A 232,748-nucleotide genomic window follows, 5' to 3' on the forward strand; every position below is an offset into this window, starting at 1 on the left:
ATTATACATGCTAAGAATGACATAGGCCCCAGCATGGAGCCTGGAAGAACTCCACATAACTCCAAAGATTCAGAAAAACTACTGGTTTGGGGGGGAGGAGGGTTGGATCCATGGTGGGTTTTTTAATGGTTCCAAAAAACTTTAGTTTTTAAAAAAAACAATAGAGTCAAAGACTGTGACAAATTTTTGGCTTACTGGTGCAACCGGTAAGAGCAGAACTGTCTAATCAACAGAATCCTCAACCCTGAAGCGCAACCTGTGGCAAAAACGAGGAACAGCCCCAGTCCAATCAGGGAACCTGGAGGCTCGTCTCAGCTGTATCCTGATACCAGCCTCTTTTCCTCTACTTACGATTACCTCAGGCATGCAAGTGAGTAATAAGTATTGAAGTGAGGAACAGAGGCTAACTACTGGTGGTGGAAAAGTTTTCCTATAACTCCCCTAAATTATAACTCTTTCAGTAGCAGACAGGCATAGGTCAAGCCAAGCAGAGCTGCCAGAGTGAGTGAGTGAAGCAAATTTAGAGCTGCACCTTTTTGGCAGAGCTCTTACTCCGCTACAACAGAAGAGAGAAGCATTACTGCAAATAGGGCTCCACTCTGCCAGACCATCTGATTCTCTATCCTAATATTGCTCATGGTGATACTTGAACTCTTTTGCTTGAGGCAAAGCAATCCAGTTGTAAACCATGACAACAGACTTGGAGGAACTGACTTCATCCTAGCCACTTCACACTTGCCTACAAATTGGTCTAGTGTGCACCGATAGGCATGATAGGCAAGAGGGAATCCAGGTGGTAATGTCCTCGATTAGAAATTCAGCAATCTGTTGGAGTCTCTTCTTCAACACCCAAGAATAAACTTTCTCAGGGAACAATAGTGTTGTCAACCAATTATTGGAACACATTCTTCCTTTCTTAAATACTAGGACCACAGCCCCCAGTCTGCAACTCCACAGATGTCATCTGAGATCTCCTTACAACACAGAAGAGGCATGTCAGCCACAGTCCAGCGATGTCCAGACCATTCAGTGTCTCTGGGTCAGTCTCATACACATGAGGAACATAAAATTGTGGAGCTTTTAATCTACGTCAGTGACCTCAGCCATTGCGATATACTTACCTTTCTCCGTCCTCAGTCTGTTTCACAGAGGACATTTTTACTGGATTGAGGAGTAACTGGCTTCTACCCATCTGTAGAATCAGCTATTTATATTTAGAAACTTTCTCAAAGGTGTCCATCGATTTTTGAAGAGCAAAAATTGAAGGTAATCGTTTGATATTTTCATTCAAAAAAAGAGGACACGCGCATCAAAAACATCTGTCATTTAAGCATCAAAGAATTAGGCTTTACCTGCCAACTTCAAATACTGTCACTAGTTTGTCTTATAAATCATGCAGTTAAGAAAGTGAACTCAGTCTTCCATCATCTCAAAGCCAGGGCTCCTAAAGATGTCATTGATTTGCATTTCAAACCGAGTGCCTTTAATAGAGACATTCCATTCCTTAATTTAAATATAACATGTGACAGCTACATGACACTTCTGCGTCACACTCTGAAACATTTCTCTCCATGGAGACTCAATGTAGACCCATCAATAAAATACCAGGAAGACTTCTTTCTCTCGTTTATTATCCCATTTCCTACTTCCTGCACGTCTCGATCGTTTGTGATCTTGTTCAGTGTGTCTTATTTATGGGCTGTCTTGTTATTTTGTTACTCTTGAGGGCTTTGTGGGGAGTTTCATTACAGATCCCTCTTTAATTTCGACTGATCTGCATGCTTCATTGGATGCCCATAAGGAAAGTCACAGAGCTGGCAGAGAAGATTAGCTTTTTAGTGTACGCAAGGAAGAATAATAGTTAGGTGTTTTTTGCATGTTTCTCTCTCTCTCTTTTTTTTTTCCCACTTAGCTTTGACAAACAATATGCAACCAATTTAGTCCACATTGACAAAGTGTTCACAATGCACATGCTGCAACGAACATATCTTTTCACTGGAAAAGCATCCCTTGTGGGCTTTATAAATGCACCCAGTAACTGGAGGGCACTTTAATTAAAATACACTCGTCGCTGTCACAGCGGCCTGTTATAGTCATTTAAGAGAGACGTTAGTTCAGTTAATTATTCTGTTAATTGGGCAGCGCTTCTGATAGATAACACTCAGGTTTTCAACAGGCAGATTTCTTTCTTTGTGTTTCTAGTCTAATTAAAGTGTTGCTTATTAAGAGCACAGAGGCTATTTGTGAGCCTCCTACACAGAGTCGTGGCTTAAAACAGGAACCTTTCCTTACATACACGTGTCATAATGTTCAACTTTTCCACCTGTTTCCAATTGTTTGTTTTAAATCAATAATTGTTACAGATGCCCAGAAATGACAGCTGACTATGTTTTAGACTTTGCTCACCATGGAGCACTGACGGTACGTTAAATGTAGTTTATTTCCTCTATAGTATTTTTTGTCCAATTCTAATAGATTCTGTACAACATCTGCAGAGAATACACTTTCGTGGCAAGAACTAGTTTCAGTATGTGCCATTAAAAGTTGTTGTAATGTCATGTTTGAAGTCAATGCAACTTATACTGTAGTTCCTCTTCTAAAGTCACTTGTTACAATGATTTTTTTTCTACCACTTACAGTTACGTCAAAGAATAAAATTGCAAGTTGAGAACATTTTAGAGCAAAAGTTGTAAAGTTACATTTAACTGCCTAACTGAAGGTTTTCTTCAGTTTTTTTGTTTTCAATTTTTTTTACACTATGCAGTAGTGTAGAGGAATTTTCCCTTTAAGAGTTTGTCTGAACTACAATACATGAACTTAACAAATTAACCACAGCTGAGTTCAGTATTATGATTACTACCAGTCCTGTCGAATGAAGAATCCCTCAAGTAGAAAAGCACAAAGTAGGTTAAATGATCTCAGAAAGTGTTACCTCATGCCCCAATCTCAGGAAATGCAAAAACAGATGGGGAAACAAAATCTATTACGTCTGAAAGCCTTTGGGAACTTCAGCATATCACATTAAGAGTCATTAGCCACAAATTGGGGAAACATGGAATAGTGGTGAACTTTCACAGGAGGGGACGGCCAAACCATGACTCATAAGAGAAACAGGACATCTAAATGATTACAGCCCTTACTTCCATTAGTTAAGGTCAGTGTTAACGATTGAATAATAAGAATTTGGAGGGGAATGTCATCCAACATAACACCAAGGTCTGTCTCACATTTTAAACCTTTTTGGAGGTACCGTGTTCAGTTATATTAGGTCATCAGTGTGTGATCTTAAGCTCAAATGTGTGTAGGTCATACCACAAGTTTACTTCCAACAGTTCAAAACAAATATTTGTGATGCTTTGGCATTGCTAGTGTACTTCAGATTGATTCATAGCAATTTTGTCCATTTAATTTTATGCCCTTTTACTCTAATTTGAAATATACACAGGTGACATTTATATGTCAAATGCTGCCATTAATTTTATTCAGTACTATAAGTGCCTTTAAAACAAGGCAGTTGGAGTCTTTAAGCTTAATTTCTCATTCAAAAGGCTTCCTCAGTTCTAATGATGGGTTTTCCAGGTTTTTATCATTCTGGTAATCAACACACGCTTTGCTTTTGACAAAGTGTGTGTCAAGTCACCCATCCTGTGAAAAGTTTGGGCTGTTGTCACTTACAAGATACTTCCTAATGAGCTCATGAAGTGTCTTAGTCACGTGTTTCAAGGTGCAAATGGTTTTGAAACCTCCTGGGCATGAGAGTTAAAGCTGCACTGTCTGTGTTTGGCAGGTGAAACTTCAAGATGTCTTCCCCCTTCAGCCTAATATTTCTTGATTCGAGCTCTGGCTTACACATGAACATAGTTGTACCAATTCTTTAAATTAATGGTTTTGATTTAATCTCTTCCAACTTTTATTTCCTGGGTGTAAACAAACTATTGAGTAGCCATTCCTTAACCAGAATTAAAGGTCCACTAATATGCAAAATTTCACTTTTTGCATCTCCTGCTTCCAGAAAAAGTCCAAGGGCAAAAAGAAAAACACCCAGGTAATTTTGGGGAACAAGTAAATGTTCCGCTGATGTCTGAAACGCAGCCTGTTCAAAAACTGTTGGTGTCACAATTTGTTGCCAAGCAACCTCAAATCAAGCCCGGCCCCTCACCTGGCAACCCAAGATGAGCACCACCACTTCATTCAAAACGTTCAGCTACAGCTGCAGTGGCTGTTAGAGAAGGAAAATATGTTGTTATGGGTTGTAATACATAACTTGTGCCACGTATTTTCTCCCAGTCACAAAGAACAGAGTTGCGCGGCTTTATTTCGTTTTTGCTTGCTATGTCCCAGGGATGTTGCCAAACAAGTTTGCGCTAATCAGTTTTGGAAGGAGTCCTCTGAAAACTACCAACAGAACACGGCGGGATTTACCAAAAATACTTGGACCAAAGGAAAGCTCTGTTCCTACTGTTCACCAGAAATCAGCAGATGACAGCGATGTAAGTAGGCTACATATTAAAGTTATGTGTTTTGTGTTGTTTGGCAAGAACATGACAGTTAGCATAAATTACCCGTTTACTGTCTGAAATGTAGTAAATCGTCTACAATGAGAAGATGCGGTGCTTATGAAAACATGTCAGACATCTGGACATTACCAGGACTTTTTTTAATCCCATGTTAAGAGAAGTGCTTCTTTTTTAGCCTCACAAATATATAATGGAAAAGGGTCGCAATTGCTTAAAAAAAATCTGTTTTTGTGCTGACTTATTGTGCTTTGGGGTCAAAGCTGTAAGGTTAGAGTGTACTTGTAGACCATTTTCACGGGTCTGAAGCACTAACGTAAACAGAGTTAGGAGGGCTTGGCCTGCAGCAGCTCATTTGCATAATCGTTACGTAGCCCTAAAACAGCGAATTCCTTAATGAGCTCAAAACAAGCAGAACTGATCTGATAGTGGTGCTGGTGTGGGTCTGTGTTTAGGTTCTCTGAAGTACAGTTTTGAACCTTCCGAGGCTCTTTGTGTGTACTACACAGTCTACACATTAAGAGATCTGGATTTAGGAGAATCTCTGGATTCTCCTAAATCCGGAGGAGAATCTGGATTTAGGAGTGGTAGCTGAGAAGAAGGGGAGTCAGGGTTGTTTTCTTTAATGGTAGAGTTAGGAATGCCATCTAGAAGGCACATTTGGGGGATAAGGTGAGGATCTTTTGCATTTACTTACTGGTATATCCATTTTGGGGGGGGGGGGGGTGGATGTTTTGATCAATCAATGGAAACAACAAGGTAACCATATATTTGCACAATAGTGTGGAGTCTTTTACAAGGCATTTCGCAAATCAAGTGACATGAACTGAACTGAGTTGAATGAGTGTAATGAAAATGGTCATGAAAACTAAAGAGGATTAAAGATATTAAGTGACAAGATGAGTCTTTAATGTATTGACAGCTAGATGGCTGGAATTAGCCTTATTATTTACAGCTGACTTGATATAGATGCAGTACTATGAGAGTATATTTCCCCCATTACAAATTTTTATTACACTTTTCTTGGCAGGGGTGGCCTTTTTAAATTAGTAGGTGGACAAGAGGTTAAATAGAGCAGGGTAAGAGATGTGGTAAATGGCCCAGGGCCTGGGAATTGAACCCAGGAAAGCTGGGTTGAGTGTAGGTACAGCATAGGGTCTACCTGCTTTACCACTGAGCTGCCAGATTTACCCCATTACACATCGTTTTTTCTGTTCTTACAGTGAAATATATTAATCAAATGCTATTGTTGTGTTGCACTCAAGATCGAAATCGGTGTTGTCATATTTTCTTAGGAAAATATGTGCGTAGGTTCGGTTAGGGGGAGGGGAAGCAAAAATGGTAAGAATATTGATACTTTTTCACAAATTGTGTGAATGTACCTTTGTATTAGCTCAGTTTCACATAACTGCAGGACAGGATTGCTGTTTGCCTGTTTTCCTCCTGAGCATACTTCTCTTACTGTGCACTTTACTCAGGTTTCATGTGGTTGGAAATAATTGGGATCTCGTAGATTCAAAAGTCAACAAAAAAAAAAAGTTTAGCTGTTTACATAACTTATAGCTGAAATGTTCTACATCGTCCCAGTTTTCATTGTCATGTTAGTGGAGAGTTGTGCTAACAAGCAGTTCTGCAAAGGCTGAGCTTTGCCACAGTAGCGCTCTGAAGTAAATGCACACATCAGCATCTTAGCATTCTCATATTTAGCAAGCAATGTCTTTAACTCCACAGTTCGTCTTTCTTTATCGTGGTAGCGTTTTCTATCAAATACTCACGTACAACTTTTCATATTTTTGGATGGGAGGAGAACCCTACAGTCACAGGTCAGTCTGAGTCTCATGCATAAAAATATTCATAGCTGCTGTTTTTTTTTTTTTTTTTTTTTTTTTTTTTTTAGTAGTAGTTTTTGTTTGTGACGAACTTAAACTGCTCCCTTTCAGAATGAATGCAAGCTGTAAATTGAGAAACCTTTCAAACTTTAAGTACTGTATTTTGAAAACAGCTGGAACAATTACCATCAAAGGCTACAATGTATTTTTTAGGGCTGCTGCAAATTGATTAAGTTACACTGATGTCTCACAGTACTCCGTATGCATCACAGGAATCTCCGCCAAGCTCTTGATGGTGTGAACAAACTGTGACCATTACACTGCATCTGTCTTAAAATAACTTTTAGATGTAACTATGAAAAAGATAATTTAACAAACAAGACATTAATTAACAACTAAGCCTATATTAAAGAGGTGGAGTGCATATTCAAGTGTCACTAACTAATAAGCTAGTTTTTTTTTTTTGTTATACATTTGCAATAAATGTCACTTGGATTCCTTAAATTGGTATACAATAACTTATGTCAGATGAAAAATTGAAAATGGCAGCAAACCGTTTTATATGTCAGTAATATACTCAGAGACTTAATAATAAAAGCAGGTAAATTATTACCCATTGCAGAGACCTGCACCCCTACAGACGTGGATTATCATGTATTCATGAACTTTCCTAATACTTTTAATCATGTACATGGAACAGCGGAGCAAATCAAGAAAAAAAAACAAAAGAATGCATTATATTCTTCTCTCAGGTTAGGGCAGTTCATTAGCATTAGCCTTTGACCTAATGCTAATAAATAGGACTACATAAACGCCATAACTGTAGTTCTAACTAACACTCAGTTAAAACAGAGGGCTGACCTTCCATTTAGAACTACCGGCTGTTTAGGCCAGTAAATAACCATTTGGGGCTTTATGTGACTGGTTTAAACAAACCACTGTTCGACATTGTATTACTGTGGCCATTTAATATGAAGCTTATGTTTCTTTTCAAACTAAAAGCCTAAATATCCCCTTCAGGTCAGTGCACAGCCGTGGGCGGTGCAATAATATCATTCTGCATTATCTGTTTCTCTCAGGTTAGCATTAGCCTTTTAGCTTACATAAGCTGTTAGCTATTTTTCTGACTTATTTCTGACATGTTTAGTATACTGAATGGTGTAAGTCAAGTATAGACAACATGCTATTGATGCCCCACATGCTACTAACCGCATAACATTAGCATTTTGGCTAATTTTAGCTGATTCACTTAGGTTTATCATGCTGAATGTTGCAAGTCCATGTTAGTCAACATTCTTGTGATTCTCCACATGCTTCTTTGGAATTTTTGAGCTAAGCTTAGCATTGATGCTAATTTTTAGCATCTGAACGCTGGGTCCAAACCGATGGGCATACTTTGGCAGGCCCCAGTTAAATTTCTTCAGGAATTTTCTAGTTTCTTGATTAATCTGTTTTTGGAGACCATCACTTTCAACCTGATATAAATCAAAAGCTCATATCCTCATCATCAAAACTGAATTATGCAAAGTTGTTCCATAGTTCATCTGATACCTTGAACAAACCTGCTGATTGTGGGAATAAGTTTTGATGTTTGTTGGCTACTATAACAAATACAAGGGCATTTTCATATGTTAAAACTTGATGTTACAATATAGTTTCAATTTACCAATTTACTGTTTTACAATTTACTGTAAAAGAAACTCAGTTTGCTAACGGCTTAAAAAGTAAATTTCATGAATGAAGGCAGCTGTTTTGATTGTTTAGCCATATTAACATAATTAATGTGAGCAAAAATGTAATTTATGACGTGTGAATTCAAGTTACGAATCAATATTGCTCAGAATGTTTGAGTCATACACTTGTACAGTCGCATCACATCAATATTTTCAGTTTACTTCCTGATAAATGATGAGAACTTGCTAATCAAGTTCTCATTGCAGTGGTGAATAAATTTTTCTGATGTGGAAATAGCTATTCCTAAAGTACAAAATAATCACATTTTGTAAAACATTTTTTTTTTTTTTTTGCTATATTTAAGGTTTGAGCAATCAGATGTAAAGATGGGCCAGGAAGCCATGCATCGGTCTATTTAGCTAGAGTATAATCCTGGAGGTAATTAGCTCTTTAAATGTAAACTAATGCCTCATATTTTTAACCAATCTCGAGGACTGCAAAACCCTGAATGGGCTATCCACATAAAAACCTACAAAGAGTGATCAATAGTTTTGGCTATGGATGTTCTCTTAATACTTGGAGATTTCTGCCTGAAAGTTTCTTGTGTGGGTGTAAATCTGTCAAAATATAAATTACTGTATATTATATAAAGATGGTTGGGTGCTGTGCTTCCTGGTTGAAGTCTAATCTTGTAAAGGGCAGCTGAATTAATTCTGACTGAGTCATGAAAATGAGAAAAGGAAATGGGAGCAATGATTGTAGTCCTTGACGGGTGCAATCAGACCTCTGCTGACGTGAAAGTAACAAGTGAAAACTGCCCCATGATAGCTTCCCCACATCAAAGCAAGAAGGGAGCAATTTGAATTAGAAATTGTGAAGTTTTGTGCAATTCAGACAAGATTATAGATGTCTGTCTTGATCCTCTTTATCGTAACAAAAAAAGAAATGGAAGCAGTTAGGGTTTTATTAGCTCAGTGTCTTTAAGTCCCACTCAACTCTTCTGTGAAATCTTATTCTATAGGGCTGATTTCTTGCAACAATACGATCCAAATTAAGGTAGGAAATGACTCTGAGCATTTTGTCAAACGCATGCACTCTACTTAACTAAGATCTCTGCAGTTACCCTCATAAATCAGTCTTTCTAAAGGATTGGACAAAAGAACACCATATAATTTACATTTCCTGTGTTACATTCCGTGTTTTAAATCTTCTTGCAGTATGATGCAAGAAGATGACACTTTGTTGATAAAGTAAACAGATGTCTACCTGCATCTTCAAGTGAGATGTTTGAGAGGCAAATCAAAAGGATTAATGGTAAATGAAATAGAAATTCAATTTTTTTCAATTGCAGCTATCAATAAGTTTTATATAAAGGGTACTCGTATTGGATTTTGAGATCAGATTTAGTGTAAGTCCAACATTGGCTGAACTATTAATTTTTCCAACTTTAACTTTTTTCCTAAGTTTTTCCTAACTTTCTTTTCTAACTTTCAACTAATTGTTGGTGAATAAGTATTTATCTCTTTCCCTGTCGTGTTGCAACATTGCTTTAAAATGTCTTGTATTGTGGTATTTGGGAAACTGGATTTTTTTCAATTTTATTTAATTTTTTTTACTGAAATGGTATTTGTTCTGCATGTTTTTTGAAATCACTGTTTCAGATGTTCCTTTTCCTGCACACCTGACACAAATGATTGCATCAACTCCTCAGCATGATGTCAAGTTTCTCAGAAAGCTATTAATAACCCACATGTTTAGCACAGGTGCGTTGCATCAGATAAACATTTAAAGTATGCAAAATAATGAGCACCAAGGGTGAGGGTTGGTAGACCACTGATCAAGACTTTGCTCATGGATTTTAAGATTGAGATGGCACACTTTAAAAGTTACACTAACTCATAGTCTGTTGGTGCTAATATTGCTGATTTTTTCCAGATATGTTTAATCACAATTTGGTCACTTTGAATGTAAAAATAACTAAAATCATGAAGGTCAAGTATTAAAAGCTAAAGCTTCAAACTGTTTAATGAAGTAGAACATTTTATGTTGACTCATCTTTTGTATATAGCACATGATCTACAGTCATGCAAAGTGGATTCCCAATAAGCTCCCCAAGTGCTTCTACTGATGGAAATTGGATGCAAGTAGCTTGGAAGGATTCTGAGAACAGCTGACTTAAGCAGAAAATAAAAAATATTTCAAAAGATTTCAGTGATTAGATTTATAGCACTTTTTGGCCCAGCATGATAAAAAAAAAAAAAAAAGTCAGGACTACTCCATTCACTCAGGACATTAAACTACCACTCAGATTGCAGCCTAAGTTCTTCTAAAACGAAGCCCACCTGCCGTGGTCCGATTTAGGACTGGAGGGGAAGGGGCTGTGGATCTGCCAGAATAGCTCAGACTTAACTTTTCTTTCGACTTCTTAAAATGTTAATTTGATGTTTCAGGGTATAGAAAATTTTTGTCTTTTTCACAGTCTTTGATGTGATATTTGTTTATGTCTTGATCTTCTTTGACTTTTTTATTATGCTCATTTCAAGCAAGCAACAACAACCAAAAAAAAAAAAAAAAAAACTGTGCTAGAAAATAAATTGCAAAAAATAATTCATTTAATTTGAAAAATATGACTTTAGTCATCCGAGGAGATGGGTTGGACAGACAAACTTTGAATCAATATATAAATCAATAGAATAAACATTTAAGTAGTCTGATTTCCTAAATATCAGCAGAGCAATTCTGCACCCAGTTGGCGGAACACAGCTGGTCGGAGTCACAGATAATTGAGCTGCAGCTATTCGACTCTCTGCAGCTTCCCTATTTGTTGAGAAGCAGACAAAGCTCTTAGTAATAACAGCTTTGATGAAAGGCCAAGCATGTTATTAGCAATGGTTTCTTAATAATGGCATATCAGTGCCTGATGATATATTATTATAATTTAGAATAGTTTTATTGTAAGATAATTGTGGGCTCTCCCAGTTTAGGTCTCAGTGTTTACATAGTCTGGTAATTTAGTAAAAGAAATAAGAAAATTTGTGAAATAATTGACGATTTTGAAACTAACATGTTTTACAGTTTAAAGACCAAAGTATCATTGCTGCACTTTAAATGCGTACTATGTGCAGAGAGAAGTAAACTCAACAAAGCTTGATGTTTTCAAGCAAATTTGTATCTTAATTTCCCATATTTAAATAATCTAGGCCACAAACTAACTACTGGGCCTAACAAAAAAAATCTCATTTGATTTGGGGAATTCTAATGTTTTTTTAAATGTTTTTCTTTTTGGGGTCAACTGATGGGAAAGAATTTCTAGATATTTTTTTTTAAATAGCTTAAACTTAGAAAAACTCATGTTAAAATAAGTCTCATGCCAATTGGTCTTGAATTCTCAATTATTGATTTTATTTTATTTTTTAATTAGGATTTGTAAAGTTCCCATCACCTGCACTGTTGTTAAAATGTCCCTTTATGACACAAAGTCTTCATTTCTAGCTAGTATTTCTTTTACTGGTTCATATAAAAATGTTTTTTGTCTGGGCAAAATGTTTCAAGCCTTTTCACATATTGTGGTAATAATTACAGCTTTGTTGTCAATAGACTATATGAAGATGACTAACAATTGTTCTTTTGCTAGATAAATGTATCTAAAAGTTCCACATCTTAACCAGCACATTTTCAGAGCAGAACCACAGATGAGAACTCAAGAAAAGAAGTGTTTAGAGTTTTATTTTGTAGTTATGTGCAATCTGTGGAAAACATGGAAACTGTACAGGAAGGCCTCCAGCAAGAATTGAACCTTTGATATTTTTGCTGTGGGGCAGCAGTGCCAACCAGTCTTCCACCAAACTGCTAGTATTTCAGAAATCTTTCCACACCTTGAGGGGCAGTTCTGCAAATGTTCCCAAATGTGCTGAATTGAACCACACTGAGCAAACAGAGCTGAGTACATTTCAGCTCCCTGTGGCACAGTGCTTTGCTAAGCCAATAAACTGCATTTATTCTTTTATTTTTTTGCCCTCACAATGCCCCTTTAAAAAATAAAATAATACTCCACATTTTAACTGGACAAGTCTGAGACCAACAGGATGTGAGGAAGAAGTGGGTGTGGCCTTTTTGTCTGGGGTTGGAGCTGTCTTTTCAGTAACCTAACCAGGGCTGAAGAGAGTGCTCAAAAAGAAGAAACAGCATTTATAATGTTTTCCTTCAAATGATTATAGAAAAAAAACATTATATGTGAAGGAGCATGTTTGATTGAATACAGATACTTCAAAGGATTGTATGTGTTAATCTGTGCTTTTGTTACATAAAGACAACATTGTGCAGTTAGACCCCCTTGTGCATGGATCAGCAGCCTAATGGATGTGTTTTGGTGGAATGCACTGTTATCATCATGATTATAGGAAATGGTTTACTATTACTCTTTGTAAGATGGACATTTCATGAATGGAATTATAAAGGGGCTTCCACTTATTCCTTCCAACAGTGTGTAAACAACATGCTAGAGGAGAATTGATACTGAGAGTTGATGCAACAAAACCGTATAACTTATTTTATTTTAATGCTTCATTGTTTCAAAGCTTATCTCATAATTGTGGATGAAATGCAAGTCACTCTTTTTTTTAATTTTTTTATTTACTTATTTATTTATTTAGTTGGCATTGAGAATTGGAGAATTGGTTTTAAATAAAAAGCAACCAATGGCCAACATTTCAAACTCATTTATTATTTTGCTATTACCTTTTTTTATTATTATTTTATTTTATTTTTAATCAATTTTCTTCCTAGGGTCAAAGTTTTGCCAATTTCTTTGGCCCTGATGACCATGGTTTAATGGTTGAAATGAGCTGACTGAAACAGTAGCATCATTCTTTTTCCTTGCCTATATAGATCTGATGGCGGAGACATTTCAAGTGACTCTCTTGCATTGTGTTTTAGAACCGATCTACTACACACAAAGATTCAGAAGCACACATGGACGATAACTTCAGAGTTTCTTGCTCCGTGTCCGACGGGTCAGAACTCACTGTGGTGAGCGCAGTCATGATGATTGAAGACTTGCTATTACTGGATGACTGTCCTCTGAGGTTTAAGAGCATGTAGTGTCACCCTAGCAGTCGCAGGCAAATGAATCACACACTCATGGCTCACAGAGCCACAGTGATGCCGTTCATCCACAAACATAATTGGTTATCTCTTGAGGTAGAGTAGATCATCTCTGTATTTTGAAATAGGTAAATATAACTCTAACATGGGCAGACTCGCCAATACATCAACCGCTTCTCCTGCGACTGCATTAAGAATAATATAGAGTTCTTGGCATCAAATTAGGCATGAAGCAAACATTGGTTTAGATGTTTGATTATGCATGCAGTATGTTTTTCAATGATTTGACTAACCATTTGTGGTTTGTTTATCTGATACTGAATATTGTCAAGGACTGGCTAGGTGACAGAAGCTGGGCCATCATATTTTTTCCTCTTGAAATAAAAACTAGTGGCATGAAGGTTATAAATACCCTTTTTGATTATTTTGCCGTTAACAGCCAAGCAGACTGCAGTATAAAAGTAACCGAACATGGTAACTTCATGGTGGCAATATTCTGGTAAAAACATAACCTTGTAAGTCAAAGTACAGGGAGCAACAAGTCTGTTAGGCTTTTTTCATCTATGAAGCATGTATAAAACTAAAATCTATAAAAAAAAAAACATGTCTCTGAGCAAGTGGATATGGATGGCAAACCTCAACCTACAGAGAAAAGGTTTTTCTCAGACAGTGAGTGCTTTTGAAACTAAAGTGGTTTTTCATTTTGGCTGTTGACAGAATCAATTCCTCTCCTCATGATTTTCCAAAAATTTTGAAAGGTCTCTTCTGCAAATTCTGGGCTTCAGGAAAGATACAATTGTGTGTCAAAGGCAACATGGTTCACTGGCAACATTGTAGAAGCACATCTGGATAATAGACACAGCACTCCAGGTGACCTTGAAGGCACACTAAACTTTCACTGAACTATGATTGCTAACCCATCAAAAGCCACTTTAATTCAAGAGAAATGCACTTCATTGATCAGTCATCACTTCATTTCTGCCAGTTTTTTGAATTTTGAACATATGCAACTTGTTTTCTAGCGCATCTCTAAATGTACTGTAGGCAGACTTAACATATGAATAAGCTCCTGAGAAGTTCCTTCATCCCTGTATTTTCTTTGTTTTTGCTTTTTTGTCACTCTAGAATGGTTTAAATCAAACAAACTTTAAGATCAAAGATATTTATAATAAATGCAGATTCAGCTGACATTTGGTTCTGCTAAGGCCAGACTTCATAGTTCAACAGAGACCACAGTATGAATGTTAGACCCACTGCTAGCCAAGAAATACACAAACACTCTCTCGCCTTGATGAGAGCATCTTAATAATCTCCAAAAATTTGAGGGAAATATTTTGTTGGCTGATGAAATCAAATTGTCAATTTTTGAAATGTGGCATCCATGTAAATTTTACATAAACTAAAGCAGGAACAAAAAAAAAAAAAAAACAACAGTCAGACTTAGGCCTGTTGCATAAACGATAAATCAATTAATTGTATGATAAATTAAAACTATCTGTCATTTTAATTATCTGCTTTATCGTCTCTTCCGGCCTTTTTCTCTTTCTGTTGATGACACTGAATGAAAAAAGGCTCAACTACTATGCTCTCCACTGACCCTCCCTTCCTCATTTCCTTAGTGTACACTACACCATCTTAGAGTTGTCGGCTGATTGTCGGCCCATTTTCAAAACCTGAGAGGCTACATTTATGAGATCTAACCTGACTTGTGTTTCTGGTGAATATGCTGTCAGATGGATTAAAGTCTTGTTCTCATCTAGTCTGAACATCTTGAGTTTAATGCTTCATGCACTTCTGGAATAATACTAAAACTTCAACACAACCAACCAAACTACAGAATAAAGTCAAACACTTCAAAATGATTAGGCCTTAGCTGAAATGTGCTGATGCAGCAGTTTTTTTAAGTGTTTTTATACTACAGGTTTCCTGGATAGTGATGTCACATTGTGAAGTAAAATAATGGGCCTTGTGCCAGTGGTTCTGTCGGTTTTACTGTCCAGCACTAGGAGTAATGTTCCTCCTAAAGCGTCCGCTATCCCTCTGCGTGCTGTCATGAAGCTGGCTGCAGCAGCAATAGAAAAGAACAAACCCCGCCCTCTCTCCCTCCTCCCCGAGAACTGCTGCCTGCGGGGTTTAGCCCGCTGTGATGACCATTAGCGTCTGGCTGAGGCAGCAGGAGATAACAGGTGATTTAAGGCCCTGTACCCCGACATAGCCAGAGAGAAATGGCCGGCTGCTGCTTATCTCCCCCTCTGCTGTACTCCACACACTTTTACATTAGGCTCCCCCTATTCAGAGCCATCTGTCTTCCCAGTCAGGGTTTGATAAAACCTCCAGCGTTCTTTACGAAGAGGAGGAGCGGGAGACACACACCGCTACCCCACCTGCATACTTATGCGCCTGCAATTCAAAGGTGGAAACTGACAACACCTCACTGGCTGAATACTTCATCTGCAGTGACTTGGAGCCTAGGGCGACACAGTGAGACTCAACAACAATAGCTTAGCGCAGCATGCAGTTACACACAGGATACAGTTCCTGGTGGTGATAGGTGGACCTGTGTGTAACATCACCCATAGACTAATTGCAAATCAATGATCTTGCTAAGATGAATGTAGTGGGATAATTGCCTTTGGCTTGATGTGTATGAGCCATTCAAGACTGGTGCAATATACACCAGTCACAGCAAGAGAACTGATAAAAGCTGGGATGTTATCATGCCTGAACACTTAAAAAATAAAAAGCTTTACCGTCATAAGACTTTCTACCTCTGAACAGCTCAAAGACAACGACGGGAATATAACGCGTTCCGATTGCTCTGACAGCTTTTCTATGTCTATAGAGTGCTGATTAAATCTTAATACCATAACATATTGGGCAGCCTCTAGTCAGAAAGGAAAGGATTACTCCATCCATCTCGGATGTGCATATGTGGAGAAATATCTGCTATCTCTGGGGCAAGAGTGGTGGTGGGGGGGAACGCTTGTTATCTTAAGGACAACACAGAAGATCCAGAGATTGAATGTAAAAACTGAGACGGTTAAATTCAGCTGAGGCTCGGAGCTGTATAATTGCCCTGTGTTTTCCGTGCTTCCTGCTGAGGAGGCTATGTGGGCAGTGGCTGTCTTCCTTTGGTCCCTGCTCTGCAATTACAGTGTCATTGTGTGACAGTGGAACAGTCTTGGCAGCAGTAAAAGGACACAAAGTTCTCTTGTGTCAAACTTGACAAACTCAAAGAAGAGTGGATTCTGTTTTATTCTCAAATGTCATTTCTTTCCTCTTGCTGTCTTCCATCTCTCTGCCTTTTATGTGCCAACACTTCCATTAACCTTTGTCCCAACTAAACCTGAGGGCCAAGTACAAGTTGAGAATTACAATTAACTGCATTGAACAGGTTAATGCAGTCTTCTTTGAGACTTTGCTGCGGGTCTTTAGGTCAAATCACAACTGGAAGTGCAACTTACTGTCAGTAGTGGATGAGCCCAATTTATTCTCACAATTTTTATTTTTTTTTTTTATTAGTTTATTTGATAGGGACAGACATACAGCGACATAGACAAACTGAAAGAAAACAGCAGTCCCATGTTTATGTCCCAGTGCAATAGCAAAAGCTAATTCGCAGCACTTGTCCCTAGAAGGGCTTTTTAAAAAAAAAAAAAAAAAAAAAAAAAACCTCTAAAAGTAATAATCAAACAGACAGTAAAACATAAAACATCAAAAGTGGCTACAGTTCTGTTTTTGACATAACCAGAGTTTTGTTTGCTTCTCAAACATACTAAAACTGGTTACAAACTTTAAATCAACAGGAAGAGAGTTCCAAACTGAAGATTCTCTCACGGCTGAATGGCAATTAATAGGTTGTCTTCAGAATATACTATCAGGATTGCACGTTGTTTTGAAGCCATTCAAATCTTTGTTGATTACATTAGATTACGGACATAAAGCAAGGTTTTCAAACTCCAATTTTCAAGGGCTAAAGTCCTGCAACATCTGTTAGAGGTGAGGCTGACACATATATATTTTTTTATTTATTAAATTGTTTTCCATTTTCTCCATAAATATAAACTACTTTGTTCTGGTCTGCAACAAAGAAGTCTTGGATAATACATTAAAGTTTGCGGTTGAAATAAAACAAATGTAAAAAAAAAAAAAAAAAAGCTAAAGTCATATGAATATTTGACATCTTTTTTACATTTCTTAGAAATAAAACTTACAGAGAAGCTAAATTATTGCGCTGCATAATGTATCAAAACTGCTGTCCTCTTGTGACAAATTTTACAAGATGTAATCCATTAAAACCAGGGAAGAGATGGACTGTGCTTGTGCCATTTCGACTGGAAGTTTTGCCAGCTGGCTCCTAACCAATGAAAGACTTTTTTAATAAATTTCTCTAGCTGTGATAAATTTACTGCCACTTTTTGTAATAGACCTTCGTGCTGACCTGCATTCAGAAGAAATGTCAGCTTCAGTTTGATTATGTCTACTTTCATCATATTTTAATTCAGGTACATGTATCTGACAAAACCTCTCAATTATCCAGCTCATTTCTGAAGATGCAGCTGTTTAAGGAGCTTGAATGAGCGGTATAACCTATAAGCCTTATTACGGATAAGCCCTTACTTTCCTGAGCATGTTAGTCATCAGAGTAATTCGACTGAGGATACTTTCTCTGTCAATTATCCTTGTTCTCGTTTTGGGGGAGATTACAAGAGGCTGGTTATGGTTATTTTTCATGTTACTCCGGTATTTGATCTCTCTGTCTTTTTATGTAAAGCGTATTCCTCCGGTTGATTCATCCCTAAACAGTTGATTTATGTGATGCTGACTTGCGGGATTTAAACAGCAAGTCTGAGCTTTAGAAACTTTGCTCAGTAAGGCTTTTGTATTTCAAGTTGAGCTTTATTTCTTCCATGCGTATGAGTGGAGCCTTGAACTCTGAAGACACAATTAGACATGCTGTTAGATTGCTGCCTTAAGCAGCAGTCCCCCTGTGATGATGTCCTTGCCATTGACCCAGCTCTTCTGTCATCTTGGGTGACACACCATGTGCATTGACACAGTTGCTCACTTCGACTCTGCTGCAGCGGTCACCCTCAAACAGATCTCCAGCCTGGTGAACCGAGTTTCTCATTTTACATCCTTCTCCTTTCTGTTACCCTGAGCAGAGGGTGAATGAGCAGAAGAAAGGCAGCCTGAAAGGAAATCATGGCTGTGTGTTTAGAGTGTGTGACAAAGGCTCACACGGACATTTTTAATCTTTCGCTCCAGGCTGTTGTTGCCACAAGGTTACAGGCTGCAACCATGGTTGCAAACCACTTCTGTGTTACAGCTCCAAGTGGCATTTCATGCTGCACTCACCTTCACCACTCAAAAGTAATTTGAGACACCGTTTCTAACATATCTAGAATCTTGCACTCTCTGGATTTTGTTCAATTTACAGACGAATCCAATACGTTCATATAAATTTGACTCTTAGAACATTTTGTTTCTAAATGCACAACACTGATGGGATTAGGAGCATCTTGTTAGGTAACAGGAATTTCTAATATTATAGAATTACAGGAGTATAAAATAACAATCAATCATCTATACCACATGAGGATCAAAAAGTTATGAGGGATTAGCTCATAACTTTACAGCAGGAGTTTGACCGGGAGTGACCACAAACACCATTGACTGCACACCATGCTGGAATGAAATGCATTCCTGCCTCTTGCTATAGAGCACACAAGTACTGTACTTTCATGAGTTTGCCATAGAACATTTAAATGATTCATAGACGCCTTAGGAGAAATGCGGTCAGATGAGACCAATATCAAAATCTCTGCCATCAAAATATGTTGCGACGTCTGGATTTAGAGAAATATTGAGTATGATCTGACACAATCTGCAAATTCAACTGTAACGGCATAAAATATGACTTTGGGCTGTTTTTCTACTAGCATAAAATGATTTCACCTTATTGAAAGGCTAATGCAGAGGTTAAACCTTTATCCTTCGATCAGAGTTGAACAGAAAGGCAATAGGGGTCTCCCCACATGAAAAAAGCAGTTTTATCAAGGCAACAAAAGGGTAGCTTAAAATCTTGAGACAAATGCAAATATTGTGACCAACTGAAGAAAATACCCTTCTGCTGTGCTTTGCAAATTAAAGTCTCTTCTAAGTCCTGTTTTGCTTTAGGGTCAAATACTTATTAAATTACATGGGAACCCATTTTTAACTTTATTTTTTTTTTTTCTAAATTACTTGGATGAAAGTCCTTTAGTAATTTGCACTTTGACAGTTAGGTTTCTGTTGCCAGAAGCATAAGTCTGGCTGGCTTTTTGACCACCTTTCTTGGCAGGATAGAAAGAACTCGTTTAGGCTTGATTACATGGAACCAGCTTTTCGGCATATTCCAAGCTTTTTGTTTGCCTGCTTTATCCAAAATGAAACTCGTTTGAATGTGTTTAGAGTATTTGTCCTGTTTGAACGTTCAACTGCAGGCATGAGTTGGTTTTTCATTTATTTATGATTAACTGTAGCAGCTTTAAAACGTGTCACTATGTCATCTAAATGAAAAATCAAGATTTGTGATTGGTAAATGTGATATATCAAAAACCCTTCAGTTTTATTTTTGTTTTGTTTTGTCCCCACTCCTGTAATAATTCCAGCTTTTGCTCCAATGATCAAAAAGACTTACAGAGCCTTAAGAGATCGCAGCTGCCTTTTGGACATTTTTTCCCCCTTTATCACTGAAAGCCTAAAAACCAGCCGCATCTCAACGTGCAAAGGAAGTTGCTGTACACAAGCCTCTTCAGTTGTAAAGCACTTAAGTAGTGTTTGGCGGTTTAAACTGTCAAACAGATCTCCTCCTTTGAGAACGTTTGCTCATAAATGCTGCCTGGCCATAGCAAACAGCATTATCAAAGGCTTACCCACCAAAACCACATGTTTTTCAATCTATTCTCATCTGGCAGCCATAGGAGAAGCTTACCTCCTCTCTCCAACAGGCTCAGAAGGAGCTTCTCCCCTAAAGCGGTGACCTGCCTGATCTTCACACTTCAGCACCGAGCATCATTAGACTCATTACTGCACTCTCTTTTCTTGAGTTTTGAATAGGTTTATGGTATTCCCACTATATATATATGTATGTGTATATGTATATATATATGTATACATATATGTATATATATGTGTGTGTATAGTGCTACACTGTTTGCAACAATGCATTTATACTTGTATTCATACTTCTTTTTTTTTGCCATTTACTACTTAATGCATTTCATTTATTTTATATAGTATGGCTGATCACATTGAGAAGATGCCTTGCTAAAAATAAATATTTAACTTTTTATAGCACTTTTTTTATTTGACAGCCACAACTTAAATCTCTTGAGGTTATGTGTGAAAGACCGATCCCAGCTTGGGCATAGATGTCAAGTGTAAAGATAGACAAATGCTTTAATTTTGTTATTAAATTTTTTTTAAATGTTTTTTAACAGTAAAACATGTAAAATATAAGGTGTTTTTTCAGCCCTGTGTTATTCTGATACACCTAAATAAAACTCAGTTAAATTACCCTTAGAACTCACCTAATTATGCACAGGTAAAGCCTAATTAGTAGGCTTTACCTGTGCATAATTTAAGATGTTCTATGAAGGCCTCAAAACTTTGTTAGGGAACATTACAGCAACGTGAAGAGAGCCGTAATTGAAAATAGCCACAAAAGATCTCATTTTGCAGTTTGAGACGAGCCACACAAGGTAAAAAACAAAACAAATGAAAGATGCTCTAAACAGAAGAAATCAAAAAGATTATTTGATGGGATAAAAATGGATAGAACTAGAATACTGTGGGGATGAATTTGCCTTCCAGACCTTGTTGTTTGATGTTCAGTTGTAAAAAATGCTGAAATGCACCTGTGTTGTACTAATGCATAAAATCCCGTAGAATGATAGTGACCCAAACATGACACCTTACAAAAGTTTTAGTTAGTGCATGGTCAAGCTTTTACATATAAAAGCTTGACCATGCATATATATTATGCAGAAGCATACAATATATGCATTTTTGTCATATCCCTTTATTTTCTTTTTTAAAATGGATTTTTCTACATTGAATATATTGGTGTTTGCTGTTGGCAACATTGTGCACATGTATGTTAGCCTTCAACACTTTTCTTCTACCCATAGCATTATGAACCAACTCTGTCCCATTCTTCTGTACAACAAGGGAAAGCTTCTTGTTTTGCTGTGTGCATTGTGAAGCACAAAGGTGGATGAAGTTAATGCATGAATGAGTATATCTTATGACTCATTGATGAATAAAATATTGTCCGTATTTTACGAGAATAAAATATGGACACATAAAGTATTGTCCGTTTTACTGCTTTCTTTGTTTCCTCCTGTCTGATCCTTCCAAGCTCTCTGTTATTAGCCTCATAGATTGTCCTTGGTTTGTATTTCAATGTGGCTCTGATTAAAGTGTTGCCATTTTTCTCCCTCATAAACATGAGAGAGGACAAACAGGATACAACTTTCTGTTCTTTTTATGTTCTCTCTGAGGTGTAATTCAGTCTTGACTCTTGTGATAATTGGTGTTGGATCTCATTTCCTGAAGCTTCCCAAATCACAGTTTTTCAAAGTAAATGTTCTATTAGTTAGTGAAACATTAAACAATATTACTCTGTTAATTGCAGTTTCAGCTTGAACTTCAAATTGTACAGTTAATTAACCAAACCCTTGCACATGGTGCTCGTGCAAATTTTATCCCCATGGCCCTAATAAAAGGAGTGTCACCTTGACTGTCATCCCCTCTCAGCATGAGAGGCAGGTTGAAATTACATGGAAGTATTTATTAGACTGCACAAGCACGCTGTTCATCAGCAGCACAGCAGGGGAAATCTCATTTCCAAGTTTGGTGGAAAATTTAACTTATTCACATCTTCTCAGATGTTTGCTAATTTACTCTATACCCATAGCATAGCTTATACTGTTCCAGAGCTAAATTTCCTGGGTTACTCACCCAGGAAGCGTCAGCGTCAGATATTAGAAAACCAATCTAATGTCTAAAGGCAGAGGTTGAGTAATGGTTTAACAAACTGGATGATCTTTCATCAGAAGGTTTTGTTCTTATAGTTTAGGCTCTGATTTGCAGGGTGAGTTGTGGAGATTCCACATGTTTCTTTTCTGTTCATTCAACACTTTATGATCTTTTCAATCTGTGGCTTCCTATGAGAAAAAAATTTGAGCAATTGATAATTAATTACACATTTGTGTAATTGAATTACAATGATAAATGACCTCTAATCATGTAGAATCAGAACACATTTACCTCTATTACTTTTAAAGTTGTGTTGAATTTTTAATGGAACTCTGTTTATGCAACTTAACAGCCTTTTGTCAAGTTATAACCCTTTATTCAAATCCACATGTTGCACTTTAGTTGCAACACTGATCCATTTGATGTGCAGTGGATACAAACCCTTTTGTACATATTTAATACCAGTTTAAAATCAACCAGTCACTTAAATAATCTGAATACATAGATTTTTAATACAAATACAACACAAATTGTTGGTACAAAAGTTAAAACATAAAGGTAGCTTCAATAGTTACAGCTGCAGCAAACCAGTGAATACAAAGAAAGAACCGGTCTTCCTCACTGTGGCTGTTTCTGACTATTAGCTGCGAATTTCTGGAGATGGCTGTAGGACCAAAAGGAGAATACATAGACTTTTTCCCTCCTATGAGATTATTGCTCATACTGTTACAACATAGTAACATTTTAAAAAATATATTTGTACCAAAACATTTTTATATAATTTACCTACTGCAGCTCTAAGGGGATGAATAATCATGATGCTCAAACTTTCCTCACATTCTGATATATTTCTTTATTTCCTGAAAGCTATATTACACCCCGTTTCCACGGTGATAATCTTTGTTTCGACCTGGTTTTGAATCTTAATAAATATCAGAGAGCATAACCCTTGATCAAACCAAATTAATTTTGAGAGACCTTTTTGTAGAAGGACATTATTTACTACAATCTCAAAAGCTTTTTTACTCCAGGCAAAATGACTTTTTGAGTATCAAAAAGCCTTTAAAACAATTTGAATTGTGATAAAACATTTTTTTTTAATGCAATACTCGACAATAAATTAATTCTAACAGCTTTTTCGGAGCTTGAAAGCTTCCAAGATGAGTTACTGAACCTTGGTAATTTTCAATCAACAGAACTTCTATTCTGTGGTTATCAGAGAAAAAGTCTGCATGCCGCCTTGTCAGAATGGATATAAAAAGTTTATTACTATGTCAATACATTTTGATCACAAGCCAGCTCTTATCAATGTTTTTTTTTAACCTAGAAACAGAGACCACTTTATAAAATACACGAATAAAATACAGGGACTCACTCCATAAAGCATATCTGTGCACACTGATGATTGCAACAGTGGAATGCTTCCCTATTAATCATGTGCATGTTATTGTAATGATATTAAACCATCTTAGCCAGTAGCTTATAAATGTCTGTAAAGGAAAACCATTATAGATTCAAAAAGCTTTAATACATGCTATTATTGTTTTTCTCCTAGCTCTTAAAGTCTCTACATAGACAGGCAGAAACTTTTGTCTCTAACTAGACTTCTTGGGTATGACAATTTTTTTTTTCTGACATGATATAAATTGGTTTCCTCTCATGTCTGTCATCTGACAGCTCCACAGTCTCCCTCAGCTGATCATATGTCAACCAGCTGGATAAGCTCCTGACTGGTCCCTCATTTAAAAGGCATTATGTTCCCCTTATGCAATTTCTTTGTTACTCTTTACTTTTTTTTTTTTTTTTTATCAAATCATTGGATTTTTTTTTGGGGGGGGGGATAATGGGATTTGATTTCATTTGTCATATTGGTGTTGATTTTTCCAAGTATATGATCATCCATGCTCAGTTATTTTTCCTGTGTTTTGCTTTGTTTCCTCAGTTCTTTATCTATTCTGTCTCCAAGCCATTTTCCCCACACAGCTGCAGTGCATTCAGTTAAATTATACTCATCTGGCTTCCAGTCCAGATGAGTACAGCCTTTAAAGCTCCAGTTTTCAGTCACTCCTTTTCAGTTCTGCCTGGTCAGGATTCAGTTTTTTTTGTTGTTGTTTTTTTCACCAGTTTGCTCAGGAAAATCCTCGTCGTTCTGTCCAGATTTCCAAGTGAACGTTTAATGAAAGTAGCTACAGTACGACTCTGACACCCAGTTTACTGGATGCAAGTCCTTCTACTTTATAACTAAACCTGACAGAATAGTTCTAAGTCAGATGTGCCAGATGCTTTTGATGTCTCTAGTAGAAATGTCACAGTTCTACAAGTCACCAGTTATTTCAAAGAGAGTAAAAATATACAATATGACTGTTAGGTTTGGAACTACTTAAACCTACTTAACAAAATGTCCCCTCACCCCCCATTAACTCCAGCTGCAAGTGAGTCTGATGCTAATCTGAATAAATGAAATACCAGCATTACTTAATATGAATAACACCTTACTAGCTTTCTGAGTAATTTTACACACATTTTTCATAAATTCAACCTTCATTCTTGTGAAGACATCTCTTCTTGTTGGTGTAAGATAAAACTGTGAATGATGCACCCAGTTGTGAAGTCACCTTGATTGCATCCAATCTTTTAAAGACTTGAGAACAATGTCTAGTGAACTTCACTTTGACATTTGTCAATTTGCATAAATATACCATCAACCTAAAGCGGATTGGGATGGGTTCATACTGTATCTGTCAGACCAGCTTGAATAATGACATGCAAAGCAGTAATGTGCAGCACTGTGTCTTTAGATTGTCACAGGATTAACTTAGCTGAGCTTTTGTTCATTCTGGGAATGTTTTTGCCGAGTGGGCAACTTCCTTTGCATGCATTCTCTTTTATTGCTCTGCTCTTTTTTTACAGCCACGATTCCTTTAGCGTATATCCTCTCTTGGGAGGCTTACTCTAACAATTCTGTGTTGGATTTGTTGATGAAAAGCACCACAAAAACGCAGAAATATAGCCTCCTCGCCTGTCAATTTGTTTCAAGCAGACCTGGAAGAACAAAAATTATGGCTAATAAACTGAACAATGCAACAGCGGGTATGTTTCAGCTTGCCTCCAAATTAATAATTCACTGACATTGATTGGGATCTGGAAGTCTCAGAAAAGTTTACGTTTTTGGTATCTTTATATGAAAGTTTTTCTTTCTTTGTCTTGTGGAGCACCATTGTGAGAGTTTACAAGACGAAGCCAAAATCCTAGTCAATCCACCCTAAAAGAGAGTTTGTCTTGTGTACTGAGGAAAAGGTTTGCAGCACAAGGGTGTCATAATCAATATTCTGGGGAGAAGCTGCCAAGGCTCCTGTGAGATGAGCTAAAGACAGATCTTATCTTCTTTGTGTGTTCGAACGAAGGGGCTGTAGGGTGAACGACAAAGAGAAAGACAGCTGAAACAAGAGTTAGATGGAGGGAGTTCGACATTAGCTGAACAGCCATTCTCCATCAGAGATAAATGGAAGAGGATACGCTCTGAATAATTTATATATACCAAAAATAAAATCAAAAAAGCTTTTCTTGCTCCTAACAGACTGATGAGTTTCCTGGAATCCTCGGAGACTTGGAAACAACGTAGGAAGATTTAGAGTTTGTGCAGGGATGCTTATGCAGGTCGTTTTTAGTCAGCTGAAATATTTGCGGCAACAGTCATAACTCGTTAATGATCATGCATCTTTCAACAGCACATTTACTGGGACTAATTTGTCGTGACAGGATGTACAGAATGACTCAAATTGCAGTTTGCACTCAATTAAAAAAACGCTCTAAAACTACAAAGTGGACATACAGTTTAAACTTTAGCTCATTACTCTGATATATGCAAGTTGGCTGCTCTTGAGATGTATTAGGAATGAGTCCATTATGACTCTTGTTTCAGAACAAAGAACAGACACAATAAAATGGTTTGCAATATGAGATAAATAAGACAAAGTTCCTGATTGGTGTATGTTTACAGAGTAGAATGACACTCTTAAGTCGGTTTGGAGGTCCTTTTCACAGAATTTTGGGGTTTAAAGACTTTTATCCTACACTTCTGTACTGTAGATATGAAATGCACTTAAGGCAGATAGAGGCCCTAGGCCAATTCCTGCTTACCCTGCAAGGTGAAAATGCAATGTCTTAACCAATGGCAAACTTGATAGTCTCATAAATTTCTTTCCACTGGTTCTGACCTTTAAGGCAAGTCCAAAAGAATTGGATTAGCATGCAACAGATGCCCTCCGGCCATCTAAAACTTTATTACTTGGACCTTGTGGAGACATTTTAAAAATGTCCTGAAAGTTGAGCCTAACTTCTCAGATTGTACGAAAGTCACTGAAATCCATCTCTTTATTTGCTTTACCTATTTTTCCCTGTTAAGGATGGCAGAGGAATGAATGGTGGACTAATACCTGTCTCTGATGCCCGGCTCCAGCTGGCAAAAAGCCAGAAGCAGAGTAGACCCTGAACAGGTCGCCAATCCATCACAAAGAAAACAACTGGACACACATACTCCTACCAAGGGAGAATTTATGGTGCATCTGATTTGTATTCAGAAAGTATAACTTCTGAGTTTAAATAAAAATAAAGAGTCCACTGCAGCCAGATTTGGTATTTTCCTCAAGCCACCCTGAGTTCAATATCCACAAAGGCTGTCACTCTTATAAATAGCATAAAGGTTGTAGCTTAAACTTTGGCTATAACTTTTAGCTGTTCAATATCTAGAAGGTCATTAATCTGTAACAAAATTTAAAACTAAGAACTCTGTGCACCACCTGGAAACAAGAAACTAATAGTTAACAATAATGGTGTCAGCCTTAGTGTCTATTGGCCTGAATGTGTCACTTTGTACAGATATGACACCTGGACGACAGAGTAATGAAACCTTCCCAGCAAATGCACACAGATTTTAATAAAACCAGCTCTTCCTTAAAAAGTGTAATAGAAACTATTTAAATTAGAGGAATTATTACAATGAATTTTGCTAAACTTTACTGACTACTAACTACCATTCTATTTACAAGATTTCTTAATAATGGTGTGTTTAAGGGTGTATCACAGACCAAAAATAACAGTGTTTTCTGGTTGGGTGTTGATACAGTTAGAATAGTCTATTCTGGAAACAAGATGGTCACCATGAATAGAACAAAATGACAGTCTAAAGTAAAGCAGAACTCCGGGGCACATGTTTTCATATAAGATCACTTGTTTTATACAGATTATTTTAAAATGCATGGTTGAGAGAACAATGGATCTTAGGAACAGCGAGATTTCTAGAAGAAATATGTCGATCAAGAATTAGCCTCTGAGATAAATTGTTCTGATCACTTTGTTTCCCCAGGTCCAATTATATCTGGATTCAATTGGCTACTAAGGAAATTCCCACTAAATTTGTGCTGTTGATAAAACTGAAACAGAGCAATCACCACTGCAAGCAAGTGGGGCTTTTACAGGAAAATAAAAACTTGGAATGGTTTCTTGAAGGTCAGGAATCAAACTTACTTAGGCATCTTTAGCAAAGCTTTTCCTCAGGAAGATTTGTAGACACACTTCCCTTACGTCTTCCCTTGAAATCCTACTTGCCTCATATCTGTACTTCATCCTATTTAGGCTTTCAAAAAGGTCCGTCTGTTAAAGGGTGGCCATTTTCCATTGTTTGTTTCACTCAGTAGGGAGAGCATGCCCTGTGTAAACCCTCTAAGAAAGTTTATGCAAAAAAAGCCACCCAGCCACATTTAATTATCCTTTTCAATCCATAATTTAGAAAGCTAAAATAGTCTCGTATATTACAATCAAAGCAAAGAAACATTTCCCTAAGAACAGGGGAAAAAACAAGGTATCAGTAATGTAATATAAAGTGTTTTGGGTGAAACACCTTTAAACTTCTGTTATATTTTGAAATTTACAACTCAAATCCAATACTTACAAGCAAAGACATCATTACAGTAAAAAAAAAAAAAAAAGTCTGTTTTTATAGTTTATATTCATGCAGCGTTGACATAAGGGAATCGTTTTGCGTGAACAGAATAATTTAGCTCAGGATGGAGTGTGCCTTAAAATCACTAGCACCATATTGTCATGTTTTTTCAGCGCACATTTAAAACTGGCCCTTTGAACATAATACTTGTTCCACTAGACCCTCAGCACTATGTTCAGCTTATTCAGATAAACAACAACAACCAGACCATAAAATGGGGCAATCAAAGCTGAAGCTGTGGAAAAAAGGAACAACACCAACAGTCTCCTGATAGCAGTCCCATGAGGGTGGATTGCTCTTCACTCAACATGGAGGGGGAAAAAAAGTGTTTTGTAGACCGAAAATGGGATTTCACCATCAGTGGTACAGAAATCACTTTGGCAAGAGCTCTGTTGGGGGAAATGCAGCATTTATTAATGGATTTAGACTCTCAGGAAGCTCGACAGCATCAAGTTTAGCTCAACTTTCATCACTCTGAGCTGCACTTTATTAGCCTCATTTGTATGTAAGACTTAGCTGTGCTTCTAGGTGAAATGGAGCTGCACGACACCTCCGGCTCCAGTAGTTTCCCCACTCAGAAAGCACTGAGGAATGATAATTAGCAACCCGGTTGCTATCACAAATAATATCATGATGGACTTTGTAATTGAGGCAGAAACCCATCCTGGTGTTGGTTGCTCCACTTCACTTCTCTTAGATGAGTGCTACAATATGAAACGTACTAAAACGATAATTATGTTTTGAGTTAGGCTACATATATACAACAGGCTGTGACAGATCATTGCAGTCCAATCTTGTCAATTACTGCAGGAGAATCAAATAACACTACTGTATTTGAATATAAAGGATTATACGAGGCAGAAGGCTGCAGGTCCTTTTGCCTCTAGCTGGTGAGGCGGCACGTTCTTTGACTGTGAGCAGTTGTAATAAGTGAAACTGGAACCATTGGGTTTCTTAATGTTTAGGTTCTGTTTAGACATTTAAGCCATATGTTAGCTAGCAAGACATATATTTAATTGCTTCCTTTTTGTTTTTTTTATTCAGTGTTTGTGAGGCTGAGGCTGGCGCAGCAGAAAATGATGTAATTGTTTTCACTTTAAGTTTTTTAACTAATGGACAGACAGAGCAGGGCCAGGAGAAATATTTATTAATATAAAACAATATTGTAAACCTACATGTTACTTCACATTATTATTTTAAAGAACCTGTTTCATTATATTTTGGCCGCAAATCTAAGTAATACTAACGCAAATAAATCAGCTTCTCCTCTGTATTTCAAAAGCAGATGAATAATTTTCAAATGAACTGTTTGGAAATTTGTCAGATAATTTGTGGTAATTACTGTCTCTTGCTATTTGTCATGATAAAATTTAAGATAATCACAAAATTTCTGGTTCATTAATATGTTCATGGAAAAATAAGATAGAAGTTTGCTGCTTCAGAAGAAGTTTTAATTGATGTTAAATTTCTTACTGTTGCCGAACACTTTTTTTGGACGGGGATGATGATTCAGCAAATGACTCAAAAAACACTGAGAAGTTGGTGTATATTTTCATTTCTGCAATTTATAGAGAGGTTTATTAGCTGTGATTAACCTGGAAAACAAGATTATTTTTTCAGAGAAATGAGTCAACATCAGTATCTCTGTTCTGCAGATTCATTACATTTTTACAGCACATTTCTGCAGCTTGAAGATAGATGGCAGTTTTCATGGATGAGAGCCTGCCCGAAAGGATTACAGCTAACGATGAGTGGATAAAATGTTGCTGTGCAACAATAGGCTTGGTTTGGCTAAGAATTACTATTAAAAAAAAACGCAGAAGGCAGTTACTAACAAAACTAGTCATTTAGATCAAAATTACCAGAAATGATCAGGAAATAGCTTAATAGTTATCAGTCTCAGTTGTTTAATAAATACCTGCCTGATGAGGGTTTGGTATTAAAATAACAATAGATGAAGAGAGAAGTCCATCACTGGTGTTTTTTTGCACAAGTTCTACACACATACAGAAATAAGTTATGGAACAAAAATTATTTGGCATTCGAGTTAAAATAATCCTGAATTAAACTAAGAAGTAAAAGTGAAAGAATAATGGAAACCACTAAACTACCGATAAAAATGATTCAATGATGTCATGTGTGAAAAACCAGATTTATACAAGAGGCATTTGGAAATTAAGTCAAGTTAGTCATCAACTTTAGTCAGCTTAGTTTGCACCAGAAGGTGCTGTTGATTACTCACACACACCAAATATGTAAAAAGGTTTGCTTTGAAAATGAGGCCAAGATAGCTCTAAGCTAATTAATATTAGTTTAGGTAAAATGTAAATTAAGAACAGCAAGAGTGAAGATAAAACATTATTTTGAGAGGGTAATGTTTTATTAAATATTATGAATTGCATGATTTTGGACAATTGATTAATTATTGATTAGTCTCCCTGGTGATAGATCTAAATACGTATCTTTATATACTAAGACGGCAGATTTAGAGTTTTGTTGTCCCTGACAAGGTGGCAGCTTAGAAGGACATGCAGAAGCTCATGTTTTTCTGTTTCAAACAATCTTTTACGTTCAATGTGTGCTTTTAGCATTGTAAATGACAATAATTGTTTGCTGTGAAAGGTAGCACAGGGCTAACTTTAGCATCAGTTGTTCCCTTAGTTTAGCTATTGCTTAGCTTTGGGGGTAAAAATGGCATTCAGCAAGTTTTAATGACAGTTTTTATAGCTTAGTGAAAAGAGACCTGTCTGCAAGGTCTTTTGCAGTTGCTTTTGCTAACATGTCGCATGTTCTTGCAGTGAAACTCCTCGTCTTTCTCCTAAATCGAAAGTGGGTTAATGCAGTACATTCTGGGATTAACAGTTTTTGTACCTTGTACTTCAGTCCAACAATAGTAAACACAGGAAAATCTTTCCTCTTATAAATGGTGTAGGAAAATTATTTAACCTCACAGTTGAAGCCTGAAACCTGGCCCCATAAGAGCAATTGCAAAAAGTAATTTAGTTTGCATAGCTTTAGGACTCAGACAAGAGTGCAGATGCATAACAGCTCTATATTTTTTCTTCTTAATTTCTCATCAACTCCCTCCATGAGGACATTAGATGTGTTTTAACCCAGTTGGTCAAAGTTTAGTTCAACTGAACAGTAGTGTAGCAGTTTATGTCAAACAGACACATCTTAAACAGTTTTCTTTAATAACTACCACAACGTGTTTTCCAGTCGGATAAAACCTGAAGGAAACACAGAAATATTGCAGTTGTAACGATATATTGAAAACAAAATCCTATTATTTAAGCCATAATGCAAATGGCTGGGAGCAATGTCAAATGCACAACACACTACAAATAGCACAATTAAAAGTGAATATCTTAGCCCCACATTATTTTTCATCTAGCACATTCACAAGAGTCAAACACAAAATATAATGAAATTGTTTTTTTACCCCACAAAAAATGTGATGTTGTCAAAGGAAACAGAAAATCAAAATAAATTGACAAACATGAAATCCAATAAAAACCAGCATATGAATCTATATTTTTCTCTGTATTGTGGTATGAAGTTCTACCCTGTAGGCGAACAAACAAATCTATTTATCACATGAATCAGATGAACTTCAGTCTTTAGGAATATGAGATTATTGTGAAAAATGTGAAGTCTTTTATTGAGTTGTTTCTGCACAGCACTTAGCTGCAGTTGTCTTATTCTTGCCATGTGTTTGTCCTTTTTGCAGCATCAATATCACATTTGACTAAATTTTCCCTTTAGCCGCAATGGGTCACTGAGCCATTTAAGTGTTCAGATGTTTAATATTGGATTTTGTACCTGAGGGAGAATTTGAAATGATGATTTATGCAAGGTTTTAACTGCTCCCTCAGTTGGCATCAAGTTTCATTGTCTGAGTGTGGTTCTGAACGCCCCTGACGGCACAGCCAGATTCTCTTTTGTGTTGCTATTTTATCTCTCTGTCTTTTTCACATTTTTCAGTTTTTTTTCTTAAATCTCATCGGTGTGGGGTAGATGTGTATTTAGATGACAAATGGGAATCCAATTATTTAATCTGAAGCTAAAGTGCTGACTTTACAGAGGGGCCCGTTGTCTCCAAAGCCCATGGGTCTGAAAGTCCGTCTGCTCGGGGCATTCCCCCAAGAGTAGCATCTGTTAGTGCATGTAATTACTCGAATTAATCAAAAATTGTTACAGGAAACATTTTACCAAGAAGGCTTGTGTGGATCTGAAAGCTGTCTGCAGATAGTTTTCCTAATACACTGCGAATCCATCTTCTACTAAAAATGTCCTTACAATTGAAGATAAAAGCTAACCTAAAATTTGTTCTGCATGTATCCTGAATTACAATTTTTTTTCTTTTTACAAATGCTGTTTCCTCTCTGTCCATTCAAGTCTTCCTTCATTTTTGTCCACTTCCTAATTTTATGAATAATTTAAGGGCCCTAAGTAGAAATATTTCTCTGCTTTCCTCATGCAGTGCTGTGTGAAAAATATTTACCATTGGATTTATTTATGTTTTTGCTTTCTTGCTAGAGCAGCATGTTTCAAATGATCGGACATAAGATGATGTACCTGAGGTTTTAGAACCTGTTTGCCAACATAAAGTAGGGGGGGAAAAAATCAAAAAGCATCATACTGTACCTTGATTTGAAGAAATTCATGGACAATTGAGAAACGAAGCCACTTACCTCAATCATTCCAGGTTAGAAAGGTTGTTTTTTTTTATAAAGCTTTGAGACTCCCATGAATCACCACGAAAGGCATAATCCTTAAATAAGCTTGTTTTTACTTAGTTTCTACTCAAAATCTTGTGGTTATTGCAAAAAAATAAAAATAAATTAAGTTGTTTTCAAAATCTTTCATCCGTCAGTAGAAACTGACTTAAATCGCTGCTTTTATCTCTTTCCAGTCCATTCTTTTTTCTTTTTTTTTTATAATTTTTTTTTTCTCAGTTTTATCTCTAGATTTTTTTGTCTCCCATTTTCCTTCAGTTCCTCTTCTGGAGTAAAATTATTTGACTTTGACCACATCTAACAGGCAGATAAGCCAAGGATCAACCTTAAATCAACAGATAGGACTTTCCCCGCAAAACTAAGATCTCAGAGCAGTGAAGGCGATAATCAAATCACTTTGTCCAATCTCTTTAATCTTCAAAAACTCACCCGAGGACTAAGCTGCAGCAAATCTGATCTTTTTTTTTTTTTTTTAGTTGCCACATAATAAACACAATCATACAAAGAAAATGACAGCCAGGATAAAAATCTGAAAGTAATTGAAAAATAAATTCAGTACTCCAAAGAAGGAGATGAGACTGTGTCAGTCCTCGTTTTACAGTTCAAAGAGAGATTTAAAAGACAGGATTTGGTAATTTTACTCTTTTCTTTCAAAGAACAAAAACAACTTTAGATTTACAATACGCAGGGGTCTCCACTCCGTCTCTGAGTCTTCTTCTGTTTTGTTTTGACAAAACGTTCACAAAGAGAGTGCCACACTTTCCTGCAGACTTTGTAAAAAAAAAATTTCTTTGTGAATGATAACTTTGTAATTTCCATCCAGGAGTTTTTAGCAACTTGGCATTTGAAGACATTTTGTGATGAATCTTACAAATGTACATAATTCCTCACCACGTCTGATAAACGTTCCCCGAAAGGGGACTATTTGAAGCAAAATATGAACATTGTGTCTGTATTTTATACAGAAATGAATTAGGACAGCAAACTTCTGACCAATCACACCTCTTGACGCGCAGAGTTCTGCAAAATAATTCAAGTCTGGTGTCTTGATGGGGAGGAGTACATCACGAGTCGCATGATCAACAAGTGGATGTAGCCACAGGAAAAAACCATGAAGAAGACGACAGGAAGTAGTTGGAAATATTTTTAATGACTAATTGCTTGAACAAACTTATTCGTTCAAGCAATAAGTTCGTTGCTTATTGCTTGACAGACCTTTCTGCAAAGGTAATGACAGAAGTACTTGGCAAGTAATACTGTCCAAAGAATAATGTTTACATTAACGGGAGATTTGATCCTTGAAGGATTTTGTCCATGAAAATAGATGGTTATACACTGAATCACCTGGTCAAATCTATCATCCATGAAAAGAAAAACTGGAACTGACAGAAATAAACAGATAATTAATGGAACATTTTTTAAAACTGCTCAGTGAGGAGAAAATTTCAGAAACCATTGGGTTTAAAATGCACATAGCAGTCACTCGAGTTTTTAGAATTTTTAATCCTAATCATATCTCTATGATCTCTGCATCTATTCTCCCAAAGTTTTGATCTGAAAATCCTCAAAGACTTAATTGAAGTCTCAGGTGGAGTGTTTGATCGTTTTAGTTTTTGATAGGGGATCAGAAACAGAATTATAAACAAGAACTAGAGAATAAATATGCTTGTGACCAAATCTTGTTTGTTACCCTGAAGGACTCGGAAGCTTTCAGAAGTGTTTCTACATGGTGTGTGAAGGCTCAGGGCTACTGTGCTTGTCAGATCACCAAAATCACATGCAGTCTGATGCTGACATTTCAGCTGTGTGTGCGTGCGTGTGTGTGTGTGCGTGTGTGTGGGCGTGTGCGTCCGTCTGCGTGCGCCATTTCCTTTTGCAATTTCAGGTTTTCCTGCTGGTGATCTTTGCAAAAATTGTGAAAAGTAAATGTTGCTTTGTCATTCAACAGTGCAAATGTGAAACTGCTCTCAACTAAAATAGTAAGGACTAAACGCACAAACAGAAAGAAACACGCTTGTTCAATGCATATATGATTTGCTACTTTTACTTCTTCTTGTCACTTTTTCTTTTTCAGGAAGCTCTTGTTTCCATGCAACCAATCCTGTCTTGCCGAATCTGCCTGTTTCTTTTTGTATCTATTTCAGAACTACTTTGAAAACAAGAGTATAATAAAAACACATTTTTATCATTATGAAATCATGTAATTGGCCTAGTTAACTCTGCAGCACAGTGAACCAGCTGCTGCTGGTGAATAGAAAATAAGTTGTTAAAAATATTTTTGTGGACCTTTATGTCCAGCTCCTCCTCGACATGCTGTAAAATTAATCTTGCATTTACATATTAGGAATTCCAGTATTTATTGCTGTGAAGAAAACCATTCTATATAATATCTGTTTTTGAAGCACAAAAGGCAGTGCTCTGTGTTGTTAATTAAAACATTAGGCAGGGTTGTTATTTCCTGTGACAATCTTCATATACAACACGTTTATGGTTCTGCACAGAACTATGGAAGAAAGCGGCACCAGCGAAATACCCGAGTGAACCTTTAACTACCCCAGTTATGTGGGACTGAAAGGCTGTGGTGCTCATTTCATGGGTAAACATGTATTTCCACTTGGCTGCCTTCCATCTACCCTATGTGACAGTCACTCAGGCTGTGGCTTACAATGGCGTTGTTGAGGGGTCTGAGCAGAGGACAGAGTACAACACCATATCAATTTCTCATCTGTAGCTTTTCTTTACACATTGACGCATGGGTACTTGTCCTCTTTTTATGTCTCACTGTACACCAGACTATGCTTTCCCTCTTTTTATCCCCCCTCTTCCTCTCCAATTTCTGCCTTCACCATCATCCTCCTTATCACTTTACACCTATGCAGGCTCACATGTGCTTCACGGATTAAGCTGCTGATGTTGTTTTATGATGCATAAATCGGTAAGAAAGTAAAAATGTAATTTGTAGATTCTGCTAAGTAATTTCACATCAGAGTGACTTATCACTGAACTGTGGATTGAGACATATACTTCAAGGTTTTCAGCTGAGAATGGTATGGTGTTTTTCAACTGGAGAGAGGCATTTTTTTAAATGTAAATTAGCATTTAAAAAGCCATTCTAATAGAGGCAGTGTTCCTTAACATTGCAACATGGGAATGTCAAGTGATATAAGCCATACCTTTGATTTGTTATCTGTTCAAAAATATTTATTTATTCAATGCCCGAGAAGTTTTCAATCCATCTGGCAAATTGCTCCAAGTACTATGGAAACCATTAGCCTCAGCAGCTGTTGCTATGGCGAAGATTTTTCCTGGAGGCATGAATATAAGATGGAGGAAACCCAGATTGCTTCACTGTTGCATCTGGATATAAAACACCATGACAGAGTTGCTAAATTGAACTGACTGGGAGAAGCACAGTGGCTTCTTTCTCTATTAGCTGAACAACAATGACTGACTTTGGATATTTCTGTCATATTGATGTAGGCTATTTGTTGATTTTTTTCTTTCCTGTGTTTTGAATAAACAGGACTTGTGCTTTAGTAGCCAAAATTTTTTTTTTTTTTTTTTTTTTTTTTTTTTTTTAGCTAAAATGATCATCTAGCCAAACTAGATTTATAACAGTTTTCAATCCATCTGGCAAATTAAGTAAGCTTACTTGCCTGCAAGTAAGCTTGCAGGCAAATCTATTAATTTAATTTTCTTCTAAAACCCAGGGAAGATTTGATCTATGTAAGTGCCAAATAAATTGTCAATTATTCAGCAGGACACATCCTCTATAAAGGAGAATGACTAAATATTTCCTGTGAAGGGAATTAACATGATTGTCAATTTAGTCCCAAAGAACAATTGTCTTTCTCCAGTTTTGTCTTGCAAAGTTTTGTAACTAAATGATCAGACTTATTATATTTATTCAAACACATTAGGTTATATAAAAGTAAGCCTGAAAACTACAAACTCCTTTGTATTTAATTGGGATGTTAAGTAACGGGTGGATTTTTTGTAATTGTGAAGTGAACAAAGAATGATAAATTAACTTTTTAAAATCTTTTGCAAATAAAAACCTTGAAAATCCTACATAGGTAATCTCATCTTAGTTAATCAGCTGAACGGCTTTTGTTTGCAATCGCAGATGGATTTATTTTTGTAATATGTTTTGACCATTTTAGACGTATTTAGAAATATTTTTGTATTCTTTCTTGCAGAAAAGCTTAAGCTAGGTCACAGCGATTGATTGGCGTCTGTTAGAGCAGATTTTTAAAGACTTGACACAAATTCTCTATGGGATTCAAACTTGGACTTCGACTTGTTAACTCCATCATTGTAGCCCTGGTTGAGTGTAGTGTTGTCCTGTGGGAAACACAACAGTTTTCCTCATAGTGTTGGTTCAGCCTCTGTGAAGTTGTATCCATCTTCCCATCACCTCTTTGTTTCCCTGTCTGTTAAAAATTCATCCAGACAGCATTCTTTTTTTTTTTTTTTTTAAGTCTTGCTGTGTGGATGCATTTGCTGATTACTTGACTTCAATAAGCAATTGGCAGAATTTTAGGAATACCACAAAATACTTTTTCTTGCCTCTGCAGTCACACGGGGCTTTGACTGCCGATGAATTAAATGAGACACGATCAGAAGTGCAAATATAGTTTATTGTAAAAATTTTCACCGTGTGTTTTATTCGCATGTCAGGTATATTGGATTTTTAAGTTTATGAAAAACAAAACGTCTTTCAAAAATGCAATTGCAACATAATGGTTCTGTCTAGCTTTTTGTCTGGCTCAGATTTTGGAGAATCTGACTTTCTGGCTGTATTTATTTATTTATTTTTTTTTTGCAAGCTTCAGTGCAAAGGTACAGTAGTTAACACTAGCTTCTCTCAGATAAAACATTTTCAGACCTCTCCGTGAGGAGGTTTTTCTGTGTGTGTTTCTCTGGTTACTCCAGCATTCTGCTGAACAGTCCTTGTGTAAGTAGTGAACTTTGACCGCAGTGTTGTGAAGCATGACTGTGGAGCTAATAAACTGAAGATATCTGTCAAAGCACTCCCGACGGAGCTGAACGTAGCCGATCAGTTTGGAAACAAAGTTCACAGATCTCATATTGCACTCTGCATCACGGTTTTTCAGTATCTCTCTACCCTGATGTTTCTATTCATCTCCTTTTCACTGTCAGAACCGATGCTTTTGTTTTGTTTTTAGCATTAAACAGACGTTTAGTCATAGCTGACAGCACTGCAGCTTTGCACCTCTAAAACATAACCCATCTTATTATAAAAACTGAATTCATTGCACTCCAGAAACTTTTACGGTTGCACACAAGGTTCCTCACTGAACCCTGTGGATAGCACACTCTTTATCCAGCCTTGACAAAACTAGAGTTAAGTAACAGATAAAAAGGTAGATTTTTCCTACCTACCTGGTAGATAAAAGTAAAGAAAAATGTATAATAAACCAATACAAAAAATATGAATCTTGAATTTTCTTAAATATAATTTTCTATTATGTATTTGTAGCATTCTCCAATTTAAAACCAAAGTTATCCTTCCTTCTAGGCTTAGTCGACACCAGACTCTCTACTGTGCTGCCGTTCTCTTGTGGTTTCACAGAAATTCTATGATTTAATATTTATGCATTAGTGTTTTTGATTTAGCTTCTGTAAACTGTACTACAAATGCAGTGATATCAATCACTACATGCATATTAATTAGTGAATTTAGTAAGTACTTAGATGAGATAATTAAGACCTCAAGGAATTCAGATTTCAAGATGCACATTGCATCTAATAAGGTGAAAGGGGGATTTAAGTGTTTTAAGCTAACATTAGGTAACAGAAATAATATGCTTGTGAATTTAAAAAAATACCAAACACCAAATAAAAAAAAAAACATGTTTAATTAAATTCATAGCAATATCAGAATTGAGAATTGATATCTGTTTTCCTTTAAGAGAATTGAGTTTAATTTGTGAGAAAATTTTTCAGATTTCTAACTCAATCCAGATCAAAGACTAGATCTCTTTAGTCTCTCTTTAAAATCAGCACGTTGCCGCAGAAACACTTTGGTAAACCATCTTTGGCTGAAATTCATGCTAATTAAAACTCCATTCCACAAAGGGCAAAAATAAACAAAACAAACGCCACAAACTCTTCCACAAATGGGTATTTGAGTGCAGTTTTGATGGACTGAAGTAAAGTGGAAACATTTGCTATTTGGGTAATTAAAATTATTTTGTAAATAATGAGCCTATTAGCTGTGCAGTTATTTACAGTACTAGCACAATGCATTAAGGATTTTCTGTGTACTGGTACATTTGAGAAAGTGAAAATACGCATCTGTTAGGACTGTTGGTTGTTTGCAAAGTTATATTGTCGAGAGAAAAAAGTATGCAATCATTCTGTATGTATCACCACATACTAGTTTCATAGTTGGCATATAAGCAGGCAGTTCAGCCCTGGTATTAGTTGGAAATATTTAGAACATAAAACAACATTCAGTTCTGGACTTTTTTGTTGTTGTTTACAAACGACCAGAATTAATCTTAGGAATAACTGAGAAAGTATTGGTTAGAAGAGATGCGACAGCATTATTACGATTTTATAATTTTTACATATTTGGCACTTACAATGGTTTTGTTTGAGTTCATCCAATATATATAAAATTAATTGAAACATTATCTTTATACATTGCCTGTTCAAAACAAAGTCACCACCAGGATTTAATTAAAAAGAAAGTATGATCCTCCTGTTTGATAATTACTGCATGGCTGATCATCTTTCTGTTTGGAACAGCTTATTTAACCCCAACTGATGCAGTGAGTAGTTTCTCGTTTCTTAAACAACTATGTCCAATTTTCCAAAGCATTATTAAAAATTGGAGGGAAAGTGGGGATTCATTGTTATATGAAATGTTATTTGAGCTCTAATTGTAGCAGTGGTCCAGGGATCCTGCATCATTGTTTTTCACACATGCATCGCCCACCACAGAGTCCATACCTTAGCCACTTTAAGTATCTTTGGGATGTTCTGGAGACGACATTTTGCATTTATCAGATTCTCCCATCGTCATTATAAGCTCTTGGTGATGGTAAAATATTATGTGACCTTTTTTGGTGGTAATTATCTTTTTGTTTGGCCAGGCAGTGCAGTTATCTTTCATAGATGTAATAAAATATACCATCCATGGTTGTCTGTCGTATATTCTTGCTACTTACAGCAAGTAAAGAGACAGCAAAAGACATACTTTTTTTTAAAAACGCATTTCCAACTGCACTTTTTGTGCAGCCAATAAATATACAGGCCCAAGGTACAAATATTTTTTTATATCAGACAAAAACATCAAACATGAGAAACAATGTTTCCTGCCAGGAGAGAGAATTAAAAATGATCCTGAACTGAAGAGGCACGGCTCTTTTTGAAATAACTTGTGTTTTGGGACTTGTTATTCTTTGATGTTTTATTTTGAGAAGAGTGTGGGTTTTCTTATTCTTTCTTCTCAGTGATATGAGAATAAAATAAATTTAAGGTCCAAGCATTTATTATTCAAAACAGAATTGATCCAGTGCTAAGGAAACGGAACTCTGAGCAAAGAAGACTCAAACGACAGAATATCTACAAATACAACCTGCAAAGAACAAAACATGACTGAATAGGTCTTTCTGGTTTAATATATTAAAATCCTGGTTATGAATAGTCTTACACAACAGTATACATGATTCTATAACTGAGAATTATCATCTGAAACTCATAACTTTTCCTGCTTTCTTTTTCTGCTGACTGAAATTCATCAAAATGTTTTTTTCCGTCTAAAATGCCTTGGGTTAATTTTTTTATTTTTATTTTTTTAAGCCATTGAGGATAACCCATCGTTAATGAGCCAAATTTTAGAAGTTATAATTCAACTGTAGTTTGGTAATCGGTCACGTGTCACTGAAGGGAATAACATTAGAATAGATTTTTTATTTTTAAATCAGTTCAGACGTTTTTGATGGAGCCCAACTCTCAGAGGCTTCAAAAGTTAATCGAAACGGTCAGATGAGGTAGAGATATAAGGAATAACTGAATTTCTCCCTTTGCTATAAATCCATAAGAGATCAAGGGTATAATGATGAGGGGGTGAATGTCTGTACATTTGGAATTTAAATTAAAGGAGATATACAGTACAGACCAAACGTGTGTCCAAACTTTTAGTCTGTATTGTATGAACAGAAATGCAGAGTACGTTTTTTTTTTTTTTTTGTTTGTTTGTTTGTTTGTTTTTTCAGGTAGATGGTTCTACGGAAGAGGATTAGGGCCACCGAAAAAAGAAAAAAAGAATTCTGACTTTAAAGTCAGAATTCTGAGATTAAAGTCAGAACTCTGACTCAGAATTCTGAGATTAAAGTCAGAACTCTGACTCAGAATTCTGAGATTAATTAATTCTGAGATTCTGAGATTAGAATTCTGAGATTAATCTCAGAACTCTGACTCAGAATTCTGAGATTAGAATTCTGAGATTAATCTCAGAACTCTGACTCAGAATTCTGAGATTAGAATTCTGAGATTAATCTCAGAACTCTGACTCAGAATTCTGAGATGAGAATTCTGATATTAATCTCAGAACTCTGACTCAGAATTCTGAGATTAGAATTCTGATATTAATCTCAGAACTCTGAATCAGAATTCTGAGATTCTGAGATTAGAATTCTGAGATTAATCTCAGAACTCTGACTCAGAATTCTGAGATTAATCTCAGAACTCTGACTCAGAATTCTGAGATTAATCTCAGAACTCTGACTCAGAATTCTGAGATTAAAGTCAGAACTCTGACTCAGAATTCTGAGTCAGAATTCTGAGATTAAAGTCAGAATTCTTTTTTTTTTTTTTTTTTTGCAGTGGCCCTAATCTTTTTTTGTATGGTTCACTACAGTAAAGTAGTTTTAATATTTTGGTTCGGAGATAAATAAGTCTCATTGCAACTTGACAGAATCAAAGATCTTGATGGTGAGTTGTCTTTAGATCAAATCTACTTCTAATCTGGGGATCTTTTTTTGGAGAAGTGGTTTGTAAAATACATAGTCATCAGAAAGGTCACTAGTTCAAATCCCAGCCTGGGGTGTATCTGATAGGGCTTGCATGTTTTCTACGATATCTTCTACCCAAAGATTACTTTAAATTGCCCTTGAGGAAACATGTGCACTCACGTATCTATCACAGCTGGCCTGTGATGTACTGGCAACCTGTGCAGGTATCAAGCTTCTCCATTACTATAAACAAGTTTTTCACTTTTATTTCACTTTATTTATTGCAACTGCTATCACTTCATGTAGTACATAATGGGCCAGAATTAACTACAGAAATTAAACGGCTATCCTGTCGTTTATGGTGAAAGAAATGCTTTAGGCTGCTTGTCATTTGCAGCCTAAAGCATAGAACCTTCTTCTGTAGGTTCTATGTGGCTTATTACCAGTGGGAATTGAGGAATGTATGACTAGTATTTGTCATACAGCCAAAAGATTTCCCTCCCTAAGCTGTTGATCTACCATGACTTGCCATGGTCCTCTTGGCTGCTTCTCTGATAATGCTCTCTTTTCCTGGCTTGGAAGTTTAAGCAGACAGCTTTGTTTGGCATACTCCATTTTATATTTCAGAAGAGAATAAAAGGAGATTTGAAAAGAAAGGTTGTTCTTTTGAAGCTAAAATAAGTAAGGGATTAATAAAAACAATAGATTTAGCCAACAATTTAATCATAAATACACTTCATCCATCCTAACGGCATGAGATAGAGACTGGGAAAGTTGCTATGCTAATAGAAAACATAAAGTTTTCTAAAGAAATTAGGTAACATAGCTGAAAGCAAGGGTAATTCAACATCTTTGATGTGTTAAATTAATGTAAAAAATTTTACTTTTGCTTTCATCTAACAATTTCATCCAGATTCAAAAGTGTGAAATGGTGTTTGAAGACTAATATGGTAACTCCTCTCTGGGTCTTTGTTTCACGCTAAATAAGGTTTTTCATGGAAGTTTTTTTTTTTTTTTTTTTTTAAATTGTCATATTGTATTTAATTGTACTTTTTATTTTTATCAAACATCAGAATTAATCCCACATTTGCTTGAAATTGCAATGTGGTGTTGATAAGCATCACGAAGTGGGATTTACTTCTGTGGAGGTGTGAACTAATCTCCTAACAATGAGGTCCGTCTGCAGCAGTGACAATAAGCGCAGCACCTGCACTTTAATACTCGACACCAGTTGACACGGACAACATCATACTGCCAGACTAATCGGCATTCACCATCAAGCCATCCTGAATATAATTCACCATTTCATTTGAACCTCAAATATTTCTGTTGCCAGATACACCTGTTGATTGCTGCACTGCTCTGCCTTTGCACCCGCCTGTTGCTGCAGACATGCACACCCCCGTACCGCCCGCTCTCCCTAAAATGGTTTCTCCTGCATTGTTTCCATAGAAACAGTCTAGTTTTAGTGATCCGTTGTTTAGCCTCAGACAGACTGGCTAATTTTTTCTTTTTTTTACAATGAGAGTCTTTGATGATAAAGAAAGCTAGGTTGCAGGATTTACATAATGAATGGATGCCACGCTAGATCAGTCACAACCCAGAGCTGATGATTGCTTTTTGATGAATTTCTTTCCCCTGTGACCTTAGGTAATTCAGCTGCAGAGGTCCATTCTGTGCAAAAAGGGCAATACACACATTTAGATATTTAGGTCGGCTTCTATGTGTTTATCTGAATGCAGCGTTGACACAGCAGTCATAAGGTACAAAACCAAAAGATTACATTTTACATAAAGCCTCACAGCAAGGCCAGCAGAGAATGACCACTTCACATTCAGCTTTATTTAGAAGTTTTGTTTTTTGAGGACATCTGAAGACTCTTTGCACCTCAGGGTAAACTTAGTCATCCATGCAAACATTGGGAAAGGCCTCTTCTAATCTGACCCATGTGAAGCACAAAGACGAGCGACAGGTATACATTTATTTACGTCCGAGTTTGCATGGCACAATGTGGAGGGAACGGGGAAATTTAATCGCTTCCCAACAGGTGTGAATGGTATTGATTTTTGCCTGCTTTGTGCGCTCCAAACCCTCGGGAAGGGACACGAACCCTTCAATCAATGCAACCTCCCCTTGGGGTCTAACACCACTCTAACACACTGGCTCCTATTTTTGTGAGTGTGTGTAAACAATGGATTCTTGTGCTTATGTCTGTGAGGGTTGTACAAAGGTGAGCTTTAATGCGCTTTTAAAATTGTTGTTTCTTCCTGTGTGGAAGGTCTTGAACAGAATTCTGGAGGATTCTGTTCAGTTTTCAGCTTGCAAAACTACTTCACCAGCTGCTGGGGAGAGGAAGAACATCAAATAGTTGAGGGAGTCCGTTTTGGCTTGGTGAGTGCTTACGTCAATAAAAAGCCTTTCCTTTTCCATCTGTCAGAGAGCTGAAATTACGTGACCTCTGGCAGAAGTGGTGCCACTGTGATCTGACCCCTCTTAGTGGCATAATCTCATCTGCTTGCATTTTTTTTCTCCCACTCTGCCACTCCTCTATCTATATCCAAACTCGCAAACTCCCACTTATTTGTGACTCTCCAGTAATGCTTGCCTCAGCAGGCAGGAGGGCCAAATGGACTGGATAAAGGGACTGTGTTTACTGCCACAGCTAATATCCTCGTTAACACTAATCTGTGGGGAGTGTGAAAGCCATAGTGAGAGATGGAGGCTTTTCAAAGCAGAGAAAGAAGGGAGGAATGGGTAGAATGGAGTTTGGGGTGGCGGGAGACTAGGAAACAGAACCAGACAGACTGAGAGACCAGTGAGCTCGTCTGAGCTTTTGATACCTTTCATGATGGAATGAAAGGTATGAAATTAACTTCCCTCACCCATCCACTCCCCCCTCTGTAAGCCGGCTGCACTGTGCGCTCCCCATGCAGTGTATCTGGCACGCAGACCCACACCTACACCGCAACATAAATTCCCTCATACATGCAAACAAGTATTCTCATTAACAACCCAATGATGTTGGCAAACGTCCATGCATAATCTGTGTCTCCATTAGACACACACAGTTAATGGATCATTACTTTAAGTATGTTCTCTGTCAAGCATGAACCTTGAGCAACAGAAAATCCCCATGTGGTGCAGAGGCACACAAAGTTCAGGCTGCTTGTTCGAAGATTCTCTGACCACAAGTAAAAAGTCATTGTCTATGGCTTAAATTTTTTGGGGGAGGATGACTTCTCTGTAAACATAAATCCTTTCCGGGCCATCAGTAGAAACTGAACTGGACTTGAGGTTGAAAAATAAACGTTGGATCACAGTTTTTTCACCTGTTTGGTCTAAAAATAAAAAATAAATGGATAGAATTTTTGGTAATTCTGTTTCAAAACACAGACGGCAACATCTATATTTATTGACAACTCACTGTGTTAAACTTTGAAATAAGGGGTCTTATATTGCACCCATCTCAAAGGACAATCAACTCTAAAATAAAAATGAAGTAATATTACATCAGTGTGAAAAATAAAAATTATTCTAAGCATCCAAATTAAACCAAGAGTATTTTAAAAAGCCATCTTTGCTCTGTTCAACAATAATACTTAAATACTACTAAGTTTTGACTTGTCTAATTCTAAGGTTGTTCCAATACTAAAAAGAATTAAATGTGCTTGTATTTTGCATTTTACCAAAACAATGATTTTTTTTTCCATAAAACTCAATTTTTTTTTTAACAATCTCTTTGCTCAGTGTAGCACTGCCAGCTCAAGGTTGATCAGCCCAAGTAGAACTACAGATACACAATTCACCTAATCAACACAGAACGCACACACGCAAACACACACACACACACACACCTTCTTTGTTTGTTTTTGGGGGTTTTTTAAAAAATATTTGTATTTGCCTCCTCAAGAACCTCAGCAGATCAAGAAACAAAAATCTGAGATCTTTAGGTGAACAATGGCTGTGAATATGAACCTTTGCTTTACTCCACCTACTTTGCTTTATCAGTCAGTTGGGATATCATATATCTCATTTTTTGAGGAACCCGTTTCTGTTATTTTGTTATCTTGTGTGTATGCTGATTTTTACTAAGTCCATTTAAAAACTTTAAAGATCAATTTAGTAAAAAAAATTACTGAGTGTAAAATTTAATTGCAACAGATGAGTAGGACACTGGCATACATTTGAAAGTAGCTCTTTACTTTCCTATATTTTCTAAGATGCAGAACTGTTATAGCATTTGAAAAGCCAGATTCAGATTCAGTTCAGTTACTCCTTAGCTTGAGCTGGACACCATATAACTGAGATCAGGTTGAGATGAGTTGGACCTCTATTTCCTGTTCAACACAAACTACAAAAGTCAACCAATTCAGAAGAAAGCAGAACTAACCCTTTGACATAATTTCTTATATGTATTTTCATTTACCAGTTGAAAGCCACATTATCAGAAAAGAGCAAAACTTTCAAGTTGTCTATGTAATTCCACATCTGCTTTTGTTTAAACTGCAGCAAAGGCTCTTTTCTCTTTGTTTCTGAATGACAGATGATTCACATTTTTTCTTATTACACAGATTGTTGCACATGGGCCAAAGTTTCCAATTCCACAGTCCTCTTGAAGGAGTCAAACATACGTCAGCGCTCACACCGACGATCAAAATTCAGCATGGAGAGTACTCGCTGTCAATTGGACTGGCCTTCCATTGTCAGCCATTTCTCAAACACACCCCAACATTTTGCTTGTGCTGCTCCCCACTTGCTGATTGCATCTTTCATGTCAAACCAGAAAGCAATTTTTCTTTCAGCTATGAATCATCCCTGCAGATCCGTTTCAGAGTTAGCAATAATAAATTGAAGCCTTGGACAAAAAAAAAAAAAAAAAAAGTTGTGTGCATCAATCTAGTGCATTGTTTGCTACAACTCCCTCCTTGAGGTTACTTCACTTTAGTATAGGTTGTTTAAACCTGTACTATAACCGTACGAACTTGCCTGTTAAGCAAGACCCATTCACATCTCCCTAGATGCTGGGACTGGTCCTGTTGTGGTTGTTGTTATTTCTGGGTGTCAAAAAGTAATGACTAGAAGGTTGTTAACATTTAGCCTCCGTTATGTTTTATGTTCACATTACAATTGGATATAGTGTTCAATAGTTCATTTTGCGTGCTATAAATCCCAAGGACATTGGGTACACTGAGATTGTAAAGCTGTAAAACACTTAATATTATGTTTCTTCCCCATGTGATGATTTACCAACAGGTTGAGGGCAGTGGATGCAAGGGGCAGACAACACTTTTCTGGAAGTCAGTAACAGCAATGCACTTTAGCTATAAAATATGTATACCACACACATGTAATAGTGATCAAAGTGCTTGACGCTCCACAAATCAAATCACAGCAGGAGACAAAGGGTTAGTAAGACATAGGAATCAAAGTATAAATAAATTCCTAGATTTGCAGTTTTTCCAAACATAATTATATTTCAGGGCATCAGAATAAAGTGATCATATGACTATAACTATTACATGCCAGGATTAACGGCATGTAACAGGTGTTAATCCTACACCAGCTTGATCAGATTATCTCTTCTAAACCTAATTTAGGGTAAGACTCATTTAGATGGAGAGCTGGTGCATGCCACACTTCCAAATTTTTAATAAATGTTAAATTGTAGCTCCAGTTTACTTTTTCTTTTACTTGCACTTAACATGTCTGCACTGTTTTGTATTGGTCCATAAGGATCTCCATAAAAAGCACAGAAGGCACTTATAGCTTACATGTTTTACTGCTTTTTTATATATGAAGGGTTTTGCCTGTTTCAAGAACGAGAGAGAAATGCTAATCCCAAAGAGAAGTCGACTCATGGTACAAACCAATGGGTTGCTTTAAGCATAAAACCATAAAGCTGATCTGATGAATTTTAAGAAATACAACGTCCCTCAACATGTCAACACAGATGCTGGCAGGCTGAGATTTAATGAGAACACATAAAACTGATGCTTCACGTTTTACTCAAGTCACAGTCCCACTATGAGTCCATCCATTTCCTAAGATCACTTTGTTGTGCTTTGAGTTGAGATGTCAGGAGAAAATCCCAGCTGTGCCTGGTATGGGTGTGGCACACTAAATGACCATGAAGAACACAACATGAAGCACAATGACATTTCACATGGTGAACAAGACAGACACTTTCTCCTTGTCATTTTGCTTTTTATTTGTTCTAAAATGATGGTTTGTCTGTGGTTTTGACATTGCTCAACTCTGTAATTGGTATAAAGGTTGTGCTAATCAAAACTTATTTCAAACACTTCTATCTCAGGTCAAGGTGATTTCACTTCGACATTACTGTCAGCTTCACTTTTTATTATTAAACACACATGCCAGTCAAAGGTAGCCTCTTGTCTTTTGTTTTTCAGTGGGCTATGAAACATTTAAACTCAGCTGGATAAAGCAGGAGGTTGTTCGTTTCTCCTTTTGGACCATGTTAAAGAATTAAAAGCTTAAATGTCAAAAAGCTTATCCTTTCAGAAGATTCACCAGCTGTTAATCCTAGCATGTAATTGTTTCTTTTCCTTATCAGCACATTTACACCAGCAAACTGATAAATCTATGCTTATGGATTCAAATGTCAGCCTTACACAGCCTGATTTTGCTCTTCATTTATTTCAAATTAACTTATTTTTATCCTGTGGGGAGTGTTCAAGTTCTTGTTTCTCTCTGATTTCTGTTTAATGTGCACTATGGATTTGTCTTAATCAAATCATCATTCACCATGAAAGTAACTGTTTTGGTAATAGCTACGCCTCTGAAAAGTAGATACAGCTTGCACATCCATTTTGATTCACTGAGCAAAGGGATAAAAAATTTTTTTGAGTATATTCCGTAGAATATCTTGAATTAGTAATTCCTGGGTTTGTTTTTTTTTGTTTGTTTTTTTTCACGTGTATCAATATTTCCTGGGGCTTTAAAGCATAAACACTTCCAGGTTAATGGAGATCCATGCTTACAAGTGCCGAGGCGTATGTCGTCTGAGGGTTTTAAAAGCTAGAAATCCACATTATTGCACTGTTTCTCATAGTTTTTAATTTAGTTCCTCTAAGGTGAAAAGAGCCTTTTTTAAGCTCCATCTTTCATACTCTGAAATTTTCACTAACTGGGGCATAGGAAGCCCATATCAGGTCTCCAGGTCAATAGCTACGATTGTGAAAAACTGGAATTACCTTTTGGGTCAGTTGGCTGGACTTCATATAAGAATGTATACGCGGAAGGTGGAAGATCAAATAAACTGGCTTAGGAGTATCAATTTATTTTTGTACTTTAAGTATCTATGTGAGGAAGACAAAATATATTAGCCTTGAGGCTTGCTGAAAAATGCAGCCATTTCAAAGGAAAACAGGTTAAAGCATTTATATTGAATTTTTCTTCATGTGCGTGCATTACGTCAGTATTTTTCAGCCCTACTCCTCAAGGTACATTGTCTTGCATGTTTTAGATGCTTCCCTGCTGCAACACACTTGTTTCAGATTATTGTAATTCAGTAAAAGCCTGTTAATCAGCCATCAATTGAAATCAGGTGTGCTGAAGCAGAGAAAAATGCAAAACACGCAGGACAGTGTGTCTTGAGGGCCATGGTAGGGGAATCACTCCCTTGGATTACGTATTCAGTAATCAATACTGATTTAATAACAGAAGATGGTACTAAGGAGCTACCATTGTTTTGGGTGATGGAGTCAGATTGAAAGTGTGTAACTTAAAAGTATATATGGCCTGGCTGACTCGCAGTGTCAGAGCAGATTTGCTCCACAAAGGAGAGAGTGGGAGATTCCTTAGACGATTAACTTTATTGACAAATCGCATCCCTTTTAGTGATTAAGTGGATAATTCTTAAAAGTTAAAAAGAAGTCAGGGAAACAACAGCAATCACAACCACAATGGAAAAATAACAAAAATTAAATAAATCAAAATAGGAAATGTAAATGAAAGATCACGGTATGTAAACTAAACCACCACACAGTCTACCAATGCTACATTTCCCATCACATAAGAGACGAAGTTCATGCCCTTCAATATGACCAATGATTTCTCACTGCAGGCATCAGTAGGGTATAGTTTATCTAAAACCTGTGACGGGTTATGACCTTCAAAACATGGGATTAATTCATCTCCAGTAAATGCAAAACAAATGCAAGAACCGTCATTCAATATTTTGGAAGTAAGGACACTTACTAACTTTTAAAAAACTAAACATGCATTAGTTATTGTGACACACAGGCGAATTCCAAACCGTAACCAAACATTTCCACTGAACTCTCAGCTGACTCTTCCTCCTCTTTGACTAGGTATCCCACTATGATCCTAAAGAATTTTCCAGCACACTCCACTGCATTAGGTTGTTCTTTCCATATCCGCCTCCTCCCCCTCTTGACACCTCTTCTGGGCCGGGATGTCCGGCTCCACCTCCTCAATGGCCCTCTCTGCACTGCGACACTCCAGAATTTCCTTTGCCTGCTGCTTGACTGCTAATCGGGATTGGTGGGGAGGAACGAATGGCTGCGAGACATGGTTTTCCTCTTGAGCCTATAGAACTAGGCCAAGGTCACTCGTATCACTCTTTCGCTGCCACTGCCCACAGCCAGCGGCAACAAAGAGAGAGTGAGGGGCGTAGGACTTAAAGGAAAGAAAGATAAGGCTGCTGCTGAGCTCTGCTCTGCAGTCAAATGAGGTCTTGTGAATTGAAGAAAACACCAGTCAATAGCAAAGCTGTGGTTCATTTTATTTTTCAAATTAGCAATTAGATGGAAGGCACTGAAATATTATCATCTTATGAAATGCCTATTTACCCTTTTTGATGAAATATTCAGGCATGTCACCTTGCGTGAGAGTGAGCCCATAGGTAGCCTATTTTCTGCTCTCTCCTTGATCAACACTCATCAATAATTCACTCACGGCCCATTAGTTTTGTGAGAAATGCCAGAGAGCAACTTAAACTCGTCAGGAATTAATTTCTTACTTGCTGTGTGCCGAAACATATGGCATGGAAGCTGCTCTCATTGTGCGTTTAGAGAGGCTTCACTGAGCAGAATAGTTACACCGTACACTTAAAAGGAAGACGGCTGGCAGTTGACCTTGAGGCAATATTTATATCAATTCCAGTCCAGATCTACATGAGATTGTTGGTATTGAGCGACTGGAGAGTCACACCTCCCTCCTGTCCGATCAAACGCATTTGAAAGAAAGGTCTTCTTGGATGGCAAACAAGGGATTGTTATGTAAAAGCATTCAGTGGCTCATTTCCTCTCCATGCACACATTGTGTTTTATTATGAAATAAGCTGATGGAGACTGGAATGAGGATCTCTGTCTCAAAAAGCACAGAGCGTTGACATCAACAAGATTGTTCTTGTTCCGGCTCATTGGTCTTGCTGTAATTTGCTCTCCCAGGCATTGCCCTCTCCGTCTCCAACACAAGATGGTGCTTCAGGAATCACGGCTGGTATTCAAACCAGTGTTCACACATTTGACATTCGACGTCAAGAGCCCGGAGACTTTGCTGGATCACTTAGCAAAAAGCAACTGTGATCTTAAAATGCAGCACAGTAGTGGAAGCGGACATGTACCTGCACCGGAACGAGGCCTGTGGTCAAACACAAATTTAATGATATTTGGTCGAGTGCCTGGTTGTAGACATCAGCTATTTTATGAATTCTTGCCACAGGCAAGTGTCTCTGCCAGCCCTTTTATTTATTTATATTTCCAACTTTTCATTCTACACCCCGTCCCTCTAACACAGGGGTGGGCACTTCTGGACCTCAAGGGCCAGTGTCCTGCAACTCTTAGACGTCTCCCTGGTCCAACACTCCTGAATCCAATAGCTGAATCACCTCCCAAGTGCAGACAGGTTCTCCAGAGTCCTGCTAATGACCTCCTTATTTTACTCAGGTTTGTTGAAGTAGAGATACATCTAAAAGTTGCAGGACACCAGCACTCGAGGACCAGGAGTGCCCACCTCTGCTATACCATAATCTGGCTCTTTGTGCACAAATTGTCAAGTATCAACTTCCAGGTTACGTAGCACTTTTCTAAGTATTCATGCAAACAAAATGGTGTTTTATTAGGTCTTTTACAGGTTACACATTTCTTATTGTAAAAACAAATTGGTTTAGGGTATGCTGACTGGGTAGAAAGAACACAAAGGTTAACAGTTTGGTGATGACATGGTCACGGTTAGTGTCAAGTTTTCAGAAATCTTTCATTATAACAATGTGAAAAATGTATTTTCTCGTTCCTATTCGAAGCAAAAGTAATAATTCAGTTTAAGCACAATTTTTATGTCTTTTAACACATTTGCAGTATCTATTGGAACTTAATTTGGACATAATTACTTTAGCTGAGAAAAGCACTGTTTGTTTTCACTGTGATGGTGGTACTTTTCAACAACTTGTTTCAAGATACTATTAGAGAAGGAAGCAGATTTAATTTATTGTATACTTGGTATCTATAGACCTAAAAAGGTTTAGAAATTCACAGATGGATGTTCTGCGTGAAGCGTTCTTGTGCCATCTATGACTCTTAAGAGAAAGAACTTTCTCATTCAAAGCTTGAGGTAATTATTGTGGTCTATTTATTTAAATTTGCAACATCATGACTGTTCTAATTAAATGTAAAGCACTGCGTGTTTTTCTTGCTACATTTTAAGCTATGCTGACTCAATGTGGGCACAAATTGTAACCAGAGCGAGAATTAATCACAGTGAATCCAAGTAAGCAGCTGCATTTGGTGGCAGCTTGAGTAACCGCGGAAAGAAGATGCTGACATTTCATAAAAGACACTTGCTCCATATGTTGCAACGTAGACAAATGTCAAGAGATGAGAGGGGAGTGGGCATAGGCTGGAGGCCTTGTAGTCTAGAGGGTGAAAAAAAAATCAAAGCTTGAAAAATAACATGCAGTCTTCTTTATTGGAATTTTGAGGATTCACCATAACACATACATTAAAATGGAGGGCATCCAGATATTTTTACTTCGACCTTAATTAAATAATATTCTTAGAATTGCCAAGAGAGTAAAATCCTCAGATTAATTCTAAATCAAAAAATGTTTGCTTGAATCAGCTTGTAGTGATGTTGGATTCAGCTATAAACTGCTGCTTCCTTTGAGCGGTACGTGATCTTTCCTGACATTTCCTACTGTGTCCTTCTGCAGTTCATGCAGACAGATTTGACAGATACGACAAGACTGAAGACAACAGAAAGGCATCAGATGGACATGACATTGTGAAGGACTTCATAGTCAGAGCGCAGCTGAGACAGGTAAGAACGACGACCTCAAAATCTGGTGGTAAGGTTTAGAAGAAGAAGATGTAGTGCGACACGCTTCATGAACAGCAAAAAAATAAATAAAATGCAAATATGGGTGTCGGTTTGCCCAAAACTCATTATAGAAGAGGATCCACCTTTTAGATCTCAGTTTAAAAGAAGGAAGAGAAGAGGGAAGACATAAAGGTGAAGAAGGTTTAGGAACCCAATGTTTGGTGTCCATTATGCAGCATAAAATTCCTAATCAATTTAGCCTTTATTTTGACTTCTCTAGGCATCTATTATTGACCCATAGGACTCCTGAAAAAGGTGGTTTAAATGCCTACATTCCCTTCTCGGCATGTCAAGCTCTGTAGGAGGCTGCCTATTTGATTACTTCGATTGAGTTGTGTTGGACCAAGGAAACATGCAGAATGGCAACGCTCAAGAATGAAGTTGTCCATATCCAATAGTCAACTCAATCCAATTATAGGGACAGATTCAATAACATACATTCCAATTTCATCCTAGTCAAGTCCAATTTATTATGCCGATTAGTAAAGTTTTTTTTTTATATTTGTGAAAACCCCGCTAATTGCTTCATGGACTTTGCATAAAATCCCCCTGCTCCTGAATGACAATGTGCTGGCAGTGAACCATTAATTACACAGAGTTGTTTACTTTACAACCGTCCCTCATTCTAATCATGCATGTGGCAAGAATGAAAAGGAAAGACCTTTTTAAGAGAGAGAAACTTTCAGCAAAACAGGATTTGGTGTAAGGAGCCATCTTCTCACAAAAACAAGGCAACACTGACCCAGGAATACTTTTTAATGTTAGAATTGGAAATTTATTATTAGGAGAAGTTATGTGCATATCTATTCTTAGCTTGTGTAAATTAAAAGTAGTCTTATCCACCCAATTTGTTTTAATGAAAGATAACTGAAGTTCTATAATAATTTCACCTAGGAAAAAAAGCTTAAAATAAATTAAGAGCACAAAAACTTAGCTGGTTAAGTATCAGTAATTACATCATGTGTGGTACAGTACATGAACAAAACCCCTCTTTATAATTGTTAGAAAACAAAAATAAGCTTTTTTTTTGAAGGGCAGTCTTGATAATGAGATGCTAGAACAGGAACGTGATCACAGCCTCAGCAAAACATGCTGCCTTTGAAGACACACTCTCCCTTCACTTAGAATGGTTCAGGCGTGAAGCTGGTGAACAGCTTGCAGGGCTCCTACAGGGAGGGATTTCACAACCTCCCTTCGTGCTGTTTTGTTTTTGAAAATACAGCTGTCAAATGGGCTATAGGAAAACTTGCCAGATCACAAAGAAGGCAGCAATCAGTTTCATTTTGCTATTGCATGCAGGTCTAATCCATTTCTGCCACTGGTGAAAATGCCAGAGTAATCTGATCTCAAATGGAGCTGATTATTTCTAGGTTTACCCAGGACATGTTTAGTGGAGAGAATGGTATTTTGATTAGATGAGACAAAGTGGCGTGTTTCTCGAAACAATTTTTGGCGATAACGCTAATGAAGCTGCAACCTGACAAAAGAAATAAATTGCTTTTTTTTTTTTTTGCTGGGGTCCAAGAAAGTAAAATCTAAAAATGAGTGAAAAATAATCACATTTTATCAGCAAGTCTATGCTTGAGTGATGCATTTTTTTCTGCGGGAATATTGCTCATGGATCTCGACTCATGAATCTTCCTGATTTGACATGAACTTTTAAACAAGCAAGTCCTTGAGCTAGACCACAGACATTCGACCGCTTTTGAGTTAATTAGCGGCATGCATCACACGTCCTTTGCTCCACATACTTGTGGCTGCAGTGACACATTAATTGGGTCAGAGAATGACTTTGTGCAGGCAGAATGTCACAACAACTGTTTTCATAATCATCAGAGATCAAGCTACCAAAATGGGAGCCAGAGCGGTCGTGCATCTGCAGTACCAGTAAAGAGCTGCAGTTCTGGGCTGTTAAGCCACAGGTTGCAAAAGTCCTCAATGACAAAGATTTTGAGCTAATTGACATAAAAATAAAAATGAGTGCCACATAAGGAGACATTAAACTAAAGTAGTTTCTCACACATGCATAATTATTGGACAGATGCAATATTATTCCCTTTGACTTCTATGCATGGAGGCATTAAAATACTACCATTAACATAATTACCACCATGAAAACAGATCAACAAGTCATGTTGAATTAGGGCTAATGTACCAGCCAACAAGGCACCCGGCTGAAATGCCAGCATGCTGTTCTCCGCTCAGTCTTGCAGGAGGTCTAATCTTGCTGCCCACTCACAACCCTGAAACACTTGCTGTTGTCACAGAAATGGATCTGCCTTTACTGATGTGCTCAGCTCTTTTGTGTATGTATGCGTGTTTGTGTGTGTGTGTGTTCTTAAATTGGATTAATTGAAGTAATGGGAGGTTGTCTCACCCTCCCTGCCACGCTTTTTATCTCGCACTAATTGCTCTCCTCTTCCCTGCCTCTATCTGTCGCTCCACCTTCATGCAGTATTTGTGTATATTGTCTCTTTCTTCTACTCTCTCCGTTAAACTTCTACATAAAGAAATGTCCAACTTTCTCATGTGTTTTCACTATTTACTTATATGCTCTGAAAAGTAAATCATCATGGAAGTTTACAGTTCATAGTGAAACAAGACATAAAATGTAACAAGAAGGAATAACCACGCATCATAAGAAGAATTTGTGAAACTTGTTTCCATGGTGAATGTGCAGATGAACAGCCAAAATACTAGAATTTTTGACAGAAAATTATTTTTAGTCAAGCAGTCAGATGTCACATTGAATAGCAAAACTTCAGAAAATACAGTGGACCAAACATTTACTTCTGCTGCCTTACTTGACTTATTGATGAATGTTTGTTCCAGTGAAAATAACACATGAGGATCAGCATAAAATGACTTGAAGATTTTGAGGATGTAGCACTGAGGAGACAGTTGATAAACGAGGTCTGCGAAGGTTTGTGTGTTGCGACAGGAATCAATGAAAGAACCTGAAATTCACTTAGTGTTTGCTGTTTTATCACAATGTCTTGTTGTGGGAGAGGAATGCAACTGAAACTACAGAGATATTCAATCACAAAGTCTTTCAGAGAGAGCTTTTCTTTTCCAAAGAAGAATTACTTGCCAGTAAGACCTTGAAAAAGATAGTGATCCAAAGCCTACATTTAACAACCCAAACAAATGGAAGAGACATACATTTACAAACTACTAAATTAGGTACACCTGTTCAATTGCTTGTTGATAATGGCAACAAATTGGTCAAACAAAAGAGAGTGACTCTCTGTGCCTTTTGACATCTAGATTTGGTGAAGATACACCTAATATGGATGTTGGTGTCTGACAGGCTTGGCTGCGCATATCAGAAACTGTTCATCTGCCCGGATCTTTTCATGCAACCATATTGTTGTCTTGACTGAAATCCCATGATGATGATTTTAGAGGTCAGAAAAGAATGGGCGGACTGGTTTCAATGACAGAAAATCAAGAGAAGCTCAAATAACTTAAAGCCAGTCTTAAATTCACCAGCCAGTAAGTACATGAACTCACCATATGACCAGGTGCCACCGCTGATGGCATAGAATATAAAACTGGGCTTCCAGTTTCAGCAGAATCATCCGTTTTGGGCCATGATAGACTGAGAAAACCTTTCCCAGACCAATAAATCTCATTCAGATGGTAGGGTAGAAATTTGGCACAAAGAACAATAAAAGCATGCATCAATAATACCTTGTTTCAGTGATTCTTGCAGGTGGTGGCATTCATCTCAAATTGATTTTCCAATTATGGCAATGTGTTCAATGTGCAACAATTGTCCCCACAGTGACAATATCTTAATGTAATAGCGCTCCTTTGGAATGTAGTTGAGCGGTATATTCCCATTGTGGATTTTCAGGCAACAATCTCCGACAACTGTGTGATGCTACCATGTAAATGTGGACCAAAAGCTCAGAGGAATGTTTCCAACACATTGTCATAAAGAATTAAGGCCATTCTTCAGAAGAAAAAGGGGCATCCTACCTCAGTACCAGCAAGGTATTACTACTAAGTTGACCAGAGGGTAAAAAAGGATGATTACAGTATATTGTCGACTGCAAAGAGTTGTGATGTAGCAATAAAAAGCAAAAATTGGAAAAGTTGCTTAAATATGCAAAAGGGACTGTCAGAAGGTGCTGACGGAAAGGAACAAGAAGGTTACAGAGAGTTCCAGAAGAACTTCCAGAAGAAGTTTGATCTTTTAGAAGATCAAACTCAATGCTACAGCTGTAAGGTACTTTAAAATAAAACACTAACATTAGAAGCAGGCATGGTTTGTGCTCATCGTGGTAGAACTGGGGCACCTGCTCTCACCTGTTCAATTTAAAATTGTTAGATAACATATCCTGTACATTCTTTTTGTGTGGGTTGCTACAGGAGTTTCTTATTTTTTATGGATTCTCTGAAATGACAAATTTGTTCCAGTATTGATATTCCATATTGGTGTTATGGTCAATAAACATTATTTAGTAATATTTTATGTATTTCCTTACCCATTCAACACTGTGAAAAAAACAACCACATACTGACTTTGCTTCCTTGCTTCAGTCATCCACCCCACAATCCTGTGCTATTTAACGGTCACATACCCAAACAAATACCACATGGTGCCTCCTCCTCTCCTCCTCCTGAAACGCATACACAAGTGGCAACAAGATGGAAAAAAAAGACATAGGTTGTTGATATCTGCCCAGCTCTACTTATGAGACTAATATCGATAGGTAAAAAGAAAAAAAAGACTAACATAGGCCAATAACATTGTTAATGCAGATATATTGTTCATCCATATTTGATTTTCCTTTTTTATTTACTCAATAAGCTCTGAAAATGAAAACAAACATAGGCACAGCCATTGGCAATCAAAGATGGAGTTAAGAGTGCAAAACACAGTTTAAACATTTAAACATTGTCTGTGGCCACTAGTCCTTGCAAAGTCTTAGGGGACAGGTGCCCATCTCCAGCAGTTATTGTGGGGAAAGCTTGGTACACCCTGAAGAGGTCAGTAGTCCATCACAGAGCAACACAGACACAGAGCAAATTAACCATCCACTCTCATACATTAATCGTTCTCTCTAAATGTACAAACACAGTACAAGTTTTGTACTGTGGGAGAAGGTGGATCACCCGAAGAGAAGTCCTTGAAGATGCTAGCTTAAGTTAGCTTACCTAACCATGGAGACTCAAAAAATGTTGGAAATAGATTAACTTTCATCTCTACAAAAACCTGCAACTACTGGACACTTTAAATGTTTCACCATCTTCATCCCATAAGAATATAAAAATGTTACTATAATGTAAACATTATAGTGAGCTTACAAGTTTTTGCACAAGAGGAAAGAAAATCCCTTAGTCCTGTTTGAGCTTTTATTCTTAGCAATGTAACTGGCTGCCATGTGAGCTCAAAATGTTACAAATAGAGCTTGTGCATATTTTAGATTTTATTACAGGTGTGATAAAAATAGGTATAAAATAGAAATGGATTAAAATAAGTCTAACTTGATCTTATATGTGATTCTGGTAACTTCATCCACTGTAACCCTGACAAAGAAAACTTTTGCAGGGAAATTCTGTTCGATCACTGTCCTTCTAGTTCAAATACAGCAGAATGTGCGTTGCTGCTTTTTGTGTTTGTAACCTAACAAATGTGATAAGATTCATTAATTTTATGATTTATTGCTATCATGCTTTTTAATTAAACCCACAGTTCTGTATTAAAAATGTTTGCTGCTCTGATGTAATAATCAAATTTTAGATGTCATGATTTTATTAGTTGTAAGTAGAAAATCATCATAATTAACAGAAGTAAAGACTTTCAAACATCCATGTGTGAATAATCCATTTAATGAGTTTCACTTGGTGAGAAAGTTCCTAAAATACAGTAAATTGATTTTTTAATAATACTTTAATTTATTGAATGTGGCTGTATACCCTTTAATTGCAGTTTGTACATATGAAAACAACAGCTCATATAACTGCGATAGATTGCCAGTAATGCTGTAAGGTTCCTTGTCAGTCTCACACAAGCATTATTCATGCTGGATGGGACCTTTATGGAGCATGGTCCATAATTAACTAGATCACTGGTAGGTAGTCAGGTTAAAATAGAAACTCTGCTCTGTGGGTAACCAATGGAAACAGATCAAAGGTCCAGGAGTAGTTAAATGTTTGCATGTGGTATATGACCTGCAGGAGGAACAAGGAACCTCATAAAAGAGAATCATCAAACTCAAATTAGTTTTGTTTTCATCCCTTGCCTCTTAGTTAAAGGCTTCTGAAGGGGAAGGGGAAGAAGGTTTGTGACTTTTAAAGTCAATTTTTTTTCCCAATTCATACCCCAGACTGTGGACTGACACCCTCTGATCGAAAGAAGTGAGTTATAGCTAATGACCAAGGAGACTCCTGCTGGCCAGAGGCTCCATAAATTCTACACTGGGCCATGTCACACTGCCCACACAAGTCCGCTCTAGCTTATTAATAGTAATTTGCCCACCTTGTGTTTGATGCAGTGCGGCTCTGGCTGGCCAGTCCACTGCATGCCGCTCCCCTCTGTATTTCACTCAAGGTTCATTGTTGCCTTCTAAAAGCAGCCGAGCGGTTTGAGGGCTACACTGACACCTGCTGGTTACCAACTCAGCCTCTAGTTGATTAATCTCTTTCCCCATTAGCCAGTGCAATGATCCTCGCACTGAGTTGATAATATAAACGTAACAGCTCACACTGCACACCACAGTGGATGTATTCATATGATGATTTGACCATTAGCCTATGACTTTAGACAAATGGAGCCCCATTATGGAGGTGTGAAGAGGGAGAGCTAAGCCTCCAAGAGTGGTTTGAAATTTCCCCCAAGATATTAAATCATGTCCTACTTTTGGTTATTTGTTTTTGAAAAACCGGCATTGCTTTTAATGAATCACAAATTTGAGGTAGAGCGATTCCCAGTACTGGTAGTAATTTATTTTTTAAACTTAAGAAAAAAAAAAAAGGAGAAAAAAGAAAAGTGGCCTCACTCTGGATATGGAACATCTTCCCGGAGACTGTTCAAACCTAAGTTTTCCTTCTCTTCTAAAACACTGTCCCTAGGCAACTTCTTCACTCTCGGCTGGAGTCATTAATAGTTGAGAAAATGCAATATTAATGTGTGTACATGAGTGTGTGTGCTGTTTGATTCCTAGACTGGCAATGTTAGTATGCAGGTAGTTTAGAGCTATTTCCCCCTGGGGCCTCTTCATTGCTACATTTGATTTTTCACTCCCCCATCATCTCTTTTAAGCACTCATTTTCTCTCTCCTCATACATTTGTGCATGCACACGCCCTCACACACACACACGCATTCTCCCACCAGGTGATATTAAGTTAGCCTCTGAGGCGGAGCAGTAATATCTGCCTGTCATCACGGTTCTGTTCAATAAAATCAGCAGGATTATATTGACACAGAGGATTAAATTATTTTACATGAGAGATTATAAATCCTCCTAGGGTATCTGGCTTTGTAAATTGCTATTAACACTTAATTCAATCTTATCTCTATTTTAATGCATGTCTCCTCCACAAGCCCACATTAGCATAATTTAATGCCTGGAGATTGTAAAAATCCACTATCTGCAATTTCAGAGGGATTCAGGATAACAAACATGACGTTTAGTGTTTGATTGGCTCGTGATGCCGAACATTCAGCTCTAGTGAAATGAGATCACGCTGAGACAGAATGTAGAACTTATGGGATTTTGTTTATTTGAATTTACCTTGACAATTATTTTTCAATGGAAAAAAAAAACCTTGTGGAAATGCTCCCTCTTGGCCAGTGCAATCTCTCAAATGCAGTTTTGTCATATTAAACATTCAAATTGATACATCCAGATTTAAAATTACTTATAAATAAATAAATAAATAAATAAGGGGTCATAGTTTGGCTAAAAAAAACATCCGTCTTTTAGGACATGATGTTCAGACAAATAATTTCCACGTTATTTCTAGTCAGCCGTTATTTATGTCTGCGTTACCAGAGTTCAGGTCGATCCTGCTGCATTTATCAAATATTAACACAAGGTGGTGCTCTTGCTCTCTGGGAAAAAATGCGTACTATGTTTTGTGACTACATAATGTTCTGCAGCTTTAAGAGGCGGCAAAACGGCTCTTGGAAGACGTGGCTTAAAATAAAAGTTGAAGTTTACTGGAAATTTTTTATTATATCTATGACATCACTTAGAACATTTTTTTATTTTATTATCTATTTTATTAATTTACAGTTTAAAATGACCATGTCACATGAGCAATAATTTAGAGTGAAAAGAAATAGTTTGAGGGGAAAAAACCCGATATACTCTACACCTTCTCTCAATAGTTAAATTACTATAAGCAACTAAGCTTAATTGATAAATATTAGATTCTGAGCTTGACTATTATATCCTATAGTCAAGCTCAGTGGTGAAATAAGTTTGCTTTTTAGTAAAGCTGCACAGCCTTGCTAAAGTATCCATACCCTTTGAACATTTTCACAGTTAGTGGTTTAGATGCAGGTTTTTATTCATTTTTTTATTTTTTTATTTTTTTTTTTAGTTTTTATGTGACACACTAACAAAGTATTACATGTTTAGTGAAGGAAAGAAAGTAGTTATAAATTTTATTCCAAATTGGCAGATGTATTTCTTATCATTGTAAACAACTAACAAAGCAGACATAAAATTCTAAGGATAAGATGAATTCAATCAAATATTTGATAAAAGATGGAAATTAGTAGAAACCTGGATAAATCCATATATTCTTCAAATATATTTAACCTTAAATAATTTTGCACCTTCATCCTTTTTATATTACTAAGAAAGCAGTAAATGTTTTGTGTGTTCAGTGTTGGATTAGATGTATAACATCTGTGCACAACAGTTTTGAAGCTTTGCAAAAAGTTTGTATTCAGGCCTGAACTTTGACTTCACCATTCTAACTCTTGAATTGACATTGATCTAAACCAATCCACTGTATTTCTGTCTGTATATCTGGATGGTAGGTTAACCAGTCTCAAGCTTTTTTTCAGCTTCTAACGCAATTTCTCCATGATTTCCCTGTATTTAGCTTCATCAGTATACCCAACAAGTCTAACTGGCTTTTCATTTCCTAAAATAAAAAACAAGCTTCAAAACAAGTGGTGTATTTAGGATCTTAGTGCCTTTGTGCTGAGATGAAATTACACACAGGTGGACTTTGGAAGTTTGTTTCAGTGGATGTAATTTGGATGTCAGAATTTTAGTTGCTCAATTTGAATACAAGCTACATTTTTCCAAAGACTTCAAATATCTATTAGATATTAACAATTTCCTTCCACTTTACAGTGAAACACTGTTTTGTGTGTACTAGATATAATCCTCCAAAAATAATTTGAAGATTATAACTGAAATGTCTGTGAAGTGTGAATAATTTCACAAGGATTTGACATTCAAGCTTTACATTTTACAAGGGGAAAATTCTTGAACAACCCAATTACATTGAAAATATAGGACCGATATTGTGTGAGGAGAAATATTAAGTGTTTGTTTTCACTTCCATTCGGAGGGCAGGGTACGACATCAGTAAAAAGGCACCTGATCTGTCTGCTTCGGCGCAGGCCATGTTAAATCTTTTAGAAAATTGACCAGAGCCATTTTAATGTCATTAAGATACAAATTGAGTGCAGTGCCCACCTCCTCCTTGTTTCTGGACAATGCAAATGTCAGCCATGTCTTGCTAGCGAGAGAACAGAGCGAAGAGACAAGTCTGGTGCACAGGCCTCACCTTGTCCCCTTCAGGACAGAGGTTCAGGAACAATGTGTGTCTTTTTGTGTATCTGTTGGGTGGAAAGGGGGGAGGGTGTTGTTGTACAGCAAACACACAATCCCACCTTTCTTCCCTTCTTTCCTCCCTTCTGCGGCACTCTGTGGTCTCCTGACCATTCCCAAGTCATTTCAATCTAAATGCAAATTTCATGAACCTCCCACTAAAAAGACGGATATACGTATCAAAGCCGGTGTGTTATTCATGTGTGGCGTGGTGTGGCGCTTACCATAGCGTCTCTACTGCGTAGGCTGACCATCTCCCCCTCAGAAGCAAAAAAATGTCAGCATTCTTTTCGTTTCTTCCATAATAAATGCCTATATCCTCTCTCCTTTTTTTTTTTTTCATTTAGTTTCTTGTTCTTGCCAAACAGCATTTTTCATAAAAACTTTTCTGGAGTTTCAGTCCAATTTGTTTTATTGTTTAAACAAGCTCCGACACATTCATGCTTAGCCTCTTCCAACTTCCATTTAGACACTCTTGAAGTAGATGTAAATACTCCATGTGGTTTTTCACCTTCTTTGCACTAAACAGCTCATTGAAACTTTGTGCATGCTTGCAGACCAGCACTCATCACTTCCTGTAAGATTGTTGTACTCGAACACACACTCACACACACACAAGAGAAACACTTTACTTGAGAATCCATCTTTAATTTTTTTTTCTCTCATCTACTTTTATTTTGCAGTCAGCTGGGGTGAGTACTGGAGTGATAGGTGGATAGAATGAGGATAGGTGCACTGAGAGCAAGGTGGTGGGGAGGCTGATGGAAAGAGGCACGGTGCCCCGGGGAGGCTGCGCTCCAGGGGTTGTTAACATGCAGGTTGCATATTTCCGAATTGCAGAGCAGCCTTACCTTGCAGCAGTGGGTCACTGAAGCACTTCACCCCTCTACGGGTGCAGCTTTTCAGTACATATGCATGCGTTTTGGAGGGAAAGTCTTCTACGTGCGTGTGCCTGTTTACGTGCGGATGTGTATCTAGCCACGCCGGCAGCAGCAGCAGCTGCAAACGTGAAGCACTGATGTGAAGGGATTTTTCTGCCTCTCCCTCTTTCTCGCACTGCAGCAAGAAACACTCATCAAACTGCAACACGCATCTCACAGAAGCCCTCGGATACAGCAGCAGCAGCAACGACGGCACAGAATCAGCTTCCTGTTAACACACAGACGTGACACAGCGACAGCCAACAGCTTAACACTCTGCTCCCCAGCTGGCTTTGCTCTCAGGTGGGCCACTAAGGTCTGCCAGATAAAAGCTTGCACTAAAGGGTATCAGACGTTTTAACCAGAGGGGCGACGCTCTCTCTTTCTCGCTCTCTGTTGCATGCCCCTCCATTCAATATGTGGCTTTCATGCCCGAGTGTGTCCTTGATAGGTCAGGTTCAGTCGTTGAATGCTGGGCCTGCACACCGTCAACATGCGCTGGGGCTCTAAATGTGCTTTCCTTCTTAACATCCTTGTCACAATCCTCTGCACTTGTCACAGCATAACACCAACTGCATTGTCAGAAAACCTCCCCGTTGTCGTTATCCAATAACGGTGTCATGCAGGGGTCAGAGTTCAGGTTATGGGTTGTGCATGCAATTATGTGGTTGCAATGCTGTGACTTTTGATAAATGTTAAGCTTCTCCCGCTTCAGTTTTGACCTGTGAGTGTTTTGAGTGCCAAAAAGAGACGGTGGGTGGGAGAATGCTGCATGACATAAAACTTCTGTTGAATTTGTTGTGGGAACATGTCTGGAAATGGCTTGTGTTGGAGAATGCTAGAAATACACACAAGCATGTCTCTATAACATTCATACTGTATGCAGATAGAAGCAACGATGCTATGCTTTAAAAAAAAACATCGTTGCATCTTGTACTTGCACATTTTGTCAGTAAACAACCTCAAGCAACTCTGTAATATAATTAGGATAAAGCGGTGCAAAACTGAATAATACAAGGAAAAGGATCCTTTTTTTTTTTTTTTCAAAAGAAGAAAAAATAGAAATCTGAACAGTCTGAAGTGCATTTGTATTCAGCTGCCCACAGTCAATAATTCATAAAGCCAACTTTTTGCCGCAGTTACAGCTGCAGGTGCTCTGAGGTTTATCTCTACCAGCCTTCCTCAACCAGAGACTGAAATGTTGCCCAGTCTTTCTGCAAAACAGGTCAAGCTCAGTTTGATTGGATAGCTGGCATGTAGCAACTGTAATTTTCAAGTATTTCAAATTTGCGTTTGAATTCTGGACTTTGACTGGAAATCTGCCGACATAATATTATTTGGTGCAAAGGTTGTGGCTCTAGGCATATTCCCATCATCTCTGACCAGCTTTCTTTTCCTGCTAAAATCAGCATCGATATGTTTTATTGTGAGAATGCTGAAGAATGTGTTAGCTGTATTAGTTTTTTGACGGGAAGGAAGGTTAGCTTTGGTGTTATCCAACCAGAAAAAAGTGTTCACTTGTTTGTCTCCTACATAGCTTATCCTCTTTGTTCATACAGGCTTCCAACAGAGTACCTGAGCTGTGGATATGTGCATGTCCTCCAGAGTTACCATAGATGCTATCACTGCATCTCCAATTGTTCTCCTTCCCTACAATCTGAAATAGTAACATGAATTTGTGCTGTGGCAATAATTCTTTCATTTTGGGGTATTGTAGTAAATATTAACATATACTGTTTGATTCTCAAACTGCTTTTTAATGTTATAAATTAAAAAACATTTTAATTTATAGAAATTGTAACAAAACCAATTTTAGGATGACTCTTTGCTGAAGACACATTCAACGTCTGAGTTGTGCAGCCTTTTATGTCCAACAAAAAGTATTTCTGTAAAAATTGCTGGTTGTTAAACTTAAATTTAAAGAACAGTCTAAAGTAACTTATTCTCATGTCTAAGAATTATCAATCAAATGTTGAAAAAGGCCTGCTTCACTGGGCAAATATTCAGGCTGACACAATATTCAGAGACAGTACTGAGTGTAGTTCTTCCCACATTTGCAAACAATACATTCTCACAAAGGTAAGTAAATATAAAGAAGGTAAATCATGTTGTTCTGTCAGAATAAGTCTTCTTGAGCACCTATACATGATTGTGACTGTCTTTGTTTTAATGCAACCATTTAAAATGTACTGCAGGATTTGCTCTTCATGTAGGAAGACCAGTTCCAGACGAATACTGTAATTCATCCCTGGGGTTACTTGTACATATCAAAGGGGACTTTCACTTTGTAGATTGATTTTTATTTATTTTTTTCCTTTTAAATTCTCACAAGAGCCTCACTTTTGACATTTGCAACTAGCATTCCTCTTTGCTTTAATATGGTTCAAGGTTGAATGGAGCATGTTGCTGTTGGGAATAAACTAAACTGCCACCCAGGATCTTTGAGGAAAACTCATGCAGAGGCATAGCTCTCTGTTTCAACTTCTCTGGCTTCGTTGTTGATCTCTGAGCCCCTGCAAATGTAAAAAGCATTACAGAAATAGATTTGCCACATCCATGCCAGTATATTTTCTGAGCAGAGTCCTTTTCAGCTGGTGATATGGCTTAAAGCTTAAATCCTCTGGCCGTGTGACGGGCACACCAACACAAATAGGCCAAACTGCGACGGGTTCAGGGTTTAGAGAGCCAAAGATGAAGAGGTTGCTGAATATTAGTATTTCTCAACAGTCTCCTTGATACTAAATATTTCTATATGCTAAGATTTTTTTTTATGCATTTCATATTCAGTTAGTATTAGCAGTTGCATGTAGTCTGAGAAAGTGACCCTGTTTAAATCATATAAATATTTATAAAACACTGCCAGTTGCTCTGTCAGCATCTCAGAATTTTACCCAGATTAAAAAACGGATTAAAGTTTCATGCAGATGAAAGATCACAAAATAACTATGTGAATGCTGTACTTAGGTGTGGTCCAAAATAACCTTTAATCTGTAATTCCTTTCTGTGAAGTTTTTCATACACTTATCACAGACGGTTTATGAATGTCATTTTTTCCCATTTTATTAGATTTGAGCCAACAAATGGGTTCGCACACATTTAATTAGAATTTTCAACATAATAATCCAAATTATACATGCATCTCTAACTCTATACTTTCTCCCTAGCAAATAATAAAGTTTGCTTAATGTCAGTTAAGTGACACTACAACGGTACATTTTTTATACCGAGATTCTGGCCCAATCGTGTCTGTTTTTGACCACTTGGTAGAAATCGGAGCAGTCATTTTCAACAGAATCTTTTAAATACAGTCAGCAACTTTTCAATAGAGTTGAGGATGCAAATCTCCAAGGGCATCGAAGCTTCAATCAATCAATCAATCAATAGTTTTGATCACTTCACAAAAAACATTCTCTTGTAATAATTCATCTACATGAGTGAAGAGGAGCAGGAAGAAGAAAAACTTTATAAAAACCTGCCCCTTTCTCAATAATTACAAAATTATTTTTCCTGTTTTCATTGCAGCATATGTAAAATTGAGAATATAAGTTACAAATAATATATCATTTCCTCATTAACTCAAAAGTGTATAACTTTTTTTTTTTTTCTTTTTTTTTGGTTTAAAGTAGGAAATTTTTTTGAATCCTCATCCAAACTATTTGACAATTTGACTCAATGCACCGAAATGCACAATTGTTTTAAAGTAGTCCGCACAGTTTTACTTTTGAAATCATACTTCCTTCTGTTATTTCTGTCACTTGAGCTCAAGACAAAAAACTTTCGTAAAGCTTAATGTTTCTTTTGAAGCAGCAACTTACCTCTTTGTCAAAACCCTTCTACTTGATGTTAAACTTAAACTTGGTTGGTTTCCTGGTACTGACTTGACCTTTAAGCATAGTAAATAAACTTTCAGTGGGGTTGAGATCCAGGTGTTGGTAACCTTCCAAAAACCAGTTTTAATGTGTCCTTGGGATCATTGTGTAACTGAATCACACATATCCCAGTTTCAATCGTCTGACCCTCATTATTATTTTTTACAAATGCACCAACAAAAGCCTAAACTGTGCTTTGGTGGAAACATTGATTTAAAAAAAAAACAAGTAACTCCCCCAGGCAGATGCAAGTTTCAGTTTTGGTACATTAAATTATTTACCTGTTTCTGTTGGTCTTGGCAGAAAACAAAAAACTTTTTAAACTCTACTTAGATAAATATTCCCAGCTTGTTCATCTTAAATTGTGAATTAATGCCTAGTCTTACAAACACAGACTGTATATTATTTCTTTCACTCATTTTCCTTTCTTTATCACTTATTTTGGAAAGTGTTTATAAAAGGTTGCGTGCCTTCCTTCACTACATCGGATCTTTTCCACATGACTGGCTCATTTTTTCTGACTGGCCTGGATGTGAGTCAGGGCTCCTGCGGTGAAATAGGAGACCATGCAGTGGTCACCTGGGGTGACAGCAAAGGGTCTTCATGCAAAACAAACTTAAAAAGAAAAAAATCAAAGAAACTACCCTGAGTGCAATTTTAGGAGCTGCTGATGGGAGCAGGGAATGACCCAGGCCAGAGGGGGGGGGCAAACTGTGAGGCTTCTGCCCCGACTGTCAGGATGACTGCTTGGCTACTTGATTGACAGGCTGTCAGATTGATTGTGTGGTTCTACAGCTGTAGTAAAGTGCCAGGAGGCACGGATGATGCTCAGAGGTCTACCAAAGGCCTCAGTGACCAAGAAGACATGTAGATCTAGCTGCCATGGCTCTTTTCCTGTCCCTGCAGCAATTTTACTTGCAAGATGAGGTGGAGAGGCTGGAAATTATATTAATAAGGGGGTATGGGACTAAAGGGCAGCAGCGTGTAGACATGGGCGTTCCAACTGGCTGCAACGTGTTTGCATGTTAGAGCTTCAGGGGAGGAGCTCTCTGCAGGAAGGTGTCCAATCCACTCAAGCCACGCTGCTGATTCCTGGCTTCTGCATCCGCTCGCAGGCCTTGTCAGGTCCAGATTCACTCTTCCTCTGCCTCCTTCTAGTTTCTTACCTCCCCCCTCCAAAATGCCCACCTCCAACTCCACCATGGAGCTGACAGCTTGGCCCCAACAGCTCGCTAACCACATTACCTGCACTCACCATAGTCATTATCCTGCACTGGACCCACTGGAGCTTGAAAGTCATTCCAACTTCTCTGCCAGTAGAGGTTAATAGGTGTGTGGATGTGAGATTACATCCCAAAGGCTGCGCGGCATCGAGCAAATCCGAGAATTAAATTCTTTCCAGGGAACGGCTTGGAGGGACAGATGCCAGAGGCATGTTTTTTTTTTTTGTTTTGTTTTTTTTGTTTTTTTTCCCCCTCCCTCCTTTCTCTGTAATTCAGTTCACACTACCTGACTTGCATGTCAGAGCTGATGATTAGAGACAGCCACAAGTGTTCTGAATCAACAGTGCATGTCCACTCCTGGAGGATATGGTTCTCTTGTGCTCAACCTTTAATTACGTTTGAAATTTTGTGCCATTAATTTATTTTAGTGACTTATTGCTGGTCATATAGAAGCGGACATTTTTTATTTCAACAAAACCTGAACTTCTTTAATACATTTCACAGAACTATGGCTTCAGGTTATCATCAGTCTTGATTTATCTGGTAATGAACAAGAAAGTAGAAAGAGAAAAGGAGAATAATATAAGGTGGACTGGTCAAAAAATGTTGGATCTATGGTTACTAGATGTATAAAATGCATTCCCCAGAGGTCAGATTACAATTGATGGGGAAAAAAAGCGCAATTTAGATAGTTTAAGTCTGATTTGACATGCGTAAAGAAAGCGAAATTCATGCATAATTCATGCATAGGCCTGAGTTTGGTCTAACATCAATTTATTTACAACTGAAATGGGAGAAGCTAGTAAATACATAAAATCTGATATTTATAAGCTGTTTATAAGAAGGCACAACCTTTTTTCAAGTAACATACAGTCACTCAGAATACTGAAGTAAACCTTGTAGCAAATGTAAAAACAACCAGAGAGAGAAAAAGATTGATTTATTTATTGATTTATTGATTATGTGATTGTGAGGCAGCTTAGAGATGCAGATCATATGTTTAGGGGTCTACAACACAAATAAAATTTGCAAAGTCAGCTTTTTTATGGCTTCTTACAAACACAGATATGTTACCACCTCTGTATTTCACTCTGTGTGCCACAGTTTGATTTCCTTAAATCATTCACATAAAAGTAGTTTTTTTTTTTTCTTGTATTTTTTTGGGGTAAAAGGTTTCTACGTTTTTCTCCACTGCATTAGGAGCCAATTACACAGCTTAAAAAATGACCTCGGTTAGTGTAGTGTCCGAGGTTGTTTATGAGGACATTCTGCTTTTCAAATGCCAGTCTTTTAATTATGCAAATGGACTACAGGGAGCATGTGTAAACATACAGCCCCCCTGTCTTGTTTGCACAATGCCATATATCCTGAGAGTTAATAAAGACAGCCCGCCCTTGTTTCAAATCGATACAATTTGAAATATGAAATGGCCCTTTCAGCTGCAGCAAGCCTCCCCCCCGTCGGTATCCCTCTTCGCATCTCAGGCCTTCAGTCTCCTTCCCTGTCCTCTTTTTCTTTTTTCCCCTGTGGTCCAGCTCTGTGCATGCCGATACTATGAGACACTGGCCAGCTTTAGCGAAAGCAAGTCCACACCACATTGCATTAATTCTGAGCAGTAAGAAATCCGGTATCAGATGTAATGGGTTTGATTCCAAAGCCCTGCGGGGCAGTGTTCAGCGCTGCTGTGGTGGTGGCGGGAGTCGGCGGATATCCTGCACTCATAAGAAAGCTGCCTAATTCTCATATGCATCCCCCCGCCCCCCCCTCTCTACTTCTCCCTCTTCCTCCATTTATCTGTTTCCTCAGATGAGCGTATGTGTGCTCCAGCATGCCTTAGACCCGTACCAACCTCCATGTCATGTTGTTGCCAAATTACTGCCTCTAAAGAAATGACTTTGTCTCCAGTAGTCCTTAATTAACTCTGTGCAGCTCATTCACAGATGGATAATTGTTTTTTCTGTCTTCCTGGCTGACATTACCTCTTCAGCTGGGGCCAGATTTAGACAGGTATTCTAGAAAAAAAAAAAAACATCAAGGGATAACACTGAACAAGCCCGAAGGTAAGTTTGACTATCTTGGTGTTTTTCTTTGGGAGATATTTCAGTAACCACTGCAGGGCGCGTTTCCAAGACGGGCTATGACTGGATACAGGAATAACGGCGTGAGCCAAAAAAATTACCCTCTACCTTGTAAATGACAGAAACGCCTCCACTCCCTTTTACAGAACTAATATGCTGTAGGCCAATCAGATGCACATAAAGTTCAATTTGATGTTCAGCAAGATGTCTTCTGCATGAGGCGATCAGGTATCATAAAATGTGTTTAACTTTGCAGAACTCTTTAAAATTAAAAGCTGAATGTTTTATCATGCGTTAAACAACTTTAAACTTTTCAGTTGAGCAGCTGGAGCTGGATCAGTATTGAAAAGTTTTAGGGTCAAGTTGCTGCATGTTTAGTTTTTTTTAATTATTTACATAAAGATTTGTTTAAACCCTTTTATTGGTCATTTCAAAAATCATCTTCAATAGCATAAACAATAACACGGTATCTGAAAATATGGCACAATGCATACATTACCCTGCAAAAGTACATACACCTACAACGTCTTTGCATTTTCATCAGGTTCTAACTACAAACGTCACTGAATGTTATTTGGATTTTATGTAATAGGCCAACATGAGGCAGCACATAACTGTGAAGCGGAAGAGGGAAAAAATCACTTTGCTTTCCCACACCGCCCTTTAAATAATGATGGTATGAAATTGTATTCGTGCCCAAACGTTCACTCACCATCTTCCAGGGTACGTGTCAAACATTACTCATCTAAAGGCAGATGTTTTGGGGGGGTTTTGCCCATTATTCTTTGCAAAGCTCAAGTCCCACCACAGATTTCTGGCTGTTTAGTGTTATGAATCCTCATAGCATCATTCTGCCACCGCCATGCTTCACAGTGGGGATGGTGTTCAGGGTAAGTCCAGTCTGAATGACCTGCTTCACTTTATGCTCTGAATTTGGGAAAAGCATTTACTTTTTATTCACATCTGACTTGAAAAAACTACAGGACCATACAATCTTCAACAATTGCTTTCCAGACATCTACACCAATGTCTTAGATGAATAGAACAAAAGTGTAACTTTTTTTTAATATCTTCTCCACAACAGCTGTATTAATGCAATAGTCAAATTACACAAAGGTAGACTCTCTTTTCAAAACTTTATTCATAAAGCTATTTTTTTACCTTTCTCAATTATGTGCTATTTTTGTTTATCAGTCAAAGAAAAGTCCTTATAAAATGCACTGAGGTTTGTGGCTGTAACTTGGAAGAAAGTGTGGAAAAATTCACGGGATATAAATAATTTTGCAAGGGACTGCATGCGTAAAGAAAAAAAAAAAAACAGAAACCCACTGTTCTCATGCCAGACTACTCACCTGCCTGAAAGTGTACCACAAGCAGATCCGACGTTGCATAATATGAACCCAACCAGCACCACTCGCCCCCCTTCCTTCATCTGGCAGGAAGGGACTTCCCTGTCTGAGCGCACCATGAACTACAGGACTGTTTACTTTAACAACTACTTCTTTCTGCTGAGGCTCTTCTTAACACTGGCATGGATACAGTGGTGGGGTCTTATGACTGATAGGCCTCCTGGCTTCTTCTCTGATTGTTTTCTCATTTGTGTCTGAGTTGGATTTCACTTCTACCAAATGTTCCAATTTTATATGGCTTGCAACAAGCCATATAACATGTTCAAAGCTTGAAGTGTTGCTACTAATTCAGTGACTTCTGAAGGCAGTTTGTTTCACTGGATTGTATTTAAAGGTATCAGAGTAGAGGGTTCAGTAAGGATGCATGATCCATTTTTTAGATTTTTATTTGCAAAGAAGGTTTGCAAATAAACCCACAGTAAAATTATTAACTACTTTAATTTAGTCAATCATACAAAATCTTTGTAAATCTTTGGTCTGAATGCAAGAACATTTGGAAAACTGTAGCCACAATATGCTTTATTTACTTTATTAGCACTAGTGGGAAAATCTGTTTTTTTTTTTTGTGTCTTTTTTTCGTTGTAACACAATAATATTCATATTATTCATAAACTCCCAAACACAACATTGTTATAGGGGGAGAAAACTAATTTGTCTAAATAAAATCAAAGTACCTCAGAGGCAAAAATCATGTTTGTTCCACCTCAGGGTCTGAGATATGATAGAGCAATTTTCTTCAAGTAAGTGCAGCTGTTATATGTGGAACATTTCCCATAAGTTAGTTATTAATTCCTTTAAGTTATCTCTGCTAGTCCCAGGCAAGAGTCAAGCAATGCATTAACACAATTTGCCCTTGTGAAAACGGATTACTGTTTGAACTTGGAACACGAGGTTGTAATTAATGTAATATTTTAGATTTTTTTTAAACTATTTAATCCTGTAAAACCCCATGTTTAAAATAAGTTCTTGGCTAATCTTTGAAGATATACATATTTTGTTTGTAACAGAAAAGTGTACATTTATATAAGCATAAGAATGTTAACTACTAAACCATCTGTACCAAGAAAAAAAGAGAAGTTATCTGAAACGAAGTCTTTATAAAAGCCTGGATTCTCTCTTTTGTGTCTTTGGGAAGGATATATCTTTTTGAAAAAATGGATCTTATTTGTGTATAGAGGGTAGAAAATGTGCCATTTCTCGCTGTCATGTCACAAGACGCAAACATAAGTACGTTACCGAGGTGATCTTTTTTGGAGTTCTTTCATTTCTGAACATTATTCCTCTGTTTCTATCAGAGCCTGCATGCCTCGCTTAATGAATTATGCATACTGATTGATTCCCAGCAGATGCTGGAGGATGGACCCTTTCTCCATGAAAATAAACAAGAGAAATTATACACCATGGAAGCATGCAGGGAGTCTATAAATAGCACCTTGATGCTTGTTTAGCCCAGGGATGCAAACTTGCATTTTTACGGGTCAGACTGAAGTAATGCTTCTGCATTGGAAAAAAGAGCCGTTCATTTGTTTGAAAATGGAGAAAATGGTTGAGTGAGGAAGTTGTGTCTGTGTCATTGGGTTCTTAAGATAAACTGATTCATTTGATTATGGATAAAATGTTAGGGACCCCATAGAATTTTTTTTTTCTTTTTTTCCCCCCCATATCTACAGCATGATTCTACATTCATAATTTTACAATAAGATGGTTAGGTTGTTCTGGGTAATGTACAATGTTGTTCTACTGCCGCACAAAATGTTTGGTATGTATGCAAAAAGTTCAGTTGTGTTCATGTGACCAGATGATCTTCCTCCACATGCTTTGACACCTGCCTGGCTTGTAATAAAGTTCAAAACTTGATTTTTATAACTTTCTTTCCACAACGGGCTGATTTCTTCTCACTCTTCTATAAAAGGGAGAATTCTGTAGTATACAGTAAATATTACTGGTTGTGTAGGTAGAGCACAGAACTGTGGATCTCTGATGTAGAATTACATTTTGATTGCTTTGTTGACAGCCATGTCTTGGTACGTTTGTAATTCCATACACTGTTCATTTGAAGTTGTAGGACTGAACAGTGGGTCATAATGCTTTAAAATGTTCCATGGCTTCTTCCCTGACCTGTCCGTTGTCTTACTAGGTTGTTATGATGCTGATTATTTTTTCTCATATTCTCCTGCAAGCCTCTGAGGGCTTCAAACAACAGCTGCCTTCACGCAGAGATGCAATTGAGCACAGGCGGACAATATCTAAATATTGGATCACTTCTGAAGGAAAATTGTTGTTTACAGATATAGGAGCAAATTCCAAAATACGCTTGCTTTTTCGAAATTATGCACCACATATATTATATAAAATTCCAATAAAATACATTGACGTTCAGCGTTGTTCTGTGACAAATCTGGAATAATTTAAGCAAGAGTGGTCGGTATGAGAATTAATCGAAACTACAGACTACTACGATGGCAGCCGGCCAGCTGAGTGATGCGTGCGGTTTTAAACCGCCCCATCATCCAGCCCTGCTTCTCTGTTGGCGTCCCAATGATCACTCGGCTCTCTACTCATCGCGTCTGCTGATTTTTTTTTTTTCTTTTTTTTTTTTTTTTCTTTTTTTTGCTGTATTCCAGCCTTCTCTCCTCCTCATCCTCCCCTCCCCTTGACTCTTCCGAGTTCGATGAGATCGGCTCTGGGCCCTGCCGTGAGTTCTCGGTGCGGGCGACAGCGCTGCTGAACATGGCGTCAGACGGGATGATTTTAACGAACCACGACCACCAAATCCGGGTCGGAGTCCTGACAGGTAAACGGCACAGCCGCCAATCTGTTCCTTCACATCGTTCTCATCTTTCGTTGGGTTGATTTTATTCCGGCTGTCTGTCTTGATCTTTACAGATGTCTGCTGATTTTTTTTTCTTTCCCTACTTTGTGCGGCGGCTGCGTCTCCGTTTCTCGCTGGTTTTTTTTCTCTTTTTTTTTTTGCATCCTCTTGGAGGCGACGCAGGCTTACAGTCTGGATTGTTTCCCTTTCCTCTCATATTTCCTGTATACATGAGATCCATGCATTTAAATCGGTAGACATGCGTTTTGCACTGTAAATGTCTTTTCCAGCCGTGCTTCCCCCCACCCTCCCCATCCCCTCTGCTTGGGGAAAAGGCGCACAGTTTATGTGTACTGAATAATTCATGTCTCTATCAGCTTGTCAGAGCTAGAAAAAATATTACAGCTCACGGTTTGTTGTTGGATCACTGATAAAGATGCTCGAATTTGTGTTATTGACATTCAACTGACCACAGCGATTTTTTGAAGTGTTGCTCACGACAGTCGCGTTAGGTAAATGATGAGCGCATCCTTGGCCTTTTTTTTTTTTTTTTTTTTTTTTTGTTAAAGAGCAGGACGTGATGTTTGGACGGAAATCTTATTTTTTATTTATTTTATTTTTTTTTATTGAATACAGACATCAGATGTTGCATATGTTGTGTGAATAAGGAGAACTTTGGCTTGATGAGGTTCCCCACGCCAGTAAATCCTGGCATGCTTATTTAATTCAACGAGTTTACGGCGGGTCTCCAATGTTGGAAGCGTTATGCGGATGGTGTTGGAGCTGGTCGCCGCCGGCCTTCATGTCTCCCATTCTTTACATCTGGTGTGTGTGTGTGTGGGTGGGTGTGTGTGCGTGTGTGTGTGTGTGTGTGTGTGCGTGCATTTGTGTGTTGCTTTGTCATGTTCCTGAGCGTCAATCAGGCGAATCCAGCGGTTGCAGTCATGATCGGCGAGTAAATCAAGCAGATTTTTCGGGGAATGTAAAGAGGGAGGGGTTTGGTGGAGGTGATGGTGCTGCTTGGGTGGATGCATGATAAATGCTGTCCAAAGAAATACGCTCCTCTACCTCCCCTTCTCCTCTCGGCTTCTTTCCTTTCTGTCCATCCTGTGTGAGGCAGGGTCGATCAATATTGCAGGAAAGCCACGCACGGATCCCCCCACCCTCCCACCTCCCCGCTTTTCCACACATACATGGATACGGTAGGCTAGTCCCTCCATATGTAAATCCGCAAAAGGAGGAGGCGGAGGTGGTAGGAATCACTGTGTAAGACCCTCTACTAAAATCTGCCAGGGAAACCCCCACTACCGTCAACACTATAGCCACTCGTCTCCTTCCTCTCACCCCCCTCCTTTCCTCTACGCCGCGTTGGAAGGAGGGAGCGCGCTGTCCGCGGTGCTGAAATCCAGCGCCGCTCACAAATCAGTGCGGCACTCAGAGCCGGCTCAAAGTTTTATGAGAACCTGGGCAAATCTTCTTCTGGGGGTCAATTTTTCACTTTCCTAATACTCATTTTAATACTATGTTAAAGTATACATATTTTTTTTTATCTGACTAATTTGTGCTCTATTTTCATTTTCACTTCAAGAGAATAGTGAATTTGATCTGCATTGAGTCATTTCTTATTAATTTCTACAATTAAAGTTGAAGTCAAAAGGGCTCCGATCTGACAGACTAGAATTGTAGAGTTGTTTTTAGTTCTTAGCTAAAAAGCTAAAAACAACAGGTGTGCTAATGTGTAATGTACTAATGGCGACTCAACCAATTACATGGAACCCATACGTTGTGGAGGTGACTTGTTCAAATGAAGCTGCCAAATTAGGGAAAAACATTATAAAAGTGACATTGAATGTGGAATGGTTATTGTTGCCAGGCAGGCAGTTTCAGAAGCTGCTGACACAGTATGCTTTTTTCCCCTCTTCACCAAACCATTTCTCTTGTTCAGAGAATTTCCAGTGAGTTGTTGTTGTTGTTGTTGTGCAGATGAAATTGCCTCTTTTTGTTGCCAGAGGAGAATGGGCAGACTTGTTTCAGATGAAAGACAGCAGCAGGTTCAATAATCCCTTGTTGCAATAAACAACACTACACTAACCCTACAGAAGCTGAAGACCAAACCAGGTATCGGTCCTGTTGGCTTAGAAAAAGGAAACTGGTGCTACTGGACATGCCCACCAAAATTAGAATATACCAAATTGCCCAATCCAACAAGTTTCCATTTCAGCTATGTCTTTAAGATGGCCATTTCAGCTTGCTTTGTATCATTTATAAAGGCTTGTGGTGGTTCTGCATCAGTATGGAAGATATTTTTGGGCAAACTTCTGGTGTCTTAGTACTAATTGAGGGTTTCTGAAATGCCACACCCGTTTCATGAGTATTGTTGACCATGTTCATCCTTTTATGATCAAACTGTTCCCATCTTCTGACTATTTCCAGTATTTCAAAGCTCAATTCATCTCAAGATGGATCACTGTACAAATATGCACCTTTTGAATGTAGTGAAATGGTGTATTTGAGTCACGAATATTCAGCCAACAAATCTGCAGCAATCATTTAATACTGGTTTGTCCCTGTAGAATGAAATCTCTGAGGAATGTCTAGAACTACTTGTTGAATGCATACCATGAAGAATTAGGATAAATAAAGGCAAATTAGGGTTTTGAATGGAAAACAGGGTCAAACCAGGTGCTAGCAAGATGTACTTAGAAAGAGGCCAGAGAGTGTGCTCTCTCTCTTTTTTTTTTTCTTTTTTTTATGTGAAGCCTAATAAGCAACAAGTTTGTTAACTCAGACTAAATATGCTGTTTTGGGATGAATTTTTTCATTCCCAAACCACTGCAGTGCAGACAAAAAGGATCATACTTGCTGAATTACAAAGTTAAGCTGCTCTTAAAATATTTGCTAACACAAGCAGCTCAAACCACCAAATTATCTTTCATATGTCCATCACCTTATAACCACTGTGGTTTCTATCTCGTATGAGAGGGACCACATTATGATGGTTAGATAAATAGGTACGACCTCTAAAACTGTAGCCCTTTAGTCAACAGTGATAAACCCAGGACAGGGTGATGACCCATCTTGGCATTTAGACAAGCAGGTTGCTTACATGTGCCTGGACAATTTTGCTTTACTAAAAGAATATCTCAGTATAGAAAACTAATTTTTGGCTTTTTAAATCTAGACTGCATCCAACATCAAAGAAGAAAGGCCAAATTGCTGTAATAGTATGACCTTCAAAAGTTTTGATTATTTACATGTCACTGCCTTGCCTTGGTGTGCTTGGGGTGGGTTAATGTAAATGAGCTAGTTTGTCACATGGAGGTGCACAGTTGTTAGTGTTGAAAACAGCAGATAGCTGGCAACACACTGCACCCAAGAGCAGCAAAGGACATGCAGGCTCGGCTCTGGGACGCGTGAGCAGCTCCAGGTAAAACGCCTTTCCAGGGCAGTCCTATGTCCTGCATAGAGGTAGGTGGTCAGGGAAGCACAGGAGTAGCTGCCCCCTGCCGAAAGAGCCACAGCATGAGGCAAAAACTGCTTTGCACCAAGAAGGAGAGACCCCTCCAACAAGGCAGGCAGGCAGCAGCCCACTGCTGCAGCCGGAAGTTGGAAGGACCAATGTAGGGATGGCACGTTACTATCCCACCTGGGTGGCCCACCAGAGCTCAGCTTATTCTATGTGGCCGACACAAAAACGCCACCACCCCCGATGCTGTCTAATATATATATAGTCTATTAAACAAGGAGGTATAATCATGCCTGAAAACCAGAAGTTATCTATTTAAATATTAGCTACTTGTTACTAATATTTAATGCCCAAATTTACAAAGGTGTGAAATTGGTGAAATGAACATCACTTGTCTGTTCAGCAGTAAATAAAAAGTATCTGACATAAAACAAGTTAAAAAAAAAAAAAAAAAAAAAAAAAAAAAGAACATGTTGTACTTACTGCACATTTCAATATTTACAAATAAAATTAATCCAAAATTTGGGGCATTCTCTGGTGGCGTAGAGGGCAGCGCGCCCCACGCTTGGAGGCCTTCAGTCCTCAACGCGGCTGTCGCGGGTTCGATTCCCGGACCCAACGACATTTGCTGCATGTCTTCCCCCTTTCCTGTCAGCCCACTGTTGATTAAGGGACACTAGAGCCCACAAAAAGACCCCCTGGTGGGGGAAAAAAAAATAAAAAATTATACAAAATTTAAGGAAAGTTGACCGGAAACTTGTCAGAACCTGCAACCTAACCTTCTGACTCTATTTGATCACCGACAAATATGAAGCAAAATACACAGAAACATAAATTAAGCAGAGCTTATTTAATACATTTCCATATATTGTTTGCTTTAAGAAAGCAGTATTCCTTTTACCTGTTGAACTGAATTAATGTTATATTTAAGTCGCAGCTGAATGTTGACCATTTATTGGTGTTGCACTAAATAATACAAAATTGCTATTCTTTAAATGGCATAGCATTGCAAAGTACTGCCTTCAAAAACGGGTCTTCTGCGATATATAAATTACATAGATTTTGAGTTTTAATTATTTTTTGTATTGTAATATTTTCGAATCACTTTTTCTACACTAAAGCTCAGTGAGCACTAACAAAATCTGCATGATTAGGAATCTAAAGGTCAGAATAAATTCATGTCATGTCCCGTCATTTCTATTAGAGCCCACCACCACATCAGAGGGGGTTAATGTCTCCATGTGTCATCAGTCACTTGGAATCCTCAACTGTATCCCCTGCGTTGTGACAGATTGCCAGCTTGATCTCACTGTGCAGTGTTGACAATTCCTGCATGCATATGCAGACGTTGAGATGCGTGGAGACACAACTGACAGGCTTATTTGTCTTTTTGATGTATATCTATGTGCAAGAGAAGGAGGGCTTGCATTGGCAGGGAACCGGCTTCAAAGGAGCAAGGGAATAAACTCGGGGAAATCTGTGCACAAAGCGCATTTTATCTGACCTTTACCATGAAAAATTGAACGATGACAATTTTGATAAGACGATTTGGTTATTGCAGCAAAACTCAGCCTTCTGTGCTGTCACATTACGATTAAGGGAGTTTGTGTGAGCAGAATGTTTATGAACTTCAGAGGATTGGATCAATCATCCGTCTCTCTGGGGTCAAAGGTGAGACAGCGACCTTGGCTCACCTTCCTCCATCACTTAGCTCCACATCCATTTAGACAGGAGACAGACAGCTGTGTTTAGACCTTTACACTGTGGGAAGGAGCTGGATTTAACATGTGCATGTATTTTGTGGCTTGCATGGAGAAGAAGTGGGGCTTATTAATCAGGAAAGGGAGAGGGGAAACGTGAGGTAGGATAATTGGGGGTGAACATGCTGTCACTTGTCAGAGATGTCTTATAAATCTTTGCTTATAGAGGCGATGGAGACGTCTCGCGCTGTGCTTCACGTTTTAGGAAGTGTATTTAAATCCTTGTGTGTTTTTGAATGTTGTGTATATCGCTCGCTGTTCCTACGCAGTCTGAGGATTCGGCCAACAATGTCACTGACTTATGCATATTGATTTTTTAGATACAGCTCTTGAAAAATTCTTTATGGGCTCCAGATTCTGTTATTTCAAAATATTGCAACTGATGGTGAAAATCATTTTGAACTTGCAGTGATCTAAAATGAAATTTAATGTGACAATTTTACATTTTGAATGTGTCGGCGATGGGCACAAAAATATTCTCTTATTTTACCTTGATTGTAAAGTGCATGTTTTTTTGTTTTTTTTCTTTCTGTCTAAGACTTGATGCATGTTGTGTGTTCCACAAATGCACCTCTACTATGGGCGATACTGAACACAATATGTACCGGAAATCTTTGGTACCGAATGAATTTAGCATTTCTTAAGCTAAACAGATCCACAATTTTTGTGCAGAACAGAGTTCATTAGTGCTACTGTCCATTGTGCAACTTCAGAAAGCAATACCAAAATGTTCCTTAGAAGTCTTTTTATGAGGAACATTAAAGTTCCTTATTCAGCTAAAGTGAGGATTGAGAATAAAAGAAGCTCTGAACCAAGGGTTTGTCAGCTTTTTTCAACACTTAACTTAATTACTCAACAGAAACAACTTTAGCTGAATATAAACACCACTGGTATTGAAGAAAAAATAGCTAAGTTCCATATCCTGCTGCGTGTCGTATCACTCAATGGGCCTAAAATGCTACATGGTAGCGGACATGTTGATGGCATTCCCTGAGAAGAGAGGGGAAAACCCAACAACTGAACATTTAAAGAGCCGATAGGGACTACTCGTATGTTCTATTATCTGTAACAACTCCCAAAGGATATAGATAGTTCTTATTCTCAAATGGCATAATCTTATTCCTAAATTCCCTGAAATTGATCCATGGATTGGCTATCGCTGCTTATATTTGATTAACTAAAAATTACTATGAAAAATAAAAATCTCCTCTTTAGTTTTATACTAGCCACTCTGATGATACAAACTAATTCTTTGTTCACTGCTGAATAAAGTAAACAGAAATGATTAGTTTCTTTCGATCAAAGCATTCAAACACAAACTGAGCCACGACTTTGAAACTGATCTACGTTCTCGACTGATTTTTGTTTACTTCACTAAGCGTATTATGCTTTTAAGAGTTTTTTCTATGTTAATAATCAAATCCCACCATAATATAATGACATTGGAAGTAATTATCATAATTCGAAAAGTTTAAAGGGTATCTAATACTTTTGCAGTGCATTGCAGATACATGTACCTGTATTCAAAGGCTTATCAAAAAGCATCCACTTGATTTAAATCTGCATAAGTTCCATCTTGTTTGTAGATGATGCCATATAGCAAAATTAAACCGCAGCACACCATGCACAGCTATGGTTGCTCTTGAATGTGTGGTGTAACTCACTGACCATAGAAAGCTCCATTGACGCCGACTGCTGAGTGTGTGTGGGTCAGCTTGAGGCTTTCCTCAAAGAGACTCGGATATCCTCTCACCAGACAACTTCTGAAGAGGACAGGGAAACTAGATCATGCGACAAACAGTTCAGATCATTTTCTGTTCTTTCTCTCTGTATCAGGTCCATCTTCATTTCTGTTTCTCTCTCCCTCAATTTTTTATGCATCTCCCTTATTTGCAACAACTGAGACACAGAATGTGCGGGTGGGTTTCCAAACATATACGTCTGTCTCAAGGACATACAGTTGTGGCATTGAGTCGTCCCAAAACAGCTGCATTCAGTCCCTCGTTGTTTGCAATCACGCATCTCCTAATATGTAGCCACTTTTTATGGTTATTGTATAAAATGTAGAAATAGAATAGTGTTCATAACATCACTTTCTATTATGTGAAATGTAAAGGTGTCAAAGTATGTCTGTTTAAAGATGGGCTTGCAAGCTTGTATGTGAAACTAAATGTTGAAGGTTAATGATTAATTTTTAACATAATTGAATACCTTGATTTGTGTTTAGAGATCACTAAAAATGCACATGTACCAAAGAAGCCGAGAGGAGAAGTTAGAAGTTGGATTGATGAGAAGAGAATCTTGAATCTGGACACTCTTCCTGTCCCAGTATAACCAAAAGCAGCTAAAAGAGTCCTTTGAGGTTAGGATGCCCCCCCTGGATGCTTCCTTTGGGAATTGTTCTGAACATGTTGGCAGGAGACCCTAGGGCAGACCTAAAACTCGCTTGAGGGACCAAATTATTAATGATAGGAATAATGGGAAGTAGAAGGTAAAGGTGTGTATAACCTTTCAGTGTCAATGGGATTTATGGGTGAGGTCAAACTTCTCCCCAGAAATCCCAAATTAGGCAAAACAAAATTGTATATTTCAACAATAATGTGTTTCTCTTTAGTCTTGATGAATTGGAACTTTTCAGGGGGTTTTTTTCTATTACTTTCTCAATGTCAGCTGCTTGATCCGTAAACCTCTTTCTCTTGTGAAGGGTGCAGATAATGATGGATGCAAGCAAAATTCACCAAATGCTTGAACATTTTACACCTTTATAGTTGTGTTTTTCAATTATATCCTTTTCAAAACTTCAGCTCTGTTTCTGTGTTTACCTTTTGCATCGCAGAGTCTTATGTGAACGTGGCAATCCTATATTTTCAATTTATGGTCAAATATAAAAGCTGTTCTATCCTGTAAATGAGTACTAGAATAATGGCTAAATTAAATAAAAGGAAGGACCATCTGTTAGCAATCATCATTTCATTTGTGCGTTTTGCTGCAAATTACTTCTGCCAACTTACTGGGCTACCCTTAAAAGTATTTACAGTCTCTTTATTCTCTAACATTGGAATTAGTGGGTAAATAAATGTTTGGCTTATAGGTGGTCTTAAAGGGATTCGTTCCTATTTTCCTTTTGTACCTGAAAATACGACACAAATGAGAAGTCAGATGAATTAGACGTCTTAAACTGTGGGAAAAAAACTAATGTGAAAAAAAAAACTTTTCTATCATAAAAGCTGAAAGTTACATTTTGAAATTAATTGAACTTTTTTTTTACATGGCAGACAAACATAATTAAATCCAACTAAATAGCAACTTTCATTGCCATTTTTAGAGAGATTTTCCAATTATTTGCTGGAAAGAAAAAAAAAATTCATGCTGTTGCTACACTTGAGTACCGTAGTTTGGGTTTTTTTTCCCCACAGTGCCCTGGCTTTGCTTTAGATGCTCACATGCCTAAATTAGATGGCACTTTTATGTTGCCCATAATTAGGATTCACTTTCTTTCTCCCAGCATCATCTTGGATGAGCTTGCCCTCCTGAAAACTTCTTAGACGGTCCAAAATTTCCAGGTGCATAGATGGAAGACATAAAGTTACCAGCAGAGGCAGAATACGTTTATTAATTCTGGGGTATTATTAGGACATATACTTCCCAGCCCTACTGGGAAATATACTCCCTCCCAGTTAAGAGATGACATTACATACAGTTTTCTGGAGGAATTCATATTCTGTGTTTGACAGTATTTTAAGTACCTCCTCACAGAAAATATAAAAAAAAATTTAAAAAGCATTTTCTCCTCAATCTTAGTGCATTTGTTATGTCACAATACCTACTTTCCCCATGTCTCCACAGGGGATGCCAAAAATGCACCACTAAACTACAAAGCAGACATTAAAATAAGTAAGTACTTACTCCCTCAAGGCCACTGGTGTGTCTCTGCTTGCATTAGCAACAAAACATTATTATCCTTCCCTGTTTTCTACTCTGCTGACTCTGAGAGGGACAAATGTAACATGCTGACAAAGGTGACATCACGACTTAAAAAAAACCCCAACACAGAATATAAGTATTACCTTTCGGTTGAGTGGTGATGGCTGTTGGATGAGAATCAGTGAGCCCTGGGCATGTGACTACACACTAACATAATTTTTACTCTTCGTTTTCCTGCTTTGACCCAACTGTCTGTGTCTAAGTGTGTTGGAGTCCTTGCTGCGCTGCTACTGGGTGATGTCTTGTAATGATCTGTGGGCATCTGCTCAGCAATATGCTAGTTTGAGAGGGATATGCTTGAAACGGAAAGCGACATGACAACTTGGGCATTTGCTTATTTCTCGTGATTCCGTATTTTAATGCATTTTCTACATTTTACATTTGTAGCCCATTAATTCATATCTCTTAAATCTTGTTTTCATTTTGTCATATTACAACTATGTTTCAGTTAACACAACATATAGCATAGCGTGTAAGAAAATAAATCACGCTTTCCAATTTTATTTTTTTTTTTACCAGTTTTGAACATCTCACATAGTACTCTTTAGTCTGACATTCAAACCAACCAAGAACTCACCACCAACCAAAAGTGATGGGGCCAAGTGAATTATAGCAACCTTGGAGGAGCTGCATAGATCCACAGCTCAGGTGAGAGAATCGATAACACTTTATTTGACGGGTTGTGAATAAGACTGTCATGACATCGTCATAAACATGACTTAAAACTTGTCATGAACATGAGTAAATCTTCATGAATATGTATGACTGTTGTCATAAAGTGTCATACTGTAAATCATGACATTTCTAATACAAAGTTGACATTATTCAAAATGTCTTTGTTATGACAACTTGACATTAACCAAGAAATCATGATCTGACATACATTTGTTCTAAAAGTATTACTCATTAAACTTTAAAAATTATGTGGCTTTATGTTATTAAAGCTAAAGTTTAATCAGTAACACTTTTATTGCACATGTTATGTCATGTTTATGACGGTGTCATAACAGTCTTATTCACAACCCATCAAATAAAATGTTACCAAACCTGTTAACAGCTTTATGATCTATATGATAGAGTGAAAGAGTGAAAAGAATAAAGTTATTGTTGAAAGAAAGCCATAAAAGATTATTCCATTTATGGAACACCGTAGACATTAAAGAGGGTGCTCTAGTAAGACAAAACCAAAATGCAACTTTTTGGTTTACAAGCAGACTATGGTGAAACATGTTGGTGGTAGCATCATGCTGAGGGGATGCTTCTGTTCAGCAGGGATTCGGTCAATGTTGAGATTTATGGGTAAGAACTGAACTAAATACAGGACAGTAAGTAGTGGTAGAAAACATGTTGAAGGGTGCAGGACTTGAGCTTGAGTCTGGAAAACACCCATTAACTAATGTATTGCAAATGAATGGTAGTTTTATTTTTTATAGCATATGTGTATTACAATGGTCCAATCAAAGCCCAGACTGAAATTCAGTTGAGAATTTATGGCCCAACTGGCCCACTATCAAAATCTTGTTTCTTCCTCTTCATAATTTTTTACTACAGTTATCTTAAACTGCTTTTTTTTATATCAAGTTAGAATAAAATAGTGTTTATTGTTATATGTCGGGAAAATGTAAAAGATTTTCAGAAGGCATTGTGTTTGAATTGTATAGTCCATCTTTCTTACAAACTTTTGTTTGCATGCAGCTACAGGGGGATTTATTTTTCATTTGGGTGGGGTGTGTGCTGTAATGAAAACACAAGCAGACCCTCATTTAATTTAACTTTATTCCTTCGTCCTCTCTGTATCAAGCACTCCCACACACACACACACAGACACACACTCACAGCTGTCACAGTGGACAGCAGTAAGACATGTGAACCACATGACCAGAATAGACAATCTGGGATCAGAGACATGGACACAGAATGTGAATAAAGCCCTGACTGCAAAGGAATTACTTTCAGTGTTTAGCTGGGAAGTGGAGTGGGTAAATGTGTGTTTGGCTAAAAGGAGTCATTCCTTTTTTTAACATGCCATCTCTGTCTCTGTGTTTCACTCATTCTCTATGTGCTTTAATAGAAATGATCATTGTGCACTCTAAATGGACTTTGGTTGTAGTTGCAAGATTGAACAAGAGGCAGAGGACATGTGACAGACAAGTAGAGGAGTCTCCTGGAGACCCTTATCGAATCTTCAGTGACGAGGTCTATCAGGGCTGGCTGGAGAGCTCTTCCAAGATTGTGTGGGAATGTTTGCTGGAATAATACAACAAATAAGTGGAAATATAGGTGTGTAAACTTAGAAATGTACTCAAGATCGGGCGTGCTGTGGTGGCGTAGGGGATAGCACGACCCACATTTGGAGGCCTCGAGTCCTCAACGCGGCCGTCGCGGGTTCGATTCCCGGACCCGACCGCCATTTGTCGCATGTCTTCCCCCCCTCTACCTCCCCGTTTCCCGTCAGCCTGCTGTCATATAAGGGACACTAGAGCCCACAAAAGACCCCCTGGAGGGAAAAAAAATAAATAAATAAAAAAAGAAATGTACTCAAGATGACTTTAAGATGTTAAATTACCCAGTCTTGGGTTAGAAATCCAATATGTTGATATGAATTGGCCAAAGGACAAATTAACCCAGAACCCTCTTGCCTGCTTTTTAGTTTCCAATAATTAGGATACAAAATAACTGACTTTTCTATTAAACAGCAACACATAATTTCTCCCTCCTTTCTGGCGAGTCCCTTGTGATAACCTGTGTTAAAAGAGAATCTGTTGAGTTATGATGACAGAGATTGAGATAAAGATACTGTAGAGGTTTTAACTGATGAGTCACCATAAAGGTCCACTAGCTCCTGGATTCTGGCTTCAGGTGTTAATTAGAGCAACATAGAAAAAAAGATCCAGAAGTAAAGAAAAGTGAGACAAAAAAAAAAAAAAAAACGACAAATCATCACAAATTCATTAGGATGCTGTCTTCTTATTCCTTTTTTTTTTTTTTGCTTTTGTCCAACAGGGCTCTGAAACGGACACCTTTCTCACATTTCACAAGGTTAGCTAGGTTTAATATCCATCCATCCATCCATTTTCTTACACCCTTCGTCCCTAATGGGGCCGGGAGGGTTGCTGGTGTCTATCTCCAGCTGCGTCCCGGGCGAGAGGCGGGGTACACCCTGGACAGGTCACCAGTCTGTCACAGAGCAACACAGAGACATACAAGACAAACAACCATTCACACACACACTCACACCTAGGGAGAATTTAGAGAAACCAATTAACCTGACAGTCATGTTTTTGGACTGTGGGAGGAAGCCGGAGAACCCGGAGAGAACCCACGCATGCACAGGGAGAACATGCAAACTCCATGCAGAAAGACCCCGGACCGGGAATCGATCCCAGGACCTTCTTGCTGCAAGGCAACAGCTCTACCAACTGCGCCACTGTGCAGCCCTAGGTTTAATATACTAATTTTATGTATAATGTACTAATAATACGATTTGTGGGTTTAGTTTATTTGTCGTCCACATTTAGCCACAACAATGCTGCCACTATTCTTACAGTAGTCCACACACACGAGTTGCATTTCTAAAACAGTTTACAGAAAATTAATAGAAATAAAACAGAACAAAACAAAGAAACAAAACAAAGACATTGAAGACAACATGGCAAAATACAAGGAATTTTAGGTTAAACTCAGTTTATTTCAGTGTAATTTTCAATTCACTTCCAGGAACCTACATTGTCTGCATTTTACTAAAATACCACTTTATCCATCCTTTAACATTTTTACTATCATTAAATATAACATATGTTTGCACCTGGGTGTCACAGAGCTACATCTACAGAACAAGAGAACTAACAAACCAGATATGGCCAGTCATTAGCACCAGACATTAACCTTTTGACATCAGTGATCATTTTTGCCTACTTGAGTTCATTGTGCAAGCTAATTTTCAATGCTCTGCTTGTTGTGATCTATGCACATATTGTGCAATGTAGTACTTGCATAAATAACATTACTGGAATGATTATTGACTTGAAAGTGGTTTCTGTGCACTGGATTTATATCCATCTTAGTTGTCTGATATAAAAAAGTAATGCTTACACAAAGGTCACCTTATTAGACTGAATCTCAATGCAATTGGAAAAGTTCTGTTTTTATAAATAAGCAATCGAATGTCATAAGATTGCTACATTAGCTATAATTATTTTAAAGTAAAAATTGGGTAAGTGTAATTTTGTGTAATCAGAGTTGCAGCTTGATTTGCACCACAGTAAGTCAGACTGATGTCCTGGGCTGCCTCTGATTACACCTAAATAAACAGGATTTTTTCTTTGTGGAGGGTGTCCTGTCGTTTTCATGATTGAGTTAAATGGTAAATAGCCTGTATTTGTGTAGTGCTTTTTCAAGTCATAGGACCCTAAACTCTTCACACCACATTTAGTCACGCATCCATTTATTCACACGCATTCACACACTGATGATGGAGAGCTACATTGTAGCCACAGCTGCCTGGGGCAGTCTGACAGAAATGAGGCTGCCATGTACCGGCACCAGTGGGCCCTCTGACCACCACCAACAGGCAAAATGGGTGAAGTTTCCTGACCAAAATATAACAACCGAGACAAACAGAGCAGGGATTCGAACCAGCAAGCCACCGGTTACACCGTCCACACTGTAACAATACCTGAAGTCTTTTGTAATTAGCACCTTTTTCTGCTGTGCGTGATCTACGAATAAGATTTGGTATGTTTTAATTCTGAGAAAGAAAGTCTTAGATGCCTTCTCTTAAATATAAAAATGCTTTGTTAGTGCACACACTGTAATTTCAGTGAACATTATTTCTGGCTAATCAGATTTTTGAGTTGGGCAGATGGCTAATTTTTTTTAAGAGTGGTGGATATTGGGGACATTGGGTTCAACAGGCAGAATTAATGTAGCAAAACATAGTATTGAGTTGCATTATGGGCATAATGTCTCAAGTAGCCCAGCGCTAAGGTAGAACTGGAGTACAATTTAACAAATTTTTATATTGCATTGATGAATCCATGTATACAATTATAGTAATTTTTAAGATTTAGTTGCAAAAATCATGGTTGCCTCTTCAGTCCCCTGTTAAAAATATTTGCATCAGGCAATTTTATTGTTTGCTGATTGAATTTGTTAAATAATTTGTAATGAAATAAAATAAATACTGTCCTTTGCCTGGAATCAGTAAACAGACTCAGGAAATTACAGCAATTCTGGAGAGTGCTTCAGATGGCTTGGGAAATGCAATAATAATCAAATCAAAATTGCTTAATGAAACAGCGCTATACACCATCATGAAAATAAACTGAATATGGTTGCATAATATTGCATAAACATTAAATTTTCAAAAATTTTAATATTTGATTCATTATGAGTAGTCAAATATTTTCCTCACTAATCTCTCTCTCTTTCTCCATTATCACAATGGTCCCACCACTGTCTTTCAACTTAACAGCTCTGCCCCTAAAAATTTGTATGCAAGTTGTGAATATCAAGGGCAATGAAGGTCCATCCAAAAGTCAAGCGATATTCCTAACACCCAGAGTGTGAATGTGTGGTGCTTAAAATGAAAAGCTCTAAGAAATATTGCATACCAGCAAGCAGTCACACATTGATATCGCACTGACAATCTTGATTATATTTATTATATTTTGCAGTTGACAAAAACAAGGTGAAGGTGTGAAACTGGAATACTGTGGCACTCACTTATGGAAACTGCCCGTCCACATCCTCTTTGACAGATATCTAGGATGTCCATTGACTTGTCACTTGAACAAAACTCCCTCCTTCCCCCACGATTCTGCCCCTCCTGAGGCCACAAGACCAGTCACGCTGAGGCGTGATATACTGATTGATGTGTTTTGCTTCAGGGTCCCTTTGTCATCTGATTTGTTTCATGGTTTTGACATTACCAATGCAAGTGTAAAACATTTAGAATACAGTCCACTTAGCAAAAGCAATAGGATAATACATAACACGGTTACAGAGATTAGGATCTTTGGCCATGTCTCTCTTTGCACAAGATTGTCCAGGGTGCTTGCAGATGCTTGCTTCAGCGGACCCAACATGCTTTCAGTTGGATCTAGATCTTTGGACAAGAAGTTGTAATTTGTGTTTCGATGTTATTCGACTGACATATCAATGGCTCATTTTTATTTCCAGTCCCCCAGCCTCACAGATCGTCCACTTTACTTACCAGACGTCAGGAGATGATTTTTCTTGCACTCAGGCCAAAATTCACCCCAATGTTTGTTGGGGTGAAGATAAATCTTGGTCTCCTCTGTTCAAATCACACAATTTTAGAAGTTGACCAGGCCACACCCGAAGTTTGACAAGTGTTTTATGTTTTTTGAACCACTGTATTTTCATTTAGCGCATGGTTAATCAGATGCAAGGCAATATCTGATGCTTGGCAAGTGTTATAAGGCTCAGAGCTTCAGAAATAAACATCACAGGCTCAGTCACTCTCCCACTCGTATCACATTTTCCTTTTAGACCATATCTCCTCTTCCCACACTCTATATTTGTCCGGGTCTCCTCACCTCTCGCTGTTGCCATTTTTTATATACCTTTGCTGTCTCTCTTTGGTCAGCTCACTCCATTTCTCCAAGAAACAGTGAGGTGTATTATAGGCCCATGTGCACGTGAATAATAGAAGAGGCCAGCTTTTTTCTAACAAGGTGTGCTTGATGGCCAAATCTGGTAATGTGTGTATTTGGGGGTTTTTCAGTCTTCTCTCTCATTCTGCCTCTCTATTATTTAGTATCACACCTTTTCTGTTTCTACTACAAAACCCTTTTAGATTATGGTAGCTGGGAATCAAATGTTAATCGACACCCACCCACACACTCTCACATTTCAAAGCAATCTGCACACACACTCAAGACAACCTGCTTGATTATCATGACTTGATAGATTTGTTGCTTTTTGCTTCATTTATAAGCTCACAACAGAGCTGACAGGTGGTTTTTCAATCCGAGCACATGGCTGTAAACATTGGCAACAGTGAGTCGAGGAGTTTCTTTAACATTAACTCTGTTCAGCTAAATACCCTTTCAGTTCTTGTTTTTATTTAAACAAAAATTGTCAGTGAAATGAATCCAAGCACTTTTGACTCATTTGATTTCAATTTGTGATGTTTCTAATCAGAAATTTCCAAATTCAAACAGGTATGAATGAAATTACTTAAATACAAAAACGGATATACTTTTAGTTTATGTCACAAATGTAGACTGTTAATCGTGTAAGCAATTATATCCAAGAATTTTTCACTGTAGCAAATTTTTCTTCCAGCTCTACATTTTATAAACAAGTGAATAAAAAAAGTACTTAAGCTATTCCAGAAATCAATGTTCTTTAAACTTATAGGAAATTCTGCTATAAGTTTGTTTATTTACAATTTAAATAAAAACACTACAGGTCAATATATTTCTTAGTAATCAACTGAAAAAATTATTTTGGCATTACAGTAGTCATGGTAATGAGATTTTATATTCAGACTTTTGGATGTTATTTCTGTGATTTGTCCTTTGAGGTTGGAAAGCCTCCTTGCCATCACCCTAATCTTTAGTTTTAGTTCAAAATATCACAAACCACATAAAAAATATTGGGAGAAATGCATGTTGCTCACAGTTTCTGTTCAGCACTAAATTCTACAATATTCACCAAAATCATATGACTGACTTGATTAAACCATTGCTTGTATAGATAATAGAAGCAATGAAGTATGAAAAAGTCAGAGTTCAGGCACAAAACTCGCAAATAATCTGTGCATATAAGTAAAACCAGAACCCATTATCTGATTTTTTTCCAAACTGAAAGACCTGCAAATAGTGATGTAAGATTTGTGAGCCTTAATCTCACTGATATGCAAATACTTGCAAATGCAATAACGGTTTGGCTGTCTTCACTGCTGATTTGAGATAAAGTTTATGATTAAATTGTCCATGACAATATCAAGCAATAAAAATAGTCTTGTGTATCTTTGCGCCATCTGCCACCTAAATAAAACTAGAATTGTATTCCAACTAAAATATTTCTTTGGAAATATTACATGCTTATAGTGAATTTGTCAGAAAAAGAAAGTTATCAAATAATGGCAGCCGTTCTTTAAATGTAAAGGTCACGGATGGAATATATTGAAGATTTAATTAGACAGAAAAATGACATCTTCTTGAACTTAAAAATAACACGTAAATTACAGGGAAGGTGAAAAGACGTACGTTTGTGTGGCTCTTTCCAAGACAAAGTAAAATGTTCCTAAAAATGGAAAAAGCTCCATGAGCTGAAGGTCACACTGAGCCTCAAAGGATGTGGGCATCTAAAATGAGTAGTAACTAATATAGCAAGTAGATTAATCCACAGTGAGAATAATTTTCAACTGCAGACCTTGCAGCTTGAAAGATTAACATAAATTATTTGAAGGTAATCTAAAATATTTTTAGATTTGGTTTAGAAGTATCTTGAATTTCTGCTCCTAATTTCTGCTTTTTACAGAGGATGTACCGATGGAGTCAGAAGGGTGTTTGTTGCCATCGTATTTTAACCAAGCGTGTGTGTGCATGTGTACATGGGTGAGCTCTGATAGTGGGAAGCTGGAATGTAATTGCACCCACCGTCCAGAGGTTTGAATGTAATGAAGGCAGCTGCTTACAGGCTTCATCATTAGTACAACTCCGCAGAGGGCACTTTCTGCATATGTGTGTGTGGGCATCTCTGTTTATGTGAACCAGGTATCAGTCATGGATTAATAGAAGTGTGTCTGCATGTTTTATCGGATTGCTGTTTTTTTAATTTACCCCTTAGTAAGTTGTTCTACCAGCTTTCCTTGGATCATGATTTTTAAAGTCAACAAGAAAAACCATAAGAATAAATGATTAGTGGTCATTGCCTTGACTTTTTCACAAGATTTCTTCTGTCTTTGTAGTAATCATGGTGAATGTATAAAGAAGTTAAGTACATTGGAGACTTCAACTAATGATTAGTTTATCTGTCTGGTTTCAGAAATTAAAATATTGCACTACTCAAGAGCCCAGAGTAAACCAAATCAATTCACTACATTTACTTTTAACATGTAAATATAAGGTTCAAATGTTCACTTATTGTTTATGGATCCAGTGAGTACCGTATTTGAAAAGTTAAGTGGTTTCATGATTGGTCATTAAATGAGCTGTCATGCAGTAGTAACTAATAGTAGCTAATAACTATTAATTAGTTAATCTTGGCGCTAAATTAAGTTGCACAGCCTTTTTTGAGTTGCTTCCTAGGGCTATGTAGAAAAAGCAATTCAAATATGCACTTGAGTATAATGATCTAAGCATCAACTGAAGCAGAGCTCTAAAAATATTTGCCTCGACTCAATGTTGTCTTCACAAACTTGGCTGTTTGGCCAGCATCCAATCACTTTTGTTTAGGTGTCTTTTTCTATTGTGAATGTTTCTTTCACCTTTTTCGAACTAGTATCACAATCTTCTTTCCTACCACTGAATGATTGCTGGACCTTGAGCTTATTACTTTAAAATTCTGTGCTGTACACTTTTTGGGCTCCACTGTGCTTGTCCACTGATTTCCCGATGATTGTGGACACAATTTGCCAGAGTCGCAGCTGTGCTGATCAGGCTTTCGATTCGCCTTTTCAGAAGTCAGGCTGGCAATAAAATGGGATTTGTGGGCAGAGAATGGAAGCTAGTCATGGGAGGGAGGCAGACAGTGGGCCAAACGATGATGAGGCTGCCATCTTTGCCACATGGGGACCCCATGGGGATGCAGTTTAAATTAACTTTCCACTTACTGAACAATGTGTCACTTACAATATGGTCTTGTCGGGTGCCCTAGAAATCAGTTTGACAGGTAAATCTCTTGAGACGTGTTTGTCTCTATCAGGGTTTGGCTCAAGATGTGCATTTTTTCTGACCATCAAATAATGTCTCCTCTCAGCATAAATGTGTGACTTTACTTTGATTCTGGATCGCTATCTGTCAGCCTAATCGTGACCTGCAACACTGACTGCTCTTACACCATAACCCATAACTTTCTTTATAAAGACCAATCAATACATAATCTGATTAGACCTCAGCAATGGCTTGCGACTAATTCTGAAGGGCACAAGATAAAGAGACACATTGTTAATATTAGCCAATACTATCCCTGGTCAGTTTCCAATCTTCCATCACTCTTTTTTTTTTCTTTTTTCTTTTTTTTGAGTGAGACATAACGAATGACTTTTGTGTTACCATGCAGATTTACACTGCTTGTTTAAATGGAACCTCTAGTTGGTGCAGCCCTGGGTTTCCCTGCATCAGCAGCTTGGAAGGATGCGGGAGTAGGAGGAGAAGGTGGGTGGAAGAGGCTTGGAAAGAAGGGAAATGGAGGCAGAGCAGAGAGAGAAAGTAAGGAAGAGTCAAAAATGTTCATTGATGCTAATGTAAGCATTTCTGTTGAAATCAATAGAGCTGCTTTCAACCAAATTTGCTTCAAATGCGAGAATGGTGTATAGCTTATAAAATTTTTTTCCTCCACATTTGGGTAAATGCATTTGTTTGTTTTTCAATGGGCCTAAAACAACTTTAATCATTTTGACTTTTAAAAATGTTTCTGAGCTGCACAATTCTGCAGGCCAGTGAAAATTAAGAAATTTAACAGTAGCTGTCTTATGGAGCAGTTGCAGTGATACTTGAATGAGATTTGTGTTGCCAAGTAGAACAGCAAGTGGCAGCAGCAGTTTGCAGTAGTGTCAGTATACATAGCTGGTTCTGGTGTTGTTCACATTGTCTGTCGGATCACTTGAACAGCTACAAAATCCTAAACAAACTTGCTTACACTGATGTATTTGTAAATGAGGGGGCTTCCCGAAGAGAAAATGTGAAAGTCAAGTAAGTGTTTCTTAGCATACAGTATGGGACAAAATGTTCCAGTCAGTTGTTACAGTGTACAGTGTCCCCTCTCAGAGTCAGTCTCTTCTGACCCATCCTGCAAAAGAGGATCAGTGTTGTCAGTCCAGTCCAGTTTATTGTTCAGATGAACAATAAACCTGAACAAGCTGTTACTGGAACAGCTTGAAGATAATGTCTATGTACATGCTCGTTGTGTGCTCTGTATTGCACTTTACAGAGGATGTACAGATGGAGTCAGAAGGGTGTTTGTTGATTGATTTCTATGTTAAAATCAATAGCCATATGCTATCTTGGGCTACGCACCATACATTGGTAAAAAGAGATGTCAGAAAGGCAATTTTTTGATCAGAAAAAAAGGCAGGTGCTCTAGCACCTCCTAGTGTCTACTTGTGCAGGTCCCTGCCCTGGATGTTTGCCGGTGTCATGCAGGTGGGTCTGCGTCTACAGAAATCCACTATCAACCTCTTGGTTTTAGCAGCATTGATCAGGAGATGGTCCTGCTTGCACCAGTCTGCAAAGTCTGGTGTCTACTGTCTATACTGAGAATCATTCTCACCTGTGATGAGGCCCACTACGACAGAGTCATAGTTTGTAGATGGCAGCGTGGGGAGTTAATGGAGAAGTCTGTAGTGTAAAGAATGAAGACGTATGTCGCCACCACAGTTCCCTGTGACCTCACAGACTGTGGACAGTCTGTGAGGTTGTCCAGGATCCACTGGGACACGAGGTTGTCCACTACTTTGAAGCACTTTGAATTGTCTTTGAATGAAAGGTGCTATTTAAATAAAGTTGCCTTGCCTTCCTGATATCTTTGTCTTGTCCCTAAGCAGTCCTGCCTGGAAGGTGTTGAAAGCACTGGAAAGTCAAGTCTAGCTAATTTGTGTAGCACATTTCAGCAATAAGTCACTTCAAAGTGGTTTACACATAAAACATCATACAGTCATCAATTATGAAACAAGCAATAAACATAACATTTTGTCAAATTTCACAATCAAAGTCATCAAGCAAATTCACATCAAATATCTTGATCAATGTTTCACTTGCTTCTAATCAAAGGCAACTCTAAACAGGTGAATTTTACACCTTAAAAGAAATCTGTTTCAGTTGTTTTGCAGTTTTCTGGAAGACTGTTCCAGATTTGTGTTGCATAGTAGTGGAATGCTGGTTCTGCATGCTTGATTCTGGTTCTGGGGATGAAGATCAAACCAGAATCATAAGACCTGAGTGGCAGCAGGCATTGTGCTCCTTGGAGGGGGGCTCACCCTTTTATACTTTGAAAACCCCTGGCCTAGCTGTTAGAGAAGCAGTCTGCCATGCTTCAAGTCTTGTTATCCCCTCTAATCTGAAGACTATTTCATGTTTGTTGTTTTTTTTAAAGAAATTTGGCCAGCATTTCATCATCTGTAGTTCAAAATACATGCTACATTGATTGACTTAAATGAAACATACTTTTTGTTCTACAACACAAATATTAGCATTTGAATCCTTGTTTAGCATTGGACAAACATAAGCCACAGTGTTTGATCCAGACAGTTTTATAGGATCAAATTGGTGATTTGTGATAAAACCAAATATTTGGAATTTTTAAGTTTCTAAAAGTACTGTTTAAATTTTGTTTAATCTTTTTCTTGTTAGCCACTAGTATTGTGTTTTGTCCCATTTGGTGAGCTGAATGTTGTATTATGTTGTATATGAGTAATCATATTAACAACATATTAATAAATTGTGTTGTACAACACTATATGTGACCAGATTAACATTATATGTTTTACCAGTTGTGTGAATTGACTGTTTATTATTTCAGCTGTGACCTCACGTTATCTGTACACCAGCGTAGAATTGCAAGATTGGTGTATGAATAATATTTATACTAGGATATGAAACCATACAAATGAGCATTACTCATTTTAAAACAAAGACAACACAAATGGGTGAGAGGTATTTTAGGCTAACTCTAGATCTCCATCTTATGAATTAGACCAATACTGCAGTTAGTGTAACTAACATTACAAAGCAGCTGTCCATATTTGTTTATAAGAGTGTAGATCCTAACCTTTAATTTTGGTTTTCCAAAATCCACAAAGGAGAAACACTGAAATCTCAAAAGAATAAATTAAACCAAACTTTCTGTGCTCAGTTTAGCCTTCCTGTTATCTGCAAAAATACATAAACATCTTGCTCTCTCTCCACAAATGACAGCCTAATTGAATTCCCTATCATTTGTATTTCTGAGTAATATGGAAATATCACTAAAAAACATTTCACTGTAACTTTAGCAACTATTTGTCTTCATATGTTTCTTTCAATTAGTGCTAACTAAACAGTGTTTTTAAAGCAATTTTTTTATCTCTATAGGGACTTTACAACACATCTGATAATCATCCATTTGGTATATTATACCATTAAAATACTAGTCATATATTTGCTGAATCTACTTGCTTTGATATATTTGTGTACATTCTATTGCGTTTGTATGATGTGAGTATCAACAACTGTTTGAAATGTCACAGAGAGCTAGCATGCTGCAGGCCCTTCACCATTAAAATGTCACGCGACCTGGAGAAATGTCTGCAATACCTCATCACCCAACAGCCACGCTGCTGCCTACTCTTTGCACTGCACAGGCTCACGTGCCTACACTCCTGCTTGGGTACGATATAATTCGATGTCGAGCCACGAACACATTCATCATGCCTGTTGTCATTAGAAACAGGGCTCATTATGCCCTGCGCCAGTGATTTATAATTAATATTCGCAGGAGGGTGTGGCAGATCGTCAAGCACCTCCAATCCATTGATTTCATTCAAATAGAAAAGTATAGACGGGGAAGAAGACAGAGGTTGTTGAGGAGGTAAAGTGTGTGTGTGTATGTGTGTGTGTGTCGAGATGATGTTGAAGCTGCCTGGGCATTCCTTTCATGGCAAGTGAGAAGAAGAGCATAGAAGGTAGAAAGGAGCACTAAATATTCAAGGTCACTGCATGTGTTCCCTGGTGCTGTAAATAGTCCACAGAACTTTTTAACGTGGCTTCATTAGTATGTGTCCTTTCAATATTTATGGACACATTAATAAAATATCAGTACGTCAAGCCTTTGTAAGGAGCTGCAGGCTTTTCACTGCTGCAGTCTTGGACTGTTCGCTGATGTTGAGAGGGGAAAGAAAAGTTCATATGAATACTACGTAAACTGAGAAGTGAAAAGTTGTCTGCAAGCTGGCTTATGATAGTTACACATGGAGGACAGGAGCTTTTAGAAGTTTTCTTCCTCAGATTAAAGGGCATTGGTTTTGTTGACGGACCCAACACTGGGGTAATGACTTAAGAAAAGGCTAGGGTCAGCACTATGACTCGGATGTTTAAGTGTAAATACATGTTTATATGATAAATGTGTTTTTAAAATGCACATTTTTGTCTGGTGTTAAGTAATCATCCTTGCTTGACGAACCAATGAATACAATTTGACAAATAAGGTGATGTATTACCACAAAAACATTGATATTTATAAAAGGGTAATACATTTCCAAATGACAGGGAACAAAAATGTCCCCTGTTTATTTTTGCAATGCTAATAAGTCTAAATTTAGATGCTATGAGATCCGATTAATGTGTTTTGACTTTGTACATAAGTAGATTTATCCTCATGAATGTTTATCAAATTGAAGCCAAATCAGACAGCCTCAAGAAAAATGTTGTAGGTTGCATAGAGTCACAGCTTTCATCATAAATAAAGCTAATAAATAAAGCAGTTAAATTAATCTGTGAACCTTAATTTTAAAGTCCACAGATTTTCATCTGGATTTAGATATTTACTTTGACTAGGCAAGGTAACACACAAATATTCTAATCTGTTCCACTGTAGTTGTAGTTCTGTATTTGATTTGTCCTGCTGGAATTTGAACTTTAATTTCAGAATTAAAGTACTATTTGCAGGAACTGAATGGATTTAGCTCCATTCAGTTCATCATCAACTCTGAACCCTCTTCTATGCTCTTGCTGAAGAATCTCAAACCCACAGCATGATGCTGCTCCCACTGTTTCAGTTTCTTCATGGGAATAGTCTGTTCAGGGTGATGAGCACTGTTAGTTTTCTCTTACATTTCACATGTTCTCTTAAAAGTTCAGTTTTGGCTTTTTCAAAACAGATCTACACTTGAACCCTTCTGCACGAGGTACAAGGTGCTTTACACAATAAAAATGGAAAATTCCGAAGTTATGAAGAAAACACCGTACAGTCAACCATTGAACAAACATTACATTTTGAGGAGTGGCATCATCAAAATCATACACATCAAACATGTTGGTCAATGTTTCATTTATTATGGTTCAAAACCTCTAAATCTCAAATTCTCATGCAACCACTGAATCCTCCAATCATTCTCACTTTCCTGTACACATTACATAAATACCTTTATGTCAGACACTCCTCTCACCAATAACTTACTCTTTTTTCTATTTTCCTTTACTAGGAAAATGAGTAAATTATTTTTTTACTTTACTGATCTCCCTATTTAATATCAAAGTATCATCACTACTGCTTCCCTCTCCCTGCATCCCCACACCTTCCTTTCATTCACTGTGATTTGCTCTCTTAATCCTGTCAAGGTTAGACTGCAGTTCTCCCACTCTAAACTCCACATGCCAACTTTACAACTTCTCTTCCTTCACCACCTTTACTGCGTCTGGATTGGAGCTTTCTCTGCTCTCCCGGGACACAGAGCTGATTCCAGGAGTGGGCCTTGCCTGGATGCTTTCCTGGGACATGGCTGCAAAGAACTGAATGGTCTTTCCCTCTTCTTGTTTTTTTTTTTCTTTCTTTTTTTCCCTCCACACATCTGGTGTGTAGGGACTGTGCGATGTTGTGCTGTTTTGTCCTTGGCTCAGTGTGGATGCTGGATTTTGGCTGAGCTTCACTGAAATATCTTTGGAATTCAAATGCAAAGCCGGCCCACCGCTGTGTCCCCATAAACCTGCCGGACCCGTTTGGGGTAATAGCAGTGATCAGTGAACTGCAAAGGTGAATTATTAGCAGCAGTATTAGCAATGGTTTGGTACAATTTCTTTTTTATTATTATTATTTTGGTTCGATTCCCTTTTTACCAGCTACTGCCAAGTCAGTCACCCAAGAATGGCAAAGTGTTGCTTCCTTGCATTATGTAACTCCACCCCAATTTAGATCCTACTTCAAATAAATGAAAATGAAGCCACTGGTTGGCTTCTTTCCCTCTAGATATAAATAGCTTTTTCTAATCTTATCTAGAAACAGTGTTGTAAAGGGGGCAATGCTTTGAAATGCAGCCCAACGATTAGGATCCCATTGTTCCGCTTCACACCCCCTCCATTCTCCCAGCTGCTTACAGTAAGCCTCAAGACCTGTGTGTACGTGTGTGTGTGTAGTCCTACATGTGTGTGTGCTGTCACAGGCATCACAGTGTGATTGAGATTGTGGCTAATGTTAAGAAAGCATGTGTGTGTGCCTCGTGTTGTGGATTTGAGAGTTTTGTGAGTAATCGCTGTTTGCGTCTGTGTGTGTTGTTGCTGGGTGTGTCTTTGATGATGAATACTGTGCCTCTGCTGCTTACCCCACCGCTCCCCTCAGAATTAACAAGGTTGCTAAGATACAGTGGTCTTATATTAGATTAGGTTATCTGCTGTTATTGCTGTTACTATATTTTACCTAGCACCATGAAGCCTTTATTAATTTGGAAATTTATCCTGTCATGGAATGAAGACGCTGTTATTTGTGCACCATTGCTTTTCTGCCCTTCTAGCTTATAAGAGGGGTGTAGAACTGAAAGCCCCCCCTAAGTCATGTGTCTACACCAACCCATTACAATCTGGAGGAGGATCCAACCCTCTGTTCATCATTAAACCCAGTTAATCCGAAGCCCGAGGCCCAGTGTTTTCATTTGCCATAGAACAAGCTAATAAAATACAACACTGGTGGCAATAATATATTTTTTGGATGAGACCTATTGGTGGGGAAATGTGTTATCCCTCCCACCAGCAGAAGTCCGTCCAATCCAGTGCGTGATCTCCAATTGAGCTCCTCTCGACGGAAGGGTCATTTGCACTGCTGCAAGCAAATAAAGGACAATGGACAACAAATGTACAAAGTGGGCTACTGGGACAATGAGTGGATGTTCTTCTGTTTCTCTCTCGGAAGACTCTAAAATGCACCTATCCAGATGCAGTGAGCAACCAGGTTCAGTACTTTATTTGGTTAAGCCTGTTGAATTATTGGTAATCTACTAGAGGGTTAAAAGTCTTGTTTAAAGTTTATCACATATCATGCTGCTATTCCACATTAAGCTGAATGCACTATGTCTTAGGTGAAGCATGGTGGTGGCATCATCATGCTTTGTAATTTTTATGCTTCTTGGTTAGGAAAAAGTTTCTTTTTTGGAATATCTTAATTGGTGTGTGTCAAACCTGTCTTCTGTTCTGGTGTACAACACAAATCTACTGAAGATTAATCTGAGAAAATAACACAATTCCAGTCTCAGGTCTGTCACAATAACAATTTTTTCTGGGCAATTAATTGTCCCAGAAATTAACCTAATAAACAATGACATTGTAGTTTTGAGACCATTGTTAATTAACAGCATAGAAATGCCATAATAATCCAGGTACACACTCTCAAATGTCAATAAACTAATTCCTAAAGAACAGTTAATACTGAAACTGGAAGATATTAATCATTAGGTTGGGCAGGTGAAACGGGGGATACTGCCAATTAGGACTTTTGTGAAAAAAAGTGTAAAATTACTATTGTGTACTCAATGTCAAATGTTTGCAGCATTTTTTTTTGAAAGGATGGCTTTCCAGCAGCAGTTAAAGGGCAGCAGCTCTTCAGAGAGCAAACTGTCTTAGTGCACATCAATTTTCACTGGCCTTTTTGTATTTTGTTTGTCGATTAAATACATCAGTAATTGATTTTATTCCAAGCTGCAATGGATGATTCTGTTTAGGGTGCAGACGCGTTTGTTGTGTTGCCAAATGTGAACGGCTGAACCTTAAAAAGTGCTCCAAGACTGCAGTGGTCAGGTTCGGCAGGTAATGGATGTGGGAGTTCACAGCTGTGGGTTCAACACTCAGGAGGCAACGTCACTCCCTCGCCATTCATTTCCTATGAAACTTGTGCGATGAACCTGCAGTCTTTCTATCTTTCTTTCTTATCTTTATCATTTGATTATTTATTTCTTATTGCAACAGGCCTATCCAGTAGTCCTGATGTAGGTTGGACTTTAGTTACACCATTAACAGAAACTCTAATTTACTCTAGACCCTCTGATGACATTTTGGGCTTTTTGTGAGATTTTTTTTTTTTTTTTTTTTTACATCTTATGGTCTCCTGCCAGAATGAGCCTGCCTGAAAAATCCGATTTGAGCATGCCGTTAGTGGGCTTAAATGTCCTCCATTTTTAAATTCTTTTCTATACAGACGAATGGCTGATTTCAGATGCTTTTAAGATCTCCTTAAATTACTTACCAGCTGCTATAACCTGCTTTCTGAAAACTTGAGACCGTTCTTCCAAGCTTGCAAAACATATGTGCTTTTGTTTCTTAACAATATCTTTACAGGAAAGAGAATCTTAGAATTTGTGTGAAATTCTTAAACAACATACAAAAAGTCGAGATGTCAAGATTTTTTAGATCTGTGTGAAGCGCAAAGTTTTTAATATGTGCGTTATACAATGTCTTTCTGAAGGGTTTTTAAAGTATTTATTCAGACTTTTTCTGTTTGTTTTTTTTTTTTTTTTTTTTTTTTTTACCAGATAATTTCAAAGGAATGTTACTTTATTTAGGCCTTAACTTTGAGTTTTAGATAATTCAGCCATTCAATAGCTCCTTAGCTATAATAATGACCCAGTGATCTACTCAGAACAAGCGTAAGAAGAAATTATATTAAACTGAATCCCTAGTGTTTTTCGTTCTATGTAGCCTGCCACAAAGCCAAAACTGTTCTACTTCTAACCTCAGTTTCTAAGATCAGAGTTGTTAGCGATACTTTCGAGGTTACATGTTGAGGTAATGTTAGGCACGTGCACCTGATAATATAAGGCTTTTGAGGACTTTCATTCTCTTCACACATGTAACTGGAGATGCAGACACATTCAATGTGAGGGATGCATGTGAATGAGAGCATATGAGGGCATCCTATAAGGGAAATCCCCATTAGTGTGGGATCCCAGGGAGATAATGAGTGCTGACTGCTTTATGTCCCGGAAATGATTGAGTGGAACATATTAGCAGTTTATGAACCCTCTCTGCCAGTCGTTGACAGACTGACAGCTCACAGCCTGCTAGCTGGCCAAGCTACTGAATTAAAGGTGCCTCGTGGCTGCAAGCTAAAGTAACTGTTTCAGAAAATACACCTAAACTGCAATGCTCTTGCTAATGTGAAGTCACTTCTATGTTCCAGCAATTCTGTCCCCCAAATTTTTCTTGTGTTCAGCTGAAAAAGTGCATGTGGTCCTGACTTTCACTTCTTGGTATCAAATATTCCTTAAACATCCCAGGTTCATCTGTATTGGATTTCTAAACATCACACCTCGGGAAAAGAGTTTAGTTCTGTGAGCTTCTTTAAAGTCTTTACTGATAAAAAGTTCTCTGAAACAGTCTTGCGTTATTAATCACATCCTTTCCAATGAACTATATGTTTATATGGTTCCTTAAAGGTTTCCCTCGAAAGAGAGATTTTATCTCAAGGGAAATCCTGGTACAATAATTGTTAAATAAACAGTCTTGTTCAATTCTTCTTCCAATAAAGGATAATTTAACTAACTTTCTTAATGCGTTTTATAAAATATTAAAAGTCCACATTCTATTTGAAAATCTTTTAAATTCTGCTATAAACTTCAACCTTTAATCTATTTTAAATTACATTAACATCAGATTTAAGAACAATACATCTGTTTGTTTCTCTTCCTTCTATTTTCTAACTCTTCACTTTCTCATTGGACTTATACACCAAAGCCAGTTTCTTAAGTTTAAGCTTGAAATTTTGATCAGGAAAAGACAATCATTTGAAATAAATGTCTGCCTCGTGTTAGAATATTTAATCTTTAGCCTGCAGTCTGACTGTTATTTTTTATCTTCTGAGATCCGCTCCCTTTCTCCTGGCCTCTTGATACTATTCTCTTGTGTCCTGACCTTCTTTGCACAGCCAGAGTTTAGCATTTAACCCTTTTCAGAAGACATATTCACCTGTTTGTGCTCGGGTTTGGTAATCTGGATAATATACACAAGTGGTGTTGCCTGGCAAAATGCTTCTGAAGCACTGGCCTCCTGATCTCCACCCACTCCTGTGGCCTGTGGACATCCAGGCCTCTGAACTCACACCCGCTCACAAGCGCAGACAATTTTTAATAAGAGATGATACATGATATATGCCCTGCAAAATAAGAATTTTATTTTGATAATAAAGTTTGCTGCTGTTATTTTTAGCTTGCCAAGAAAAAAATCTGTGATCAAATTCAAACATCAAAAACCTTCCTTGCAAACAAATCAAGAAATCTCATGAAAGAAGCAGGTCCTTGCAAACATTTTTTCTATACTTATTATGAATAACAAGTAAAGAAAATGAAGCCTGTCTTGGAATTGTATTGACATGAGGAACTGAACAGAATCCAGACTGCTAACTTCAGAATATAGAGACCTTCATTTGTCAATTTTGTTATTAAGAGTTTACCATGTTACTCAATTGATCATCAGAATGATTGATAGAATAAGTGACCCAATCTTTAGCTGCAGATCTAATCCAGAGGTGTGATTCATGTCTCTGATTAAGACTTTAGTCTTTTTTTATTCAATATCCCCAATATAGAATATCCAATGTGGTTTGATGCGCTCCAGGTTAAACTTAAATCATTTTAGAACCAGTCAAAGACTGGATGTCTTACATGTCAAAATCCCCTGAATTTAAGATATGCAGTCTTTTTTATCAGGATTCTACAAGTGGAAGCAGATCTGAGTAGGATTAAGTTTTATTGATTTGCTCTAGGATTTTTATTTATTTATTTTTTTTTTACAGTGTTCAAGAAGATGCAATGAACGTCTATATGAGCTGCAGCTTCACCTGGAGAAAGGTGCACAGCCGGAGCGAGCGATGTGGGAGGGTGCAGCGTCGTAAATTCTTTTGCTCTGCTTTCCCCTCCTCCATTTCTCCTGCTTTCGTCTCTTCCCCTTTATTCAGCTCTTGCACAGGATCACATTAATATTCCTTTGAAGCCTGTTTCCACTGCAGCCAGATCTCCCTGTCCCTCTCTTCCACTCTCTCCTCTTTTCTTCCCTCCTTTTTTTTTTGCTCCTTTCCTGCTCTCAATTTCAGTTTTATTTCCCAGCCATTGTTTTATGAAAGGGATTGCTTTTGCAGCAGGGGAGGGCAGTTTTATTACCTTCAGTTAGGAGTTCCCTCTTGTTGCACATGTGCGGGCGAATACGTACGTGCACACACACACACACTCAGAGGGGTGGTGGATACCGATGCCTTTGACAGACCGTGTTGATTGGTTCAGAATGGTTGCTGCCTCTTGTAGGAGAGAGAAGCAGCTATTTTTAGATCAAGGGGTAGCTGGGAGAGAAAGACTGAGGAAGGCTCTGAGTGTGCGTGTTTGTAAGGAATACTGCAGTCTTGAAAGAAGTTTCCGCCTCGCATACAAACATATGCACACGCATGGATTTATGCAGCCATGGCCCTCCACAGCAAAGGTGCACTCCATGTTTTTGCACCCCGTTTACTCTTTCTTTTTTTTTTTTTTGCTTGCTTACCTCCACCCTTTTCCAGCAGTCTCTCTGTCTGCCTTGTTTCATCCTCTCTTCCCGAGTTGACTTGGTGTGCAAATGTCAGCACTTTCCAATTTATTTGCCAAAGCCCAGAGCTACGTCCAGCTTCTTGTGTTTACCTCTCTCTGCACAAAGGTGCCCCATCAGCAATGCCTTGTTTTTATCACCCTCCTGTTTTAACGAATTTTCCTTCCTCCCATCTTAATATTCTCTCTCATCTTTCCCTAAATCTCTCAGCCCCATCTTCCCCATCCTGATTGCGTGCCTTACTGGACAGCTTACTTCCATCTTGTACACCCTTCTTGTTTCACCCCCTCCCTTGCTCTGTCCTTTCTCCCCCTTCCTCTCGTTCATGGATCATAGCACTTCATTTGAGCAACATCATGACATTTTCAGTCTTGACTACTTCTAGCACATCAAGTTTTTTGGCTTAAATCCACCAAACCAACGCCATCACCCTCCAAATCATCAGGTTTAGACTTTATTTTAGAACACGACCATGTCCACTCATGTGTGACCCCTTCAGATAACAGGACGTATCGTCTTTCTCCATCTTTCTTAACTGTCCCCTTTTATTGTCTTTGTCTTCCTCGGCATCTCACCTTATTTGTCACTCTGTATGACTGTGATCACCGTGATGACTCACACCTGCTCTGTAGTCAAGGGGCAGCTGTGGCTTTGTAAGGAATGCTTGGAGACAATAAAGGTGCATGGTAATGACAGGATTGGTGGATTGTATATTTCCTCTGGTGACGACATTTATGTGGTACAGTATTAAAAAGCAAAATGGTTTTTAGTCAGTTGTGATTTTGGGGACTTACTTACTTACTTACTTACTTTTGAAAGAAAGTGAAACCAAGATTTTTATCTGACTACTTTGGTAAATTGTGGTTTGTAATTGTAATACAGTTAAATAAAAAATTTATGTAAACATATACATTTATTTTCTTATTCAATGTGACACCAAATGCCCTATTTACAATTTCAACAAAGATGTCTCAACAATAGATTAGAGCCCACATTTTTAGAAATGTATTTACTCGTCTATTATTTTACCAGGAAGTTCACATAAGGCCAAAGGCTCCACTGTATTTTTACTATGACTTGTACACAAAAATTGATAACATATTGTATTGAATATTACAGCTATTGGAAATTAGTTAATTGTGCCAAGCATTATGCCTCATATTATCATCTGTTTTAAACAAATGATTTATATCTTCACACCAGCATTACTCCTGGAGGGATATATTTGTTTCATCCCTTTAATTTTTATGGCTAGAGTGAGTTTCTATATTCAAGCAGACAAATGTGACCTTCCTTAGAATAAAGTTAAAACATGCAATAGTCTTTGTTGACTCCTATATGTTAAAGAAGACTTTGACTACCCATCTCTCAAATTTGTATTTATTTTATATTTCTTTTTGTGGGCTGTAGTGTCCGTTATTCGAAAGTAGGCTGACGGGACGGGGGAAAGACATGCGGCAAACGTCGGCCGGGTCCGGGAATTGAACCCGCGACCACCGCGTCGAGGAGTGAAGGCCTCCAATTGTGGGTCGGGCTATCCCCTACGCCACCACAGCACGCCCAGCCATCTCTCAATTTGTTTTAATCCAAAACCTCTGGATTATTTTTGTCATCCCAAAAGAAAAGAACTTTAAAACATGAACGTTGGTGTGATGAAGTTTTCGTTTTTACTTTTGTTACCAGATAAAATATTTGATTACTAGTTCTCATCTACAAGAGAGTTTTGAAGAGTACAATAGTTCAAACATATAAATAAATAAAAAAAGCATGATGGTCATGAAACAATGGCATAATGAGAAGCATTGTTGTGATGTGCTGAAGGAGGAGTGTTGGAAAGAGCAGGAGCTTCTTAAAGAGACGGAGTTAAAATTTTAGGACTCAAAATTCTTTTAAGTAATGTTTAATATTAATGGCACAATCTAATACCAGTAAGTAGATACATAATTGCTCATAATCTGCACAGATCATTTAAGTACTGTTTGGAATTTTTTTTACGTCTTACACATGTTGGGCTAAACAGATGGTTTTGAACATTAAAAAAGAGTTGGGGTTTACTGGAAATAATTTAATTTTATAATTTTGTTTAGTGGACAACTTGTTTTCTGCACTAAATATCTAAAGATATATCTAATTGTGTCGTCCTTATCCACTCATCACTTTGTGTTTTGATTAGTTTGTGTGTTGAAGGTAGAAACTTTCTTTATGATGGGAACTTTTTGTTTTATACCAGCACATGCTCCGTAAGTCAGAGGTGACATATTTACCTAATTGCAGTTCAGCAATATGACAAATGACACAGCAAAACTGTACAAGAAGATCTTGATAAGTACTGATTGTTTTGCGTGGGCACCAGATTTCTGATTAATAGATGAACACGCTGCTGAGCAAAAGCCTTAACTCACTCCTCATGTCTTTTCCTTTTACCTTCAAGGAGTCAAACTTCCTGTACATTTTTAAAGTGGTCTTGAGCACAAGTACAGTGATGTGTGCTTTCGTTCCATTGGGACATGTTGTGGAAAAGTCCCTCAGGGGAAGGCCTCAGGGCAGACCAAGGATTTGCTGAACAGATTACAACTCCTGGCCGTCCGGGGAATGCCTCGGCATTCCCATGGAGGGAGCTGGGAATTGTTCGAAGTCTGGGGTTTGATGGACGGATGGATGCTTTTAAACTGCATTTGCTTACACTTTCTGAAGGTCTTTCCGATTTTTTTTTTTTTCCCCTAGACCTTGACTTATTTATTACTTATTTTCAATGCAGTCCATGTATCTCTGCTAAACTAATTAGTTTGTGAATCTGTTTGAATTGGACCTCAGTATAAATCATCCCCGCAAAAAGCAAGCCAAACCAATTGCATTTACCCATCACATAAATTTTGAAAAAAGAAAATTGTTTTTTAAAAAAAAAAACAAATCAAATAGAAGACCAGTGTTTTCCTCCAGCCTGGTGTATTTGATTTTCTTCTAATTCTTAAGACCCTCACTTGCATAAAGTCTCTGCTTATCCAGATCTTTGCAATTAAAATCATAAAGTCTCATGGTTTTTATTTTCTGTGCTGTGATATGCCAAACATTTGATAAGTCTGATCTTGACTCTTTTTTGATAAAAAAAATATTTGAAGTCTGTCAAATATTTTTTTTTCATTCTTTCTTTCTTTTCTGACCAAACAATAAAATATGTGAATGTGGCTAAGCTGTCTTGGGCTGCATTAAGTCTTCATTGAAAAGTCCCTTTCATTTTTACAAACAAAAATGATTTATGGTTATTTAAACAGCACAATTTTATTCCAATTCCAATGTTTGCCAAGAATATTATTTTCCTATATTTCAATTGAATCACATTGTTCTGTTGATGCTTTTGTTAGACTGGATGAGGTTTTCTCACGTCAAGAGTTGCTCGACATGAGAATGAGTCATTTCTCACCAGTTAACATTGGCTAAAGTCTGAAGCCCTTCCAAGTATTGCGCTAAATTGAATTTATGCCAAATAAACTTTCTCATCTTTCTGTGTCTTTCTTTCTAGTTAGTGACAGCTGTTTTCGGAACCTAGCAGAGGACCGCAGCGGCATCAACCTCAAAGATCTCGTCCACGACCCCTCCTTGTGAGTATTTTCCTCATATTTTTGACAATTCGTCCCCAAGCTGAAAAGACAAAAAACCCTTCATGCACATAATTGTTTTATCCATCTGAAAGGCCTCTTAAATCTGGGCTTCACTCTCACACAAAGATTCATGTTTGCATCTTTGTGTATTCTTGTAGTTAAATACTGCAACTAATAGATTAAAATGATCTCTTCAGCCTAAGAAAAATACCTCGCATGCAAGGAAGAAACATGACCCTTGGTATATTAAAAGATTAAATATTTTCATCAACAAAAATATAATTTAACAATTCTGTAATGCTCGATTGTTTAGTTTTTAACAAATATGTAAAGTTTTTTTTAGATTTGGTAAAATTAAAATAACATGTTCCTGAGAAATAGACCCAAACCGTTATGCCATATCTGTTCCAGATTTGTGGTTCATAGAAGCTGAATGCTCCATGTTTTGTTCTGGTTCTGGGGATGCAAAGTAGACTAGAACCAGAAGATCTGAGTGGCTTGGAAGGTTGATACATTAACGACAGATATTTAGTGTAATTTGGTACTAAGACATTCAGTCATTTTTAAACTAACTGAAGTATTTTAACGTCTATTGTCTGAGTTACAGGGAGCCACGGTAAGGATTTTAGGATGTACTCTGTTGTCCAGGTTTTAGTGAGAACATCACCTGGTGACATAGTAGAATAATTACAGGAAAGATCTTTGACATTACAACATTCTGCTTACTATATTTTGATAAGTTTTAACTTATCACTTAAGTTATAAGTGATAAGTTCAAAATCAGGCCGAAAGTTTCAGAGTTTGGTCAGAGAAGTCCTGAACTCTAAAGCTTTGACCTTTGGAGACATCCCCCCCAATTTCTGTTAGAGATTAACAGCTGTGAAAATATTTATTGGACCATTTCTGTAATTGGCAGTTGATTATTATTTGTGTTACTAAGGAAGGTGATATCACAACCTTTGTGTTAGAAAAGCAGCTTTAAAAAAAAAAAAGCTCAAGAAATCAACTTTAACTCTGTCTAAAATCTTATATTAGGAAATACAGTGATAAGTGTGGTTATTCTTAGCAACTGTAAACATGAGTCTCTTTCTTGAACCTAAACTTAGAAATTTCCATAAGTTTGCCAATGTTTCCAAATCCAAGGTTTACTGAGAGGAACAATTCAGAAGAATAACACCTTTATATGAAAAACTGTTGCCCTCTTCCTGTATCTCCTGCTTTCTTCACCAATGAAGAGGCAGGAGGGTAGTTACAGATCTGCTTTTTCACACCCAAAAAAGGTAGAATGGTGCAAAAAGACCAAAACTTCAAATGTGCAAAATGGCAAAGTAGTGAAATGATCACATAACTTACAGTTTCTGTTCTTTTTATTAAGTTTAAGTCTTCCTTCTTCAGTTAAAATTTTACAGCAGTCTTGTAGTTAAGTAGTTTGTTTGAGGAGTGCATCAATTTGACCAAGATTTGAATTTTGACGTTTCCAAAAAAAGAATATCTTTGATATTGTTGTTATTTTGTCATAAGCAATGATTTAATTCAGATTATTCATACAGCACCAATTCACAACAAAGGTCATCCTGGAGAACTTTACAAATAAAGTAAACCAAGGTAATGTTGATGTTCTTGCACAATGGAAGTCGATTACTGAGATCTGAACAAAATAAAAATAGAAAAATTATTTTTGATAAAATAAAGCAACTTATTTGTGTTTTGATGATCATTATTTGGCACCAAGAGGCAATTAAAGTATAAATATTGAAAAGCTAAGAGCTGAAAAAGTTTTAATTTTTCTACCCAAGCTGTCAGTTAAATTTTAGCATTTTTTTTTTTCTTCCTGAGAGATGAACCAAATGGGAAAATCAACAATAGTTTTCTTTAAAATTACCACTGCTTGTAGTCCGACTTGCTGCTTTTGCTTACTTGCTGTGTGTTTGGTGCCACCCTTTGAATTCGGGACTGCATTGTCCCTACTGGTACACACAGTCAGCACGGCCACAAAGATCGGGGCTCAATTTTGGTACATGCAGAAACTTCTAGGGGACCCAAGTTGGTTCATGGATACAGATGACAAAATTTACATCAATTTAGCAAACTGTGGAGAAATACAGTGTGTATAAATTAGGCCTTGCTAGGGCACACTGGATACTCTGGCTGTTTTTGGACTAAAAGCAGTCATTTGTGTCCTGCACTGGTTACTGTTTTTAGGAATGCCTTACTGCCTGACATTGAGCTGATGGTTTACATAAAATCTCTTGTTTGTTGCTGCTTACTCCATCATGACCAGCTTGAACACTGTTTGCTCAATGTGTCACAGCTGCCAGAAATACTAAAACAATTGGGGGGGAAAAAAGAAAAGGCAGGAGAACAAAAGGAGGAAGTGAAGGAATGGAAGGTGAGATTTAGTTAGGCACCACAGTTGGACATTTAAACTATAATCACAGCATCTCCCAAGTAAGCTTTGGCATGTGGAATCAGTCAGTCTGGTTTCACTTTTGGGAGCATCTAGAGGTGTACCGGATGGTTATTATGAAGTGAAGCGAAGGCTAGACCTAGCAGCAGAGGGGAGATGAACAAATAACGCTGAGACTCAAGGACATGGAGTTGAGGAAGCGGTGGATGTGTATCCATCTGGGTGTTCCTATATGTGTGTGTGTATAACTGTTTTCTTCACATATTTGCCTCTGTGTGAATTTTTTTTTTTAATGCCTGCGAGTCAACAGTTTATCAGCACCCTTCACTGACTTGTGTTACAAAGATCTTCTTCAGTGCTGCAAACTGCCAGGACTAAAAATAACCAGAAAAAAAAAGTCAGATCTGTGACCCAAGACCTAATTTCACTGTCTGATCAGGGACAAAGACAAACCTGAAGGCTTCCAGGACACAGGGACAGACCTGTGGTGAAGACTGTGTAAATGAGGACAAAGTGAAAAACCCCTGCACCAGCTCTGTCAGCTTCTTGGCTGAACACTTGTTGCTCTATGATTTTTAGTATATTTACTATAAATTCTACTACATATTCTTCCGGTGTGTTAATGCTGTTGAAAATTGGACCAGGGTTCGGTTACCCGATACTAAAAGTAAAAGTAGAATGAGTCATTTCCATTGACCATTTACATTTGATACCAATTTCCTGGCCTGAGCTAGATGTATAAGAGAAGATTCATTTAACACAAAACAGCTCCTTAGCTAATGTGTTTGTCTGGATTTGCTCCAAAAATATCCAAGGGAAGAATTGCAGAGCATAAATGAGTACACTATGACCTGTTCATTTTACCACAGATGTTTGCATTTAGGTGTAGCTGCTATGGTTTAAAGAAAGAAATTAAACTTGAAAGCCAGAGACAGTCAGAAATGGCGTAGCTGAAGTATGGTGGCATTTATTCCATAAATAACCCTTGCAGGGTGGAGTGTTTCTGCACACTTTTTAATATTGTTTGTTTCTTTGGGGCTGTGTGCACATCGTGCGTGTGAGTGGAACGCCGTGGTGGCCACTCTCAGCTCTCGACACAGTGGGGGTTTAAAGGAGTGAGCTCATCCTTTTCCTCCACCTTTCCCACTATCAGCAAACATGTTGAGAGGTCACCCCTTGAGAGCTTTCCTACATATGGATGAACCAACAACTTACCTCTAATGGGCTCAACTCTATGTTACTACTGGGAGTGTGGAGATGACCGAGGAGGCTTTTGTCTCCCCCCTGGATGTAGTGTGTGTGTGTGTGTGTGTGTGTGTGTGTGTGTGTGTGTGTGGGCATGTGCGTGTGTGAGTGGATGCAGGAAAAATACAGAGAGTGAGATTGAGTGCATTCTACAAAGAGCGTGTATTATTAATGAAATCACCCTGGCAGATGGGTCTCTTCTTGGAAGTGTCCCACAACCACTGAGATTTGCAGCAGACCTTTGTGCACGCACACACATCCACACACATGTACTTCCAAATTCTCCCTCTCTTGTAAAGTGTGTCCCTTTTTTGCACTCTTTTCACTTTGTGCCTCTCTTTGTTATTCAAGCTTCCCATCTTCATCCTTCTTTCTGTGCTCGTCTTTTATTCATTGTAAGATTTGGCCGAGATGTCCAAGCTTTCAGGCCAATACTACTGCCACTCTCTCACCCTTTTTCCTCTCTGTCTGCCCCCTCTTCTTGCGTCTCTTCTTCTTTTTTTCCAGCTGCATTAGGATCTGTCCACACCGAAGGCAAAAAGCTATCTGCAGCGCTGACTACCTTTAGCCAAGCATTTGACAAATAGATTTCTGTTGTGTCATAAAGATATATGACTGCATTACAAAAACAGAATGTTACGTTTTCCTTCTAATAAAGTCAAACCCTTTATCAGAACGCTTCTTACTCATAATAATGTATTATTTTGTAAGCAGAACTAATTCCTTCTGCATCTAAATTTTTACATTATGATGTTGCCATCCCTATAATTTACAGTTTGGATGAGGTTCTCAAGCCGTATGTTTTCCCTTATGTTCTCCAAGCGCAACAATGGCCATTATGGACAAAAAAAAATTTAAAAAACATTTTGTTTTCTTCCTTGCTGGGTGGCCTTTGTTTGCTGAAATGAACAAGAATCAAAATCTTACAAAGACATAATATCATCATATGGGCTTCTGCAAAACGTTCAGGCATATTACTATTAGCATATGTAAAAAAATATCTGACTTAGAAAAAAAGTCTTGTAAAATATTTCTCAGTATTTTGACATTTGCATATAGAAATAAAGTTTGCAATGATGCCTGAAATAAAGATAGGAAGTTTAGGTTTTTAATTTTAAATACTGTTTGGGGGAAGTTAAATGTATTTAAATATGTGGTTTTCATTGTTATCCCTTAAAGATAAAAATCTGTAATCTGTGTGTTTTTGAATTTAAATATAACTACATGTCATTTTTTTTTTTTTTCATCTCACTCTTAAAATTGTTGTCTATGTTTGTCATTAGCATTGCTATTATTCACCTGAGCATCATTCAAGTTGGTAGTTCACTTTCCTTTGCACTGTAATTTGGCCACCTGTGCAGTTTGGGAAAACATTAGCAATGCTTGCATATGTGAATCAAAATGTCTGACTGGTACTGTTTTATCTTTAATATACACATTGTGGTTACACAAATCTGTAAATTGCTTACTTGTTCATCATAAACGTAAAACAATGCGCCTGAAGATCTTAAATACATCATAGCAAAGAAATGTGATCCCTGTTAATTATTAGAAAAGGCACAGAGGAGCTCTCACACACTCCCAAGCATTATACAACGCAGCAACCAGAGTCTCCAGACAGGAAGAGCTGCCAAGGAAACACTGGGAAGGAACTCCAGTTATTTGTGAAGAGCGTATTTTCATTTGGGCTGAAACGGAGAGGCATGAAAAACCCCTGGAGCACACAAGAGGTGATTTGTCCTGACAGCTCCTTTACTCTGGCGAGGTCCAACGCAGACACACGCAAACACATAAACCAAGGAACGAGCGTACGTGCACAAATGCATATAAACACGCATTAATCCATACCGAGCAGCCAAAAGCCGCTCCCTTCCCATCAAAGCACACTAATGGTGGCGTGGGTTAATCACCCATGCCACCATGTCAGGTGGGACGACATGTGTTTGTGAATAGCCTCCTTCATCTTAAAGGTGCATTTAAAAAAAAAAAAAATAATTGCTCTCTTTTGTCAAAGATTCATTTTTGACTTTTGCACACCATAGGTCAACCTGTTAGAGTATTTAATATTTTGACTTTATGCATGCTTGCCACAAAAAATTGTCAAATAAATTTTCTAAAAGTATCCCAAAAGACTGTAAGATAGAGGATTAACAACAATTAACTGTTACAGTGTGTTGGCTGCAGGAGGGTAATATGACATTTAAGTGTCATGGAGGGGAAACATGATGCACTACAATCACAAAAATAGATCTCTAAAGAAAAAAAAAGAAAATTGTTACATAAGGATTTTCTGCAGATTCTTCACCTTCAGTCTGGATATTTTTTTAGGTAGTGTAATACTGTGTCTGACCACAGGAGGGCGCCATGGTCCGATGTTAACTTCTCCGAGCTTCCTCTCTCTGGGCCATCCTGGGGAAAATCCTTTCATGAGGAGTTTTCAAGGGCATTTCCCCCCTTGTTTTGTTGCAGTGTTTCTAGTTACTTTCATATTTGACATTGTTTATAAGTCTACATAAACATATCCCATTCATGATCCCATCCCTGTTAGTAAAGTATCATGAGACCAAACAGATTGTCTGTCAGTTAAATACCTAATCACCTTGGGTTTTAACTCATCTTCTTTACATATAACATGCGTGTCACAATTTCTCCAGCTATGAGAACTGTGCTGGGTTTGTAATGATAAAGAAAATAATTTTCTTTCTGTACCATGACATTGTCTTCTTCCTTGTCTCTAAGGTTGGGGGGCATGATTGTGGCCTACAAGATAGTGCCAGATGAGATAGATGAAATCAAGGTAAACATAATTGGTCTGCTTCTCTCATTGTATTGTAGTGATGTGTATATCTTCACATAAGATTTGCATAAGTATGAATTTTGTGCATGTTTACCAACAGGAAACACTGGTGGATTGGTGTGATGAGAAAGAACTCAACCTCATCCTCACCACTGGGGGCACTGGCTTCGCCCCGAGAGACGTAACACCAGAGGTGAGCTTACCTATTGAATGTTTCCTGAGAACTTCTTGTCAATCAAAGCCGGCAATGTTTTGTCCTTTAGCAAACCCTAGAAAACAAAATATGAAAAAATGGATGACATGATATATCAAAGTACAGCTAATCAAATGACAAAGTAGATCATTAATATATTTTAAAATCTAAATCAAATTAAGACTTTTTTTTTTCACACTTAACGATAACAAAAAATAAACACCAAGATCTTTTGATCAAATAATTTCCTAACGGTTTTGTGAAACTGGATGTATGTTGTTGGACGTTTCTTGTTGTTATATCAATTTTTATCAAGCTTTTGTTTTCGGATCTTCTGTTTTACTTTATATTCTTTTACTCACTCTGACGTTTCAAAACAAAAATGCACAGTGTGGGATTAATCTCAAAGCTGTACAAAAGGGGCAGTCATGAAACATAAAAAAATATGAGCACAATGCCAAAGCAGACAATGCCATAATAATAACACAGAAACTTATTTTTGGTGATTGCGTTTTTTATTGTTGTTGTTGTTTTGCTTTTTTATAAATAGATTATTTAAAGCCTAATTCAAAATTGAACATTAAATGCACAGATCTGATTACAGGAGGCCAAAATTAACTTTATAGCCCACCTCAACACACTTCATGTCAGGAAACCAAGCACTGCACATCACTATGAACACACCAACCGGATAGTAAGACATGATGGAGGCAGTATCATGATGCTGGGATGTTTTTCTTCTTCAGCTAAAGGGGAACCAGGCAGATCTAATGGGGAAAATGGATACAAATAAATATAGATAATTCCATAATAATAACAATACATATTGGATGCTGCAAAACTTTCTCTACAACATTAACACTAAGCTTACAGGAAAAGTTAACTTTATGTAGCAATAATTGCAAAGAAAGGGAGTTTCACAAATACGACTCAAAAAGCATGACCACAGATGCACATCATACTTTTTGAAAGCCATGTAGTTTATTTCTTTCATTTGACAAATAGCACTCTGAAATCCCAATAGAACAAACTCCTGTTTGTGGTTCTAAAGCAGGGGTGGGCAGTCCTGGTCCTCGGGGGCTGGTGTCCTGCAACTCTTAGACGTCTCCCTGGTTCAACACACCTGAATCCAATAGCTGAATCACCTCCCAAGTGCAGTCAGGTTCTCCAGAGTCCTGCTAATGACCTCATTATTTGACTCAGGTGTGTTGCAGTAGAGATACATCTAAAAGTTGCAGGACACCGTCCCTCGAGGCCTGGAGTTGCCCACCCCTGTTCTAAAGTCACAACATATGAGAAAGTGTAGAGAATATACAGACTTTTGCAAGATGTCTTGCTTATGAGACAGTTCTGCAAACTACAGGTGTGATGATCTCTAATGTAGGTAGTAGACAAACTTTTTTATGTTTGAATGTGTGTTGAGAGGCACATGTCTCCTGCTGCTGCATTTGCTTCATTAGCAGCTTGCTTTTGCTGATCACACGCATGTGTTACAACACTGATTACCACTAATTAGTCCTGTAGTCAGAGGGGAAATAAAGGAGTAGAAGTGCTTCCTTTATCAAAGGCTTTTTCTGTAAAAGGAATGATGGTTTAAAGACAAAACTTAATTTTATGTCTAGTTATTATTATTTTAATAATCCCCCAATAGTTTTTGATATTTTAAAAAGTTCTCTCTGTTGTTTTCATAAAATAATTGACTGTAATTACTAATGTATTCCACAGGAAATTAAATGAAGGGTATTAATACAAAGCAGCTAATCGGGTATTATTTTGTTGTATAATATTTTTGTGTTACCTTATTATGTAAAAATAAAAATGTATTGAATTTTGTGGATTATGGAGACACTCCTCTTGACCACTGGTCATTAATGGTTGGCTGGTCACCACATTTCTATTTTATCTCCATTTGTAATTGGATGGTATATTGTATTTCATGGCTGTTTTGATTAGTTTTACTGATGTTTTTCTGCTTTGTATTTACATTTTATATACTGTTTCTGGTTTTTACTGTGTATATGTAAACATAAGCAAATGTAGGCATAGAGATTGAAAATTATTCTTGGAGGTACATCTTAAAGAGTGTTGTGTGTCTCTAATAAGAAAGCTTTGCTGCAACAAAGGTTTTTTTTCCAAACACAAGATGAATAAAATGTTTTAAAACCTCAGTGGATGATAGGTTTAGATCAGTCATTTTATTATTTAATAAATAAGTGATTTCTTTTTGTGTAACTTAACTCCATTGTTCAACATTTATGTCTTAATACACTACAATGTGCTTTTTTGTGGACAGAAAATACATAAAGTCACATTCTGTTTATGAATTGCAATATCAAATTGTTTCCAAAACTCTCCATGCATCTGTCCAAAATTAAATTAAATTAAATTTGGCATGTTATGTGTTTTATTGAATCCATTACCAAATTACCCAGTCTACGTCTCAGCTGCCTGAAAAGAAAGCCTTAACTATCTCTTCCACATCTACATTTATCTACATTAGCAGTCGATATTGATTTGGTCTCTTAAATCACTGGGGAAATATCTTCTCTTCCAATTAAATCCATGCAATTAAACCTTTGGATGTTAAACTCCTCTGCTTTCTTTTTTGTGGAAGCAAGCTTCCTCATCTTGGGGACGGTTGTTTGCTTTTTTTTCTAAGTTCTGGAAAAGTGAATGCTGTATTACAAAGTGCCTCCAAATAATATTAGTCTTATCTTCAGACCAAGCTAATTAAATTTAAAAAAGGAAAATAAAACTCCATCTTGCTTTCATTTACATTAAATTGCTGATTATGAAAAATGTCATTTCTGTGCGATAAAGGATATCACTGTAGGCCTTTCTTAAAATCTAATTTTCTAATATTTCATAACCTCATAGTCTGGTTCCAACTAATCTCCATGTTGATAGAGTCTCAGCATCCTTTTCAAATATAATGAAAAAATCTAATTCATTATCTCACAAAGCAGAGGAACAAGTTTCTAAAACATGTGAAAAAAAAACTAGTTAAGCTAGAATTTACTTCAAAACAAAACAAATCCATCCCAACTGGTCTCCTGTTTCCTTTTTTCTCCCTTCTTTATATCCCTTTTCACAGGATACATATAAGGGACTCCTCTACTTTTAAATATTTTCTCTACATTCCTGTTGTTGAATTTTAAGAATCACTTCACTCAAGGTCATCCAACATAGTTTTTATGTTGGCTGACCTTTATTCACTTTATAATTAATCCGATTAAAGTTACTTTTTCAAAGTAACTATGTCATCACTGCTTGTAAGTTGTCCAAGCACATTTTAATTAGTTTTAGCGCTTTTCTTTATGCAGTTAAAGGACTGAATTTGTAAGCTGCCTAAAATTAAATCCAGTTCAACAAAACCAAAATAGTCACTAGGTATGAACACAATCTACCAGATTTGTTTTAGAGTGATTATAATTTTTAATTTTTTTTTATTTGTGTGTGTAAGAATACTTTACATTATTATACAGTCTTGTGTTTTCATTGTTAGATCTTACATGTTCAAAATGTATTCTTTAAACTTTCTATATTTGAAGTTCTAATAAAGCAAAAACATGTATGGTTATTTGATTGATTCTTCATTTAGGTCCCATATGCTATTGATTACATCATGAGAAAATTTGCGGTATTTTGTTTTGTTTGCTTGTTTTATTGGGGTCTTTTTTTTTTTACCACTTAAGATTAGTTTTGAGGATTTTTTAATACTTTGTGAACAGAGGTCATTTGTCATTTAAGTCTTGACATTTTTATCATGACTGTGTAGCCCAGCAAACCAAACCCAAAAAGTGCATCTTATATGCACTTTTTTTTTGTTGCAATTTTATGAATAGATCAGCCAGAAAGTGTCAAACTATTTTTGTCAAGTTATATTTTGCATTTTAAATAATTAAATCTGAACTAGAAATATCAATTGGAAACATATTTTGTATTTCTCAGTTGGATGACACCAAAAAAACATTGTAACATATTTTTCACTTTGGTGTCATTCTAATTTTTGAAGAACAGTTCTGCAGGTTTATATTTTTAGGCTGATAGCAGAGCTAGCATAATTTGTTAGACTACAATCACACTTGGTTCTGTGGTTCTCCGTGTTTGTGTTTCTTTCCAGGCCACTAAGGAGGTGATAGAGCGGGAGGCTCCTGGGATGTCTCTGGCAATGCTGATGGGATCCCTCAATGTCACACCATTAGGCATGCTTTCCAGGTCCGACAAACACAACAGCACAAATGTAGCATTTAAAGACAAATCCTAAATGGTGACATCAGTCAATACTTTTCTCCTTCTTGGTGACATTTGCAAAGGATATTGCAACAATAGGATGTCAAAATTGATTGCAATAATACAATATTAATGTGCAATTTTTTTCCACATTGACTGAACATGCAGTTCTGAATCATGTTGTCTCATAATGGCTCTGTGTTCACAGACCTGTTTGCGGTATCCGAGGCAAAACGCTCATCATCAACTTACCAGGAAGTAAGAAAGGCTCCCAGGTAGGAAATGATAAAGTTGTTTGTTGTTCACATGACACATATGATTGTCCACCAGTTTCAACATGTATAGCAGAACACAAAAACCACATATGAAGGAAAAGAGTGAATCTGCACAACCATTATTTCAAGACTAGAGAACATCACTTAAAATCAAAGATTTCTGAAAGGCTATCAATATTTTCAAGTCTAGCATGTTTCATTACAGAAAGCCTGAATGAATTTTTAAAAATCCCTTTTACTCAGCCTTCCTATTGTCAGCTGAAAAGCACAAATTCACCAGAAAATCTTACTTTGAGTCTTCTCCATCCAGTAACACCATCCACACTAAAGAGTGTTTTGTCTCCAGGACCTGGTAGTTGAACTTTGTGGCTTTCTGGAAGAAGAGCCAATTGTTGAGTTTTCAACCTGCTGGAAGTTGGAATATGGCTGATTTTGGTCCTGTGCGATGATTGGTCAGTTGGAAACGTAAATTTTTTTGCTGCATCTCTAGTTTTTATTTGGGATTTTTGATGCAGTGATAAGAAATCATTAAACCTCAGTTGCCCCTGAGGATGTACATGGATGTATAAAAGGGCCATACTTGAAGTTTATTGACTGTATTTTTAGTTTGTCTGTGAAAAGTGAATGCAGTTACCCATGTAGTTGTGGAACAAATCTACAGACCATTGCCAAGGTTTTTTAGCCACCTTTATTTTCTTTGTTTTGTTTCTAAGGAGCCAGATTTCCACATAACGTCTCTTGATTGACTTTGGTTGCTTTTTTTAATTAATTTTCCATTAATTCTCCCCACACCTAAAACAAGTGTCTTAAAGTCTGAGCACAAAACTCATAACAAATGTACTATAAGAATGAAAGTTCATTTGTTAAGCTGTGGCCTGTTTGTATGGACATCGTTGTCTTTGCATTCTCCTTGCTCCAAGACATGAGACCCATTCGTGCTACATAAATTAATTCGTATGTCAATATGCATAAACTATATACGTGTAAATGTAATTATTTCTGACTTAATGTGAAGTGCCGTTTGCATTTGCTAGAATTTTTTTAATCAATAGATACATTAAACATATTTTCCTTGGGGTTTTATTGCTTTGCCGTCTGTCTATATATGATTATCCAAACCATGTGCGTCCACAAGTGTCTCCTCTCTCTCTCTCCTTTGTTCTCCCTCCTTGCATTGGTGTCCAACACATCCATCTCTGTCTTGTTACACGGTGGCTTTACTCGATCAGTTTTATTTTCCGTTCCATCAGTTACACCCCGTTCCTCCCCCATCTGCTGCCATATTAGTGTCTCCCTCGTCAAACCCCAGGTAAACTTAAAGGCCCTGGCAGCTCATTGGAGGCTTTTATTACACTGATCTCTTCTCATAAGGATAACAAGGAAGTCCACTTGAGCTAGGCAGATGAAGCCTATTAATGTCAAAGTGCTCATTGTGAATTTTTAGCTGCAGAAGTCAAAAAACGACATAGACAGATTGGGTGAATATTTTAATAGCTGGGATTTGTGGGACATGTCTTATTAAATGTGCATAAACTAGAATAATTTTAACATTGGTTTGGAGTCTGTGGTTTGGAAAATAATACCCCAGTAATATAATCTTTCCATAAAAGTAACAATTTTAAAAAGAAAACATTCACATGGATTAATAACAGTTTCTCCTCTGGTCAATTCAATTCAAAGACGAAGATCAAATGAGTAAAGGATGAAAATTATTTCACTGTTATGCAGGAATAAAATCCAATGATTAGACCTTGTCTTATAAATGTTTGGAAAATGTATATCTCTGTTCAAACAAAAAGAACAGAGATACACTGCAATACCACTTCCAAGTAACAAGGTGGCAATAACATCTAACTCAGACAGACAGTAATGTATTAAAAAAGGAATATCCACTTACTTTGATTCCTCACAATTATTGATTGTGTTCATTTTCAGTCTGATTTGTGCTAAAAGCAAATGATTAAAAGATGTCATTGCTGTTGTTGTTTCTAGTGTGGAAACTGTCTGTTTGCCAAGTGCTAGAAATGCCTCAATTCTTCCAGCTGTTATGGATGCAATGCTTGCTTTATATCTGCTCCAGATTAACAGTGCCTATTCCTCTTACTACAACTAGATGCAAATATGATCAGCCGTACAACAGATGCAAAAGATTTTCTCTTTTTTTTTGCGCATAAGTTCACATGATCCCTCTTAGTTACAAACACAGCAGGTGCAAAAGTGATCAACTAAATTGGAAAAGAACAACAAAATGGAAGAAAAATCACTCAGAACTGTAATAAAATCTGCATTAGGATCGCTTCACAAATAATTTTTTTTTTAAATTGTGGTTATGCAGATTTTAAAAGTCGACAGATTTTTAACGTAAACTCCTCTGGTCTTTGTGTGAATGTGATGAAATTTGCTCTGGCTGTACTTTATGTAAATATGCTTTAGAATTACCAAATATTGTTTGCCTAAATTCATGAATGGTGCCACAATATGTAACAACTGCATCAGACCAGAGATGTGTTTTTTGGTTGGTGGAATGAATGCAAAAGCAGTTCTGCCTTTGGGTGTAGTTTATGAATCAGAAAAAAAATACAAACACCGGTTCGGTAACATGTAGCGTTATGAATGTGCAGATTACTCTAACACTGCCCTGCATAAGACAAAAGCTCTGACCTATTTTGGTCATACGTGAACTCACAGATGAGGATGTAGATGAGTGGATAATAAGTCTAACATTTTATAGAAGTATCACCAGTTCTTGAGCAGATGACTTTCTAACCTCCCCAAATGTTTCTTCTTTAACCTTATAGATTTTGAAACTTAATTCATAGTCACAAATTGTTATGCAAAACATATGCAACTTGTTGTTTGTTTTAATTTAAAAAATATTTTTCAACCATTTCTCTATTTATATATATAAACACTCTTGATGTACCTTGAAAATGTTCCTAGGACTCAGTGAAAACTCAAATTCAGAGAGAAGAAATATCTCCAGGCTCTTAACATCATCAACTCGCCACCTAGATCTTTCAGATTCAGATTAGTCTGTAAACGCATTATGATTAACCATTAGCAGTCTTCAAGGAAGTTGTTGGGCTTCTTTGTGTTTGAACATTTTTGTACGTCTATTTGGGTTTCTACAGCTTCTGGAAACAGTATAAATGCTTAAAAAGACACCCAGCCATTTTTGGCAATAAGTTAATATTCTTCAGTTTTTGGAAAAATTAACGGTTTCAAAAACCTTCCAAATGTAACGTCACAAATTAGGAGGCACTGCCTCTCACCTAGCAACCCCAGCGAAGTCTAGCCCCGTCACCTAGCAACCCAGGCTGAGCTCCAGCATGTTTGGGTCAGATGGTTTTATGCTGTATGCGTTGTACAATGGAAAAGAATGTTTTGTTGTTGACTTGCCATCCAGAAACTGCTTGCTGCATTCTTGTTGGTTGTGCAGGAGGCTCCAATTATGCTTTTCAAAGTTGTACGGCTGTACATTTGGTTGTACGTTAAATAGGTGAGTTGGGGGCATGGCCAGCGGCATCTTATTTGTATTTAAATTGATAGGAGGCCCTAAAACAGCTCATTCTGAAAGACGCTCAAAATAGGCAGAACTGAACAGACTAAGATCTCATCAACTAAGATTTTTGCAAAATATGTAATGAACATATTTGGTGTAGCTTACAGGCCTATCCTAACCCATTCGAGGAAGCATAATATGTCAACTTTAATACAAAGAAATGTGTGAAAAGGTTTCCTAGCAGACATTGCATTCTATTACTGAGATAAACCGTTTATTTTTTTCCTGTTACACTTGGCTGTCCAATAGTCTGCCTTAAGCATGCAGACAGGAGGAAAATGCTGTTCCACTCATGCATCAGTGTCAGTGTGGGTATATGGAATTTGCTCAAATCAAGGTTAATCCTGCCAGATTCAGTCCATCTTAGATAACAACAGATTGTGGAGTGGAAAGCTTGCTATGAAAGCCCGTTGGCAGCCAGTGTAAAGTGTGTGGTGGATAAATAATGTATCCACTCAATGCTTAAAATACACAGAGCAATAAATAATTTCACAGATTAGCTCTTGTCTTGAGAGTGAGGAGAATAGAGCGTTTAGCACTGCCGAGAAGCCCACAGGCACACTGACACAGAGAGGAAAACTGAGCTGGAAAGACATGGGAAAGAGAAGCACTTTAGAGATTTGGCCTCTAGTCGGCACTGTGACGAGCTGGGGGTTTCACAGAAAAACAAACAAGAATCTCCTTGTAAATTCCCAGACTCCCTGTCATCTCTCTCGTCAGATTTACATTGATACGAGTATGATTTTTCACAGCATGTAATGTAATTCTGTATCTATCTTGGATTTGCATTTTAGTTTTATACGGAGGAAGAGTTCTGACAGTTCAACAATGTGATGCATAACACCATTTCTGTTCAAAGCTAGTTTTCAGGGAATATTTTTTTCATCATTAGAAAGAAAGATATTACATATTCAAATAGTTGTTGGGTTTATAATTTATGCAAAAAAATTCTAAGCTTTCATTATGTTTCTTCTGTTGATGTTATTTTCAAAAAGAGCTACAAACAAGCGTGTTTAATATCAATCCGCCCCAGGAATGCTTTCAGTTCATCCTCCCAGCGCTGCCGCACGCCATCGACCTCCTTCGGGACGCGGTGGTGAAGGTAAAAGAGGTGGTAGACGAGCTGGAGGACTTGCCTTCGCCACCGCCACCCCTTTCGCCGCCTCCCAACAGTTCGCCGCGCCGCCAGACAGAAGACAAAGGTGTGCAGTGCGAGGAGGAGGATGAGGAGAAGAAGGACAGCGGAGTGGCATCCACCGAGGACAGCTCCTCCTCCCACATCACCTCTGCATCCATCACTGCCAAGGTACCAGGACAGATGAGAGGGGAGGATTGTTCACTTTATTTTGTTATCGTCAAGCTTGATTGCATCCAGTTTAAGCAATTGTCTTTGACATTTTTGCACATCATTCATGCAAAGCATTGTGTTGAAAGTCCCTGCTGTGTCACTAAACATCACTCATTGCCAATTAATGCTAAACCATGTAAAATACTACTTCTACATGAATTTGTGTGCGTACAGCTTTTTTATTTGTATCATCAAGTGCATTATGTCATCATGTCATTTCCTAATCCTGAGTTGTATAACTTCCTGTTGGACAGTGAACTCTATGCCAGAATGGATTAGCATCCCGGTGCTTTGGTTTAACCTTACATAAAATACACCTGACGGCTGAAGTCTGCAAATTTTGCACACAACTACATTCTGAGAGAGCATGTCTCCATTCCCATCATCCTGTCCTGTCCTGTCCTGTCTGCAGCATGGACCCTTCTTAATGGCTGTGTTGTCAGGGTAACATCCCACCTCATTGTCCAGTCACAGCTACATTTTGGTAAGACTCCACCATGCAAAAATCTCACCCATCATTAACATTTTTCATCAACATGTGTTAACTGTGAGAAGATTGTGTTTTCATCTTCATCAGCACAGACTGACATTCTCCTCTTAGAAATGCAAAAAAATTGTTTTGCTGTGGCTCATTTATGTGTCTATGTCCAAATTTGTGGATTATATGTGCAACCATGGGATAAAATTACATTTTGTTTCTCAAGAAATGTTCACAAATTGATTCCAAATCTTATTACTGTATCTTTGTTTTAACTTGAACAACAACATGTGCTTTGCTTTACTAAGTAAGCACATCAACATAAATTTGTTTTCCTGAGGATAAAGTTAGGACACCCTATGCCCTCACCTTAGGCTAAAATCACTTTCAAGTACAACATTTATTTGTCATGTGCACAGAAACATGTTTCCTTGTACAATAAAAACACATACTTTGTTGTCTGAAATAATGTCATTTAAAAAAGTGCAAGAAGTATGGGACCATGTGCTATAGTAATATGAAATCAACACAAAAGTTTTGGCAACAAAGTCAGGCTGTGTAAGAGATTACATAGCCTGTGTGTTGTGTTTGGATGACTGGATGTCTGCATATATGTTTGATCTCAGATCCCAGACTCCATCATCTCGCGGGGTGTGCAGGTGTTACCTAGGGATGCAGCCTCCCTCAGTACCACGCCCTCCGAGTCGCCTCGCGCCCAGGCAACCTCCCGCCTCTCTACTGCTTCCTGTCCCACACCCAAAGTGAGTGGACACTCTGACACAAACAAGTACACTAACCTTACATATACACACGTCACTATCTGGTGTGTGTTCATCGGAACACCAAAGGTTTATTTCTTCTGTTAAGTTCTGAAATTTACTTTCTTTTATTTGCCTTCTTTCTTTATTTTTACCATGACCTTTCCTTTCTACATTTGCTTTTTTTCAACAGGCCGTTGTTTGATTCCGAAGATATTTGCAATATTTATTTCATTGGGTAATAGTCGAATAATTTTTGTTTTTAATTGAATGTACAACCTCTTAAATGTTTTACTTGCTTTGAGTTGTGCTGGGAAGCAGTTAGAATTTCTTCACATTGCAAAGGTCGGAAACATAAGAACAGAAGAACTTTAATGGTAGATGACAAACTTGTAAATCTGTGGTGTTTTGGCTTCCTATTCTCAGATCTTACTTTATACATGGTGAACCAGAACAATCAATGCATCATACTTTAAAATAATCTATTTCAATAGCACTTTATATTAATTTCAATGAAAATCTTCTTGTTTTACCACGCAAATATTCAAAACAATTCCTGAAGTTTTCCGCTGTCTATCTGTTCCCATCTTCACATTAGACCAAATTTAGATTTAGTAGCAATAAAGTGAAGCAAAAAAATGTTTGATAGCTTCAATAACATTTAGTAAACCCTTGACAATTCCTAAAAAATGTGGCTGTTTTTTTTGTTTTCTAATTCTGCTTTTTCCTTTTTTAGATGATTGGGGGGTTCTAAGAACATTTAATTTGAAATCCATGACTTCCTGTCTTCAAAATTTAGCCATTGTTTAATATGGGAAAGACATAATTTTTTTTTCAAGAAAGGCAGATGTTGCATTGCACCTCAGGGGTCGGGAAATACAAGTTAATCTATTCACAAATCTTTACCAAATGTGTTAAAGATCTGGAGACTACTGTATATGAATGAGGTCAGTGGTTACAAATACACTCAGAAATATGCTGCAGGCCTCTCAGCTATCGTTAGTATCATTTTTAGATGCTCAATAAAAAGGTGGTGAAAGTTTCTTTCAAAGTGCAGGTGTGGTCCTTTCCAACGTACAGCCAAGGTGTTTTGAACCTTAACCTCAGTACGTTTTTGGAAAATCCCAACCTGCCAGTCACATACAAAGAGTTGTTCACCATCACATCTTCTTTTTTTCTTAACTCGTCAGTCCTTTACACCATCATGTCTTCTACTTTTCTATTTAACTCGTCAGTCCTTTACAAAGTACCGATCAGCCCACAAATTTCATTGGCTGCCACATCACTCCACTGGTTTTGGCAAGACATCGGTCCTTGATGTGCCGAGATGACAGTATTTTCCAAAAATAAATTGTCAAACTTTTGTTTTAACTCAAGCCAGAAATGAAAAGTCATAACAGCCTCTGAGCTTGCATATCAACACAAACTATTTCCAGTGTGATAAAAGCCTTTACTGGTTTAAGTCTAATCCAAAATAAAACTCTGTTTTCTAAAATTCAGTTAGTTCTTAACTTAGTTTGAAGCCAAGCATTTGCATTGATATCTACCTTAAGTAAGAAGCCATTTCTCTGTTCTTTGGGGAACAATTGTGGACTCAAATGGAATAACAGTGATGGTGAAAAAAGCCCTTCTTTCCTCTCACTGCTCAGTTTTGTTTATCATGTTCTTTATTACCGGTTTATTTCCTAATGCTGGCTTTTGTTACGCTTTAACTTTTTTGTTGGATCAGTTTATATTCTTTTTGCATGATTGTTGTCTTTTATTTTATCTTACTTGTGTTTACATGTTTTTCCTTTTGCAGACTGCAAAGTTACACCTCATAACAGCTTGCACACGATACACATGTATACTGCAAAGTTTCAGTGTCTCCTCCTGAAATATGTTCATGTTGTTTTTATATGAAAACCTGTTGTTGATTCCTTATTTTTGTTTATTCATGGAGATAGCAAGCAGTGAATTTTCTGCCCAAAAAACATCTTTTGAAAAATATCGCAGTATCTTCTGCCTGTTGTCTCCCAGAAAAGATACTTAAATATTGTTATATATGTATGTTCCTTTAATTAATAGCACATTGGTTCTCTTGAACAGAACTGGAAGAGACTGCTGTGTATCCTGTCTTGCTTTATCTGATCTCTCCTACAGGTTTTTAAAAATATCAAATGGCATCAGTTCTCTTCTTCCCTCTCTGACTCTTCTTCCTGCTCTCTTTTACTTCATCTCTGTGTCAACCCTCCACGTGCCTCTCGGACAGCAGGCAGGTGTCATGGAAATGGAGGATGGGGTTGCCATGGGAACTAAGAGAAGGATGGGATTTTAGAGACAGAGGAAATTAGAAGGGGGGATGAGTGAGTGCATAGATAGGTCACGCACTTTCAGGAGCCTTCTGAAAGTACGTTGTCTCGTTTAGGTGCCTCTAGGGTTGTGAAAGGTCAAAGACAATAAACCACCACAATGTGTTATTCAAGAAGTCTGATTGAAAAGTTGCCTGATGGAGTGAACAGAGGTGAAAGTAGGATAAATACTGATTAAATCTTCTTGTCTTCTTAATGTTATTTATCATCAGAATATAATGAAATTCTGCCGATTTTAGATTTGGGTTATGTATTTAAATCTTAGATACTCCTGATTGAATCTTTGACTTTGAATCCAGTGCATAACACACCCAACAGTAGAAGATTAACTTAGCATAAAGGAACAATTAAAAAATGAGAATGATGTTCAGTTTCCATTAGGTATCTAGGAAACCATACAGAAAGACAGAAAAAGGCATTTTGCCTTCAACATTTTTTTATTTTTCTACTTAAATTTAGCAAATTGCAGAGATGTTTCTAACTAAGGGTGGGAAATGTCCAAACTCAGCATTTTCCTGACAAAACGTAAGTTTGAAGTGACATTGAAATAACATGAATTGTAAAGATGGAAGCTGTGGTTTTAAGAAATGTAATTATTTTATGAATAAGTGACTTGCAGCAAGGCTCTCTACTGCTCACAGCTGCCATGGCTTAACTTGAAATTGCATTGATTGATTTTAACCCAGAACTCTTGGGTTATTTTATTGCTCAAGCACTTTGTTTGTACTTTACAAGAAGTGCAAGTAAAATTTCAGGTTCCAGGACTGCTTTTGTTTTCTCAAATTGTCAATTTCCAGCTTCTATTTTTATTCCTCTACTTGCTTGTTGTGATCAGAGCCTGTTCCAATGGTCCAGCAAAAGAGCTTCAAAGTCAGCTGTGTTGTTTTGACCAGATGAGTGTGTAGCTGTAAATAATTGGAAAGAGCAGAGCTTTCATACTTCTGCTAGCTTCAGTGGTGCATTGAGGCTCTCGCCCCCCCTTCTGACTGCCGACATGTCTGTTTGGTGAAGCCTTTTTCTGTCAGCAAGCAAGGCCAGAGTTTGTAATTTACATGAGTGTCTGGGCAAATGTGTCTTTGTTCATAGGGAGACATAACCTGGGATTGATGTCCCATTAAAGGTATACATATTTGCTTTCCTGATACAAACTGTTTCTCAACGACAAGCTGCCATATGTAGTTTAAAATTTCCACTTTGCAGTCAGCTGCCGATGCTGTGTGCACATTGTCCCTGGAGCGAGAGGCAAAATGGCTCTGTTCACTGATGTATTTTAATGTCACTGAGGTTTTGCTGTTTGATAGCAGGGTATAAGCAATGCTTTGTGGCCTTTGGAGGGAAAGAGTGGTAGAAGATTTCAACCCTACACTTAGCTGCTGCTATCATTACACAAGGCTTCATACTGCACAGAGATGAGTGTTTATGTATGTTTCATGGGTTAAACAAACTCAGCAGTTTATTCTGTTCATGATTAAATCCTGTGTTTGTTCTCATGGAAGAAAGAAGAGCACAGAATTGACAACTGATGTCCAGCCCTGCCTTTCTGTTTGCACAGCAATAACTGGGACTGCATGCACACGCCTACAAGCACACACAACAAATCTGCACTCAGAATCATCCTCAAGGGAGAAAACGTGTCTCCATCTGACATGCAGTACAGAGAAACCCAACAAATGCAGACTACAAACGGAGCAACTCTGCAGCTGTTGATTCTACCTAATTTTCTTTGTCTGTCACACATGTCTCCTGATTGATGTACACTCAGACAGATGCAAGCAGGAGCGCATGCATAGGCAGGATTTAGGGAGTCGATGCACCCTTACACTGCTGTGAGCATTTAGTATGGTTATGTAATATAGAGTTTGGATTAATGAAGCATATGGGAGATGGGGCTCTGACTCAGAAGATAGCTGACGGTGTATGTATATGTGGTGTTCAGGTTCTACCTCTTGTTGCTGTTTTAATGAGAGCAAAATGTGAGGCGTTATTTTTTTTTGAGTCAAAAACTCATGCACAAATGCTGTTTGAGTTTAACCTGTGGTTGGAAAATGTTAGGTATTTTTTCATCCTTCTTCTGTGAATCATGTGTGAATATGCTGGGGGATAAGTTGGATTTTGGAAGAACTTAAGGTTTTAATATAAACAAAGACACTCACCAGAAACTATTCTGGTCTGTTTTAGAGACTGGAAAATAAACTAGGCTTTTTTCAAATTTGAAAGTTTTCACAATGTCATTTTTGTAAACAGTGATGTGTTTATCAGTTTCAAGATATACCTACAAAAGGTAAAATTTCTAATTGCCCTCCAAATTCTCCATCATGATCAATCATCTTTATTGCTTTGAAGCATTTACTCGTGAAAAAAGATAATCTCTAAAAACATTTTGGTGTTTCCTCCTTGCAAGCAAAGTTTAGCCAGAAGTCTTTACGCTGCTTCTCACAATCTCTGAAACTTTAGGAGAACGGTTGGTGTTCATTAAAATATTTTCTTCTCATCCTTTGAAAGAGCTCTGCTTCAACATGTCTGAAAAATAATTAGGTAATTATGACTCTGTAGAACTTAATAGGAGGAAGTTCAACCATTTGATTCAGGTTTGCTGAATCAGAAACGCATCTAAACAATCCAGGAAACCAGTCCTTGATAGCTACAGTTTGAGACACCTTATCAAGATGGATTATTAAAACCCTGCTGCTGATAAAGAGTATCACAGTAAACTGAGTTTGACAGCATTCAGAACAACTAAGGTTGCATGTTGGTCTACGTCACGTTTGTCTGGGACAAGGATGAAAAATAACTCCTCATGCTGTTTGGCTCAGGCCCAGTCTGCACACAGATCACAGAATCATCGCTTCCAAATAAATGGTGACAGAGGATCATTGACACAGTGAGGTGATGTGACAGATGGAGATGAATGATTTATACCCTGACTGTTAGCGAAAGCACTCCTACATCTTCAGCGCAGCCGGCTGTGGTGTGACAGATCTGTGATCTTAAAGCCAGCATGGGAGGTTTCTGTCTTTCTGCTTGAGGAAATGGATGATAGCAGTGGCCTTTAAGTTCTCTTCAAGTTGAGGTCTTTTCTGTCCATCAGACAGAATTAATTTTACATCTTTGTAGACAATTGGAAAAACATAAGTGGATGTTTCTCAACCAAAAGAAACAAAAGTCTTAAATCGTGTCACAGGGCAGTCAGATGTGATCCAAATCTGCCTTTTGGGGTCCTTAAGCTACATATGTCAATTATTTCATGGCAGTCTGAACATCCCAATTCCGATATTTTCACCTCCCAAATATTGGATCTATTCCACTTCTAAATGTGGTACTAATTTGGATGCGTATCTGATTGTTTTCAAAGCGTCTGCAATCTGAACGATCATGTCGCATTTTATCTGGCTTTTATGTCATTTATGCATCATGGTTCTCCACCAGAAGAAGCCAGAAGAAGATTATGAAATTATGAAAGACATCTGTGTCAGTCCCCATTTCATCTAATCAGACTTCTCTACAGAAATTGCAATCTATCCTCCACAATGGACCATCGCTTCTTTTTATTACCTTTCTTTATGTTATGATCTTGTGATTATCATGCCTGCTCCCATTTTTGAATCAACTTAAAAATTTATCCATAAACGACTCCATTGATTGTTACTTTTGTAAACAAAGCGCTGCTGTGTGACCTCGAAGTTCTTCTTCTGCACCTGCGGGTCACTTTGGGGCGTAAACCGTCCCCACAGGAGCCTCATTGTGGTCGAGTTTAATTAATAATAGCAATGACCACATAACAAGAAAATCTGATTTCAGCATAAAAATTGGAATTAAGCATCAACACCTGCTTACTGAATGTAGCCATAAGCTCTCATACACAGTTCCTGGTAGACATATTTTACATGGTTATTATGAACATGAAAATAATATTGATGTTGGGCTATTAATGTCACATCACAGCATGCAATTTATAGATTAATGAGTTAATCTATTCCTGACTGCTAATAATGTATGGCCATTTTCTCTTGTAAGAGGGCTGACCTTCTTTCCCTAACATAAAGGGCTTCTATATGTTATCAGTCTGATACCAGAAATAAATAATTTGAATAAATCGATAAAAATCTCACACTCAGGTTGAGGCTAAATGATAAAGCACTCTTCTCTTTCCCATTTGGGTAAAAGTCTTCTTGTATGGGTGCCTCAGCACACAGTGTGCATACTGATTTACCTCAGGTTTTATGTTCCCACTGATGTATATGTAAACCACAGGCTTGGAGCAGACAGGTCTCCAAAGAACACACTGTGACACTGGCTCTGTATGCTGCAGTGCACAAGTAACGCACAGTGTCGCTGCATTTTTCTTTGGCACTGGGAGCTTTACTGTTCAGCAGAAACAACAGATAAGACTTGTTAAATGACTTTGTCGTCTCCCAAAATTATTCAAGTTTGGTTTGAACCCGACAGTATCGACCGCAGATTGATTGCCGAGGTGTGTCTGTGTCTCCTACACTCAGGCAGCTTCCAGATACCTGTTATTGTCCTCCTCCAGTGCAGTAAAAATGCTCATAAAAATGACTTCTCCTCTCCGCGCCTGCTGGAGGTGTGGAGAATTTATGATGGAGAGAGTAAGGAAAAACGAGGGCCTGAAGGAACAGAAGTGTGGGAGAGAGTGAAGAGAGCGCGAAAGGGACAAGGGAGCTAATGAGTTTGAGAAGACAAGGGACCAGGAGGGAGTGGGAGGTGGGGAAAGGGTGATGAAACTGCAAAGGGGGACTGTGTGACTAGCCAAGCCTGTGCTGCATGATTTGTCTCTCTGTTTGCTTTTTGTCCATTGGTACCTGTATGTCCAACTTTCAGGAGTTGTGCCTTGGTCTCAGACCAAGTCATATAGAACTATAAAAGTAGCATAAATGAGGATGGGAGGTGTGAGGGGAAAAAATTACATTTTCCATGACAGAAATGCTCATGGGAAATACACAGAGCCTCACACAGAGAGCCACAAACACAGACTTTCAGTCAGTCATGCGTGAATGATTTCGTGTACAGAGCCGCATGTGCAGCCACAGCCATCCCCTACTCTTCCTCTCCCCTTCCTCATTTGGGCTGTTTTGTTCCCTCGCTGCTCTCCTGCTCTCTCGTGCATCCTTTCCAGTCCAGCCTTTCCTTGTTCTCCCTCGCTCTCTGCTCAGTCTTCCTCACCCTCGCGACTCTCTCACAGTTACCAAGTGTGTAAAATTGCGCGTATGGGTGTTTGCGTGTGCATGTGACGAGGAGCTTCATTCTGTTTCGACTCCAGGCAGAGGATGGTAAGTAATGTCGTTCCTTCTGCATATCAGAGAGAATGTTTACAGGCTTCTGTTTGTGTGTTTAATGAGTGAATGTTTTAGTGTTCTTAGCTGAGTGGGTATGGGCCTGGTTGCATGGAGTGTATATTTAGGGAAATCTAATTTGTACATGCTCCTGATGAGCACGAAGAAGGTACACTGTCAGGCCACAGAAGGGGTTAGGAGGTAAGAGGCTCAGTTTTGGAGCAACGAGGTTGTCAACAAGCTTTAAAGTATCAGTGGGTTGCAGAGTCATGAAGAGAAGGAAGTTGCTGTTGTGCCCCTGCAGTGTTGGAAAGTGGCAGACATGATTACATAAAACGGCAGGATGAGGAGCGAGGATATGGAAGGCAACATCTTACAGAGCTCAACTGTAGTCAGTGTTAAAGCTGAGCAATCTACTGAACCTTACAAAAGGTAACAAAAAACAACTCTTGTTCTTGATTTTTGTTCGTTAAGGTGCCATATGGTGTGTTTGAAGCACTGATACCACTAAGCTCAGCTGCAGCACTACTCTACATGGAAAAGAGGGCAGTATGGATGAGGTTGAAAAACGGATAGATGGCTGCAGGGTAAACAGTGGAATTTGATTGTGATGAGCTACAGTGATCAGTCTTTCTTCTTTTCGGTGCCAGTTTTTAGACAAGTTCTGTGTTTGAAGATGCAGAGTGTAAAGTGCATGTTCAGATTTCACATCACTTTAGAGATTAGGGTTTGTCGAGGGCACAATCTTAACATAATTTTCATTCTGTTCATGTGCAGTCAGTGTCATGCTGTGGTAAATATCTAAAAACCAAAATGCAGCCAAATGCTGTGGAAATTATTTTAAATGTTTTTGCAAACACGCTAACCCTGCTGCGACAGAGCATTACCCTCCTTACAGATTGCTTCTGTTTTAACTTTTACATCACAATTGAATGTTACAAATTTTAGATTTGACAAAAGTAATCTGAGTAAATACAAAATGCTTTGAATTATTGTTATCCTGCTTAACACAAGTGCACTTAGGCTTTAGGTCACAAACTAATGGGTGGCAATTCTAATCCAGGATCTTCCAGTCGAGTGCAGAATTAATGGTTTCATCAATTAAATTAAGACGTGTAGGTCCTTCTGCAGCAAAGCAGCCCCAGACCATCAAACTACTATCCACCATATTTAACTGAAGGTTGGTGTTCTTCAGAAATGCTGAGTTAATTTAAGATCAAACGCACCCTCCCAAAAGTTTCAGTTTTGTCTCTCTAGTAAACTGGTCCGTTTATCTTGAGGTCTCAAAGAAGACTGAAACATGAGTAGTGTTGTTTACTGATGTTTTTTTTTCATTCTTAGTTCTCAAATTTAAAGATTTTTCTTAGATTTTGCCTCATAAAGCTAAAGTTTGAAGTCGCAAAGCATCTTAAGCCTTAAGATAACTGCTAAAGTGAAAATAGTCATAGTAGTGAGGAGCCTTTTAGTGAGCCAAAGAAGGGAAGATGGCAGGAATACCGAAAGAGAAATATTTTCTGAAAATAGATAGTTGCAAAAGTAGCAACATTGCGAGAAGCTGGAACAAATCACACTAATGATGAGGATGTAAGTAAGGCGCGATCAAATATTTTGATGCCGTCTTGACACTTTTCTTAACCATTCAAGATTCAAAGATCAATTATTTTTCTCTCAATTTATTACTGGAGGCGTATTTGTTTTCTTATGGCTTATTTTATTTCCTGTATCAACCAATCACAGGGTCACAACTATCAACAGGGTCAACCACACCTTCTTACCAATATAGGAATATTTTTCACCTCTACGCTCAGAGTTGCTCTCAGCAGCTGCTTAAATCATTCTTAAGCTCCTTCACATGAATTTTTAGACTAAAATTTAAGCTTTCAGAGAAGACTTCGAGAATACAGACCCAGGATGTTTTTTGGCAAACGTAAAATTCACCTTAAGTTTCTCTTTTATCACCGAAGCCTGTCATGCTGTAGATTTTGCTCCATGTGCTTTTGTAACCTCACTGAAAATATATTTTTTGTTGACCAGCCTTTCTTGCAAAGGTTGGAAAATATTCATCTGGCAACTACATTTTGTTTGTTTTTTGTTTTTTTTTGTCTGATATATTTCTTTCCGTTTTATCTAAAACATCTTAACTTACAAAAACAGAAGAAAACTTTAGAGCACAAATAATTCTACAAGGGACTGTACATGATGAGATCTTTGCAGCTAAAAAACAAACAAGCCGATCTCCTTATTATACATATACATTCCTTGCTTTTCCATCAGTTTGTTTAGTTTCTCTCACTGAAACTCTACCTGAAAGCAAACAAACCTTTGCAACAGAGAGTTGGAAAGTATCATTTTCAGTCCAAAGGGTCTCTTGATGGTCTTAGGGGCAAATAACTTAAAAATAAATGCCAATTGCATCATCAGCTAAAGGGTCAGGAACACGGTTTTAAGAATGACACTTATCTGTTGCTTTTTTTCACAAATTTGCCTAGTTCAACCTTTACATAGGCTAAAGGAAGCAGTTGGGTGTTCTGTTAACAGAAAGGAACCGACAAGTTATAAGAAATAGAAGGATAAAAGATGCTTAATTGTATATTTTAATGCAAAATCCAGTTTAATGGTTTTAATATTTTTGTTTATTTAATATAAGACTGAATGAAGTACCCCGTAAGATGTGTGATGTATGCTTGAAGAAACTAGATGAAAGTAGCTACGGCCAGAAGTTGTTTCTTCCTTATTTTGCCTTGCAGTGTATTTTGATCATATGGGTCAAACTGCTGTGGGCTTCAAGTCAAAATAATTTGACTTGAAGCCCTTTGTGTTTGTTCATGTGTGCAGGACACATTCTGGTTTTGTTCTTAAAACTTGTCCCATCAAGTGTTTAAACATAAACCTTCTTCAGCTCACATTCAGTATTTACATGTCAGGATTAGATCACTGTAGTTCGAACTACTAGTTCAGTTAAAACAGAGGAGGACTGAGATGGCCTTTAGAAAAACTTGCTGCTATGGGCTGTATATAACTAATTTAACCCTGTCACTGTTACACATGGGATGAGTCTAGCCCTTTGAAATGAAGCTTACTGAAAATTTCAAAATAAAAGCCCTTGAAAATTTTTACATCAGGTCATTGCTTTTTTGGCGTTATATGACTGATTTAATCCAATGACTGTTACACATGGGATGACTTTGACCCTTTCAAATGAAGCTTAACAAAAATTTCAAAATAAAAGCCTTGGGAATTTTTACATCATGTAATTGCTCTTTTTGGCTTTATGTGACTGGTTTATCCAAAGCACTCTTACACATTGGATTAGTGTGGGCATTTAATATGAAGCTTACTGCAAATTTCAAAATAAAAGCCTCAAAATGCCCCTCTGGACAGTGCACGAGGCGTGCAGTGATATCATTCTGCATTATCTGTTTATCCGAGGTTAGAACTGCCTTGCAGCAAGGCAGTTCATTAGCATTAGCCTTTTAGCTTAAATAAGCTATTTTCTATTTTTCAGACTTATTAGCCATGTTTAGTATACTTAATGGAGTAAGTAAATGACAGTAAACATTCTAATGATACCCCACATGCTACTGAAAGTATTTATGCTTATATTAGCATATTTGCTCATTTTAGCTAATGCACTTGCTTTATCATACTGAATGTTGCATGTCCAGCTTACTTAACATTCTTGTGATTCTCCACATGCTATTGATTACATTGCAGCTTTCTTTAGCATTGATGCAAATTGTTAGCATCAGAACGCTGGGTCCAAACCGACGGGCACACTTTGGCAGGCCCCAGTTAAATTTCTTCAGGAATTTTCTAGTTGTTCATCATTGTTTTACTGACACCTTTAATTTCTCAGTATTTCTCAGTGAAAACCGTTCCACTTTCCATGCTGGAAGGTTTTCAGACCAACAGCAGTGTCTCTGCCAGCACAGTGTCCCTTGTGCTGTTTTTTGTTTTGATGCTTTTTGGGGGGTTTTTTCACGAACTAGCACATGGAGAAAAAGCAGAACAGCAGTTGGCTTTGATTCAGTGATGAATTTTTCAAGAAACAGGTGAAAAACAAAATAACTGTAACTGATAAACGCAAACAATCGGATCTGCTCTACAGTGTAACTGTTCAGTACAACCTAAAATTATTTAAACCGGAACTTCTGTGTAATTGAGACCACCTTATTGTTTACTATGTGAAGCATAAGCGCTGATCTGTTCATGCGAGGAAACAAAATGAAATGATGTTTGAAGTGTGTAATTATCCTGTGTGAAACCGCTGCTCCAGTTGATCTGGTGAAGAATGAATCCCAGTGAGACTCCTACCTGCTGTCCTGACCTTTCTTGTGCTTTCCTGTCCCGTCTTGTCCTGCCATGTCCACCCCGTCCTTGGCTGCCTAGGCCCATCTACGACAGTCACACAGAGACCCGTGACCTAGACGTCCTGAATGACAGAGGGCTTCCCCTGTCAGTCTCTGTGTGCCTCTGTCCCCTGCTCAACCCGGCTTTTGGCTCTGTTAAACCTCTTCTCTTCTCCCTTCCTTTCTCTCCCGCGGCACCAGGCGCGGCTCCCCTCCTGTTCATCCACCCTAAGCATTGCTGAGGTACTCCTGCATGTGTTGTGATGCATTGTAACCGTGGCATCAGTCGATGCTTCCTCCTTCTTATGCAGCACCTTTGAATCCCTGTCTCCCTGTTGTTTCCGTCATGTGTTTCTGTGTATCTGTTTCGTCCTGCCTGCTGTTCCTCTGCATTTTTCTTTTTCTTTTCGGTTATCCCTCTGTGTTTGTGCATTTGTTGTCACCTCGATGTTGTCGTTTCATTGTGGATTTTGTCTTGGAATAAAATGTGACCTCCTTCTGGTGAACATTCTGTTTCTACCTCTTAACTTGTCTCCTTTCAGACCCAGCAAAATAACTAAACTTTTATCACTTTACATTTGCTTAACTGATCTTTCAACCTCAGCACAGTTGAAAGATGCTTATTTTGTGTATCTGAATGTAAGTGATATTGCTTGCACAATCTGCATTTCTCTTCCTCTGTTGCACATACAGGGCTTCACATAAACATCAGCACATAACAGCTTTCACAGCTCTGATGTTTTCTTGTTACCTTGGCAATAGTCCAGTGATTCTGTTCTTTAGATGTAATAATAGAGACATGAGCTCAGTTGGAAGGAGTAAAATGGGGAGGATGTTATTTATTCATTAAATAATTGTATCTGAGAAAGCTTCAAATAAAAAACCACATGTCCCTAAAGATACCCTGTTCTTATCACGTTTTTCCGAAATACAAAACTATCTTAAAAATCCCCACACACACCAAAAATGTTGCTGTATTTTTTTTTTTTTTTATCATATTAAAAACAAACATTCAAAGTAATCAAAAGCTTAGTCATGAATTTAGGAATTCATTTATTTAAGTGCATCTTTTTCATGGGTAGAAAGATCACAGAGCTTACAACTTTCATAAATAATAACTCAGTGCTCAAGTTGGAATTTATTAGTAACTTTTTTTAATCCACACAGGGTTGAAACTATGCACATAATTTTAAATATACACATATGTAACTCAATGTTTGGTTAAGCAAGTTTATAAATTGCAGAGAACCTACATGCTTTTTCTATCAAACCAGGAATTTTCTGGCAGAAATGATGGAACTGATTTAAAATGGTTGGTCTCCTGCCACAGACTTTTAAGCATAGTTCATGAATTTCCAATATGCAATTCCAGAACCCTAATGTTAGCCAGCTAGCAGTTAGCCATACATTAACTATATATCTGCTCGCTTGTCTCCAGGATGATGGCACTGATAAACCTTTCTTAACGTCAAAAGGACGATATCAATAGTTACAGTCATTCAGTTCAATTCAGTAGAAAGCAATTTATTTGTATGGAGCCAAAAGAAATTGGTCCAATTCAGCCTCAGTCCAATTTGTGTTTAGTCCAATAATTTCCAACACAAACTTATCATACAGTCAAATTAAATTAAATACAACCCAGATCAGTTCAAATGAGCATATAATCCAATTTTGTCAAACTTATAATGTTAAGCTATCTGAGAAAGTCCAGCTGAGTGAATTGAGTCTTTTACTTGAACAGTCAGCCCACATAGATAAAAACTGGATGATAGTTTTTATTTTATGTGACAGGACTTAAATGATTATGTTAAAATCACTAAGCCTCACTAAAACTGTGATCTTTCCTGCCTGCCATTTTTAATCTCGAACATAATTTGACTAATATTTTAATAAAGCCATAATTTTTTCATTACTTTATTTCTCCATAGAGAGGTCTTTGGTAGTGTCTATTTTAATAATAGATTAGTGTCTATTTTATCGCATACACTGAGATCACGCTCTCTGATAGAACTGCTTTAAATCTACTGAGCCGGGGTGGTTCTGTTGTGTTTTTGGAGGTTACAGTGAGATATTTCACTCTTTGGATTTTTATTTGGACTGACTGAAGAGTCAATGGAGCACTAGTGGCTATTTTGTTTGAGTCTCTAATCAAAATGACCAGACTGTGGCTGGAAATGTCTGGATAATCTAAAGGCACCACTAACTGATATTTTATGTCTGAGTGGGTGTGCATGCCTTTTCTAGCTTAGTACTGTATGCGTGTGGGTGTGTGTGTGGTTTGAAGATGAGTGACTATCCTGTGGCTTCCCCCAGGCCTCACGGAGAGAATTCAGGGCTCACCTGGATGAGGTCATCACGCTCAAGTCAAGGTACTCTACCTTGGACCAGGTAAACCCGCTAACTTTCTAGCAACTTATTTACTGGCATGCAGGCTTCCCACAGAGCACCTGACCACCTAACACAAGTGACATGCATTGCCACTCACACACACAGGCAGAGAGGCAGTAAGAGAAAGGGGCTTTTTAATCCCACTGGGCTTCAGTTCGGTTTACCATGTTTCACTGGAGCATTTTATTAATTTTACAGTTTCATGTGATAAAACAAAATCATCAAATACTCTCAAATGAGGCCTAGATCACATTGTAAAAGCATACATATCTCTTTTATCTTGCTATGCTACAACTGTGAGATTATATGTGATAGACCTCCACAAAGTATCATTTTGCTTGTCTGTAAAATCTCGCTGAAATCAAATAGAGAGCATCAGAAACAGTAATTGCTAAGGCTTTCCAAAGATTTTCATTTGGATTTATTTTATCTAAACGGTTCCATTGCAGCTCTGTCTACATGTTTAGCATCAGAGTTGTACTGTAAAGTGAATCTCTACCACAGCATTAAGTGTTTCACGGTATCTTAATATATTTATTTGCAGTAGGGCCCTGTATTTATTTTCATCCATTTTCACCAGGATAGTACTGCTCCAGAGTCAATGGGTCAATGAGTACTTCTCTAATTAAAGATGTTCTTACCTTGCCTGTCAGTTTAGGTGGACAGTCATGTTGGTAGTTTTGCAGGTTCATCATTCTGTTTTTGTTCACTAATTTCTTCTAGCTGACCTCTAGCAGGCCTTTGTAAAAGAGTTGCATTTATACCATTATTAAATTACATGCAGGTAGACTCTATTTTCTATTTCAATAACCTACAAAGGCAATTGGGGGCAAAGGGTTTTATTTAGGGCCAGCACAGTACAGGGGATTAAATACATATTCACACCACATTTTTCAAGTTTAAAGAAAGGAAACAAAAAACAAAGCATTTTTTTCTACTTCACAATCCTTGTGTTGGTCTATCACATAAAATATTAATACAATACTTTAAATTCTATTGTTTTACATTTCTTCATTATGTAATTTCATATAACTGTAATTTGACTGTACTGTCTTCAACTCCTAAGAATTAACTGTGAATTTGCCAATCTGGTCAAATTTAGGATAACTAAATTCTTTTAATATGGCCTAAGTACAAAGGCTAGTGATAAATAGCTAGATAAATGTGTTGTCAAAGTTTACATAATGATTTGATTTAATTTTTGGAGCAAAAACATCTAAAATTTGCTACCCCAATAATTTGATTCAACTGTAAATGGAATATGTACTGTGGTGAGACACATAGCAGCATCTAATTTAGTTATTACTGAGTTGTAAAGTCCACACTTGTGCTACCACCTCTTCTGATCAACAACAGTTCTCTGAATCATTGCCTCTTTCTCCAGATCTGCACCAGCACTCATTCTTTTTCATTCATCGTCCGTCTGATCTTTTGTAAGGCTTGATTATTGCCTGATGCTGTTTTGTTTGAGTAGGGGGTATTTTTGTGCCAAATACATGAGATATTTCGTGCTGTTATTTTCCACCTTACAGATTTCTTCTGTATTGTTACATTTGAATGGATGTCAGACAAATAAGACCATATTGAAATCCAAACACACCCAGGTCAGATTACTGTAATACCAATGCTTTAAATAAATCACTCAGATAGAACCTGTCTGGCAACACATAGCAGGCAAAGTAATTCTTAGAAAGCACAGATCTAGAATAAATTCAAGAACAGATGAGAAACAAAGTACTCCTCTGTCTTTGATGTGGACACTTCAGAGCGTCATCCACCTCTTTCCCAAAGAGCTGCATGATGAATGTGTGGAACTGTGTGTTCATGAAGACATAGATGACCAGGTGTTAGATGGTGGCACTCTTGGCAAAGTATACAGGCATGGCAGCAGCTAAAGGGTGGAAGGTCCCCAACATGAACAATAAGCCAAGATCATGACAACAACCATCCTAGATACTTCCTTCTGGGCGTTCTGGGTCGACTTGCATTCCTTCTGCTGCATAGCAATGTCACAAATGGCCAACCACGCTGCCAGGTAGCACAAGATGACGACAGCCAGAGGAATGATGCAGCATGTAATCATGAGGACAATCATGTAGGATTTGACACCAGGGCCCTCACTTCCACTGAACATATTGGGTCCACAGAAAGTTTTCAGTCCATGAGGCCAGTACCTGCTCCATCCAAAGACAGGAGGAGCACACCACACTGCCGACCAGACCCAGGAGAACATGATCCCAGCTGTGGCCCATTTAGCATCAAACTTGGTATTTCCAAAAGGTTTGCATACAACAATCCATCTCTCCAAAGAGATGACAGTCAGGGACCAAAGAGCAGCAATACCACAATTCGAGACAACGTAGCCTTCAAAGACGCACATTGGATGTCCCAAAATAAAGTATCCAAAAAACTGGTTGCACACGCTTATGGTGCTGGCAAAAACCGTCTCTCCAAGATCTGCAATGGTAAGGCTGACTAAGATCCAGTTCAGGGGATGACGGAGTTTCTTGAACTTTGCTGTGGCTGCCAAGACCAGGCGATTTGTGAAGAGTGATAAGACGACCACAAAACACATCCAGACTGTTGTTATATTGTAAACCCATTGAGGAGTGATGTGGTAGTTTGATCCCTCAAAAGGATCTGGAAGCAAGTTCACATCTTAGTCTTCAACTGTCATACTACTTACTGGCATTCAGGCAAGGAAAATATTGTGTAAATGCAGATTAATTAGTTTGTCTTCAAATCGAAGTGAACTAATAAATCAAATTTCAAACACTTCACTAAAGTTTACTTTGTGCCAGCAAGCATTTGTCTAAATATCACTGCACAAACTACAGTATGTCATTCTGCTTACACTGTAGATTGTAAAACTGTACAAACTCATCCACAGATATTTAACATATTAATTTAATCTCTGATAACACTAACTTTAACCCAGATTGGTTCAAAATTAAAAGCATACTTTTTGTGTGATTGCTGTTTGTGTATGTGAAAGCAGAGCCCCTTGTAGTTTCTTCATTGTTCTTCCACGGAGCAAGCGCCGGTTTTCCCCAATCTTCTGCCATCCTGATCTTGGAAAGACGATCTGAGCTGCTTGATCTTCCTCTGGCTTGTAACCTTGTGGGTTTGTGCGGTGCTTATCCTCATACTTTAGCTTATACACCCGCAGTTCACTGAACTCTGATGGAATTACTTTTAGACCAACTAAAGAAGCCCATCCCCCCATCCAAAGCGAAACCCTGGCATACGGCCATAGCAGCTTCTACCGTAGGTTTGAAAAGCCATGCATCCTTCAAACTCCTCCACATTTCACCCTGACACAAAAACTCAACTTGCACCACCTGCCTTACTCTCCTCAGAACCCCCTGCCTGGACAAAAGATCTCTGAGACAGATGTAAATATATGCTCTTCTAGCACCAGTTAATCAGAAAAAGCTCAAGGACCTGGTTGTGTGTCACCATCTTGTCTGAGAGCTTGCACTAACTGGTCCCCATCTTCAAGTCTCTGGATTTGTGCATTACTCCTACTTCAGATAGTTACTTTGCATAACTAATTCAAAACCATGTGAAGAACATCAAAACCCATCCTACTGGACCCACTGCAGTACCACCAACTCCACTAAAAATGTAAATAAAACAGTATAAAGCCTTGTCAAAGTCTGTAATTAAATCCAGTTTGAACAGTGTGCTAAGACCTTAAAGAGACTATTAGATTTTGGGGGTAATTACTTTTTTACCGATGGCCAGACTGGTTCAGATAGCTTTGAAAATTGTTTTTCTTTAATCAGTATTAACATTCGATTGATAATCTGAAACATTTAAGTTGAGGGGGAAAACTGCAAAGAGAAGAAATCTGTAATTGGGCAAAGACTGTTTCACTGCACTGTAAGAACTAGAATTAACAAAGGAGTGATGTGGGAGGTAAAAAGCATCACTACTACACCTATACTCATTCCTCCTCTCTCCAGACTGGAGCTTTTTTTGCATTAACATTGTGTCATTTTGCCAGGCCCTCTCCCAATCTGACTCCATGCCCCCTTTTTAGCATTTAGTCCTCAGCTTGATCCCAGGGGGAGAGGCTACCAAAGCTAACTAAAACACCTTTCCTCTTTCTTCTCACAGTGAATATAAAATAAAATAAAAACTCTCCTTCTTTTGCATAATTTCTCTGACAGCTTCTTTATTTTGTGCTGATGTCAGCACCACAGCAGTTGCATCCCATCATTTCACTAAAATCTGTCTTTGTCAGCTGATCATCGAGCCATCGACCCCCCTCCCTCGGCTGCAGCTCACCCGCTCTGAGCCACATGTCTTGCGAGCTTGGGCGCACTCGCTGCTCTGTGTCTGTAGTCATTGCTGCCACTTGCTCCCTGCCACATTGATCTTCCTGACACATTTCCATTATTAGCATATCGCTGTTAGTTAAAGAGTCGAGATTCTGCAACTCAGATCTTTCGATGCACACATAAATATCAACATGCCTCCCAGGGGAAAAAATTATATTCACTTTTTTGGGGGGCCAGGGGCTTAATAAACATATATGTCCAGGCTGTTGTTTTTGTGTTTGTGTATTTGAGTACTTGTAATCATTTTTGCATCCTTCATATTCGTATAAACCTTTTTTTCCATCTTCACATGGTGGTCTCTCACTAGTAAAGGGGAGGTTATTACAGCTATGGACAGACCAGACGTCACTGTGGAAATGTTTGACAGTCCTCTAACTATAAAAAAAAACATACAAATCTGCTTTTGCACTCACATTTCTCATATTCTCCTCACTTCCCCACACATTTACCTGTCCCTCCTCCAGTGCACTCATATCTATTTTCAAACTGTCTTTGCCTATGGCTTACTGATGGTCCTATATTCTGCACCAAAATGTTTTGTTCTTTTTGTTGTTGTTTTTTGTACCCCCATAATAAGCTTTTATTTTTTAAGTTAATGTGAAGATTTTGGTTGTATTCTGTAAATCAGATGAAGGTCTATTTACTATAAGGCTTATGCAAAACTGGAAGGTAGATGGTATTTATTTTTATTGTTGTGATGTGCTTAAAGAGACCAGCAAGGTAGGGAGATCCTTAAGCGATTCTTCATCTACGATCACATATTTTCTTAAAATTCTGCATTTTCACTGCTTTCAGGCCTAGTTTTAGATTGTTACATTGTTTGTGCTTTTACCTGTGTTCAGGCTCGATCTGTGTCTTGCTGTAGCTGCTTTTAGCTGCCATAGATCTTTTTTTTTTCTTACATTTAATTTTCCCGGTTGCTCTTTTTTAGTATATTATATGGATAGTTCTAGCACAAATTCTATTGCCTTGCAAATATCTAAGGGTTTCTAATATAAGTACACTGAAAAGGACTTGAAATCAAGCAAAAAGAGCTTAATATTAACAAAGCAATTATAAATACATGCGATCTTCAGTCAGTGATGTAAAATTAACATGCATCTATCACATTGTCTGCTTTAAAATACACATATTTTTTTAATTGCAGTAGGAATCTCTTTTTATTTTTTGTTGTAGCATATTTTGATAAAGTGAATCAATAAAAGTTAAAATTTAGTTGATTTTCTATTGCTTTTTGCATGTTCATCCAATAGGGAATGGGCTTTTCCCAGTTCGGTGCACAGTGTAGGGATGAGGGATGGATATGATGCTGATGTTATATCTGATTTATGCGACGAGGAGCTAAAACAGGAGTTCGCCCAGGGTGTAATTAATTCAGAAACACATTTTTGCTGATTTGATAAGTCAGGAAATTCCAACAAAAACATAGATGCATCACTGAACTAACCTAAAAGAAGAATTATAAAGTTTAGAACTGCAATTGAGAAACTAGATGAGGACCAGAAACCCCACAAAAAGTGAGGACATAATATATGACGTTAAAATTTCTCCAAAGACCCTTTTCATGCAACTGTTTGAGATTATAGTCTTGTAATAAGATATGCATGTAATTAAAAACATGTCTTGCTAGGGAGGCCAATAATCTACAAAGTCTCTGTGCAAATCTGCATGTGTGGAAGATTCCAGTTTGTTTGTGGTCACACAACAAGATGTTAGAAAGCTCAGGGCCCTGGTATCTGAAACCCTGAAGTTTGATGGACATTATCAAGGGTCACTTCATACAAAAATGCATGACAAAACAACCCCAATAAAAACACCACCAAAAACCAGGGAGACCAAGAATAGCAAAATGACCCAGATGCAAGTTTATTAATTACAAAATAGAGTGCCAGAGGAAGAATTTCGACACTGAATGCTTCCATGACAAAAGGGACCAAATTTAAGTCAAAGAAAAGCAAAAGTGAGAAGATGGTGTGACTTTAGATCATGCTTACAGAAGGTAGAAAAAACAAGTCATTATATCTTTAATGAAATGAAATGCATCAAATCTATATCCATAAAGTTCCATGTTCAATGTCGGATACCTATATTTTTCTGATTTCATGAGTCTTTTAATTCACTTTTTTATCACAATTGGAAGCTATACTTATTTAAGAAGGGATAAAGTTATTTAAAGGCTATGTACATTGAAAACTGAGATGATTAAGGACAGGCCTTTATCAGTTTTAAAAAGTAGTAATTTGAGTTTAAACTTTTACATTTTTGATACATAACCATAAAAATTATGCAATATTAAAATCCCTCTCAAGAGCAAGGCCAAAGTAAAACCCACAATTATCACACTCTAAACTGATATATTTACAATTAACTGATTGCTGAGTACAGAGTTAGTCGGCTTGATAGCTTTTTCTTCATTTGGATTAATGGACCTTCAAGGAATAAAATCACTACAGAGCAATAATTTACTAAGATGAAATCTGTTCTAACGCAAAAAAAAAAAAAAGAAAAACACACACACACACACACTTGGAAACCAGAGAGTAATTTACACTTAACAGCTTCTCAGACTTGAATGAACCAAATGGGAATAAACAAAAACAGTACAAACATAACTTAAAGGATGCAGGGTTAATAAAGTCCAAATTCTGCAAGCTTTTACCGATTGCCATCTTCAATGAGGCCATATGAAAACCCCCCAATTTTTTGTTTCTTTTTTTACCCCCTCTCTCTCTTCCTCTCATTGCTGCACCTGCCAGGGTTGCTTGTCGTGGTGGATACCTGTCTGTGTGTTTGTTCCTCCCGTCTGTTTGCCATGTCTGACTGTGCTGTTGTGGTTGCTGGGACAGATGCACTGATGCCTGTGATTCAATGCTTTATCTCCACTATAGCTCCATTGTAGGTTGGAGGTGCTTAAAGATGATCGCAGGAGGACCTTCAGCTCTCGAGTAACTATCCCGCCCCCTCCCCTTTTCCCTTCTCCTCCCTTGCCCTTCCCTCAACCCTCCTCACAGGAGCGCGCAAATCAAATGCCCCGCTCTTTGCCCCCCTCCCCGCCCTCTTTCCCTCCCTCTTTGCCTTCGCTTGCCTAGCTGTTTCTCTGGCTATCACTCACCGTTCTCACTTTTCTAAATCGTCTGTTTCTTGTTCTCGGCCTGTCCTTCGTTTACTCCCGTCACTCTTTGTCTCGTTATTCCTTCACTCACTCTGTCAGGAATATTATCCTCTCCGTCTTTTGTCGTTTCTCTCCATCTCTTCCTCTCTTCCCTCATCTGCCTGGCTATCTCTGTTTCTGTCTCTCCGGTTAACGTGGTCTGCTTTAAGTAGTTTTTGTCTGGTGTGCTGGATGTCTGTTAAGTAGTTGCCATTGAGACCGCTTTATTGGTCTTTACTGTTTTTGTTTAGTTTTGTTTTTTGTTTTTCTTTCTTCTCTCTGCTATGTCGCAGCTCTGTAATTTAATGAAGTCTGTCCCATTTTTGAAATTTTTTGTTTGTTTGTTTCCGGGCTGCGGGATCACATCATGCTGATCGCCATCATTCCTCGCCTCTCTTGGCTATCAACTCACCTTTCCTGTCTTTTTCACTCTCCATCACTCCCCACCACCTATTCTCCACCCTCTCACCTTGGCTGTTTGGCGTTGCAGTATCAGCTTAGGGAGGGGAGGAGACAGCAAGGGGCGGGTAGGTGATTAGAGAGAGACCTTCACCTTCACCATGGGTGTCTCAGTTCTCCATACATCACACGCCACCCGCATCCAGCTTGTTTTTTTTAATGATTAAAGGTCACAGAAGCCATTGAGATGGAAGGGATGACTTAGAGAGATCCCAGAGTGAGTGAAGGGCATGTTAGGACAAAGCAGATGATGACTGCAAACTAGGCAGTTTCAGCTGACGCGACTGAAAATTAAAGTTTGACACACAGGGAGACTGACGAGCCCTTAGTTTGTTCTTTAATTTGACCTGTATTCTTTAAGGTAAATAAAAGATAATTTCAAAAAATATGAAAGCTGTAGCTCAATTAACAGCATTCAGTCATTGTTCTTCTTGTCTTCCTTTACCACCATGACTGAGATCCCAAAAGCATAAGAAAACATCCTACATGCAGACACAAGCAGCAAAATGCTAATCGTGCACCACATTTTATATATTTCATAAACCTAAGATTTTAAGTTGTGCATCAGAGTCGTATGAGTTCATAATATTTTTAAAATGGTGCTGCAGGAAGATATCACTTCACCACATTTATGATATTCTTATTGCATATAATTTAAAAAAATGTGTTGCATTAACAAAACATTGTCCTTTTCTTCGTTTTTGTTTTTTTTCCAAGTTGTGCTCCAGGGTTTTAATAAATCCCACCAATGCACAACATTTTTTAAACTTGTTAACCACTACAGATCATTTTAAAACTTCGTTGCATTGATAAGGTCCTAAAATATTTAAAAAATAAAAATGTATTACAGGATCTTAACAACGCACTACTTTTATTACATCATTCTGAAGGTGGAGTTGGAGAATAAGATTGGAAATATTGATGGCATTTGCAACTGTGATCTTTCTCTTTGCACTTAAGTACAGATTCTATGAGTTCTGCAAAATGTGAATTGGTTGCTTGTGAAATAGAAAAGGTTACTGTTTTATCATTACAGACACTGTGAAATCAAGAGTGCTGTCCAAATACCACTTCACATATTAACAATGAGACACATTTCAATACATTTGTTAATTTTTTGTTCTCACTAATCTGCTTATGAACACAACTATAGCGAATTACAGTCAAATATTTAATTAAACCATTTTGTATAGGTTTTATTAATTGAAGACCTGTAATGTGATTTAAACTTTCCCTTTAAAGCATGTTTGAGTAATACTAGTCAATAAACCTAGTAAATAAATAAATGCAGTAACAGATCAGCCTATACAAAAAACTGAATTTTTTTCTGTATACGATATTAAATCTGATTTTAGGTCAGTTTGAACATTATTACACATAAAGGAAAAAGCCTTGCAATCCTGAGAACACTATTCCAGCTGTTCAAGGACTGGTGCACATCACAAACTAGTTTGCTTTAGTTACAAATTGTCTAATGACAGTAAAGTCAATGTTCTGTAGGGACGATCACAAAACTTGATTGCAGCCCTATAGAAAATTTGTAGTCAAAGCCAAACAAATGCATGTGAGCAAGTCAGCCTGCAGAACATGTTTGACACAAGTCATGTAGTTCAAAAGCAATTCTACTAAATACAAAGGAGGTGTGATGACTTTGAGGAAAAGCAAAGATAAAAATTCTCACAAATCATTTTACTAATCCTAAATGTTAGAAAGTGGAGAAAAAATAGATTTCTATGCTGTGTATTTAATCATGTATCTTTAATGAATATCCTTATGTCCAGTGGCAGCACATGAATTTTAAAAAGAGACTCTAATGTGTTTTTAGTGTAAAACAAAATTTTTTCTCTGTTTTGGCATATAATTTATGTAGAATCTTGTGTAAGCAGGTACTTATTTAGCTGCTATCTGTCACCTTTTGTCTAGGTGTCACTAAATCCTCCGCACTAACAGTACTTCTATAGGAAGAAACATTCAATTTAATCATATGTGAGAGCAATCTACTCCCAAATAAGGGGTTATATTTTAAACATGTTGCGAAAATCTGCTTTGCATGTAGTTTCTACAGCCAAAGAGAATGTTATTAATTTTGGTTCACATCAACAAAACTACAAAGTTGCCATTTTCCAGAACAAATCCATAAGACTAGGGTTGTAATTACATTGGCATCATGATGTTTGTTACAGAAAACGTTTTTTGTGTGTTTTGCTGGAAACTCACCTAATTTTATCCATCTCTGCTCTCCTCCCCACTTCACCATAGAGTTACGAGAAGCTCCCACTCAGCATCCAAGATTCCCAGAGGAATCTTTCCATCCCGTGCCACATCTGAACAGCCGATCAATACTCAGCACAGCATTTTCACTGCATTCAATGTCAAAGTCGATTTATGATATGATTTTTGTGATGTGATTATCGTCACTCTGTATGTTGTTGCATTTGTCCATACAGTCCTTTGCTCTCTTTAACGACAGCGTGACATGTGAGCGCCTTTATCTGTGATTATCACTTGTGCTGTTAGTTTAAATGTTTAAAACGTAAAGTGGGAGATGCAGCCATCTCCCCTAACAAAGAGCACAGTGTTGTGTGAAGTAGCTTTTGCTAGTGCTTTTGAATGTTGTACGACCAGCCTGTCACCTCGACCGTTTTAAAAGATCAACTTGGTTTATTTCATATGACTTCATTTCAAAAATTACCACCTTTGTTGTTTCTCTTTCTCTCTGTTCCCCTGTTGTCTCTATCCATCTTCAGGTGCAGTCACGATGCAGCAGCAAAGAAAATATCCTAAGATCAAGTGAGTTCTAACTACTTTCTTCTCCCGTCTGCTCTCCCAAGCTCATAAATAGATTCAAATGTGTGTGTTTTCTGTGTGTGGCTGCTGTCTTATGATTATGCATCCATGTGTGTGCCAGCAGTTGTTAAGCTTCATGTTAAGCTTTAAGAATATGCTGCAGAAGCGTAAGTGTATGTTTAAAGGAACGAAAATTAGGTCAAGGGAAATCAAAGCGTGGCGGCTATTCTTCACTGGGAGGCAGAGAAGCAGAGGGGGTGAGAGAGGTAGGAAGAGATAAAGACGGAGGGAAAGAAAGCAGATTACGCATTAGTTACACATAGCTTTGTTCCTTTTTACGTTTGGAATTATTAGAGAGGTATTATTAGATCATCGCAGCTGCTATCGAGCATCTGAATCATCCAGCTGTGCTCCACAGCATGTGAAAACAAACATGTCAGTGTGTCTTGCCAACCTCTGCTCATGCAAATTGTGTTCTTGCACAGATACACCTGCATGCAGAGGAGAAAATAAATCTTTTAATCCAATCCTCCTGTTAGTGTGACTGTTTAATTGTATATTTCAGACTCTTTTTTTTTGTTCCTCAAAATGCACAAATCATTTGCAATCTGCTTCAACTGCTAGCTTAAGTTATGCGAACTGATAAAAGTCTGTTTTAAAAATTAAAAAATGAAGACTTTTAAAGGTAACGCGTTTGCCTCTGGAGATCTGGAGTGGTCCTGTTTCTAACATCGTTTACTCTTATGTGACAGAATCCCAACGGAGCGCTCCGTTCAAAGTTTCTAAATAAAGATCTTAAATGCTAAAAACCTTAAGCTTAATGTCTTTGAAGGAACATCTTGTCATGTATGTTTGAGAAGTGATGGTAGAGTGACACCCAGACAAGAATATTTAGGTTTTTTGGCCAACTTCTATATGTCGGTGTGTCCAACCTTTATCTTACCCACAGGTCACAGTGCAGTGGACATCACAAAAGTTGCCCGGAGACACCGCATGTCCCCTTTCCCCCTTACCTCCATGGACAAGGCCTTCATTACTGTGCTAGAGATGACCGCCGTCCTGGGCACTGAAATCATCAACTACAGAGGTAAGGAGGCAGACGCTCCTGAACCAGGTCAAATTTTCTGCTTATATCATCTTATTCCTCCCTCTTAGTTTTACATTAATTAACATCAGTTCCTTAAGGCTGCTGGGATGTTAAGCTCTAACACATTCCACTGTGAGGACACCTCACTGAATCAGCTGTCTCTGTATGCATGAAAAATGTCAATCTCCATGACACAAATTTTCTTGGCTGCAAGGGCATGTGCATAACAAACAAATCTTACCTAAAAATAGCTGCAAGCAGCAATGTCAGGGCCATGAACTTCAATTGGAAAGACAGTCAGCATTACAACTTGATCAGCCAATGCGTAAAAGATCTTTTTTGACAATTGTAATGGACTAACATGTAGAAAATTTAAGAATGAAATAAATGTTAACATTATTGATTGAATACTATCTGATAACCCATGTATAATTAGGTAAAAATTACCTATTTTGATCTCTCTTATTAAGACCAAACTCTATTAACAATCGCAAATAAAGTTCAAAATACATTTTTCTTAATCATTGCAAATTTTGCTTTAGTCAGGTGACCTCAGTAGACTTTCAGAGAGTTTTCCTAATGATACTCTGTGCATAGGTATGAATTTGACACAAGCCACACATCTTAAAAGGCTGACCAAATGTATATAACCTTTGAATTTGAGGAAAGTCACAAAAGACTTCCAAATAAAATTTCTCGCTAAGTTTTCAGGCATTTAGCAAATATAAATTATTTTTGCTAATTCTAGCTAAGCTTAAACAAGAGAAGTTTGGTCTGATTTAACTTCACAGCAAAGAAAAAAAAAATAAATGTTTGTCTTGTTAGTTTGTGTATTTATCTGGTTTCAACTGTGCATTCCCGCTTGTCTTTCCCTTCTTTAACAGAAGCTGTGTAAATAAAGCAGATGAATATTAATCATAAAGTATAGCATGTTTTTAATATCAATAGCAGTTTTGTATTCTGTGCATTTGACTTATCTTGCACAAATATCCACATTAGGCTACACAAGGTCGTGTAATCCTTCCGGCAGAACAGGCCAAGTTCTGGTGAAGGGTGACATGGAGCCAAGCTGAGGGCCAGAGGGCAGAACACAGACTCAGCCTTTAAAAAAACAATGTAGAGACGAGCACCTCTGGCAGTAATGCCCTCAACACACTTAAATGATGACAAAAACAACCCCAAAGTTTAAAAATATGTTTTATTTCATGATGAGGTGCGGCTCAGTTACAAGATTTGCATGTACAGAGCAAAGAACGGGACAGCAGGGAGGTAGCATCGGGAAAATGAAATATTTATAGAGACAGCATCTGGAGAAGCTCCTCTAGTGAATATGGAGCAGCCTGAGTGTATGTGTGAAATGTATTTTTTAACAGTTCATTGACATCATTTATGTTTACAATTTAAAATTTAGAAAATGCACACCAGCTTGGCAGCTTGTTGCTTTATGCTTTGCTGTCACCTGACCAAAAAGCAAGATGGACACACAATCAGAGATGTTTTGGGGAAAAGAGCATATCCAACTGCTGCAGCACGTCACCTCTGTTCTATTTTTAACCTCAGCTCAGCCTCAGCATATGTTTCCAACAGGCTGTTTAAGTGGCAGCTTGGAAGGAAATGTGGAAAAAAACAACAGAATTTCTCAGATGAAGTGCTGTTAAAGACTTGGACAGAACCTTGCAGCTCCTCATCTGCAGCTGGGATGAATCACTTACAACACCGTCTTATAACTGGTGTTTAGTATCTGCATGACTGTGGGCGTCTTTGCATGTACATGTATAATGTTTTTTTTTTTTTCTGGGTTGATATCAAAGCTTAGATCTTTCATATTAAACACCCACATCATCACAGCAATAAAGCTCAAAGAAGAGCTGTATTTATCCACGGAGCATCTCAAGGTATTTTTGTTGGATTTTTTTTTTGTTTTTTACTTCACCCACTCATACTGTGATTTCTTTTCCTGCGTTTCTTTCTTTCATTGAGCTGTTTCGTTTTGTGAGTCTCTGATCCTCTTTCATTAAAGTTTGTAAGTTCCAACCAGAAGCAATGTAATAAAACCGAAGCACGAAAACCTCACACACGTCGCTCTGTGTGTTCGCCTAAATTGGATCCAACATCTCACCCTTTACGCATCTGCTTCTCTCCAGCTGTCACCATCTTCCTCTCCTCCTCACTTCTTTTCTATGTTCTGCTTTTCTCTTCTCCGCAGATGGGATGGGTCGAGTCCTGGCTCAGGACGTTTATGCCAAAGACAACCTTCCACCCTTTCCTGCTTCAGTAAAGGATGGATATGCTGTGAGAGGTGGGGACAGTAAATTATGGCTGATGGGTTGTTCTTCTCTCAACACAAAATCTTCTATCTTTTTCAAACTTTGCTCATTTTATGTTTTATGTAAAAATCACCTAAAATGCATCAAATGAGAAATTAGACATAGATATTTACCAAAATATCCATCCATTCACACGGGAATATTTTATTTTGCGATATTGGATTTGTCGGTTTTTGCCTTCTTGACTTAAAAGTCAATTTCAATGACAAACCAATGAAATATTTTTATCTCCTCTCATGTCTAAGTTATTTAAACCTTGTTTTTCTCAGCTGCTGACGGCCCAGGTGATCGCTTCATCATCGGAGAATCCCAAGCTGGAGAGCAGGTTCGTTGTGCTTTCACAACAACATCCTCACATTCTGTCTTTGGACATAAAATATTTGACTAACAGGTTTATTGCCTTTGCTGTCATTTCACAACAGTATTTTCCGAATAGTAAGAAATTTCCCCTCTAAATGGAGGATAAACTCTAAACACACCTAAACTTTAGAGATTAACACAATGTGTGCTCCCAGACATGTGCTAGATTTTGGATTTTATCAGAAAAGCTTTATTTTTTTCATACTTGATATGTTTTGATCAGGCAGTAAGAACACTTGAACCTTTTTTCCACAATAAATGTGACAGTAATAGCTTCATAAGAGTATGAAAGCAGTCACACCTTTTAGTTGACTCCTCATGGCTTTACTCACACATTTTTATGAAAGTAACAAAAACTGTATTTCACATTCTAATATTTATTTTTAAGGTTAGACAGCATTTTAGACTTCTGTGATCGGTGGATAAAAGCAGCTTAAAACAATCTATTTTCTCCATGTTTAAACTAATCAAATCAACAGGAGTGTTTTTTTTAGACTAAGACACAACCTAACTTCTTTTTAGAAATGTATCTATTTTGTCCTGCATGCTAAATGTCACATTAAAGGCCACCACTTTAAACTTTCCTTCTCCCTCCAAAATCCTAGACTTCACACTAATTCTATCCTCTGCAAAATTACATTTTAAGCATACAAACATGGGCAATTATTGTATAAATGGTTCCCTGAATGAGCCCTTGCTGACAGATTACCAATTAAACATTTTTAGGTGCTTTTATTTACTTTTAAAAAGTAATGTTTGAAATAAAGGTTTTGTTTTCTTGGGGGTGAAAGTTTTTGGGGGTTTTTTCCCTCAGAGTAAAATAACTTAAATTACAAGTTTCAGGGTGTAATCAAAAGAACAGTTCATATTGGAGCTTTCTTTACTACGTATAAAAAAAAAAAAAAAAAAGTTTTAGTAACTGTTGACAATGGTGCTGTATATGATATAAAGACTTGCCACCATTACTGACATATTTCCTTGTTGTCAGAATCTATTTGGCCACTTTTAGTCTACATAAGTTCTTTTCTGGCTTGTCCATGTTGTAATTTCATTTGCCTTCTCTTTGCATGTGAAGCCCACCCACACAGTGATGCCTGGGCAGGTGATGAGGGTAACAACGGGGGCCCCTATCCCCTGCGGTGCAGATGCTGTTGTCCAGGTGGAAGACACCGAGCTCCTCCGCGAGTCTGAGGATGTAAGCGTAACCTTTCACCCACCATAAAAGCAAAGCCCAACAACAGTGAAATGTAGAACTAGATGTTACCAGGCTTCAGCAGCTTAACAGTATCTTTTTTCTGGTATTTTATTTGTTATTTAGGGAACAGAGGAGTTGGAGGTTCGAATTCTAGTACAAGCCCGTCCAGGACAGGACATCAGGTTGGTTAAAATCTGAAAAAATTAGAACAGCAAATACCGGTAAATAGCATTTGTTTTAATTTGCCTAAAACAGAAAAGCCTTCGTGACAAAAAACAAATTCCTATTATCCTTGAGGTGCACTGTAATAAACAAGATTTACGTGTAATTATCATGTAACATGGACTTTATCATAATCAAATAGGGCAGTATTTCCCAACCCTGGTCCTCAAGCCACACGGTCCTACATGTTTTAGAGGTTTCCCTGCTTTAATGTACCAGATTCAACTGATTGCAGTTCAACAAATGCCTTTTAATCAATCATCAATTGAAATCAGCTGGACTGAAGCAAGGAAATACCTAAAACATGCAGGGCAGTGTGCCCTGATATTTTACTATGTGATTATTATAAAACTAAGTTTAACTAAAACTAAGGGGGTGAAATGTGGCAAATTTTATTTCAGCCTAATATCTTATGTCTTTGTTCATCTGATGGTTGTCATATTATGTTTTTGTTTAATGTTTATAAACTTTCCTTGAGGAAACTTGTGTTAAAAAAAAGTGTTCTTAAACACTTTTTTTAAACATTTTCCCTGGAAAAATAACTTTTGGTGAAGCAAAGAGCCAGACTGTCGCACTCTTTCTTCAGTGTTTATGGTTTCTCTGCTTTGACCTGCTCAAAAGTGTCTTATTTTGTAAATTGTCATATTCTGCGCAGAATATTAATAAACATTGGTGGATGATTTTCACCTCAACAGTGCTTGGTAACACAGAAAACTCTTTCTGAATTTGTTCCACTCAGATTTCTGTTCATTTTGCTACCTTGTTACTTTACATTAATTCTAATTATGGCCAGAGGCCAAAGGAATGCTTAAAATGCACAGCATGTCTCTAACAGAATGTAAGAACAGCCTTACAACATCATTCAGGGATTTTGCAGCTTTTTTAATTCGGTGTTTGCATCTCCACAGGCCTATTGGTCATGACATCAAGCGTGGGGAGTGTGTGCTGGCGAAGGGCACCCATATGGGCCCCTCTGAAATTGGCCTGTTGGCCACTGTTGGGGTCACAGAGGTGGAAGTGCAGAAATTTCCTGTTGTGGCGGTCATGTCCACAGGAAATGAGGTAAAGCTAAAACTACAGTGTTTCAGTTATGACAAATGTTTGTGTTCCCTACAACCTTCACAGAAAATCACATTCTGGGTATAAATTAGCAGGTATTAAACAATCACGTTGACATTTTTATGCAAATGGATTTCATATTTCCTTCATCAGCTTTCCCATCAGATTATCTGTTAGAAAAGAGGATTAAGTTGAGCTCAGATTTAATGTTATTCTGCAGCACTCACAAAATGATTCTAATTTTACAACCAATAATTTGAGAACATTCTTGAATATCAATGCAGTAAAATTAATTCTGACGTGTGAAGCTGATATTTATAGACACGCTGCATAAGGAAGTACATAGAGGTACATAAATCCGATTAAACTTTTCCTGTTTCAGGTCAGTTAGGAATACTGAAATTATTTCTATTTGCTTAATGTCAGATTAATGAGAGAAAGATTATAAGAGAGGCAGCTTGAAACAACATCCTATTTTGAAAGTCCTTCGTTCGACATATTATGTGGGTGTTTCTGCAGGAGGAACTGGTGCACTTCTCACAAATAGATTGTACCATGAAGAAAGGCCATTAAGTGGAAATACTGAGGCAACATTTCAAGACATTTGGCCCAAATGGATCTTCTAAATAGACAATCGGCCTAATCATACTGCCAAAATAGTTACAATGTGCCTTAAGCTTTTGGAGTGGACATCACAAAACTCTGATCTCAGTTCCATAGAAAATCTGATGGTAAAGCCAGCATACAGATCTTTTGCAGTTACTCCATGTTTGAGGAGAAATGGGCCAAATTTACAGTAAGCTATTATGAGAAGCTTGAGGAAGAATGCCTAAAATGTTTGACCCTGTAATACAGTTTAAAAGGTAATTCTGCAAAATACTACATAATTTTTCTATTATTTCTCAATTTGAAGAGTAATATGTACACTTTTTCATTTAATATATTTTGGTCATCTTGACTTTGCTAAAACAGGAAAACTTTAACTGATTAAATATCATACAGGTGTCCTGCTATCAACTGATCTAAACAGACAACTTGTTCTACATAAAAAAAGTTAAATGTTCTTTTTCTGTGTCTAACTTTTCACGTTTCATCAAATCAGACCCAAATTATATTATCTGCAGCTATGTGTGTGTCACAACAAGACTTGCAACTCTAAGAGTGTAGAGTAATTCTCGTTATCCTGTGACATGACCATTGTAAACATAGTATTGCAATTTTATGACATTTTTCATCACCTGTGGCATTTTATTCAGTCAGAACCTAATTATTTTGCACACATTCCAAATACTAAAGTATGCCTTTATGTTTGTAACCAAAAAGGATTCGCGACAAGGGTAATTAAATACTCTCCCTGTTAATTACTTGCTTCTTTATCCACTTTGTTAATTTCCATTCCAAAACATGATCCCTATCATGTTGTGCTACATTGCTTCTTGGTAGCTGCTGAACCCAGAGGATGACCTCCATCCTGGGAAAATTAGGGACAGCAATCGTTCCACCCTGCTTGCCACAATCCAGGAACATGGCTACCCTACTATCAATCTGGGAATCGTTGGGGACAAGTAAGGTTCACATTAAGTCTGCGCCAGGCCTTCTTTCATAAATGGCCACATATATTCATACCCCTTAAACTTTTTCTGGATTTTGTCAATTTATGTAAGCCAATATTTTATTTTGATCCTGTGTGATAGACCAGCAAAATGTTGCATAATTGTGAAGTTAGAAGGAGACTAAATTTGATAAGACAGCATAAATAACAATGTGTCTCATTATCCAAACCTCCTATCTTCTACTATATAGTTTATATCATAGCATATAATCATAGCATCCTGAAAAAATCTTCTTCACTAATGCTGCAACATGATGAAAAATAAGAACATTATGCATTGCAGATTTTTTTTCATGGAACTTTCTTTGTCTCTGAAATAAATTGGTAGTTAATGCTTTTGTGTATTTTTTGTTTCTCTGTTTTATGCCTTGCAGCCCTGATGACCTTTTGAACGCTCTGAATGAAGGCATCAGCCGTGCTGATGTCATCATCACCTCAGGAGGAGTGTCCATGGGAGAGAAGGTACAGTTACGAGGGGTAATAATGCTGTTTTACTGACACCTTGTGGTAGATAGCGAGATAGCAGAGAAAAATGTAACAAATTTCAATAGTATTTGGAGATTTTTTATTTTTAAAGCACAGAGAATGGCATTGGATTTCAATGTCATTTTTAAATTTGTTAAGAAATGTGCATTTTATAATTTTGCCTTTTAATTGTATTTTTCAGGATTACCTCAAGCAGGTGTTGGATATTGATCTTCATGCTCAGATCCATTTTGGTCGTGTTTTTATGAAACCAGGGTAAAGCAAACAGAATGTGATTAATTATTGAGACTGTTAAAATCAGTTGTGTTCTTCATAATTATTTTTTTCTGCAGTGACATTTGTTGTTTTATTGTTCTATTTGGTTTTTTTCAGTCTCCCAACAACATTTGCCACCTTGGACATAGACGGTGCTCGCAAACTAATCTTTGCCCTCCCAGGTAGTGTGTGAAGTTGAGAGAAAGAGCGATTCTACCAGCCAAGTGCACAGACTCGTTACTCAGATATTTTTCTTTGTGTTTTCTCCTCTCGTCCTCCTCCCTCTGTCCGCCCGTCTGTCCTAGGAAATCCCGTGTCCGCTGTTGTCACCTGTAATCTTTTTGTCATCCCTGCTTTGAGGAAGATGCAGGGTATTTTGGACCCCAGGCCCACCATCATCAAAGCGAGGGTAGGACTCACCAAGCATATAAGGGAAGCCAAAAACATCTCTTGGGTTTTATTGCTGTACTTTCAGTGCACAGGCATCAAACTACAAATAAATAAATAAATAAATAAATAAAAATCAATGTTTGCACAAAATACTCAAGTCTTGCTGCATCTTAAATCATCAAGTAATTGTGTTTTCATCATCCTCCGGATGCATATTTATGACCACAACATTTTGCTGTGACTTGGCAAAGACATCAGCAACCCCAAGGCCTGATCCTCTGTCTTGAATATTCATAACCACAAAGTGGGTAAAAGAAATCACTAGAATATCATGCACCCAGAGCAGGCTAAGCTTATGTCCCCCATCAAGCATTAACAAGTAAAGGATTTGGTTTCCTGCCATTATGCTTGCCATCCAGCATGCATCTCTACATCAATTGTAATTATAATGCAGTTAGAAATCAAGGTGAATATATTAGTGCCACTTTTGCTGTAGAGAAATTAATAGTCTTAAAGCATAGTTGCATTCGGGCAATTTTCCCAAGCAGATAGCATCAGATTTAGATTAAATCTTTCCCCTTGCAAAACAGACGCAACGAGGCAACTATATTTTATTGGCCTCTGGTCTTTTCATCTATGTGGCATATTTTAGTGCTGCCTTCAGCTGTTCTTGTCTTGGCCAAGACACCTTGTAGATGACATTTTAGGTATGAATTTAAAAAATGAGCCAGGATTACATTCCTGGCTAATTTTCCTCTGGCATAATAAGACACAAATAACAAAAACATACCTTTAAGAATAATAAAAATATATCAATATTGTTTTTATACAAAAAATTAAAACAAGACTCTTTAACACCATGTAATTGGTATTTCCTAAATGGAAGCTGCTCCAAAATTATTAGATTACATTGATTCTTATTGGTGCTATTATATTACTTATGCTTTATTTAAATTTTGATATGGACTTTAGAATAAATTGTCATTGTCAAGTTTTTATTGTGCAGAATATTACACAATTATTGTTTCTGTGCTCTTAACTCACCAACACAAGTATAACAATTTCATACTAGCTGGTTAATTAATCTGTGACAGTTAAAAATTGAGATAATTTACACTGCTGGATTTGCATTAAATCCTGACATTTTATTTTTGTCTGTGTCATGAGGATTGAAAAAGCACTGAACTCTAGCAAACTACCTGAAAAGTGTAAAATAGAAAGCACTTTAAGAAAAATCGACGAATTTTAAAATATGCCCTACATTTATGTTTGTAGGGGTTTAATAAAGCTTTAACTTGTATGTTTGTTTTCTATTTAGTTGTCATGTGATGTGAAGCTGGACCCTCGTCCTGAATATCACCGCTGTATTTTGACGTGGCATCACCAGGAGCCTCTGCCTTGGGCACAGAGCACAGGTACAACAACATAAAGCAGCAAAAAAAAAAACTTTGAAGAGCAACAGAAACTTTTTTGAAATAGAGAAAGTAGCAACAAACTACCTTGTCAGTGCTTAAAGTGCTGACAAGTAAAGTAAACATAAAGTAAAGTAAAAAGCTGTAAGCTATGGCGAACTCAAACTGTGCATCTTTTTTTTTTCGACAATGGCTTTCTTCTCATCCGATGTAAATAAGTACAAACTTTCTGTTTATGGTCTCCTCGCAGGGAACCAGGTGAGCAGCAGACTGATGAGCATGCGCAGTGCCAACGGGCTCCTGATGCTACCTCCAAAAACAGAGCAATACGTGGAGCTGCACAAGGGCGAGGTGGTTGACGTCATGGTCATTGGACGGCTATGATGTCATCAGAGGGGGACGCCGGACGACGTCACATATAGCGAGCGTTGGAATGGGTGGTTCACGGTGCATGTCCACATATCATTGACTATTCTGTAATATGCAACGGCACAGCTAGTTTTTATTGATTTGGATAACGTTGAGGTATAGTCAACATCTTGATCACAACCTAGATACATATTTAAAAAAAATAATTTAAAAAGATTATAGTATTTCAAACAAAGAAAATATAACTTTTAATGAAAAAAAATCTAATTATAAAAAGAGATTTATTCTGTAATATATTATTATGATTATTATTCTTATTATTATTATCATTATTCTTCTTATCATTATTATATTAAGGCAACTTTGTTCCTTTCATTGCAATTGCTTTGTGTGTTCAATGCTAGACCTTATCTATAGCAGTAGCATTTTAATAGACCGCTGTAGGTGCCTGCCAGGACAAAAAAAATAAATAAAATTATTATTTTCTCATCTTTAGTGGAAAAAAAAAAATCAGTTTTTTGAAAGTGAAGAAAACATGGAAAGCTCCAGATTTCCTACGGTGCTCAGTTTAGAGGAAAGAGGCTGCATATCAAGGCCACCTCCTCCTCTGAGGGCCCATCAAGGTGACACTTCTGTTTTTTCCCTCATTAGTATGCATCATAATGGCTTCACAAAGAGCTTTGCTTGTTGTTTATCTTGTGAGTCTTGTTTATGTGCGCAGTGCCAAATGCCTGGACAGGAAGGAGGCGATATCGGGAGGGTGAGGTGTGTGTGAGTGTGTGTGGGGTGGGTAGGAGGGTGGAGGGTGGGTTGGGGGAATTAGGGGCACACCCACGCCAGCCAGGGCCAGACCCTGAAGCTTCCTTATATTCACTTAAACTCCAAACCCCACCAAGGTGACAAGATGAGCTGGGGAGAAATTATCATTTTTGTTTTGTTTTTCTTTTTCTTTTTGATCAACTATTTAAGAAAAAGATTAAAGAAAAGAAACAGCTTCTTTAAGTGCTGACAGCCTTTTTAACCAACTTCACAAGAAATGTACAGAAAAAAAAAAATAACCATATTGTACAGATATATGTGACCAGCACTCCTAAGGAAATTATTAAGCAATGAGGAGACATTGATCAACGCTGTACAATAACATTTTCTGTAATGATATGAAACTGATGAAAGAGACTAAGATAATAAAAATCCTTGATCATTATGTAAAAAAGGGTTCTTGTTGGCTTTTGTTTTTTAATAAAATATATCTATGGAAAATGTGGGAGGTTTTGTCATTGGTGCAGAAGGTTTTTACAGCTGATAACTCGGACTTTGTTGAAGAGTCTTTGTTAGACTCTTCAACAGAAGAGTCTAACAAAGATTCAATTGAACTGTAATGAAACTGGTAAAAATGTTTATATCTGAGAAAGTGTATGTGACTGCAATAAGTGGTTGATTTTGAAGCAATCCTTCATACTAACTATGTTGCTCTACCAAATACACAGTGCAAGGAGTATTTTCGATGGGAAATTAAAACCAAAGATAAGACATAGTTAATGACATAAATTGGTCAATGATTCGAAGGAAGAGATGCAGAATCACTGGCTAATAGTACTTTCTACAGGAAAGAAAAGCAAACAGAACACAGAGATAATGGCATCATTAACTTGATCATATAGGAAAGATACAGTTGAGCACCAAAGCATTGAGTCTTGGCTACTTTATATGAAAATGAAATACCAAGAGACATAGTACGAATTACTACATCCATAACTACAACCAGGAAAGCTGCTACTGGACCAAGAATACTTTCTTTGCTTTGATTTTTTTGAAAGAAAATCAAAACGGAGAACATGACCAGTGACTCCATCCCAGAAAGAAACGCAGCTAAATACAGAAGCATCTAGCTAAGAGAACATCCAGGAAAGAGTGACGTTAAACATAGTGACACTCGATACAGAGTAATTTCTATGTGGAAGCTTAACCAATGGTTCCTTTCAAGAAAGTGACACAGTTTAGAAACACTAAGCCAAAACTACTTTCTATGGTGGGACAAGAGAAAAGAGCATAGATTTAATGGGAGACGTTGTTCATTCATTGGCTAAAGTCCCTATTGCTGCAGGGATCTTCATGGTTCTATGTTGCAGAATTCAGCATGCAACCAAACGGGTCCCCACATAAGCGAAGGGTAGGGCACACAAATACACTTCAAAAGCACTTCAAATCTGTGGAGATCCTAACTGGAGGCATCTTGAATTTTAAGAAAGCACTCAAGTCAGTCCATAGACAGAGAAATGAAAACACAGAATAACACTGAGTAGCTGCAGTATCTGAGAAATTAAGGATACCTTCTAAGCATAATGTCTCAGTGCAATTTAACTAGTCTGAAGACAGCAATGTGCACATTTTGGAAAGTGGTTTGAGACAGGAATGTTAATATCTGTTTTTGAACTGTTAGACGACGCCAAAGCGCCAGGAAAACATCCTTGTAGGGAGAACATACAACCTCTTAGCTTAAGGTATCAGCCAATATTTAAACCAGATGTAAACCTTTTTACTTTAAGATAAGAATCCTCTTTGGCTAAACTCTTAAGCTGAGATAATACTAGAGTGTTGATCCTGGTGTGAGCAAGTTGTGGCTGCGTGAAGGAATGTGTGTGAAAGGGACATTTTCTGTCTCTGCTCCCCAAGTGAGGAAGGTATTTTATGTGCATTAATGTGGTTGTTGTTTTGAAGGCTGCCTTATCAGAATTAATCATGTAATATACATATTAATAAGGAAGACATACAAATGAGGGCCATGAATAGTTTCAAGGCTTTTACAAAGTCAGCAAAAAGTGAAGGGACACACACAGTTTTCAGTCTGACAACTCCACCCATAACATGAGGTCAGAACTAGATTGTAGGCAGTAAAGCTGTTGAAGTAAGAATGTAGTAATCAGATGGCCCACAAACAGTCATTTGGAGCTTCACTGTCCCAATTATGTGTTCTTAGAACTGAATGGTTCAGACAGGTAGCCACCTGTATATGGAAAGGGTCTGTCAGAGGTAATGAACATGCAGCTAGCCCGTGTCTCTTATCAGCTTCTTGAGAAACATTCTACTGCCAACTTTGCAGAAGAGGATTTCACCAGAAGCCAGTAAGGGCAAACCTATATTGACCATAAGGAATGGAGCTTTGGAAATTAATACTAGGGACCATCTTGGACCTTCCAACAGCAAACCACCCACAAAAGTAGTTCATAATTGTTTAGTGAAAAGAAAATGATGCATCTTTTTAAGTCAATAGTTGGTGGACTGTTCCTTTTGATTCTATAAAATTCTATTTTTAATGCCATTTTCTAAAATATTGTCTATTAAAGGAAGTCTAGTTAATTGCACCGGGTTATCTATGTAATAAAATTCTCACTGTAGATAAGATTGTCAGTTCAGTGTTGTTTATGGTTGGTGTCCCGCTGGAAGGTGAACCTCTTCTCCAATTTAAAGTCTTCAACAGCTGTTCTCTCAGAACTGTACTGTATTTTCTGGATACACTCTCCCATCTACTCAGACCAAGCTCTTTGTTCCTGGTAGGGTCTTCACATTTTGCTATAGTTTTGATTATTGCAATGCAGTCTTAGCTTTCATCTACAGGTAATGTTAGCCAGAATGTTTGATTTTGGTCTCAGATAATGAGAGCATCTTTTCCATGTGTTTTGCTGTGTTTTCCACATGCCTAATCCCAAATTTAATATGTTAATTTTCTTAAACATTGACTAAATTACATTTTTCTCATCTTTTTTTTATGCTGGATAGCAGCATAATTGAGCTGCATTGAAATCAATAGCTACAAACCACATGAACTTCTTTTCAAGAAAGAAAGTATTTAGGAATCAAAAACTGGCAAGAATGAGTCTCACAAGGAAAAGAGGTTGAAAGCAGAGCTGTCAGAAAAGATTAGTCTAACAAAAAAATGCAACTGGGGGAAAAGGCAGCTCTGGTCTTCTTCAGTTTTCTTTATTTTCCCAAGAAGTGCCTAAGATTAGATTATTTCACCTCACCTCTTCCTTGCAAGATGAGATGACAGCACATCCTATAAGGTGGAGATTGTTAATGTCATGATAAGAAAGTAGACATTTTACTATGATGATGAATAAAAATTGGGTAAATGTAAGAGGATCAATAAGATGAGGACAGTCAGAAATGAAGAGTAATTCTTTTACACTACCAAATGAACCAAGTCTTCATGTATTGTAGGAAACCACGTGTGTCTAATATTCTTGAATATATTGAGCAATTGAGATAAAAAGATAAATGAAGTAATGTCACTCGTTAAAGCAGGCCTGTGAATATATGCACATATATATTCACTTTTAATAAAAACTGTGCCATTCTATGTATATATTCAGCAGTGTTTGCTTTATCTAACCATTTGCAATATAATTACCATATTGTTTATTTTTGTTTATGTTTAATTTTCATATATTTTTCAAATGCGAAATTTTATGGTATGAGGTATTTGTCATTTAAATTATAATCTCAATAAAAAAATTTAACAAAGCGGTGTTATTACGTTGTTGACCTGGAGGAGGCGCTGTGGTGCTATGGTGTTGCCAAGGAAACGACTCACAACAACCGGCGCAGCTCCACCAACGGCAGCAGCAGCCACAAATGTCCTGTTTGTGTTCGTTGCTGTTGGACGCGTCCCGTTCAGACTGAATTAGGAAGTTGAGGAAGTTTTTCCAGTTTATTTCTGCATGAATACAGCTGGACAATTAAACGGCGACTTTGTCTTACTACAAGTTCAAGAAGATCGCTGGTATTCAGGAGGTGAGTAACCCAATCTTAACCATCTTTACGGGACAGCTGCCGTTCTGTCGTGCAGAGTTAGCGGGACAATGCTAGGTCTCCTCCGCTATGCTAGGTCCCACGTTGGCGCAGAAAGTAAAAATAAATCTAAACATACGTTTAAGACAAACAGCTTATAATCAGCTTCTTTCAATGAGTGTTTTTATATGCTGCCCAAAATATAGGTTTACCTCAGGTCGTATTTTATAACAATTACTCCAACAAGCAACTAGTTGTTAAAGCACAGAACTATTTCAGATGAAGCAATATTACAAGTACAGAATGTTTGTCACAAGAACTCGAAGGGTATAATAGAGTATAAAAAAAGTAATTATTGTGATGTCAAAGTTTAGTTTCTTCTCTCATACTAATGATTGTTTACACGGCCTGCTTTTAATATAATTAATAGCAATATTATAGATTATGTCAGTTATCTTTTTATAACTATTATTTTTTCCATCGATTTTAATTTCTAACCTCTCTCTGCTGGTATGTCATTACGCATTATGTGTCGGTGTCACGTGCTACTTTTCTACCTTGGCGGATTTCTCTCTCTCTCTCTCCCTTTGCAGCATCCCTCCCAGTCCTTCTGTGGCCACCGAAATCCCAAGCTTAATTAAGCCCAGGAGAACAGATGGCCTCCTGGCAGTCTCTGCTGTTTGTCAGCAGTACCTGGCCACACTAACTACTGCTAAATGCCTCTGTAGGGGAGAGGTTTAGTAGACACGGTGACAGAAGTACCCGACGTTATTAGCTCTAAAGACTTGGTGTAAAATGAGGCCATTTAATTTTGGGGAATGTCAGTGATTTTGGCAAATGAGCTAACCAGTCACAAGATAATTCTGTTTTCTTCTTCTTTGCACAAGTTGACCTAACAGAAGCCTCACATCAGCGTGCCTTAGTCAGACTCTCAAATCCAGATTTGTGTGTAGTATCCCTCAAAATAGGCGCTAATCTATTAAAGTCACAGCAGTGGTCAGTCAAGTAGTGATGACTACAATGTGGTGGAAAGTTGGGAAAAAACATGGCAAAACAAACGGCTGGATAAGGTTACATAGGAGAGAATTAAATGTGATGGAGGCCAGAAAGCACTGTTTGTTCTTACCTTGTGGACAAATAAGAGCAAATAGGAGTAAGACTTGATCTTAATTAGTTGTGGGACTTTATTCAAATTTTTAATCAAGTTAAATAACAGACTCCTGTAGGAGTCTGTAATTTAACTCCTACGGGGCCAAAAAGAGCATGATTTTTGTTTATGTTGCTTGTGTGCCACAGGCATACTATAAGCACATAAATGCAAAGACTTGACTTGAGATTTTTGCAGGTATATAAAAATGTGATTAATTGCATTTAAAAACAATTTACGCATTAAAATTTAATCAAAATTAACACTTGCCCACAGAATTCTGCGTTTGTATCTGCCCAACCGTTTCTGTTTCTAAAAGTTTTCAATCTGATCGACCCTTGCATTAGGCTCGCCTCGATTTTTAAATATGCTTCCATCAAACCTTCTCTTAAAAGGCTTGGACTCCTCTCAGCCGTCTGAGTTTCAACATAAAACATTTAATAAATACCAATCTGATTTTCAGAAAAATGCCCTTAAGTTGGAGAGAGAAAGTTGTAGCAGCCTTTTATAAATAAATCTTAGTTACTTACTTAGTAATGCATTCCTGAAGTTTCAGTCTGAATATGTTGTGTAAACTGTGTTAAAGCCAAAATCTTTTTCTGTGTTTGTATATCAGGAAACCACAGGAACAGAACAAAAGGACAATATTCCACAATGGGGGTCTTGTGACTCTTACGTTCAGCAGTAGTTCCTCATTAAGTTCCAGCAGACCTCAGGAAAGGCTGGGGTGGTTTGAACTGTACCCTGGTGCAACAGGGATGATTGCATCCCATACAAATGGTTTTGTGCAAGAAGCCTCCGCTCTGGCCGTGAACCACAGGGAGCGGGCTGTGGACTGTCCGGGGCAGGAAGGTAGCCTCAACAAATCTCCACACTGCAGCTCCCACATGGAGAGGATCCAGCATTACCAGGAGGAGCTGAGGAAGCGGAGGGAGGAGGATGGCAAGGGGAGGCATGACATCGACCCCAACGCTTCGCTGAGGCTCAAGAAGCTGTCACAGAACCCAAAGATCGGCATTGACAATCCCACCTTCGAGGGGAAGGAAAAGGCTACCAATAAAGTGACCTCTCTAGATCCTGTGGTGGGTGAGTACTGTAAGTTAGAGCAGCAGTGATTGTTGAGATGTTTTCAAGAGGGTTGTAGAAGTTAAATGGAGGAAGGAAGGGTTGAAAGGAAAAGAGTTATGCGGGTCAGGGAAGAATAGAGGCTTTACAAAAAAATCCGTGAATACAAAGGGAGTCAAAACAATAACCAGTGAAAAGGCTGAGCAGAGGCGGGGGAGGGGGTCTGTGTTTTATTGGCTATCTGAGATTCCCACTCTTTTTTTAAACCACATTGTTCTAGGACAATAAAAGAAAGAGGAGTCATATATTTAGAAAGAACCTTTTAGGCTGAGCCACTCCAGTGCTTTTTTTCATGAATATCTCTTTTTTTGTGGTTTAATAGGACATTAATTTAATGAGAAGCAGTTTAGATTCTTACTGAATAATCAAGTCATCTTACAACTAAATTAGTTTTTTTTTTCAATCTAATAAATAATTTTTTTTTTAAAGAATCTGGTGTAAATTTTTAAATTTCTTTTAAAAACGTACTGGAAGAATATTAATTGGAATATTAATTAGTTTTATTTTGTAACCAGGTTACTGTGTATCGCAGATTTCTGCCCAGGTCCCTCTTGAAAACGAGATCTAGATCTCAATGGGGTTTATCTGGTTAAATAAAGGAAATGAAAATAAATATTCAGCATATATTCAACTGTGTAAAGCACTGGTGCCCAAAGTCAGTCCTCAAGGGCCGGCTTCCTGCATGATGTTACACATGTTTTAGTTCTCTCCCTGGTGGTAGTAACAACCTTTTCAGCATGTCAATGTTCTTCTTAGGGCTTCTGATGAGTTATCATTTGATCCAGGTGTGTTAAACCAGGGAGAGAACTAAAACATTCAGGATGCCAGACCTTGAGGATAGACTTTGGGCACCATTGGTGTAAAGTCTTTTAAGCTTCTGAACTGGAAATACTGATATAACCATCTAACTTTCTTGAAAACCCTTTTCTTTGGAGATACACAGATCAGGTTTTTTTTACTGATTTATGGGCTTTTTCTAACATGCTGCTCAAAATTTTGAAAAATCTCAGTTTTGTGGTCCTAACGGCATTAACCCATAAAAGTAACAAATCCGCTGCACATTCTGTCATAGAGATTCTACTTTTAAATCCAGAAGGAACACTACCTTTGTTTATTTATTACTTTTTCCTACTTTTCATCAAACTGGAAAAAGTACATGCTGATAATTGATGCCCTTATAGACTGAAAATGGGGGAAGTTTCTAGTTGCCTCAAATTTAATAACAATGACGCATGCTCATTTGATCGCTCAGGCTGAAATAGGAGAGAACTGGCTAATTTCTATCTTTAGCTGATTGATCAATTCATTGACAGTTTTAATTTGCTTTTACTCTTAAAGCAAACATAAATAAACTTGCCTTGCTCCTAAAGTAGCTAATTTTAAAGCTAAAGTTTGTTAATTGTGCACTAAAGCTTTATCAGAAAACATGTCAGAAGATGTCTGGATGACTGGAGAGTCTAACTCAAGCATCATTGGATTCAAATGGTAGCCTAAGTAACATATTGATTCATGATACATTTCTAAAATATGGATCTGTGTAAAATAGATGTTCTGTAAATAACAGTTTTATAATCATAGTTAACTAGCCCCCCAATAAATTAAACTGGATGTCACTCTATTATTTTACTTGTAGAAAATATTTTTATAGATTCCTCGTTATTTCAGATTTTTTTTATTATTCTGTTTCTCCAAACATCATCTGGTTCCTTTCTCTGTACCTGTTTGTCAGAACTGGATGAACTACTACAGGTTCTGAAGTGGGTCCAGCACAGCTTGAGTGACTCTCAGAGCCAGCAGGATGTGGAAGTGATAATGCTACTCCTTGCTAAGGAGGAATTCAGGAATGCCTACACAATCTACAGCGTTCTGTCCCAGCAGACAAGCAGGATCAGTCCCACCTCACCTCTGACAGTACAAGCACAGGATCTCTGCCAGGAGGTATTTAACTATCCATGTTGCACATTTATTTAGGCTTTGCAGTTCAATGTAACTGGGTCCAAAATATTGAATCCATAACTTTTTGTTCTGATTATAAAAAGTTCTGGGTCTCAGCTAATGAAACAATTTTGCATCTGGTCTGGTACCTGATAGTTTGACTTTGATGCTTTTTCGTGAGTCTGTCTACTAACGAAAAAGTGACGCAAAAGAAGGAAAATAGGCAGAAAATTGGAGCCACGTGGCAAGAATGAAGATATGTTTCACTGTGCTGTCAGTTGCTGTTTCCTTTTTGGATTCCATCATTAGTACAGAAAATGACAGTGAAGTGAGCCATGCTCTATGGGAGATGTTCAAAACTAACCACAGCACAGTTATTGTTGATAAACAGATATTATGATGTAAATTGTTAGGAGTAACAGCAGATCCATTATATGCTCCAGCTATATATGGTTATGTTAACACAGCAGGTGATTGCCAAACAAATCAGATTTTTTGTTTATACTTAATCTGACTTTTTATGGCAATTTGAACTTCCCAATTAATAATTTTTTCACCCCAAAAAAATCTGATGTGATATTAAAACAGATTTTGTCTGATTGTTTTCAAAGAGTCAGCAGTCTGAATGGTCATATCAAGTTTTATTTGACTTTACGTCACTGGCGTGAGACATGTATCATAATTTTGCACCAGGAGCAGCCAGATCGGACATAAATAATTCCATAATTATGGAATTATGAATGACGTCTATTCCACTGAAGCACATCATATTACATTTTCACCACTCCCGATTCTGTCTTCACATTCAAACAAACTTCTCTACAAAACGGCACTGCTTTATTTCTATCTATTATGTTTGTTCGTCTTGTTATGATTGTGTGACAATCTCATTGGCTGCTAGTGCTGAATAAAATTTAAAAGTGATCCATAGATGGCAGTATGGATTATTAGTTTTGTAAACAGTACGCTGCCATATGTTGTCAGGATTCTTCTTCTGCGCATGTGGTATGTTTGGGGACGTTCACACAGAAGTGTGATTGCTGTTACTTCATCCAGTAGTATGAGGGACCACGCAAAAAAACAAAAAACATTTCAGCAAAAAAAACAGAATTTTTTACTTTCAATCTCTCTTTTTTACAGGTTCTTTTTTAAATGTAAGGCTTCTATAGAAAAATCAGAATTAAAATAAAACTGGAATTTTGTTAACATTTTAAAAATAGGCTAAAAATCTGTAAGTCTGGAGGAAAAGTGTGGCATTTCGACATGAAAATATTAATGCCCAGTGGTAATACAGAGTCTTCAACGCAGCCAGGTTGTTGCAGTTTATTTCCAGTTTCCAGCTAGACTTGTAGTAATTTTGACTAAACAGTCTGTCATCCAGAGCAGTCAGCAGTGGCACATGACTGTTAGCTCAGTCATCACAGGACCGATTTCAAGATAAACAGCCTGCCCACACATGCAGAGACTAAGTATGAACTCATACGTCAGACACAGAGTGTTTCAGCTGCAGTGAAACTAAACTAGCTGCCTGCGTTCTGTGATACTCACACTGACCATTATGTAAACTAATCTCCCAGCAGCCCTCTGTGCTGGCTGAGCAGTGGAGCACACCGCAGGATGAGGGCCAGGATCTGCGCAGCCAGAAAAAGAAACTCCAGCAGCTTACAGCAGGCTGGACTGAGGTGCAGCTCTGCTGCTGGGGGAGGGGGACGTGCGTCACCTTGTTAGTGAGAGCTTTGATTAGTGTAATGGATGAACTAAGCTCTGAACAGGAGATGAAGAGGCCGAAGGGCAGAGTAAGAAAAGACCAATTTGCCTGACAACACAAGAACTGTATGATCTAAAATAGAAACGCACAGCACAGTGAACAAATAATAAACATCCCAGATCCACTGGACAGACTTTTAAGGCTAAAAATGGTAAATAATATAATTCAGAAGGGATTGTAACATTAATATTTGCAGCATTCATGCATGAACACACATAAACAACAAGAATTGATACATCTTTTTTGCTTGTTTGTTTTGTTTTTTCAAGAGAAAGATCCAGCTTTGGTGCAGCTGGAATGAGGAAATCCTACTGTGAACTATTAGAGTGTAGCCAAGTGAATAATCTGTGACTGCACATGTTCTTACAAAGCAGTGAGACAGACCTGTTTCCCACAAACGTTACCGGCACATGGCTAAAATGGCCAGGAATGGATGTTTTTCCTTTTCTTTTTAATTTTGAATATTTATCAGTAATTTTGAATATTTACCTAACACTCTTTACTGGAGTAAAGAGTGTTAGGTAGGACCAATCAAATTAAACGAATGATGTGAGATCAATAGTTGGTGAAAAAATAATAATATTTAGGCGGGGCGTATGGAAGACTTCTCCTGCCAAAATTGGCAATAAGTAACAGTTGATAAAATAATTAATGTGTCAGATATTATATCCAAATAAAATCATTTCCCCAACTTATTTGATCGTACATTGAGGCATTAATTAATATTTGCTTATCATACTCAACAGTATTAATTTTACAGTACTTCATTTATTATCCATTTTATTGCTAAATAAAAGGACAAAGGAGAAAACAGAAGGGGAGAAAATGCAAAACGGAATATTAAAGAGAAATGAATTTATGCTAAAAAAAAATCCATACACAGTGCTTTATACAGTGTATGAAAAACTGAGAAGAGAATAAATGATGAAATAAAAATGAAACTAATAAATAAAATGAAACATTGGACATAAAATGAAAGACTAAATAATAGGGATAATGTAAAAATAATATTGTTGAAAATAATAAGCAAATATAAAATGAAGTCACACTGAATAATCAAACACGCTGGAAAAGTTATTCTTTTCTGGGTTAAATGTTTGTCACGTTAATTACTTTAACAAGCCATATTTAAATTTTTATTTTAGATTTATTCTGATAATTATTGTCAGCAAACTATGTTTTCCCACTTCTGCTTTCAGATCTTCTTACATTTCAAAAAGGTAATGATTTCAATATCATTAAATACAAATATTTTAGATCTTTATGTAATTATATTTTTACATTTAAAACCATCTCAGATTTAAATCTGAATGAAACAGAAGAAAAATCTTTAGGACTTCCTTTTTTAAATTTTTGGTATGGCCTAAATAATACATGGAAGCAGTTTAAAATATTAGTTTATTATTTTCTGTGATCTGCATGTTTATACGTCTCACTGTACTGTGTCTTTGCTCAGGTCCAAAGGATCCTCCAGACAAGTCAACAAAAGGAAGGATTGGAGCTCAGCGCGCTGCTCACCAATCCCCATCTCCAGGTCAGAGATCAGCGACCCTTTCTTGACATATAATATGATTAAAAGGCAACATAAATGTGTCTGCAGAGCCTCTTAGGCCAGCTCATTTATTTAGTTAATATTCTAGTAATTAGACTGCTGGAAATATAATTAATGTCATACACGGCTGTCTCCAAAAGGGTAATTGTTTCTCCTGCACTTTCCACTGGGAAGGCAGAGGTCAGGGTTTAGCAAATTAACATCTTGATGCCTGAAAGGCAGCTGTAAAGTTTTAAATGTCCTCCTCTCCCTTCTTGTTCTTGACAAGGACAGTGATGAGATAATATTACTTATCATCTTTTGGATGAAATTCATTCATGTGCTCCAGAACATTTAAACATATGGAATAATTATTTTGTGTATTTGTATTACTTGATTTGTATTGGGGCTGCACAGTGGCGCAGTTGGTAGACTGTTGCCTTGCAGCAAGAAGGTCCTGGGTTCGATTCCCAGCCCAGGGTCTTTCTGCACAAAGTTTGCATGTTCTCCCTGTGCATGCCTGGGTTCTCTCTGGGTATTGTTAGGCTAATTGATTTCTCTAAATTCTCCCCAGGTGTGAGTTTTGTTAAACATCTTTCACTACTTTTACTATTACTAAAAGAAATTCAACTTTTTTTATCTTTGCTAAACCTACCCATCACCTAGATGTAGTTTTTCAAGAAAGGGGTGTTTTTTGATAATAATTCAACTTATTCATTATTCTTTGTTAAATATTTGTTGCATTTGAATTATAATACTATAACAAACAGATTTACGACAATATTTTGTAGCCGTTAATAAAATATCTGTGTCTTTATTCCTCGTCTTCACTTGAGAGAAGCACCCAAGTGTCTGCAGTTTGCGTTGTTATAGCTTATCTGTATAAGGACTGGATTTACTTCTTTTTATCTACTAGTCAGGACGTGCCTGAAGTTGAACTTTAAGAGCTTTAACTTTGCTGATATCTGTTTAGTAAAGAATCCACAGTGAAATGTCTTGTTTTGTTATTTGCAAAACTTGGAAAAAATAAGTTTCTATTCGTGATGCAACTTGCTCCATTAGTGCAATTAAACTTTTGGCATTGATCACAGAGTTATTACACATTTTTTTCTTTCCAGATTTCCCTTGTAATTTTGTGAATTTCAAATAGTATTTAGCATTTTGTATCAGTGGATTTGCAGCAGAATAAGTTTCAAAACTATACACAAAACATATACTCCACTCAGCCACTCATTCTTGATAGAAAACTGTATTTGTCATTTCAGTATGTCGTAAGCTATATAACAATATTTTAAAAATTATTGTTATTACTACATAATACTTTGCTATTATGTAGTAATAACATAAGGTTATCACCTAAATTTTTTTTAGGTGATAACCTTGTCACCTAAATTTTTTTAAGGCATTCTATAAAATGCAACATTGAAAAGAATAAGAAATCTTTTTCTCCTTCCATGCTTAAAAATGCATAAAGCAAATTTGTTTGAACAGTTATTATGTTGTTAAAAGTTGATTGCACCTAAAAAATTTTTTTACAGATGCTTGAATTGTATTTCTTCAGATTCTTTCTTTGGCTTCGGTAATCCCTATGTAGGAGAAATAAAGTACCATTTTCAAACAACAGCCAGGTGAGGAAAGTCGGCAGGTGTAATGTTTAGGCTCAGCCAGTGAAGCACCAGAGGACAGATATTGACCTATGTGACCGTGTGAACTGCCAGCCTCCCACTGTCCCATAAACCTGTCCACTTCATCAGAAACACACAGCCAGCAGGGCGCTCTGGTGAGGTGTGAAACCCTCTCATTGTGTTGAAATTAGAACACATTATGTCAATTTCTTCAGGAAGCAGAACATTTTACGAACAATGTCACATTTAAAACAGTTTAGGCATGTAGTGAAGGATGGAGGTTCTGGCTAGACCACTTCTCTTCTTTCCTTTGGTTTCTAAATCTGAAGCACCTTGTTTTTAACCATATGAAATCACCAGTGTTCATTGATGTGTGGTGTTGCCCTGTGACTCCTAAATGCTGAGGGTAATTAAAATGGATTGTCCGTGCGCCTAAACTTAGCCTGCATCTGCTCTCTCTGTGTCCCTCTGCTGCAAGACAAAGAAACTGCGTAATTTTCTCTGATGTGTATTAATTGTGGTGCATAAAAAAGTGTGTCTCGTTAAATAACCTAAAAGAGCAATCTCTGTCCTGATCTTGGCTTGGAAAGCTCTGCATAAAAAGGATGGCAAGGGTTGAGGTTGAATTGAATCATTCCTTTAAACTTCCTGCAGCTTGTGTGATGACTGCTTTTAAAGCTAGCTTCTGACTTTTCTTATATTTTAAAGGGAACCTTTCATTGTCTCTCTGTGTGTTCATATGGCAGGGACTGATGCAAGCTCATGACAGCGTAGCGGTGCAGGAAATCGCAGAGGAAAGCGTGACCCAGTACCTCGGAGAGACAGTTAAATTAGTGCGGCTGCAGAAGGCCAGAGACACTCCACTGGTGAGATATGATGTGCTTGAGTTCCTGTTACTGTCTGGCTTTTGATCTTGTATTTCCTCACTGCCCTGTACTGTATCTGTCAAACGTTTACTGTGGGTCCGTTCTGTTTAGAATGGAGTAATCATTTAGTGTCCTCTAACAGCACTTTGTGATTGGATGTGTTGCTGTCAGGGTGCAACAGTGCGTAATGACATGGACAACGTGGTGGTGAGTCGTGTGGTGAAAGGCGGCGCAGCAGAACGGAGCGGACTCCTCAGTGAGGGAGACGAGATCCTGGAGATCAACGGTATTCCTATTCGTGGAAAACACATCAACGAAGTGCACGACTTACTGGTAACCATTACTGTCAGAATGATGTCAAGTAACAAGCACTTTTCACTTTCTTCAATACATGGTATCATTAAAAGCACTCACAAATCAAGCCACGTTTATTCATTTAGCACATTTCAGCAACAAGATGACTAAAGATAAACGAATGGATGAGTTTTCTAGATCTTTCTAAGACATTAGTCCTTTAATTCTGGAAATGTTCTTCAGGTTAAATTTAAACAGAAAACGTAATTGTCTTTAAGTGTCTCTAACCTCTCTATCACATCAACATGACAAATGTGAGAAGTTTTAGGGGTGTGAGTACTATGAAGTTGTGCTTTTACTCAATCATTTTTATGCTTTCAACAGCAAGAAATGCAGGGAACTCTGACCTTCCTCCTCATCCCAAGCTCTCACAATAAACCTGCTCCCCACAGACAAACTGTGGTAAGTCTATTAAGATGAGAGAGTGTGCGTGAGAACTGTTGCTGGCATGCAAACAAACACTAAACTTGTTGTAAACCATCTCCTCAGACGCATGTGCGCGCTTACTATGACTACGATCCTTCTGATGACCCCTTCATGCCGTGTCGGGAGCTGGGTCTGTCCTTCCAGAAAGGAGATATACTCCATGTCATTAGCCAGGACGACCCCAACTGGTGGCAGGCCTACAGGGATGGAGACGAGGACAACCAACCTCTTGCTGGCCTCATTCCTGGTAATCTCTCTGTGGCATTCTTTATAAAAATTAAAACAAAAAAATACAAAAACATGTTTTTTTCCCAGTAAATTAGGTCATATTCATTGTTTAATATGAATATTAAACAATGAATACATTGCTAATTACATATATTGTAAGAAATACCTTTGAAATCAAGGGAAAGTGTAAATGTCACATTTAAACTTAATGGCAAAAGCAAACAAAATTGCAGTATGCAATTAGATATTTTTGTGTTAGTTCCTGAAGTTTCCAAATTTAGATTCTCATGATAAAAAGACACACATAATTAGTTTACAAGTAACTTTTCAGCAAGATATAGGAGTTTGTTTTTATTGAATAATTCCATTTTATTTGGTGAAAAGGTATTAGTTCCACTGGCATTTTATTTCACTTATATTTTTCCCAAGTTATAAGTGCTATAACCTGCCAGTGGAACTAGAACTTTATGAATATTGAGAAATTATTTACTTAAAACAGCCAAAGTTACTTATAAGTTTTGTCTTCCTTCAAGTGTGCACTAGAAACTAGACCAAAAATGCTTGGTATATATATATTTATATATATATGTATATATATTTTAAAAAATGTTTTTTGGGGGGTTTTTGGCACTGGAGAGTGGTTGAAAATCACGACAACCATCTGGCAGTCTGAGTCCTGCTTTGACCTTGATCCTCCAACCAGATGATGAAACGGTTGAATGGAATTATGTCAAGTTGGCTTGACACTTGTGCCAAAGTAAAAACAGGAATAACATCACATCTAACTCTCACGTAGTAAACTAGGGTATCGAAAAAAGCTCTTTTGGATGCTAATGAGCTATACATTTCCGCATGTTTTCATGTTTATCCTCCAGCTCGTGTAAATATGCTAATAAAGCACAGAGGGAAAAACAGAGATCATTCAAGAGAGGGTATTTAGCAGAGAGAAATACATGAAACATGATTAGCTTTCATTAGATCAGTGTTGCACAGGAGGCTTGCTGTGAACCTAATAGGATAGTGGAGATCTCTCTGTCTGTAGACGTGTAAAGACAAGATGTTAACTTAGGGCACCTTTAGCAGCACAGGATAATGTGTTCAGTGAAAAACTGGTCTTTGCCTTCTTGTCAACGAACCATGTTGGTTAGAATGTCGCTGTTTGTAAAGTACTATTACAAATTACTGGAGTAAACTTGCCTTTTAGAAGTTGTGTTTAAGTGGGCGATTTCTAAAGTACCTCAACTTATTACTTGAAGTAAAATACAAATGATATCTGCAAATACATTCTAATGGCTCAATACCTGAGCTGCGGATGACAGATTATTTTAGTATATTGATTATTCAAGCCTCCTTCTCTCACTTGAAATTCAGTCACAAATGAGTTTGAAGAGAAAATGGTTAACCTGGCTCTGCTTTCCTGGAAAGATTTGTCTACCATCTGTTGCATCCACCAGATTAAAACAAACACCTAGGAATTAATTGTAATTGCACTCTGACCTAGAGACTGTTGGGGGTCTAAGTAAACAAAGTTTAGTGCTAAAAATGGAAAGTTAACCATCTTTTGTTTCCGTTTCTTTACTTGGACATTTAGAAAGTACAAATTAGAGCCTTCCAAACAACTTCTAATGTTAGCTTGTTCAATTTCAGTCCAACGTTTTCCAAAATTATTCAGAACTCTTCAGTTTTTCACATTTTCTTCACATTACAGACACAAACTTGCATTGGGATTTTATGTAGCAGATTAGAATAAATTTTGTGCGTAATTGTGAAGGAGGAATAGGAATAGAAAGAGGAATATTCATTGTTCAAAATATAAAACATGACACTGCTGGTTGCTGCACCTAACAATTATTTTAGTATTCAATTATTATGTTGATTAATCTGATTTTTTTTTTTTATTGGTTGCAAATTTCTGAACATTTTTCAATTAACCATGTAAGCCTTTTTATGTAATATTAGAAATGTGTTTAAACAAATAATTCAATTGCTTTTTAAAATAAGCAGATAAAAATTTTAATGCCTAAGATGCATTAACATAACATTCCTTTAGTAAATTTGAACCAGGTGAAGTTAAAACTATGCCACTTGAGGAGCATTGGGTAGAACATTTAAAAACTCTATGGCTATAGTAAACATAGTGGCGTCAGCATCATGATGTGAGGTATCGGTAGTTTATCTTCAGCAGAAACATGGAAGCTGGCCCCAGTTGATGGGAAGATGGGCAACCCTATTACAAACTCTGTTAGAGGGTGCAATAAGTTTGGGACTGGGCAACAGTTCACTATCAACAACCCTAAATGGGTTAGAATGGACCAGTCAAAGTTTGCAGATTTACAGACCTGAATCTTAACTGGGAATCATTTTTAGGACTTGATTAATGCTCAATGTATGTCCAGTTTGAGGTTTGTTTGTTTTTTTTTATGTTTTTTTTTTTAGCAAAAGCTTCACTTTCCAGACAGTTAAAGCTGGTAGAGATATGTTTTTAATTATTGGTAAAAAAAATATATATATATATGTATGTATGTATGTACGTACGTATGTACGTATGTACGTACAAATACTTTTCCAAATTCTGTGGATATTTAATTTCTGTGGATTTCTTTCTTGTCTTACTTCAGGTAAAAGTTTCCAGCAACAGAGAGAGAGTTTAAAGAAAACAACACCAGACAAAAGTCGAGAGCAGCAAGGTAACAACTGCAAACTTAGACGATACCAGCAATCTAACAATGTGAAATGAAATTTGTGCATTTTAATCCGAATTAGGGAAGATTTGGTGTTCAAAGAAAAGCAAGAAACTGAGAAGAAGGAACACATCAACCTTGAACAGAAACACTGGTAAGACTTCCTTTGTTTCTTTTAGCGGTTTGAGGCGAGAGCTTGTTTTGGACCGAGTGCTGTCTGCACACTTAGCTCACTATCAGTCCTCATTAAGCACTTATAAAAGCGTGTTTCAGCGCTGGCCAGCAGCCAAACAGCCACCGCTGTTAGCATTACGCCCACACATAAGCTGAAGTTGACACACCTCGTCTTTCTTACAGCAGCTTGTCCAGACTTGTCGTGTCACAAGTCAGATTAGACTTGTCTTCACAGACCGGATCAGTGGGAGCTTAAATGGCTTTGAGGGACGTGCAGTTTTAGGGTTCACACATACAGCAGAAACACCTTTAAAACAAGGAAACACACACACCTGAAGTTGCTCATCTTTAAATAGAACACTTTCATTGAACAACAACATTGTAAACAATGTGATCTTTTTTATTGTTACTCTCTGTTGTGTTTTTCCCGCCATCAGCAGGTTGTTAGTAGTTGCAGAGCAGGGGGTTAAAAGCACAAGGTGCAAGTTGGGTCAGTGTTGCTTCTGTAAGCCTTCCTGAACTGTCTCCTCAGACTACAATGATGTCCTGACCTATGAGGAAATGTCCCTGTACCACCAGCCCACTAATCGGAAACGTCCCGTAGCTCTGGTCGGCCCGGCCAACAGCGGCCACGACGAGCTGCGGCGGAGACTTTTATCCGTCGAGCCAGACAAGTTTGCCGTTGCTATTCCACGTAAGTCCACTCTCAGACAGACAGTTTTCTGATTTCAGAGGATAAACACAACACACAAGCAAGAAAAAAAACAAGATTTACTATCGAAGCTTATTGTGTTCCTATAAAGTTTGGAAAGGTCTGGAATATATGGAATTAGATTTCTGTATTTTCCAGGTCTGGATAAGTATGAAAAAATAAAATACGTCTTTATTACCTATTCCCTTTCTGTTTTTTGTTTCCTCTCATCCTCCTTGCTTCTTTCCTTCCTTCCTTCACTCTTTCTTTGTTTCCTTCTTAGTTCTATTCTTCCTTCTAACTTCATATCTCTCCTTAGATCTGTTCTTACGTCCTCATTTCCTTATTTCATCTCCTTCTTTGTTTCCTTCCTTTCTCTTTTTTTCTCCTGTATTCTTTCTTCCTTCCAGTTGTTTGTTTTTTCATGTTTCATACTGAAAGCCTACCAGTAGTATCAACTATAAATTGCCTTTAAGACTTTAGAACATAGATCTGAAAAGTTGAGCCAGGAAAAGTCTGGAACCTGTTTTAATTTCAACAGATCCCTCACTTTTTAACTCTTAGACACAACCAGAAGCCCAAGGATACATGAGCGAAATGGACGCGAGTACCACTTTGTCAGCCGCTCGTCCTTCGAGGCTGACTTGGCTGCAGGGAAGTTCATCGAGTCGGGAGAGTATGAGAAGAACCTGTACGGCACCAGCACCGACTCTGTCCGACACGTCGTCAACTCCGGACGCATCTGTTTGCTCTGCCTTCACACAAGGGTGAAAATTTGTTTCTAATGTAGCAATCACTGTTGAGTGTTACAATAGCTTCATATATTTCAGATTTGTGTATTTTAGTAAGATCTAATTTAATATTCTCTGCCTCAATCTTCCCTCCCAGTCTTTGCAAGTACTGAGGTCGTCCAACCTCAAGCCATATGTCATCTTCATTGCTCCTCCTTCTCAAGAACGACTACGCACCCTGCTGGCCACTGAGGGTAAAACACTAAAGGTAAGTTGACCTTCACACACTTCTGCCTGGTTGCCTATGGAGTCCATAATCAGAGCAGAAAAAGTGAAAATCTAATGCACACTTTCAACATTCACACCAGTTGTTTTAAGTGTCAGTTCTGACATCTTTTCCCAGCCGGAGGAGCTGAAGGAGGTCACTGAAAAAGCCCGCGAGATGGAGCTGAATTACAGCCACTTCTTCGACGCGACCGTCGTTAACTTTGATCCAGACCAGGCGTTCCAGGAGCTCCGGAGATTAGTAGATAAACTGGACACTGAGCCGCAGTGGGTGCCGTCGTCTTGGCTCTGCTAGAGGTGGCCAAGTCCAGACACAAAGCGTCTCAGTGAACGAGAAGGTAAAGAGGAGACGGACAGTATTACAGTGACACTGAATTTTCACTTGCACATTTTTTGTTTCCTTTTTTGGAGCTTAATTGCTACAGGATGCTGCAGAGACAGACACTGTTGTATTTGATGTTTGTCTTTTGTAGATTGTTTTCTTCTATTTTTGTGATGGCTGTTCAAGGTCTTAGTTTTATGCAAAACCTTTTGTTTTCTAGATAGACTCGTTTCTATGCTATTTCTTTGACTTATTTATAATTGTAAATATATATTGTTTAGACAGAGAGGTGAAAGATTTTATCGTTACGCCAGAAATTGCGCATTTGACACGTTTTTAAAGGCATTCTGGTGAAACATGGAGCCAAAACATAATCAGGCAAAGAACTGAGTAGAAATAGATTCATTAGATGTAGTGGGAAGTCTCCCGTCTGCTGTTGATGTCTCAGTGTCCCGTACACCTTACAAAGGTACTTATACTTATCAAACTTTTTACCATTTTGTCACATTAAATGTCAAATAACTTCCTTGGATTTCATGAGACAGATAAATACAAATTAGAAAATAACCATGAAGTAGATGAAAAGGGTTATTTATCATTTACCAAAAAAAGAAATCAAATCAATAGGAGATTCTCTGGGTATATAAATTTTAAAGTCTTGCCTCAGATTCTGAGATGTATTTAGGTCTGATCCGTTAAAGTAAGGCTGCAAGTAGCAATTATTTTAGAAATTGATTATTCTATCAATTATGCTGATGATTAATCTAATTTTAAAAAATGGCATATTCTGCAGATTTTTCATGTAACCACTTAAACCTTTTTATACAATATTAGAAATTTAAATTTTTTTAAAATAAGAAACTAAGAATTTTCAAATAAGAAAAACATTTTATTGCCTAAAATCCAACATTCCTCCAGGAGAACCTGAACCGGGCGAAACTAAGCCAATGCCATTCAAAGATTTTTGGGTAAAACATATTTATAGACAAAGATGTTTTAATCTTAATTGCAAAATCTATATTTCGTTTATATAATTTTGCCTTAATTACAGCTCTGTTTTTTCCCCCCAGCTAATAGCATTTAAGTCTGTACATTCCAGTTAACCACTAATCACTTACTGAATTAGTCGACAATTATTTCAATAAAGGATTTATCACAATTATTCTGATTAGTGGATTCAGTCCTACTCTGTGGTATCTTTGACTGCATGTTTAGAGTTTTTTATCCTCTTGGAAGGTGAACCTGCTCCTCATCCTGTACCAGGTTGTCCTTCAGGATTGAGTTTTATTTAGCGGCTAGTCCAGCTAAATGAAATCACTCCCACATCATAATGCTGCCACAATCATGCTTACCATAACAATAGTGTTTTCTACCAGACGCAGCATTTTCTCTGTAGCGCAGAAACTTCTGATTTGGTCTGATCTTCTGGCAAATTTAAAACAAGAGTTCCTTTTATGATACATGAAATTTAAATGAAACACACTAATGTGTGTGGTAACGTGACAAAATATAAAGTTTAATTAGTATAAATGCATTTGCATGGCACCATATACTTTAGTAGTGCCCAACTACATTATCTGTGTAATGCTGCGTAATATTGTTGAGATGGTCTTCATCAGTATTGTACAATCGTGACTTAATATTGAATCTTTAAAAAATTGAGTAATTCTTAAGCACAACTTTTCAAAAGTGTTAATAAATTAAGATTTGAAAAGATATTTTGTATTTTTATTCTACTTAGTGATTTGTTTTTTTTCCTTTCTTGTTCATGTTGACGCAGAACTCAGAGCACCGTTGGACTGTTTAGATTAGAACATCTTTAATTATATGAAGTGTCTGGCTTTGTTGACTCACACACACGTTTTACAGTGTTACATTACAAAGAATCTGTGTGATAAACACCCTGATGTGAGGTCAGGAGCTCAACAGACTCTGAAATCTTCAACCACCTCAAGACGTACGGCATGCAGCGGTTCAAAACATATCTACAGCTGATCCAGTCACAAGGATTGCTTCTTGCCTCTTGTAAACATACTTAATGATATTTTCTTCGGCTGTTAGACTCTGGTGGAGAAGGATTATTTCTTATTTTGGAGAGGGTGGGGGGGAGACACTCAGGCTCCTGTACAGAGACACACTTGGAAACTTCTCATATTTTCCAACACAAAAACAGCAGAACATATAATCACAGACGTGAACACAAAAATAAATTTCATCACTTGTCTGAGAAGACATAAACACGGCCAGAGAGGCACAGAATAAATAGCATGATGATGAGTGTCGGACTGCAGGGGGGGCTTCATTCGAACAGCAGGTCCTCGTCCGTCTCCTCCGTCAGCATGTTGGTGGGCTCGGCGATGGGTCCGAGGGCGGCCAGCCGGGCGGCGATCTCCAGCTCCGTCCTTTCCCTCAGCTGCTTCTTCTTCTCTTGGATTTTCTTCAGCCTGTCAGGTAAGAAGAATCAGGCGCAGGTTGGTAGTAAGCTGGAGGATAAAGCTTATAGAAAAGGGAAATACCTGGCAACACAACCACCACAAACTTTAATGCACTTATGAGTTGACTAACAAAGGCGTGCGTAACTGAACTGAAAGAAAGGGATACATGGTTTTCAAAATAAAATATTTTGGCGAGAATAAGGGGCAAAAATTTTTTTTACTTTCCTCATAAAACTGGCAGCTATGAAATGTAGAAAGGTGGTTTTACAAAGTCTGAATCCAAATCCACGCCGCACTTCTCAGGTTTTTATTTTTAATGCTTTTGGCATTTTTTTGTTTTTCTTCCACTTAACAATTACCCACTACTTTGTGTTATTTTATTATATAAAATCCCAATAAAACGTTCAAGTTTGTAGTTCTAACATAATGATATTTGAAGATTTCAAGAGACATGAACAGTTTGCGTGTCTGAGGTCTGACCAAACTTATTTTCCATTTTTGAAATGCTTTAATATTTAAAAACATGTTAGACTATGACATGGTTTCACCTGTAGAACTCCTCTCTTTCTCGCTCATCCAGCTCTGTGATGATGTAAGTGAGAGTGCGGTCGATCCTCGGAATAATCACTGCAGAGGGGAAGTAAAATCACACAAGCAATAAATGATCTGATATTCTTCTGAAGTCACTGATGCGAACATTGGGTTTGAGCTTACCATGCTCGATAGCATTCACACGGCGGTTGGTGATCTTTATGGCTTCATCCAGAGTGACAAAAGATGTCTGCAAACACAAATATGAACATGTGTCTTTGTTTTCTTAAAATCCATCTGGAATTTAACGATATTGCAGAAATGGAAGAAACCCAGGCAATATGATTCTGTATTTGCAACAGCGCCCTCTACCTGTAAGGATGCTAACTCCACCAGCAGCTCCACTGCTCTGGCATAGTTCCTCTTCAGCCTGGACAGCTGCTCTCCTCCCCTGGCCAGACCAGTGAGTTCATAACCTGACAGAGACACGCAGGAAGGAACAGTGTCCAAAAGCTGATCGTGACAAACCCGAACTGACAAACTGGACTCCACTTACTGTCTCCGCCTTCTTGGTAGTGTTCAAAAACAGGAAGTGTGACACCTGGAAGGATAATATCAGAACGGATGAGTGTGTCCCAGCTCACAGCAGAGGTTTAAGTGAAACATTTCTGAAGCTAACCTGCCACGTTGTCCTTTTTGGCTCGGACCTTCACCTGGGCTTTGTTGACATTCTGGATGATGGTTGTGCTGCGAACAGGTGACACTTTCTCAACACAGCTGCTCCGAACTGAGCACAACCGTGAAATTTCATAGGAATCCTTACCTGAAGTCTCCAGCTGTAAATTTGGCCTCAGCCAAGGAGAAAGCCGCCTCTCTCATCACTTCTCCCATCTTGGTTTTGGTCTATAGGAAGCGACAAAAAGAATTTTAGGAACTGGAGGCTCTTTACCTGAAAGAAGCAAAGAAACTGGAATCTGAGACACGACTGACTTCAATAATTTTACGGAGGATCTGACGGAAGCGCATGGAGAGGGCGTCAGATTTCTTCTTGAGCAGGCTGCGGCCGGTCTGCGCTCCTTTCAGCCGGGCCTTCATGATGGTCTGAGCCCTGCACACACCACGACAACACACACCTAGAATGATGGACTGGCTGATAAATTGCTGATTTTAGCCACTGCAGCTGCTGAAGACGAATAGTTTCTTTGTCAGGTTTATACCAGACTGATGCCATGTTGAACGTAGCTCAATCCTTTCCTATTTTTAGTAATTTCATAACTTTTCCCACAGATTTTGAACAAAAATTTGATGGAAAACTAGGATGAGAACAGAAAGTTTAGTTTGGATTTTAATTAGCTTTTCCGGTCTCAGCCTTATGGATGTTCTGTACTTGTGTGCTGTCTAAATAAATTGTATTTTAGTGTGAATCCATACAACTTGGAACATAGTTTCCAGAAAGTCTTCTGAGATATTAATATTATCAAAGCTTTGTATACCCCTTCAACCTGTCGCAGTATTTAACCATATGCTACGATAAATGAAAATGAGCTTGATCATTTCTAAAAATTAATATTTTTTGAAGGGCAGTTTTGTTTAGAGACACCATTATCAATTTTGTTTATGGTTGTGGTTATGAGTTTCTTCCCCTGCTTTATTTATGGTTTTTGTTTTATTTTGGATATTTAAAATGTCTTCCAGTTCCAGTAAGTGTTCTTTACAAAATTGAAGTTTATTAGTATTTGAGAGGACAAATTAGCATAATTCTGCCTTTATCAATGTATTACTTGAAAATTGTCTCAAAAATAACAATACAATTGTTTATTGCAATGATTAATTCATCATCCAGCAAAATTTGATAACATGACAGTCCTTGTAGCTCTTCCTGAAACACACCTAAATATTTAAATTATTACATATATTTACCTTCCTTCCTAAATATGAACAGAGATTATATTTAATGTTGTCTGTCCATATCTACAGACAACATTAAACATGGACTTCTACGTGTCTTAGAAGCAAGTCTGACGATCATCCATCCAACTGAAATCTTATGAAGCTATTCAGAGAGAACACTAACACTTCCAAACTGAATCAAATGTGCCAATGTAATCTTTCCATTTACCCCCAGTATTACAATATCTTCCTGAAGTATTTGTGTCTTAAACTTTTTGACATTTTGTCACATCACAGTAACAACCTTCAGTGTATTTTATGCATAATGGTGGAGTGAAAGGAAAAGGTGGGTCTCACCTTTTTCTCTATTTACATATAGAAATCCTAAGTGTCGTACTCATATTTATTTATTAATTTAAGATAATTGTGGAGTAGGTGCAGAACTCCACAGCTCAGGACCAGAGTCAAGGTGAAATGAAAATATGGAACAAAAAGACAGTTATGTGCTGATCTGTGTTGGTCTTTCATTGACGTTTGAAGCTGCAGGGTGACACTGTAGTCCAGATGGAAATCTCAGATGGACACTTCACACTTAGACACTTCGCTAGAAACATCACATGACCACAGAAGGACTCTTCCTCTTTCAAACAGCTATCTGAATCGTATATAAACTGACTGCATTTGAGTCACAGTGCAAAACAAAATGTCCTCCCGTTCTAGAAGAAACCTGCAGATAATCACTAATCTCAGTTGAGCAGAGGCAAAAACAAAGAATGAAATTATTTAGTTTACGTTATAATGATTAGCTACGAAACGGGCAGCTTACATTCTGGAGGGGAATATGTCGAGCCTGTCCTTTGCAGACATCTTCTTGTCTTTTAGTCGACTACGGCTGTCTTCTGTTTACTTCCTCGGTTTGAACTCGATCCTGTCGAAATACTTTCAGTATCTATTTACAATTCTACTAGTAAATAATGATAAAAACGCGTTCACGTAGGATTATGTGCACAGATAAAGCTAATGGTCGTGATCTTGTCCGTCCCTGATGATCAGCTGGCCCCTGGTCATGTGACTACACCACACTTCGCTCTGCACATGCGCGGGTCGTGAAGCTCCACGAATCCTTTCCGGGTCGTAAGAAGCTAAGCACATCCATGAACGTGAGCTAGCGGGCCCGATTTGTCATCTTAAAAACATTAGAAGGCGTCTTCAACGACACATTTCAACGCGTCCAGCGCAGAAATTCCCAGTCTATCGTCGTGTAACCACATGACACCGGTGAGTTTCTATTGATGGCTAAGATGTTCGGATCCGTTCGGAGACGTGTGCTGCTAACAGATAGCCCGGGCAGAAGGCGCATGTGATTTGGGAACCGGGTTGTTAGCATCGCAGCTAACAGATGTTAAAGTAGCCTTTTTTCCCCACTTTAGTAAACCATCAGTGTTCTTTTCGCTTTGGCGCTACAGATTTAATCACAAAATCTGCTTGAGTGAACTCTCCCCGGAATTGATACAATCGTTTTGAAATGCTATTTTTTCGTCCCAGTAAATGTTCATGTCAGTTACTTTAAAAGATTTGCTAACGTTGCATCATCCCATTCAAACACAAAACTACGTATAAAATAAAATACATGAGCCTGAGCATCAAAGTAGGCAATTATTCCGATAACATGTGAATGCATCGCATGTAAAGACGGTTGAAAGACGGAGATAATTTTTGTCTGTGTTAGATTGTAGAGATGACTGCCTTCTGTAGTCACAAATACTGGTTCCATTCTTCCTCCGTTCGCCTCCCATGGATTTTGGTCAATATTTTATAGTATTTCTAATTGTAGGAACAAATACACACTTCCTTTTACTGTTTAATGCAAATCTATTAATATGTGGCTTTTTGCTGCATCACAGTAGCTGTAAATATCTTCTATTTACAGCTCAATAACATCTTTCTGTAAGGTACTGGTTACCACTTATTTTTGTAGCACAATTGAAGCAGTAATTAAGTCAGTAACTTAACTTACTCATGTCCAGGTAACCTAATTAAAAACAAATGGTAAATTGTAGTAACTAAGCTAGAATTTTAAGCCAATGAATAAAAGTGTGTTCTGTTCCAAAGATGTCTCCACTAACGCATCTTTTAAAGGTGCAACAAGTTTGACGAGTCTGGTGGCGAAACCTATAAATGCTTTAAACTGGATGCTGAAATCAGCAAGATGCCTGCTGTGTAATTATATCTTTAAACTAATTTAATCCCGATACCTGCTTGTAGAGCTCTGAGACGTTACTGTGAGGCTTTACAGGGATCATAACAGTTTCCTGAGGTAGATTTGAAGGAAACAAGAGTTTTGACACAAAGTTAAGTATTAAATATCAAGAAGATGGAGCCTAAGTTGTCTTTTCCTGTTTTTTTTTAAAGCAACTGTTCAGCTCAGATAAGAATTACTGCCGCCTTTAACTCCTTTGCGCATCCATTCAGATATACTTCCTGCTGGTGTTTTTTTTTTGCATTAGCAACTTAATCATAAACATTTCTTTCGCTTGTTTCCTCGCAGCGATGCCGGGTCTAAGCTGTAGGTTTTACCAGCACCGGTTCCCAGAGGTGGAGGATGTCGTCATGGTGAACGTGCGGTCAATCGCCGAGATGGGGGCCTACGTCAGCCTCCTGGAGTACAACAACATCGAGGGCATGATCCTCCTGAGCGAGTTGTCGCGGCGACGTATCCGCTCCATCAACAAGCTCATCCGCATCGGCCGCAACGAGTGCGTCGTCGTCATCCGAGTTGACAAAGAGAAAGGTGAGCGTGGATGGGCGGAGAGACATGAAAATTAAGAGCATTTTAAATGCACAAATAATCACATGGTTGCTAATTGTACGCACATCTGACATTTGACATCATCAACTGACCATTTAATTAATCCTATTAATCTCTTGTTCAACATCTGAATCTTCTTCAGAGCATTTTGTACTCCAAAGACGTTGTGTCCAAGTGTATTTATTTAACATATTTTTTAATTTTAATAATTTGACGTTGCTATTTAAAAAATCACAAAAGCCTTTCAGCCAATTTTTGATCCTTTAAATAGTTTTGTCAGTGTGTTTAGCTCTGAAATGCAAACAAGTCTGAGAGATAAGTTTACTTCGATGGTGATTTAACAACCTTGGTGATTTTAAATAATGTAGCAGAAAAAAATGTGTGAAATCCTTTTTATATTTGTTGTATAACATGACATCGCCTTTTATTTTTATGGTTGGCTGATTAGCATCCCAGTAGTATCACCGCCCACCCAAATAGTTGGTATTATGACTCAAAATAATGCTTAAGTTGATCCTAATTAACTCATTATTTTGAGCATTATTCAAATGCTCAAAATAAACTACTCAGTTGTTTATGTAGTGTACAATCAGTGTTAGCCTTTTGTTTTAAGCTGCTTTCGTCTTTTATTTAATAAAATCAGCAGGTAATGGCATCCAATGTAAATAAAACATATCTAATCCTGGACTTTCAGTTGTTTGTTTTTTAAATGATGATGAATGTTTGTTAATTTTGTTAACCATCCACACTCTGCTTTCCTTTCCTGTCTGATGGAATCGTACCGAGATTTTTGGGAGGTTTTTATTTCTGTTTTAGCATTCATCTTTGTTTTTTGTTTTTTGGTTGTTTGGCTGCAGGTTGAAATTTATGTTGGCTTAGATCAGTCATCCATTCACATCTTGCTGTTGGTTTAACAGGAACTAGAGAACAGGAAATGTAAACCTCCAGTTCTGGCTTCACTAAACTGAATGTTGTTTATGTATTTGCTTTTTAAATATTGCTACTGGTTTCTACAGTTTATGCACACTAATAAATCTCTTCTAAATTTAGCAGATTTGCTCTATGAAAATGAAGGATAAAATTTTCTCTGTAAGAGTGACCCTGCGCTTTTGTCGACTTTTCCCCTCCAGGATACATCGACTTATCAAAAAGAAGAGTTTCACCAGAGGAGGCCATCAAGTGTGAAGATAAATTTACCAAATCTAAAACTGTGAGTTGTATACTATATCCTCCTTTTCCTGCTTTAAATTATTTCTTTACTTGTGCGAGGAGGTGTAGGGAGTCAGCTGACGTGTGCACTGCGGTGATTCCTGCAGGTTTACAGCATCCTGCGGCACGTGGCGGAGGTTCTGGAGTACACCAAGGATGAGCAGCTAGAAAGCTTGTACCAGCGCACCGCCTGGGTCTTCGACGAGAAATACAAGCGGCCAGGATACGGCGCTTACGACGTCTTCAAACAGGCCGTGTCGTGAGTCCCACGCAAGATTCCACCCAGAGTCTGAATCCAATCAGCTTCCTGTTGGTTTTTACAGCAAATGCTCCATTTTAACAGAGATCCCACCATCCTGGACGGTTTGGATTTAACGGAGGAGGAGCGCAGCGTGCTGATCGACAACATCAACAGGCGGCTAACGCCACAGGCTGTCAAAATCAGAGCAGGTTTGTTCATTCTCGGATGAATCGCGCAGGATGCAGATGAATGGATGATTAGTTTGTTTTTTTCCTCTGCAGATATAGAAGTTGCATGCTATGGCTATGAGGGCATCGATGCAGTGAAAGAAGCTCTGAGGGCCGGACTCGCCTGCTCCACAGAGGTCATGCCCATCAAGGTGATACCTCCACCTCCGCCATCTTTTCTATTATTAATATTTAATTACCGCCACCGTAGCTAACTGTGGTTTCTGTTTATTTTAGATCAACCTGATCGCCCCCCCTCGTTACGTGATGACCACGACCACCCTGGAGCGGACAGAAGGCCTGTCTGTCCTCAACCAGGCCATGGCTGCTATCAAGGAGAAGATAGAAGAGAAGAGAGGCGTCTTTAACATCCAGATGGAGGTGAGGAATTCCCACTGCCTTTAGGAACCAAATATTTTTATCAGAATTTCCAGTGTTCTCTTTAAGTTACTGCAGTTTGGAGGGAAAATGCTACCTTTGATTTTTCTCTAAAGCAGATAACCCACCCTGTAAAGAAATGTGATCAAAACAGCAGATTGTAGAAAATTAAAGATGAGTTTACATACATTTGGTAGAGACATCCACAAAGTCTTTTAGTGAATGTCTGTATCCAATGTAAACACTGTGAGACTAAATTATACATTTTTGTTACGAATGAAGCTCAACCCGAGTTAGATTTGATGGAGAGCATCTATAGAACATCAATTTCTAGTCTGGTAACAGTTTCTTGGACTTTGACTAGGCCATTCTAGCACATAAATAGCTTGGATCTAAAACATTTCATTGTTTCTAGCATTGTGACTTTTGTTCTGTTGGAAAATAAATCTCTGTTGAAGTAGTTTTTGGAGCCTCAAAATGGTTTTCTCTTTGAATTGCCTTGTAATTAGTTCCATTATTTTTCCCATAAAGTTTGACAATCTTTGGTTTTGTTACTGAAAATTTTTATTTTTTTTTCTCAACAACGGTTTGCATATAGTGCAGAAAGTTGAGTTGACCAGTTCATCTTGTTCCACATGCTTGCTGTGTCCCCCTACCCCGGCTTATAGGGAACTAAAAAAAATATTTTTTTTTATGGCCTTTTTCTTCTTGCCTTACTTCCATAAAGTAAGGCGAGAAACATAACCCTTCTCCTTAACAACCAATCCTGCATAGTTACCATGGGCCTCTTGGCTGCTTCTCTGATTAATGATCTACTAACCAACTGTGATTTTCTCCACTTTGTCCATCTCCTCTTCTCTAATAAACCTGATTCCTCCTGAGGCATCAACAGAAAGGGGTTTGAATATAAATGCACACCGCACTTACCAGATTTTTATTTTTGAAAAATATCTTTCTTTTAACTTCCCAATAACGTTACTTCGGGTTGGTCCATTGCACTAAGTAATGAATAAAAACACTACAAGTTTGTGGACCTGTTAAACTATAATTTAAGGATCCCCTGATGGGACTAAATTATTAACTCTAATCATGTAGGGTTTTATTGTCCATGACATCTGGTCATTTCTAAAGATGTGGCTAAGCAGCCTGAATTTTATTGTTTTTTTACACACATGCTCTGCACAACTTTAGGATTGCTGCAAAGTAAATGTGTTTTGCCCCATTAATAGTTGAAGTACCTTTGAGAGAAAAAAAAAAAAATCATTTATATCAAATTTCTTCCTGAAACTGACTCCCTTTCGCTTCGTATTTAATGTTGTTACATGTTGTGCACTTGAATAAGACTTTATTTTTGTTCCTGGCAGCCCAAGGTGGTGACAGACACGGATGAGACTGAGCTCGCCCGGCAGCTGGAGAGGTTAGAAAGGGAGAACGCTGAGGTGGACGGAGACGACGACGCTGAAGAGATGGAGGCCAAAACTGAGGACTAAAGAGTTAAAGAATCAAAGGAAAAGTCGTGGACAGGCCTGCTAGTCAGTTTCAACTTTCAGGTTGCAAACATTAAAGTCATTTTATTACTCAATTGGCAAAAGAAAAGGATCTTCTCAACCCCACATGAACACAAGGATGGCTAAGCAAGTTTAACAGCAGGATAGTTTCAGTCTGAATAAACAGAAGCTGCTCAGTGGCCTTCACTTACCTTTTGCTTCAAGGCTCAGCCTCTTCAGTATCTATGGCTTCAAATCTCAGAATGGTCAGTGAACGCGACTGACCGAAGGGACAGAAGAAGCTCATGTATCGACCGCATTCAGTTGTGATATTATCTTCCAGTTCCAAGGTGTTTTACCAGCAAGATCTGCTCTGTGTAGTTCACATGACATCAATAAATTTCTGGAAATTTTCTTCTCAGTGAGTCTTGTTCAGTGAAAAGCCCAAACAGGGTGTTCAAGCTTCCGCTAACTCATCTTTGATTGCTGGCTAGCTTTTTGCATCTGGTGGGTAAGAGCAAATATGTTGCCTATTGGCTAATGTGTCTTTAAAATTCTTAGGTCTTAATTAGACCTGCCTAAATGCTTTAATCAAGAAGACCAATCCCAAAGAAACATTTGAATTAAATCATTTAAAACTAAACATACTTATTGCCTATGATTACTGTAAACATTAATGGCAACAATTTGGGTGAAAGTGAAAACTGCACATGCATAAAAAAGGTTTTAATCAAATGTTCACCATTACAAAAAAATAAATTTTCACAACTCCAAAAAGACATTTTTCCTGTTCTTAGCTCCATTTCTTATAGTGGTTGTGATGTGTGCTTTTTCCTCGATTGTTGCCACCCATAATTCTGTTCTGCTGAGGTGGTTTGTTGACAAAGATGGCTCTGATTATCAGGAATGTGGTAAAACAGAAAAAGGCTCAAGTTGTCAATCCCCTAATAAATATGCCCCTGTAAAAAAAAAAAAGTGCACTCTTTGAGGAACGCATACATCAAAGTCCAGGTATGCAAACAAGCCATTTTCCTCAACTTAAAACCATGTTTGGAAAATTGTAGCCTAACTGCATGTGTGGAAGTAAAAGCACAGGACCAATGGAGACCAGTAGGACTCGACTCAGTGGAGTCTTTCATTACAGCCAAATGATTCCATATATACAGAAGCAACATGGACGTCAGCACCTGCACGGAGCCTGGGTGTGTTTTACAAGAAAAACAAACACATGTGGTGTCAATGTTGCAGTTTGTTCTGGATGACACAATTTCACAACACTTGTATAAACAGTTTGGGGGAGGAGATATCTTCAGTCAGTGGTTGTTTCTTATTTCACCAGTCCAATTTTCTTTGCTTCAGTTTCATAAATGAGCAACCGCCACATTTTCACAATGAAGACTTCAGCCTCTTCGTCAAGTACCTGGGCAGGAGAGGAAAACCATTGGTTTTAATGGTAAACTTTGATTAAAGGCATCAATGTGAACAGAATATTGCTCACCATGGCAACATCATCCAAGATACTTTGGGGCATACTGTGAGCCATCACCTGAGAGCAGACACAAATATCAGCACAAATATTTCCAGCACCAGACTCTGTAGTTAAAATAATACAAACTAAAGAAAAATATTATAAATAACCTATGATGACATTCATTACTGTTAATATCTTATAATAGTATCCTACAGCAGCAACAAGGTAAACAAAAAATGTTTTTCTTTCACCCTATACAGCTGACTGATCTGAGAAAGTTCTAAAAAAATATCAAAAAATGTTTCTCCCCAGGTTTTCTCAGATTTGGTTAATAGAAATAATTTTGGTGATTCTAATTAATCTAAAACAAGAGATGTTTGGACTGAATTAACTAGACTGTGATGGAAAAATGTCTTTATTATGTTTAAATATCTGATTTCAACTATAACTCAAATGTTACATTGCACTTTCTAAACATTGAAAAGTATTTTTCAAGGATTTCTAGCACTTATACCTTTCGTATCACTTCACTTTTTCTAAAAAATCAGAAACATTTTCTTTTTTTATATTTTTACCTTTGAGCACACAAAGTCCACTAATGTCGGCTCTTCCTCGCCGATATACTCAATGATTTTCTTATTGATCCAGGGTCGAACACGTCGCTCCATTAACGTCTGCGAAACGAGATCACAACACAGGAACTGGATTAAGATGTGAACACAACATGTCATTTACCAAAGTAAAACAAAAGTCATCTTGGTCATTATAAGAAAAGAAAAACTTTACCGTGTCGACCATGGACCAGTCCAGAGGGTAGGAGAACAGTTCTGGTTTGGCTGTCGGTATCTTCTCTATCAGACTCTTGATGTGCTTGCGTTTCTCCTCTGTGTTGGCTCCTTTTATGCTGGACAGTCCGGCGCCGTCGACGCCCAGGCTCTTGTCGTCGTCGTAATCCAGGGGCACCAGCTTCCGCTTGCGTGGCTGTTCATCTGCCTCCTCATCATCAAACTTGTTGAAGACGCTGTCCACTGGAAGCTTCTTCCTCTTGACAGCATTATGCTGGCTGGGGCTCCCAGTAGCACCTGCTGTGGACAGAGGTTAATCACTTAGTCCCTCCAGCTGAAAACATCTCCTTGTCCTCTGGTTACTGTGGGACAATCTGGAAATCTGTCACCATCTCAGTTTTTTGGATTTTTCTGTTTAGAGGTTTATCTAAGGCTAAGCAAATCATCTATATGAACTTGGAATGTAAAATATTGATTGAGTTCATCTAAAGTTGATTGATCTTAGTGATTGATAGTTTATTGATTAGCTTCCATTCATCAGTCGAGGCTTATTTACTCTAAAGCAAAAGAAACATCTTTTCCACTCACCTAGTTTTAGGCTCAGGCCGATCTTGGGCCGGTTCTCGTCCTGCGGCAGAGCGTCTGGCGGTGAGTTTTCGTGCGGGATGATGATGCCACACGGCGACTCCTCTCCGGGGGTGTTGGGAGACACATTGCCACTCGCTGACGATACCGAAGGAGCAGCTGTGATGGGCCGCATCATGGGCTTCAGCTGTGGTTTTGCTTCAACGTTGTCTTCATCATTGTCATAATCTTCCTCCTCGCCTTCCTCTACCTCCTGGTCGGACTGATGAGGATGAGGACGAGGACGAGGCCTTGCGCTGGGTTTGGCCTTTTCCGGCTCTTGTCTACGTTCCCTGTGGTCTCTGGACCCTCTGTGGCGTTCACGCTGCTCCTCGGGTTCGGGCTCTTGGATGATGGGCGGTTGTCTCAGACGCTCCTCCTCCTCTTCTTCCATCTAGACCAATCAGAAGTAGGTAAGAGGAAAGCAGTGTCCAATGGCAGAATAAACAAGGAAAGCTGGATATGAAAGCTAATTTGCAGAGAGAGACTCTGAGGAGAAAGTGACCTTCAACAACAGACAGCATGCCTCCTCACCACCGCTCCACAGAAACACAGTGAACCTGAGTTAAAGAGACAATGATACCCTGCGCAGTTCTGCGTCCGGGTCTGGATGTCCCTCGTCCAACAGCCTCTGTCTGATCTCCTCCAGCTCCTCCTTCTCCCTCTTCCTGTCACGCTCGTCCGCCTCCATCTCCTTCTCTCTGTCTCTGAGACGCTTCTGCAGCGCACTACCCCTAGTGGTCGCAGTGAAAAACAGCAGCTCTCAGAACAATGACCACAGCTGCAGTATTGCATGATCAGTTGAGGTAGATCTGGGTCACACATGCTCAGACTTTCTACACATTTTTCATGTTATAAGAACTGTTTTCAATCATGTTCTCCCATTTTAAAAAGAGAGGTAGAGATATTTCTGGTAAATGGGCCTTAAATGTGACACCAAATTTCACAGAGAGAAGAGAAGGAATGACAAAAGGAAGAATATCCAAGGATGAAAGTGAGGAAGGAATGGCAAGGAAGGTCAGAACAGAAAGGAAATCAAAAAACAAAGTGAATAAGGACAAGAAAGACAAAAAATGACAAGGAATTGAAGAAGCAAGGACAGAAGGACACTAAGAAAAAATGTGGGACAAGGAAGAAACTGATGAAAGAAAGAATAAGAACAAAGAGGTAAGAAGAAACAAAGAAAAGGTAGATAAAAGGAAAGAAGAGACAAGCATTGAATGAAAGAAGGACAATGAAGGACAGATGGTGGAAAAATAAGAAACACAAGGAATGCTGAAGGGAGAAAACGACAAACTGAAGACAAACAGAAACAGAAGATGCTGAAAATAGATATATTTCATGTTCCCACCCCATACTTATCTAGACCAGGACTGGGAAATAAGAACCGTGCAGAATAATTAGGTGACAAGCTAAAGGTTCATCTACTGTATATTTGTTATGAGTTGGAAATTTTCAGGTCATTGACATTAATATTTGTGCAATCATTTCTGTATAATCTATCTTAAGTTCAGACATCTGCAGCTTTGCTCTGGTGTTCTTGCTCACCTGTAGTATTTGGGGTCATCTCTGTCATCATCATAGTCTTCGAGAAACTCCTTCAGTCGTTTGCCTTCTTTTACCTAATTAAAAAAAATGTAGAAACTATGATCCACGTACGCGTAATACCATCAGTTCCTCTAACAAAAGAAGCCTTTTAAACTTAATAAATACTTTATTGGACAATCAAATGCTAATTGACTTTGCAAGTGAAAAAAGTGTGAATTTTAATCCTGAAAAATTCATTCAAAGCCGGAGAGTTCTTCACATGTTCGCCCTGCTCTCACCATTTCTCGTCTGCGCTCATCTTCTCTTTCCGACTCCTTGGCGTAATCCCGAGCCTTTTTCCGCTCCCTCAACTCCCAGTTTTTCAGACGCTATAACAAACAATTAGGGTTGAACACAAACACAAGAAATGTGATATTTTAGAGAAGAATTATAGGTAAAGACATTTCAATTTTACTGGGGGAAAAAAACCTTTTTTGTAGTGGTCCTTTTGCGGGTCACTAGATTTTGATGTAATTACAATCAGAAAACTAAATTCTAACAGATTGAAGACCTTTTGATATACAACCTTTAATCATGCATTTTTTTGTTTTTTTTACTAAATTGTTTTACCTCCTGATATGCCGCCTCCTTATCTCTGAGTTTTCGCTCCAGCTTCCTGCGTTCATAAGCGTCCTCTTCATCTTCTTGGTCACGCTTCTTGTCCCTCTCCCGTTCTCTTTCTCTCTCCCTCTCTCTGTCTCGGCTCAATTCCCTATAAAAAAAAAGGTTTTGATGCATTAGATTTCAATATCCCCTTAGATGAACACGTGTAATAAACAAGTTAAAAAAGGTTTAAATCTTCAGAAAATGAATTGTCTGCACTGACTTAATGGTTTACTTGATAGTTTGTTTGCTCATCATCTCTGAAAAGACTATAAAAGCCATTAACTAATATGATAGGCCGGTTTAAGCAGTAACACAGTTGTACCTTAAAATGGCACAAAACATATTTACACAGGTAATTAGACTATTAGATGCAGACTACAATCAGAGGACGCAGTTTTACCGTTTATGTTAGTTTGATGTCTCCACTCTGAGTAAATAAGCAGAAAATGTAAAACTACTAACACAATCTGGTTTTCAGATTGTGGGAACTTAAAATCACTTAGCAGTGAATTCCTGAAATTGGCCAGTTTTCTGAGTTATATCAGACTGTTTAAAATAAGAATCTCAACATATTCAAGGTTCATACTGAACATTTTACTTCACAAATGTGTCCTTGGCTGTAACAGGTGCACATCTATTTACGTCACCTTGATCGGCTGCGCTCGGCGCTCCGGTCACGGCTACGGTTTCTCTCCCAGTCTCGCTCTCGTTCTATCTCCCTGTTCTTGCGATCACGCTCTTTATCGCGGTCTTTCTCCCTCTCCTGTTCCCGTTCCCTCTTCCTTTCTCTCTCGCGCTCCTTCTCCCTTTCGCGATCCCGCCGTTCTCTTTCCCGCTCTCGTTCTTTTTCTCGCTCCCTCCTTTCACGTTCGAACTCCTGCCGCTCCTTCTCCCGCTTGTCTTTCTCCTCTTCGAGTTTCTGCAGAGCAAAACACACACAGGTTCAGGATTTGCCACTTGACATCCAAGAGGAATCTGCAGTAAGCGTTCATATGTACACAGATCAAGTGGTTTCCAGAGTTTGAGAAGTTTCCAAGGGACATGCCCTAATAACTATGAAGCCACAATCCTATCTGATGGCACAGAAGACTCCCAGTCAGAGAGACTTCATGTATCTAAAGCAACATGGTGTGCTTTGTTGCTTCAAAAGGTGAAGGCTAAAACTAGATTTTAGCAAGTATGTAACTGGAAACCACTCAAATAGCGGGATCTGTGGAACACATTTGACTTTTGGCATTCATAACAACAAAATGCAGCAAATGAAAAATACTTTTTCTTCCTTAAGATCCCTTCTTTCAGGAAAAAAAGGAAAACAAAAAAAAAAAAAAAAAAAACAAGAAACAGGCATCAGTCTTTGGTTGAACTAGTTGTTTGTGACTTACAGGTGTTGAACTACGGACTCAGGCCTTCGCTGCCCCTACAAGCCTTTTAAGTTAGGCCTGGGAGGAAAGCAGGTCACACGGTATATAAGGGAAAAACATTATGGGATTTTTGCCTTGCTTAAGCATCAACATAATCATCAACAATAGCCTTTCATTTAGTGGCTAACACCGCATTTGGAGTAACTCTACATCAACAAATGAACATCAGTTACATTTCTGCACAGATATATGAAATTGTAGAAGCAGTCTTACCCCTGCAGAAGTCTTCAGCTGCTCTTCTTGACTAGTCACACACACACACACACACACACCCCAACCATACAATTTAGCTGAATTACACACAAGGCTTTGAATGCACTTCAGGAAAACATTTCTCTTATTTTGTGCTGTTGTAGAAAGAAAACTGACGAACTGCAACAAACAGACCAACAGAAAGCCTTGGGTGTAATACAAGTTGAAAAAGAAAATGTGACAAAGTTGTGACTTTCTGGATGTCTCTGTCCAGTTTTGATGCTTCCCAAACACCCCTACTTAGAGCAATACACAATCATGTCTCCAGAATCCTTAAAAAAATGCATAAAGTCCTAAATGATTCTTACATTCCTGCCAGGTAACAGCAAAATAAAACATATGACTGAAGATGCACAAAGAAATTGGCTGGTTATTCTAATCCTACTCATAAGATGGTAGACTACATAAAATTTAAACATGCCATTTTTTATTTAGAAACATTAGTTAAAACTTGTAGAACTGCAGAGCTGTGTAATGTTGACTGCTCAACATTACACAGCTATGCCTCATATGCACAGTATTTTGCCTCTGGTCTTAATAGAAATGATTAAAAACTTAAAGTTTAGTTGTATAGTTTCAATAAACGAAGAAAAATAACACCAGAAATTGTGAACATATTCCTAAAAATAATATTAAGCAAGACAAAGTTATTGTAGCCATTTTTAGTTGAGCTTTATTTATACATACCTCTGTGGCAAGACCTGGAAGACTATTTTCAGATTTTAAGTCATGCAGAAAATCATCTCTGAAACCTGTTATATTTTACAATGAACACTGTTGTGAATTTATCCAGTAGTTGGGGAAAAAGGTACTTTTATGTTATCTGTTGATCTTAAAGATAAATTGAAATAGCAAACTAAAGAAAAACAGAATCTATGAAAAAAAAAATAAAAATCACCCACAGAAACCATCTCTGATCAGTGCATCTCCAGCCATAAATAGTTAGTTGAGCAAAAACATTAGCCATCTGGCCTGTTTTCACCAAACTAGAACAACTACTAACTATTCCAAATGCAACATCACTTATCTAACTAAATACTGAACAAAAAGAAGAGGTAAAATAATATTTTAAAAAATATGAAAAACTTATTGCAGTGTTGAGGGGTTTTTTTATATTTATTTTTTAACTAATGACACTAACTGTTATTGCTCTTTAGGACACAAAGGCTCAACGATGCCATGTTCCATAATAAAAGCCTATTTCTCTTACTTACCTCTGTAAGAAGTACACTGATGTCCAGGTCTTTTGTTTTTATTTTATTACATAAACATTTCGGTTGAAAAAATTATTCTTTAACTTCTATTGATGAAATTATGCTGTAATTAAAGAGGTTGGCTTTAATTTTTTAAATGTATTTATTTATATGAAGAACCATGTGCTTCTTTTAATCCTTTGCTCATAAATCTAACATTTATTTGGTGGAAGGAAAGAGAACAGATTATATGATGAGTAGATGAAAGGACAGATTTCATGACACACACACTCACTCTCACACACATAGAGCACGTACCTCGTCAGTCTTCAGATCATCATACTGCTGTGGAGAGGGCGTCCCCACCTCACACGAGCATAATAAAGGTTACAGCAAAAGTCACTGCAGTGGTTACTGAGTCCTTGTGCTTCAACATGAACACCATTAAGACAGACCATCATTTATGGAGAACTTGCACAGGTTCACTGACTCTGGACATTTCCAGGGACCTGCCAATGCATTCATGAGTACGTAGCCAATATGTCATTTGTATTACCATATATGATAGACTGAATTAAACAATTTTAGCCCTGGTCAAAAAGAAAGTGTGCAGTTGCCCCGATGCAAGTCCTCAAGAGGGGGACGCCCAGTATATGTATAAAGGAAAAGAAGGCTGATACTTACATTCTATCCTGGCAACTTTTTCCAAAGCTCTGAGATTCATCTTGCTTTAGTCACCATATGATCACTATCATAATGGTGGGGTTTAATGAATAGATTAGCTTTAATGTAACTTTACATTGTCTCCATGCATTTTTGTGTGATGAATGAAGAAATGGATCTAGAAAAGGTCATACCTAATAATTTCACTAAGGATTTTTTTCTAAGTTAAATGTGCAGTAATTCATATGGTGTAAATGTTTGGTAGAGCCAATTTGTGGATGCGTGTTACAGACATCAGTTCTAATTAAAATATGCCAACTCTAGAAGTGAACTACGTGAGAAACTGTTGTCCAAAACCTGTAATGTCAATTGCAAAATAAATGAAGCCACTTTACCTTGTGAGTGTCGCGAAATTTACTAATCTCTCTGGAAATCAGGTCCCGCTTGTCCTCCTCGATGTCAATGGTGTTAATGTCGTCCTATTGGAAGGGGGGCGGGGGGGTCGAAATCTCAATTTCTAAACTGATTCATTAATTGATTTCAAAATTCATGCCAAACAGAATAGAGTTTAGGTTTACCTCTTCTTTCTTTTCTTTTTTTCTCTTTCGTCTCTGAGCGTCGTCATCCTGCGAAGGTGCGTTGAGTTCTGCGGCGTATTCTCGCATCAATCCATCGATGGCGTCTTTCACTACCTGATCTCTTTTCTTCGTCTCCTCATCAAGAACCTCCACATCGTCACCTCCTCCATCTTCTTCATTCTTATTTTGCTAAAACACAAAATCAGTCAAGCTTCATCATCCAGTCCCACTCCAAACTACAAACGTACAAACTATTTTAATTTCAGTGTGTATGCATACATTAAAAAGTTAAATATGAAGCCATGTGCATGATACATTCTTGGAGTAAAGAATGGCTTTTATTATTATTAATATGTCAAAACTAATTCACACCCCATTTGCTGTCTTCTTCTTGGCCTTCCACTCATCCAGCTGAGCTTTAGTCTTTGCATCCACCTTCACCAGCAGGTTTTTGTCTCCAATCTGCAGGTCATGAAGCAGCCGGAGAGCTCGCAAGGTGGACTCCGGCTCTTTGTACTCACAAAAACCAAACGCTGCAACAGATAAGTTAATGAAACGAGACGTGAAAGCCTGAACAGACAGAGAGGTTTAGAGGTTGAAAGCAAAATCATAACAGAGAAACAAGCCACACCAAAGGCAGGTTAGTTGTACTGTGGGGAAACTTTGTTCAGGAAAAAAAGACATTCTTTAAAGAAAGCCTTTAACTACAGATTTTAATGTTAATTGTACTGAACCTAAACTGGTTGCAGCAATTTTTTACATTTTACCGTTTCTGGCGTAAAACTCCTTTGGGAAAACTTTCCTTGGGGAAAGTTTTGGGACAGCCAGTTGTCCAGGAACACATGTTGTAAACTACAACAAGCAACACCTTAACCTACAGTTCCTACAGATTTCTTATTTATCTAGAATCAAATTTCTAGAATATCTTTTGGACATTTGAGTACTAAATATTCACACCTTGTGTTGCCAAAAGGAGAATTGGAATTTGGACTAGGAAAACGTGCATCTTACACTTTCAGAAGACGTGTTATATACAGTGCGATAAAATAAGGCTGAACTACTCACCAAAAAAAATAGAATTAGTTTTATAAGATATAATGATGCTTGAACTACCTTGAAGTTTTCCAGAAGCTCCTTGAACTCGTTTCCAGCTCAAAACAATACCACATTTCTGTAAAAGTCGGACAAAAGGAAAAATCCGTTCACAAAATAAGAAATATTGTGTGTTTACAAATACTACTATTTATAGGAAAAATTAAATAAAATACTGAGCTCATCTAAAATGTTTCATTTCTTTTCTTCATCTTACCGCCAGCAATTGTCTGATCAGCATGTCTGAAGCTTTCTCCGATATGTTCCCTACAAACACTGTGGTTGTGGGCCCGCTGCTCTCCTCGTCCTTGGCTCGCATTGCAGAAAGGTCTTTCTTTGGAACAGGAGGCTTACTGACGACCGGAACAGAAGAAACCATAACTGCAGGGGCCGGGGCCATGATGCCCATGTGAACTGGGATCATTGGAGTTCCTAAAACAGGCAGAGGAAATGCATAAATAAAGCAGAAACAAAGCTACAAGAACAAAATATATGTTAAGATAAGCCATGAGAACATGCAAATCCTACAATACCCACCAGTTGGCAAGTTTCTTTTGCTATCAGGAAGGGCAGTAAAACAATTCATCCTGTTAAAACTCTGTTTAAACAAAAATAAATCTACATCATAACATTTGGAATCTCAGTTTCATGACTACACACAAAATGCTTATTTTTAATTGCCTTTTAAAACTGTTCTATTTCTTAAACTATTGTGTGTGTATTCGCATCATTTAAAGTAATGAAAACTGGAAAAACATTTATTGACCTCATAGGATTCTTTTAAAGGTAGATAACATTTTTAATTTGTCTGATTGTAGAGTCTCATAGTTATCAAAGCATGTAAAAATCATATTCTTATTGTTTATTTGATAACCTTCCCAATAAATTGAGAAAATAAATTGGCTGCTGGTCATTTTGTTCCTTCACAATAACCTTGTAGCTCCTGCGATTTGAAGATTTCAAGTAATTTGCTCTAGTCTACTGTAAAGAAATGAAACTGCTATGTGACAATCAGTAATATATGAAATTGGTGAAAACAAGGAAGAACTGTTTTGAGACAATTTACCTCCATTGTTCCTACAGAAAAATGAATTTAGACACTTCAGTTTAAGTACATTGCTATAAACTGGAAGTAGAAAGGGACATGATTGAGTTATAAGCTGGTGAAGGAGCAATATTTCATCAGGGGTGACCATTGTGATTCAACTAAGCAAAAATGCAAATAACTGTCATAATATTATTTTTTTGTTGTTGTTTATTTGTACCATACAAGAGGAGAGGAGGTGGACTACTATTTTTTGCGTTTTCCAGTAGCACCAGTCTGTTGTATATAACTCATTTGAAAAGAATTACACAAAAAATTATGTTACACACAAAAGGTACATAATTACCTGAGGGGAAGCCAGCATACTGATGAGGTATCCCAGGAGGGGGCAACAGCGGCCGGTTTAAATGAGGGGGGAAGGACATTCTGAATGTGGTTATGACCTAATAAGCACAAACAAACACCTTTAATCGTGTTATCAATTGTGATTATTTAGACTTTGTATGTAAATATATCAATATTGTACAATAATTGTGTCCAAGTTAGTTTTAACGTTTAGGGCACACAAAAAGAAACACTTCCTGCTATATTATCTTAATGTTTAACCAGGTATCGGCAATGATTTTTACTCGACTCAATTGGAAAGTTACTTAAAAATAGATAGGTTTATCTGGAGGGCATCAACTAATTTAATGCTGTGAAGTCCAAAGCTTCACGAACTGCTAAGTAAATTTGAGCCTGACAATTAAAAACAAGCAGCTAAGTTAGCTAAAGCTAGCACTGAGCACGTTCCTACACCCGGCACAAGCAAATAATGCTAACCTGACATTAGCCCCAGTCGCTCTTACCTAATATACAAAACTGGCATTTAATCGGGTAAAAATACGTTTAAAAAAACTCAAATGTAAATGTATACATACCACAAAACCAAGTGGCGCACAGTAAGATAATATCCACTATACAGAGTTTAATTATGGTGATAATTCCGCCAACGTTTAGGACGTTAGATTTAGCACTGCAACTAGCCGCGGCCTTCAAACAACACTTTCGCGCAAGCGTTCTACGCACCGGGGTAAGTGCGTTTGTTTTGCGTATCAGGACGTGGCTGTTCAGGCGGAGAGTAACCCACATCTCACCTTGGTGGACAATATTATGTTTCCAGTTTGGTAAAGTCATCAAAAGGTCACCCACACACGTAATTAAATTATATTTTTTTTAACAAACAGTTTTACAAGGAGAGCTTACCAAATTGCGGATGACACTTACAAGCAGCGGTCCCAACCCTTCTTGGCTCTCAGCGCGCAACGCGTAAAAGTACAAATAAATCCCAAAATTACGGGCCACCGTATAAAATAATAAATTCCAGGTTAATTTAAAGTTGATAAAGCTAATTCTATACAATCCAAACAATCAGACTCAGATTCAATACATTCCATGTAATTTCATATAATAACACAATGCTGTTAAAGTAAGGGCTGGTTAAGTAATTTATCAGAGGCAACTAACTTGGTAACAAACCATTTGTTTATGTTGTAAATAAAAACACTTTGTAGCACGTTATATCTTGAGATATCAAACAGGATGTTTGTGAACTGTCGCTTGTGATAATCATATATTCAACTAAGATCAGGGTGGGAAAATGTCACATTTTCTATTTCCATTCTTTCTGCTCAAGTGTTAACCTTGACTCAGCGAATAAAAAGTATTTTTATCTTCAAACGTCAGCCTTAGAAATCTAAATTAATTAGTAAACGATCTGGTTTTTACTTATCTGCCTTGTTTTATTTTTACATACAAACGGTCAGAGTTAGGAGTTTTGAATATACTAGGTTCTCGCCCCTTATTAACAAACAGGAAAGTCCTATAATCTTTTATTCCAGATGTCAGTAATAACATATTCACTTTATTTCCAGACAAAAAGTAGTACATAGCATTTAAAAATAAGAAATATAAATCATCAAATGAAGAAGACCACATATACAATACAATAGTACAATTACAATAATAATAATAATAATAATAATAATAATAATAATAATAATAATAATAATAATAATAATAATAATAATAATAATAATAATAATAATAGCGACTTTCTATTACTGATTTCCGTTTCCTCTTTGCAACTTCGTGACGTCACGCACGGGCGGGTTTTTGATGGAAAGCGCTAGAACAAACGAAGCACACCCTCCATGTTTCGGAATATCCATCCATCACATTAAAAAGATCTGTGTTCTTTGTCAAATTACTCGGTAAGCAATGGTGTTCTTTGAATTTAGACTTTGTGACCTCTTTTGTTATAGGCAGATTGCCTCGCAGCTCTATTTTAAGACATAACCTTTAATGTCCAGAAATGTCGTCTCTTAATAAATGCTTAGCTGTTCCTCAAACTGCCACATGATGGAGACAATTGCACACCGAGATTAGAAGGTTTAATTTACTGAATTATTAAAGCACACTTTGTTTATTAGAATGTTTGGTTGTTAATGAGTGTGTTTTTGTTGTTGTTCGTACTTCAGCAGTATAATTTCATTACAGCTAACTCAATTCACTTAACACTTTGTAAATTATATAGTTAATAAAATTTTAAGAACGTAAATTTCATCATTTTAAAATTCCAATTTATCTCACTTTAAGTATAAATTCCGCTTCATTCCATGTCCAGCTGTATTTTATTTGCCTTTACTTGAAAGTCTGGCTGCAGTAAACGAGGTGCCGCGGATGGATACACTAGAACCCACGTGTATAAAGACTCCCTGTGCTGAAACATAAAGTTCCTTTCCTTTTTCTCCCATCAGTGAGCACCGGGGCTACGCTTCTGTTGCATTTTATTCAAGAAAAGTCAACTAATTTAACAAGGTACGCACACCAGTTTTTCCGACTTTTAACGCGGACAATATATATGTAAATATTTTTTAAACTAGCTATCGAGTTATGTAGTATTACATTGCTGATTAAGAGTTCATGAGTCATGTCAACCGTTAAACGCAGTTTTTTGTTGGAAGCCGCTATAGGCCTTCGTATGAGCTAACTGTATGCCCATGGAGTTGATGATCGATGTTTAATTCGCTTAAACTCGTATTTGTCCTGTAAACATACAGTCTGATGAGCGGTGATGCTGGGCAATGTGAATGCGGCACTGCTGCACTGTGATGTCAGGCAGGTGGGGTGGACGTTACGTCTCTGAATCAATGGACTTCAGCGGGCAAGCAGTTAAACTATTAACGGTCACAATGTCTGGATGTGGTCACAAAAAATGGGAGGGGGGAGATTCTACGTTAAATTTAGTTTTAAGAAAATTTCAGTTGTTATGAAGCACGCGTAAATTTTAGTTACGTAATCGAAGAAAACGTTTTGAACACGGACCGTGATTCAAGCTTAAACTGCACTGCATTTTTTTTTTACATTTTAAATTATTCTAATAGCTAGTGGACAAATGACATGATTGAAGACTCTACGTCGATTTTGAGCTGAAACCAACCAAACGTTGAGTGTGCCAACGGTTTTTGAAACGGCCGTTTATCCAACTGTCGATTGTTACGCCAACCGCTGGGATTTGGGGGCTTTTGCTGTCCGAGTTGATGGGTCCTAATTTTAGTCATTATGTTTATGGCGTTGCACTGGCTTGTTTCAGGCAGTCCCGACTCCGTTTCTACAGTAAAGTGGAATAACTTTGCCGTTTTGCCGCTCCTAAGCACGTGTTTTCGGTTTCATTGTCTAGGCACAGACGCCATGTTTGTTAATGGACACTTCCGCTAATGTGTAGTAAGATGCTGGAGACAGTCCCAACTTAATAAAGTGGGGACAGTTATAAAAAAAAAACACATAATCCGCGATCGGCTTTACTTGTCTGTTCCTTCTGGAAATTGAAGTGCCATATTAGTAAATATGATAGACCATGTGTTTTTATAAATGTAGTTTTAGCTTTAAAGTTTTAAATTCAATATGGTATGATTTGGAAGGAATCATGTTTGATGGATGGTTATCCATCCTTACTGTTAAACGTTCTTAAACCATTAGGTATTCGTAATGTTTACCCCTTTAAAATATACACTTTTTATGTAAATTAGGTCTTGTGGAATACATTGGTGTTTTGTTTTTGTTTGGTTTTTTTTCTTCCAAGTTTATTTTTGATCTGATTTTGAAACAATTGTAGACTATAAGCGCATAATTAAGCTGTACTACACTATAGAATTTTAAAGGTGAAAATTTAATGACTTTCTTAGGTATGTTGTCTTCTGAACCACCTAAAAGTAGTCAATCTTGTTTTTCTACTACAAACAAATCGAGTTTGGTAGAATTACTCATTGCCTCAGAAAATCGGTGGCAGTATTGAAGAACAGCAAAGAGCTTAAAGTTTGATACAAATTTGCATTTTACTTTGTATATCTGAGGCCCTAAACACAACTTTGTCTGACTCCCAAAAATTTTTTTCAATTTGAATCTTCCAAAAAGAAGTCTTGTTTTTAAATTAACTGTTGGATATTACTCTTTTTGTTTGTCATAACTTGCTATTGACAGTTTGCTACATCCTCACTGTATGCTGGTCCTGTTCTAGATAACTGTATGTTGCAGTCATTAATGAAGTAAACTTGAGGGCTTTCTTTTTTCCAAGTCACTTATGTATGATCAATCATGAATTTTATCACCCTACTCAGATACTTGTGGAACATCACTAGTAACCTTCACTAAATCAGTCTATTTGCAATATTTGAATTACTCACATCAGAATCTTCTGTGCAGATGCCTGAAGAAATGCACCAAGAGGAGGAGGTTGAGACCTTTGCCTTCCAGGCAGAGATTGCTCAGCTGATGTCCCTGATCATCAACACCTTCTATTCCAACAAGGAGATCTTCCTCAGGGAGCTGATCTCTAACTCATCTGATGTAAGTGAGCAAGGTCTTCTGTTCTCACTGTACAACCTTGAGTGAGAGTGCCACCTTTTTAGGTCGATGAATACGTAATATACACACTTGCATAACAAATCTGACTTTCTGCATCCTCAGGCTCTGGACAAAATCCGCTATGAAAGCTTGACCGACCCGACAAAGCTGGACAGCGGCAAGGATCTGAAAATCGACATTATCCCAAACAAAGCAGACCGAACCCTGACCCTGATCGACACTGGAATTGGTATGACCAAGGCCGACCTCATTAACAACCTGGGAACAATCGCAAAGTCGGGAACAAAGGCCTTCATGGAGGCCCTGCAGGTACTTAAGCAAAGTTTAGCTATTAAATTTTATTAAAAACCTGATGGGTGTAAATGATATAACTAATTCTGAATTTATTTATTTTCCTAGGCTGGTGCTGACATCTCTATGATCGGGCAGTTTGGTGTGGGTTTCTACTCTGCCTATCTTGTTGCTGAGAAAGTGGTCGTCATTACAAAGCACAATGATGATGAGCAGTATGCCTGGGAGTCATCTGCTGGCGGTTCCTTCACAGTCAAGGTTGACAGTGGTGTGTGTCCTGAATAAGGTTTTGTAGTTATAAAATCTGCAGATGCTTTTTGTCTCCCTCTCAATAAATGTGTGCTTCCAGGTGAGCCCATTGGCCGCGGAACAAAGATCATCTTGCACCTAAAGGAGGACCAAACAGAGTACATCGAAGAAAAGAGGGTCAAGGAGATCGTCAAGAAGCACTCTCAGTTCATCGGCTACCCCATCACTCTGTTTGTAAGCGCTGAAAATGCTCCCTTCTGATTGATGGAAACTTAATTGGCAAACATTTTAAACTGACTTTGCGTTTTGTAGGTGGAGAAGGAACGTGACAAGGAGATCAGCGATGACGAGGCAGAGGAGGAAAAAGTTGAAAAGGAGGAGAAGGAAGAAGGCGAGGACAAACCCAAGATCGAGGATGTAGGGTCAGATGATGAAGAGGATTCTAAAGACAAGGACAAGAAGAAGAAAAAGAAGATCAAGGAGAAGTACATAGATCAGGAGGAGCTGAACAAGACCAAGCCCATCTGGACCAGAAACCCTGATGACATCACAAATGAGGAATACGGCGAGTTCTACAAGAGTCTGACCAACGACTGGGAAGATCACTTGGCCGTCAAGGTATGTAGAACCTCTTGAAGATGTCAGACTCTGAGTCAGACTAAACTGGAATGAAAATGAACTTTGACTCTTTTACAGCACTTCTCAGTGGAAGGCCAGCTGGAGTTCCGGGCCCTGCTCTTCATTCCCCGCCGTGCACCTTTTGACCTCTTTGAGAACAAGAAAAAGAAGAATAACATCAAGCTGTATGTGAGGAGAGTCTTCATTATGGACAACTGTGAGGAGCTCATCCCAGAGTACCTGAGTAAGTTATAGGTCTCCTTTTAATAGTCCTGGCTGTAAACCAAAGCATTAACGACATTAAAGGACAAAATGATCGAGCCATTACTTTTGTCCCATCAGACTTTGTCCGTGGTGTGGTGGACTCTGAGGACCTGCCCCTAAACATCTCCAGAGAAATGCTGCAGCAGAGCAAAATCCTGAAGGTCATCCGCAAAAACATTGTGAAGAAATGTCTGGAGCTGTTTGCAGAACTGGCAGAGGACAAAGAAAACTACAAGAAGTTCTACGAGGGCTTCTCCAAGAACATCAAGGTACCAAACACTGCAACAAAAATTACTTCTAGACTCTGCAAACAATACTTGGTATTTCATGTTTAGATAGTTGAGGGAGGTAATAAATGTTTTTTTCCACACCTTTGTTTAGCTGGGAATCCACGAAGACTCCCAGAATCGCAAGAAGCTCTCAGAGCTGCTGCGCTACCACAGTTCCCAGTCTGGAGATGAGATGACCTCCTTGACAGAGTACCTCACCCGCATGAAGGAGAACCAAAAGTCAATCTATTACATCACAGGTAAACTTTAGTCATGAACAAAGTCTTTGATGTTTAGGCTTTGTTTTTAAAATGTTTCAGCTGACTATATCTGCATTCTGTCTTCAGGCGAGAGCAAAGATCAGGTGGCAAACTCTGCTTTCGTTGAGCGTGTCCGCAAGCGTGGCTTCGAGGTGCTGTACATGACCGAGCCCATCGACGAGTACTGCGTGCAGCAGCTGAAGGAGTTTGACGGAAAGACCCTGGTCTCCGTTACCAAAGAGGGTCTGGAGTTGCCAGAGGATGAGGAGGAGAAGAAAAAGATGGAGGAGGACAAGGCCAAATACGAGAACTTGTGCAAGCTCATGAAGGAGATCCTGGACAAGAAAGTGGAAAAGGTTGGCGACTTGAAGGCTTGACTATACTGAATGTGTTGGGATTGTTTAACGTTATCCTTTAACACTCCATCCTGCCTTCTTTAGGTCACTGTGTCCAACAGGTTGGTGTCGTCCCCCTGCTGCATCGTCACAAGCACCTACGGCTGGACGGCAAACATGGAGCGGATCATGAAGGCCCAGGCGCTCAGGGACAACTCCACCATGGGCTACATGATGGCCAAGAAGCACTTGGAGATCAACCCAGACCACCCAATCATGGAGACCCTGAGGCAGAAGGCTGAGGCTGACAAGAACGACAAAGCTGTCAAAGACCTCGTGGTTCTGCTGTTTGAAACAGCCCTGTTGTCCTCTGGATTCTCCCTGGATGATCCACAGACCCACTCCAACAGAATCTACAGAATGATCAAACTTGGCCTGGGTAAAGGCACACTTAAATTAATTTATCCAGCTTATTTATCTTGTATTTCAAAGATGATTCAACAACTGCTCGTCTTGTAGGTATCGACGATGAGGATATTCCCACAGAGGAGGCCACCTCCACATCTGTCCCTGAAGAGATGCCTCCTCTAGAAGGAGACGATGATGCTTCACGCATGGAAGAAGTTGATTAAGCCGACCCTTCACTCAGATTCCAAATACTTTAGCCCCACTTTTGCCGTTGTTCATCCTTTTAAAGTGCAGTACCTGCAAATTATTAAACATTCCTGTAGTGTAAGTCCGGTGTTTCTGGAGCCATACACTGCAAGACCTTTAAAGAGAAGTAGTTTTCATTTTTGCTGTGACAGTTTAAGGTGACCTTTGTTTTTTTTAAGTAATGTTCCAACTTAAATGTTAATGGTAAATGTTCTAGTATGGGACTGTTTCATTCCATGATCAAAGTCCAGAGTCTCTTGAGGAGGGGCGATGTTATGTGCAATGCTGCATGGAGAGAAGACTGTATGATTCCTTTGCCTGACTGCAGGTTCAACTGTATTCCAAGTCTTGTTTTTTGCAAAAAAAATAAAGATGTAATACCTTACTTTGTATCTCTTCCTTCATTAGTAAGGTGAATATATGCATACATTTTGAAACGATTAATTCATATTCAGTTACATTGACTGTTACCCTCATCTCTCCAGTAGGGGGAGATGCAGCTCTAGGATGTACATCTCAGCTGATCCCACCCTTTCAGCTGTTTACAAGAGTTGTTTCCATAGCAACTTGCACATCTCAACAAACTGCTCAGCTATTGAGTGGATATTTAATACAGAAATTGATGTAACTTGTGTTTGGTTTATTTATTTATTTTTTGTCCCTCAGTGTTTCTACTTCAACCCCCACAAATGTTTGACAGATATCAACTTGCTGAGTAGTGCTGTCTAGACCTCAAGCCTGTCTTTCCTCAGTTCTCTTCAGTGGTTCTTTTAACTGAATTGGGGAAAAGTGACTGACCAAAATCTCCACAAGATTATCTGCTAAAAATCTTTCCAGTATTGTATACTGGGTGGAAGTCGCGTCCTGCTAACTTTATATAAATTGGGACCCGGATGACATGTAGTTGGAACCATGATTTATACTTGCACATAAAATCTAAGATAAAAAGACCAGTTTGTTCTCTATCACAGTTATGCAGCAGGACAACCCCAAATTATATTTTTCTTTCTTTTTTTTCTTTTTTTTTGTAGAAAAAAAAACTCAAGATCTGCTTTGTAACTGTTTGAAAAGAAGTTAAAGGACATGAATGCTTTCTGGTAGCAAATACTGGTAAATTTGTAAATAAATGAACTGGTTAGCTTATTTTCACACCCTTGTACTTGTCTAACATGGTACCATTTCTTTTCAACTTATAATGGGAAAAACAAATCATTATGATTTTAGAGAAATACGAAAAAGCAAAGCATAAAAAGGTACACTAAGTGCACAGATATCTTGAAAGTATGAGCCATAAGCTATGTTTCTGAGGGGGAAATGTATCACCTTCAGGTTTCCTGGAAGTCATGTGCTTAAAAAGTGTGAGGGGGTGGCACCGGCAGCCTTTCTACTACTGTCAGTAAAACTGACATGTGGGTGTCTCTCCCTCATCAACACTGCAGCTCACATGTGCCACAGTCAGAGTAGCTGCAGGTAACTTCATCTGTGTCACTTAGAAAAAAAAAAAAGGACTTCCTCGAGCTAAGATTTTTGCTGCATGACTGATATTAAATTTCACAGATATTGTTTTAAAAGACTGTTGGGGAAAATATATTAGAGCCCATAAAAAAGTTAATGTACAGCTGCATTGAAGCAAAAAGAAAACTCCAATCCTCTTGTGTTTAATTTGACCTCAGGAAAATTAGATCTCTTCTGTGAGGCCTTCAGAGGTTCATTAGAGAGCAACCAGCATCACGAAGACTGAGAAACAAAAAAGATAGCTTATGGATAAAGTTTTTTTTTTTTTTTTTAAGTTAAAAACAGAGTTAAAATATAAAATAATATTCAAAGTTTGCAATTTATAGAGTAGATTAAATAAATCAGAATGGCCCAGTCAAAGTCCAGATCTCAGTCCTACTGAGAATTAGTAGCAATACTTATAAATTTCCTCAACCTGTTTCAGACTGAGCTGGTTTTTGAATAATTGAGAAATATTTAAGTGTCTAGATGTGCAAAGCTCTGAAAAGATGGGCAGCGATAACTGCAGCAAAATGTTACAAAGTATTGATTCACAGCGACTGAATACAAATGTAGGCAACACTTTAGAAGTTAAACAAATACAAAACAAATACCGGTACCGTAGTTGTTTTTAAAAAAAAAGTTCATAATAATCCATGATTCTCTTCCATTTTACAATTATGCATTACTTTGTATTGCTCTTTTCTATCAATTAAATTCCCATTTAAAATGTTCATGGGTATAGTGTTAATACCAGAGGTGGTTAGTAACTAGCTACATTTACTCTGTTAAATTTACATGTGCAAGTACTTTTAGAAGTAGTTTTACTGCACCTTACTTTTTACTATTACTTTGGTAATATTATTATGAAGTATCATTAAGCCTATTTGAGTATAATTTCTGGATACTCTCCCCACAGTGAGTAACTTCGCTGAATGAAGAACACACGACCAAAAATGTTAATATTAATGCTTTCACTTTAGTTTTCAGAATAACCAATTCGAGCATCATTTTATATTTTTAGTTTGTCTAAATATAGACAAACTATATTTAGACAATATATAAAATGTTATGAAATAACATTTCATAATGTTATTTTATAACATTACGAAATATTAAATCTGATTTTACTTTTTCTTTTATTTTGGTAAAAGTAAAAAGCTCCTGCATGGATCCTGGGGAGAGACCCAGTTTAATAAAATGCCTCTCAATTGTACATTCTTTAAAGATTTTTCACATTACTTCAGGTAATTATTGAGGAATGTCCCCTCAATTTATCCAAATGGCTTCTACTTACAGATATCTATTTAAAGAAATTCCCAAAAGCTTCCAGGTCAGCTGGAAATCCTAGGGTTTTACAAATTAGGCATTTGGGAACCTTTACAGTACTTTCTGTGAAGCTTTCCCAACATTGAAGGTAACAAACAACTTTACAGAAAGTTCTTTGAAGGCTGCTAAATCTAAGATCTCAGGGGAAACATGTATGTATCATTACTTGAATGTTTTCTTTTACAGGAAATGAGCTTTAAAGTAACCTACTTTTTTTTTTTAAAGAAACGGGCGGCTTACTGGATGACAGATAAGCAACACTCATTTAAACCTGTGCTTTGAACTTTAACAGGTTTAAAATCAATACAAGCTGATGACACACAGTGAGGGTTTTGTTGGTACCTGTCCGTATGTGGTCTCAACATTTCTGGAAAAAAAAAAACAAACAAAAAAACAGATCAGTGGAGAATTTCTCAAATTATTGCATCTCACATTACTAGTTTTTGTTTGGTGACAAATATGAAGAAGTCTTTCTGTTCTTGGCAGTGGGTCAAGATTGAAAACAATGAATCACAACATGAAGAGGACATTTTATCAAATCTCTCTGCTGAAGTCGAGTGCTACTGGAAACAATCTCAGTGAAAGTCATCACACGTCGGTATGTACTTCCATTTTCATTCAGTTCAAAGGTGAAATGCTCAGACATGATTTTCCCTCCATCACTCCCACTTTCAAAACAAAAGACTTCCTGTGGAAATATTCAAGTCTCTTGTGTAAATCTGTTCTCAACCACAAATGCAAATTGAAATTTTTCAGAGTGGGGGGTCCTGGTGTGTCAGTGGGCTTTGAGGTATAAATGCATCTTGTGACCTTTGCAGCTCTACGTGTCTGGTAATGCAGCTAAATCACCTTTAAATGTGGCAACCATCAAACTAAATGCCTCTCGTTGGCGAGTCTTTCAGTCTCTGATTAATTCCTGACATATTTTGCTTAGCGTCTCTGTGTGCCTTTGACGTGTGTCATGGTGCCATCGATTACTAGTTACCGCTGTTTCACAATCAACGATAACACAACCGCAGAGTTACAGTCATGAACAGAGTTACAAATACAGTCTCAAGAAGATAAGGTGAAATTTGACATCATATCCGGCATGCCAGCGTGCTATCAGGTTTCAATGACATTTAAAAGGCTCAATGTGAGCGTAAACACAGAAGTACTACTCATGATCTGAAACATTTCTGCTACGTCAGGAGGTGGTGTGTTTGACTGAACCTCGTAAACACTCGAAAGGAACAGGATTGACGCCCACATCAACAAGAAAGGAAGCTAGATGAGATGATAAAAAATGGCCTGCAGAAGAGAATTCGAGCCCTGTGTCAAAACACCCACAATAACCTTTACGATGAGCTGAAAGGGAGTGAACAATCACATGTGGTCTGTCAAACACTGATTCTCCACTCTTACTCTACAGCGTTGTGTGGCGGTGTTGGAAATGCTGTGGTTCAATTGCTGCTAAAAGAACCAGTGTGTAGGAATTCACGACCAATAACACTTCCACTTTCCATGTGGGGAGAAAAGTTACACATGTGGAAGTGAGAAAATCAGTGTGCAATATCAAAAATGGAAAGTAGCACCACTATGATTGGGGTAACACACCTGCTAGCACTGATGTGAAATATTCAAAAATGGCTGGTTCTAAGATTTTACCCCACAACAACAAAACTACAGTGGATATGAAAACTCTACACACCCTTGTTGAAATGCTAGGTATTTGCAAAGTAGAAAATATGAAACCAAAAAAAGTATCTGAAAATGTTTCCCACATATAGTATGGCACACATGTACAATTCAACAGAAAAGAAATCTGACAAAACGTAAAAACTAATCATTTGAGTCATTTGTTTATTTAATTCAATGTTATTTTCTCAATTGTTCATTTAAGTTTTGCAGTTGTTTACAAATGATGGAAATAATCCTGATGTGAAAAAGTTAGATTTGCATCTTATAAACATTTTCATGAATGATAGAAGTTCAATAGCAGAGTCCTGATAACTGTAGTTAAGAGAGCCAATGGCAAAGATAAACATTGTCCAGCTAGTTGGTGAAAAAAACTAAACGTTCTTACCAATTATGGAAGTAAAAAGCTAGCTAGCTAGCTAGCAAGGGTATGTTAGCAGTTAGCTAGGAGTAGCTGCAGCCGCCTCGAGTCGCAGAATGGAGATGTCAGCTTGTGACTCAAACTTTCATGTAATAATAAAGTCCAGCAAGAAAAAAGAGGACTACATAGAATATACAAGATTAAATAGTCGTGCCAGAAAAAAATTAAGACGTACAATTAACGTAACAAAAGTTAACTCATTTTTTAAATTAATTGAAAACAGTTTAACTAAGACCTGAAGTTAAGATACATTAATTTAAGACTCTTTAAAGATGTGCGGACACCCTAGAGCAAATCACGTCTAATTTAAGAAGTTAAGTCATAGCCTAATTGTAAATATGTACAATTCACAGTAATTTATCTTAGTTGTTGTCTTGGAGCATATCAAATACATTATAAATTAAAAACACAGTAGGCTATATCATAAAAGAATAAAAAGTGTTAAATGTACAAATCTATTGTGTCATAGTATTGTGTTTAAATCTAAAGTTTTAACCCTTGAGTGTGACATTCTGTACATATTTGGCCTTTGTTCCTATCAGGTTGATCATTTTTAAAACTGTACATTGATTGCTCAGCCATTAAAAAACAAGACCAGCTTGATTCCTTTCCACATATTCAGTGAGCAAAAAGTATATCGACAAAACTGGAAACTGGTCCAACTGGTTTAAAAATCCCTAGATGCAAATAACTCAAACTCTACGTGAATTTACATTTATTTTGTTTAGCACTCAAATTGTTTTTTTGTTTTTTTTTTTCATGTAGCAGAAGACTAAAATAAATTCCTGATTAATTTAGGTTGCTCTTTGTGACTGTGGTCTTACAAAAGTCTTGGAGGACAGATTTCTTGAAATCGTGAAATACAGTCAAACTACAACAGTCTTTTTATTGCTCTTGAAGCAGTTAAAATATTTTAAAATGCACAGAAATAGCCTTTAAAGCCACACCCGTCTGAAACAAAACGTTCACTACCATATACATCAGTGAAAAATGACAGATTTGATCTGTTTTGATTTTTGTTTGTATAACTAAAATGTTTGAGAATTAAACACATTTTCAAATCAGAAGACAAGCAAGAATGTTATGAGAACATAAAAAAAAACTTTGTGAAACTATGATTTTGTCATCTAAGAGGAAGAAAATGTATCCAAACCAACGTCTCCATATGTGAAAACTATTAACCAGTCTTGTTAAATCATGAACTAACTTGTAATTAACCACAATTTTGGGCTGGATTCATTTCACAACCCACACCCTGGCCCAATATCTGAGCAGAGAAACAAAGTCGCTGGCATCTATTGGTCTGGAAAGGGTTGGAAACTGATTTCTAATGCCGAGGAACTTCAGTGAACCACAGTGAGAGCCATTATGTACAAATGGAGAAAACAGAACTAAGCATAACAAAAGAACCAAGGATAACATCTAAAGCACTGCATGCTTCATTTGGCTTGATTATAATACAACAATACAACAAAAAACAGGACAGAAATGAAGTGCAGTTGCGAGATGAAAACCACAGCTGACCAATAAGAAAACAAAGCTTGTCTCATAATTACCAAAAACATTACGATGATTCCCACAGCCTAGTCAAAGTCTGGATTTGAAATACTGTTGAGATGTATTGGCATGATCTTAAATAGTTCGCTCCAGTTTGAAACCCTCTAATGTGGCGAAATTAAACAAAATTTCTTCACGGTGGTGCAAAGACTTGTAGGAAATTAGCACAAACGTTTGGTGGAAGTCCTCTTGTTTGTATTACACTTGGTGGAATCAAAAGGGTTTCTTAAATTTCATTTTTCTCCTGTCAACAAGGCTAAAGTGGAAGGAGTTATACCTCCTATTTGTAAATGTTTCACTTCTAGCTCTATTAGCTGCTTCAGCGCTTGTTTTTTTTTTTTTTTTCAGTGTTTGAGCCAAATGATCAACAGTTTGTGCATCACTACATTTACTTTGTTCTAATACAAGTTTAGGACATTTTAGGAGAAAAAGGTACAGTGGAAGAAAAGAGATTCACAGATTGGCTGGTTTGACTGGACTGCCAGTCAAAATATTCTGACAGGGTCCTCAGAATAACATTTTGACAGCTACATTATTGTAGAGCAGCTAAGTCAAAAGAAATGCAGATAATCTAGAAAAGAAACTCCCCATAAAAATAGTTCATTTTCCTTTTACTCTGTTCTTTCCTGCCTAAATTATGTTTTTCATTTGTTAAAAAACTAACTTTAGGGAGAGAAATTATTCCAGAGGGCCTTTAAAATATCCAATTTTCAGCTTCTTCTAGTCACTGCTGCTTAGGCGAAAGGTACTAGCTAGTTAAATCAAAGTAGCAAAGCTGCTCAGACCAGACAGAAACGTCTGACAATCAGCTGCATTGTGCTTGAATTTTATAATTTTTCCAGTCATTTGGCTGTGTGGTAAATTAAAGGCTAACTGGGCTCAGCAGGGAGGGCTTTTAAATCCCTAGGTAGGGTGCCATTCCATCTGGTCTCCAAGCTACTGCTTTCAAGCTCTCCAGTGGCCTTTTGTTTTTTTGTTTTTGTTACATCATTTTCAACTTTCAGAAACAGAAATGAATGTAACTATCTTCAGATGTAAGCCTTGAGACAACTGAAAGGGAAAAGTGGTAAAGATGATTATGTAATACCTCTAACCTCTTCTCCAGAGCAGGTACTGTTGAAGATGAAAAGATTATTTCGGGAATCTCCGGATTAATTTAAGACAGCTGTATAATTCATGGTGGCCAATGAAGAGTCAGAGTTCTTGGTTTGGTTGTCCCTGCTGTCAAAGCGAGAGTTCAAAGTGACTGGTCCACCAGGGGCAGAAATCAGAGGGCAATGCGTCTGTGGTTTCTCTTCCATCTGACCTTTCTTGTCTTTTGGTAACTAATTTGAATTATTGAAAAGAGCACTGGAAATGCTGTGACGATGATGCAGCGTTACATTAAGCCTTCTGAAACAAGAGGAGCTGGGGGATTTCCCCGCTAGCATCTTCAGATTAATGAACAAGGGGGAAACGTTTTCTCACACTTCACAGTCAAACCCGGTCTTCAGTTTGATTTTCGGTGAATCATAAGAATGGATTGGTTAATGCATCCGTGCAACATGCAAAGAGCACTTCGGACGTATTTCGAAAACAACTCTGGTTGGCACCGCTTCGAATAAGAAAGAGTGGAATGAGTACAAAAAATATTGCCATGTGGAAAAATAATTCAATTACTAATTTAAAGTGTCCTGAAGTCAAAATACAAATGAAGTGAAGTGATTAATGAAAGAGTTGGGTCACCAATAGAACAATTGTACCTTTGATTATGGGTTTAAGCTAGCAGTTCTTCATCTGGTTGAGACTTCAGTAATGCTTGTTGGGAGAGAAAGTCACCAACAAATCATGAAGTTAAAACTGACCAATCTGAGGGGCTTTGCATTGCTTTGGTGTGACCATCCAACCCCTGCAAACTAAACTCCCACCACATCACCGCAGCACATACAGAGACTTTTACGGTACCAAATAACGCCCTTTTCTTGCCACACAAGTCATCTGTATGAAGGGGAAATCACCTCAAAATGTTAATTTACACGTGTTCTATGAGATCTCAAGTCTTTTAACAGTTTCAACCAGGTTTTTCCTGCTGCGCTTGAAGCAGGAAAAACCTGCTTCAAGCGCAGGGTCATGGTGGCATGATCATGGTGGCATGATCATGGTGGCATGATCATGGTGGCATGATCATGGTGGCATGATCATGGTGGCATGATCATGGTGGCATGATCATGGTGGCATGATCATGGTGGCATGATCATGGTGGCATGATCATGGTGGCATGATCATGGTGGCATGATCATGGTGGCATGATCATGGTGGCATGATCATGGTGGCATGATCATGGTGGCATGATCATGGTGGCATGATCATGGTGGCATGATCATGGTGGCATGATCATGGTGGCATGATCATGGTGGCATGATCATGGTGGCATGATCATGGTGGCATGATCATGGTGGCATGATCATGGTGGCATGATCATGGTGGCATGATCATGGTGGCATGATCATGGTGGCATGATCATGGTGGCATGATCATGGTGGCATGATCATGGTGGCATGATCATGGTGGCATGGTGGCATGATCATGGTGGCATGATCATGGTGGCATGATCATGGTGGCATGATCATGGTGGCATGATCATGGTGGCATGATCATGGTGGCATGATCATGGTGGCATGATCATGGTGGCATGATCATGGTGGCATGATCATGGTGGCATGATCCTGCCAACATGCCACCTCCATGTTTTACTGTAGATCTGGTGTGTTCAGATAAGAAGTTCAAATTTAGTCTCATCTGACTAGAGAACCTTATTTCATATTTGTTGTGCCCCCTACGTCAGATGTGTCTAAGCTTTTTGCCTTTGGGGAATAAAAGTCAAAAGTAGTTGCCGGCCAAAAAAAACTAAACTTTTTTAAAAACTAAAATTTATTTAAGAAAAAGACATTGTATATTTGTGATCCTCTTTATCTAAAAAACAAAGACTGAAGAGGAGAAAACTTGGAAAATCTCAAAATTTCCATGGTTTTTCTATCAAATTTTCAGAAATTTCTTGTTTTTTTCCCTAGAAAATTTCTGACAGTAATCTCAAAATTTCTGAGGTTTTTTTTCTAGAATATGTACTTCTTTTTTCTCCTATCAACAATGGCCCAACTGCACCATCACAGACTTTTGACAGTAACTGTTTGTTTCATTAGTAAGGGGAAGACAGTAAAAATGTACCCCAAATGTTTTCTGATTTCTATTTGTAAAATACTTCACAGTTACAATCTGTAACATAAAAATTCCTATGAAACACATACAATTGTTTGGTTGTAAAGAAACAAAAGGGATCTAAATACTTTTGTGAGGTGCTGTATGTAAGCGGTGTGGTTCTCGAATCTGTGTTCCCTTTAAAAAAAAACCTTCACCAGATAATGTCACATAATTTAACAGGTTTTATTATTAATCCATTTACCAAAGAAAAGTAGTAGAATGATAAAAACCAAGTACCAGTAAAATTGCATTTCCCTTGTGTGCATTCTGGCCTGAAAACTACAGTAACCTCACATCTTTGTGACAGTGTTCATCCAAATATTCACATAAAAACAAACCAGTCAGTCATTTAGAAAAGAAAAAAAAAACAGACAAGCTCATTGGAAAGAAAATATTTATAAGGACATATTTACATGTTTTTTTGTTTTCTCAACCAAATGTTTTAAACTTAAAACCAAACTAAAAATAAAACTAAAAATAAAAATCCAATCGGTGCTATGATGTTTAAATAAAATTATGTACTTTTTACAGTCCATTTGTCATGTCCCCTGAAACATAGTAACAGAAGCTGCTGAAATATTGGAGAAGTTAACAGAAATGCATCTAATGTGTTTAAAAAACTGGGATTCCAGTTTTAAAATATAACATTTTACATAAAAATGCAGAGGTTTATTCTCAGCATGAAACTGTTTATATGGTATTTGTGTAACCCAGAGATAAATAAAGCATTTTGGATAAGACATTTGATTAATGCTGAGGCATACAGTTACCTTAATTGGCTGCAAAGCCACATATGGTGGTTAAAAGTGAAAAACAAACACATAAGTCAAGAGGGATAGAGCTTCAGAGGCTGTTTGGAGTTTAAAATGTCAGAAAATTATATAGGCACTCGAAGCCGCTGACTGTGTTGGCCCCTTAGGGGCATCTGTGACAGTCAAAACTCCCTTTTTTGTACCAATATCGATAAAAGCAAAACAAACCATCCAAAGTAAAAGCATAAAAGAAATGAAAACTAACAGAAAGACAAACAGCACCACAGAAAACGTGGTCGTACTTCGTAGTTTAGTGCACCTCCGGAGCGCTACACCTTCTGCGGCAGTGACGACTGCCGGCTCGATTTCATACGGCTGCGCGCGTAAACCCGCAGGAAAAGCGCGATAAAAACCACGACGACGCCGAAGCCCCCGACGATGGTGACGGAGTGGCCGTAGAGAAAACAGGAGAGAAGAATGGCAAAGGCCTGGCGCAGCGTCATGATGATGGTGAAGACGGCAGCGCCAAATTGGTTGATGGTGTAGAAGATGAAGAGCTGTCCGCACGCTGAGCACACGGACAGCAGCACGGCGTGGAACGCAAACTCAGAGTGGCGCGTCATGAAGGCCAGCGACTCAAAGAAGGCACCCTGCTCCAGCAGCGAGCCGACGGTGAAGAGGCAGGAGAACAGGTTGACCCCAAACATCATCTGCACGGATGACATCTTATACTTGAACAGATTGTCCTGCCAGTTGGACGTGAAGCTGTCGAAGACGATGTAGCCGACGAGGATGACGACGCCGCTGAATGTGGTGACGGTGGACGGGTGCTTGCTCGTCGTGCTGGACAGCAGGAACATGCTGACGCCGACGGAGATCAGCACGGCGGTGAAGTACTCCCAGTACTCGTAGCTTTTATGAGAAATGAGCTTCCCCATGAGCATGACGGGAATGACCTTGGATGCCTTGGCCAGGACTTGCGTGGGGAAGCTGATGAACTTCAGGGCCTCGTATTGACACCAGCTGCTCAGGATGTTGGAGAGCGAAGCAAAAGAGTATTTGTACATGGGCGCGCCGTGGCGAGGCTGCTTGAACAACACACAACAGAGTCCAGACACGGTCAGCGCCAGGATGCGGTTCATGAAGACTAAAAACTGGGAATCCTTGAACTTCTCGCCGTCGTGGTCTGGAGGTACGGCTCCATAGGAGCGAGTCATCACTCTCTCCTGGAGGACTCCCCACGTCAGATAAGAAGCCTAAGAAGAAGATGGCAAACTTTAGCTCATCACATCTAGACCCAAATGTTAATTAGAAAACAATGGATAAGTGTGGCAAATTTGATGCTTAGTCTAACGAAACTTGTATAAAACTTTAATGTATATTTTTTCTGAAAAGTGCTCTGATTGTTTGGACAACTTAGTTTTAGTGATTAACAATTATTTTTCATGAAGTGTAAGTCTGTGGATCCATTTCTTGCCCGTACACTGTGTGAGAAGAAGTATGATGCCGTTTCATTGTTAGCTCCATGTTTACAGTGACTGTTGGTTCTGGAAGGATCCCCTACCTGAAGTCCAGCTGCGCAAAACATTAACTTTATAGCCTGTTTGACTGATGAGCCTGAATCAGGATCGTTCCTGCTTGAGACGGACACATCGTCCAACAGGCCGCTTTTGTCCTCGCCGCCAAACACGCAGGTCTTTATGAGCGGATAGCAAAGCCCACCACCTGAACGTTAAGGAAGAAGAAACAAAGACATATTTCAAGGAATGAATGAGGTGAAAAACAGTCTGTTCAGAGAAACTAAACATCTCAAACCTCTGTCCAGGTAATTAGAGCGTTTGAAGTAATTAATGAGGAAATATCCCGGGACGATGATGGTGGCGTATCCCAGCATGTTGACGAGGAAACGGAAGAACCAGACATCGTGCCAGCTGTTCAGCAACGAGGGATCTTCTGCAATTACTGCGCCGGGGAAAAACAGGTGTACAAGTGCAGTCCAAACCCTAAAGGGGTGAAGAAAAGTGTTGTGGTTTAACAGAAGAATATATTATCCCACACATCAAGCGTGTAACTGACCATTTGTATATGTATCATATGTATCAGACTTTAAAATGGACATGTAAGCATTCCGTTTGTTTCATTCCCTGGAGAACAAGTTGCAGTTTACCAGCTCATCATACTAACTGTAAAGCATAGTGGTGGCACTATTATGCTGTGGGGCTATTTCAAAGTGAGATACTACCTGATAGTACAAATCAACAGCTACATAGGAGTCCTAATCGACAGTGATCACAAATGGATATCAGATGGCTAGCAAGTTAAAGTGTTGAAAATATCTAGTCTACGAATAAAAACCAGGGTCATGTAAGGAAAGGAATTTAAATTAAATTGAGTTCATCCCTTTGTTGCATGTATTTAAACTTTTCTCACTAATAATAGCAAGCTACAAAGAGCCAATAATCATAGAAATAACAACCTCAACATTTAATAAGGCAACGAGAAAAGCATTCATGTTTTTGGTGGAAAAGCAGAATTAATTTTAGTAACAGTAACAGTACTGAGCTTTAGGAAATACTATGTCTTCACTTCAACTTCAGCCTCTGGATTCGTTGTTGACGCAACTCACTATGTCAAAAACCTCCTTTTATGTGCACTGTAATTCACAGGTGCGGTGGAATGAAGTAAAACCACACTTAGCATGTGCGTAGGCTGATTACACTATAGTCTGTTTAATCAGAATATCATCAAGCTGTCAAGCTAGTCACACGAGAAAACAGCTCCGTCCAACATAAAGGTGACACTCTCGCTGCTGAGTGTAGAGTTTCCTCTTCAGAAAGAGGCGGACCCTCGCCTCCCAGGGTCCTGACCTGAACACAGGATCTCTTTGTGCTCTGTGCTCTGGTCAACCAACAGCCCACTGCACCAGGACCTGGCCTATGAACAAGAAGTCCATTACATGGAGGAATGCAGCTCACAAGCTGCTGCACTCCAGAGAAAATACAGCCAAATTTCACCTGAGAGGGGAAGGAGTGTTAAATGTGTCTTGTCGTGCAATGTTCTTATGCACGACAGGAGACACGCAATGAAATACGAGACGCAATTCTGATTTCTTGGCTCCCGAGGGAAACGAATTAAAGGGATTTTCTGTGAAATCAAGAGAGCTTCACATATTTAGAGCAATATCAAAAAGCCTTTTTTTATTTCAATGTAAATCATTATTTCATGAGTATAAAACTTTCGGAAAATATGTTTACATACAGCTCTGGAGAAATCACTGCACTAGGCAAATGATTGAAGCTCTTGACTGCATCCATTTGCATTTTTCATCTAATTAAATTTCCCCATCTTAGGCGTTTACTTTGTGAAGTAAAAGTTGTTTATCATGTCTCTTAACAATTTTATTTAATTACTTTAATTATTTAACCACATTAATTTTGTTCAACCTGTTAAGAGTATAAAGGCCAAAGAGTCGCTGCAGACCAGTTAGATAGGCTTCTTGTTTACCTCTCCCAGCAGCAATTATAGCAGGCTGATAGCGACAATGCCTCACTATACACACCACAGCAAGGTACCAGTATTTGTTAACAGAAAACAACCGATCGTTTAGATAGATATAGTGTGACGGAATAAGGCCTGAATCTTAAGAAGTTTCTCTATGGAAAATCACCAGCTCAGAGTTTTAAGAAATTGGTGCACCTGCTGGATATTCTGGTTTGACAATGTTCTTATTATGCAAAATTGTTCCGTTAGTAAACCTGATTTTTGGAAACTCGCATATTTGAACAAGAAGATGTTTATCATCCAAAGAGTTAACTGGCCCTCCAGTGTGGTTTACATGGCTTGTATATTGTCCAACTGAAACTGGAGTGACCACATTGTGTAACATGAGTTCTATATATTGTGAGGGCTTGCAGCTCCAAATCAGAACTCAGTGTAGCTCACTGCTGTGTTTGTTCTCCATCTGCAGACGAAATAAAGCTTTGCTCTTTGCCATTTGCCAGTCTCAGCCTGATCTGTTATTATACAGATTTTTGCCCACAACTTGACATCTGCATGGCTGCAGAAAAACGTCTGAGCTGAATGTGGGAACACCAGATGGATCACAGAAAAATTTGGCACCAATAAAACACATAGAAGCTGTTTGCGAAGAGAAGTCGAGCAGACTGCAACGGCCTGATTTTCTTATTGAAGATCTCCAGCAATTTATTTAGGTCAAGTCGTGCTAAAACTCATATAGTCTGACTGATGTATGTAATAAGGAAGATGTTGATGTTTGATGTTGAACTCAAATAGGAAAAGATTACTTGGAATCAGTATTTGATAGGATATTATAGTAGGATTTACTAACTTCTCTTGTTGCTTATACTTAATATTTCAGTGAGCTGTGATAATATAACTCACAATGACTGGATGGCAAATTGTGTAGCAGTAAAACACACAAGATGTCACAAAATTCAGATTACTCATTGCAATTTTCAGCAAGATTTGCACAATTACATAATGTGTAGCCTGTATGATGCATTTAAATCTTGGATTTTATCTTAACGTTATAGTTCTCATCAAAATATATTATGGACAAATACCTAATAGGACCCCTTGCAACTCAAATACTTCATAATCTTCGTCACAGCCTATTAAAATTGCTAAATTATGCATAACTTTAACTAAAGCCAATTGAGCAGATCAATTATTGGGCCCCTTGTGATGTCATCGACCCAAAAAGAAGAATAAAAGATTTTGCATGTTTCTGCTTAAAAAAAGTTTACATTTGGCAAAACTCTGAAGTGGAAAGGCATACCTTAATTGCTTAGCTGTGAATTTATTGTCAGTGTACACTTGTTAGTGAGAAAAACACAAAAGCTGAATAATATCTTTAATACGTATCACGTTTTTCATTTGCAAGTGCAAGCTTTTCAACGTGTGTAAATGTTTTCCTACATATTTGGAGACTTCAACATTCACCTAAACAACATCTATTAATTCGAACATCATAAATACAGTAATTTTTTACAAGATATTTAACCATAAAAATGCTCAACATCGTTAAACAGTGTACATGTTACGACGCCTCCTCTTTTTTATTCATATTTGTTTTTGAAAAACACATCCTTAACTTGAGACTGCTCAATTTATCCACACCTAAAACACAGCTCCGCAGGTCTTGTACGTCTGAAATTAAAAAAGAGGTTACCTCCACGAGAAAGAAGGCATTTTTTCCCACTCTCAGTGGCCCCACACCCGGCTTTCAAACGTCTTCGTGGTGATGCAGCATGAAGTCACTCCGGTCGGATAGGACGAGATGTTTTAAAATATTAGGACCTGTGTCTCTGCTTCCTGAATATCCGCCTTTAAGCCAGTTTTTTTCCACTTATCATCCGAAGATGATGTGTACACTTCAACAGGAAAGCCTCTCTTCTTTTTTTTAATGAACACCAATAGGATGCCGGAAGTTGAAAACGACCCCATCCCGCCGACACTGCATCCTGTTGGCCTGGAGAAGGTACTGCAAGCCAACGTCACGTATTCAACAATAATAATGTCAGAAAAACTGTGAATGTGAGTACAAGAATGTTAATATATATATTTTATAAGTATATAAAATACATGCAATTATCTTTAATTATCCCTCCACTGGCTCCCAGTAGCTCAAAGAATAGACTTTAAAATACTGTTGCTAGTTTATAAATCACTGAATGGTTTATTACCACAATACATTAAAGATTTACTGCTGTTGTATCAACCTTCCAGACCTCTCAGGTCTTCTGGTTCTGGTCTGCTCTGCATCCCCAGAACCAGAACCAAACGAGGAGAAGCGGCATTTAGCATCTATGCACCACAAATCTGGAACAAACTTCCAGAAAACTGTAAAACAGCCGAAACGCTGACTTCCTTTAAATCTCAACTAAAACCCCACTTGTTTAGAGTTGTATTTGAAACGTAATCAATTACAAATTTATTGACGGAATCTGACTTGGTGTTCTGTTTTGATTGTTGATTTCATGTTGCATTATGATTTTGTGTTTGATTTGATGTAAAGCACTTTGAAATGCCTTGCTGCTGTAATGTGCAATACAACTAAATTTTGATTGATTGATTGATTTAAACATTAAGGGTGGATTATGTTTCACTGAAGTCTGTTTTCATTCATATGTCAGTTTTGTAGATGTAATGTAATGTAAAGACAAATATAGATATAAAAAAAAGTTTTAAAATGGTTTATATTTACACTTGTGTATTCAGTGTCAATATTTCCCCCTATTTGATTACATGCTGAATTGGGTGGAGCTAATTGTTAAAATTAGAAATTTTAGTGTCGGTTACTGGGAGTTCATATGGTAGATACGTACCAAATGGGTACAGCCTTTTTTGAATGTTTGCTTGCAATAACCAATCTGAAAGGTTCAGAGTATATAGGTACTCCTCTTCCTAAATACATTTTTAGAAATGTGTTTTGCTGAAATTATAGTTGCAAATCATTGAGGGGAGAACTGTAAGCTTTTCATGGCTAGTCATTCAAAATGCTGTTCCTTATTCTCTGTGAAATAGCCCAAGTTTAATAAGATTGGGTGGATAGTAAGGGACAGATAGACAACAATTTTGAAGTCTCGCCACACTTTTACTGAAGAATTTTAAAATGTCAAGATGCTTTGATTTAAACTATTCCATCGTAGCTGTGGTTGTGTGCTTGATGTCATACAGGAAGATAAACTTATGCCCCAGTTTCAAGTCTATGCAGCCTCTAACAGGTTTTAAAGCATCACCTTGCTCCATTCATCTTATTTTTAGATTTTGTTTACCTTTGTTTTCTATAACACACTGATTTGACATTTTTTAAAATTTCTTTATCCACAATTTACAGAAGGGGGAAAATGCTGTAATGTCATTAAATCCAACCTCTCAGACTAATTTAATTTAATTTAATATGATACATCACCTTTGTTTATATTACATATTCTGTCTATTCATGAATGAAGAGATCTATAAGATCTTCATGTCTTATTTATCTTTATGCAACTCACGCACTGTCTTCCTGTCTGAGTGAGACTTTTGTTATGCTCAGCAGGGGGTTTTTCACCTCCTAAAGTTAGAGCTTAATGTAAGACTGCATACACCTCAGTAGAACTCACAGCTGAACATTTTCCATGGAGCAAATTAAAAGAGAATATTGAGGGTGGTGCAAACAGTAGGAGGAGATAAAGAAGGGTAGGTAGGATTACTCAACCGTGACCTAGTGAAGTGGCAGATTTTTCCACTGCAAATCAGAAAGCCTTGCTGAGCTAACATAGAGTATCAAATACAAAGAGCCAGACTCATGTGTTACTAAACTGTGTAAACAATTTCATTCTTATGTCAAAGTGAAAGATGTTGGAACCTTTTGTACCAACTCATACTATGGCATTTCTGCCAGTCAAAAGTTATTTTGCACAGTAAAACTGATCCCTTGGTTCTTTTCTAACAAATGATGACATCAGCAGTAATGTACAAGATGCCAAAGAGCAATTTCAAGTTTAAGGTCCCTTCCAAAACGCATTCACAACCCTTTATATCTTTCACATTTTTGCACAATCAACAACTTTAGTGGGAAACTGTTAATCCTTCTCTCCTTCATCTTTCTTTTTATACTTCAAAATTGGGCACTATTTTGTGTTGGCATATCAAAAAAAATTCATAAAAAATTAAGACTGAAATGTAACAAAATATGAAAAAGATCAAAATTGTGAATAATTTAGCAAGAAATGGTTAAAAAGGCACATCTTTAATCAGTAATTTCCCCATAGTTGAATTCTCTGCATATTTTAATATGGCTTTATTTTATCTAAAATATCTTTAGAGCTTTGAAAGTTCTGCACAACTAAACTATTAGTTCCAGCAGCACGCAATACAGCATTAAATTATGTGTGGCTTGTTCGTAGAAACAAATTACACACTAAATTAATTATTAGTGGATATTTTTTGTGTAAATATTTGAGAATTAGTCAAACATCCTCTCACGTCAGTGGAGTAAGCAAAATATTTCCTAGCAAAATTCCTGAACTTCTGAGTAAAGCTAGTTTAATTTTTTATTTTTTTTGCTGTGCTTTCTATAGAAAACCACACAATGTTTAGAGCCTCTTTCCTGCAGGTCTTTACCAGAATGACCAACAGAGACACAAAACACAAAT

General features: G+C 37.8%; 7 protein-coding genes and 1 pseudogene across 9 annotated transcripts; 4 read left to right on the top strand and 4 right to left on the bottom strand.

The window, feature by feature from the left end:
- Positions 1 to 4,141: 4,141 nt before the first annotated feature.
- Positions 4,142 to 164,333, top strand: gphnb (gephyrin b). Its single transcript, XM_044107236.1, has 27 exons — positions 4,142 to 4,490; positions 53,066 to 53,172; positions 75,166 to 75,335; positions 109,803 to 109,881; positions 116,273 to 116,330; positions 116,431 to 116,523; positions 120,647 to 120,741; positions 120,965 to 121,031; positions 125,627 to 125,899; positions 127,046 to 127,180; positions 139,370 to 139,411; positions 141,482 to 141,556; positions 148,791 to 148,847; positions 152,260 to 152,302; positions 153,249 to 153,386; positions 155,593 to 155,685; positions 155,983 to 156,038; positions 157,149 to 157,268; positions 157,392 to 157,450; positions 158,399 to 158,552; positions 159,993 to 160,114; positions 160,536 to 160,623; positions 160,829 to 160,902; positions 161,020 to 161,084; positions 161,208 to 161,311; positions 162,611 to 162,707; positions 162,955 to 164,333. The coding sequence occupies exons 3-27, from the start codon at positions 75,272 to 75,274 to the stop codon at positions 163,086 to 163,088; spliced, it is 2,385 nt and encodes a 794-aa protein (XP_043963171.1). The 5' UTR covers positions 4,142 to 4,490; positions 53,066 to 53,172; positions 75,166 to 75,271; the 3' UTR covers positions 163,089 to 164,333.
- Positions 141,580 to 144,765, bottom strand: LOC122825714 (annotated as a pseudogene).
- Positions 164,334 to 167,684: 3,351 nt separating the features above from the next.
- On the top strand, positions 167,685 to 185,597 carry pals1b (protein associated with LIN7 1, MAGUK p55 family member b). 2 transcript variants are annotated; one of them, XM_044107240.1, is made up of 15 exons: positions 167,685 to 167,864; positions 169,625 to 170,094; positions 171,863 to 172,071; positions 175,293 to 175,370; positions 177,739 to 177,858; positions 178,030 to 178,191; positions 178,537 to 178,614; positions 178,702 to 178,885; positions 181,485 to 181,553; positions 181,630 to 181,701; positions 182,254 to 182,415; positions 182,977 to 183,179; positions 183,301 to 183,411; positions 183,547 to 183,766; positions 185,531 to 185,597. In XM_044107240.1, exons 2-14 carry the CDS (start codon positions 169,767 to 169,769, stop codon positions 183,721 to 183,723), a joined length of 1,953 nt encoding a protein of 650 aa, XP_043963175.1. In that variant the 5' UTR covers positions 167,685 to 167,864; positions 169,625 to 169,766; the 3' UTR covers positions 183,724 to 183,766; positions 185,531 to 185,597. The 2 variants fall into 2 exon arrangements, with proteins under 2 accessions (XP_043963175.1, XP_043963174.1); XM_044107239.1 differs by lacking the exon at positions 185,531 to 185,597 and having other exon boundaries at positions 183,547 to 184,589.
- On the bottom strand, positions 185,548 to 189,699 carry atp6v1d (ATPase H+ transporting V1 subunit D). The gene is made up of 9 exons (XM_044107242.1): positions 189,433 to 189,699; positions 187,707 to 187,824; positions 187,540 to 187,619; positions 187,396 to 187,463; positions 187,273 to 187,317; positions 187,089 to 187,192; positions 186,900 to 186,966; positions 186,734 to 186,812; positions 185,548 to 186,194 (listed from the first exon to the last, which is right to left on the bottom strand). The coding sequence occupies exons 1-9, from the start codon at positions 189,471 to 189,473 to the stop codon at positions 186,050 to 186,052; spliced, it is 747 nt and encodes a 248-aa protein (XP_043963177.1). The 5' UTR covers positions 189,474 to 189,699; the 3' UTR covers positions 185,548 to 186,049.
- On the top strand, positions 189,651 to 195,371 carry eif2s1b (eukaryotic translation initiation factor 2, subunit 1 alpha b). The gene is made up of 8 exons (XM_044107241.1): positions 189,651 to 189,884; positions 191,155 to 191,397; positions 192,546 to 192,625; positions 192,732 to 192,883; positions 192,968 to 193,074; positions 193,147 to 193,244; positions 193,330 to 193,473; positions 194,835 to 195,371. The coding sequence occupies exons 2-8, from the start codon at positions 191,157 to 191,159 to the stop codon at positions 194,958 to 194,960; spliced, it is 948 nt and encodes a 315-aa protein (XP_043963176.1). The 5' UTR covers positions 189,651 to 189,884; positions 191,155 to 191,156; the 3' UTR covers positions 194,961 to 195,371.
- Positions 195,372 to 195,649: 278 nt separating this feature from the next.
- rbm25b (RNA binding motif protein 25b) lies at positions 195,650 to 207,345 on the bottom strand. Of its 2 annotated transcripts, none has more exons than XM_044107238.1 (17): positions 207,195 to 207,345; positions 206,621 to 206,717; positions 205,447 to 205,661; positions 205,251 to 205,308; positions 204,510 to 204,670; positions 204,138 to 204,326; positions 203,955 to 204,038; positions 200,678 to 200,949; positions 199,995 to 200,136; positions 199,664 to 199,753; positions 199,386 to 199,459; positions 198,421 to 198,571; positions 197,802 to 198,231; positions 197,215 to 197,510; positions 197,004 to 197,102; positions 196,456 to 196,503; positions 195,650 to 196,377 (listed from the first exon to the last, which is right to left on the bottom strand). In XM_044107238.1, exons 2-17 carry the CDS (start codon positions 206,697 to 206,699, stop codon positions 196,285 to 196,287), a joined length of 2,481 nt encoding a protein of 826 aa, XP_043963173.1. In that variant the 5' UTR covers positions 206,700 to 206,717; positions 207,195 to 207,345; the 3' UTR covers positions 195,650 to 196,284. The 2 variants fall into 2 exon arrangements, with proteins under 2 accessions (XP_043963173.1, XP_043963172.1); XM_044107237.1 differs by having other exon boundaries at positions 197,215 to 197,513.
- Positions 207,346 to 208,987: 1,642 nt separating this feature from the next.
- On the top strand, positions 208,988 to 214,504 carry hsp90ab1 (heat shock protein 90, alpha (cytosolic), class B member 1). Its single transcript, XM_044107243.1, has 12 exons — positions 208,988 to 209,133; positions 211,018 to 211,161; positions 211,282 to 211,488; positions 211,579 to 211,738; positions 211,820 to 211,953; positions 212,032 to 212,337; positions 212,416 to 212,581; positions 212,680 to 212,870; positions 212,983 to 213,130; positions 213,218 to 213,486; positions 213,571 to 213,904; positions 213,985 to 214,504. Exons 2-12 carry the CDS (start codon positions 211,018 to 211,020, stop codon positions 214,095 to 214,097), a joined length of 2,172 nt encoding a protein of 723 aa, XP_043963178.1. The 5' UTR covers positions 208,988 to 209,133; the 3' UTR covers positions 214,098 to 214,504.
- A 9,494-nt stretch (positions 214,505 to 223,998) lies between these two features.
- On the bottom strand, positions 223,999 to 230,022 carry slc35b2 (solute carrier family 35 member B2). Its single transcript, XM_044107244.1, has 4 exons — positions 229,778 to 230,022; positions 226,402 to 226,589; positions 226,151 to 226,311; positions 223,999 to 225,842 (listed from the first exon to the last, which is right to left on the bottom strand). Exons 1-4 carry the CDS (start codon positions 229,795 to 229,797, stop codon positions 224,916 to 224,918), a joined length of 1,296 nt encoding a protein of 431 aa, XP_043963179.1. The 5' UTR covers positions 229,798 to 230,022; the 3' UTR covers positions 223,999 to 224,915.
- Positions 230,023 to 232,748: the final 2,726 nt, after the last annotated feature.

Source organism: Gambusia affinis, linkage group LG22 (genome assembly GCF_019740435.1).
Source record: "Gambusia affinis linkage group LG22, SWU_Gaff_1.0, whole genome shotgun sequence".
Classification (NCBI taxonomy): domain Eukaryota; kingdom Metazoa; phylum Chordata; class Actinopteri; order Cyprinodontiformes; family Poeciliidae; genus Gambusia; species Gambusia affinis.

Bases quoted from the DNA above. Each gene is read 5' to 3' on its own strand.
- hsp90ab1 (XM_044107243.1), top strand. From the start codon at position 211,018: ATGCCTGAAGAAATGCACCAAGAGGAGGAGGTTGAGACCTTTGCCTTC. The intron at 212,871-212,982 runs GTACCAAACACT...ACCTTTGTTTAG, and splicing joins GCTTCTCCAAGAACATCAAG to CTGGGAATCCACGAAGACTC. The intron at 213,487-213,570 runs GTTGGCGACTTG...TGCCTTCTTTAG, and splicing joins TGGACAAGAAAGTGGAAAAG to GTCACTGTGTCCAACAGGTT.
- gphnb (XM_044107236.1), top strand. From the start codon at position 75,272: ATGGCGTCAGACGGGATGATTTTAACGAACCACGACCACCAAATCCGG. The intron at 125,900-127,045 runs GTACCAGGACAG...GTTTGATCTCAG, and splicing joins CTGCATCCATCACTGCCAAG to ATCCCAGACTCCATCATCTC. The intron at 148,848-152,259 runs GTAACTATCCCG...ATCCATCTTCAG, and splicing joins GGAGGACCTTCAGCTCTCGA to GTGCAGTCACGATGCAGCAG.
- slc35b2 (XM_044107244.1), bottom strand. From the start codon at position 229,797: ATGCCTTCTTTCTCGTGGAG. The intron at 226,312-226,401 runs GTTTGAGATGTT...CTTAACGTTCAG, and splicing joins CTCTAATTACCTGGACAGAG to GTGGTGGGCTTTGCTATCCG. The intron at 225,843-226,150 runs GTAGGGGATCCT...TCTTCTTCTTAG, and splicing joins TTTGCGCAGCTGGACTTCAG to GCTTCTTATCTGACGTGGGG.
- atp6v1d (XM_044107242.1), bottom strand. From the start codon at position 189,473: ATGTCTGCAAAGGACAGGCTCGACATATTCCCCTCCAGAAT. The intron at 187,318-187,395 runs GTTAGCTTCAGA...TTATCCTTCCAG, and splicing joins CAAAAAGGACAACGTGGCAG to GTGTCACACTTCCTGTTTTT. The intron at 186,813-186,899 runs GTAAGCTCAAAC...TCCCCTCTGCAG, and splicing joins TGTGAATGCTATCGAGCATG to TGATTATTCCGAGGATCGAC.
- pals1b (XM_044107240.1), top strand. From the start codon at position 169,767: ATGATTGCATCCCATACAAATGGTTTTGTGCAAGAAGCCTCCGCTCTG. The intron at 177,859-178,029 runs GTGAGATATGAT...TGTTGCTGTCAG, and splicing joins AGGCCAGAGACACTCCACTG to GGTGCAACAGTGCGTAATGA. The intron at 178,192-178,536 runs GTAACCATTACT...TGCTTTCAACAG, and splicing joins ACGAAGTGCACGACTTACTG to CAAGAAATGCAGGGAACTCT.
- rbm25b (XM_044107237.1), bottom strand. From the start codon at position 206,699: ATGTCCTTCCCCCCTCATTTAAACCGGCCGCTGTTGCCCCCTCCTGGG. The intron at 199,754-199,994 runs GTAAAACAATTT...TGTTTGTTATAG, and splicing joins AGGAGGCGGCATATCAGGAG to CGTCTGAAAAACTGGGAGTT. The intron at 198,232-198,420 runs GTATCATTGTCT...TGATTGGTCTAG, and splicing joins CGGACGCAGAACTGCGCAGG to ATGGAAGAAGAGGAGGAGGA.
- eif2s1b (XM_044107241.1), top strand. From the start codon at position 191,157: ATGCCGGGTCTAAGCTGTAGGTTTTACCAGCACCGGTTCCCAGAGGTG. The intron at 192,626-192,731 runs GTGAGTTGTATA...TGATTCCTGCAG, and splicing joins AATTTACCAAATCTAAAACT to GTTTACAGCATCCTGCGGCA. The intron at 193,075-193,146 runs GTTTGTTCATTC...TTTCCTCTGCAG, and splicing joins GGCTGTCAAAATCAGAGCAG to ATATAGAAGTTGCATGCTAT.